Raw genomic sequence first — 288358 nt, 5'->3', positions numbered from 1 at the left:
GCTGTCTGAGCCTCCCTAGACTGCCCGGCCGAGTCCTCCAAATCAGATACCCTTTGTTGAAAAGAGCCAAACTCCGCTCTAATATGGCTCACAGAAGCATCCAAGCCATCCAGTTTGTCGGAGAGCTTTTGAAGCTGAGAGGTAAGGGTGTCCTGTATCGCTGCCCGCACCTCCGTTATAACATCCGCTACCCACTCAGACCGTGGGGAAGAGGGAGACACGAGGGCCGGCTCCGCCATCTTGGAATCCGCAGCCCGAGGCTTCTCCCGATCTTTGCGGGTCACTTTTGCAGCCATAGTGCCCCAAACCGAGCTCAAAACGCTGCCGGGACTTCCCCTCCGAAACCGGAAGTCGGGGAGAGCAGACCGCGCCGATAGCAACGCCGGCCGAGATCGAGAAAACAAGCGGGCCCGGGAGCTCTTCTCACACACGTCGGCTCACCGAGACGGCATCACGTGATCTAGACACAGAATTTTTAAACTTTTGCCACAGAATCTATCCGCTGAGATGCCGCAGGAAATTGGAGTCATAATATTATGACAGCGTGGAAGAACCACTATATGGTCATATGATGGCCAAGTTTCCATGTTTATTTAACACTTGATATACCGCAATGGAAGAACATCTATTTGGTTTACATATCAAACTACTAATTAAATTATATAGGTAAAGGTGGAACTACAATATCAATAGTACAGTCAAGAAAGTCATGCGATGTAGGGTTAAAAGCTGATTTTGCACTCCTTGTTTCGGACTGGTCTCACTCATTCCCGACCACATCAGAGCACAATCACACCACATTCAAACATTATGAAGACAGTTTCCACACTGACTGCACTGTTGTAGAATCCATGAGCACTTTGCTATGTGGATTTTACATTGATTTTCAATGTGAGCGTGTTTGTCCTTTCACTGTGATTATTTCTTAAGGAAAAAGTACCTATGGTTAACTGCTTGCTTTAGCTGGAAAGAGTGCCCAGAGAAAAAGCCATGCAACACGTACTGTATATCGTTGCCAAACCTGCCTGTTCTTTGAGAACATCTGCGCTCAAGACACGCACAAAGTACTCATGCAGTGGAATGCTGCGCATATCTTTACCTGCAGAAATGGCTTCGAAAACTGACCTCTTAAAGTCATCAGCTGCAGTCACACACACCGTATTGAACCATTGCTGTCATGATTCATTTTGGCATCAGAAGCCCATAACTACAAAGAGTAAGACCGAGTGACAGCTCTTGATCGAGGCAAAGAATGCAGTCCTACATCATAAAGATGTAATGTGACCTCAAAGAAAATCTAAGCTCCATCGGCACGACTCGGAGAGATGTGGTAATGCGGGAGAAAGGGTCATGCTTTAATGTGACACCCTTTTCAGCACAGGAGCAGCAGCTAAACTTTAATGCATGTAATGAGAGTGCTGCGTTTTGTGTACAATGCTAGTGCTTTAGTCAGTGTACAATGCTATTGTCCTTGTGTTTCATGCTGGCTTTGAGAACATATTTACTGAAGCATGCATTTTCTACTTTGTTATTTTTTCATCCTTGATACTCCCCCCCCCCCCAACTCTCTCTCTCTCTGGACCATAATGCATCTACAGTTTTCAGGTCATGTTTTTAGTAATAACCTTTAATGCAGCTGATCCTGGGCCAAATCGTTGCTATGGAACCATGTGTATAACTGATCAGATGGACTATGAAGTGTTAATTGTCCCCCAGGGACCAATCCTGCGTAAAGCTGTCATTAATTTCTCTGAATTACACCAATTCCGGGACATTCTTTATGGACAGATAGTAACAGAGACAGTTATATGGTGGGACTTGCTGTGCTAAGCAGATGTGGCTGGTATTCTCATATTCTATGAATACTAAATTGTTGCAACGGAGAAGTCCCATTACCTCCTGTTTTACTGTGAGCATGAAAATGGTTGCACTGTTAATCATTAATTTCCACCAAAATGGGTTCTAAAAAGGCGGCCATTTATTGGATTGGAGGCCTGACAGCCAGTGTGATTGAGAGCCCACGTCTCTCTGCTCTTTGGCCACGCTCACACATTCCCAGCTCTCTCTGGAAGTTCTGAGTCATTGGGCCAAAGTTCTGAGAGTACCACCAGGTTGCAGGCCTTCAGCGCCAGAAAGAGAAGAGTTCTGCTGCTTTCTGTCATCAGAAGCCCTTTCTCCTTACATCTTCCCATCCAACTCGCGTAGCAAATCCATTACGCATGAAATCATCATGCACAACCTTTCTCTTTACATCATGTTATCTGTCTGTTATCAGGCAACCATAAAGCATGGCTGTCTCCTGAGTCCATAACATCCGGCTATGAACAGGGAGCCGTCATACACAGTCTCTCTTCCTACTCCGTCCTATCTGGCTATCATCCAGCACGGCAGCTATTGTGCACTATTGTTCTTTTTACCGTCTGGCTCTCATCAGAGTACTCTCCAGCAGTGTTCTTCAACCTTTTGACACCTATGGACCGGCGGAAATAAAATAATTATGTTGTGGACCGGCACCGGTCTGTGGACTGGCAGTTGAAGAACACTGGGCTAGGTCGTGGGCCAAACCCTGCCCATCTCTACCCAATCTCCTCCCTAGACCCTGCCCCTATAATAGTACGAATTGTAACATCATTTTTTCCATTCATTTTGCATGTATACACACACACACAATATAATCGTATTAACAACACATAATGGTTAACCACAAAATTAAACTACACAAAGCACACTGTATGCTTCTCAATATTCATTCCTACCAGAAAACAGATAACCCCTATATGGGACCAAAAACTAAAAGTACTAATATATACAAACAAACCCTAAGGTGCAAGACTTTGCATGCAGTACAACCCCAGAGAAAAAGAAACAAATGCATTTCTTCCTGAACAGACAGCAGATGTAAATCAATCAGTAAATTAAAAAATAAAATCATTCCCCCTACCGTTGTTGGCTCCCTCCCTCCATGCAGTGCCTTGCCTTCTAGCCTGCCCCCCAGTGTTTTCTTTGGGCTGGCTCCCTTTTCCTCAGTGCTACAGTGCACAAAGCCATGGACAGCAGCTCCTCGCACATCCCGCGCCTCTTCTAGAAGCCTTCCCTCTGACGTTGCGACGTCAGAGAGAAGGCTTCCAGATCAGGCGCAGGACGCACATAGGAGCCACTGCCCACGGCTTGGTACACTGTAGCACTAAGGAAGAGGGAGCCAGCCCGAAGACAGCGCCAAATCGATCACACTGTGGACTGGCGGCTGAAGAGCACTGAATGGGCCCGATGCACGTACCGGAAATTTCTGCAGACCGGCACCAGTCCACAGACCGGTAGTTGAAGAACACTGCTCTACAGTATACTTATTTCTTACTATGCTATACTATATAGAGTCTTATATTCTGCAGTTATCATTAAAAATCAAAGAGGATTCCATCAAGAAGGTCTTCTGTCAATAGAAGGAAATGACATTTAAAATACCTATAATAAAATAATATACATACTATCTCAAAGTCTTTAAGGTTTTATGAAATACAAGATTTGTCTAATTTGGATTGTGAGATTATTCCAAATCTTCGCTCGCCGATGTTTTCTTTTTACATGGTGTTCACGCTGTTTGATGCTTTACTATATTGGTTGTTGTGCTTTTTGTACTTTTCAAAAACTTTAATAAAAATATATTGAAAATGAAAATAAAAAAAGATAAAGAAAATGAAAATTAAATTTTATGGTGGACATTTTTTAAAGTGGGAAAATTCAACTTTATCTTCTGTGAGTTTTGAGAAGAAAACCAGTTATTTGGTAAGATGAGAGTTCAAACCACTCCCTCAGAATTTAGACCATAAAATTATTTAAAAATTAAGCAAGCAACTTTAAACTCAATATGTGAAGCAATGAAAATTTTCCATAAGAGGTAAAACCCCATCAAATTTACCTGATTTAAAAATCAACCTATTGGCCAAGTTTTGAAGAAGTTGGGGTTTTCTATGTAACGTATTCCCCCTTTTACTAAGCTGCAACAGAGATTTCTCTGCAGCCCAGACTGCTAAATGCTCTGATGCTCATAGACCCCTCCTTTCACAAAAGCGTAATGTGTTTTTTTGTGCCAGTATTGGTGGTAACAGCTCGAATGCTCATAGGAATTTTATGAGCTTTGGAGTTGTTGCCACTGGGACTGGCGCTAAAAACCACGCTATGTTTTTGTAAAAGAGAGGGGGAGAATTTCTTTGAGCGTTGGAGCATTTAGCACTCCAGGCCATGGTAGAAACCTCTAACCCAGTGTAGTAAAAGGGGGGTTAATGGATACAATTCTGTATAAAGAGTTGCAATAATCTAATTGCAGGAGAAGATCAGAAAGGTCAAAGAAGATCATATGTAGGGTTACCCCAGACGTCCGGATTTGCCTGGACAGCTTTTCAAAACCCGGCACTTTGTCCAGGTTTTGAAAAACTTCCTCCACATCGCATTGGGCAGGAGGGCATCCACACATGCACGGATGCCACGCGATGATGTCATGCGCATATGCACATGTGTGTGACATCATCGCATTGCATCCACGCATGTGCGCATGTCCTCCTGCTCGATGCAAACAGGCAGCGGGGGCGTGGCTACAGTAGGATTGGGGGCGGGGCATTGTGGGAATGGGTGGAACTGGGCGGACCTGGGGGCGGGTTTAGGGGTCTGGATTTTCCAAATGGGAAATCTGGGAACCCTAATCATATGGCTCTGAGTTAACATAACTTGAAAAAAACCCCACCTTTTTTTATTACACTGTTAATTTGGGGTTCAAACATTAACTTGGAGTCTAACAAAATTCCCAGGATCTTTGATTCATTTTCTATTTTCAGTGATTCTCCTGATGCTAATATGAGTTCTTTATCTGGAATTGTATCATAACTTCTAAACCATAGTATTTTGGGGTTTGATTTATTTAACTTTAAAAATATTTTGTATGTCGGTGCATATCCAAAGAGATGTTATAATTTAAACTTTAAAGTATGTTTTTAAAGGAATCCAACTCAGGACATAAGAGGAAGATATCATCTGCATAGAATATAACATAAATACCTATATCAGATAGCATTTTTCCCAAACAATTAAGATATACATTAAATAACAGTGGCGATTGTGGTGAGCCCAGTTGTCATTGGAACGCATCATATGATCATCATCTTCTTAGCAGATAGATTTCTTTTCCAGAAAGCTCTCATCAGGGAGTCGTCTCTTCTCTAACTGCTTCCCATCTGGTTCTCATCAAGGTCCCTGTCTTTGAAAAGAGTTCAAAGAGCCAGAATTGCTCGTTCTCCCCGAGTGTGAGAGCCGAATAACAGTACCCCTCCTGATGAAGACAATATCGAAACTCGAGTCGGGGGGTTGATGAAATCCAAAGGAGTCAAGTTTACAGCACTATAGCACCTTTGCACAAGTTCACTTTCACAAATCATTCAGTGGTTATGATCGAAATCCAACCTATAGATGAGCTCTTTATCAGATTGGAGGTTGGCTAAAGGGCAATGAAGACTATGATGGCCCTAGATTAACCACTGTAGTATGTTATCAATGAATGAATGAATACACGGACTGAGCACTTTACTAATTTATAAAAGAAAAATTTTTGAACTATTTTTAATGAAGATATATTAATAAAGCTGTGATTTTAGATATTATTTGAAAAGAGTTCCACATTTTTTACTTTTATAACAAGACTTTGGTAAAACAGAACCTAAAATGGAAACGGAGCCCAGATTTACCTTGGCATTATTATCCAGGGACTGTGGTGAAATCAATCCTTGCTGAAAATCTGTGTCCACTGAGCAAAATTCCAGTAAAGACCATCTCTCAGAGGTAGTGACTCCAAATGGGTTGGAGTGAACTTCACTTTAACATATGGATCTGGAATGGATGAGTCGTGCTCATATACCCCCACCTCCCACCCCTTTCTTACCCTTAAATTACTAATGCTCCTTCTGCACTTAACAACATATAAAAACCGTAGACAAACATTAATGATAGTGTAGGGTTACCAGACGTCCAAGAAAACCTGGACATGTCCACTTTAGAGGACTGTCCAGTTTCCAGAAGGACTTTCCAAAACCAAGCAATTTGTCTGGGTTTTGGAAAGCTATGAGCTTCAGCCGCATCTGGAGGGCCTTCAACAAGCATGTGTAGATAACATCACATGCATCCACGCATTCTGGAGGCCCTCAAGATGCGGCATGGAGGGCAAGAAAAAAGATATGTGCTTTTGGGGAACAGGGTTGGAGGTGGAATGGGGAGAGTTGGAACAAGGCGGGGCTGGGGTGGAATAGGGCAGAGAGCAACAAAAAAGGAAGGAGGGTTGTCTGCAGAAAAAACCAACCAGGAACAAACAAAAACAAACTGCAGATGTGTACAAGATGCAGGCAAAATTTATTGTGACAAATATAAATATATAAAAACATAAATATATATTTGTCACAAAAGTGGACTAGGGCAGGCCATGCATCTGGGTTTTTCCATCATCAAATATGGTAACCCTATAATAATGACTACAATAATTAAGTGACAGATACTTTATTTATTTATTTATTTTTAATATCTTTATTTATTTTAAAGCTTAAAATAAGTGCAGCATATATACAACATATTAAAATAAGTGCAACATATATATAACATAAGTGCATATACATATATAAGTGCATATACATATATACAACATAAGTGCAACATATATACAACATATTAAAATAAGTGCAACATATTATACAGACATTTTACACTTTAACAGCACTTAAATTCAATCAAATTATATTTTATAACAAATACATGTACCCTCCCCCCCTTCTATATACCCAACAATTGCACTCAACCATAATTAAATTAAAGTATTTCCCCCACCCTGGACATGTATGTTCAAAGGGCAAAATCTGTAATCACTCCTTACAGAATTTTGTCAATGGCTCCCAAATTTCCTTAAATTTCCTATAATGACCCTGCTGTATAGCAATCATACATTCCATTTTAAAAATGTGGCATAAAGATTACCACCAGAAATTATAATTTAACTGGTCCCAGTTTTTCCAGTTCTTCAAAATAAGTTGTATGGCAACTCCCGTCATAATAAAGAAAAGTTTATTATTATGGGAAGATATTGGGCTTTTAGCCCTCATTAATGTGCCAAATAGTACGGTATCGTACGTCAATGCCACTGGATTTTCCAATTTTTATTCACTTGACCCCCAAATGAATCTCCAAACCTTAGGTATCAAGGGACAATAGTATAGTAGATGATCCAATGTCCCTACATCGAGATGACAGTGCCAGCATCTATTAGACTTTGAACAATCTAATTTTTGTAAACGAACAGGGGTCCAAAAAGATCTATGTAACAAGAAAAACCATGTTTGTCTCATAGATGCAGACGCCGTACATCTCATCTTCCAAGTCCAAATTCGTGACCATTGAGACGCAGAAATTTGCTGCTTTATCTCAATGCTCCAAATGTCACAAAGACCAGTCTTTGGTTTCTTATTAAAAAATTCAGATATTAATTTGTACCACTGGGCGGCCTGATGCCCTAGGAAATCTATCTGAAAGCATAGGACCGGCAAACTATACTGATTTTTAAGATTTTGCCAATCAGGAAACCCCTTCTGAATGACTTCCTTCAACTGCAACCACTTATAATTTTGAGACTTAGCAATACCAAATGTTTGTTGCAGTCATGAAAAGTCAAGCAGCTTTCCCTCTGATACTACATCATCCAGAGTACTTATACCCGCCTGCATCCAATGCTTCCAGAGGATCTTAAACCCGCCAATTTGAATCTTGGAGTTCAGCCAAAGGAACTGACAGGTGGATTTATGAATCAGAATAGGTGTTAAATTATTAATAAATTTTAATGACTGCCAAGTATCTAATAAAATTCTACTGTCCTTATATATCCTAGGTAACTTGATGCTTAAAATGTGACACAATCTCAATGGAGACTTGAGTTGCCATTCCAACAATAACCAGTCTGGAAGATTTTCCATGAGCTCGGGGAGGATCTAATACATACCCTGATGCATTATATAGTCTTGATGGTACCTATAAAAACTGGGAAAATTTACACTCCCCCTCACCCCCCTCCTCCCCCACCGCAATTGTTTTTTGTAAAGATACTAAAGCAATTCTCGCAGTTTTACCCAGCCAAATAAATTTAGTAAGAATACTATTTAATTTCTTGTAATAGGACCCCTGAAAAAACTGGCAACATACCTATTTGGTAGCAAACCACAGGCAAAATCATCATCTTAACTGTTTGAACTTTCTCCCACCAAGACAGATATAAAGGGTTCCATTGCTCACACATTTCGGTAACCTTCAGCAATAAAGATTTTTCATTTACTTTCATAATCTCTTCCAATGTTTTTTGTATCTAAATACCTAAATATTTTATACCCTCTTCCTTCCAAAGAAAAGGGAATGTATCAAATAATCATTTTGGACAATATACATTTAGTGGATGAACCTCTGATTTACTCCAATTTATTTTATAGCCAGAAAATTTCGGTCAATCAACTCTAGTAAATGCGGGATGGAAGTTTCAGGATTCCTCAAATGAAGCAAAATATCATCTGCATACACAGGGACTTTATATTCCCGACCTGCATAAGGAATACCCTGTATCTCCTTTGCCTGTTGAATAGCCAATAGCAAGGGTTTCAGTACAATGTCAAAAAGCAAAGGAGATAATGGACACCCTTGTTTAACTCCCCTCTCCAGATGAAAACATTCTGAAAAAGTATTATTAATATATAATCTGGCAGAAATGGAACTATACAAGGTTTGAATCATTTGTATAAATCCAGAACCAATATCAAACCAATCCATTCTTGTTACATAAAGGTCCACTCCACACGATCAAAGGCCTTCTCTGCATCTAAGGATACAGAAAAGGCCGGATCATCCATGGCTTTTGTTAAATTTAACATGTGGAAAGCCAGTCTGGTGTTGTTTGAAGAATGTCTTTGAGCAACGAACCCCGTTTGGTGCATACCAATAATATAAGGGAGAGCCTTGGCCAAACGTAAAGCCAATAACTTAGCCAGAAGTTTTCCATTTACATTAATCAAAGAAATAGGCCTGTAATTTGAATAACCCATAGGCTGATGGGGCCCTGTTCAGGGCTGCGATTGACTCCTTGAACCAATATAACTCCCAAATCTCTCTATCAGAGACTACTGACTTTTAGGGCTCCTTTTACTAAGCTGTGCTAGCGTTTTTAGCACGCGCTAAGCCCCGCGCTATGTGAAAAAACTAACGCCAGCTCAATGGAGGTGTTAATGTCTAGCGCGCGCGGCATTTCAGTACGTGCAAAAACGGCTAGCGCAGGTTAGTAAAAGGAGCCCTTAGTGTCTGGCTTCTGCTTGTTTCCCAATTACAAACATGTGCTACTTGCCCTGACTTCTGCTTCTTCATGGATGCTGTCTCTGCCACTCTCCAAATAAGTGCTTTGAATATTGAGCTGAGGGATTTTATGGATTAATATTGTATACAGTAAAACCTTGGATTGCGAGTATAATTCATTCCAGAAGCATGCTTGTAATCCAAAGCACTCGTATATCAAAGCAAATTTCCCTATAGGAAATAATGGACACTCAGCTGATTCGTTCTACAACCCCAAAACTTTAATACAAAATACTGTATGTACTCGTATTGCAAGACCTCTCTCGTTTAGAGCAGTCACTACACTCCCGCAGGGTCAGAGAGAGAAGAACCATCGGCTCAGCTGTGATGATGTGACGCGTGTATACTGTATGTACTCGTATTGCAAGACTTTGCTTGATTAGAACAGTCATAGTAACATAGTAAATGACGGCAGATAAAGACCTGAACAGTCCATCCAGTCTGCCCATAAGTTATACTCATTAAAAAATACATAATTAGATTAACTTGTCTCTTCTTTGATATTTCTGGGCCGTAGACTGTAAAGTTACTACACTCTTGCAGTGTCAGAGAGAGAAGAACCATCGGCTCTGTTGTGATGATGTGACACGTGTATACTGTATGTATTCGTATTGCAAGACTTTGCTCGTTTAGAACAGTCACTACACTCCCGCAGCATCAGAGAGAGAAGAACCATCGGCTCAGCTGTGATGTGTGTGTATACTGTTGTTTGTACTTGTATTGCAAGACATCGCTTGTATATCAAGTTAAAATTTAATAAAATGTTTTGCTTGACTTGCAAAACACTTGCAAACCAAGTTACTTGCAATCCAAGGTTATACTGTATTTGTTGTACTGAAATGTGTTATGATTATTAATGTTGTTATACATTGCATTAAGCAGGGGTCTCCAAAGTCCCTCCTCGAGGGCCGAATCCAGTCAGGTTTTTGGGATTTCCCCAGTGAATATGCATGAGATCTATGTGCATGTACTGCTTTCAATGCATCCCTGGCATTAAGTATAGCAGGGATGTGGTTGACAAACTGAAATAGATGATTGAGAAATTATTTTCATCTATCACTCATTTCTGGTTTCTTTATACTACCTGCTTAACTAGAACCAGAGCTTGTGTCTGGCACTATATACCTTTACTTGTACCTATCCAGGGATCTTTCCCTCTATTTAATATTCTCCCCAACACATCGAGCAATGTAACTAGTGCTTCTGCTAAGGCCCTGCAATTATGGGCCTTGAATCTAGCCATGAACTCCCACATTCTGTATATAGCTGGGTTGCACGCGTAAATCTGTGTTCACAGATGATTTCTGTGCACACCTTATTTAACAAGCCAATCAGTGCTGATAATTGGCAATTAACACCTCATAATTTATGCTAATTGGCACAAATTAGAACTTGCACAACTTGGCAGGCACATTCTATAAAGTGATGTGCATCGCTTCTAGTGTGTGAATCTCAAAAGGGGGCATGGCCAGGGAAGGCACATGGGTGAATCATGGGCATTCCTAAAAGTTAGGTCTGCACATAACTTAAACTCAGGCATTTAGGCCTGGTTTTCCTTGGCCTAAATGGGTGGGCCTAAATGTTATGCCACATACAGCCACTAAGAATGATTCTATATATAGTGGAAGCCTTTTATAGAATCTTGCTAAGCGCTGTTGATTGATACCAACCTTTTGATGCCTTATATAGAATTTGGTCCTAGGTGTCACCCTCAAGCATTAACAATGCTCTCTCCTCTCTCTGACTAATGTGAATGGTTTAACAGCAGCATTCCCTACTCTATATGAGTAGAGAGCCCAGTGCGGGGTCGGAATCAGATGAGTGCTGCATAGCAGTGCACAACACTTACCACCTGAGCTGCTGGCTGGCATGTTTTGAAAAAAACTTTTTAAACAAATAGCCACTCCATGTTCATCCATACTGCTAGGAAAAAATTGGTTTCCTTGATTCACTCCGATTCTAGCCTTAGAGATTCCATATAAAAGAGATGTGTTGTAATAATGCTGCCACCTCAGATTTCTTATTATGAACATCAATTAAAATCTTTTAAATTGATGAGTTATTCCATTTGAATTAAGTGCTGTTACTTTTAATTTAGATGTAGGCACCATTACCAGATAAATTTACAGTTCTTGATTTCCATTCAGCAACATTTACATCAAATTTTATCCCAGACAACTGAACTTCAAGCTGATATGACATTGCTTTGGTATCAGACACCAACATAACATCAAACCTTTCACAGCTTCTGCAGCTGAATCCACCACGAACAAACTATAAACTGTTAAATAACCCTAGAACAAATATTTGATCCCATGATTTGTATGCAGAACATCTGTAAGAAGAATCTCACTATTGAGCACTGCTACATTTTCTTCCCTACACTCATTTTCATCTGAAAGACCTTATGCTTTCCCAATATGTCTGACAGTAGTGATCTAACACTATGGGGCCTATGTGCTAAATTTTAGTATGCATATTAAAATGTCTCTTAATAGAGTGCAATGAATTTTATGTTATAACAATTTTATTGAAGGAAACAAATAAATATACAATAAGGTAATACAAAAAATATTCATTACAAGGAATTTCATAACTCTAAAATTACCAATCATATATTCTATCATTCCTCCCCCCCACCCCCAATTTTTTTTTCATTTGACCTACCTATCCTACCCTTCCTCCCCCTTTTTTTTAACCCCCCCTTCCCTTTCCCCTTCCCTTTTCCCTTCCCCCCCCCCAGGATAGAAGGTGATATAGTATGTCAGGACTTGGGATATAATAAAGACTTCAAAAACTTCAATGTAATTCATTAAGAATCAGACTTCGTGCTCTAGGTGAAAGTTTTTGAATATAGGGGTCCCAAATTTGCATAAAAAGACAAGTTCATCTAGAAGATCGACGAACCTCCCAAACCTCAATGCCAATGCAAAAACTTAGGAGGTTCTGACTGTAACCAATACTGCATAATGCATTTATGACCTATCATACATGCTTTCTGAAATAAAAGGCACCTTCCTTGACCAAATAATCCACAGCCAGCTGCCTTACCAAATAGCACCCCCCTTGGAGGACCCACCACTGGACTATCCCATAATGAACCCAAATATGATAGGATGGCAGACCAGAAAGACTTAATAAAAGGACATTGCCAAAAAGCATGAGATCGTATTGAGATCTTTATCACATTTAGTACATTTTGGAGAATTTACCAATCCCACATGAAAAGCTTGCATTTGTGAGAAATAGGCTCTATGTATCACTCTATATGTGCATTCCTTCCATACAAAACCCTTAATAACTTTAGGTAAAGAATTAATTGCTTGACTAAAATCAAGAAGCGATATCTGAATCCCTAATTCATCATTCCAATTTTGTAAAATTAATTTTTAATTATACCCATTAAAGTGTACCATCCATAGCACATAAGCACATGCTCTATCCCAAAAATGTGCCATCAGGTAGGGTTATCATATGGATCCAGAAAAAAGAAGATGGATTGCGATATCTGGCTTTTACTTCTGTTGAAAGGGAGACCCAAGTAATGATCCCCAAAACTACCAGTCATTAAATTTCCTATCTACAGTTGACAAGCTGTTCTCTGCAGTTGATGCAGATAGAATATACAATCACATAAATTCTAATAATATCATGGCAATAGAACAGAAGGTAATAAGAGCAGAGCATATGGAACCAATGACCAGCTAATGCTGAATAAAGTCATCATGATCAGCTGTAAGAAAAACTGAAACTTGAATATAACATGGATTGGCTTTAAGAAGGCTTTCGATAACCTCTCACACTCAAGGATAATTATGAAATTAACCAAAAAATATAGCATATTATCTGAATTATGAAACTAGACTATTGTTGTCCAGAGTGTCAAGATCCAGCAAGGAATATTTCAGGGATATTCCCTGTTATCATTGTTTTGGCTGGCACTAAATTCTACTTCTACTACTACTTATCATTTCTATAGCACTGCTAGACGTATTCAGTGCTGTACATTATCATATAAGAGACAATCCCTGTTCAATAGAGCTTACAATCTAATTAAAACAGACAAACAGGACAAATAGGGGTTAGGAAATTACTCACAGAGGCAATGATAAAACAGACATGGGTACTTTACAAGTGAGTGGGAGTTAGGAGTTAAAAGCAGCCTCAAAAAAGTGGACTTGTAGCCTAGATTTGAATACTGTCAGAGATAGAGCTTGATGTACTGAATCTGGCAGTCGGTTGTTTTTTTTTAAATTTATTTTTATATACAAATTTAATAATTACAATATCAGATGATGCCAGGAAAAAAAGGATTCTTACACATAGTTAACGATATTTATACATACAAACAAAATTCCTTTCCAAGCCCACAACTGGCAGTCTGTTCTAGGCATACGATACAGCAAGATAGAAGGGACAGAGTCTGGAGATGGCAGTAGAGGAGAAGGGTACAGGTAAGAGAAACTTACCCAATGAATGGAGCTCCCAGGGAGAAGTATAAGGAGAGATAAGAGAGGAGCTGCACAGTGAATGCACTTGTAAGTCAATAAGAGGAGTTTGAATTATATGCGGAAATGGATAGAGAGCCAATAAAGTGACTAGAGGAAAGCGGTAATGTGATCATAGTAACACTGGTAGAATATAAGTCGTGCATCGGAATTCTGAATAAAGTTTGAAGGAGAGAGATGGTTTAGTGCAGGGGTGTCGAAGTCCCTCCTCGAGGGCCGCACTGCTTTCATTGTATGCTAATAGATCTCATGCATATTCATTGGGGAAATCCTGAAAACCCGATTGGATTGCGGCCCTCGAGGAAGGACTTTGACACCCCTGGTTTAGTGGAAGACCTGTGAGAAGCAAGATGCAGTAATCTGAATGAGAGGTGATAAGAGTCTGGATAAGGGTTTTGGTAGTGTGCTCAGAAAGGAAAGGTTGGATTTTGGTGATATTATAGGCCTCGATGGCTGGAATCCAGTCGGGTTTTCAGGATTTCCCCAATGAATATGCATGAAATCTATTTGCATGCACTGCTTTCAATGCATATTCATTGAGGAAATCCTGAAAACCTGACTGGATTCCGGCCCTTGAGGACTGGAGTTGCCCACCCCTGGTATAGTCTGTTATGTGGCATTTAGCACCTATGGTAACTCTTTACCCAACATTCATTACCTTAAGAAATATTATGACATCGTTTATGCTGTTCCTGCAAACTTTTAATGTAATTCTTGTTAATTTTGATGTAATCTGCCTTGAACCGCAAGGCATTGGCGGAATAGAAATCACTAATGTAATGTAACGTTATTTCATAGAGTTCTTCTTCTGTAATAGAACTGGACTATCTTCACCTTACCTCCTTGGAGTCTCTGTGTGTATTCAGATTAACAACCATTCCCCATACAATTTGTTTCTTTTTTTTTCCAATTATATTTATTAGTAATTGCAATAGGTAACATACAACCAGAAGTAATATCTGCAGGGGGCGCGTATGGGCTTATGAGAAGGGGAGGTTTGCTCTAAATTTGTTTCTACTTTATCGCCTTCCTTTTTTGCCAAAAGCCTTTTAAAATAATATATTTTGGGCTATATCACATTTGGCTACCCATTATGACAATTTAAGCATAGCAGGCAACTTTTAACATTAATGCTATCAATTCACCTACACTTAATGAAAGGAGCTTCTCGTTATTAACAGAGGATCTAGGATTTGTTCAAAATGTTTATTCTCCTACTCACTCGACCATCCTCACCTGGACCTGGTTTTTTCCATTGATATTGGTTCCTCTCCTTTGAGGGACTTCTGCACTATTCCTATGTCATGCTCTAATCACTTCAGGTTTCTTTTCTGATTAATGGTTCCTTCAGTGGTTTTCTGTTTTCATATGCCACCTAAACTAACTACATATCTAGCTAAGATTAATTTGGATTCATTGACGAGCAAATGCTCTTCTTTCCCTCTGATTTTTCTTCTTGTCGCAAAGCAAACCAAATAGTCACTTGGAATGTCACTTGTGTTCTGCACCCACACCCACCACAGCAATCCTTTTTACCAAAATTATTGAGGGTACTAAACCCAATGGAAATTACCTCTCCCAGGAGACAATCAAGGGTGCTCAAGACCTGAATCCTATGCTTGATACCATCTAAGGCTTCACCTCGTCATCAGTATGCTTGAGGGGCAAAGAGAATTTGACAAAAGGAAAAAAAATGATCACGGTCTTTATCCTGTGCAGGGAGTGCCAGTTTAGCTATCAAATTAGCATTAAGTCAGCCAAGAAGTCATACTGTTCATCACTTATTCACTCAAAACCTAATTGCTCAAAGATGCTGTGTCTAACATTTTCTCCTCATTGTCATTCACATCAGGTACTACTCAGCATTCTTCATCATAGCAATCTATATATTGCCACTAACAAGGTAATTCCTGGTTCTGCCTGGACTTTGCCTAACACTGCCTCAGTAAGGCCCATAAACCTCGGGTGAGAAAAATGTCCACCTGCCCCTTTATGCTACATTTTAGATGTTTTTCTTTTTTGAAAATGAGCACCTAACTGACTAGGTATGATTTTTTCATTGATTTGCTTTAGAAAGAAAGGGAAGTTGCGAAATTAGATGATAAGTTAAGAGGATTAGAAAAGTCAGAGGGAGGATCTTATAAATTGGAAAAATAACTGTTTTTCCAGTTAGAAGAGAAAGTGCCAGTAGAAAAACTAGTGGAAATGATGGAGGGAAGGTAGTGAAGATGAGTCACTGACTTGTTTGAAAAGTGTGAAGGGAGCAGATCTGTTGGGGCAGCGGAAGAATTAGATGAGGAGACTATCGTAGCAAGCTCAAGGTTGGTGGGGGCTCTAAAGCAAAAATGAGTATCCATAGGAATGGCATCGTGAAACAGGGATGGGGAGTAGGAATTGAAGAAGGGGATAAAGTGACATGGAAATTATTTTCTTATCATATGCTGTTGCAAAATCATCTGCACTGAAAGCAGGGGTTGATTGATGCAGGGATGAGTTTGTTACTTGATGGAGGCATAACCTTCTTCAGGTCAGGTATGTGCAAAAGATGACAGTATCAGACCAATATGAAGAGAATTACAATAATAGTCTCAAAGGAAAGGTAGGAGGATGGGGGGGGAGAAATGGATGATCAGAAAGTGATACAGCAGTATAATTCTATGGTTTATAATGTGATATTAAACTCAGATCCTTGTTAAGTCCTATCAGATAGGTGTCAAAATCTGTCATCATCTTGAGGATCCAAAATGGCGTGATGGTGAAAGGATGCGCTGAAAGGCTGCGCTGTAGAGGTGCGCTGAATAGGCTGAATTGCAAGGGCATACAAACGGCACTTGGTGTTTTGTTCAGTTTAGCCTGTCATACCTTGCTTCCCTTTAATTTTTTTGATGGGGAAGAGGAGAGGAAAAGTGCGGGACCCTCCTCTGGTGGCACCATCCACTCCGGGAATGAGACAGTCTACTCATGTATACTTTTGAATTCCAGTGGGACTAGTGACCTCTTATCCTTCAGTCATGCCCAGAACTTTAGCTTCAGGTAGCAGTTTGAGCGGAGCATCTTTAAGCCCTGTAGAACAAACAGCTCTTCCGCACCCAGGTGAAAGTTCACCAGCAGACCAGTGCTGGGGAACCTGTAAAAAGACTAGAAGAAAAAGGTTTAAGCGGCACAGTTCTAGACTGGTTTAAGTCTTATTTTAACAATCGTACTTCATCCGTGAAATTTAATAACGAAGACTCTACTATTTTTAGCTCAACATTTGGAATCCCACAAGGATCCATTTTATCTCCCCTTTTATTTAACATCTTTTTATCGCCATTATTAGAAACTTGTCAGTCCATAGGTTTTATTCCATACGCATATGCTGACGATATTCAACTAATCCATCCTTTAGATCCCGAAAATATCACAGACATTGCTTCCATAAACCATAAATTAGAACAAATATATAACTGGTTGAATTCAAACAAATTATCATTAAATATTAATAAAACCAAATCCATTTTATTCAACTGGAAAAAAGATATATGTCTTGCAAAACCATTTCTTCTTAATAATTTCCCTATCAGTTCTGAAGCATCAATTAAAATTCTCGGGGTTATACTTGATGACAGTTTATCTTACCACGATCACATTTCCTCTGTCGTCAAAAACTGTTTCTTCAAATTACGTCAGATAAGAGCCATTTCCAAATTTCTAAATCCTTCCTCCATAAATATCTTAATACATTCATTTATCATTGCAAAAATCGACTATTGCAACGCACTATTCTTAAATATCACTCAGAAGGAACGAAGGCGACTCCAAATAATTCAGAACACGGCTATTAAACTTATCTACAACGCAAAAAAATTTGATCATGTATCCCCACTGATGATTGACGCACATTGGTTACCAATTAACCACAGGATATTGTACAAAATTATATTTCTAATCTTTAAGACTCTATCATCTAGCGAGCCACAATTCATTTCAAAATCTCTAATCCCCTACAAACCACAACGCTCTTTACGCTCATCAGAATTAAATTTACTAACTATCCCCTCTTTAAAAATCATCGGCACGAGAAGAGCAGACATCTTTACTGTAGCAGGCCCACAATCATGGAACTCCCTTCCTCAGTATATTAGAATGGAACATGATACCTCAGCTTTTAAAAAACTTTTAAAATCTTATTTGTTTAGGGACGCCTATGATCTCTAATATTTTTTTACGTATCTACTTGATCTAAATTAATATTCATAAAGAGTGCCTTGTAACAATTTACCCAACCTTTTGTTTTTTCCCTTTTTTCCTATGCCCTTATTGTAACTTTGTCCCCTTTTTCCCCGCTTTCTTGTTAGTCATTATTGAAATTTGTTGTTTTTAAAGTATATTAATGTTTCTATGTTTTATTATATTATGTACATCGCTTAGAATGTTTATATAGGCGATATATCAAGAATTAAATAAACTTGAAACTTGAAACTTGTACAGGATGATAGCCCCTGCGAGCAAGGCAAGGCGGTCTGTTGGGAGTTTGGATTTACTCCAGAGGAAGAAGAACAACTGATACAAGCTGCTTCCAAAATCTTGGGTCAAGAAATCTTATGAAATGTATTCTTATGAAAGCTAAAACCCAGGTAACTCTGGTTTCAGAGAAGCAAGAGACGTTAAGACCAGCCTTTTTGATTCTTGAATCACGTGGGATGCCATTAATGGCATGCAATCTTCTCTATTAAAAGAAGTTAGACAAAATACTGTTGATTTGAAAAATATTTCTGATGCAGTGCTGGTTCAAGCGCACCAGTTGCCACTCAACATCGACAAGAAATGGACTTCTTGAGGTCAAGAATGTGGAGACTTGTGAATCCTCGGTAGTAAAAGATAATTATATTGCAAAACATTTAGCAAAGTCTCCATTAATCCCAGCTGTGAATACGTTTAAGAAATCTTGGTGGAAGTCTTGGGGATGCTGTCGGAGGCACTCCCTCCCATTATGCAAGCTCAATACTGAGGAATTCTGTTGGGCCTGAGGATACAGCTGGGAGAGAAAAAGCTTTGGGACTCACTGCCTTTCTGGAAACCTCTCTGGAAGTGGTTACTCTTAGAACTACATTACTGGTTTTCTTTGCTTTTGAACTAGACCGTAATACTGTATTGAAGCTTTCCTTTAGACATTTGGATTCCCAATTTCTAGGGTCTAAAATAAGAGTATTTCATGATTTGGCATGAGATACATAGATAAGGCGAAAAGCCTTCCTGGCCCTTAGGGCTAGGGTTCAGGTGATTTCAGCTAATTTTGTGTTAAGATTTCCTTGTAATTGTTATATTGTTTATGAAGGCAAACAATTCCAGTTCTTTGACCCGAAGAAGCTTGAGGGATTTCTAAGGGCTAGGGAAGAAATTAATGTCATACTGTAAATTCCACACATTTTCTGTAGACTGGCTGGGGAAGGGTCTCGGAGCGGCCTTGCAATTTCCATATATTGATTAAGAGAGATAAATTTCTTTAAAAAAAAATTATTAATTTTCAAAACTAATACAAAGTGCCACAAATTATATATACATTAATAACATAATAAGTACTTAAATTCCATCAATAACAATGCAGATAATAAATATCCCTCCCATCCCATCCAACAATTTGATCAAGAAATGAACCAGAAATATATACCCCCTACCCACCCACCCTGTCCTGGATATGTATAAAATAAACAAAAAATTTAAATAAAGACAATGTTGAATTAACAAAGGATGTCAATGGGCCCCAAACCAATTTAAATAATTTGCTATTTCCTAACATATCTGCATTCATCTTTTTGTATTTGTAACCAAAACGGAAAGTTGAGGCGGTCACAATTTTTCCAATTGTGGGTTATCGTTTGCATACCTATCCCTGTCATAATCAAGAAAAGCCTGCATTTGTAGCGATCCATGTGAGGTTTGATATGCAATAATGTTCTACATATAATTGCAAGTAAACACCAAAAAGTCCAACAGGACAGAGAACCCATGGGTGTAAAACAGTACAAAAGGAAGTGGGAACGAACAATGAGCACTCCACTGAAGAACACTGATGTAAAACCAACTTGTTTATTGCATAAAAGGACACAAGGGATTGTTGATTCCAGTATGAGATTAATCTGTCCCCATATTGACTTCCAGAAGTTGAGTATCAAAGGACAGTAGAACAACAGATGATCCAATATCCCTATGTCAAGATGACAGTGCCAGCATCTATTAGATTTAGAACTGTCCAACTTATGTAACCTAACACGCCTTCCTCAGGGGTCCAATGATTTACAACCTCACATATAAAGAATTGGACTGAAAACAGTCTATTGTCTTTAGACATGTGAGCAAAGAACACTGCAGACAAGCTGAAGAAGCAAAAAAAATGCAGTCCCTGAGGAAGGCGTGTTCGCCGAAACACGGACCGTGTAGGGTCCGGCTGGATTTTTATCACAGTATTTTTTATCATTGTACTTTTTAATTGAATTTTCATGGTTTTATATGTCAGTGTTTAATAAATTATCTCCAGAACATCTGTATCCACAGTTTTTGTTTTCATCGGTGGATCATTGGGTCTCCCCATTTTTCTTTGTTGTATTCAGTACTTAACCAGCTATGAAGAACCACATAAAGACAGAACTGTAGAGAACAGCGCAGGAGTTCTGGGCGTTGGCCTGTCGGCCATTTAAATCATTTTGAATATGGGCCTGCTTGTATACAGCTACTTTTGCTAGAAGCTGTCAACTTTTTCTGTTGATCAGTTAACTTTTTTTGTTGATCAGTCAATTTTGAATCAGATTGAAGGATGGGATGCATTAAAATAATTGTGAATTTGTTTCAGTCTCTTCTCCCTTCAGTCCAAATCATAAAAATGTCATCAATATACTGGTAATATTTAATGGGTTTAGGCTGATGCTCATCCAAAAATGTCTCTTCTAGTTCTGCTATGAAAATGTTGGCATACAGTGGTGCTATCCTAGTGCTCACAGCAGTGCCCATAATTTATAGATAGATGTCATTATTGAAGCAGAAATAGTTGTAATCTGGGATGAATTTGGTTAATTTTGTAATAGTGTCTGGTATATATTAGTAGCCCAGAGTAGATGCTTTTAAGAATTTGTCACATGAAGCTATGCAATAGAGAATGACACGGTGGCGGTTTACCCGAGGCCACCGCATTTTAGCCGCGGGTCACCGCCGAAAACGGGGAAGAAAACTAGCAGTCGCTGCGGCGACGGGGACAAGGCCATTCACCGCCCGCGGGGCGGTGAATGGGTCTTGTCCCCGCAGTGAGGCATGAAGGCTCGCGCGGTCCCCGCAGCTCACACCCGCCTGCCCAATCGATTCTAGTGTTTAGCCAGCTCTCTCCCTTCTCCTCACCTTAGTTTGTAGATTTTCTTTTTCGGCGACCCGCACGCTATCAAAGAGCCGCTGCTGCTCAGTTTCGATCTTCTGCTCTGACGCAACCGGAAACAGGAAGTTGCAGCAGAGCAGAAGATTGAACACTGAGCAGCCGCGCGTGTGCGGCTCTTTGGGAAAGCGTGCAGGTCGCTGAAAAAGAAAGCCTGCAAACTAAGGTGAGGAGAAGGGAGAGAGCTGGCTAAACACTAGGATCGATTGGGCAGGCGGGTGGGGGCTGCGAGGACCGTGCGATCACCCGTCTTCCCGGCTCAGACTGTAAGGAGGGAGTGAAAGGGAAAAGGATTCTGGGCCAAGGGGATGAAAACGGAAAGAAAAACCCACAGCAGGAAAGAAAGGGAAGGACAGGCAGGTGAGCCAGATGCTAGAAGCAGGGGGGGGGGAAGAAAGAGGGAAAAAAGCTAGATGGGGTTGAAAAGAAGAGACACACTGGTATGGAAGAGGAAGATAGGGGAAATCTGGACACAGGAAGGTAACAGAAAGAGGGGAAATTATGTGCATGGGGCATAGGGACAGAGACAAAAAGGGGACATGCCATGGGGATGGTATATGGACACAGGGGGGGGCAATGGCAGATACATAGGGGAGATATTAGAAATGGGGAAAAGTATATAAAATCGTACCCGTTTGAGGCTTTTATGTATGCAGCGGTGACGGTGACGGGGCGGTGAATGGGGTTGCAGTGGCGGTGACGGGGCGGTGAATGGGGTGGCAGTGGCGGTGACGGGGCGGTGAAGGGAATGACGGTGACGGGGCGGTGCAGAGGATGGTGAGACGGGGACGGGGCGGTGACGGGGACCAATTTTTTCACCGTGTCATTCTCTACTATGCAATCTGCATGGGAATGTTGCTCTATAGGGATTCTAGAGCCTTTGCGATCAGAAGTGTGCCAGGTGGTCACTACTTGATGGTCTGTTTTGGTTTTTTTTTTTAATGTATTCAGAAAGACTATGCTGTCTTGTTATAAAGCTCTTTGTCATATGTTCTAGGAATCTAAGAATTCCCTCTACAAATTGAGATATTTCCTCTTTGAGTGTTCCAATACAAGATATGATTAGTCTGCCAGAATTTCTAGGTTTATAGATATTAGGTAACATATAGAGTGGCCCTATTACTAACATAGCCCTAAAAAGTGGCTAGCAATGCCTTTATTGCCCTATGTAAACTGCCTGCAATATTTAGTGTGGGCACTCGCATATATGGGTCCTAAATTAAGCCAGTACCCGCATAACTGTTTTTAAAAAAAATAGCCCTCAAGCCCCCTCTTGCCCCCATCCAGAAAATACCCCTTTTTTCCCCTCCCCCAGAAGCATGAACTACTTGATGTTGATCCATCATTGTTGAATTTAACAACAGATATCAATTCTTGTATTTCAAGATTTTAAGACTGGGCCTCCTCTGTGCGCATGAAATTAAATGCCACCAAAGCTGAACTTCTATGGCTTGGCCCTATTACACACAATTTACCCTCTTCCATACGATTGAATTCTGGTGATACCTTGAAGATTGAATTCTCATCCAGAATCCTTGGGTTTGTTTTGGCTTCTACTCTTTCTTTAACTAATCAAATTAAAAATGTATCTCAAAAATGCTTCTTTAGTTTATGGATGTTAAGGAAGGTTCGTCATTTTTTTCATCAGCATCATTTTGCTGTATTGGTCCAGGCTATTATATTAGCTCACTTGGACTATGCAAATTCTCTTTACATCAGTTTAAGTAAGTGTAACTTAAAGAGATTGCAGCTTATCCAGAACACAGCTGCCAAATTGATTTTTGGTAAGAGTAGATACGATCATGTTAGTCCATTATTGAGGGCATTGCATTGGCTCCCGGTATACTGGAGGGTTCAGTTCAAGTGTGCTAATGTTGTATTTAAAAGTTTATATGGGATCTTTTCCCCATTACTTACCATTTCTTTTAATTCTCAACAATCTCTTTCTACTAGAGGAATACATAAATTTAAATTAGTATTCCCTTCTATTAGAGATATTCAGACTTTAGGTAGGCTTTCACACTCTATGGCATTTGCCTTGGTAAAAATCTGGAATGACCTCCATTCAGAAATTAGACTCCTCTCCTCTTTGACATGTTTTAGAAAAGCTTTGAAGATGTATCTGTTTAAGAAATTTTTAGCTGACAAATAAGGGATTGTAATAGATGAACTTCCTGTCCAATTATTGTTTTCCTATGTTCTTCTGAGCTAATTTTGTTAACCGGTTCGAGCCCCTTTTGGGAATGACCTGGTATATAAGACTAAGGATTGGATTGGAAGGTCTTTCCCACACACCGAGGCCACATTTAGCACAGTGGTAAAATGGCACCATTAATGGCTACATTCTAATTTCCACATTAGCGAGAGGCCATTAGCTTACAAGTCGTTACTGCCACCTATTTTATAAATAAATGGCGCCACACTCGGTAGAGACCTAGCAAAGCAGCACCTACCGAAGTTAGGTGCTGTTGGTAGACATGCACCTAGCAACACCTAAATCAACTTAGGCACTGGTATATTAATGTAACCCTACCTCACCTCTCTGTAACCCTACCTTATCTCTCTGTAGTCATGTTACCAAGGGTTTCCCAGTGAGAATCCTCCCAGTAAAATGAGACTGGGTCACATTAACAGACTCCACCCTAATATTGGTAACTTTATGTTTTTTTAAGTTCAATAAGTTTTATTGTTTTAATGAAAAATACAAAGAAACAGAGTACAATGTCAATGGACAATAACCAATGGACAAAAGCATATGGAAGTGCAGGTACAACAAGAGTATTCATACAGCGGTATCAGAAAAGAAGATAATATGCATACAAATGGAAAATATGACATGTCATGTATTGAGATAACAATTTATCAAAAAGTATACAAGCTGAATATCCATAAAAATCAAAAAAATAACCAACAAATATTCAGAATAAAGCTGCTAATAGTGGAAGGAAACAGGCTGAAAGGCAACTAACTAACATGGAAAAAAAGACCTCAGTGCTTCAAGCTTACATAAATGAAATTGAATGTCAGCTCTTAGATAGAAATGTGTATCTCCCTTTAGATGCAGATCCTATGGATGATTTAAAACGAGAAATAGCTGTCCTAGCAATGCAAGGTCATAAGAGTGGTTTTTTAACTCAGAATGAACTACAGTTCTTATGTCCTCAACATCCGACGGTTCCTTTCTTCTATATCCTGCCAAAGATTCACAAAAATCTAAATTTTCCACCTGGACGTCCCATAGTGTCTTCTTGTGGGTCTTTGCTTGAAAGGATAAACCAATATGTAGATTTTTTTCTACAACTTCTGGTATTTAAGGTTGTATCGTTTATTCAAGATACCACACATTTTTTACGTTTATTGGCGAACCATCATCCTTCAAGCAAAACGATACTTGTGACATTAGATGTACAGGCTTTGTACACTAACATTCCGCAGGATTTAGCTTTAAGAATAATAGAAGATTCTTTGGACAACCGCATACGCCCACATTTAGTACCATCTGATTTTTTGGTTAGTTTACTGTCAATATCCTTGAAGAAAAACTATTTTGTGTTTCGGGATGTTTTTTACCAACAACAATCTGGCACTGCAATGGGAGCGACATGCGCCCCTTCGTTAGCCAACTTATTTATGGCTTATTTTGAAGAAACCTTTATATACACTTCAATCTGGTTTTCGAAAGTAATTTTCTGGAGTAGGTACATTGACGACATCTTCTTTTTATGGGAAGACTCTGAGACCAATCTAGATATTTTTGTAAATTTTCTTAATGGTTGTCTACCTACAATACATTTTGAAAAAACATTTGACCATCGACAGATTTCTTTTCTAGATGTCATGATTAAGATTCAGGAGAATGAATTTGTTACCACAGTCTATCGTAAAGCCACGGACAGAAACACTTTATTAAATTTTTCAAGTTCATATCCTCTCCATTTAAAGGAAAGCCTGCCTAACTCTCAGTTCTTGCGCTACCGTCGTGTGTGCTCTACTAAAGAAGAATATAAAGAACAGTCTAAAGTCCTTACAGGTAGATTGAAGGATAGAGGATATCCAGAATCTTGCATCAAGCGTGCTTATACTCGAGCGTTATACATTCAAAGAGATCTTCTACTACAATATTCTGAATCACAATTAGAGAATGATCGTATTGTCTGTACATTAAGACATTCCCAGCAAGCACGATTCTTTAACAAGATTTTAAGAAAATACTGGAACTGTCTATCTATCCATTCCTGCTTTAAGGATATTCAAATAACAACAGCATACTCACAGAATAAAAATTTACAGGAATTAATTAGTCCTACGAGTAGCGGCGCATTTCAGTTTAATAATACAAATATTGAACAGGGAGGGAAGGTGGGCCATTTTAAATGTAGACATTGTTCAATCTGTTCCGTGACTATGGACTGTGAGGCATTCATTAATCCATCAGACCAGCAAAAATATACTTTGAGAACTGTTACTTCATGTAACACAAAGGGAGTGATTTATGCAGTGCAATGTCCCTGTAAACTTTTATATATCGGGCAAACTTCAAGATCTTTTAAGGCAAGGATTATTGAACATAGATCGTGTCTGACCTGTCAAAAATTTGAGGCTTCTATGGTTCAGCATAATGTGGACTTTAATCACTCTTTTACAGATATGCGGTACTGGATAATAGAGAAATTGATTCCATCACAGAAAGGAGGAGATTTCAAACAGCTTTTGAGGCAAAGAGAGCAAAAATGGATTTTTAGATTGCAAACCTGCATTCCAAAAGGATTAAATGCCCGTATTGAGTGGCATGCCTTTTTTTAAGGTCTGTCATTACTAAACTCTTTTGCTTTTTTGAGTTTTTTGACCTTGTTGACTTGCCGTCCCTTTTTTTAAAGTGATTCTGCTCTTTTTTGGCCTCGAGTGCTTGCCATCCTCCTTGCCAATTAACTTTAGGTCAGCACACATGGATATAAAGCTCTGGACTAATGCCGGGGTGCCATTTTCCCGTGGAAGATTTTTTGAAGCAGTTGCTCTCTTTCTAAAGGTAACCTGAACTTTTAAAGCTTTAAGCATTATATATTCTTTATTATTGATTAATTTTTTGTCTTTTCAGATATTCCCCTGACGCAGCCACTTGGCGAAACAGGGCCTGTCGGGAATACTGAGTTCATTCTTTGAAAAGTGTGTCTGGTTCCATATTGGAGCAACGGATATTTATTTCCACTGCTTGTGGGAGATGAATGGAAGATAAGTGCAAGTTTTTACAGTTTTTTGCTGTTTTTTTGCAGTTTAACTTGTGTATTTTAACTGTATCTTTATGAATCTTTTCCATGGAGTTTTTTGACCTGGGATGTGTTTTGTATGGCAGTTTATAACTGAACATATAGTTTCTTGGTTGTTTCCTTGAAACACTGAGGTCTTTTTCTCCATGTTAGTTACTTGCCTTTCAGCTGTTTCCTTCCACTATTAGTAGCTTTATTCTGAATATTTATTGGTTATTTTTTTGATGTATTGAGATAACCCAGATGTGCTAGAGAATAACTCAATGGTTGGGAGGTAATGAAACATCTATTAAAGGCTTCCAAGTATGTCCAAAACAGACAAGAGATCTATTCTTGAGGGCAGTCGCCCTCTCATATCTGGCAGTGACACAAACCATGTTCCACCACATATTATAATTCACTATAGACGTGTTCTTCCAATTCTACAAGACTAATTTAATTGCCAGTTGCAGCAATAAGTTAAAGAGTTTTGATTCTTCTATAGGCAAGTTTTGTTTGAGATTGTTGCTACCAAGGATAATAATAGCTCTAAGACTCATCTACTCATTGAAAAAATACGACCGTATCACAGAGGCATACCACGACTCACACTGGCTCCCAATACAAGCAAGAATACACTTCAAATTCCATTGCCTTCTATGTAAAGCTATAAACGGAGACAGCCCAATCTACTGGAACAACCAACTAACTCAATCCACATCAACCAGACACAGGAGAACCCACACACTATTCACACACCCACCAACCAAAAATGTCAAATGAAGAAAACTGTATGACAACCTACAGGCCACCAGAGCAGCAAAACTGGACAGACAACTCACCAATCTGCTGTCATCGACCACAGACTACAAAACATTCAAAAAAGAAACAAAAACCCTACTCTTCAAAATATACATAAAACCTAAATAACAGAACCAGATTATCCAGCAAAAAATAAAAAAAATGTTAAATCTACTCCTTACCCTTTCCAAATATCATGACAACTCATATGTTACCCGCCTTATTTATTTAGCAATATGACAATTCTTATGTAATCTGCCTTGAACTACCTTGACAATTCTTATGTAATCCGCCTTATGTATTAGCAATATCATAACAATGCTTCTGTAATCCGCCTTGAACCGCAAGGTAATGGTGGAATACAAATCACTAACGTAAAGTGATGTAACAATAGCCGGGGTGAGCGATTCGTTAATGCAGAACATCTTTCCCAAGGTCTTCCATACCGATTGCCAAAAAGGATGAATCAGGGTACAGTAGTAAAGTTGGTGTAGAAAGGTACTCTTTTCCTTGGAGCAGGACCAACAGTTGCCAGTCAGAGGACTTGAAATGAGACAGTTTATGCAGGACTTTATTTTTAAAACTTCTCCCACACACTAGTCACACCTTTTCTTTAGACACTACTTCTCTCACAATACTTAAAATCTCCTATTTTCACCCCAATATATAGTCAAACAGCAGCTCTTCCATAAGCTTCTTCTCTCTTTCATGGTGGCAGTTATTCTCCAGCTGTAAAACTTGCAGCAAGCTTCCTGACTTGTGCAGCCAATCAGATTCATGCATTAAGAGTCCAGGAAAAGCTCATAACTGCACATTTAAAGTGTGTGGCGCAGTGGTTAGAGCCACAGCCTTAGCACCCTGAGATTGTGGGTTCAAATCCCTCGCTGCTCCTTGTGACCCTGGGCATGTCATTTAATCCCCTCATTGTCCCAGGTACACTAGATAGAGTTTCAGCTGGCTGGGACAGATAGAAAAATACGATAAAGTACCTGAATGTAAACCACTTAGGATATAAGTGGTATATAAATAATTAAATTTAAAAATAAATAAATAAACCTTGCTAGACAATATTAAAACATTTGTGGGGGGTTTTAAACCCTATCAGGTCTCTCCCTTTTAGTCTGTAAGTCACCCAGATGGCTTGTCTGATGGGTGGGATAGTGGTGTTAGACAGCGAGCGTGAACTAGAACCTAACAGAGCGAGGAAATGTTTTTTTTTGTTTAATTTGTTTACACCACAACGCCGGTATGGGGGTTGGAGAGGTTGTAATCTTATGTAATGTAATGTGAATGTTAAAATGTAACCCGTTCTGACCTCTTTGGGGAGGATGGACTACATAAATAAATAATGAATAAACTATATTTGTGAAATATATGTGTGCTTTACAACTCTACCTGTGCTCCATCCAAACTCCCTGATACTCTCTAAATATGTCTGTATTCTCCAAGCCTATTTTATTCATGTATAACCCCTGGGATAATTTGATAAAAGCCCAGATGCTTGCAGAAACTAATTAGTCAGTTGGGTGCTTACAAACAATTATGGATGTTAATTGGAATTGACTGGCCCTTAATTGGCACTGATCTGGATTTGCGCGCACATCTGCCTACGCACAGTTCTATAGAGCCATGCACCCGAAATGTTTTGCGTGCAACCCAAAAAGAGTGTGATGGAAGGTGCATGGCATTCCAAATATTTATGAGGTTGCGCAGCCCTTTACAGAGGCTAGCTTCACGTTTGCCCCCAATAGGACCATCAGGGTTATAGGTAGGCCTGGAAGGGGCCCACCTAGACCTTGGGAGTGTTGGGGGGGGGGGTTCCAGGAGGAGGGCTTTGATTCTTATGGGCTAGGAGAGGAGGTAGGAAGGAGGTGGAGGTACTTTTTTGGAGGCCAGGAGAGAGATCAGGCCTTTTGTAAAGTTAAAATATTGCAACATGGGTGCTAGCTGATATTCAGTGCTGACACCTGCATAACTAAATGGGTAGAATTGGGACAGCTTTTGAATTGTCCTAAATTTGCCCACTTAGCTATGCAGGTGCTGGCACTGAATATTGCTGGCACCCGAATAACTTCCAGCTTCTCCCAAACGCTGCCCCCTCTACCACCCCTGACTTGCTCATTGTTGGGGGGGGGGATAGAAAAATATGTACTATAAAAATTAGAAAATCAAACTCCTAATGTCTAATGCACAATCACTGAACTAACAATTCTTAGGGAAAAAAGGAAAATTCAGTAACTTGTCTTGCGTCTGAATGCCACTCAATAAATATCATGCTATATTAAGAACTGATAGGTTCTCTGTAGTGGTACAATAATTACAATAGGGGTGGAGGAGTGGCCTAGCGGTCAGAGTAGCTGCCTCAGCACCCTGAGGCTGTGAGTTCAATTCCCATTGCAGCTCCTTGTGACTCAGGGCAAGTCATAGCACTTCATTGCCCTATGTAAACTGCTTTGTGTAAACCACACAGGAAAAAAAACCCAGTATATCAAGTCCCATTCACTTAAAACATCAATTTTCCTTTTCTATAAAATGTATGTAAGTGACAAAAAAATTTTCAGAAATCAAAACTTGGTTCAGTGTTATCCAATTAACATTCAAAAAGTGCCCCAAAAAATGTAATCATACCTTGAAATTAAACTTATCTTGAAACGCTGCTACACAGCTGCTCATTACTGGCCATCATAGTCCACCAAGGTGCCCTGTTTCAATATCTGCTTCAGGGATTCTCCAGCCTCACACAAACAGCTCCTGCTCCAAAATTTATGGGCTTTACTGATCTCTCTTAAGAAGACATTCTGATGACTAATCGGCAACCTAGTCCTAAAACATTCCTACAACTATACCTATAACTTCAATCATTTGTAATGTGGTTAAACTCCTTGGATTCTAATCTTCAATTTTCCATGCAAGGAGATATCGTTTTTGGATGTTTGTGTTAGGCAAAATAATGATATATTAGAAACAATTGTGTATACTAAAGAAGTCGAGAAGAATAATTACACAGTGCTTTGAATTAACAAAATTGAACGAAGCCACAACATAATTAGGTGCAAGGCAAAACAATACTTTATAACAAATGCAACCAAATTTCAATTTCACACGAGTCTCGACTGGCAACCAATAGAATTCATTGTTTTCATGCATGTTAACCTACAATCAACTTCCACATTAGAAAGTTCTTATATACATTTAAAAATTATGAGTATAATGAATGTCTGAAATGAATTTTAGAAAGGCTTGCAAACTGGAAAATAGTCTGAAAATGGACTGAACCTTTTTTTACCTGTGAACATCTCTACAAAGCTGTATGTGACTGAAGTAGCTTTTGTCCTTCTTTGCTGATAAGTTTTCTTCACAGAGTTAAAAACACAACACTTTTACAGGCTGTTTTCCTATAGTTTGTATAAATTTGTCAAGCAGCAGATGTGTCGGTGTCACTTTAGCTGTCAGGGCTGTGCATGCTGGGGCATCAGTTCTTCAGGACAGATCATTTCCTAAAGAAAACTCCGCAGATGGAGTCATCAGTTTGGTAATTAGCAGGTGTTGCAACCTGTATATCTCCTTTATGAAGAGGTATTACTTCTAAACGTCCCTGCTAATCCTGTGTTAGAAAAGAGTTATTGGCCCTCAGAGTCAACTTTCCAAAATTTTGCACAGGTCTATGGAATCAACCAACTGAAAAGCAGATCTATGGTACAGGACCACCAGATGGCTCTGAGTCATAGGGAAAGGCTGAGCCATACCTGATCTTAGATCCTGTCCCAACTGCAAAATATGTATGTCTGAGTGCAGGTTCTCTTATAGAAAGATAAAATCATTCCGTACATGTTGACCAAAAGCCAGCTAGAGTCCTTGATTAGCAGTGGTTTCCTCACCAGCCAGTCAGGTTTTCAGGATATCCACAATGAATAATTATGAGTATCTGAATGTAAACCACTTAGGCTATAAGCGGTATATAAATACTTCAAATATATATATTTATGAGGGAGAATTGCATGCAATAGAAGCAGTGAATGCAAATCTCTCTCATGAATATCCATTGTAGATCTTCTGAAAATCTGATTGGCTGAGGATCCCCCCAACCCCAGACACACTTTGGGCTCCTTTTACTAAGCCGCGTTAGGGCTTTAACGCACGGAATAGCGAGCACTACATTGCCCCACGCACTAGACCTTAATGCCAGCATTGAGCTGGCGTTAGTTCTAGCCAAATAGCGTGCGGTAATTTCCTGCGTGCGCTATAAACGCTAGCGCACCTTAGTAAAAGGAGCCCTAAGACCATTGTTGTGATGAAACTGTACAGAATCAAAGGAAAGTTCATGTCATCTTAATTGCAGGGCAGGATTAATTCGTCGAGGGCCCCTAGGCACACAAGTTCACTGGGCCCCTTGCCCTGCCCCGCCCCACCATGCCCCTACCCCCATTTTCTTATTTACTTCTTTATATCCACTTTATTTTTTTATTTTAAAATTCAAAACAACAAAGATTACCATACCAGTGCCAGTGTACAGTTTTTCTTCTATGCAACCTCCAAACAACTCTGAACAAATCCCCCCTTCCTTCCTAGAGGAAGAGATCTTCAGCTGGCACAGCTTTGGAAAGCCCACCAATTTATATTTTGCATTTGGGTAGGAGGCATGGGGCATGGCAGGAAGAAAATGTAGTGCCTGTCATTTTATTGAACTTGACATTTTATTTATTGACTTTGGTACCGGGAAACATGGTCGAGGCGCTGCTAAAGGACCGCATCATTGATCATCTTGATGGACACAATCTGATGAGGATCAACTAGCACGGGTTCAGCAAAGGAAGATCTTGCTTGACAAACTTACTGCACTTCTTCGAGGGAGTAAACAGGCAGACATCGTATATCTAGATTTTCAGAAGGCTTTAAACAAGGTCCCTCATGAACGTCTACTTCGAAAAAATGTGTACCATGGAATTGAGGGTGATATACTCACATGGATTAAAAACTGGTTGGCGGATAGGAAACAGAGAGTGGGGGTAAATGGACAATACTCAGACTGGAAAAGAGTCGAGTGCCGCAGGATTTGGTGCTCGGACCCGTGCTCTTCAACATATTTATAAACGACCTGGAAATTGGTACGACGAGTGAGGTGATTAAATTTGTGGACAATACAAAGTTATTCAGAGTAGTAAGGACACAGAAATATTGCGAAGACTACAACAAGACATAACCACACTCAAGGAATAGGCCGCGAAATGGCAAATGAGGTTCAACGTGGATAAGTGTAAGGTAATGTATGTCGGTAATAAAAATCATATGCACGAATAAAGGATGTCCGGTGCAGTACTCGGAGAGAACCCCCAGGAAAGAGACTTGGGAGTACTTGTAGACAAGTCAATGAAGCCGTCCACGCAATGCGCAGCGTTGGCGAAAAGGGCGAACAGAATGCTAAGAATGATTAAGAAGGGGATCACAAACAGATCTGAGAAGGTTATTATGCTGCTATAATGGGCCATGGTGCGCCCCCACCTGGAATACTGTGTCCAACATGGTCGCTGTACATGAAAAAGGACATAGAACTACTCAAAAGGGTCCAGAGAAGAGTGACAAAAATGGTTAAGGGACTGGAGGAGTTGCCGTACAATGAGAGGCTAGAGAAACTGGGCCTCTTCTCCCTTGAAAAGAGGAGACTGAGAGGGGACATGATCAGAACATTCAAGATATTGAAGGGAATTGACTTAGTAGAGAAAGAGAGATTGTTCACCCTCTCCAAGGTGAAGAGAACGAAAGGGCACTCTCTAAACTTAAAAGGGGATAGATTCCGTACAAACGTAAGGAAGTTCTTCTTCACCCAGAGAGTGGTAGAAATCTGGAACACTCTTCCAGAGGCTGTTATAGAGGAAAACACCCTCCAGGGATTCAAGAAAGGGTTAGATAAGTTCCTGCTGAACCAGAATGTACGCAGATAAGGCTCAAATAGGGCATTGGTCTTTGACCTAAGGGCCGTCGCGTGAGCGAACTGCTGGGCACGATGGACCACTGGTCTGACCCAGTAGCAGCAATTCTTGTGTTCTTATGTTCAATTAGCTTTCAGATGTTAAAACCTCTTTCTTCAGGTCAATAAACTATATCCCTATCCTGACCTGAGGAAAGGAGTTATGGTCTCTGAATTAGTAAAAAATGTATTAAAATTAGTCCAATAAACAGGATCACCTAATTTCCATTTTATATTAGTAAATGATTATCAACACATCTACAATAATACTTTATCCTAAAGCAAAAATAAATAAATAAAACAAATATAATTTTTTTTTCTACCTTTGTTGTCTGGTTTCTGCTTTCCCCATCTTCTCATCATTCTCTTCCTTCCATCTGTTATCCGCCCTTTCTCTGCCTCTTCTATATGGCATTTGCTCTCTTTCTATGCCTCTTCCAGAAACTGTCTGCCTCTCCATTCCATCTTCACCCCCCTTTGGTCTGGCATCCATCATCTTCCCTCTGTTCCCCTCTTGGTCTGGCATCTCTCTCCTTCCATCTCTACTTCTCTACCCCCTGTGGTTTTTAGCATCTCTCTCTTCTCATTTCCTCCACTAAGTTCTGATATCTTTGGCATCTCTCGCTCCTCTCTCTTTTCTTTTCTTTTCTTCTCTGGCCTCCTTCTCTATTTTCTGCCTCCATCTAAATTAAATTTTTTCTTACTATTCAGTCCTCAGTTTCCCTCTTTTCACTGGGTCTACTCACAGCTTGCCACCCCTTTCCTTCACTCCTCCACTATCTCATTAATTCTGTGTTCTTCCCCACCCATCCAGCAGATGCCCTTTTTCTTTATCCCTCTTTCCATCCAGTATCTTTTCTCTCTCCCCATTCAGCATTTGCTCCGTTCAATATGTGTTCTTCCTTTCAGCATTTGCTCTCCCCTCTCGTCTCAACTGACATCCATTTGCCCTCTTCTCTTTCTCCCTTCGCCCCACATCCATAATCTGCCCCTTCTCTAGTCCCCACTTCATCATCTGCCCCCTTCTCTCTCTCTCCCCCTTCTCCCTACTTCCATCATCTGCAACTTCTCCAGTCCCCACTTTCATCATCTGCCCTGCCTCCTTCTCTCTCTCCCTTAAGTTCTCTGCAAAAATATGCAATCAATAGTAAATAATTTATTTGCCCTTTTTATTTGTTACATCTTCACTCCGTACTTGAGCGCGATGCCCTGCAGCACATCACCGTCACCCACCTGGTGCGCCACATAGCTCTCGGCTAGAAGCACTGTGCTGTCACGCTAGCCATACTACCATAGGAGTGCATCTTGGTGCAGGAAATGCTCTGGGAGAGCTCGGCCTCTGACTCGAACCCCGAACCCGAGCACGGGAAGGCGGGTGAGCCAAAGTGGCCTGGCCCACCCTCAGTGTGCAGCAGCATCGAGCCGTCCGCCATCGAAGTAGCACAAGCGCGGGTACCAGCAGATGCAGCGCAGACAGAAGGACAGCCCGACGCAACCCCTTGATTCATGTGGCGGAGGTGGGGAGAGCCCGGTGTGCCATGCTGCCTCTTCTGTGGAGGGGAGGGGGGCCGCCATCGCTGTCCGAAAAAAAAAAAAAATAGCTGAGTCGCTGTTGTTTGCCCTCCTTCAGCAAGCCCCCCTGATAAGTTTGGGCCCTAGGCACATGTCTTCTGGGCCTACCCGTTAATCTGGCCCTGCTTATATTTATTGAATAATTTTTCACCAAATATGGAACTTGAAGCAATTCACATCACAAATATAAGCCAACCAAACAAGAAAGGGAAGAAAACTTGCCTCACAATATGTCAAACAAACAAAGAAAGGCAAGTGAGATGTCATAAAACAACCAAGGGATACATTTATTCACATAAAAATGTCCTAGTATGTTTACTTGAGGGAAACACACAGTCAATGTCCCGACTAGATCCCAGTTTCGGCTATCTGGAAAGCCTTCCTCACTGCGAGTGACGCCGAAAGTTTTGCAGCCTGCTCAGTTCGTGTATGTTTTGTTTATAAGCCAGTACCAGTTTACTTTGGTCAGTCCCCTGAGGAAGGCATTCCAGATAGCTGAAACTGGGATCCTAACCTCTCACTATATGGCAATTCCTCCAGCCCCTTAACCATTGTAGTCTGGACCCTTTCGAGTAGTACTGTGTCCTTCTTCATGTAAGGCGACCAGTGCTGGATGCAGTATTCCAAGTGGGGACATAGCATGGCCCGGTACAGCGGCATGATAACCTTCTCCGATCTGTTAGTGATCCCCTTCTTAATCATTACAAGCATTCTGTTCGCCCTTTTCGCTGCTGCTGCGCACTGCATGGACGGCTTCATCAACTTGTCGACCAGTACTCCCAAGTCTCTTTCCTGGGGGGGTCTCTCCAAATACTGCACCGGACATCCTGTATATGTGAATAAGATTTTTGTAACTGACATGCATCACCTTACACTTATCCACGTTAAACCTCATTTGCCATATCGCAGCCCATTTCTAGAGCGTGTTTATGTCACGTTACAGGTCTTCGCAATAATTCTGCTTCTTCGCTACTCTGAATAACTTTGCATCATCCGCAAATTTTATCACCTCGCTCGTCGTACCAATTTCCAGGTCGTTTATAAATATGTTGAAGAGCACGGGTCAAAGCACTGAACCCTACGGCACTACACTTGTGATGCTTTTCCAGTCCGAGTATTGTCCATTTACCCCCGCTCTGTTTCCTATCCGCCAATCAGTTTTTAATCCACATGAGTATTTCACCCTCAATTCCATGGCTCACAATTTTTCGAAGTAGTCATTCATGCGGAACCTTGTCAAACGCCTTCTGAAAATCCAGATATACAATGTCGACTGGGTCACCATTTTCTATCTCCCTGTTTATTCCCTCGAAGAAGTGCAGCAAGTTCATCAAGCAAGATCTTCCTCTGCTGAAGCCATGCTGGCTGGTCCTCATCAGATTGTGTCCATCATGGTGATCAATGATGCAGTCTTTTATCAGCACCTCTATCATCTTTCCCGGTACTGAGGTCAGACTCACCGGTCTGTAGTTTCCCGGATCTCCCCTCGAACCTTTCTTTAAGATCGGTATAATATTCACCACCTTCCAGTCTTCCAGAATCCTTCCCGATTTGATCGACAGATTGGCTATTAGTTGAAGCAGTTGAGCTATAGCCCCTTTCAGTTCCTTGATTACCCTCAGATGTATGCCATCCAGTCCCGTGGATTTATCATTTTTAAGCATATCAATCTGCCTGCATACCTCTTCTAGTCTGACCGTCAACCCTGTCAGTTTCCTGTCTTCGTTTCCTGCATATAGCCTGTCAACTTCAGGTATGTTGTATATATCCTCTTCGGTAAATACAGACGCAAAAAATGTGTTCAGTTTGTCAGCGATGGCTTTGTCCTCCTTTAGCACTCCCTTTATTCCATGGTCATCCAATGGCCCCACCGCTTCCTTCGCAGATCGTTTCCCCTTAATATATCGAAAGAATGGCTTGAAATTTTTTGCCTCCTTGGCTATTTTTTCCTCATAGTCTCTTTTGGCCCCTCTTACCGCCTTATGGCACCTGCTTTGATGTTTTTTGTGCTTTTTCCAGTTTTTGTCCGTTTTTGACCTTTTCCATTCCTTAAACGAAGTCTTCTTGTCTCAGATTGCTTCCTTTGCCGCTACAGTGAGCCACGCTGGTTCCTTGTTCTTTTTCCTCTTGGATCCCTTGTTGATACGCGGTATATATAGATTTTGCGCATTGGTGACTGTGTCCTTAAAAAGGGACCATGCTTGCTCTAGCATTCTTACAGTGCTTATCCTCCTTTTAAACTTCTTCCCCACCATGAGTCTCATCCCTTTGTAATTCCCTTTTCGGAAGTTCAGTGCCGTGGCTGTCGTTTTGGATCGATGTTTTGCCCCTGTGTCCAGGTTGAAGTGGATCATATTGTGATCACTGGTTCCCAGCGTCCCTTCTACTTCTACACCTTGCGCCGGTCCTCATAGTCCATTTAGAATTAAGTCCAGAATTGCATTTCCTCTCATATTTTCCTTGACAAGTTGTTCCAGGAAGCAATCGCCTACAGCATCTAGGAACTTGGTCTCTCTACCGCAGCCAGAGGTGCCTAGGTTCCAGTCTATTCCCGGATAATTGAAGTCACCCACGGTCCCTTGCAGTTGCGTTTAATCTCGTCCATCATTTCTCCATCAATTTCTTCGGACTGCCCTGGGGGTCTGTAGTAGATGCCGATCTTCATTTCTGTTCCATTTGTTCCCGGAATTTTGACCCATAGGGAATCTAACTTATCCTTTGTTTCCGGCGTGTTCTCTCCAGTAGACTCAATTCCTTCTTTGACGTATAGGGCAATACCCTCATCTTTTTGACCCACTCTGTCTCTGTGGTATAGCTTGTATCCCAGTAGCACAGTGTCCCAGATGTTTTCCTCGTTCTACCATGTTTCCGTGATGCCAATGATGTCAAGGCTATCTTTTTTTTGCCATTGCTTCCAGTTCCCCCATCTTATTCCTTTGGCTCTTTGTGTTTGTGTACATACACTTGAGTTTGCGGCCTGTTACTTTCTTGCATTTCCTTTCCTCTTGTGTCCCTTTCGATCCATCAGGATTTCTGTCTTGCCTATGATCTGGTGAGCCTTCCCCGCTATCTTCCTGTACGGTATCCTCTGGGTATACCGGTTCACGAACCATCGACTCTTGGTCGACTGTCGGCTTTCCCCTTCTTCCTAGTTTAAAAACTTCTCAATTTCTCTCTTGATGTTACTTGCAAGTAGCCTCGTTCCATCTCCGCTGAGGTGGAGCCTATCCTTCCTGAATAGCTTGCTATTTCCCCAGAACATCGTCCAGTTGCGTATGGATGTTATGTTATGTTAATCAGGTTTTCTATTCCACCTTTACCTGTTCAGTTCAAGGTCAGATTATATTACAAGAAGTTGGGTCAATTACCCAGGAAGTTACAGTGGACAATTTTACAAGGACATTCAATAGAGTTGCTAGTACAGATAGATCAGTACAGATACAGTCCTAGGTCATAGTTACATATACATATTACAAGTTTAAGTAGGTCAATTTTGGATCATCGTTATTTTTCAGGAGTTGCATTGGATGGTTTAGAAATGGGCTTTTACAATTACCATTCCAGTTACTTCTGGGTTGGCTCCCTGTCTTGGTACAGAAATGCTTTTAAAAAATTTTTGAGGCTGAGATAGTGATCACAAGATCGTAGTATAAGTGGTAGTTGGTTTCAGCATTTTGATAATTGACATTGGATGGATAAGGTAATTTGCCTGGTAGATTTTATATTGTTGTATGCTGGGATTTTAAGTGGAAAAGATTTCTGATGGAATATCTGTTGGAGGCACCCTGGAGTAGGGTGGCCATCTCCATTAGGTAGTCAGGGGCATATCCTGTCAGAATCTTACAGGCAGTGATGCCTAATTTAAACCTGATCTTTGCAGTTATGGGCAGCCAATGCAATTTTATCTAGTAGGGCTGCAGATGTTCTGATTTTTATAGTCCATATATGAGTCTTACTGCTGCATTTTGAACTAGTTGTAGACACGATAGCAATGTTTTAGAGTAGGGGTAGGCAATTCAGGTCCTCGAGAGCCACAGGCAGGTCAGGTTTTCAGGATATCAACAATGATTATGCATGAGATGGATTTGTATGCACTGCCTCCTTGAGATGCACATTAGAGAATGACACGGTGGCGGTTTACCCGCGGCCACCGCATTTTAGCCGCGGGTCACCGCCGAAAATGGGGAAGAAAACTAGCAGTCGCTGCGGCGACGGGGACAAGGCCATTCACCGCCCGCGGGGCGGTGAATGGGTCTTGTCCCCGCAGTGAGGCATGAAGGATCGCGCGGTCCCCGCAGCTCACACCCGCCTGCCCAATCGATTCTAGTGTTTAGCCAGCTCTCTCCCTTCTCCTCACCTTAGTTTGTAGATTTTCTTTTTCGGCGACCCGCACACTATCAAAGAGCCGCTGCTGCTCAGTTTCGATCTTCTGCTCTGACGCAACCGGAAACAGGAAGTTGCAGCAGAGCAGAAGATTGAACACTGAGCAGCCGCGCGTGTGCGGCTCTTTGGGAAAGCGTGCAGGTCGCTGAAAAAGAAAGCCTGCAAATTAAGGTGAGGAGAAGGGAGAGAACTGGCTAAACACTAGGATCGATTGGGCAGGCGGGTGGGGGCTGCGAGGACCGTGCGATCACCCGTGTTCCCGGCTCAGACTGTAAGGAGGGAGTGAAAGGGAAAAGGATTCTGGGCCAAGGTGATGAAAACGGAAAGAAAAACCCACAGCAGGAAAGAAAGGGAAGGACAGGCAGGTGAGCCAGATGCTAGAAGCAGGGGGGGGGGAAGAAAGAGGGAAAAAAGCTAGATGGGGTTGAAAAGAAGAGACACACGGGTATGGAAGAGGAAGATAGGGGAAATCTGGACACAGGAAGGTAACAGAAAGAGGGGAAATTATGTGCATGGGGCATAGGGACAGAGACAAAAAGGGGACATGCCATGGGGATGGTATATGGACACAGGGGGGGGCAATGGCAGATACATAGGGGAGATATTAGAAAAGTATATAAAATCGTACCCGTTTGAGGCTTTTATGTATGCAGCGGTGACGGTGACGGGGCGGTGAATGGGGTTGCAGTGGCGGTGACGGGGCGGTGAATGGGGTGGCAGTGGCGGTGACGGGGCGGTGAAGGGAATGGCGGTGACGGGGCGGTGCAGAGGATGGTGAGACGGGGACGGGGCGGTGACGGGGACCAATTTTTTCACCGTGTCATTCTCTAATGCACATCTATCTCATGCATATTTATTAACTAAAATTCTTAAAACCAGCTATTAAATCTTTAATACATACAAGTATTATCTTAATCAATTCAATTTTAATATTATCTCCCACAATTTATTTCATTACAGTACAACTTATCAATACTTAATGTATTAATAAATATCAGAATAATAGTTAGTGAACCTAATCCCCATCAACTCACACTCACTTCCCAACTTTCACACACATACTACAGTCATTGTGATTACCTTTATCTAAAACTGGATCTTAGTTAGTTCATTAGTCCATGATCATCTAGTCAGAGAGGCTTCAAACTGAGAGTTGCACAACAGTCTAGCACAGCGATGGCGAACCTATGGCACGCGTGCCAGCTGTGGCACGCGAAGGCCTTGCAGCTGGCATGCGGGAAGGTCCGCAATTAAGATATGCGGCGCGGCGGGAGGCGAGTGTGCTGGTGTCTGCTTTGCAGCTCACCTGGCAACAGGGCCGGACTGGCCATTGGGAGGACCGGGCATTGTCCCGGTGGGCTGCGGCCCATCCTCCTGTGCTGGCTGCAGTCCTGTGAGTGGATGTTTAGCCTGCCTGTCTTCCCCTTAGTATCCTATGAGCCAGGCAGTGTGTGAGGGGGAAGTGGGGGGAGGAAGAGAAGCTTCACACTGAGTCTGTCACAGGAACTCAGTGAGGCTGTAGTGTGACTCCACATGTGACATCTGTAATCAGGAACAGTTCCTAGTGCTCCCATGCTAGAGAGGTGAGGATATGGGGGGATGTTAATGTGTCTAATAATGTGCTCCTCTGTAAAAACCTCTGTATCTTCCATGGGGGACATGCTAAATTCGAGGAAATAAAAAACTGCTTATGATGATTGCATAGAGAAGTTAAGTAAGCTGAGAGGAGGGCTGGGCTCTCTGTGAACAACCAACACACTAATACTCTGCGCTGTACCTTATGGAAAACTCAATATAGCAAAAAACAGTAACGTGTATATGTGGCCCTTCACAGTGCTTTTGTAAACATCATAATAAAATAACAAAGGCTCCAATAATGAAAAATAAAAGTCCTTTTCCCATACACTCAGGTTGCACAAGTTCGGTTTTCACCCGGACAGTATATTTTTTGACCAAAACGGATGTCTACAATTAGTAAAATTCCCCAATCACATATTTTTTTATGGGGACGGATTTGTATACAGCACTTCATTAGATTTTTTTTATTATACAAATTTTATCTTTTTGTAGACGTGAAGTCTTGAACAAAGAAAATGAGTACAGCAAAAAAAGCAAAAACAGATAGTGGCAGACCATTCCAAGAGGCCTGGACAGAGACATATGGAGTTATTGAACGCAGTGGGAAAGCATTGTGTATTATGTGTAATGAAAGTGTTGTGTCTCGCACATCAAGTGTCAAACGTCACTTTGAGACCAACCATAACAGTGTTGCTGAACTTGGTTTAGCTCAAAGAAAAGAGTTCCTTGTAGGAAAATTAAAGAAATATCACTCCCAGTCTCTTAGTTTTAGCAACTATCTTTCAAAAACTAATCATCTTACAGTTGCCAGCTTTCAAATTTCACTGTGCATGGCAAAACATGGTAAGCCCCTCTCTGATGGAGATTTTATCAAAAAGGCAATTTTGGCTGGGAGTAATTCATTCTTCCATGATTTCCAAAACAAGGATAAAATTGTGCAGCGCATCTCTGAGATGCCGCTAAGCAGAAATACTGCAAAAGATAGGGTTCTGCGAATGGCTGCTGATGTTAGTCAGCAGCTTACTTGCGACTTACAAAAAGCACCCTTCTACTCCATGTGCTTGGATGAAAGTACAGATATTACTAACCATGCAAGACTAGCGCTCATTTTGCGTTATGCTACTGGTGACATCATGAGAGAAGAGATGGTAAAACTGCTGTCTTTGCCTGGAAGAACACAAGGGATAGATATCCACAATGCTGTGATGGAGGCTTTTTCATCACTAGACATAAGTCCAGAAAAAATGGTTTCAGTTACTATCGATGGAGCACCTAGCATGGTGGGGACAACATCAGGATTCATTCATTTCTTTGCTAAGGAAGCAAAACATCCACTGATTCAATTTCACTGCATAATACATCAAGAGGCTCTCTGCGCCAAAGAAAGCAGCAAAAAACTTGACGACGTCCTCAAAGATGTAACAAAAATGGTGAACTTCATCATGCTCCCGAGAGAGGTGGTGGAGAGTAAAACTGTGACTGAGTTCAAAGAAGCGTGGGATGAACACAGAAGATTTAGAATCAGAAAATAATATTAAAGATTGAACTAGGCCAGTTACTGGGCAGACTTGTACGGTCTGTGTCTGTGTATGGCAGTTTGGAGGAGGATGGGCAGGGGAGGGCTTCAATGGCTGGGAGGGTGTAGATGGGCTGGAGTAAGTCTTAACAGAGATTTCGGCAGTTGGAACCCAAGCACAGTACCGGGTAAAGCTTTGGATTCTCGCCCAGAAATAGCTAAGAAGAAAAAAAAAAAAAAAAAAAAAAAAAAATTTTTAAATTGAATCAGGTTGGGCAGACTGGATGGACCATTCGGGTCTTTATCTGCCGTCATCTACTATGTTACTATGGCGCGTGCTCTTAATTTTCAACAATTTCAAGCCCTTGATGAGGTTCAGGCACAATATAACACTTTACTGATGTACAATAATGTCCGGTGGCTGAGCAGAGGACGAGTGTTAGAGAGATTTGTGGCCTGCTTGGAAGAAGTTAGGCTATTTATGAACGAAAAGGGGGAAGACTATCCTCAACTCACCAACATGGCCTGGCTTACCAACCTCATGTTCTTTACAGATTTTACTAACCACTTTAATGTACTAAACAAAAAATTACAAGGCATGGGAAAAAGAGCAGAAAGCATGTTTGGTGACATCAAAGCTTTTGAGAGAAAATTGCATGTTTTTGAAAAAGACCTTGAGAGTGGACAGCTAAAATATTTTCCCAACCTAAAAATACATTTGGATAATTCTACAACATTTGTGGACAGTCATAAAAAACACCAGGAAATCCACAAAGCATATTCCACCATTGTAGCCAAAGCAAAGGAGAATTTTAGTAAAAGATTTTCTCAGTTCCGTAAGATGGAGACAACCCTTTCATTTATAACTTCCCCAGAAAAGTCCACATTTGAAGATCTTGATTTTTCCTGCTTACAGTGGTTGGATATTCAAAATTTGGAAATGGAGCTACTGGAATTTCAAGAAAGCTCTATCTGGAAAAGTAAATTCAATGACCTGCGTGCGGCTCTTGAATGTATTGAGTGTGAAAGGGTGACAAATGAAATCACTGCTAGCAGTTCTGAAAATGAAATCCTAATAGCGTGGAATTCTCTGCCAGACAATTTTAAGTCCATGAAAGCACTTGGGATTGCTTTTCTTACTTTGTTTGGGTCATCCTATGCTTATGAGCAGCTGTTTTTGGCTTTGAATCATATAAAATCTGATGCTAGAAACAGATTAACGGATGACATGAGTGCTGCATGTGTTGCTCTGAAATTAACGCACTATGAGCCAAGGATTGACAAGTTATCAGCATGCATGCAACAACAAAAATCACATTAATTTTTTTCAGAGCATGCCCAATGCATATGTTTACATGAAGCAGTGTTTTCAGTTTGCAGTTAAGACACTTTCTAAGTTATTTAAATATTATTTAAAGATGTTATTTAAAAAAGGGACTTTACATGGCCCTGTTGTATTCCAATCTGGAATTTCCAATAAAAACGGTTGGTTTAATTGAAAGCTCTTTTGTTTTCTTTACATCATATTATTAGAAATGTAATGATTTAACTATTTTCTAATTTGATTGTAAATTTTACAAAAAAACATGTATAGACTCTTTGGGAATACACACCGAGTCTTGACACAGTTAACAGTTTTAAGAAGTTTATCTTTTTTTTTACTCAGGATACATTTGACATGTTATGTGAATAATACATTTAAAATATATTGTGTAACTGAATCAAATTCTTCCTAAATTCATTAAATTGAATGAAATCATTAAAACATTATAAATTGCCAATAAATTGAAATGAAAACCAAAGGATTGTGAATCAAATTGATTCTCTGACAATACAAAGATTCCAACCTTTAAAAATGATGTTACATAGTTCAGGCAACTTTATAAAGAGTTTTTAGATACTAAAATCTTGTTATTAAGGTTTAATTGACGTGCTGGCACTTTGAGGAAATTCTTTGGTTTTGTGCGGCAGTTTGGGCACTCGGGCTCAAAAAGGTTAGCCATCACTGGTCTTGCACATGAGAATGACAGTTTCTTAAACACAACCGGCAGGCTTCTCTGTCCTCATGATGGTCCTGTTCTTCAATTCATAAAGCATTCAGCTCAACACAAGACTGTGTTTCGCCACCTGTCATCTTCAGGAGCTGTGTTTGCAAGGCTCGCCAACATCACAACTTCACCGATAAACTAAGCATGACTCGAGCAGGGACCCAGGGTTCGGCACAAGCTGGGATCAGCTGACAAGCAGGAAACATACCGTCTACCAGGAAATCAAACTTTTACTCCTAAGATTTGGGATTATAGTTCTAATGGAAAGTCTGTATCATCTATTGTAATCCTTGGAGTATAGCATGGGGTCCTAGCCAAAGGAATTTGATTGTGTTCTTATTTAGTTTGAGGCAATGGGTTCAGGTTCTATGATGTGGACACATTTTTTGCAAGACATTCATGTTGGTGACAGTTTTTCAAATACAAAGATCCTCATTGTCAGAAAGTGTCCCCCTTTGTTGGTTTTTGAAATTGTAGAAAGTTCATTACAGAATATACACTGTTGGTTTAGCTGTAGGGGAGGAGGCCCTTAGGGGTCTGGGCCTCCCCCTAATTTGGGTTTGAGCCTCCCAAAAATTGTGGTGCAGTTTGTTGTTTTGGCTGGTAGGAGTCCCCAAGCCCTGCCAGCAAAAACCCTCTTCCTCGCACCTAGGCCACCACCCCCAGCCATTTACACATGCTTGTTTTTTGTGAAACTGAGCATGCACGATGTAGGCCCTCCTTGCATATGCTTAGTTTCTGTGCATACGTAGGAGGAGGGTCTCCCTCACGCATTCTTAATTTCACAAAAAAAACAAATCAAGCATGTGCACGGAGGGGGGCGGGAATTCTGCTGGTGCGATGGAGTCAGCACAAGAAAAGTGCCACCAATTGCCTGCCTCTTCCCTTAAACTTGGGGACCCTCTTACTAAAATGCACTAAGCGGTTAATGTATGAATTAGCATATTTACACAAAGGTGCCACTAGTTAACCAGCTATCACAGTAGCACACAATAATTTGCACACAATAATCTGCATGCTAACTGCTTGTTAGCATACAATAATTAGCCAGGTCATGGGTAGAGAATGGACTGCATAAAACAGTTAGCATGCTGTACTTACTGCACACTGTCACTTTTGCAGTTAGTGCAAGTTCATTTACTGCCTCCTCAGTAGGAGGCGCTAAGTGCATCTATGCTAACTACAACCAGGTTTATGCATGATAGGGCAGTTTTCAGTGCAGTAATTGCTGATGAGATGCTAGGGGCATGAGCCCAACCATTACTGCACAGCCTTTGCACTTAGGGCCTCTTCTATTAAACTGGGCTAGCAATTTCTAGCGCGGGGAGCTGAGCTAAATGGCCCACGCTGCTCCCGACACTCATAGAGTTCCTGCGAGAGTCGGGAACAGGGCGGACCATTCAGCGTGGCTCTCTGCGCTAAAAACTGCTAGCGCAGTTTAACAGAAGAGGCCCTTAGTGTGTTTTAAGTTTTGCTGTTAAGGCATATTTTATATTCCTCTCTAAAAGCTCAAGTTCAAAGATAGTTGGACCATTTTTCAAAACAGATGTACTGCTGTTCAGGTTTGATTATTGCCTTCTCTGAAGCAGAGACCCAGAATGTTCTTACTGCTAATGTACAGGAAAGAGCATTTTGGAAGACTGCTATATATATGTACAGTATATTCAAGAAAAGCCAGATAAACAAAATACAGTAAAACCTTGGTTTGCGAGCATAATTCATTCCAGAAGCATGCTTGTAATCCAAAGCACTTGTATATCAAAACGAATTTCCCCAAAGGAAATAATGGAAACTCATATGATTCGTTCCACAACCCCAAAACTTTAATACAAAATACTATACGTACTTGTATTGCAAGACCTCGCTCATTTAGAACAGTCACTATACTCCTGCAGCATCAGAGAGAGAAGAACCATCGGCTCAGTTGTGATGATGTGACAGCGTGTATACTGTATGTATTCGTATTGCAAGACTTTGCTTGTTTAGAATAGTCACTACACTCTTGCAGTGTTAAAGAGAAGAACCATCGGCGCTCAGTTGTGATGTGTGCATACTGTAAGTACTTGTATTGCAAGACATTGCTTGTATATCAAGTTAAAATTTAATAAAATGTTTTGCTTGTCTTGCAAAACACTTGCAAACCAAGTTACTTGCAATCCAAGGTTTTACTGTACAGTGTACATAATAACTTTAAGCAATAGTCCAGAAATTAAAAGGAAAGAAAAGGGGAGATAATTCACTAAGGGCAGGGCCAATCTTAAGCAGGTACAATAGGGGTGACCACACAGGGCCTCATGCTCCTATGGGCCCAGGCATAACTAAGTCAGCTTTGCAAGTGGCAGCTGACCAAAAGTCAAAGCTTCTTTTCTCTTTCTATCTCCATCTCCATCTCCCTCTCTCCCCTACCCCATGCTACCATTTGGTTTGGCAAATTCATTTCACCCCTTCACCAAGGTAATAGTGGTGGGAGCAGTGTATCTATGCAAATCAAGTTTCCAAGTCCATCCGTATTTGGACGATTGGTTGATCAGAGCACCATCTTTGACGGAATGTCACAGGGCAGTGTTGCAGGTAGTCCAGCTCCTGCAAGTTGTGTTCTCTTGTTTGTCAGCCCATTCCATCATGAAACCTTAACATTGTCCTATAGGGTCTGACCAAGGCCATGTATGAGCTTTTACAGTGGGCATCTTTGATGGATCTCTCAGTGAACACAGCCTTCTTAGTAGCTATCACATCAGCAAGAAGAGTCTCAGAGTTGCAGGTGCTTTCCTGCAGAGAACCTTTTCTCAAGACTTTTCACATAGGGGTTTCCCTGCACACAGTGCCTTTCTTTTTGCTGAAGGTAGTTTCGGCTTTCCGTGTCAATTAAGAAGTATGATTGCTGGCACTCCACAGATCAGGGAAAAATTTTTTTGATGAGAAGCATTGGAGATCTGTAGAGTGGCTACCTGGTCTACTCTTTATGATTTTTCAAAGTTCTACAGAGTTGACGTAGAAATGAGAACAGATGTGGCCTTTGGGTCCTCAGTGTTGAAGGCAGGCTCATCAATCCCACCCTAGGCTCCAGGGACTGCTTTGGTACATCCCACTTGTCCAAAATGACACACCTATTGCACTAGAAAGAAAGATTAGGTTCTTATCTCAATAATCTTCTTTCTTGTAAATAGGTGTGTCATTCTGGAACCCTGCCATGTACATCTTACAACTCACCTGCTTAAGTACTGTCTCAAACAGAAATCACAATTTCTAGTCAGAAATTTTCAGGCCAGTTAGATTTAAGGGATACAAGCACTTAGGTTTGGATAATTTCCTACAAGAGAAATCCATAGGCCATTATTGAGAAGGTTTGGGGAAATCCACTACTTATTCCTAGGATAAGCAGCATAAAATCTGTTTTACTACTTGGGATATAGCTAGGTACTTGGGACCTAGGTCGGCCATTGTTGGAAACAGGATACTGGGCTTAATGGACCTTTGGTCTGTACTAATATATCAATTCTTATGTTCTTATGAATACAATGGGCCTCCAACAAATGCAAATTTATCCCATGCATATTCACAAAGGAAATCCTGAAAACTTGACTAGTTGGGTGTGCTCACCTCGCTGCTGCTGCCGGCCGGCCCATAGATTCAATTTCAGCTGAGCCCGGAGGTAGGTAGGGGACAAGGCACACAGGTTAGAGCTCTAGACACTTTCTCCCTAGACAGGGAAGAAAGCCGTCTGGACACCGAAACAGTCCTCTAAAATGGGGACATGTCCGGGTAAATCCGGACTTCTGGTAACCCTAACTGGACAGAAAGGCACTTTTTTCACTCCAGAACTATCAGAGGAGGCCTCCAAGTCTTCAGCCCCCATCTAGAGCCTGGGAAGGAGGAGAGGGTGGCTGTGTTACCTGTTTCCCTGATCTTAGGCTGAGGAGGAAACAGCAGCTTCATTAAGGCCTGGGAAAGTGGAAGCTTTGCTTCTGATCCAGAACCCTGACAGGAGGAAAAAGAGGAGGAAGCCCTGTGGGTTCCCACCAACCCCCCTATTGGAGCTCTTTAAAACTAAGATTTCCCGCAGCACGCTTCTTTCTTGTGCCGAACTGTCAGCGCTCAATTGTCGGCGCATTGGTGTCTGGCGCGCGATTATCCCGTCACCGTTTTCTCCCCTGCATGATCAAGGATGACTGATGAGTGAATTAAGACAGAAGGAAACAGAAACCAGAGCCACTGGCCTCTCAGTTTAAGATAGTTTCAACACTGACCTCCAGTCCATACAACCTATTTAAAAAAAGAATTTTAAGTTATCTACTTGATGGTCACTGGGCAAAATTAGAGTTATACTAGAGTGCCTAGACAGATGCCCAGAAACTTCTCTGAAAAACACTGAATAAAATAGAGCGTTCAAAAAAACACACTGACCTCTCAGCTCTTAAAAAAGTACAATACAAATACAAATGCCTCTCCATACATAAGATTTAAAAAAAAAAAAATCATAGAATTATTAAGGTCCAGATAGGCTAAAGGGTTTTTCTCATTTGGGGGCAATTCTATAAAGGGTGCTAAAAAAATTAGAGGCAGACAAAAAGTGTTGGGTTGTTTTGGGTGGCGTTTTGTCTGCCGCTGGCACTAGAACTGGAAATTCAATGCTGAGTCCTGTGTTGGCTTTGGCATTGATTTTCCATATTTTAAAAAAGCCAACTAGCCCATGCCCTGTTATGTCAATATTCAAACTTAAATGACCATGGGCTAGTACATAAAGAGAGGACAGCTATTTACGTGGTCTTAATTTTGCGCTAAACTTGGTTGGCTAGCTCTGAATATTAGGAAACTAACCCAACTCCGCCCCTGAAATTTCCTCGGCTTAGCCGGCTTCCACTTTAGCGCTAACTGGTCATTTCCAGTGGCGCTAACCAGTTAAAATGCTAACTGCATTTGGCCCTAAATGAATGCTCAAATACAGCAGTGTACAAATGCAGGAAGCACTAGTGCATCTGCTTAATCTAAGACTTTCTCGGCCTGTCTCTAATCACCCAGGAGCAGTCTGTTGACTCCTGGCTCCTATCCTATCTACTCTATCCTCTGGTGAAACAGCAGTGACAAGCAAGATCATTAGCTATATTCATCTGCTGAAGTCTGTTCATAGAAGTTTTTATTATACGATAATAAGCAGCCTTTGGAGGAATACAAATAATTAACAAAGAAATGTCTCCTCTTTCATTCTGATGGTGCCACACTAGAAACTTCCCCGCCTTCCCCGGTATCTTTCTGAGCCTCCTGAGAGAACACTCTGAGGCAAGAAGTGTGGATGCCCTGCCATCCCTCTCAGGCTCAGCAAATGAGTAGAGAAAGAAATATGATCACAGCAGCATCAGGTTTAGTGAACTGAAGGAGCTAGCAGACGCCGAATGGAGCAATATTCGGCCAAGCTCGAAGCTAGCCAACCACTCCCTTCCCTGCCAGGGACAGATGGAAGCCTGAGGGCTAGGTATGGGACACATCCCACTTAATAAGAAAATGGAGAGGCCTGACCTCAGCACCTGCCATTCACAATGGTCTGGCAGTGCACAGCAGGCCTGGGGAGAGGTGATTCCATCAGCTAACTGGGCTGCAGCCCCCTCCCCATCTGGACAAGTCCGATGAGCTGCTTCATTAAACCACCTTCTCTCTCTCTCTCTCTCCCCCCCCCACAGTGTGCACACGCACGCACACACACACACACACACAAACACATTTCTCTCTCCTGCTGCGGACAGTTCCAAGAGCAATCAGCGCCCCCGGAAAATGAGAAAGGCCACCGTCTGCTCCCACCAGCTGCTGCTGGACGATGAAAGCATTGCCCAAATACCAGCCACAACCTGGCTAATCATTCCACTGAATAATTAATCCTGATGATTTCTGCATCTGATCTGCCAGCGAAATGGGCTCAAGAATCATCTTGCATGGACGGCAACCGCAGATAGGACCAGAATTATTATTTTTTTAATGGAAATTGTGAGCATACAAAACCATTTTAGTGCAAATACTTTATCAACACACATTAATTTGATTCTGGGTTGCATTTTTATATGATTTTTATTCAGCTTCAATAAAAGTTAAAACATCAAAGAGCATCCAATAATTTGTCATATTATACAAAGTAAAGTGACAGGTAGCATATCTTCAGAGAGGAAACACAAAGCGGAGGTGGCCAACCAAAACGGAGACGTGAACAGCAGGTGCAAATAAAAATTTGCATGCTCATTAGTTTAAGCATGCCATTTATTTTTGCGCTAACTTTGCAGTAGACTAAGGACTCTGCCACGAGCCTTTCAGCATCGGCCTTTTTTCTGTTCCATTCTTAGATGAGATCCTCAAAAGGTTAATCTACTGAGAGAAATAGGAAAGAATCTCAGAATTGCCACTCCAAGGATCATAATAATATCATCCATATAAGGAAATGTGGCGTGGGTATCTTTCATTGATCCAAAACCTTCAATTATCAACGTGACTTAATTTGCCACTTTTATTATAAGTTCATACCTACACTACTCAATGTTTTTATTATTTTAAATTTATTTTTAACTAAATTATTTTAAAAAAATGTACAAATAACAGCATAAATATATTTTTTCTTTTTTTCTTTGCTTTCTTACTTTTTACTGTTTTCAAGCTGTGCAAATAGCATAAATTACTGTGCAAAATAGCTGTGCAAAAAGGCAATGTAAACCTATAGACACATAACATCAGTTGAAATCTTAACTAGGTACTTATCTTTCAACTTGATTTATGTTGTAAAGCGGAGTTGATTGTACTACCGCTTGAGCCCCGTATTTAATTGGTCCAACGGGAACCCGTTTCGCCACTTGACAAGCGGCTTCCTCAGGGTTTATAGAGCGGGCTATGGGAATGAGAGCATGAGAAGTTATTTCCTGAAACATATACACAGGAGACCTGGAATTCAATTTATAAATCCACTTCCTGTGGAACCAGTTGGATCTGTTAGGAGACTGTGAAATAGCAAATCCTCGGCCTGCCCCGGAACTCTTCCTGCAACAGCAACTTCCTGTTCTCCTTCAATTAATATGGAATCCGTTGACTAACTTTATCAATAATAACTGAACGATTATAACTTACACATCCAAGAGGTGGGAAGGAGGGAGGGGGGTTTCTTTGACTTTTGAAGAAGTTAATTGGGGGGAGGTTATTGATGGAATAGTTAGTTATTTGGGTGGGAGGACAGGAGGGGTAAATATGATTGCTTATGGTTTATTAAAAGTTGAAAGTGTTTTATCTGGATTATCATATGTTATCTGGATTATCATATGTTATCATATCATATCATATGTGTAATTGTAAATGCACTGTTGATAGTTTGGAAAAGCAATAAAGCACAGTTACTTACCGTAACAGGTGCTATCCAGGGACAGCAGGCAGATATTCTCACATGTGGGTGACGTCATCCACGGAGCCCCGATGCGGACAGCTTTTCAAGCAAACTTGATTGAAGATTTCAAGTTTGCTAGTGCTGCACCACACATGTGTGTGCCTTCCTGATCCACTAGAGGGCGCATCCCCTCCTCATGGTCTTCAGTTTAGATAGCTAGCAAAGAAGCCAACCTTGGGGAGGCGGGCGGGTTGTGAGAATATCTGCCTGCTGTCCCTGGATAACACCTGTTACGGTAAGTAACTGTGCTTTATCCCAGGACAAGCAGGCAGCATATTCTCACATGTGGGTGACCTCCAAGCTAACCAAAAAGGGACGGAGGGAAGTTGGCAATTCAAGAAAACAGATTACACAAAACCGACTGGCCAAACCGGCCGTCGCTCCTGGACAGAGTATCCAGACAGTAGAGGGAGGTGAAAGAATGAACCGAAGACCAAGTGGCAGCCTTGCAAATCTCCTCGATAGGCGTTGACCTGAGAGAACCTACAGAAGCCGCCATCGCTCGGACTCTACGTCCCGGGACTCGACCATGCCACGCGAGACCAGCCTGAGCGTAGCAAAAAGAAATACCAGCAGCCAATCAGTTGGACGAGGTGCGCTGGGAAACTGGGCGTCCCACCCGAGTAGGGCCGAAGGACAAAAACAATTGAGGAACCGTCCGATGAGACTGAGTGCATTGAAGATAAAAAGCCAACGCCCTCTTACAGTCAATCGTATGAAGCGCCACCATGCCAGGATGAGAGTGGGGCTTCGGAAAAACGACCGGAAGAACAATGGAACGATTGAGATGAAAGTCCGAAACCTTCTTGGGCAAGAACTTGGAATGAGTACGCAGGACCACTGTGTCCTGACAAAAAAACAGCAGAAGACGGGTCCGCAACCAGAGGTTGCAGCTCACGGACTCTACGAACAGACGTGAGACCAACCAGGAATACCACCCTCCAGGTGAAACAGATCAAAAGAGCGTTATCAATGGGTTCAAACGGAGGTTTCACCAATTGAGCCAGGACCATCCTAAGATCCCAAACCACCGGAGGAGGCTTGAGCGGAGGATGAACAGTGAAGAGACCCTTCAGAAAGCGGGAAACCGTCGGATGGACGGAAAGCAGCTTCCCATTCAGCGGCCGAAGAAAGGCAGCAATCGCACAAAGGTGGACTCGGATAGATGTCGATTTGAGACCAGACCAAGACAAGTGGACAGATAATCCAGCACTGAAGGCAAGGAGGCAGAGAGTGGATCCATGCCATGCTCAGCACACCACGCAGCAAAGCAGGAGCATTACTGGGAAAAGCATTGCCGAGTGGAGCCCATACGAGAAGCCTCGAGAATATCCCCACCGACTGAGAGAAACAGAAGGAGGGAGGCACGTTGCAAGGAACCAAGCTGATAAGTGGAGAGACTGCAGATTGGGAGGCAACAGAAACCTCAACACTGAGACAGCAGAGAAGGGAACATAGGTAGAAGCAGAGGCTCCCTGACACGCTGAAGGAGCAGGGAGAACCACAGCTGTCAGGGCCACAGAGGAGCCAGCAAGATCATGGTGGTGCAGCTCGACAGGAGGTGCATCAAAGATCTGAGAATCAGAGTAAAGGGAGGGAACGCATAGAGGAACCTGCCCATCCAATCGAGAAGGAAAGCATCCACCTCGATGCGAACCCGGGAGAACATCCTCGAGCAATATCGAGGCAACCAGTGAGTGAGGGGCGAAGCGAACAGAACTACCTGTGGGGTTCCCCACCGAACAACCACATGCCGCAGAGTCTGAGAATGGAGCGACCATTCATGCGGCCGAAAAGGGCGACTCAACGTGTCCATCAGACAATGTTGCTCGCCCCGGAAATACACCGCCCGAAGAAAGAAGTAGTGGTGGAACGCCCCCTGCCAATGACGAAGGGCTTCCCTGCAAAGTAACAGGGAACCTGTACACCCTGGCTTGGTCACAGTACATCGCCACCGGGATGTCGGGATGAACCAGGGCCCCGCAATCTTGCAACCAAGAACGAAAATCCACCACGCATTATAAATGGCCCGGAGCTCCAGCAGATTGATGCGGCTGCGACGGTCCGCACCCGACCAAAGACCCTGAGTCCGAAGGCCGTCGAGGTGCACCCCTAAGCCTATGCCGAGGAGTCCATCGGCAGAACCTTCTGATGCGGGGATACGAAGAGGTGGCCCACCAATGAAACAAGCGTGTCAAGGAGGGAGGCACCACAATGTGCTGGGAAGCGGGATCCCGATCCTGCCATCACTGAGATGCTCGGGTCCAGCAGGGAACACGAAGATGAAACCAGGCGAACATCGGGACATGAACCGTGGAGACCCATGATCCCAAAAGGATCAGCATCAGCTCGGCCGAGGCCGAAGACCGCTGAGACACCATCTGACTCAAGCGCAGACAGGCGGCCTGCCGAGGCAGAGGCAGAAAAAACCGGAGGCGGACCGAGGACAGAGGGGCCACCATCCGGCATAACCAAACAAGGACCTCCCCCTGAGGCCGAGACAAGAAAGAGCGCAGACCAACTGGGTCCAGGTCCGCCCCGACAGACTCCCGAGACTGGGGCGGGCAGGCCAGGACCAGACGCAGATGGGAGGATGGGAATGCCCAACCGACAGAAGCGAGGCTATACTCCCGGTGCGTAGACACGGAGACCCCTCTCCCGAAGGGAGGGGAGGAATCCCTAGAAGGAGAGCCGCCCGGAGGCTATGCGAGAATAGTCAAAAAGACGGCCAGGAGTCGCCGAAGCCGGCGGCTGGACCATAACCCGGCGCTGCTGCAGCTATTGCGGCTGCTGCGAAGGAGGCCGAGATAACACAAGAAAGGTATCCGGAGGGCCCCTCCGGAGAAGGAGTCCAAACCACCAAGGCAGACGGGATTCAGCTGAAGGCGTCCCGATAGGCGAAGGACCGGTCGCGTCCTGAGAGGCGGTTAGTGGCCACCGCAAGAGAGGCCTCAAGAAGCGCAGAACTCACGCAAGTAAAAGTGGCGAGACGATCCTGGAGGTTTGGATCCTCAGCCACACTCTGCGCCAAGCGAGATGACGCATGGCAGGAGCAATAGAGCTGGAGCAGGGAGAGAGTCTCCTCCAGGAAATCGAACTCCGTACTACAAGAGTCCGTCACGGCTGCCCGGACTGAACCGAAGAGAAAGCGGAGAACCCTTTCGAACAGGAGCCGGAGACGCCGAGGCACAGAGCCCCAGACGACGTCAAGGCACTAAGCCCCCGTCGATAACGGGGCGCAAACCCGCAGTCGACGCCGAGGCCCAAAGCCTCAGCCGCTGCAGAGGTATAAAGCCCCCAGCGACGTTGCGGCCCCAAGTCACAGTCGACATCGAGAAACAAGGCCACAGCCAACCAAAGGGCACAAAGCCCCAAGCGACGGCAAGTCACAAAGCTCCAGTCGACGGCGAGGCACGAAGCCTCGGCAACGACGAGGCACAGGGCTCCCGCCAACAATGAGGCCCCCAGCCCCAGTCGACGTCGAGGCACAAGCCTCAGGCGACGTCGAAGCACAGCGTCAAGTGACGCGGAGCACACGGCCGCAGCCGACATCGAAGGTACAAAGCATCCGTCGACTTCAAGACACCCAGCCTCAGTCGACATCGAGACACCAAGCCCCAGTCGACGTCGAGGCAGAAAGTCGAAGCACAAAGCCGTAGACGACGTCGAGGCACCAAGCCGTATTCTACGTCGAGGCACAAGGCCTCAGGCGGCGGTGAGGCACCAAGCCACAGTCGACGTCGAGGCACCAAGCCGCAGTCTACGTCGAGGCACAAAGCCGCAGTCGACGTCGAGGCACAAAGCCGCAGTCGATGCCCAGGCACAAAGCCGCAGTCGACGTTGAGGCACAAAGCCTCAAACAATGTTGAGGCACAAAGCCTCAAACTACGTCGAGGCACCAAGCCGGAGTCGACGTCGAGGCACAAAACCCCAGTCGAGGTCGAGGCACGAAGCCTCAGCCGACATCGAGACACGAAGCTCCAGTTGTCGTCGAGGCACATCGAGGTTCAGAAGTCGGCACAGTACCAATGAAACTGGTAATAAAGGTGCAGCAGTGCGCTCCATAAAGGGCAACCTCGAGATGAGTATTCCCATGAAAGGAGGCACGCTTCGAAGGTCTCGTAGAGGCGGGCACGACTGCACACAATGCCTGGAATGCCTGAGACTCAGCCGGTGGCATTACCAAGGTAACGCAGCTAGAAGAACAGAAAGAAAGAAAGAAGACTTACCGGGGATCGAAGCTACTCAGTCCGATTCCAACGAAGGAAAAAGGGTCCCGGCCATCCTGCTCACACGAGGTGAGCCCAGAGAGAGGCCAGGGAAGAAGAAAATACAGCTGCAGCCAAAAGAGGCCTAGCCGCATGGCTGAGGCCCAAGAAGGGCCTGCCGGTGGAACCAATAAAAAGTCCTTTTTTTTTTTTTTTTGAAACAAAGGAATACACGATCAATCAACAAACGCACAGCGACTCCCTAACAAAATAAAGAAGCCGCGGTGCTAGAAAGGCACTTAGAAGAACGCAGAGAAGAGAGACAGGGCTTTCTGGCTCCGCGGAAAACTAAGAACTGAAGACCATGAGGAGGGGATGCGCCCTCGAGTGGATCAGGAAGGCACACACATGCGTGGTGCAGCACTAGCAAACTTGAAATCTTCAATCAAGTTTGCTTGAAAAGCTGTCCGCATCGGGGCTCCGTGGATGACGTCACCCACATGTGAGAATATGCTGCCTGCTTGTCCTGGGATAAAGATATATATATATATATAAAAAAAAGATAAATTATTCCTAGATCAGAAAGTTAGAATGTATCCGGATATTTCCACTCCCAAAAAAAGGGAACAATTTCTTCTCTTAAGACCTCAGGTCTTAAAACTGGGCGGTACCTTTGTACTTAGGTTTTCTTGCAAATATTGTGTCAAGTTTCAAGGGGTTAAATATTTTTTTTTCGAGTCATAAACTTTCAAGATTCATAATGGGTAAAGATGTGATTTCTGCAAGTACCTCCGCTAATTTTCAGGAGGAAGGCTTGTGACTTTAGAACTAGGTTAGTTGTCAGGAGTGCTATTTAGTTTTCCTATGAAGATTTGATTTTGATTATGATTTATCTGACTTCTTTAAAGCTATCTTCCCCTATATATTGTGGACTAAATTGAGCAATGTAAAATATTTTCTTTGTTTGAAATTATTCTTTGTAAAGATTTAAAAGATATTGCTTATTTGGAATGATGTTTGTGAACATATAATAATTGAAATGCAATAAAGAAAATTTTTTTTTAAAAAAAGGGAAATGGTGTGAATCCCACTTTCATACTAAATTACAGAATACTGTAAGTTATTGTCCCTACCACATTCACACAACTGCAGTCACTCCAAGTCTATGGCTGCTGCAACTTCGGGCGCATAAAGGTTGAGTGTGCCAAATGTACTTATGAATGTTATTTTTGGAAATTGCTTCTTAAAGTATAGGCAGTTTATAAATTTTTAAATAAATAAATACTGGGTTACCATTAGTATTCTATGATGAATTCTGGACAAACAGAAGCCATTATAAAATATTCTCCCACCATGTGTCCTGGGGTGCCTAAAATGGAGGCATCCAGTTGAGGATTGCTCCCCAAAATAACATTAGGTCAATTATTAACATACATAACCGGTATTCTCCTTAAATTATCATAGCCTCAACAACACATTTGATAATCATCAGATTTCTTAACTTAATCCCACTTACACTACTTTAACCTCTCAATCCTAGCCTTGCTCCCTTAGCTCACAATGTTAGCCTCCTGTTTGGTCTGTCTCTGTGGAGAAGGGACCATACATTATGTTTCTTTGTAAAGCACTATGTATATCTGATAGGTGCTTTGCAAATCATAAGATCAATAATGGGGTTGATACTCAGCACTATTTAACCAGCTAGGAAAGCCTCCTACTTGGTTAAGTAGCAGTATTCAGGTCTCCAGCTAATATTCAGTAGCAATTAACCAAAGAGCGCTGCTGAATATTAGCACAGACCACTACTTTACTATCTGGGTAAGGGAAAGGGAATGCTTAGCAGTGAGCTTAGCAGGGTTTAAAAAAGATTTGGATAATCTCCTAAAAGTCCACAAGCCATTATTCAAATGGACTTGGGAAAATCCACTGCTTATTCCTAGGATAACCAGTATAAAATTTGTTTTACTCTTTGTGGTCTTGCCAGGTACTTGTGACTTGGATTGGCTACAGTTGAAAATAGGATGCTGGGCTTGATGGACTTTTGGTCTGTTCTTAAAGAAGATGGGATTTGATATTCTGCCTTTCTATGGTTAAAAAGCAGTTTACATATTATATACAGGTCCTTTTCTTGTACTTGGGACAAAGGAGGGTTAAATGACTTGCCCAGAGTCACAAAGAGCTTGTTGAGATAGTCAGAGGGCAGAGTCTAGAAGGTCCCAAGAATTATCCAGGCACTGCTAATGTTCAGTGTCAGTGCCTAGATACAGAGGCATAGCAAGGGAGGGGGGAGGGGCAGATCACCCTGGGCACCAATTTGGCAGGGGCGCCAACACCTTTCCTCTTCCCTCCCCGTGATGGGATTGGATGGGTCTCTGAAGGGTACCCCCATCTGCCGCTACCTCTTCAAATCTTTATCAGCAGCGAGCAGGTTGTCATAAATGCTGCATGCACTGGCGCAGTCCCTCACTCTAACATCATTTTATGTTTGCAGGGCCAGGAAGTGATGTCAGAGGGACAATGCTTGCATGAGCAGTGCATAGGACAGCCTGCTCACTGCCAGCGAAAATCTGATGAAGTACCAGAGAGGGCGCAGCGATGCCAGGACGGTGGGGAAGAGTGAAGGGGGCACACGAGGCGGTGATGCCAGATGCCCCCACCCCGGGCACCAACTTCCCTCGCTAAACCACTGCCTGGATAACTACCCAGGCTCATAGGACCACATTTAAAGCTGTCATATAGTTATCTGAGTACTGACACTGAATGTAACTGGATAACTTCTAGGGGTCCCCAAACACCCGGATATTCAGTGTTGGTAGCCGGAAGTTGCCTAGTGCTGAATATCAGGTGCTAAATCTGCCCACAGCAGTCATCACTAAACATGCCCACTGCAGGTTGAATATAAACCTGAATATTAATAACAGGGACCGGGTTGAGACCTGCAAACTCATTACACTTGTGCTATCCAACAAGAGTAAGTGTTGCAGACTATCTTTTTGCCTGAACAAAAAAAAAAGCAGAAAGTTGGAAATTAGTGGCAGTGATTTAAATCTACCATTCCAACACACAAAAACCAATCTGCATTTTAATCAGATCCCGGCACAAGCGCCTTTTTATCCTGTGAATGCAATCTGTGAAAGCACAATAGCATGTGAGCCCTGGACCAGTCAATACTGCTCATCTCCCGTGTAAGCTATGGCAGTCCCGGGGGAGTGGGGGGGGGGTGGTACTGCAGCCAGAAAGGCTTTCAGTTCCCTACACAGATAAAGAGATCTAGTCCTCCAGCCACACAATAGCAGCACATTGATTTTTCAATTTAGCTGTCATTACTGCTGCATATCATATATTTAACATATTGACTCTGAGGACAGCATAAAATTGAATTTTCTTCATTACTGCTGTCTCTTGACAGAAACTAGCTAATAAATTCTAGCTGGTTTTCCACTGCCCTTTTTTTCTTGAGAAATATACACTCAACTACATACACCAGATACATGAATACACATACAGTAGATATATAAACAAGCACAGATACAAGCGACATGCATAGAGGAGTTACCTAAGGTTAGAGCAGTGTCTCAAACTTTTTTAACTCCGGCACACTGCACAGAGCAAATGTTTTTCACGGTATATTATAATTGAAATTATAAAATTGCAAAATCCAGCAAAAAATGACACCCCCCACCCCCTCCTTTACAAAAATGCACAAGAGGTCTTCAGCGCTGGCCAGAGCACTGAATTCTCTGCGCTGCTCCAATGGTCACAGAGGTAGCATGTCTTCAGAACTCATATGAGCGTCGGAGCAGAGCAGAGCATTCAGCATGTGTGTTTTTGTAAAAGGTGGGGTAAATTTGAGACTTATTTATTTAAAGTTCTTTAAGCTATGTATGGGTAATTGTAACAATGGTGAAAGAATACTAATGGTAACCCAGTATTTATTTATTTAAAAATCTATATACTGCCTATACTCTAAGCTAGGGGTAGGCAATTCTGGTCCTCGAGAGCCACAGGCAGGTCAGGTTTTCAGGATATCTGCAATGAATATATAATAATAATAACTTTATTTTTTCTATACCACCTTAATCTTGCGACTTCTAGGCGGTTCACAGTAAAGATTAGCTGCACAGGCAGCGAATTACAGCGTACAGATGAAGAGGTCACAGGGCAGTCAGTGGTTACATGGTGCAATTTGGCAAGAGGAAAGATATACATAGGTTACAGTATAATTTTGACATGTTACATTGAAATGGTTGAAAAGCCAGCAAATAGCTAGATACAAATTGTGAAGAAGACATTGAACGGTCAGTGAGCACAGGATGCCGTTGATGAGGAAAAGTGGATTCAGTATGGTCAACAGAAGCTTTGAAAAAAGGGGGGGGGGAAGTCTGCCTAGGAAATGAATTTATTGAATAGGGTGGTCTTTATTTCTTTCCAAAAGGCGCCGTATGTCAACCTGGCGCCATCAATGAAGTAGCCTAGCCAAGTTTGCTGCCTACCAGCTTGAAACTTGAATGTTCTATCCAGAAAGGTTCGGTATCTGCAACCTGTGATTTTCGGGTAGGCAAAAAGGCTGTGATTTCTGGTTGTTCTTGTGGGGGAGTAAAATTCAAAATGAGATAGTAAATAGTTGGGGGCCATTCCCCAAACCAGTTTATAGCAAAAGCAAGAGAATTTGAATAGGATTCGTGCCTCAATTGGCAACCAGTGCAGCAGTCTGTAGAAGGGACTAACCTGGTCACTTTTCTTTAGTCTGAATATTAAGCGGACGGCAGTGTTTTGAACTATTCTTAATTTTCTCACGGTTTTTTTAGGTATACCCACATAAATGATGTTGCAGTAGTCCAGGGAGGATAGAATCAATGACTGTACCAGTAGTCTGAAAGATAGCGGATCGAAATATTATTTTATGGTTTTTAGTTTCCAAAGTATGGAGAAGCACTTTTTAGTCACCAAATTTATGTGTTCAGTCAATGTCAAGTGGGTATCTAAGGTGACTCCTAGTATTTTTATCGTTTTAGATATTGGGTGGTCGTGACTGTTTAGATGTATTGTTGTTGTAGTGATGGATTTGCATGCACTACCTCCTTGAGATGCAAATCTTTCTCATACATATTTATTGTGAATATCCTGAAAACCTAACCTGTCTGTGACTCTCGAGGACCGGAATTGCCTACCCCTGCTTGAGTCTAAGCAGTTTCCAAAAATAACATTCATAAGTACATTTGGCACACTTAACCTTTATGCGCGTGACTAGCAGTTGTGTGAATGTGGCAGGGACAAGTGTAACTTACAGTATTCTGTAATTTAGTATGAAAGTGGGATTCCCACCATTTCCCATGCATGCTCTGCCTTGTGATATGCCCCCTTGCATGTATACACTATGGGGCTCATAATCGAAAGAGAAAAACGTCCAAAAACTGGCCTAAGTCGGCACTTAGACGAACATTGTCCAAATACGTCCAAGTGCCGATAATAAAAATGGGATTTGGATGTATTTCTAAACGACCTAGGCCTTCATGGTGCCACTGAACGGCCAGAGCTAAACGGGGCATTTCAGGAGGAGTGTCGAGGGCGGGAGTTGGGCGGGATGTGGGCCAGCTTAGACTTAGTCGTACAGCATGTACTGTATAACCAAAAGTTATACAGCCCAGGATCGACCTAAAGTCACCAGATAAGCATTGCAAACACATAAAACAGACCCCCACACACTACCCCAGTGATCACCGACCCCCCCCCCCCAACCCCATAAAAATCGTAATCACACCTTTAAAATTCAGCCTCCAGACCATCATCACCTGGCAGCCTGGCACAGGTAAGCCTAGTCGTCCAGCACAGAGGCGGCTTAAGCCATCTTGGGGGTGGGTTAGGAACTCATGGAGAGGAGGACCCATTCCCATAAGCCCCTGTTATCACTGCATTGATACTTAAACATGTGCACTCCCCTATACACCCCCAAAACCCTTTTTTACTGGCATATAAGTGGCTCCTGCAGCCATAAGGGCTATTAGGGTGGTAGATAAGTGGGTCTAGGAGATTCTGGAGGTGGTTTGGGGGGCTCACTATGACCTATAAGGGAGCTGTAGTGAGGAGAAAACATGGCACCCTTTTTGTGACGTTCACAGCAGTGCCCTGTAAGGTACCTCACTATTTAGGTGCCATGTTTGGGTGTTCAGTCCATCACTTTGCAGACCCCTCCCACGTCCAATAGGGCTTATTATAGGCGTTTTTGACTTGGATGAAAAGTTGGATGAAAATGTGGTATAAAGATGGACGATTTAGCGACTTGGACGATCAGATTGGCAGGATGTATAGTTAGACGATTTTTGAAAGAAAAAAAATTTTGGACATATTTTTTGAAAATGTGTCCTAGGCTATTTTTTACTTTGGACGACTTGCGGCTTAGACGAAAACATATTTAGATGTTCCTTTCGATTATGCCCCTCCACGGGGCTCATAATCAAAAGTTTAAAACGTACACGATGTACATGTTATCTACTCTAATGTATACTTATGAAAGGAATTTTTTAAAATAAAGTAAAATTCTGGAATCTCTCGTGGCACAACCGGAATCCCTTTTGGGCATACCACAGTTTAAGAGACACTGGGCTAGAGCAACAGGCTGGAAATGAGTGAAGACAGGTTCTAGTCCCACTGCAAGTTATTTAACTTTCCGATGTCTCAGGTTCACACATAGGGATGAATTCGGTCTCAGCCTTCATCAAGCAACTACACTGGTTACCCATCCCATCGCGAATAAAATTCAAAATATCCTGCATCATTCACCACATGCTCCAAGGAAACTCAGCAGCAGCTTCACTTGTCCAACTCTTCTCAATGGCCTGGTCTACCTCTCGCAGAACCCTCAACAGGATACAACTAAGGGCTCCTTTTACTAAGCCGCGTTAGGGCTTTAACGCGCCAAATAGCGTGGGCTATATTGCCGCACGTGAGTTCTAGAAGCGTAGCGCGTGGTAATTTCCTGCATGCGCTAAAAACACTAGTGCACCTTAATAAAAGGAGCCCTAAATCTCCCAACTTCAAAAAATCTCCAGTACAAGCGTATTTTTCACCCCATGCTAACCTTCCTAGGAGTGAAAACTTGGAATGACCTCGCAGAAATGACCAGAACAGAGCCTAGCTACATGACATTCTGGAAGAAACTGAAAACCCTTCTCTTTCATACCTGAACTGTACATGAATCTCTCAATACTCCCTTCCTGCTAGTCTGTTTCTCTCCCTTATTTCTCCTCCTTTTCCCCTTCCTCCCTGACTCTGTTCTGCTCTTTTTCTACCTTCTTCTCTCTGTAAGTCGCCTTGAGCCTGCATAGATATGTGCGACACACAAATTGAAGATTAGATATATGACACCTAAAAAAGTGGCAACAAAAAAAGTGTTTAAAGTTAAGTACAGTTTATAGACTGGTGCTTACGCCCGGGAACTGTGCCTAACTTCGGGTGCGGCCATTTGTACAAATGAAAACATGATGCAAATGCCTGTGCCTAGATTTAGGCACGGATGCCCTTATTTTATAACTATGAGGCTCATAATCAAAAAATAAAAACATCCAAAAACCATCATAAGTCAGAACTTTGGCGTCCTAATCACCAGGATGTCCAAGTACCGATTTTCAAAGTCATATATTTGGACATCTAGATGTTTTGCCACTGTGCGTACAGAGTTTCAGGGGGCATGTTGGGACACGTGTTATGGGTATGCTTTGGACATGCTTAATTTGGATGTCTTGTGGCAATAATCAAACCTTTCCCAAGACGTCCTGGACGGAATTCAGATGTTCTGAGCTAGACCTGTTTTAGAGTCGTCTGTGCCACGAAGGTACCCAAACTGACCAGATGACCACCCTCCCACGTCCCAAAAATCTGAATGAAAGAGTACATACCTGTCTCTATAACAGCAGCGCTTGGTATGGGAAAGCCTACTACAGCATCACACAGGTGTCATAAGTAATTAGTTAGTGAACCACAGAGAGGAGGACCCAGACCCATAAGACACTCTAACCACTACATTTATGGTGCAAAGTGTGAAGCCACCAAAACCCTACTCTACTGTCATATAGGTGCCATAAGGTCTATTGGGGTGGTAGACAGGTGGGTCTAGTAGGTTTGGGGGATTATGGTGACATGCACTTCAGGCACCCTTTATGTGAAGTTTACAGCAGTGCCTTCTAAGGTGCCCCATTGCTCTGTTGGGATGTCTGTGTGGCCAGTCCATCACAATGGTCTAGATTTGGATGTTTTCAACTTGAACGTTTCTGTGGTCAAAAATGGGGTATAAAGTTAGACATCCTAAGGGTTGGATGTCCTGGCGACCTAGATATCCAACTAGGCGATTTTCAAAAGATATATATTTTTGGACGTCTAGCAGTTCAGCTTTCGAAAATGGACATTTCTGTGCTTCTGACTTTGGGCGTTTAGTGGGAAATGTCCAAGTTAGACTTAGTCGTCCTTTTAAAAAATGGTCCTCCACATGCATAACTTAAAAGAATGCTCTAGCTCTAATTATGTTCTTATGTTCTTAATTAATGCCAATAATTCCTTGTTGAAATGTATATTACTGACACTAATTAGCTTGTTATTTAATTAACTTGCATGAGCAAATTGGGTATATGGCCAAATCTGTACATGCAATTTTCAGCACTTTTTATAGAATTAAAGAGTTAGGTCCAATATTTAAAGGTACTTATCTGTGAGGGTGCTTTTGGGGGTCGGGCCTTTCTGACCAGCATTGGGGGTAGGGGGGATAATCAGGAGTTGGAAGTGACAGAATTGGGCCATGGATTTGAAGTCTGATGCCCCCGGGCTGCTGAAATAACCATTGCTTGGGTGGTGGCTTGCAAATACTGTATTGTTATTCATTTACCAAAGGAGTCAGCAACCTATACTGGGTTTAGGTGAGGTGGCTGGCGTGAGTGGAGTCTTATTGAAAATTATATCCAGGATGATATATCTCAAATTCTATTGACATTGGTCATATTTTTGACAGAGTTATGCAGAAAACAAGCTTTGTGAAGTTGGAGCCTACTTCTCTTTATAGAATATGAGCATAAGTGGCCAAAAACATACCTGAATTTAAGACACAAACACTTAAACCAGTCATGGAGCTGGTACAAATGTTTGCACCTTGACTGTAAAAGACCATGCAGAGATTATGCATAGACATGTAATTATATATATATATATGTAATATATAATATATGTAATGTAATATAAAATTATGTAATATATATAATTATGTGCCCTAGCCATTTTCTGTCTGTGTGAATGCCTGCCCAAAAAGTACACACCATTATATCTAGGCACATATGTACAGAATAACAAAAACTGTTCATTTTCACAGACGCCTATGTGTTTTTATAAAATAGGGGGTTTGCTGTTGAAATCTCCTCCACACAGTACCAGTTTTTAAAACAAATAATGTTGTTTTTCAGTTTTCCAGAAAAATGAAGACAGGAGGAGCTAAGGAGGAGAGGGAGAGATAAGGAGAAAGAAGAACAAAGTACACAAAAAAGCTAATTTCAATAGAAAAAAGCCATTCTAAGTTTTAAAAAAAAAGTGAGTTACACCCTGCATGGTAAAGAACCAGAGGACACAGAGGGTGGCTATATATTTCATCACATCTTCAGCACTGGGCAGTTATTACTGTATGTTCCTTGCAACCTGCAATTTCAGCATCTGTTTAATGACTTCCCCAAATATGCTTAGCTGAGCAACAAGATCCCCACTTACCTATGGGCTCAGGTGGTGCACAGACAATCCCATTATCCTGTATAGCAAACTCATCAGCTTCCCATCCTGGAGCCTGGTAGGTAGGAGGAGGGGGAGGGGTGGAAAGTACACTCTATAATCTGTGCTAGTGTATCATGCAGCAGGAAAAAGAGTCCCAGGGAAAGGGGGGGGGGGGGTAGGGGAAGGAGAGGAATAAAATGTATATACAGAGACAGGGATGAAGAAAACAGAAAGATGGATGCAAAGAGAGGAAGATAGGAAGGAGAATCCAGGGAAAGATGAAATAATTGTGGTGTAGAAGAATAAATCCAGAAAAGAAGATGAAAGAAAATGGAAATGAGGACTAGGATCATACAGAGAAGGGAGATAAGGAGGAGAGGGAAAAACTCAAAGAGACAAGGAAGGGAGAGAGAAAGAAATATGGCAGAGGAGGAAAAAATACATAGAGAAGAATGAAAAGGGAAAGGAGAACAAGAGAGTAACAGAGAGAGATCAGTAAAGGGAATGGAAGAGAGAAATTTTATTTATTTTATTTTATTTTTTATATACCTTCTAGAAGTCTGAAAGCTATCAAAGCAGTGCATATTCAGGTATAGAAGGTATTTCCTGTTCCTGGAGGGCTTTCAATCTGAATTTCTACTTGAAGCAATGAAGGGTTAAGTGACTTGCCCAAGGTCACAAGGAGCTTCAGTGGGATTTGAACTAGGCTCCCCTGTTTCCCAGCCCACTGCTCTATTACTACTATTATTTATCATTTCTATAGCACTGAAAGGCGTATGTAGCGCTATATATTCAACATGTAACAGATGGTCCCTTCTCAGAAGAGCTGAAAATCCAATTAGGACAGACAGAAAAAATGGGACAGATAGTGGTTGGGAAGTTTCTTGCGGAGAGAATAAGATGGACATAGGTATCTTACACTGAGTAGGAGTTAGGAGTTGAAAGAAGCCTCGGAAAAAAGAGGGCTTTTAGCTTGAATTTGAATACTTCTAGAGATGGAGCTTGATGTATTGACTCAGACAGTCTGCAGCAAGATTGAAGGGATGGAGTCTGAAGCTGGCAGTGGAGAAGAGTACAGATCGAAGGGATTTAACCAATGAACAGAGTTCATGGAGGGAAGCATAGCAGGGGGATTAGTGAGGAGATAGTGAGGTACTGCAGAGCGAATGCTCTTCTAAGGGCTAGATTCACTAACCTCAATTGCGTGGCCCGACGAATTCCCAAAACAAAAACATTTAAATGAGGGCGATCGGAGGAACGCCCCCTCCGATCGCACGGATCGCTAGTGTGCGATCTGTAGATGGTCTGCGCATGCGTCTAAGACCCATCTGAGCCGCAACTTTTTTTTTTTTAACTTTACTAGCCCAGCGAGACCGTGGTTTTACCCCACTTTAAACCCGCAGATTAAAACCACAGGCTCGCAGTGCGGGTAAGGGCAGGAGAGATTCAGGGCGGCAGGCAGGAGAGTTTTGGGGGAGAGCAGGAGGGCAATTCGGGGTGGCAGGCCGGAGAGATTTGGGGGAGAGCAGGGCGGCAATTCGGGTGGCAGGCAGGAGCGATTCGGGGCAGAGCAGGGCAATGAGTCAGTGCAGCAGGCAGGAGAGATTCGGGGCAGAGAGATAATTGTCGGGACAGCAGAGAGAATGGCGGCAATGGAGCTGGATAGTCGGAAAGGACATTTGTGACTGGTCCCCAGCTTTCGCTTCTTGGGTTGATCGGCCAGACAAATCGGTTCGCAAAATTTGTTATGTGAATCGTGTCCCTGCCTACTGTGCATGCCGTTCCCCTCATTTGCATGCGCGGATCGGAATTGGATCGGTAGAGAGGTAGGTGAATCAGGCCAGAGTAAAATCGGGTCGCAAAGGGGTTTGCTTAGTGAATCTAGCCCTTAGTCGGTAAGAGGAGTTTCAACTCTATTCGGAAATGGATGGGGAGCCAGTGAAGTGAGTTGAAAAGAGGGATAAACGTGAGTATGGTGGCTCTCACAGAATATGAATCGTGCAGCAGAAGTTTGAACAGTTTGAAGGGGAGAGAGATGGCCGAGTGGAAGACTTGAGAGATGCAAGCTGCAGTAATCTAGGCGAGAGGTGATGACAGCGTGGATTCTATAAACAGCGCCTACAAAATAGGCACCATTTACAGAATCAGGCCCTAAATGTAGAATCACTGAACAGCAACAATCCAAGTTTCAAGTTTATTTCGGTTTGATATACCGCTTAAAACAATCCTAAGCGGTTTACATAAAAAAATTAATCTAAAACCTGGGAGCTAACATGAACAATTACGATAACAAGGGAGACAACAAAGGATACAAATGGAAGACGGCAAGGGAAAAAACAAAAAGGAGGATGAATAAGCTGAAATCAGAATTCATATTTATACCCCATAGGCATCTTTAAAAAGAGAGGTTTTGAGGCTTGCTTTAAATTCCACACATGCACGGCATAACTGCACATGACATATTTCTAAAGATGTCTTAACTACTCTGTACCACTAGTACGAGGGGATGCTGAAAAGTTTTCAGCCCAACCGAGAAGAGAACGACGTGGATACGGTTCAATCAGTGATCTCAAACAATGACCAAACAGAGAATTTTGTTTCTGAAAACTGGCACTTATCAAAATAAGATAACACTCTTTTCAGCTACAGTGGCAAAATAACGCTCAGAATTTAGGAAGTTGGTTGGTTGGGCTGAGAACTTTTCAGCGCCCCCCCCTCGTACACACAAGATGCTATTACAGAATGAACTAAACCTATCCTGACCCACAACTACCTCAGCTTCATTAATGACATCTATGTACAGATCACGGGCACCAGGATGGCATCACAGTCTGCTGACCTTTTTTTATGACAGATCTGAAGGAGACGTTTTTGCATGGATACCAGACTAAATATTTCAAGTATTACCAGCATATTGATGGCATTTTTATGATGTGAGCTAAGGGAGTAGAGGATAAAAAACTGTCAAACAGTTTTACCATTCTTCTTCTGCTTTCCATTCTTCGATTTCATGGAAAAATATAGCTGCTTGGGTACCTCAGTCCCAGTGAGCAATGGACATTTACAAACCTCTGTACACCAAAAGTCAACTAACAGATGCAGCTGCCTTCACAATTCCAGCTCCCACCCTGGGCAAGAGGGTCCATTCTACAGAGCAAAGACACATAGGGCTCCTTTTACTAAGCCGCGTTAGGCCTTTAATGCGCGGAATGGCGCACGCTAGACCTTAACATCAGCATTGAGCTGGCGTTAGTTCTAGCCGTGTAGCACGGGTTTAGCGTGCGCTAAAAACACTAACGCAGCTTAGTAAAAGGAGCCTATAGTTCTAATTTAATCCTTCAGAAAAACAGAGTTACAACCCGAATTATCTACAGAAAGACTGCATCTTTCCTTAAAACCTTGTACGGAACACATGTTTAATTGCAAAGAGATGTGCATTGATACTGTGGATACAATCAAAATCACCCACGGTGATTATTATTATGTATTGCAGTGGTTCCCAACCCTGTCCTGGAGGAACACCAGGCCAATTGGGTTTTCAGGCTAGCCCTAATGAATATGCATGAAGCAAATTTGCATGCCTATCACTTCCATCATATGCAAATCTCTCTCGTGCATATTCATTAGGGCTAGCCTGAAAACCCGATTGGCCTGGTGTTCCTCCAGGAAAGGGTTGGGAATCACTGATGTATGGAATGTATTTCAGTCCAGAAGATGAGAAAAGCCAACCATAAAATCTGGTCCCCATTCTTAAACTCCTCAATATCTCGACTTCAAAGTATACCGTACTCCTAAACACCTTGAGAACTTGATCTAATGATTTGCCTTAACTGGTATAAAACAATTATCTAATCTGAGATGTTAGATGACAAAGAGAATGTTGAAAATGTTATATATTAAGACTAGTTTTTTAGCCCGTTACATTAACGGGTGCTAGCAGCCCTTCTTCCTTACTTTTTTCTCCCCCCTGTCCAGCAACACCTACCCCCTCCCCCCCACACACACACACTTCTCTGCTCCCACTGTCTAGCACAGGGGTAGGGAACTCCAGTCCTCGAGAGCCGTATTCCAGTCGGGTTTTCAGGATTTCCCCAATGAAAGCAGTGCATGCAAATAGATCTCATGCATATTCATTGGGGAAATCCTGAAAACCCAACTGGAATACGGCTCTCGAGGACCAGAGTTCCCTGCCCCTGGTCTAGCAGTAGGCCTTTTCCCTTACTTTTAACTCCTCCCTTCTCCATTGGTTATACCTCCCCCCTGTCGAGCAGCACCTTTTCCCTGCTCCCCCTGTCCAGCAGTAGCGCTTCCCCCTTAAATTTTACCTCCCCACTGTTCAACAGTACCCCTTCCCTGCTCCCCCGGTTCAATAGTAGCCATTATCCCTTCCTTTTACCCTCCCCCTCTCCGGCAGTACCAATTCCAGTAGTCTCTCCCTATCATCGGGCCCTCTCCTCCTCTTCCCGTTGCCAGAGTGCCTGCAGCAGTGCCTATCTCCAACGCTCACACTTTCTCCCTGTCCTCCTGCTCCAGGGTGCTCGATTTCTCCCCCCCCCCCCCCGAAACGAACGTTAGTGTTGATTGCGCGACTGCGTGTGGCAGTCCTTCACTTCCTATTTCCTGTGGGAAGCGGGTTTTTTCATGTAGGCTGGCTTCCAACTGCCGCGTGCGCTGCGCACCGCAAATAGAACACAGCACAGAAGCACAAATCATGGCGGCAGGGAACACGCCATTTCAACTGCGCATGCACGAGTATGGGTTTTATTATATTAGATAATGTATGAAAGAGAAGAGAGAAGGAGGGAGGGAGTTTGGGGGAGAAAATAAAAGAATGTGTCAATAGGATGACAGACCTTAGACAGTAACAGGAAAATATTAAATGATTTGTCAATTTGTAAGATTTTAAAGCTGTTGAATAAAGATGATGTAAAAAAAAAAAACCCCAAACAAACCAACTGGTCCTCAAGTCAGTCCTCAGAGCACACCCAGACAGTTGGGTTTTCAGGATATCCACAATGAATATGTACTACTAGACAATGCATGCTAATACATATTCATTCTGGATATTCTGAAAACCTGACTGGCCTGGGTCCTGAGGACTAGGTTGTGAACCACTGCCTTAAAAAACAGAGGCCAAATTTTCTGAAGTACAAACTAAGAAAGGAAAACCACAGTGTGAGTAGCTATTGTAGTAACATACAACCCAGAGCTAGAAAGAAATTATAAAACACTGACAGCCATTGCTGCTGGGGGGAGGAGGGGGGGGGGGGAACCTTGAAATAAATATTTCCTGTTCCTCCAGTGCTAGTTTTCTTTGGCATCACCTAACCCAGACATGGGTCATATCCGGCCCGTTTAGTTTTTTTAATTCAGCCCGCCGAATTTGTCCGAACCCCGCCAACCACAAGCTTTACATACCTCTCTCAAGAGCAGCGTCGGGCCAGCAGCACTCTAAACCTTCTCTCGTCAGGGAATTCCCTTTGCCGCATCAGTGTGACCATATGGTTCCAGAAAAAAGGGGACGGATTGAGACATCCGGGTTTTACTTCCATTGAAAGCAATGGAAGTAAGGAGAACAGATTGAGACATCTTGGTTGCTTTCAATGGAAGTAAAACCCGGATGTCTCAATCCGTCCCCTTTTTTCTGGAGCCATATGGTCACACTACGCATCACTGATGATATCATCAGTAACGCAGCACATGGAAGGCCCCAATGAGAGAAGGCCGCAAAACAGCCTGTTTAGAGTGTTGCCGGCCCGACGCTGCTCTTGAAGGAGGTATGTAGGGCTCGCAGTCGGCGGGGTTTGGATGGGAGGGAAGGATGAAGGATCAGCGGGGGTTCGGCTGACGGCGGAGGCAGGTGCTCAAGGGTTCTGCTGCACAAGGGATGGGAGGGAGGGAAGGATGGAAGCTGAGCAAGGGTTCTGCTGCATGAGGGATGGGAGGGAGGGAAGGATAGAAGCTGGGCAAGGGTTCTGATGCACAGGGGGATGGAGGGATAGAAAGATGCAGCAGAGGGAAGGCACAAGGGGATGGGTGAGAGGGGAAGAAAGATGCTGTACATGTAGGGGAGAGAAAGGAAAGAGGAAGACTTGGGGTGAAGGAGAGGAAGGAAGAGATGATCATGTATATGAAAAAAAATAAGCCCTGCCCCGAAAATAAGGCCTAGTGCTTTTTTGGGGCCCAAAATTAATATGACACTATCTTATTTTTGTGGAAACACAGTATTAAACAACATTCGTTTTGCATTTTTCCTGCAATGCCTGTGGTGAGTTATGACCACTGTGTTATGAAAGAAATGCATTGCGAAAATAATTTGTACAATAAGCCTTACGTTTTCATGCTTTGCTACCTTTTAAAAACCAAAACCTTTTATGTTATGACATTTACATTTAATTTATATTAGTTCACACAACACTCCATCCATCTGCTCTTGGTCCGGCCCCTCTGTCAAATTTAAGAACCCATTGTGGCCCACGAGTCAAAAAGATTGCCCACCTGACCTAACCTGATGTAAAAACCATCAAGAAACAAACTTTACTGCCTCTCCCACCTTTCTCCTTGGTACTGATCTGCCTTCCTCCTGTCTCGCTTCTTTTCACTGTCCTGTTTTGATGGCGTTCCTTTAGTTTTGTAACGGCTTTTTTATTTGTTTTGATCGTTCTGTGCTGTTTCACTGGGAGTGAAGTGCAATATAGTAAATGACAAAAATAAACATAAACTCAATGGTAACATAACCCTGCACGACACCGTGTTGTAAACTATGCATGCGCATTTCTCAGGGCCCTAAAATTACTAGCAAGGGGAAAGCATGGAATCCTGGGTTTCTCTACTATAAAATACGTATTCAATACAGAAAACATGCAGAGGGATGCTACACTGGCAAAATAGGGCATACGTTAAATATGAGAATAAACTTACACAGAATAAAATACCACACAGGTAAGCGGCAATGCCTCCAGGGGGGAAGGGGGGCAAGATCAGTGATATCTCTTCTGTAATAAAAGCTGGTCATTTGCACTGTTCATGCTTGTTGAGTTGATGTGGTCTCTGCATGTGTGGCCTCCATGTAGTCCACAGCGACAAATACTAAAATTCCAGGGTGTCTATGCAACAGCAGATGGTACGCGGAACCCCAGCTGCCAAGCAGAGCAAATCCCAGCAGGCCAACACACAGCTGCACCAAGGAAGTGATGAAGAAAGGATGTCGGTACATGCCAGGGGCATGCTCATGTCCGTGAGCAACATGGCCAATGGGAAGCTCAGCCCAGGCCTCACTCAGGTAGAAGAGCCTTTGGAAGATGACAGCTGGGAAAAGATGTAACGGATGGCATGGGAATAAGAGGAGAAGCAAGGAGGAAAATGCATGGAAAGAGAGAGAGGGAACCAGAGTGCTAGAAAGGAAGGGCGACGGTAGGGAGGTTGGTGAGTGCAAGAAAGGGAGGCTACGACTTCCTCTCTCACTACTGCTGCTACTATTTATCATTTCTATAGTGCTGCCAGATGCACACAGCGCTCGTAAACACACAAGAAACGGTCCCTGCTCGAAAGAGCTCACCATGTAATCATGACAGACACACAGGACAAAAAGGTGAATCTATACACGTTGCTGAGCTCAGATACACCCTTCTCATATACCACCCATTTATATCCCCAACACCCACACCCACACCAGTTTCATACATATGCATATCCTACCCACTCACATACCTCACACTCCAAGAACACCCACAAATGTCACTTATACACACCTCACTCATGCAAAAATGCATACCCAGTCTATTTACATCCATTTACACACACAGAATGCACTCCCACCCAGCCACTACCGCTCATGTCCAGCCAGATCCCCCTTTGCACCCTCAGATACCGTTCAGCAACAATTAAGCAGAAATGTATTGGTCACGTAGGAGTGCAATACAGTGATGTCACTGGGATAGGGGAAGATTTTGTGTGGGAGAAAAAATATATGGATTTATCCTCATCTGTTTTTCCCGTTGTTTAATGACAAGATTATCATACGGGTGATCCGAATACCAGAAGGAAAATTCAGAACTATCCAAGAACATAAGACAGATGAATTTAAAATGATCCTATACTGAAAAGCAACCATAAAAGGGATTTTATAGAGACATGGGCTTTGTCACTCAGTAACAGACATAATTCTGCTGTCACCTTCTTTGATGTCTGCAAACACATCAATCGCTTTCCTTTCTCCTCCTCCCTTACACATTACCATTATAATATAATCTGTGAATCACTTGTATATTCAGGTCATGTCATCCTTTCCTGTGACCTGCTCATTTTATTTTGATCTGCTGAACAAATTGTAGCTCCAGAAAACTAGGCTACAAATGTATTTTCAGTTGAATAAAAATATATTACCTTTCTCTGTTGCTCATTATTTCCATACAGTTCCCAATGAAACATTAAAAAAAGCCTTCACAAAAGTCACATCAGATTCCTCGCCAAGTACCATGGGGCCAGTTTTCAGATTCTGACAGAGCACCTGTGTTTCAGCCGGTTATGCTGGGCTCAGTTTCCAATGCAACCTTTCAGCTAGAAGGAGCCTGAAATTAAGTTCAACTCCTTCCTACTAGGTTTAAGCCTGCAGTAGCTATGTCTTGAACTGGCTTACTAAAGCCCTGATGCCCAGAATCTGTAATGCAGACATTAGAATCAATTAGCACCGGACTAGCGCTGGTGTTAATCCTCACAGAATGCTCAGAGGGCTTTAGAACAGGAAACAACGTTCTCATCAAAGATGGTAGCAAATTGTATTTAATTGTAGTCAAACGGATGCTAATGAGGTCATTTGCTATTTCCTCCCAATGCTCAGAGAACAGCGCACAAATAAACCCCACTCATAATGCTGGAAAACTGCCGCCAGCTTAGAACTGGCATTGGGGCATTTAATGAGAGGATTTCTTGTGATCGCCTGTTTAAAATCTGCTGGTTTTGGAAGCAGAAGGAAGCCTTTGCATGCCTCTGAGTGTCAATACTGAGAAATAAATGTGTACGAGTCTGAGCCAACTCGAAAAAGAAAGCACATATTAGTGCCTGTTTTCTGCACTTAACTATAAGCCCCTTCAAGTGGAAAAAAAAAGTGAAAACCTTATATTTAAATGAACAGAAGAATGGCGCTAATGTGTGCTTCATTTCTGGGTTTGTCTGAGCATACGCACAAGAGGTGTACTTACCTCAAAACTCTTCAGCATATGAACCAGGTATGTTCTTCATCCGTACTTCAGTCTTACATTGTGCATGTAATTTGCATGTTATTAGTAATGAGCACTGAGAGCTACGTTTCTGCGCTGTTCCTGCAGTATGGGGTGGGCGCTGTTCGCTTTAGCGTTAGAGTCCTGAATTCAGGACCTACATTAGCAGGTTAACACTGAAATCGGTATTAATCGGCTAATTTCCTGTCCTTGAACATATCCTCGCCTCGGACTGTCTACTTTTTGACAGATAAAGATAATCTTCCTGATATTCAGCCAACAATGAGCAGCAATTTGACTGCCTGCTGCCGGCGTTAAATCCAGATATTCAATGCTGGGCTATTTCTGGTGACCGACAGAGCCATATTAAAGAGTAGGCTCAAGCAGGCACGTGCCTCAGGCCCGAAGAGGTCGGGGGGCCCATTGAGCTGCTCCAGGAGGCCCCTTGTCTTTTCCCCCTCCTTCCTGTTTCCAACATCTCTCCCATTTCATTTGTCCCATTACATTACATTACATTAGGGATTTCTATTCCGCCATTACCTTGCGGTTCAAGGCGGCTTACAAAAGATTAATAAACAGGGGTTACAATATGAGAACGACTGATTTACCAGAGAGGTAAATAGTAGATCTTTTGGCATTTCTCGGGTTGTTAAGAGCCAGTTCTTTTTTGTCCCTCCCTCTCCCTCCCTTCCCACAGTCCATGTTTTTGTCTTGTTTTACTCTGTTCTGTCATCTGAAGGAATAGCAGATGCAAAGTACATGAATAAAGAGTTGAGGTGGGTGGGACTGTATGAAGGACTGTTTTTTGTGTGTTGTATGCTATATTGATTACTTTTATTTTATCAGTTATAAACTGTGTAAGTCCCCTTTTAGGGGAATAAGTACAAGAGTAAATCAAAAAGTAAACTCAAAATACGATGCTACATCAGAGAGGGTAGGATGCTCACAGGGAAGGCCTGAAAACACGAGGTAGCAGCTGAAATGGGTGAACGCACCACTAGCACAGTGAGGAAAAAAAGATTAAATGGACCGTTAAAACACATGTTCATATTTTTAGTTGTTTTGAGAGGCATAATTTCCTACCGGAGGAATGTAGCTGCTGAGTAATTCCATCATTGCTTGGCTAAATCTCTCTGAAATTGTTCTTTCCACATAGGTATTACTAAACTAGAAAATAACACATCCTCTGAATTTTAATACAATAAATAAAACATTATAAAAATACAAAAAAAAACCCCAATATTCAGCTGAAACATCTAACTAACACCCATTCAGCACACCAGTCGGCACTAAAAAACGCTTTCACGGTTATGTAAAAATGAAGGGGGTAAGGCATTTTAAAATTATAAATATATTCAGCAATTCTATGAGCGTCAGAGCTGTCACCACTGCGGCTGGCACTAAAACCCCTCTATGGTTTTGTAAAAAGTGTGTGTGTGTCAGGGGGGTGTTATATATTTAGCTCCTGAATATCATTGCTTATACATATTCCTCATAACTTGCAGAGTGCTGGCCCTGAAAGATGGAACCATTTGCTAGAGTACATTGGACTGCTGTCTGAAACACCCAGGGCCCCTATAACAAAGCAGCGGTAGCAATTCCTGTGTGGGATATGCGACACAGTCCATTCAATTCCTATGAGCTGTGTTGCACTTGCCACGACAAAACTTGCTACTGCGGCTTTGTCAAAGAGGCCTTTAGTTTAAAAAAGCAGCTTAAATCCTTGCTGTTTCTGTGAGTGTATGGCAGTAACGCCTAGAAGGATTTGACTGTCAATTTTAAAATGTTTGCGCCAGTGGTAGTATGGCGTTGTCTTGTGCTTGTCATTTTATGTTATATATGTTGTATTTATTAATTAATTGTTTTACAATTCAGTACATTTCATAGGTATTCAAACCCCTTTTGTCAAGCTGTGCTAGAGGATTTTCGTGCAGGCCGATGCTGTAAATGCTTTGATGCTCATAGAATTCCTATGAGCCCAAGCTAGAAACCTCTAGCATAGCTTGATAAAATGGGGGGGGGGGGGGGGAGTTAGATAGGCAAGTCATAAATGTTACAAATAAACAAAATAAAAGTGAAAAGACTAAGGGCCTCTTCTATCAAACTGTGCTAGGAACTCTATGAGCGTCGGGAGCAGCGCGGGCCATTCAGTTTGATAGAAGAGGCCCTAAATGTCACCCTCCCAAATTCTGCACCTTTTTTGGGCTGATATTTTTGACTATATAATAAATTAAACATACCATTTAACATTTATTAAATTTAATATACCACCTTTTTTGAAAGCCAAATCAAAGCATATACAATATAAACATACATATATTTAAGTGGGCTGGATTTTTTTTTTTTTTTTTTTTTAAAGCACTTATAGAAATATTGAGTCATGAAGGCAGATAAAGATCAAATGGCTTCTCCACAGCATCCACTATCTCCTCCTCTCCCTAAGAGATCCCATGTGCCTGTCCTACGCTTTCTTGAACTCAAGACAGTCTTTGTCTCCACCACCTCTACTATTCCACGCATCTACCACCCTTTTGGTTAAAAAAAAAAAAAAAAGTATTTTCTTAAATTACTCCTGAGCCTATCATCTCTTAACTTCATCCTGTACCCTCTCATTCCGGTGCTTCCTTTCAAATGAAAGAGATTTGCCTCACACATTTATGCCATGTAGGTATTTAAACACTTCTATCATATCTCCCCTTTCCTCATCTTGCCACTGACTGCATAGATGGGTTTGAATATGAAATACAGAGTATAACACAAAATATGTTATACGGCAGTATCATAGAAAATTTACTAAAGAAATCGGAATGGTCTCACGGTAGAGGTGGTGGAGACAAAGACAGCGTCTGAGTTCAAGAAAGCATGGGACAGGCACATGGAGTCTTTTAGGGAGAGGAAGAGCTGGACTTAGCCAGTTAATCCACTTTGAAATTGTATCCCCAAATTATTGACCATATCATCCCCTAACAGATACAGATTAACACACAAGTTAAAAATAAAAAGACCTCAAGGCAAATATTTGCCTGCTTTATCGCCTTTAGAAAGGATATTATTCTATTTGGCACCTGGTCTCAGTCTGAAATTACTGCAAGCTGAACTAATGTGAAAAATCTAAGATATGCTTAACTCTGTGTACTCGTTCATCAGCTGCAAGACACAGATAAACAGGCAGACAGGAAGCTTCAGCCAGAAGCAAGAAGTAAGGCAGCATCAGTTCTCGTAGATCAAATGCTTTTTTGTATGCAGATGATCTGATAGTTTTATCCCTTATGTCAAATGCTTGGAATGAGAATCTGCTAGACACCTAATGCAAATCAAGGGCCCTAAAGGTGAATCCGAAAAAGAATAGTTCATGTCCAAAAGGTGCCAATGTTTTCTATACAAGTTCAAATTTTGCATTAAAAAAATTACATAGGGTACATCAGAACTGGTTTTAAGAAGGGTTTGGACGATTTCCTGGAGGGAAAGTCCATAGTCTGCTATTGAGAAAGACATAGGGGAAGCCACTGCTTGCCCTGGATCGGTAGCATGGAATGTTGCTATCCTTGGGTTTTGGCCAGGTACTAGGGACTTGGATTGTCCATCGTGAGGATGGGCTACTGGGCTTGATGGACCATTGGTCTGACCCAGTAAGGCTATTCTTATGTTCTTATCTTGCGTTAAGGGAGGAATTCTATAAATGGCACTCAAATTTTAATTAAAGATATCGTACAAGGTTTTAAGTCCAACTTTCATTGTCATTGAAAATGAGAGAGAAAAGATCTCAGAGTGACTGCACTGATTAGTGTCAATAACAACAGTCAGTTTTTACAGCAGGTCAAAGATCTTTCATAGATCAAAATCTCTCATTTATAGAATTATTCAAATTATTGTGCCAATTTATAAATTCATGTGATGTTCAAAAATAATGAATTAAGAGTGCTTCTAAACATCCGCACCTATTTTTAAGTAGCCTGTAACCCAATGGGACCTGTTTCGCCAGAATGTCTTGGCTTCTTCAGGGGTCTTTAAATGCTATAAACAAAAAAATGTGCAGTTAAAACCTTTACTCATAACTGACAAAAAGCTGTAAAATACATTTGACCAAGATGTACTTACTGCGAGCAGCTTTTACTACTGAACACCAATTGGTCACCTTTGTTGTTTGTTGTGTTTGCATGTCTCAAGGTTACTCATGCAGAAAGGAGAGTCCTTATGAGAAACAAGTAAGAAACTGCTAGATTTGGAGCACAGTTTAGTGATAAAATTTCTCACAAAAGTAAGGAAAAAGCCAAAGGAAATCCATGAACGCATGACTGCAGTTTACGGTGAGTCTGCCCCATCATCCTACAAAGTAAAATTTTGGAGCAAGCAGTTTAAGTACGAATAAAGGTTTCTCGAATAGCTGAAGAAATGGGCATCTCGGCAGGTACAGTTTGGAAGATAATTCATGAAAATTTGGGAATGTCCAAGATTAGTGCAAGATGGGTTCCAAGAATGCTAACGCCATGTCAGAAGGCCATGAGGCTCCAGTGCTGTCTGGAGAACTTGGAGATGCTACATGAAGACCAAGCAAATTTTTTTTTCATCATTTGGCAACTGGAGATGAGACTTGGGTCTATCACAGAGATCCTGAGTCCAAAATGGAGTCAATGCTGTGGAAGCACAACTCAACCCCCACCCAAAAAAAGTACAAGACAGAAAAATCTGCAAGCAAAGTCATAGCTACTGTCTTCTGGGATGATGAAGGACTTTTGCTTCTGGAGTTCATGCCACACAAGACAACCATAACTGGGGAGAGCTATGACAACACAATGATCGCTTTGCAGGAGTCAATCAAGGAGAAGACAAGGAAAATTCACAGCAGGCGTGCTGCTTCTTCATGACAATGCATCAATGCTCATGTCATGACAATCACAGGATGCCATCCGAGAATGTAGGTTTCAGAAGCCATTCCATTCACCCTAATGTCCTGACCTGGCTCCCACAGATTATTTCCTGTTCCGAGTTTTGAAGAAATCTCTCTGTGGAAAGCGGTTTTCAAGTGATGAAGATGTCAAGGAAACTTGGTTTGAAGGTCAAACAGAAGAATTATTTTCAAATGGGTTAAAGTCAATGCAGGAAAAGCAGATGAAGTGGATGAAGCTATCAGAGGATTATACTGAAAAATAAAACAAAATTTTTTTTGAAAACTTCTTTCCTACTGAGGCAGATAAATTATTGAACACCCCTTGTATATAATAAGTACCTATATAAATAAATAAATAAATAAATAAATATAAATATATATATATATATATATATATAAACCGCTTTGAATGTGTAACCACAAAAAAGCAGTATACAAGTCCCATTCCCTTCCCTTTTAAGTTTACATCGATTGTATTTTATATTTACATTTGATCATTTTACTATTGTTTATGTCAAATAATATCTGTCATACAACACCTTGAATGAATCTTTTCATACAGAGAGTTAATAAATCCCAATAAATTAAGTAAATAACATTGCTTCTCTTGCTCTGGGGGAGAATACATTTGTTGCAAATGGCCTTATTGCCCAAATGGTATTTATGTTGCAGCACCTTCCTGTTATACTCCATCCTGGGAATTTGAAGCACTGGTGCACTATTATAAGGACATTTTTATGGGGGTTCAAAAAATGAAGGACCTCCTTGCAGCAGTTGCAATTATCTAGACGGGAGGGAGGCATGGGTTTGCCAGACCTTAAAGCCTATGTTTCAAACTTCAGATTATTGTGACTTAACTTAAGAAAGGAATCTGGTTGGGGGGGTTACATCCTGCCTATGTAATACATGCAAAAGCAGCAAAATTATCGAAGAGCTTGAAGAAACATCTCCTAGTTAAATCACTACAGTGGGCATGGCAAAAGTTCTGCAATCATTGTAAATTGCAACTTCAGCATTTGGAACCTAGGTCAATACCAGGTGGACTTTACAGTCTATGATCCAGAAATATCAAAGAGAAAAGTTAATTTAATCATGTATTTTTAATAGGTATAACTAATGGGCAGACTGGATAGACCGTTCAGGTCTTTATCTACCATCATTTACTATGTTACTACCATGTTTTACATGCCCACTGTTTGCAATATTTAACCATAAAGAGTAGTGTGGATTTTCTGCCAGGATGTTGGATGGCAACTTCTACATTGGACTGCTCAGAGTCTCACACAGCTTACCCATGTGTTGGAGGAGGGGGATGAGGAGGTGTCATTGATATCTTATGAGGTTTTAACGGATACTTTTACTAAGAAATCACAACTGCAGCAATATGACTACCACTGGCCAATACTGACTGTTAAAAAAAGGCCTGGTAGGAAGGCTGTATAGAAGTCTAAAAGAACCACAGGGCCTTAGTCTTTGTGGATTACTGATTTTGACTAATATGATATTGAAAAGTTTTTGAAGAGCTTATATAAGATGCTATGGTTGGTGGAAAGTGTGTTGCTCCAGGAATTTCACTATAAATTTGTTACTCGTTACTTGTTACATCTAGGGCAAACATGATGGGTCGCCCTTCAGATACTTCTCTGGAGTATTATAAGCCTCTTATAAGCATTATGTATGGGAGTGTCCACATATACAACGCTTCTGGACTGCTATGTGAACTTGAGTGTTCTGTATAATGACACATGGACTCCCATGTTTCATTATTCCCTAATTTCCATTTTTAAAGACATATTATACATCATACCTGATGATGTTCGTTCCTTTAGTCACTGAAGATGAATCCAGACAAATGGGGTTATGTCCATCCACCAGCAGGTGGAGATAGAGAGCACCATATATAGGATGGTATGCTCACTGGTAAGTCAGTATTCCTCCTGTAGCATGATATGATTAATTTTGCTGGATTTAAAGAGTAAATGTATTGCCTGAACTAAGATATGAGTGAATTTTGATGGATTTAGTGAGTATAAAATATGGCTTAAAATAAAGTGTATTTCTGACTTTGACTTCTGAGAAACTCCAGTCATCTGCTGTAAGCTAAGCACCTATTCAGTGAAGAACAAAGGAGTGTGTCAGTATCCCCACACAAGACATTCAATAGGGGACAGATTGTGAGCCCACCGGGACAGATAGGGAAAATGCTTGAGTACCTGATTGTAAAAACCGCTTAGATAACCTTGATAGGCGGTATATAAAATTCTAATAAAACTTGGAAAAAAACTTGGAAAACTTGTAAACTACTCCATTCTGCATGGACAACCAGGGGCTTGGAGACCTGAAACTTTTAGAACAGAAGACAGATTCACCTGGAACTTTTAAGACAAAAGACAAGAACTAAAACCACTCAAGGCTGAAAAGATGGCAGTTTAACCACTGCCCTGCTAGCAAGCTCAGGACAAAGCAGCCAAATAGCATCATGCAACTAGAAACGGAAAAAAGCTGGAATTGAAACTGCTCCGAGACTGGAGAAAATGTCAGCCTCAGAGATTGGACACTGCTTTTGGATTCCTGCCTTGAGATTGGATGTTGTTCCTAAGCCCCATTTGATATTTTCTTCTTTCTCTGTGTTCACTATCCTTCATCTCTGTACCGTCTCTTCCACTGCCATATCAAACATTTCAATTTCTTTCCACCGTCTATCAACTTTCTCTCTCTCTCTTTTTCTCTTTGCCTTGTGCCCTGGGTCAAACCTCTCCATTCTCCTCCATGTAGCAACTCTCCCTTCCTCCCCTCTATTATCATGTGCAACATTCCTTTCTCTCTCCCCATGCATCATCTCTCCCTGATCTCCACCCTATGTCTAACATTTCTCTCTCTCTCTTCTCCATGCATGTCTTCCTCCCCTCTACCATATGCAAGATTTCTCCCTCTCTCCCCTCTCTTCCTCTTTGTTGAATCTCTATCTACTCTACCCTATGTCTAACAATTTTTTTTCTCCCCTCCCCCCATGTATAGCAGCTTTCCATCCCTTCTATCCTCCTGTACAACAGCTTTCCATCCTCCTATCCCCCTGTACAGCAGCTTTCTATCCCTACCTCCCATCCCCCTATGCAGTAGTTTCCATCCCTCCCTCTCATCCCCCTGTGCATCAGCCTTCCATCCCTTCTATCCCCCTGTGCAGCACTTCCTAATCAACATTCCCTCCCCCACCCCACCATGAAACCTCAACTTTCCAGCCTCCCAAAGCAGCAGAAGTGGTAAACAGGCTGCTCATGTTTTGCCCACCAGGGCTTCCCTCTGCCACATCATCAGTAATGTCATCAGTGACATAGCAAAGGGAAGGCCCCCAACAGGGCAGGGCAGGATCAGCCTGTTCAGACCATTGCCTCTGCTCATTGCTGCTGCTGCTGCTGCTGCTTTAGGAAGCCTGGAGATATTGTCAGGACTCACTAAATCGGTGAGTCTGATTTTTTCAAAAAACAAATTGATTCACTGAAGTGAATCGGTGAATCGATTCGAATCAGGAAATCGGGCAGCACTATTTGTGAACCAGACAAGTAGGACTGTGGAAGGGGGTTAATAGGGTAGCAGGTAGGGGAAGGGATATTTTCAAATGGAAGGGAAATTTAATTGGGTAAAGGGAGAAGAGAACTGGGGAAGATCATGTTGTTACCAAAAAAAATAATTACAACTAGGGGCCATTCGATGAAATTGCAGGGAAATACTTTTAAAACCAATAGGAGGAAATATTTTTTCACTCAGAGAATAGTTAAGCTCTGGAACGCGTTGCTAGAGGTTGTGGTAAAAGTGGATAGCGTGGCTGGTTTTAAGAATGATTTGGACAAATTCCTGGAGGAAAAGTCCATAGTTTGTTATTGAGAAAGACATGGGGGAAACCACTGCTTGCCCTGGATTGGTAGCATGGAATGTTGGTACTCCTTGGGTTTTAGCCAGGTACTAGTGACCTGGATTGGCCACTGTGAAAACGGACTACTGGGCATGATGGACCATTGGTCTGACCCAGTAAGACTATTCTTATGTTCTTATGTAACAATGTTTGTTATAAAGGTTAAACAGTTGTTTTGGTTGGTGTATCTTGTATTATTGCCTAAGGTGAAAACTAAATAAAGATATTTTCAAATAAAATAAGTAAATAACTTAAGTCGTGGACGCCATATTTACAAACTCTCACCACCTGAGTGTGATCAATATTTTTCAATAATTTGGAAATGTAATGATCAGAGGCAGTTGTGAGCTTGGCTCCTGAAAAGCAAACCTATAATAATTTAGTGTTTCCAGTCTGAGGGGGAGAGAGAGATAAGAAGAAATAGGATGAGAAGAAAGGGGTTTTTAGATAGGATATTAATTACAGGACTGCTAATACTACTATTTATCATTTCCATATCACAGAAAATCTTAAGCAGCGCTGTATATTCAACATGCAACAAAGATGGTCCCTGCTCAGAAGAACCTATAATCTAATTTGTACAGACAGACAAGACATATAAGTGGGGGAGGGGAGTTGGGGAGTTTCTTGCATCAAATGATAGGATGGACATAGGAAATATTATAGTGAGTGGGAATAAAGAGTTGAAAGCAGCATCAAAAACAGTGGGCTTTTAGCTTGGATTTGAATACTGCTAGAGACGGTGCCTGATATACAGACTCAGGCAGTTTATTCTATGCATACGGAGTAGTAAGATAGAAGGGACATAGGCAGTGGAGGAAAAGAGTATGGATAGGAGGGAACTGCCCGATGAATGGAGTTCACAGATGGGAGTATAGGGGGAGAGAAGTATAGAGAGATATTGAGGGGCTGCAGAGTGCACAGTAAGAGGAGCTATAAGGAACACAGTAAGGAACTGTATTCGGAAATGGATGGGGAGCCAGTGAAGTGACCTGAGGAGAGAGGTAATGTGAGTATGGCGGCTCTCAAGGAATATTAGGGCTCTTTTTACTAAGCTGCGTTAGGGCTTTAATGCACGGAATAGTGCACGCTACAATGCCGCATGCTAGACGCTAATGCCAGCATTGAGCTGGCGTTAGTTCTAGCCGCGTAGCGCGGGGTTAGTGTGCGCCAAAAACGCTAGCGCACCTTAGTAAAAGGAGCCCTAAGAACATAAGAATTGCCGCTGCTGGGTCAGACCAGTGGTCCATCGTGCCCAGCAGTCCACTCACGTGGCAGCCCTCTAGTCAAAGACCAGCGCCCTGAGACTAGCCCTCCCTGTGTACGTTCCGGTTCAGCAGGAACTTGTCTAACTTTATCTTGAATCCCTGGAGGGTGTTTTTCCCTATGACAGACTCTGGAAGAACGTTCCAGTTTTCTACCACTCTCTGGGTGAAGAAGAACTTACTTATGTTTATACGGAATCTATCCCCTTTCAATTTTAGAGCGTGCCCTTGGAGAGGGTGAACAACCTGTCCTTATCTACTAAGTCTATTCCCTTCAGTACCTTGAATGTTTTGATCATGTCCCCTCTCAATCTCCTCTGATCAAGGGAGAAGAGGCCCAGTTTCTCTAATCTTTCACTGTATGGCAACTCCTCCAGCCCCTTAACCATCTTAGTCGCTCTTAGTCATTGTATTATTTGTGTTGTGTCCTCTAACGCTGTTTTTGTTTGTATGTTTTAGCTTTAGTTTATTGCACAATGCAATGACAAGAAAGATATTTTGGGAAAATCTAATTCATAGGAGAAATTTTCTTGGCTTCCATGGCTCTTTCCTAAGATCTACCCACAAATTAGAAGAGCATAGGTCTCTGCTACAAGGTTGATTTTGGGTATCTCAAGCAGAGAACATATTACACTGGTGCTAAAGCAGTTGTACTGGTTTCCAATGGCACAAAGGGTTTGCTTTAAGATGTTATCAGTAGTACATCAGAGTCTGCATGGATTTGTTCCATTGAATTTTCAAACTCTGCGGGAGGTGCACCAGCCAAGGAGGAATCTGAGGTCTGCTAAATCTAGAACGGCAATTGTGTCCATGGCGGGAGTAAAATTATGGAATTCCCTCCCTGACATTCTGAGGACCTGTTCTGACCATTTATAGTTTAGAAAAATGTTGAAGACACAACTGTATGTGGAGGTTTTTCTCTGAAACCTTGTTAGTAGGTATATTTAATAAGAAACTTGAACTATGATCATTGCACTATATGTGGAGGGGCATAATAAAAAAATTTAAAAAACGTCTAAGTCCCCTTTTGGCCTAAGGCCCCAAACGTTGAAAGTAGAAGCAGGGAAAATGTCCATTCTCAAAAAAAATGTCCAAAAGGAGTTTTTTTTTAATAATGGCCTGCCTCTATGTTCAGCTGTTTAAACACCCAGACCACTACTACATCTAAACTTACACCATATAATCAACCTAATAAAAGCCCAAAAAAGGGCTTTTAGGCGAAGGAGGGGTCAGTCCTTCGCCTAAAACTGGATTCTGTAACCGGTGTCTGTCAAAAAGAACACCGGTTACAGAATCCCCCCAGCAACGATCGGGGCGGGAGGAAGCCCAAGCTTTTTGATGGTCCAAGTACCCATTTAGGCCACTTTTTAGACGTTTTTAAAATTTGATTATGAGCCCCTTAGTGAAGATTGACAACATATAATTTCCTCCAGCTTTTGACATTATTTTTTTTAGTGGATTAAGCTATTACGTGATTGCACTGTAATTGAAAATATTTCGTAACTGTACTGTCTTTGAACTATTGCAAATGTTTCAATTATTAACCATTCAGTAATAAGCGGTCTAGAAATTTTAGAAATAAATAAAATAAATAAATAATACAAGGAATCAAAACAGAAGTGGATGCAGTTTCCTAAAAAGGTCAGCAGATGGTAGCATAACACATAAACATAGTAAACAATGTCTAATCATATGTGAAAGCACCATAACACAAAGTTACTGCTACAAAAACACAACCTTTAGTCCTGTCTTGCCACCACATCCACTCGGTAAAATTTAGTGAATGTGTGCAAAGTGGACCACATCGCTGCCCTGCAAATCTCTGGAGAGACTGCTCTAGCTTTGAACATAAGAATTGCTACTGCTGGGTCAGACCAGTGGTCCATCATGCCCAGCAGTCTGCTCACGCGGCAGCCCTCTGGTCAAAAACCAGCACCCTAACTGGCACTAGCCCTACCAGCGTACGTCATTGTTCAGCAGGAACTTGTCTAACTTTGTCTTGAATCCCTGGAGGGTGTAATCCCCTATGACAGACTCCGGAAGAGCGTTTCGGTTTTCTACCACTCTCTGGGTGAAGAAGAATTTCCTTACGTTTGTATGGAATCTATCCCCTTTCAACTTTAGAGAGTGCCCTCTCGATCTCCCTACCTTGGAGAGGCTGAACAACCTGTCCTTATCTACTAAGTCTATCCCCTTCAGTACCTTGAATGTTTTGATCATGTCCCCTCTCAATCTCCCAAAAAGAAGCCACATTTCTGGTAGAATGTGCCTTTACAGAGACAGGAGACTGTTTCCCAGAAAGAATGCAGACTGACAAAATGGCCTTGCAGATCCATCTGGAAATAGTAGGCTTGGAAGCAGGAGCACCCCGCTTAGAAGAATGAGTCAGTGCAAACATGTGATCAGAGAGACAAAACAAGTTACTAACCTCCAGATAGCACAGAAGAACCCTGTGTACATCCAATTTTCTCAAGATGCGATGATGCGACTTTGAGCCAGAAGACTGAAAAACAGGTAAATGCACTTCCTGATTAACATGGGAAGCCGAGGGGACCGCGCACATGGAAACCCCAGTATCTGAGATCTGCAAGAAGGGCTCTTGACAAGAAAGAGCCTGGAGTTCCGAGACACATCTCAAGGAAGTAATGGTGACCAGAAAAACAGTCTTGAGCATCAAGTCCAAGAGGGAAGCATCTCTCAAAGGCTCAAAAGGAGCCTTGGTAAGGCCAGACAGAAACAAGTTCTGGTCCTAAGAAGGGAACGGTAGCTTGATGGGAGGTCTAATACAAAGAGCACCCTTCAGAAATCTGGCAGTGTAAGAATGAGACACAAGTGAGGAAGAATGATTCCAGGCTCTGAAACAGGAGAGCCCAGTAACTTGACCCAAAGAGATGCTACGGTAAGGCCTTTATCAAGACCCATGTGGAGGAAGATGAGAACCACCGAAATCAGAGCAGTATACGGCTATACCTTTTCCTGGTTGTACTTATGCTGGAAAGTCTTTCAAGCCTTAGCATAGGCAGACACATTAGTTGACTTCTTAGATCTGAGCAGAGTAGCAATGACTACATCAGAATATCCTTTGCTCACCAAGGCTATGCGTTCAATAGCCATGCCGTAAGAACACAGCAATTCGGATCCTCCATGCAGACTGGACCCTGTGTAAGAATGTTGTCAGCCTCAGCATTTTCGGTTGGTCTAACCAATGTCAGTAAAGGCCTATGAGAGATCATATCATTTATGTCTGACCTTAGGGAACGTCATTGAAAACAGCCTTAGCCAGCCTAAATTAAATCAGTGCTTAAAGGTAACAAAGGAACTTGCAGCTAAGAGATGCAAAGAGGTGTTAAGATGTGCTAAGATGTGTTAATGTATGATGCTAAAGATGGACAGCTTAAGATATACAATAAGTCCAGGAGCACAGACAGCTAAGATTAATCAGAAATCATTGTCAGAGGCATACTGGAAATTATTTTACTCCAATCTGTAAGGGACAGGTTCTCCCTCTGTTCTTCTCCAGTCTCTCACACCTCACTCACCTTCCTTATCAATGAAACTAACCATTGCTTTAAACAGTTTATTTTAATTTTTTTTTTTTAGAACAAACTTCAAATGTAGAAATATAGGAGATTAGAACTCCCCCCCCCCCCCCCCCCACACACACACACACTCTCTTGACCTCTCTGGAACATCACGCTTCTCTGTCTGGAACATCACCCCTTCCCTGTCTCTCTTTCCTTTGGACTCTTTCTTTGTCCTCACAACACCTATTCAGGAAAACTGCCTTTTTTCTCTCATTAACCGTAATGCTTAATTGTAATCTTTATGAATCTTGCTTTTCTGTAATATTAAGCTTTTTTCTGCACAATATATATATTCTTTATGCAAGCACTCTTAGTGATCTTTGTCAGTAATTTTACTTCCTACTAAATCTTCAACAAGGGTATCGAACCTGGGACCTGGCGGATTATAAGGCTGCTTCAACATTACCTCTCCAAACCTTACATTTGGGGAGCTAAAACTTACAAATGTCTGGATGTGTGCAGAACCGCAGGCCGTGACCCCAACGCAGATGTATCAGATCTGTGTACCACGGTCTGCAAGATCAGTCCGGAGCCACCAGAATGGCCTGGCCCTGATGGGCTGCGAACTGCCAAATAACTCGGCTGATCATGGGCCAGGGAGGAAAATTGAATATGCTGAGACTTTACCCAGGACCCACATAAGGTCATACAAGGCATCAGCAACATAATCCCCTCTAGTCACAAGCAGCTGAGGGGGGGGAGGGGGGTGGACTCCACAGCCTCAATCTCCAGAGTGCGTAGTCGAGACAAACAAGCATATGCGACAAAGCACCCTGCCGAAGCGGCCTTTGTTTCATCCTGTCCCCTTCTTTCTTTCTCTCTCCATGCCCCCTTTCTTTTTGTATGTCTGTCTTTCTCTCTCTCTCTCCCCATGCCCCATTTTTTTCCTTTCTTTCACCCTTCCCCCTTTCTTTCTTTCTGGCTCCCTGTCTCCCCCCCCCTTTCTTTCTTTCTCCCTGCCCTCCCCCATGCCACCGCCACCACCACCACCATGCTGTCACCACCGCCAGGGAAAGGCTGCCACTGGCCATCGGAAACAGGCCGAATTCGCCCTGCTTATTTCCCGCGGGCCAACCAACTCTGGCTGTCCGACGTCAATTCTAATGTCGGGGAAGACGTTCCGGGCCAGCCAGGCAGCAATTGGCTGGCCCAGAACGTCCTCTCCGACGTCAGAATTGACGTCGGACGGCTAAAGTTGGTCGGCCCATGGGAAAAGAAGCAGGGCGAATTCGGAGGGAGGGAGAACTGACGCCGGCTTCTTTCGCAGCAATGGCAACCTTTCCCCTGTGGCAGGCCAGCTGTGCACCCCCTTGGGCCCGTGCACCTGGGGCGGACCGCCCCCATGCCCCTCCCCCTAGGTACGCCACTGATTCTTACAAAAGGTCTGTTTGAAAGAGTAAGAGAGAGCCACAGAGGTGAAAACGGTGTTCATCTAAACAAAGAGAAGCAGCAGGGTGGCCCAAACAGCCATCCGGCCATAAACCATGTGGCCAGACGTGTGGTTAGAGGTGAACTCCAACAGAGGGAAAAAAAACAAGATAGCTAAGGTACATAGGAACTGCAGGAAGCCACCCAGAAAAAAGGAAGGAGGCATTAGAAAGAGACCAATCAGAGCTAAAGATAGCCAGGAAGTAAAAAACAGACCAAGAGAGTTCAAGTTTAGCTGAGAAGGAAAACAGACCAATGGAAATACAATTTATATACTTTCTCAGACTACATTTTCCACAATCCTTGTCTCACATGTCCTGGCAGGAAATAGCTAATAGTAAGGTCCTAAAACAACACTTAATTACATGCAGCATATTTTACATAGTAACATAGTAGATGACGGCAGATAAAGACCCGAATGGTCCATCCAGTCTGCCCAACCTGATTCAATTAAAAAAAATTTTTTTTTTTAATTTTTTCTTCTTAGCTATTTCTGGGCAAGAATCCAAAGCTTTACCCGGTACTGTGCTTGGGTTCCAACTACCGAAATCTCTGTTAAGACTTACTCCAGCCCATCTGCACCATCCCAGCCATTGAAGCCCTCCCCTGCCCACCTCCACCAAACGGCCATACACAGACACAGACTTCTGTGTTCATCCCACGCTTCTTTGAACTCAGTCAGTTTTACTCTCCACCACCTCTCTCGGGAGCGCATTCCAGGCATCCACTACCCTCTCCGTAAAGTATAATTTCCTAACATTACCCCTGAATCTACCACCTCTCAACCTCAAATTATGTCCTCTGGTTTTACCATTTTCCTTTCTCTGGAAAAGATTTTGTTCTACGTTAATACCCTTCAAGTATTTGAACATCTGAATCATATCTCCCCTGTCTCTCCTTTCCTCTAGGGTATACATATTCAGGGCTTCCAGTCTCTCCTCATACGTCTTCTGGCGCAAGCCTCCTATCATTTTCGTCACCCTCCTCTGGACCGCCTCAAGTCTTCTTACGTCTTTCGCCAGATACGGTCTCCAAAACTGAACACAATACTCCAAGTGGGGCCTCACCAATGATCTGTACAGGGGCGTCAACACCTTCTTCCTTCTACTGACTACGCCTCTCTTTATACAGCCCAGCATCCTTCTGGCAGCAGCCACTGCCTTGTCACACTGTTTTTTCGCCTTTAGATCTTCGGACACTATCACCCCAGTCCTTGCATATCAGCTTCTCTCCTCCCAGCATATACGGTTCCTTCCTATTATTAATCCCCAAATGCATTACTCTGCATTTCTTTGCATTGAATTTTAGTTGCCAGGCATTAGACCATTCCTCTAACTTTTGCAGATCCTTTTTCATATTTTCCACTCCCTCTTCGGTGTCTACTCTGTTACAAATCTTGGTATCATCTGCAAAAAGGCACACTTTTCCTTCTAACCCTTCAGCAATGTCACTCACAAACTTACTGAACAGGATTGGCCCCAGCACCGAACCCTGAGGGACTCCACTAGTTACCTTTCCTTCCTTCGAGTGACTTCCATTAACCACCACCCTCTGGCGTCTGTCCGACAGCCAGTTTCTGACCCAGTTCACCACTTTGGGTCCTAACTTCAGCCCTTCAAGTTTGTTCAACAGCCTCCTATGAGGAACTGTATCAAAGGCTTTGCTGAAATCCAAGTAAATTACATCTAGCATATGTCCTCGATCCAGCTCTCTGGTCACCCAATCAAAAAATTCAATCAGGTTCGTTTGGCACGATTTACCTTTTGTAAAGCCATGTTGCCTCAGATCCTGTAACCCATTAGATTCAAGTAAGTACACTATCCTTTCTTTCAGCAACACTTCCATTATTTTTCCAACAACTGAAGTGAGGCTCAATGGCCTGTAGTTTCCTGCTTCATCCCTGTGACCACTTTTATGAATAGGGACCACATCCGCTCTCCTCCAATCCCCAGGAATCACTCCTGTCTCCAGAGATTTGTTGAACATGTCTTTAATAGGACTTGCCAGAACATCTCTGAGCTCCCTTAGTATCCTGGGATGGATCCCGTCAGGTCTCATCGCTTTGTCCACCTTCAGTTTTTCAAGTTGCTCATAAACACCCTCCTCCGTGAACGGCGCAGAATCTACTCCATTTTCTCGTGTAACTTTGCCAGACAATCTTGGTCCTTCTCCAGGATTTTCTTCTGTGAACACAGAACAGAAGTATTTGTTTAGCACATTTGCTTTCTCCTCATCACTCTCCACATATTTGTTCCCAGCATCTTTTAGCCTAGCAATTCCATTTTTTATCTTCCTCCTTTCAAAAATATATCGGAAAAAATTTTTATCTCCCTTTTTTACATTTTTAGCCATTTGTTCTTCCGCCTGTGCCTTCGCCAAACGTATCTCTCTCTTGGCTTCTTTCAGTTTCACCCTGTAGTCCTTTCTGCTCTCCTCTTCTTGGGTTTTTTAATATTTCATGAACGCCAACTCTTTCACCTTTATTTTCTCAGCCACTAGGTTGGAGAACCATATCGGCTTCCTTTTTCTCTTGTTTTTATTGATTTTCTTCACATAAAGGTCCGTAGCCATTTTTATCGCTCCTTTCAGTTTAGACCACTGTCTTTCCACTTCTCTTATGTCCTCCCATTCTAACAGCTCTTTCTTCAGGTACTTTCCCATTGCATTAAAGTCCGTACGTTTGAAATCTAGGACTTTAAGTATCGTGCGGCCGCTCTCCACTTTAGCCGTTATATCAAACCAAACCGTTTGATGATTGCTACTTCCCAGGTGAGAACCCACTCGAACATTAGAGATACTCTCTCTATTTGTGAGGACCAGATCCAATATCGCTTTTTCCCTTGTGGGTTCCATCACCATTTGTCTGAGCAGAGCCTCTTGAAAGGCATCCACAATTTCCCTACTTCTTTCCGATTCCGCAGACGGAACATTCCAGTCCGCATCCGGCAGGTTGAAATCTCCCAACAGCAGAACCTCCTCTTTCCTTCCAAACTTTTGGATATCCACAATCAGATCCTTATCAATTTGCTGCGATTGAGTCGGAGGTCTGTAGACTACACCCACGTAGATAGAAGTTCCATCTTCTCTTTTCAGAGCAATCCATATCGCTTCTTCCTCTCCCCAGGTCCCTTGCATTTCGGTCGCTTGGATATTGATCTTTACATAGAGAGCTACTCCTCCACCTTTATGACCATCTCTGTCCTTCCTAAAAAGATTATATCCCGGTATGTTTGCATCCCATCCATGTGATTCACTGAACCATGTCTCTGTGATAGTGACAATATCTAGATCTGCCTCTAACATCAGGGCTTGCAGATCATGAACTTTGTTGCTTAGACTGCGAGCATTTGTGGTCATCGCTTTCCAGCTATTTTTCAGCGATAATCTCCTTTTTCGTATGGATTTTTGTGTCATTTCACTTTCCGCTGCAATACTAAGAAATGAGTTGCTGATATTGCTTATGTTGCAGCCTTTACTACTATCACATCTTTTCTTTTGCCGGGGATGGTCTCTATAATTGTCCTTCGTACATACACCACCCCCACCTTCTAGTTTAAATGCCTAGAAAAATATTGTCTAAATTTCTCTGCAAGGTTTCTTTTTCCTGCTGTAGTAATATGTAGCCCATCAGTGCAATATAGCTTCTTGTCCTTCCATGTATTTCCTCATCCTATGTACCTGAAGCCTTCTTGATGACACCAGGCTCTGAGCCATCTATTAAAGTCCTCTGTGTTTTTCACTCTTTGCTCTCCCTTTCCATATGCAGGCAGTATTTCAGAAAAAGCTAAAGTCTTTACAAAAGGTTTCACGCCCTCACCAAGCTCCCAAAAAGCTTTCTGTGCTGCAAGTGTGGAGTTGTTGGCCAGGTCATTTGTTCCCAGATGGATAACAACATCAGTGTTAAAATGCTTAGTTTCTTCCTTAATTATAGCGGACTGCTGGGCAGGATGGACCTATGGTCTGACCCGGCGGAGGCACTGCTTATGTTCTTATGTTCTTATAGTCAGTATTTGCCTGGAACTCCTGGTAGCTGAGGATCCTGGAAGACATTTCACTATTTTGGTCTCCTCGCCCTGTGTTCCAAGGTTAATGCCTCTGATGATGGAATCCCCCAACAGTAATAGTTTTCTGTTTTTGGCTATTTTATTTGTACTTAGGGTGCGCTTGTTCTCTTGAGTTACCTTCATTGGTTCCAGTCCCACCTCCCTTCTGTTTTCTTGAGTATCGCAGTGCACTAGTGGAGCGAAGGAATTCTGTAGAGGTAATATTAGTGAAGGTGGATGTTTCTGTGTTACATGTCGCAGTCTTCCTGAGCCTACTGTGACCCATTTATTCCTGGGTTGTTTTATTCTTTGAGGTAGAGGTGGTAAGTTGGTATGATTTTGTGGAGTGATGGAAGCTGCTTTAATTGTATTCAATTCCTGTTTAAGTTTGCAGAGCTCCTCCTTAATACTGGCAAGTTGAAGACAGATGGGGCAAGCCTTAAGCTTCCAAATAGTATGTCTTGGAATTAAAGCACCACAGTGATTGCATAGAATAAAGGTCATCTTGATTGGTTGTGAAGTGACTTGATGTGAAGTGACTTGATTTGAGTAGTCCTGATTATATGGGTCTCTATATATGAATAGTGGTCCCTGGGGTTGGTGGGACTATAAGTCTTACCCTTATTCCTATGAAGGGAAAGGGAAAGAGGAAATAAGATTTAACAGAGGAAAGAGAAGGGTTTATTTTTTTGTGCTTTTTTTTTTTTTTTTTTTTAGTAAGAAACAGGGATGAGAAGAGAAATTAAGCAGATATAATGCTGAAAACCAGTGAAAAGAGCAGAATATGAAATGCAGAGCAACTTATCTTATTGAAGTTCCAGGGCAGCCTTGTTCACAGCAATGTCCCAAAGATAATGCAATTAACCTTAGAAGTAAAACAGAGCCCCTCCCTTCTCCACCTAATCAGCAGAAAACAATGGCTGAATACTAGTAAGACAGAAATATAGGCTCTATACCACCTAAAACACAGTATTTTAAACAAAAATGCAGGTTCTATCAGTGCTACCCTAAAACACAGGATTTATAACAGGATTTTCCCTACTTTAGTCACCCTGAGCCACAGGCACGAGGATTTAATTAGAGTTAACAAAGTCTTACCCTTTTTCCTATGAAGAGGAAGAAGAAATAAGATTTAACAGAGGAAAGAGAAGGGTTTATTTTTTTGTGCTTTTTTTTTTTTTAGTAAGAAACAGGGATGAGAAGAGAAACTAAGCAGATATAATGCTGAAAACCAGTGAAAAGAGCAGAATATGAAATGCAGAGCAACTTATCTTATTGAAGTTCCAGGGCTGTTAGGACCAAGGTAAGGCTGCAGGAGGCATAACAATAAGTATCCCCCAGATCAAGGTCAGCCTGCCCATGAACAGCAGCCACGATGAGGCCGTACCCAAAGAAGCAGTGCCAGCAAAAGACAAGTCTCAGGTAGAACGGGAATGCGCAGGTAAAGAACTGCTGTTCTGAAATGCATTCCACAGATATTTCATGAAATCTGTGAAAACCTTGGATGACTTCACCTTGGGCTGTGGAAGGTCCACGTCAGTTTGCACAGAACCTTCAGTCTTGCCGAGCACTGAAAAAAGATAAGGCCACCCCAATGGGCTAGCTGAGCATTTTGTCACCTACTTAGTCAGGGGAGAGGCTAGGTTTTGTGCTGACACATCTCCCGACTACGCCACATGGTGCCAAATTTGTGCAATCCTGGCAAGAATTCACAAAAGGAGACTCCAAGAACTCCATCCCAACAAATTTTGAGGTAAAAATTGCAGTTTTGGAAGTGCAGGGAGTTTGAAAAAAATGATTGCTAAAAATACAAGATGGTCGCCATTAAGAAATTCACGCCATAATCACAATATTTTTCACATATAGAAAGTCACAAAAATGGTGATTTTATGATTTAGTGGGGAAACACAGGGGGATGTTACAAAACCTTTAGAGCTGCTAAAAAATGCAACTGGCACCCTGCGAAACACCGCTGAGTCTCCTAGATATGCCAAACAGCCTGCACTCGAACCCTCGTTCAGCAGTAGAAAAGAAAAAAGCAGGGACGGCCCCATGCTCCTAAAAAACCAATGCAGGCTAGGTAAGAGGTACCCTCTGGAACTGGCCTGTCAGCTACAGATGGAAGTCTGTGTGTTCTCAATGCAGGCAGAGCTTAAGAATCGCTCCGAGCACAAAGAAATCCCAAAAAGGGGATGAAAACAGAATAAAATAAGAAAAAAGGGAGAGCAGAACTGAAACACTCCTTCAGGCACGTGTGCAGAAGGGAAAACTACAGGTAGTGTGAGAGCTCCCGGTGAAATAGAGGAGAGACAGAAAAAAATCCAGAGTGGATTTCTTCTGCATTTGGCATGCGGCCATTGAGAGATAACTCACATGCTAGAATGTCTCACCTACTGCACTGGAATAGAGGATAGTGATTACAGAAGGTATAAATATAGTAATAGGTAGTAGATTAAAGATGAAAGTGAATGGAAGGCTAGGGAAGGAGAAAGATGGGGAATGGGAGAGTTAGTGGGTGAGAGAAGAAGATGGAATTTGATAGGTAGCTGAAAAGGGAGAAGGATGAGACAGGGTGAAATTTGAGTTGACAGAGGTAGAAAAGAAAAAAGAGAGGAAAGAGCTAAAAAGGAACTATCAATATGTTAGAGGCAGGCATATGAGGGAATAGAGAGGAGAGAGGAGAAGAGACAAATGGATAGCAGTCGCTTGATAAAGAATTAACAGATGACGGATAGGAAAGCAGAAAAAAGAAACTGGGAAAAACATGATGGAAAACTAAAATGTCCAACAACAAAGGTAGAAAAAAGCATTTTATTTTGAATGTTTTAAATGGAAAACACCCTCCAGGGATTCAAGACAAAGCTGGACAAGTTTCTGCTAAACTGGAACGTATGCAGGTGGACTCATTTAGAGCACTGGTCTTTGATCTAAGGGCCGCCGCGTGATGGACCAATGGTCTGACCCAGAAGCGGCAATTCTTATGTTCTTATGAAAGTTAGCTTTGGAAATGTGCATAGCAAATTTTGTATTGTATTTAGTAGAAAAGGAAAATATATTTCTATTTTCATTAATCCCATGCTGTTTCTTAAATCTTGGCTTATACTACCTCTAAGAAAATAAAGAAAGTTAGATCAGGCAAGCAACCTTGGTATTCAGAATCTTTAGCTGTACTTAAAAGATTATGCACGTTTATAGAGGAAAGTTAGATCACATGATTCTTATAACTCTTGGCACTCACAATTTCTTTCTTTTTAATCATGAAAGATTGATAACTTACCTTGATGAATCAAGGGTCTCATCATCAAGTTATCAATCTTTAATGATTAAAAATAGACAAAAAAGGAGAAATTTTTTTTTGCACACAAAAAGAAAGTTTAACATGTGCGATGATTATTACGTCATCTGCCTGAGAAGACAGAAAAAAAAAAATCTAAGTCTCTGTGTCTAGATTTCTGAGCACATATTACATCTTTTTTTTTTTTTTTTAAATAATGTGTAGTTATTACAGTGTGTAACTATTTTGAAAGAACTGACATACAACTGTTTTTCCGCTGGAGGTGTTTACACTAAGGTATTTTTTGGATAACTTCTGGTTATGGCATGAAGTGTTTACTGAACCCTCACCCTCCTACCTCCCTTTCTGCTTCCCCCTCCCCCCCAAAACAATCTACTTTCCTCTTCCTTCTGCGCATGCGCAGAGGCCCTCCAGATGTTGCCCCAAACTTGAGGTCTTCCAAAATCCGGAAAAACTGCTGGGTTATGGAAATCCCTCTAGGCACCCGGCCAATCCTCTTAAAAGAGGTATGTCTGGGTTTTCCCGCACATCTGGTAACCCTACCCAGGTACAAAGCATAAACCCCCCCTTTTACAAAACCGTGGAAGCGGTTTTTAGTGCAGGCCAGTGTACTGAAGCTCTGCTCCTGATGCTCATAGGAACTCTATGAGTGTCAGGAACAGCGTAGAGCATTCAGCATGCTGGCCTGTGCTAAAAACTGCTTTTGCGGTTTTATAAAAGGGGGGGTTAATTTGTATGAACAGAGTAAGTACCTGAATATAATATTTTAAAAATGTAAATCACTTTGTTTGTGCTTTTGAAGGCAGTATAGGCAGTCCCCCGGGTTACGAACTAGTTACGCTTTTAAAGCTGTTCTTAAGTCAGATTTGTATGTAACTCAGAACATGTAGATTTTTTTTTTTTCGTGCGTGCACACAAAGAAACACCAAACTGCCAGGAGATGAAACAGCTAAAACAATCAACTAATCCATTAGCATGGTAACTAATACATTAACCCATGAAAACAATTTTCCATAAGAGACAAAGACAGCCCCCTCCCCCCGCCCCTGTCCAACCACAGAACTTGAGGGGAACTGGAAAGAGCACAGGAAGTATCAAAATGAATGTCACCGTGTGGTTCGAAAAGCCAAAAGAGAGTATGAAGAGAGGCTAGCCAGGGAAGCATGAAATTTCAAACCGTTCTTTAGATATGTTAAAGGGAAGCAGCCGGCTAGGGAGGAGGTGGGACCGCTGGACGACGGAGACAGAAAGGGAGTGGTGAAGGAGGAGAAAGAAGTTGTGGAAAGACTAAATGCGTTCTTTTCGTCTGTATTTACAAATGAAAACACAACCAACATACTGGAACCTGATCAATTCTTCAATGGAGATCAAGCAGAAAAATTAACATCCATGGAAGTGAGTCTTGAAGATGTGCATAGGCAGATAGAAAAACTAAAAACTGACAAATCCCCGGGTCCGGACGGAATCCATCCAAGGGTTCTGAAGGAATTAAAGGAGGAGATAGTGGAACTACTGCGGCAAATTTGCAACCTATCCCAGAAAACAGGCGTGATCCCGGAGGATTGGAAGATAGCCAACGTTATGCCCATTTTTAAAAAGGGATCAAGAGGTGACCCGGGAAACTACAGACCGGTGAGTCTGACCTCGGTTCCGGGAAAAATGGTGGAAGCACTGATAAAAGAAAGCATCGATGATCATTTTGAAAGAAATGAACTTCTGATAACCAGCCAACGTGGTTTCTGCAAGGGGAGATCATGCCTAACTAACTTATTGCACTTTTTTGAAGGAATTAACAAACGGATGGACATAGGAGACCCCATAGACATCATATACCTAGATTTCCAAAAAGCTTTTGACAAGGTGCCTCATGAACGTCTACTCTGGAAACAGAAGAACCATGGGGTGGAAGGAGCCGTACATAGATGGATCAGAAACTGGTTGGCAGGTAGGAAACAAAGGGAAAGGGTGAAGGGCCACTACTCGGACTGGAGGAGGGTCACGAGTGGTGTTCTGCAGGGCTCGGTGCTTGAGCTGCTGCTATTTAATATATTCATAAATTATCTAGAAACAGGGATGAAGTGTGAGATAATAAAATTTGCGGACGACACCAACCTATTCAGTGGAGCTCGGACTAAAGAGGACTGCGAAGAATTGCAAAGGGACTTGAACAAACTAGGAGAATGGGCGATGAGGTGGCAGATGAAGTTCAACGTTGAGAAATGAGAGTACCCAAGAAAGGGACTTGGGGGTAATGGTGGACATAACAATGAAGCCGACGGCACAGTGCACAGCGGCCGCTAAGAGAGCGAATAGAATGCTAGGTATAATCAAGAAAGGTATTATAACCAGAACGAAAGAAGTTATCCTGTCGTTGTATCGGGCGATGGTGCAGCCGCATCTGGAGTACTGCGTCCAATATTGGTCACCGTACCTTAAGAAGGATATGGCGTTACTTGAGAGGATTCAGAGGAGAGCGACACGTCTGATAAAAGGTATGGAAAACCTTTCATACGCTGAGAGATTGGAGAAACTGGGTCTCTTTTCCCTGGAAAAGAGGAGACTTAGAGGGGATATGATAAAGACTTACAAGATCATGAAGGGAATAGAGAGAGTAGAGAGGGACAGATTCTTCAAACTTTTGAAAATAAAAGAACAAGAGGGCATTCGGAAAAGTTGAAAGGGGACAGATTCTTCTTTACCCAATGTGTGATGGACACCTGGAATGCGCTTCCAGAGGGCGTAATAAGGCAGAGTACGGTACTAGGGTTCAAGAAAGGATTGGACAATTTCCTGCTGGAAAAGGGGATAGAGGGGTATAGATAGAGGATTACTGCACAGGTCCTGGACCTGTTGGGCCGCTGCGTGTGCGGACTGCTGGGCATGATGGACCTCAGGTCTGACCCAGTGGAGGCATTGCTTATGTTCTTAAGATTCTTGCTGCTTACCTCTGCTCCCAGCTGATAAAATCAGGGCCGCCATCAGGGCAGTACCACCAGTCCTGCATTCAGGGGCCCGGAGCTGACAGGGGGCCCGGGCTCCCCCAGGTTCCTAGGCTACAGTCTAGGGGGAGGGGCGGTCCGCCCCAAGTGGACAGGAGAGAGCTGGATGGGGGACCCGCGGAATTCAATACATCTCGAGCCGTGAGGCTCGTCTTCTGTTCCTGCCTGCCCTGCCGCTCACATATAGCCAATCGCAAGTGTTCCCCGATGTCAGCGCTGACGTCGGAGGGAGGGCTTAATACTTCCGGTCGGCTATTTGTGCGCAGCAGGCAGGCAGGAACAGAAGACGAGCCTCACGGCTTGAGCTTCGTTTTGCTGAGAAAGTTGCAAAGATGGGCTGGGAGGCAAACACGGAACACAAAAGGGGGGAGGGAGTGCGTTTTGGACACAAGGCATGAACTTGGGAGAGAGGAAGGGAGGGAAAGAGATGCTGAGGTGGGGGAAGGAATGGGTTTTTGGACACAGAAAGCATGGACTTGGGAGAGAGGAAGGGAGGGAAAGAGATGCTGAGGTGGGGGAGGGAATGGGTTTTTGGACACAGAAGGCATGGACTTGGGAGAGAGGAAGGGAGGGAAAGAGATGGTTGTGTACACTGGGAATAGAAGAAAGGAGAATTTTTGGTCATAGGTCGGGAGTGAGGTACAGATAGTGGCATACCAGGGTGGGGGGGGGGCGGTCCGCCCCGCCCCAGGTTTACGTCCCAAGGGGGTGCACAGCTGGCCACCCTCCAGTGTTCTCCCTAGGCTGGCAAACTGCGGCTCTTTAGCCACTTGAGTGCCACCGTCACCATCGAGAACAGGCTGGCGCCAAGTTCTCCCTGCTTTTCCCTCTGGGGCCGGCCAACTCTCGCCACTCGCGTCAATTCTGACGTCGGAGAGGACGTTCTGGGCCAGCCAATCACTGCCTGGCTGGCCTAGAACGTCCTCTCCGACGTTAGAATTGACGTCGGGTGGCGAGAGTTGGTCGGCCCCGCGGGGAAGAGAAACAGGGCGAACTCAGCGCCGACCTGTTCCCGATGGTGGCAGTGGCAGCCTATTACCCAGTGGCGGTGGCAGCATTTTCCCAATGGTGGTGGCATAGGGGAAGGCAGGGAGAAGAAAGAAAGGGGGGACAGGAAGCCAGAAAGAAAAAAAGGGGGCAGGGTGAAACAAAGAAAAATGGGGCACGGAAAGAGAGAGAGAGAAAGACAGACATACAGAACGAAAGAGGGTGTGGAGAGAGAAAGAAGGGGGCAGGGTGAGAGAGAGAAAACCAGACATACAGAAAGAAAGAGGGTATGGAGAGAGAGAAAAAGAAAGAAGGGGCAGGGTGAAACAAAGAAAAAGTTTGGGGAGGGAATGAGGTCTGGAGGAGAGGAAGCATACAGGAGGCTGAAAGAAGGGAAGAAATATTGGATGCACAGTCAAGAATAAAGTGCAACCAGAGACTGATGAAATTACCAAAGGTAGGAAAAATGGTTTTATTTTCAATTTAGTGATCAAAATGTGTCTGCTTTGAGAATTTATATATGCTGTCTATATTTTGCACTATGGCCCCCTTTTACTAAACCGCAATAGCGTTTTTTAGCGCAGGGAGCCTATGAGCGTTGAGAGCAGCGTGGGGCATTCAGCGCAGCTCCCTGCACTAAAAACCGCTATCGCGTTTTAGTAAAAAGGGAGGGGGAATATTTATCTATTTTTGTATAATTGTTACTGAGGTGACATTGCATAAAGTCATCTGCCTTGACCTCTGAAAACCCGCGGAATATAAATGATAATTAACATTTTCTCTGCGTACAACGTGCTTTGTGTTTTTAAAATTTTATTGTTGGTAAATCATTTTGACTTGGCCGCAAAGGTAAGGGGGAGGGAGGGAGGGGAACTGCTGAAAGACATCTAGTAATCCTTGAAGGCTTGACTGTGCAGGGAATTATTTTTGTAAAATCATGTTTTGTTATGTGACTGGCATTATTTAGACTTTAATTTCTATGAATGAATAGAATGAAAATGATATAAATTACTTGCTTGTTTTTATGTGCGTGTGCTGAAGGAAAGTGGAGAGAGAGTGGGCTGAGGACGCTGAAGGGAAATGGGGAAGAGAGAATGGGGAGAAGACGCTGATTTATAAATTGACAATTGTACAGAATATTGTTTCTTTTTTATATTCATCCATAGCTGCATGTTAATGATGTGCTCATATGCACTTATTTATCATCATAACATATACATCATCATTAATATGCAGCTGTGGATGTGTAAGGACAGGCTGAGGAGGATGGATGGGAAGGAAGGAAGGTGCACATATCAACATATCGTACATTTTTAACATGCATGATGCAGCTATAGGCAAGCAGAGGAGGATGGGATCATACAGATGTGTATGTTCAGATATGCGCTCAGATGTGTAGTTTTTTCTGATATATTTATTAAGCTTACAGTATTTATAAAAACACATTTAATACTTGTTACAAAAAATATTGTGCAATTGTGATCTACTTCTGGCCTACAAAGGTCAAAAGAAATTCTTAACATTCAGAAAAGAAATCAAAACCCTGCTTTTCAAAAAATTCATCCAAATATCTTAACCCCTCCTCTTTTACCTCCAGAAGATTCACCTACCTTCAGATAACCTTCCCCCAAATTACCCACCTTAACACCTTCCAATTAAACAAATACCATAAATAGATTGTAACCTACCCTCTCTAACTGCATTCCATATGTATTTTTCATACAGTTCTTCACTGTCAGTTTAATTTCCATCCTATAAGTTCACATAGAATTCTTTTTTCAACCATCTTTATTTTCTCTTCTTTATTAATTTCCAGGTACTTTAGTTAGATTGTGAGCCTTCGGGACAGTAAGGGAATTTTTTAAGTATCTTCTTACTTCTCATTTATAATCTTAATGTATATTTTCTTCAAACCGCTTAGAACCTAACGGATGTAGCGGTATATAAGAAATAAATTACATTACATTACATTAACTGAGATTTTACAATCAAAAGTGAATTATAGCTACTAGCACTATTATTTATTAGTTATTTATTATGCAGATGTTTGTTAGTTTGTTATTAGTTCAGTATTAGACATATGCTAGTTTAGAATAGATAGGTATAGATTAGTTTAGGTTAGGTTAGGGCCCTGCTGAAAGAGTCTACCTTGAAGTGGTTGCAGGCTTACAAATCTTTTGGTCAAAGAGTGTGGCGACAGAGAAAAGTATGTATGTATTCGGCCCCTGGAAGAAGGGGGGGTCGGGGGGGAAGGGGTGCGTGGGGGGCCCAATAGGATTGCTCAGTAAGGGGCCCAGAAATTTCTGATGGCGGCCCTGGATAAAATGGCCAACTGTCCCTAGTCCAGTGTTCCCTCTAAGGTACAGTATACACAACCACACACTGTCCTTAATGTGGCCATGCATCATTCTTGAATCTGTTACAGGAGAAGCATAGAAATCTATGCCACTGGAAATACTGCTCAGTGAAATCAAATGAAGCCGTAACCGCATTCTTAAGTACGAGTTGTACTTAAGTTGGGCGTCTGTAACTTGGAGACTGCCTAATATCAAATCTATAACTCTTTACCCTTTACTGTGCAAATGAATTCAGACAAAGGGGCCTAAGCTGAATCTTAAATATGCTTCAGCGGGAAGTGGGTGGGAGACTGCAACTAAACAGCTCTCTTTCCCCCTTCCCCCCAAACATACATTTCTAATAGAGATTAGAGAGCTTAGCTGCATTGTAAAATGTCACATCTCTAGCTCATTTGTATGACATACAATAGAGCACCAAAGATGACTCTATATAATATAGTTTGTATCTGCACATGCAAATGATGCATGTCTTTGGGACCTTAAATCTAACTAAAGCAAGACCAGGTCCAAGATAAAACGGTGGCTTTTGTAGCAAAAAAGAAGTTCTTTAAAATTACAAAAAAAGAAAAAAAACATTAAAACTACACAATAGAGAAATATCCATAAAAAAGTGTCATCATGTCTTACATCTTTGCTTCCAGTTGGCTGCAAAGCCACCTAGTACAAATCCTAGACGTACATCATGGGCTATGACTACTGATCTAGTTATGGCCCAAATCAAAGTATATAGGTCAGGAGCAATGAGGAGGCAAAGAAGACCTTCAATTTCTTATTGTAACATTTTTCACATAGTTTGTTGGCCCATAAAAAGGGAGGTAAACTCATGTTAGGTTCCAGACTTTGCACAGGTTATACTAATCCAAAAATCTCAGTCCCATGAAAGTGGCTGTTTTGTATTTTGCGGAGCATGGCACTCTGAAGGTGACCTCCATTCAGCTGTCTGTAAGTCTCGAACCAATAGAGATCCAGCCCAAAAATTCTGCATGGTTTTGTTTGAGGCCCTAGGAAACATCAACATAAAATTGTGTTCAATTTGGAAAAGGTCGAGCGTGAACCCCCTGAAATTCTTAACTTACCCAAACCATTGTACTGCTGGCAGGGGTGCCCAAAAGGTCCATCACAAAGGCAACGCGAGTCGATCGCGCAATAGACTCACGTTGCCTTTGTGTTCTGTTCTCCCTGCTTCCCCAATGCCATGCCAGGTGTCGGGGGGGGGGGAAGGCTTATGGGCCTGGCGCTTGCACGGGCCTGGCTTTTGTGGCATTGGGAAAGCAGGCTTAAATCGGCGGCGATGACTTGGGGGGCAGGGAGAGAGAAAGACAGAAAGAAAGAAAGAAAGAGGGGGCAGAGAGAGAGAAAGAAAGAAAGGGGAGGGGCAGGGAGAGAGGAAGAAAAAGTTGGACTCATGGAGGGACAGAGAGAGATGTATAACGAACCTCCAGTCCTGAGCCCATACTGTCAAAATTAAACTGAACGAGTCCAAAACTAAACTACTTTGGCTCGGCCCTAAACTTGACCAACTCCCCACCTCCATCCCCCTGTCCTCTGGCTCCACTCTGCAGCTGGAGTCCTCAAGCAATGTTCTGGGCATCATCATCGACTCCACTTTGTCTTTCGACGACCACCTCAATTCCTTGGCAAAAAAATGCTATTTCAGCCTTCACATGCTGAGGAAAGTAAGATCCTATTTCCATCAAAATCACTTTACTGTTCTCGTCCAATCTATCATCCTGTCCAGATTGAACAACTGCAACTCAATCTACCTAAGCCTTACCAAGAAAAGCCTTCATAGACTTCAGCGGATCCAGAATGCTGCGGCCAAGCTCATCTTCGCAAAAAGTAAATTCAACCATGTCTCACCGCTCCTGTCCAAGCTCCACTGGCTTCCGATTATCGCCAGGGTCCACTTTAAATGCGCCTGTCTAACTTTCAAAATCCTCCATGGCATCCTCCCTCCTTTCATCCCACTCTCCTGGAACTCCTTAAATCTTAATACCACCAGACCCACTCACAAACTTAAATTATCCTTTCCTTCATTAAAAGGCATTTCCCGCGCAGAAAAACTAGGGACCTCCCTCCCCTTCAGACTCTGCTCTGGAACACTGAGCTCTGGAACAACCTTATCTCCCCCCTCCGGACCCTGAGCTCTCTCCAAATCTTCCGCAAACATTTGAAACCTGGCTGTTGTCAAAAATGTAATACTTTCCCCATCTTTGGCATCGTAAGCCCCCCAATCACCCTTTCTCTATACCCTTTCTCTATAGCCTTTAACCTTCATGGAGTTCCTTTCTTTCTCAACTCCTGTAAACCGTGCCGATCTCTACGATTGTGGAGATGATGCGGTATATAAACCTAAGGTTTAGTTTAGTTTAGTTAGATGTTGGTTGAGAAATGGAATGAGGTCTGGAGGAGAGGCAGAAATAAATAAATATTGGATTTACAGACAGCAAAGGTAGGAAAAATGATTTTATTTTAAATTTAGTGATCAAAAGTGTCTGAATTTATATCTGCTGTCTATATTTTGTACTATGGCCCCCTTTTACTAAATTGCGATAGTAGTTTTTAGCGCAGGGAGCCTATTAGCATCGGGATCGGCGAGGGGCATTGGGGAGGGGGTATATTTGTCTATTTTTGTGTAGTTGTTACTGAGGTGACATTGCATATTTTAAAATCATCTGCCTTGACCTCTTTGAAAAGAAACCCAACTATAAATGGTACAGTGTGACCTCTTTGAAAAAAACCCCAACTATAAATGCGTACAGTGTGCTTTGTGTTTTTTAAAATTTTATCGGTAGATCATTTTGACTTGGTCATTTTAAAAGTAGCTCACAAGCCAAAAAAGTGTGGGCACCCCTGATGTATGTGAACTTGTAACCCGTTCTGGGCTCTTTTGGGAGGACAGGCTAAAAAATCTAATGAATGAATGAATAAACTGAAGGTATTTAATCGTCCTCCATTCAGTGGGGAATATTTTTAGATTAAGTGCCACTTGTCAGAGTCCTTGTTTTTATGTCTTCGTTTATCCAGCAGAAATCTTGCTTGTGTTCAGCTATAACTCCAGCAGACGAACTGTCATAGTGCCCATCAGAGACACCACTGCCAGCGCTGCAGGGGAGCAAGGGTGGCGATAAATGAGCAGCCTATGCAGCATTTATCTTTTATGTGCTAATCCCAAGGAGTCACTTGGAAGCAGTGAACTAATGAGGTTTCTGTTTGTTAGTTGTCCCGGGGGCAATAATGAGGGCATTATCTTCCGACGAAGGACTCATTAAGTACAAGGGAATTGTTGCCATGGTAAACTGTAATTAACAGGAATATTTCATTAGAGTTAAATAGAAAATAACGAGGAGGAGAACAAAGTAGTACAAGAAAGCAGGTAGCTGTTTCAATAACTATTTCTTGGCAATCACGGAATAGGCAAAGGAATGTACATTTGTCAACAGATAAGGACGTGGCACAGCAAGACCCAGACAATTGCAACTATCACTGTAACTTTTTATTAGATTTTCAAATTATAATTAACAAGAAGCAACCCATACATATCAAGAAGGCACAGTTTTGTTTTGTTTGTTTTATTAAGAGCACATCATTGGACACACATAATTTAGAATAGACATGTATATGTGTCCCTTCACATAATGTATTTCTGCATCTACAGGAACATTTATGCAACATGCTCGTTTGGATGGCTTGGGGACACTTCCAAAATGGCAGCCAGAGCTAGAAAGTCTAATTCTGCAGAGCAGGACATTCTCCTCAGGCTTTTCCTAGTGCCTAAGACCAACCTGTTCCCAGTGCCAGGAGAAAGGAAGAAAATGCCCAGAATATGCCAAGCCTGGGAATGGCTGGCCAGGTGCCTTAATTGACAAGCATCCTACCTCAGAGGGGTAAGTTGAAAAGGGGATGGGATTTGATATACCGCCTTTCTGTGGTCAGTGGCTTAGTAAGGGGAGGCAGAGGGCGGAGCTCCCAGGGTGCCCTCGGTGGGAGTGTGGGCATCTCTCCTTCTCTAACTCTTCACTGGGGTGAGCAGCATCTTCAACCTGCTGCTTGTGCTGGCCTTAGCTCTTCCTCTGAAGTCACTTCTGGGTCGTAGGACCAGGAAGTGACCTCAGAAGGTGAGCCAAGGCTGGTGCGGGCAGCAGGTTGGAGATGCTGTTTGTGCCGGTGAAGAGTTAAAAAGGTACAAGGGGAAGGGAGGATGTGCGTGTGGCTGGGAGCAGAAGGGTGGAAAGGAGGGTGGCAGCATGATCACCCCAGGCACTCATACCCTCATTACGCCACTTTCTGTGGTTACAATCAAAATGGTTTACATATTATATTTGGGTTTTTTTTCTTGACAGCGTTTTTTCTATGCATGTGCCCATCGCTATCACCAGCGATGGGCACATGCAAATTTAGTGAATCTTTGCTGCTGTCTGCCGACCTCATTTGCATGCACAATTTTTGGAGAATGTCTCGCTTTTTTAGATTCGTATTCAAAACGGCCTTGTTTTTGAGAATCATGGTCTGAGATAGTAATGGTCTGGAGCAGAAGGGAAGGGTACATGAAGGGGGGGAGTGCATAGGCCACATGTGAAAGAGGCCGCGCAGGTGCCTTATGAAGAGCCAAGCAGTCAATATAAACTCAGTAACACTGTGCCCACCTTGTTGGAACCCTAGTCAGGTACAGGGCCTACATGAGATAGCATCACGTAGAAAGAGATAGACAAGGAAGCCAATGGCATATAACAGAACATGTTGATACTACATAAGAAAAAAAACACAGGGTATAGGCTCAGGCTATTAGTTAGTCTGCTGCCAAACAAACACATTACATTTTGGTAAACTTGCAAAGTCCTTCAGAGAACTTTGATATTCAGCACCTGACTGCATAAGAGAACTAGTTAAATCGGCCCCACATAAATAGCAGTCCTATCTTTAACCAGTTTAATTTAGGTGGTCAGGCACTCAATATTGCCTTAATTCAATGGTCTCCAACCTTTTTCATGTAAAGGGCCACAGTGTGAATACAAGAAAGCTTTGAGGGCCACCAAAAGATTTCAAGCTCACACATGCTACTAATTTTGTAAACCAACTTCACCTGCTTGTTCAGATTGGGTATTAAACATTAAAAATTAATACTAATATTGATTCTACCACACTTCTACAGAAGTTCCACCAAAGAGATTCCAGAAGGAAAACAGCAGCGCAAGCACAAAAGAAACTGTGGAATTGATGATCCTGTCAGAAGTAATTGCTGCTTTTTATGGGGACGGGCGGGGATGGAGGTAATTCCTTGCGGGGATGGGTGAGGATGGAGAGGATCCTGACGGGGATGGGTGGAGACGGAGAGGATCCTGGCGGGGACGGGTGGGGATGGAGAGGATCCTTGCGGGGACGGGTGGGATTTCTGTCCCCGCGCAACTCTCTACTCCATATTCACGGTTTTGATTATTCATGTTTTTTAGCTTGCTGGCTCCTCCCCCCCAAATTACATCAGCTTGTATAGAGAAATTGCTGATTCCAAGCATTTACAGAGAAAATCACTGATTCCCAGCACTTTCTTCACCGTATTTTGCCTCTCCTTCAGGAACAGGCCAGGTCTCCCACCACGTTATTCGCAGTTTCACCATATTCATGATGGTTTTTAATAGAAAACAGCGAATAACATATGAAAAAGTTATTTGCAGTTTTTCTGTATTTGAGCTTCTGTTAATCACCATCACAGCGAATACGGAGGGAGAAGTGTAGTCAACACAGCAATAAAGGCAAACCTAAAGCAGGTTCCCCTCTGTTCTCACCTCATGAGCTGCACTATCAATTAACCAGCTACAGACTCAGCTTTTACTTGATTTTTTTTAGATATTCCAACTGAGTTTTTAAGTATTATTACTAGTACAGCTTTTCTTCTGGAAGTTCGTAAGCTGAGAAAGCAGCTTTCAGTACTGCAGCTTTTTTTTTTTTTTCAGCACTGCTCTCTGTCGCAGTTTCTAGTCACCATACAACAAACATTGCTTAAATTTCACCTTTAAATACTTTTATAATAGCCAGAACTATTAGTCATCAGTAATAAATGATTTCCTTCAAATGACCTTTTGAGTTAAACTCAGCCTCTTTTTATAAATGCATTTTTTTTTTTTTTTTTTTTTACAAATTAAACCTGGTTATTAAGCTCCGATAACTCTATGTAGGTATTCTTTTGTGATCTGAAATCTTCTGTCCTATTTTCATTGGAGTTCATATTCTTTTTATTATATATTTATAATTTGCTTTTTGGTAATGTAAACTGCTGTGATAAGCAAGACAGACCAAGTGGCATATCAAGATTTTAATAAACAAAAGGAGAAATTAGGTCTTACTTGTTAATTTTCTTTCTTTTAGTACCTCCTGACTGGCACAAATGAATTGTTACGGTATTATAAGTGGGCTGTGCAATCCCCCTTAGAATCAGTCTACGAACAGCCAAGCAGGAACCATAATAAGTCAACCAACTTGTGAGAAAAGAAACTGTATTCTTTTTAATCTATCAATTGTTGGAGAAAGAAATAGAACCGGTGACCAACATTGTAAATCACAGTTCGCCAGCTAGACCAGTCGAACTAGATGCCACTGTTCCTTTTTAAAGACAAAACTCTCCCCAATAAGCCCTGTATGTGTCCTGGTTACTTTCGTCACCTGAGACCCATTAGCACGACTCATTCCATGATATTTTCGGTCACTACCCCCATGCTATAGAACTCAATTTCAGCCCAGTTACGTGAAGAATCATCAGAGCAATTTAAATCAAGACTAAAAGCATTTCTGTTTAAAGATGCCTTCAACTTTTAATTATTTTCGTTAAACTTTTATTGGAACAGATGGGTCCCCTGTATCACCCCTAAATATCTTCCTTTCCTATTTTGATGTTGTAGTTCTTCCCTTTCTTTCCCTCTTGTTTAAGTACGACTGTGTATCTTATTTTATGTCCTACCCTCATTTTAGATTTTTGTACACCGCTTAGAAACCTGATAAGCGGATTATCAAATTTTAAATAAACTTGGAAACTTGGATTATCTGATATGTTCAGGCAAAGAAATGTATTATAATATACGAAGGGTTGCTAATAAGTTGGCTTTTCCTATTTCACCTACTTTTAGACTAATAATGTGTCTGACCTAAATTTTATAATGGCAGCCTAATAATTTTTTTTTTGCAGATCTAAAGTGAAAATGGTGCAAACCAACAGATATTCCTCTGCAAAAGAGTACTGAATGGTAATGAAATATCTTTTCCTAAAAGAGAACTCGGCCAAACAAATTTAACGATGATATTCAGTGCTCTCCCGCAAATTCGCAGTCCGCGATTCGCATTCCCGGTCATTCCCAGTATTTTCTGACCACAGATGACCAGGAAGGAGAGGGCTGCTGGAGAGGCAGGAGAGGGCAGCCAGAGCGCTAGCAAGTGAAGGAAATCACTCGCAGTATGCTCTGACCACCTCTTCCTGCACTAAAGTCAGGCCTCACCAATCAGAAGCTGCATGTCAAAGCAGCTCCTGATTGGTGAGGCCTGATTTTAGTACAGGAAGAGGCAGTCGGAGCATACCGCGAGTGATTTCCTTCACTCGCCGGTGCTCCGGCTGCCCTCTCCTGTCTCCCCTGCTAAAAACTGTATTTGTGGTTTTTCAACATTCGCGAGGGTTCCTGGACTGGAACCCCTGCGAATATTGGGGGAGTACTGTATCAGTTACTTTAGGGGATAAGTGCCCTCCCTACTCCACAGTCAAGAACTGAGTTGCTGCGTTCAGAACAATGAAACATGGAAGATGAACGTTCTGGGAGATCAACTCAAGTGACAATTCAAGAAAACGTGGATGCCTTTCATTTCATGATCCTAGACGATCGAAGAATACCCACTGAAAACATATCCTGAGAATGAGTAGGCTTATTATTCATTAGATCTTAGACATGACAAAGCTCTCAGTCAAATGGATTTCCAAATGTCTCATTGCTGACCAGAAGCATGATTGAATGGTTGCCTCATAATTATATTACATTACATTAGTGATTTTTATTCCGCCATTACCTTACGGTTCAAGGCGGATTACATAAGATGTTATCTGGACATTTCCAGAAGTGTTACAGAGTTGAGCGGGTTACTTTGGTGGATTGAAATGCTTTCTGCGGTGTTAGTTTGTCTAGATGGATTTATTGAATAGCAAGGTTTCTATTTCTTTTCTGAAAGTTTTGTAGTCTGGTGTCATGATCAGTAGATTGGATAGTTGGTGGTCTAGTTTCACTGCTTGCGTGGCCAGCAGGCCATCGTACGTTTTTTTGCATTTGACACCTCTGATTGGGCGGGTGCATGAATGGTGGCTGGGTTCTCCTTTGCCTGGTTATGGTAGTTCAGATAAGGCAGTTGTTCAAGTAGGCTGGGCGGTCTCCATTCATGGCTTTAAATAATAGACAGTAAAATTTGAATAGTATTCTTGCTTATATTAGGAGCCAATGTGAGTCGAGGTATGTGGTGGTGATGTGGTTGTATTTCTTCAGCGAATAGAGTCTCAGAGCTGTGTTTTGTACTGTTTGTAGTTGTTTTATCATGACTGCAGGGCAGGGGAGATAGAGGATGTTGCAGTAGTCTAGAAGTCCTAGGACTAGGGATTGGACCATGAGCTGCAATTTTTTTCTGTCGAAGAATTTTCGGATTTGCCTTAATTTCGCATGACTGCGAATGATTTCTGTATTGTTTTGTTGATTTGTGGTTGCATGGTACAGCATCTATCATCACTCCCAGAAGTCTTAGGGTGGGTTGAATGGGGTATGCGATTGAGTTTATTACTAAGTTTGTTATGGTTGGGGTTTTGTTTTTTTCAAGAAGTATAAATTTTGTTTTGTCTGGGTGGTTTTAGATTGTGCTCTTTCATCCATGTTGCCACTGTTTCTAGTGTTCTATGTAGTGTGTCTGTCATGGAGGGTGTTGGTTGATCAAAAGGAAGGAGGATGGTGATGTTGTCTGCATAGCTATAAGAAGTTAATCCTAATTTGTCTAGGCAGGTGCCGAGGGATGCAATGTAGAGATTGAAGAGTGTTGAGGCTAATCCATTTTGGGCTGATTTCGGTGAGATCTTGTAGAATTTTTGATCTGTCGTGTAACGAATGATGAAAATTATACAAACTTTATTCACTCCCTCCATACAGTCTATTCACAACAAATAATCATAAAGCTGTCAACCTGTAGACTTCAGCAACCAATGCAGGAAGTAGATATTTCATATAAATCAAACATATCCTAAGCTGTATTGTCTCTAAAAGTAGGCATCAACAGCTTAGTCTTTAACAATTTCTTGAAATTGAGGCAGTCAGTACATAATCTTAATTATCCCAACATGTTCCAGAGAGACATCCCAGAAATCGAGAACATTCTTGATTTTGTGGCCACATATCTCACTCCTTTTTCCATTCTCACTATTAATTTCATTCTATCTATCTATCCCATCCAGAGCATTGAGATCTGAGAACTGTTTGTTGCTTGATAAATGTAAAAAGGATACAATGTGTTATGTGAAGACTACAAAATCTTGTTTCTCCGTTGTTGGCCCTATTTTATGGAACGCTCTGACAGGTATTTTAAGATTTTGTGGAAGTTTGTTAGTTTAGAAAATTATTGAAGACTTGTCTCTTTGCACAAGCATTTTTTTACCCTTACGATAATATAACTTTCCTTTCTGATAGATATGACAAGATGTATCCCTAACTTTGTTTTATTTAGTTTTGTTATTTATATATTTGTACACATGCATGTCTTTGAGGCTGTGTATGTCAATTGTGAGCCGCTTTGGTCAAAAGCTGATTAGACATGTTTTTTTAAATAAATAAACCATGTTTCCCCCAAAATAAGACACTGTCTTATATTAATTTTGGGCCCAAAAAAGGCACTAGGTCTTATTTTCGGGTAGGTCTTTTTTTTTTCATGTACAATGATCATCTCTCCCTTCCTCTCCTCCACCCAAATTCTTCCTATTTCCTTTTTCTATCCCACATGTGCATCTTTCCTCCCCTCACCCATCCCCTTGTGCAGTATCTTTCTATCCCTCCCTCCCATCCTGCTGTGCAGCAGAACCCTTGCAGCTTCTATCCCTCCCCTTGTGCAGAGCCCTTGAAGCTTCTATCCCTCCCTTCCTCATGTGCAGCATCTTTCTATCCCTCCCATCCCCCCCGGCATGCATCCCCCAGCTGACCTTTTCATCTCTCCCTCCCATCTGAACCTGACTACAAGCCAAAATACCTGGAAGCAAACAGCAGTGTCAGCAGCACAGGCTGGATTGCGGCCTGCCCTTCTCATGTCCGGGCGTTCCTCTGCCACATCACTGATGATGCCATCAGCAATGTGGCACAGAATAGCCGGGTGTGAGAAGAGCAGGCTGTGATCCAGCCTGTGCTGCCAACACTGCCATTTGTTTCCAGGTATTTCAGCTTGTGGTCGCTGTTCGCATGGGAGAGATGGAAGGGTCGGCACGGGGTGTGTGTGAAGCACTGCTGCCGGCGACTAGGGCTTATTTTTGGGGATAGGGCTTATATTAAGGCCTACCCCAAAAATCATGCTAGGGCTTATTTTCGGGGAAACACATTATATACTGTATACTGTATATATAGTCCAGAGACAAAAGAACAATCCAAAGAATGGAGGCACAGTAGTTCCCCACGTCCCAAGAAGTTCAAGACATAAAAGTCATCAAGCAAGGTGCTGGTGTCTGTCTTCTGGGATAAAGGTGGAATTTTGCTTGTAGATTACCTAGAAAAGGGTGCAACCATTACAGTAAAGTACAAGTACAAGATCCTTTATCTGAAATCCTTGGGACCAGGCTTATTTCATTTTTTATTTTGGAATGGTAATGTTAAGTCAGAAAAATACAGACCATAAGACTATAAAACTGCTGCCAAAAGTTTTTATTTCAAAATAAGGTAAACATTAAACACTTCAAGTACTTCAAACACAAACATGCTCCAACTATGGGACTGGAGCAATATCTTCAAACATAAATGAAGCTTAACATTCATCATCTTTAGTCACACAGTCTTTCTTAGCCAAAAACATCTAACATGCATCATCTTCAGTCTGTATTTGGCCTTGTATATGACGATGGTGCAGGAAAAGTGGCAGTCTTTTTAAAATCTTCTTCCAGTAGTCTGTCTTTGATCAAGTAGACTGTCATAATCTCATGCTCACTGATAATTGTTGGCATGGAACAATGTGCATTTAATTAGTCACACATTTTTACAATATCATCTATAGGGATTTTTTTCTCCATTGTTCACAAGGCCTTCATTATTTTTCACAAGAAGTTCTTCAGGAGGATGTGCAAAACAGTTGTTTAGAACCAGTAAAACTACACAGTTCTCTTCCATAGTAACATAGTAGATGATGGCAGATAAAGACCCGAATGGTCCATCCAGTCTGCCCAACCTGATTCAATTTAAATTTTTTAATTTTTTCTTCTTAGCTATTTCTGGGCAAGAATCCAAAGCTTTACCCGGTACTGTGCTTGGGTTCCAACTGCCAAAATCTCTGTTAAGACTTACTCCAGCCCATCTACACCCTCCCAGCCATTGAAGCCCTCCCCAGCCCATCCTCCACCAAACGGCCATATACAGACACAGACCATGCAAGTCTGCCCAGTACTGGCCTTAGTTCAATATGTAATATTATTTTCTGATTCTAAATCCTCTGTGTTCATCCCACGCTTCTTTGAACTCAGTCACAGTTTTACTCTCCACCACCTCTCTCGGGAGCGCATTCCAGGCATCCACTACCCTCTCCGTAAAGTAGAATTTCCTAACATTGCCCCTGAATCCACCACCCCTCAACCTCAAATTATGTCCTCTGGTTTTACCATTTTCCTTTCTCTGGAAAAGATTTTGTTCTACGTTAATACCCTTCAAGTATTTGAACGTCTGAATCATATCTCCCCTGTCTCTCCTTTCCTCTAGGGTATACATATTCAGGGCTTCCAGTCTCTCCTCATAAGTCTTTTGGCGCAAGCCTCCTTTCATTTTCGTCACCCTCCTCTGGACCGCCTCAAGTCTTCTTACGTCCTTCGCCAGATACGGTCTCCAAAACTGAACACAATACTCCAAGTGGGGCCTTACCAATGACCAGTTCAGTTTCTTTACAATGAGCTCTTGCTGTTGGTACAAAGTGGTTATTGAACCAATCACTATTTGTCTAGTTAACCATGCTTTCTTGTTAGCATAATAGTCCACAAGTAGATGACATACACTCTTGAAACATCTGGGATGTTGTCTTTTTCCAGTTACTGCCAACTTTAATTTGTGTGTGCCTTCAGCATTAGTATATGCAAGAACAGTTATCCTGTCCTTAAAACCAGATGGTGCATGTTCATCAGTTGTTGTCAGTGTTTCTAAAATGCTCGTTTGGAAGCGTTACATAGAAGACGTGTTTTTGGTGTGGGTGGAACAACTGCCTGACCAGTGTTCTAAGTGAGGGGACCTCCTCATACTCCTCCCTAACCAGAGTTTTCAGGGGACCCTCTTTGTATGGTAATTTGGAGGGCAAACCAACCCATTCTTATCTCAGCCAGCAGACTTTCTTGAGCCGCACCTGAGCGGTGGTGGTACTAGAAGGGGATGAAAGTGGCACAAACTGCTCTTAGCTCTCTGTCTGACATGCCACTTTGAATCAGCCCTTAAACTTTTCTCCATGCAACCTAGTAGCAGCTAAAGTGCTAAAACACCTCATTTCTTGTTGCCACAGTACTGAAGTCTCACAATAAGAGTCACAAGCTCTCTTGGCCCAAACAACAAAACCTCAGCCACACAGCAACTTAAGACCTTGTGCTAATTCAGTGCATAGCTATGGGGGGGAAGGGGGGGAATTGCTGGGCAGGAGAAATCGATGATTGGTAGTAGTGCTGCCCGATTTGCGATTCGAATCAATTCTCCGATTTACTTTGGGTGAATCGATTCAAATCATTTTGCTATTGAAGAAAATCGGACTTACCGATTCGTTGGCCCCCTTGCTACCGCCGCTTTTGCCTGGCCATGGAGGAGAGGAAAGAGCCTTGCTGCCGTCGATCTGCACCAGAGACCCGTTCGGGCTTTCTCTCTGCCACCGGAGTCCTTGCTTCACTGTAACTTCCGGTTTTGCAAAATTTGGGTAAGGGTGCGCTTTTAGCTAAGGTTTCAGCAGAGATGTCAGACTAACAATGTACCACCCATCTGGGCAGCAGCAGCAGATGGGCAGTGCTGGAGGCAGAGGATCGCGTTTGATGTGACAATGGTGGCAACATCAAATTTATACAGCAACAGGCCCGGCAATCTACTTCTATATTCTGCCACAAAAACTTGATGATGTTCATCAAGTCGCTAGCACTCGAATATGAGTCAATGGCACCTAACAGGGGTTAGGGAATTTCTCATAGAGGGAATGATAAATGAATACTTTATAACACACTCTATCCTTGATACCCTTAATTTTCAAGTATTCTCATCCCCAACAAACACACACACACACTTTCTCTCTCTCTCCCTTATTGAGGCTCTGAAGAGGACCTGTTCCCATCTCCCACTACCTAGGGAAATATGGTGTTACTAGGAGGCCTTTATTTACTTATTTTTTTACCTGGGATCCATTCAGTCCTAACTATAACCACTGATAATCAGAATTTTATGTTCTTAATTTGAAGTCCAAGTCCTACACTATAGACAGCTAGAAATGGAACAGCATTGTTTAAAACAAACAAAAAAAAGGTTTTTCCCTCATTTCTCTGGCATGATGCTCCCTATTGGAGAAGAATAATCCGGAATGGACATAGAGCAGAAAAGAAAGGCTATAGAAAGAAATAGAACCTTTTTTAGTTCTCTTCAGGTTGCCTAATGGGGAAAGTCTTAAACAGCAGTTCCTAAATATACGAACTGGATGGCACCTTTAAAATTTGGCACAGGGGCAACAGCTCCAGTCCTATTACTCTTCTCCATTCTCGCACTCATTTTCTTCTTAAATATTGCCTATTCCTTCATTCTTCCTAGGTCATTCACTTTTCCCCTGTACACTTCTTCCTCCACATTCGTGGTGATAGGGGAACAGAATGGCAGCAAATACAGAAAAACCGCGAATCACTTTTCGTATGTTATTCACGGTTTTTCTGTTAAAAAACCCTAAAAAAGACACAAAACCACGAATAACCTGACCTGCAAGTGTAGCGATTTGCTCTGTACAACGCTGGGAGCATCAATGTTCTCTGTGAAACACCGGAAGCAGTGATTTCCTCTGTGCAACGCCGGGAGCAGTGATGTCCTGTGATGTAAATTTGGGGGCGAAGTCAGGGAACAAAATAATCAAAACCGCGGTTAATAAAACCATGAATATGGAAGGGGAAGTGTACTCTTTCCAACCCCTGCATCCCTTCTATCCTCTCTTTCCATTTTGAGCCTCCGGGATTCCAGTTTGACAGTACTGCCCAGTGGCATAGCCAGAAGGCAATTTTTGGGTGGGCCAGCAAGTTGGAAGAGTGGGCACTAGGGTTGCTAACCTTCTGAGAGAAAGACCCACCATCGGATACACCCATGCCCTGCCCGTCTCACCAGGTGCTCCACCTCGACCCCTCTCAATAACTTCAATATGGGAACAGTGCAGGCTTCAATGGCTGCAAGCCACATTGAAGGCTAGGGGAAGTACAAGAAAGTGCACTCTTCAGCCCCTATTGAGCCTCAGTCCCCTACACACATACTTCACCCATATAATATTAAAACCAAATAAATCCTCATCTACAGAACCTCCTGGCCCTCCCCCAACAATGGGTGCAGGACAGAGCTAGAACATTTCCTCATAAAACGCACCATACATTTTGGTTTCTAGTGTAATCTTAACAACAGCCATATAGTAAATTAAAAAAAATCTTTAAACAATAAGGAACTCATTTTCAAAAAGATAGATGTCCAAAAGACAGCATAAACTGGAACTTGGACATCTTACATTCAAGTGGGTGTCTTTCTGATTGTTTTGTCTCCAGTGTATCTAAATCTTAAGGGGGCATTTGAGGCAGCATTAGGGTGGGCTTAGCACTTGGACGTTTTACAGCAATAATCAAACATTTTACAAAAATGTCAAGAGCATAATTTGGATGTTTTGGGCTAGACCTGTTTTAAAAACAAGTAATGGCCCACAAGGTATCCAAACTAACCAGATGACTACTGGAGAGATGGAAACACTCCCCCAGTGGTCATTGATCCCCTCACCCCCCATCCAAAGATCTGCATGACACAGTACATATCTGTCTCTATGATAGCTGCAAATACTATGGCCAGTCCTACAGCTGCAAGCAAGTCTCTTGAGTAGCCAGGTTGGGCAGTGCAGTGAACTGCAGAGAATGGGAGCCAGGCCCATATACCATCTTAACTAGAAAGTGTGAGCCCAACAAAAACCCACTGTACTGCCATTTAGGTGACATCTGCAGGCATAAAGGCTACTGGGGTGGTAGACAATTGGGCACAGTAGGTTTGAGAGTTTTGGAGGGCTCACCATATAATGTACAAAGTGAGATGTGTATTTGGCACCCTTAATGTGAAATTCAAAGCAGTGTCCCCTAGGGCAGTGTTTCTCCCCTTAGGTGTATGTGGGCCGCTTGTTGGGGGTATGCGGCCTGGTGGAGGATATTCCCGCGTGTCCGTAGAAGCCGCTGCCAGCGGGGGTCTTGCCTTCCTGCCCACCCCCTGCCGCAGCCAGAGATCTCGCCTTCCTGCCCACCCCCCTGCCACTGCCAGGGATCCCTCCCGGCCACCTACCCGAAGCCAACCCAGTTCTTGTTCCAGCCAAACTTGCTCCTTCAGTCTTCACTCCCTATCTGTCCCGGTGGGCTCAAATTCTACCTAGTGTACCTGGGGCAATGGGGGTATTAAGTGACTTGCCCAGGGTCACAAGAAGCAGCAAGGGATTTGAACCCACAACCTCACAATGCTGAGGCTGTAGTTCTAACCATTGCGCCACACACTCAGTATATATGGATAAAGTGTCGTAATTGCCCATTACCATATATACTCGAATATAAGTCGATCTGAATATAAGTCGAGACCCATATTCCCCCCAAAAGGAGGAAAAATGGTTGACTCGAATATAAGTCGGGGGCTTAAAGTGCCATGCCCTGCCAAATCTGCACCCAGTGTCCCCTCCGTCATAAACCTCCACTGCAAGGTTCTGCAATCAGCCCCCATCCCTGCCAGGTTCTGCACCCAGCCCCCTTCCCTCCCTTCTCTGCTCTCAGTCCTATTCCCTACCAGGCTGTGAACCAAGCCCCCTTCTCTGCCAGGCTATGAATACTGTCCCCCCTCCCTGCCCACCTTCCTTCCCTGTACCTTCTTCCCCTAAAAAGAGCCAACCTCATCAGTGATGTCCCGTACTCCCCTCTAACCCAGCCAGCAGATTACCAGTAACCATTCCCCTTAACTTAATCCACCTAATGGTAGGCCGGGACAGGAGGGATCCCTCCTGTCTCCTGCCCCGGCCGACACTAACAATTACCACCCTTCCTCATGCACCTGTTTGTTCCCTGGTGGTCCAGCGTGTATCCAGCGCTGAAATCCTCCAGAAGATTGTAAAGGTAAGTAGCCAGCGGCGCACCCAGGTTGGCACGCAGCAGCGAGCTTTTCGTCCTGCCGGCTGGCCCTGCACCGCTCCTTGATAGGCTGCTGCAAGTTCTCGCGAGATTTGTGGTTCTCATGACAGCCTATCAAGGAGCGATGCAGGACCAGCAGCGCGAAAAGCTCGCTGCTGCGTGCCGGCCTGGGTGCACTGCTGGCTACTTACCTTTACAATCTTCTGGAGGATTTCAGCAGGGGATACATGCTGAACCACCAGGGAACAAATAGGTATGCAAGGGAGGGTGGTAATTGTTAGTGTTGTCCGGGGCAGGAGAAGGAGGGATCTCTCCTGTCCCAGCCTAAGGCAGGCCTGCAGGAAGTCTAGGAGGGTTTCGGGTGGTCACTGGGAGATGACCCGAATATAAACCAGGACCCCCATTTTGGGGCCAATTTTTGGGCCCAAAAATACCGATTTATACTTGAGTATATACGGTAGTCTATTTTAGAGCATGAAAAACATGTTAATAAATAAAAACAACAAGAAGATTAATGTGATACCTTTTTTATTAGACTAGGAATCCATATAAGCAGTAACTTTGTCACCATTTATATATATAAGGTAGACCTTTTATTTAGTTGGCTTGTAATCACAGCCAACTTTTCAAAATGGGGGTGCATGGTACATGGGCTTGTTATGCCACTGGGGTGTGTGCGCATCTCAGAAGCTGAAAGCTATGCCATTAGTAGTTGCAATACCAGCAGGGCCTCCTCTCAAGGCAGACAGTTTCAGAGGAGATGTCAGACTGATGTATCACCCATCTGGGCAGCAGCAGATACGGAATGCTGGAAGTGGAAGAATGCATTTGATGCAACAACAGTGAAATTATTCTATGCAGAAGGCCCAGCAATCTACTTCTGTATTCTGCCAAGAAAATGTGATGATGATGAGACATAAAGAATCAACATATATTGCTGGAAGATGGTCCTCTAAGTCAGAAGGCACTTACCATGCTACTAGAGAAGAGCTGACCATCATCCAGCATTTGTGAAGCTGATGTATCAAAGCTGCCAGGACATCCTGATACTGATGTTGCTGGACAAAAAAGGGAGATCATTCAGAACAACCTGATTGGCACCTGGTTATGGATAAGTTGCATCATTGGTATATGATGTAGAATCACAGCTTTTAAGCATTTGGTGACAGTCTGAATTATGGGAATTGCATTAAGTATTTATTTATTTTAAAATGTTCTATACCGTTTAAACCTAAATGGTTTACATATCTTTACATACATAATTCGGTAAATCAAATAAGATCAAGCAAACATAAACAAATAATCCTCAGAAGATCGACTATAAAAGAATGAAAGCCACACCCGGCTTATACAAGGAATCCTATGAAAATTCTTCAGCAGAAAACGTTCATGAAGGATCAGTATCTAGAAAAATGCATTTACAAATAACTGCGTTTTGAGTACTTCTCTAAAACTGCCCTTTTCACAGCATTTTCGTAACTGACTGACAAGTGAGTTGCACAGTTTAACCCTTGAAATTGATGAACTTTGTCAGTTTAGAAGGATCCTGTTCTGTTAATGCTTAGAGCACGGGTTCCCACACTTTTTTGTCTTGCGAGCTACTTTTAAAATGACCAAGTCAAAATGATCTACCAACAATAAAAATACTAAACATAGACCCCCTCTTTTACTACGGTGCGCTAGCCGATTTAGTGCGCGCTAAGTGCTAATGTGCCCATTATATTCTATGGACGCGTTAGCATTTAGCACGTGTTAAAACGGCTAGCGCGCCTTAGTAAAAGACCTCCCATATTTATTTATATACACTGAGTGCACCTCTTCTGTCCTCCAGACCTCATCCCATTCCCCAACCAACATCTCTCTCTGTCCCTCCAGGAGTCCAGCTTTTCTTCTTCTCTCCTCCACCCCTATTGGCAACATGTCTCCCTCTCTCTCCCTCTTCTGTTATGATCTTGCATCTCTCTGTTCTTCCTCAGGGTCTCTCCCCCTCTGTCTCTTCTATCTGCACCTCCCATAGTTCAACATCTGTCCCCCCTCTCTTTCAGGTTTCTCCCTCTCTCTATCTTCCTTCTGCTAACATTTTGAATCCTCCCACCTTTGGTCCAGGTCTTTCTCACTCTCTTTGTCTTCCCCCTCCCCAGGGCCTGGCACCTCTCTTTCCTCGGTTCAGGGTGTTTCCCTTCTCTAACCCCTCTAGTAGTACAGGATCTTCCCTGTCTTCCCCCTCCCTTTTGGTTCAAGGCTGCTTTCCCGCCCCTCCTCAAGATCCTTTTGGCTCTCCCCCCCCTCGCCAGATCCAGCGTCTCTAAGGCAACCCCCATCCCGCCGGGGCCCTCACGATGGGCAGTCTTACCCCGACGTGCGGGGCCTTACCTCTGCTGCTTCCCTCACCTCCGCTGCTTCCTTCAGACTGGATCATTGAGCTGCTTCCCTCAGACTGGATCCTTCACCTCCATTCTTCCCTCTGGGCCTAACTACCACAAATTTAACGTAGCAGAGCGAACGTAGCAGGCTGCCATTGGCTTCTGTAGCACATTCCCTCTGCCATGGTCCTGCACCTCCTCTGACATCAGGGGCGAGACTGCTGCAGAGGGAACGTGCTACTGAGGCTGACGGCAGCCTGCTAAGTTCAATCTGTAGGCTGCCATAAGATGAGATAGTGACCATGGGGGAATACGCTAGAGCGATCTACCAGCATTGCCTTTGCGATCGACCGGTAGATCGCGATCGACATTTTGGGCACCCCTGGCTTAGAGGGTATGGGGGGAGGGTTTTCTGGTTTGGGGGTAATATGTTGTTTGGCTTTCCTTATTGTAAGTGAGATGGGTGCATTGCAGAATTCCCGTGCACCTGTCATGTGGTTGTTGATTTGATGCTTATGCATGTTTTGCTGTGTCATTTTTCAATAAAAGCTTTTTCAAAGTTAAAAAAAAAATGGGAGATCAGAAGCTGTAAAGATATTCTCAATATATGAACATAGAACGTATGAAGTATGAATCAATGAAAATTGGAAAATGCTAAAGATAAAATGGAAAAAAATTATATTGGTTTGGTAGGGATCAGTGAACTCAAATGGACAGGATAGGGCCATTTTCAATCAAACGAGCATTAGATCTGCTACTCTGGTCATGAAACTCACAAATGGAGTGGCATTCATCCTCGACAATAGGTTTCAAAGACAGTACTAAAGTACACTGTTATCAGTGATAAGAGTCATGTCAATCCATCTACAGGGAAAGCTGATCAATGTCACCTTGATCCAAGTATATGCTTCAATGACAGATGCGTAAATTGAGGATGTAGAGTTGTTCTACGAACAACTTCAAAATGAAATAGATCAAACACTGAAACAAGATTTACTGATCATTATGGGGGACTTCAGTGCAAAAGTAGGAAGTACACCTCAGGATGCAGTGGTTGGAAAGCATGGCATAGGAGAAAGAAATGAAGCTGGTGATAATAGTACAATTTTGTAAAATGAACCATCAATAGTGAATATGTATTTCCAATGCCACAAATGTCACCAGTACACATGGACCTCTCTAAATGGCATGTATCAAAATCAAATTGACTATATCTGTATAGGACAGAGTTGGAAATCTCCCAAAATATGACATTTATCCAATAGTCTGATGGAATGTTTTCAAACTAGACAACAGATTTGCTTGGCTTGATATAGTAGATAGAAAGCCTGAAGAGTTCAAAACCATAATTAGTGATGAAGCTAAAAAAAAGAAATATTCCAGAAGAGAAAGAAAGCCAAGAAATCACCTTGGATCTCATTAGAAACCAGAAACATAGCAGAACAAAGAAGACAAGCAAAACTCTCCAGTGATAAGAGAAAAAGTATCACAAATGAACTGAATATTTCAACTCAAGTTCGGCATGACAAAGAATGATATCAAAAGGATATTTGTCAGAAAATTGAATTGGAACACGTACACAGAAAAACCAGATTAGCGTTATCAGGATATTAAGAGATTGCGGCAGAAATTCCAGTCTCGATTAGAGATGCTTAAAGATGCTAATGGAATGATATTGAATGATCAGAAAGTATTAAAAAGAAATGGAAAGAATATACAGAAAATTTATACAAAAAAGGCAATGAGGATAACATTGGGGAAATTGAACTGGAAACTGACACCGAAGAAGAACCAGATATTTTTAAAGAAGTCATATCAGCAATTAAAGCTTTATTGAAAAACAAATCACCTGGTATAAACAGTATTCCAACTGAATTAATCAAAGGCTCAGAAGTTGCTATCATTATCCTCACTCAACTGTGACAACAGATTCGGCAGGAAAAAACATGGCCAACCGATTGGAGATCACTGTTCATGCCTATACCAAAGAAAGGTGATGCCAAGGACTGTAACAACCATACAATGATTGCATTAATTCCACACGACAGCAAAATATTGCAGAAAATAATACAACGAAGGCTACAATCATACGTTCAGCAAGAACTACCCAAAGTTCAGGCTGGTTTCAGAAAAGGTCTAGGAACAAGAGACATTATTGCCAACGTTAAATGGATATTAGGGAAGTGCAAAGAATACCAAAATTCCTTATACTTTTATTTCATCAACTACAGCAAAGCTTTTGACTGTGTGTATTAAGATAAACTATACTCAAAACACATAACTCAGCTGATAAAGAGCCTCTATGAAAATCAAGAAGCTGCAGTGAGAACTGAAAACAGCAACACTGATTGGTTTCCAATAAAATGTGTTGTCAGGCAAGGATGCATCTTGTCACCTTACTTGTTCAACTTTATGGCGAAAGCCATCTTCAGAAAAGCAAATTTGGAAGAAGGAAGTGTTGGTTTCAAAGCTTTTGGCAGAAATATAAATAACCTATGCTATGCAGATGATACAATGCTCATCACCAGCAGAAAAGAAGACATGCTGCATCTACTAAAAAAAAGTCAAAGCCGAAAGTCATGGATTAGAACTGAACATAAACAAGATGAAGATCAGGAACATGGAAAATAATGAAGATTTTGAGCTTGAAGGCAATTGAAATCCTTTACAACTTCTTTTCTATCTCATGGCCTCTTTTGTAAACAAAGAAGCCACTTGCAGGAAGAAATACAGTACTCCGCAGAATAGCACTCAGTTGCTCTTCAATGAAGGCTCTTTCAAGTATTCAAAGGCAAGGAAATAACACTCCAAACGAAGATCAGACTTATCTATGCACTCATTTCCTAAGTGGTCAATTACAGATGCAAAAGCTGGACACTACAGAAACAAAATAGAAAGAAGCTTTGAGCTTTGGTGCTGGAGAAAATTTTATGCATGCAGTGGGCCACCAGAAGAACTAACATCGATTCTGGAAGAGATCAAACCGGTTATATGTCACACAAAGCCCAAATGATGAAGTTACAAAGGACTGTCTTATTGGAGGACATCATGTTTGGGAAGACTGGAAGAACCAGGCTAAGAGGGCGACCTGCAATCAGATGGCTGGACCCATTGAAAGCAACCATGGGGATGACATTGAAGGACTTTACAGGACTAGCACAAAACCAATTTCTTTTTAGATCTGTAATTTAGCAAGTTGCTAGAACTCAAAACACAAGTCGATAGCACTTAACAAACCCAATATAAACTAGTCAAGGAGTATGCTCAATACTGGGGTTGCTCAAGCAGCCACGGAGCTGGCTCCTATGCTTATAATCATATTCAGAATTTCATGCTCTACTTTTTAACATATGTTGGCCCTCAACCTACCCTTAACTCTGCCTCCAAGTCTCAGCATGCGTTTTATGGGTAAACATATTTGTAGAAACCAGAGCAAAAAAAAAGACTTATGCATCAACATCGTGCCGTTTTTATAATTCTCGGTACATTATTTAAACCTAACCACGGTTAACTAACTATGAAGCAACTGGCAAGTCCTCGGAGTGCTAGTTTGAAAAATCACACATAAGAGGTCCACCCCTGATCTACTGGCACTTAAGAGTGGCGACTTCACCGCGGGCAGCGATTTAGTTGCACGCGAAGGTCGCCACACGCATGCGCCAGTCGATCAAAAGTGTTCTCGGACGATGCTGGCCCGTGCACGTGATCAGGGTGAGCCTAGCTGCAGGAGCAGCAGCCCAGGCAAACAGCGAGAGGAGCCTGGGTACGTGTTTGATCTCTGATAGGTTCCTACACTCGTACGTGAACGTCGCTGGAGCTCCTTCCCTGTCCGCAGCTCTCCGTTTCTCAGCTTGTCTTTGAAGATCGCCCGCAACAAACCCCCGCGGCTTTCCTTCTCTGGCTGTCCTGCCTTTCTCGAGCCTAACGCAAACTTTTTTTCGATTCTCCGGCGTTCTGCCCTTTTTGACGCAACTTCCCGTTTCCGGCAAGGCGGGACATAGCCGAGGGGTAGAGAGGGACGGTCACCCAAGAAGGAAAAGCTGCGGGATTGGTGGTGGGCGATCTCGAGGTATTACTTTGATGGCAGAAGGAGGTTTTCAGGGAGCTGGATCGCGAACTGGGAAGACCGGGGGGGGGGGGAGACATGCTAGACGGGGGAGTGAGGGAGAGATGGCAGACTGGTCCTCTGGTCTCCGAATGCGTGTGAAGAGGGGTGCTCGGCTTGTGAAAGTGTTGAGAGCAGCCGAATGCGTGTGACTTGATGTTTTTGCACAGTGCATTCTAATTCATGCATCAACTGCTTAAAACGTTTTGGTAAAAGGGTTCTTTTGGCAGGTGAGTGCCAAGTGGCCCATCCGTTTCCCTGATTGTTTTTTTTCTCTGCTGCTCAACGTCTGTGTCCTGATAATTGCCTCTGCTTAGCAGAATAAGCTTTTTAGACGTAGCAACTAAAGGCTACTCTTACCCAAAACTCTCCGACCTGCTCTTATGAATGCTTTTTATCTCAGTTTTTTTCCATCTATTCTTCTGTTTGGTTATAGCAAGCATGTGCTACAACCTAGGACAAACCTTCCCAAATTTGTCTTAGAGTAATCACAGCTCTAGCCAGGTTTCTGAGATATTTATGATGAATATGTATGAAAGATCTACACATCTGATATATGCGAATATATATCGTCCATAAACATTAATCACTCCCTTATGGATATCCTGAAAATCAGACTGTTCCCAGGACATATTTTGGAAGCAGAGCAAGCAGTGGGTCAAGGGTCAGTGGGTTGAATGGGTCACATTTTTCAATATACAAACCCATGACCCCCCCCCCTTTTTTTTTTTAAAATAAAGTAGAGGTCTATCTATTCAGGCTTAATTTCAAATGTTATTTCATATTGTTTTCCATTATAGTGGTCATTTCAAAGGGGGAATGTGTAGGAATTGCATTCCCTTGATTAGCAAGGTGGCAAAATGCTTGGGAATGGTGTCCTCCTCGTTGAACAGTTAAATATTTGCCATTGTTTATATTCAAATATATTGTGAGTTGGTATTGGATAATAGGCTATATAATTTGTGGCCTTGGAGAACCTGAGTGCTACCATTGCATTGACTGTTTTGTTTCAGGATCACAGTGGTGTAAGCATGTTTCATCAACAATAATTGCATGAATGAAATAAAAGCAGCAGCTTTAGCATATTTACAAGTCAAGTCAGATCATACATTTCTTCAACTTAAGTGTTTCTGAAAAAATGTAATACATATTACAGCTGTTCCATGTGCATATGCAAAGAGCATCAGCTGTCAGGTTTGGAAGTCTATATGTCATGATATAGCTTGAAAGAATGCCTCTGTTAATACTATTGCCTCCAAACAATCAACCAGTTAGATTTTTCTCTCCTGTGTAACAGCCTGCCTGCTAAACCAAAAATATGAGGTCTGTTCAAAAAGTTCCAGTATTGATTTTATAAAAATTTATTAAACAATCTTATTACTTATTCTATTGAGTCCCCTTTCTTATGTATACACTTTTCCCAATGTCGTTTCCACTTCTGGAAGCAGTCCTTAAATGCATCTTCAAGAATCGCCAAAAGTTGCTGTGTCAAATTTTGCTTTATGTCTTCAATGGTGTCAAATAATTTTCCTTTCAGTGTGGATTTAAGTTTTGGAAACAAGAAGTCAGCAGGGGCTGAGTAAGGTGGCTGGTGAAGAACTGTCATTGTGGTTTTGTTCGGTTTTTTTTTGCAGTTGCTCTTCTGGTCGTTGGTTATCAGCTGTGGAACAAACTTTGCTGTAATGCGAGGAATCCTCAACTTCTCTGTTAGAATGTTATGGAATGAAACAATAGAGATGTTGCATTCCTCTGCCAGTTCTCTTAACAGTTAATTACTGGTTAGCGTGCAGTAGAACCCTCACTTGATCAACATGATCATCATCAGTTAACATTGATGGTCTAACAGTTCACGAATTGTCTTCCACTGATTTACAACCACTTTTGAAGTATGAATACCATTCAATACACCTTCCATGACTCATGACAATGTTCCTCATAAGCCACTTTCAACATTTTATAAGTTTCTGTAGCGGTCTTATCCAATTTAAAGCAGAATTTTGCTCTGTAGCACTTCTCATTGAGGTTGCAAATGATGAAAAATAGCTGATCACAAAAACTACTGTAGCTCAGAGATGAAAACAGATATCAAAAAAACAGGAAAAGAAAAGAGGCTACTCTGAAGTTTCAAGCTACTCAACGCTGCCTAGTGCATCTCAAAAGAACTTCCCATTGGCGTGCAATTCAAACTGTCCTGAAACTTTTTGAACAGACCTCGTACATCTTGCAACACTGATAACAGCCTTAGGGAGGTCTCGGTCAATTATTAAATTGCAATAATTTCACCCCATTCTCTATTATTTTTCCATAACCAACAGGAGGTTCTCTGAGGACAAATCTGGGTGGCGTCATCTGACTGAATCTGGTGCAAATACTGGCTAGTGTAAACACTATGAAGAAACTTCTAGCAATATCGTGCAAGCGAAGGTTCCTCAGTTTTTGTTATTTCCATGGAGCTGAGAGGTCGCTTTACTGTAGTTTCGCTTCAGCATGATGCAGCAGTTCATTTTTTTGTGCCTTTCCATGTAGGTTTTTTTCTTTTCTTTCAGTGCTTCCTTTAATCGGCACAGCAAGTTATTATAGTATTCCGCATTAACTGTTTGTCCCCTTGGACAATAGTCAGTCAGTCATTAGTTACAATACCTTCCTGATCCCAAAACACTTTGGCCATAACCTTTCCTGCTGATATTTGTGCCTAGAATTTCCTTGGCCTTGGAGAACCTGAGTGCTACCATTGCATTTTGTTTTCTGTTTCAGGATCATAGTGGTGTAAGCATGTTTCATCAACAATAATAATAATAACTTTATTCTTCTATACCGCCACAATCTTGCGACTTCTAGGCGGTTTACATTCAGCGATTTACAATATGTAGAAGGAGTACAGAGACTTTAAGAAACCGAAATTACAAAATATACTGTTTGCTAAGAAAAAAAGAGGAAGTTACAATATACAGTTTGTTTAGAGATTAAAAAAAAAAACAGCGAAAATTACAATATAGGTAGTCATTCCAAAAAGTTGGCACCAGTTTGCGGAAAATGCTGCAAAATCAACTTGGAAGTATCCACTCAATGACGTTTCTCATCAACATTTAAACATTTGGGCACACACTGCACTAATAGCTTCTGCATACCCAGCTATTGGATTATACATCCACATGTTCCCTGGATTAGAGAATGACATGGTGACAAAATTCATCACCGTTCCCGTCCCCGCGGATAACCGTGGGAAATAATCCCATGTCATTTTCTAGTGTCTATTTCAACCTCGGTCTTTCTACACCAGCATTCTTCAAAGCAAAGCTTGCGGGTCAGTGGTTGTGCCCAATTATACTCTGATTCTTTCCTCTCTCCTTAAAGAATGACATGAAGATGGTTTCCCGCGGTTATCCGCGGGGACGGGAACGGTGATGAATTTTGTCACCGTGTCATTCTCTACCCCGGATATCTGTAGTGTGTCAGCAAATGTTTTAGCCAATATTTGCTGATCTGCCAAAATCAGGTCATGAACATGGTCAACAATTTCAGGAGTTGACAACGTTTGAGGTCTCTCAGACCTTGCTGCATCTTTGGTCTCAAAATCTCCATGCTGAAAGTTTGCACACCACTTCTTCACTGTGGAGTATGATGGGCATTTGTCACTCCATGTTTGCATCTTACATTAATGGATTTCCTTTGGCGTTATTCTTCTGCAGGAATAGGAGCTTCATGATGGTTCCAAGTTCCACACTTGAAAATTCTACACTTTTCAGTGACATGGTTCAATCAATGATCCGAAGCAATGTCAGAACATAGCATTACAATTCTGCAAATTGGCACTTTGCAAAATAAAATAACATTTTTCAGCTATAGTGGCAAAATAACCTTCAGAATGAAGGAAGTAGGTTGGGCTAAGAACTTTTCAGCACCCCCTCATTGATACTCTATATCATATCCAGAAGGTTGTCAGATTCGAGAGGCACATCCATCATATTGATTAGCAATTCTATCTACTTTAGTTTCACCGTTGTTTGCTTAAAGAACTTTAGCCTAAAGAACTCACAAATTTAATTTTTTGGTATTTTTGTTTTGTTTTGCAATCAAGTTTCTTTATTTTTGATATATAGTACCGTTTATCAAACAAGTGTCTAAACGGTATACAATAAAATGAGATTTAAAAAAATTAAAAAGTCAAATTAAAAGAAATGCCTTATCAAATGTTAAAAATACTGGACAAGTTCACACTGATGTGAAACAAAAGAGAAGAGGGGGAAGGTAAGTTTAGAAATACAGCAAAGTGAAATAAAAAAAAAATAGGGGAGGTAAATGGAGCCGGAGTTAAAAAAAAGTTTGAGAGACACTGCTCTATGAGGAATCTATGCGGTTTACAATAAGAATTAGATCAATTCTTGAGGTTACTTTTTTTAAGTCATATCTTATGATTGTCAAAGAGAAGCGGTGAAAGGAGGCTGTCTATAGAGAGAAAAGAGATGTTTTCAGCTTCTTCTGGAAGTCAGAGTAAGTGGTTGGTTGGCAGTTTTTTCCAGATAAGATGTCCTTGGTATTCAAAGGTAGCCTCGAACATCTTCCTCCAAACTTGTTGAGGTGATGGGAAGGATAACTTGAAACGTTGCGGTGTTTGTGAGTTGAAGGAGGAGTGTGGGATCTTGATATCTGACATTAGTCCATTAAAGTTTTCTCCATAGATCAATTTGTGAACCATGCATGCTATCTTGAATTGGATTTGCTTTTTCATCGGCAGCCAGTGCAGTTGTTCTAATAGCAGGCTTGCCTTCTTGTTCCTATTTATTCTGAAAATCAGTCTGGCAGCAGTGTTCTAATAGTTGTAGCCTCGTTTCATTTCTTTTTCTGTTATGCCACAATATAATGAGTTATGGTAGTCCAAGTATGGTATTAGAATAGATTGTGCTACTGTCCTGAAAATGGCCTGGGTTAGAACTGGTCTTATTGTTCTCGGGTATCAAATCTTAAAGAATATTTTTTTTCACCAGAGAGGTGATATGTGTACTGTTGTTCTAGTGCAGTGCGTCTTATGGAGCGAAAAATACAGTATATTGCCAGAATGTGCCAGGACTAACTTGCTGAAAGTGTTGATGATTTATGGGTAGGGGTTTAAGGCAATCTGAGGTAATGAATTGGTATCCTAGATATGCTTGCTTCACTAATAAATTAAAAAGATAGGACGCATTAGTGTTCTCAAGAGCTTGAGTAGAAGAAGAAAATATATTTTACTTTTCTTTAACATTATACTGTAACATGAAAAAGGAGAATTATGCATAGCATTGACAGTTGAACTATGAGTCAGCAGGCAGCTGATGATGGACAGAAAGGAGGAGGTGAGGGTCTGAAGAACCAAGATAGGTGAAGTTGAATATCTGGACAGAAGGACTTTTGCAAAGGGGGGACTTCTGGGAAGGCTTGTACCATATAAGGGATACTGTAAATAAGAGTAGGGGCTCTGAGCCTCAGGGGAAGGGGAGATGTAAATAGGGGTGGGATTTCACGTAGAATGCTTGGGATAAGGGGCTAGGTTGTGAGCCACCTCTGTCTCCAATGAGATAAGTGGACAGGATTTGATGGACAGGAAAATCATGTTTAGAAAATACATAAGCAAATGATGAAAAAGAGAAGTATGTGTCTGCCTTTGTTGGGCAACCTTCTTGCAAGAAGCATAACAATAAACTCCTTTGCTGCTTCATTGGTGTGTCTTGCATTAGCACAGGTGTATATACCTGTGTGCGTTTCTAACAATGTTAAACAGTGCAAGTGATAGTGGAGAGCCTTGTGGAGCTCCACGGTTGGTCTTCCATTGACGGGACTTTTTTCTATACTTCATATGTTCTATTTTTAAAAAATTGTGAGATGTGGTACCACACCCTGTATTCCAAGTTCATTTAGTTTGAAAAGTAAGAGTGAGTGGTTCACTGTATTGAAAGCTGCCAAGATGTCAAATTGTAGTATGATGGATTGCTTGCCTTTGCTGAGTTGATATCTTACTTTAGATGTTGGCATTCGTTGCTGTGTCTAGGCCTGAAGCCATATTGTGATTGTGAAATCCATCTGTTTGGTCTATAAATTTAGCTAGTTGTGTACTAATACAGAATTCCTATAGTTTGGCAGGCCATAGAATTCCTTCTGCTGGCCTAAAATTTTCTATTTTAGTCAGGTCAAGGTTTGTGGCTTTAAGTATGGGTATTAACGCTATAGCTGATATTGTTTTGGGATACATTCCATTTTCTAGGCATGCGTTTACTAGGTTTGTCAACTGTAGTAGAAAGTTAAGTGGGGCTTGAGTTAACAGGTTAGCTGGGCATATATCTTTAAGTAGCAATGCTTTTTGGATATTATTTTCAGCCAGCTCAAGATCACCTCGGCGTGTTGATTGTGGTGAATTTTGACCAGCACCTATCAGCTGGAATCCCTTCACTCTAGGATATAGATCTACATTATCTTCTGGATCATGTGTTAATGAGCTTCACAATCCTGATTTTTTTTTTTTTTTTTCGTGAAAGTAATGTGCCAGATTGTCTGCGCCGGGTTGTTGTGAGGCTGGTGGAAATCAGTGCATTGTAGATTCTAAAGAGACATTTGGAGGCATTTTTGGATTGGGTAACCAGGTAATCATAATATGATTTTTTTTTTTTTTGCCTCACGTTACTGCTAGTTTGTATTGTTTTATTTCTTTCCTCCAGTTAATATAGTTTTTGTTCTTTTCTCCAAATCCTTTCCGCTTTCCTTTTTTCCTCATGTTATTTAGCTGTTCTGAGAACCATGGGTTACTTTATTATTTGTTTTCTGGTTTTTATTGGTGCTATTCTATCTAGAACCGTGTTTGCTAGATTTTGCCAGGACATGAGGCAATGATGTCCATTATCACCATTGTTCACTTTAGCATTCAAACCCTTGCTTTGTGTATTAAAACCTATAGGAACAGTGTGGGGCATAACTATTGGGGGACACACACACCATATTAAGGTCCTTGCTTTTGCTGATGTTGCAGTTTTAATGCCACCTCAGGAATTCTTTTGGTTGAAGAGACTCTGACACGTTTACAATTGTCCCCTGAGGAAGGTGATGTTTTCGTCGGAACTCCGCCTTTGGACATTTTGTTTGGTTTTTAACCTTGATACAAACTGTTAATAAAGGAACATTGACCACCCGGTTGGATTTGACATCTCCAGTGCCTCTTTTTGTTTGGATTTTGTTTGCTTTGAAGCTTGGTACCTTCCTTTTCCCTTTCCACTTCAGGAATCTAACTAATCTCTTTAGCCTCATAGACCAGTATGGAATTTTCTTTGGGTTTACTCTCAACTTGCATAATGCCTATTGAAACTTGGGATTCATGGAGGGAGTTTCTCTTAATCTGGGAGCATGGAACCCTTCGCTACTTAGCTATGTGGCTTCCTGGGGATTTATTGACATTGTATGTGGCTAATATTAGGTCCTTACTGAGAGACATCCATGCAAGGCTTAAGCTTTAGAGGTCTTTTCTGTTGTCTCTTATTGGAAGGATTCATTTATGTAATATATTGATGCTACAAACTTTGTGTGTTTCAGATGTTACCATTGTACTTTACTAGATCAGAAGAGAGGTCTCTGCACAAATGTTTACAATTTTATCTATGGAATGGAAAGAGGCCCTGCTTATCGATTCAGAGGTTGAAAATCATGAATGATTTGGGGTGTCCTGGTACTCTTGAATGTCAGATACATGACTATTGTTTGTGGTACCCATTATTTTCCTCCCCTGAATTGGAGCTTCATAAGCTGGGTTGCATGTTAGCAGCTTTGTTTGTTCACGGGGGGAGGGGGGTAGGTATATCTTCTGCAGATTGAGTTATATATTAGTCATAGCTAAAGCTATTTGGAAATGGATATGTAGGAGACATAGGCTCTCCTTCTGTACTACTTCCTGTTTGCCTATTCGGTAGAATCTTGCATTTACACTGGTTACTGACACTGTAAATTTAAACACTGGAACTCTAAGGGTTTAAAACATTTGCTTCAAGTGGTTGCAGACAAGGAAAAAATGAAATCCTTTGCTGATTTGCAATGAGAATATCACCTGGAAACTAAGGATCATTTTGCATATATGCAACTTCACCATTATGTGGGAGGTTTGCTCTGGCAGGACCTCTCGGAGGATGTACAAGATATTTTATCCACGGCTTACACATTTCAAGCTCAGTCTGAAATACCACTCTCCTGTCACCGTATGTATTTACAGGATAGTGCCACAGAACTGGACCACAGGCACCTCTCCGGGATATGGTCCACGGATCTTCAGGAGTAGATTTCGACTAATATGATTTTGCAAATTATCCCCTTGTGTTTCCTTCCCATTACGCCTTTGTGTCTCCCTGTGTTGGTTCTAGTATTTGTATCCCTTGGTCTCTGTGCCCCCCCCCCCCCCCCCGGGGCAGTTCAGTATCTCTCCGAGCCTGGATTGAGCATCTCTTCCTTTCTTGTCCGCATCCCACATTGTAGACGAGCTTGAGGATCCCCCTCCCCATCTACCCTGGCCCTCTGAATGTCTAACACTAGCTCAGTTCCAGTACTGCAGCTCTCTTTCCTCACGCCTGGGTCAACATTGCTGGTGCAGCACCTCCCCCCAACCCCTCACCCAAGGATGCTCCACAGTCAGCAGCAGATTGTGGCAAAGAGTGCTGAAAGCTGCCTATCTTTGGCTGGCAGAGTCTTTTCTCTTTCGCACCCATCTGTCTGTTGCAACTTCCTGTGGTTGGGTGCAGCAGAGAAAAGGCTCAACTGGCAAGAGAGAAGCAGCTTTCAGCACTCTGCCACGGCCCACTGCGGAGTGTGGAGGATCTGGGGGGGGGGGGAGGGGAGGGGAGCTACAGTGACACTGACCTGGGCGGGAGGAGATAGAGCTGGAGCTCTGCACCTCAGCAGTTCACATGGCAAGGTTCCACAGTCCACCATTTTAGTACCCTTGCCCTAGAATGTAATTGGTTGACCAAGGGCCAGCTGATTTGCAGATCAGATGATAAATGCAGTGGGGAATGTAGGTTCTAAATTAGTCCGTGTTTCAGTAAAATGAAAAGTTAAGTTCAGAAAGGAAAGCTGCCTCGTGATTCTGAGATTAACTGAGAGGATTAAAGTGGGAGAGCCAGATATTTGAAAGGTAATGGTGCTCATTTTCAAAGCAAATTGGCCGTTTCCAAATGCATTAAAAAAATATCCAAATCATGATTTCGGAAAGTCAGAATTCGGACACCTCATACTGCAGTTTATCAACATAGCAAAAAGGCATGAGAGGGCCAAAATTAGGACATCCAGCAGCAATCTTTGGACAGGAAGAAGTGTCCATGCCTAGAAAGAAGGGTGTGTTTTATATAGACCTGTTACAGAAAGTTGCTCTGGCTGAGCAGCTGATCACTTGAGGAATTAAGGCATGACCCCTCATGAATCCCCCCCAGTAGTTGCTGTCTCCCTCCCTCTCCCCTAACAGTGAAACTGGAAAGGAAAACAACTCTGTATGTCAGCTGCAGATATTATGGCCATTTGAACAAAGCAGCAAGCAGGTCAGAGAAGTAGTCTAGTAGTAAGTGCAATTGACTGTAAACCAAGGGGGACAAGTTCAAATCCCACTGTAACTCTATTAATTTTTTTCGGGCACATCTTCCAGAGATAGAAAAATACTGTACCTAAAAATGTAGGATGTCCTCGAGCCTGAAAGCTATTGAAATGATGTACATTCAGATAAGAGCACAGAACCAAAGTGGAATTGTCCCAATCAGAATGGTGCACACTAAACAAAAGTGTCCTTCAACTCATCTGATAGATCCAAATGCCTTTATTCATCTAAAGCCTCATAAATTCATCCAATGACTCAATGATAAGAGTACAGTAAAACCTTGGATTACAAGTAACTTGGTATGCAAGTGTTTTGCAAAACATTTTATTAAATTTTAACTTGATTTATAAGCAAGGTCTTGCAATACAAGTACATACAGTATTTTGTATTAGTTTTTGGGTTGTAGGGTTTCCATTATTTCTTAAGGGGAAATTCGCTTTGATATACGAGTGTGTTGGATTACAAGCATGTTTTCGGAACGAATTATGCTTGCAAACCAAGGTTTTACTGTAGTTATATTTTCTGTTCCTGGAAGGATCACGTTCAAGTGAAAAAAAAAAAAAATTACAGTGAGATTTGAACCAGTGTCCCTTGGCTTATAGTCTGCTGCACTAACCATTAGGCTTCTCCTCTGTTTGGACATCTGTGTGACCATTTTAATAAGAATGCTGCCAGACAGACATCCCTGTGCCTTGTTTTCTCTCATTTGTAATTTAAACATCCTTCTCGTGTATTTTCAGACAGGAAATCTGGGCGTCTTTTCTGTTGAAAAATTGCTGTGAGATGGGACAGTTTTTGGACATTATGGCCCTCAATGAGTTAAATACAAACTCAAACATTTAGGGCCCTGCTATAGTAGCAATTCCCATGCAGCAAATGCAGTGCAGCCCAGCCCATTCAGTTCCTATGGTTTGCGTTTAATTTGCCATGCTGGGACTTGCTACAAGATTAATCAGTTCTGCGTCTGGAATTTCAATTTTAAATACTCTCCTATCCAAACCTAAACTCAAGGCGACTTAAATTCAGGTACAAAGGGGTTCTAATCTAAATTTGCAATGCTACTGATTTGTGAGGGGAATTATCAGTATAAATTCTAGCAATAGCAGATAAAAGCAATTGATTTTTGGAGATCAGAAAATTGCCCTAATTGACTAACATTTGTATTGATGATTACAGTTTATATTATCAGATTATTTTTGTTTATTTATTTATTTATTTATATTTAACCAAAAGTTCAGTGTAACAAAAGTAAATACAGATTTCACAGGTTAGCTAATAATAAAAATATCTGTAAAACAATTATTTTAATATTATAAACCAACCCCCTCTTTTACTGAGGCGCACTAGCTGATTTTGGTGCACGCTAAATGCTAACGGGTCCATAATAATAATTTATTTTTATATATCGCCTAGCCAGCAGTTCATAGCGGTTTACACAATAGGTACTCGGCATACAATATAATAATATCATACATAATAAAATTCTAAGGGCTCCTTTTATCAAGCTGCAGTAGCGGTTTAACGCACGTAATAGCGCACGTTAAACCGCCGGCCGTGCTAGCCGCTAACGCCTGCCTTGAGCAGGCGGTAGTTTTTTGGCCAGCGCGGGGGTTAGCGCGTGATTAAAAGTCACGTGCGCTAATCCCGCTAGCACGGCTTGATAAAAGGAGCCCTAAGTAACTAATACAAGCATTAAAACTAATGAATAAGGAAAACACAATATAAACTAAAATAAGTATGGATAAAAAGATAAAAAATACATTATAGCAGTGGTCTCAAACTCATGGTCCGCCAGGTACTATTTTGAGGCCCTCTGTATGTTTATCATAATCACAAAAGTAAAATAAAACAGTTTCTTGATCATATTTCTTTAGCTATAAATGACAATATTATTATTAAGACTTAGCCAAAAGGAAAGATTTATAAACTATAAAGAGTTTTACCTCATGCAAAATTGTCATTTCTTTAATAAGACATTAACTATTTTTTTCTGCGGCCCTCCAAGTACCAACAAATCCAAAATGTGGCCCTGCAAAGGGTTTGAGTTTGAGACCACTGCATTATAACTACATGATAATATGAAAATCAATAATGTATATTATATTTAAATAAGTGAGTTTTAAGATCTTTTTGAAATTGATAGTAAGTAAGAAATGGAGAAACAAGAAGATTCAAACATGAATTCATTAATCCTGCTTGGAATGCTAAGGTCCTATCCAAAAAATTTTTTGTAATGACATGCATTTGCTGAAGTAAAATAAAACCAACCAGATCTACAAATATTTTTCTTAGAAATAAAAAAAACTAAAATGAGAAGCAAGGTAAGCCGGTGCTAAGCCAAATAAAACTTTAAAACAAATGCATCCAAATTTAAATAACACTAGCCTCAAACAGTAGCCAAAGAAGCTTTTGATAATATATATTGATATGATCATGTTTTTTCAGATTAAAAATCAAATGAATAGCTGTATTTTGTATGATTTTTAGTCGGCTAGTGGTTATTTTATATGATCCCAATATTGAAAGGATTGAAGATTGAACCAGGATTTTAAATGATAGAAAATCAAAATATTTCCTAATAGTACGCAGCTTCCAGAGGACAATAAAACATCTCTTAACCAGAGAATCTGTATGGGCCTTAAAAGATAAGGATAGAATATAATGGATGTGTTAGTGTTTAGCGCACGTTAAATTGGCTAGTGCGCCTTAGTAAAAGGACTCCCAAGAGATGTAGATAGTCACAGATTATTTCAGGAGAGATTTATTACCGGGAAGTGAGATTTTACTTGTACTGTCCTGGCAAATGTAGCACCCAACCAGGGCTGTGGGCTGTACAATGATGGATTCCTTTTCATTAAAAAGATCTTATAACCCACAGTTACCATTCAGGTTCAAAATGGTTAACAGTAGGAATAACTAGTTAATTAGGAATTACATCAAAATAAAAATTATTATAAAGTCATATGACAAAAGATGCCAACTAAAAGTGCATCAGATACCATAAGATCATTGCAGGCCTAATATATATTTTCTAAACAAAAAAGTTTTCATCAGTTTTCTAAAACCACGATACTCTGTAGTTCCAGATTAGTGCTGCCTGGTATGGTAACGGATTGCCTAACAACTTTATGAGAGTTTATGGATTTCAGCGATGGAAATCCCAGTAATAGTTTCTCATATTCCTTTAAAAAAAAAAAAGTATCATTTATTCATATTTCAACAAAAGTCTTGTCATTTTACAAATCAAGAAAATTATAAGCAATTCTAAACATACGTCTGTTCTAAAAATAATTTTTAAGACTTTAACAATCGGGACTCCTCAATTGGGAGAGACAATGTCACATATCAGAGGAAATGATATTTAAACAAACAGTTCTAAAAAGAAAGAGTAGTGGATCATCCCCAATTATTTAAATGGACCAGTTCAATAGGATTCACCTGTAATTGGGAGGGTTCATAAAACACATAAGAGTTTTGATCTAAATAGATCAAACATTTACAGGGATACCGTAATTGGAATTTTGCCCCCAATGATTTCACATCTTTCATTTCCAGGAACCTTTTTCTTCTTGTTTGCATAGTTCTTGAAACAGCTGGAAACATTGAGATTTTTCTTTCTAAAAAGGAAACTTCTCCATGCCTAATAAAAAGGCAAATGAATGCTTCCTTGTCCTGTTGGAATTCAAATGTTGCAAGAAGCGTAGCACACATTATTACTTCCTCTTGAGAATATATTTTATGCGGAGGTAGAAGTCCTTCATCTGAATACTTAAGCACTTTTTTCAGGAACTTATAGAATATTTCTTTAGGTGACATTGTCAACGTTTTGGGAAAGTTCAAAAGCCTTAGATTCAGTTCTCCATTTTCCTCAATATAACTAATTTATCCTGAATTATGGAACCACTTTAAGATTGTATACTTTTAATTGAATGTTCCAAACTTTTAATGTTTTCTCCTTGGGACTTTAATTCCTCTTCAAATTTATTTAATTTAGAAGTTTGAGCTTCAACAAGAGAAAAGATTCCTTGGCATATCTGATAGAGGGAGTCCAGTGCAGTCCAGATAGAGTCCAATGTGATCTCAGTGGGTCTTACGAGAGGCTGAATAGTTGGTATTTCACCTTTTTCTACTGAGACACCGATATCCACCCTTGCAAAAAATTCTCCAGCCAGAGTTTCTTGGGGAGCCAGCACACCCACTAGCTCCGAAGATAGCCTTTCTCCCACCACCGACGTTGCTGCCAGGATTCCCCACTCTCTAGGCTGCGGGGCTAAGTGAGATCTCACTTCCTAGAGCCAACCCTTCCCCCGCGTCCAGCTCAGTAGGAGCACCCCGAGACGAAGATATGAAGCCCATAAGAACTCGCTGCTGCAACAAGGTAGATTCCGGCTGTCGGTCTGAAACAGCCACCCTACCTCTTCTTTTTGGCATAATTTTGCAACTTAATCAAGCCACGAAAGCAGGAAAGTTTCCCGTGGCAGGAGCAAACTCTCACCACGTCTTACCACTATGATGCCATCTTGTCTCAATGTGTTTCTCTTATTCCTTCAGGATAAACCTGACAGCAATTGGAAATGATCTATAGAAAATCGGATGTATCTATGTATATATGTTCCAGCATAATTGAAATGCATGTAAATATTTCAATCAGACTTGGTATACATATGACTTACTATCTGGGGAAAAATACTGTGGGGGATGGGAAGGGGGTGACGTAAAAATGATCAAAAACGACAGATATTATTGTCTAACCCATAGTTTTTAGGCTCGCTGAGATGAATACTGACACTCCCGATGCCGTTGGTAAGTCCAAGTTCATTTCCATAGAGAGAGACATTCTTGTGGGAAGGTGGTGACATGAAAAATAATTGAAACCCACAGATATTAGTGTCTAATCCATAGTTTTCGCCCTCGCTGAGATAATACTGACACTCCCGATGCCGTTTAAGTCCAAGTTCAGCCCCATACAGAGGGCCATTCTTGCTGCTAAAAATGAAATAAACAATCAAATACTTCCCGTTTTACCAGGTGTAATCACTGATTACAATTCTGTCGATACCGGAAGATTGGGATAAATAAATATCCGGGAAACACCGGGTGATCAGCTAGTCTGCTATATATGTAGGTATTTCTCCATAATATAAAGACTTTATAAATAAAAACTCAAACTTTAAAATATAAACTACCTTCAACTGGGAACCAATGTAATCTTAAGTTCCAAATTTTTATTAGAATTTGAATAAACAATAGCAAATCCAACAAGAGAAAATATATAGTACTCCAGATTAGAGAATATATAGATAACAAAGGGAACTGGATAAGGGTGTAGTAGAATGTATTTTTCCCCCTTTTTTTCTATATAGCTTCAGAAGGACGCCTCAGCCCCACCACTCCACCGCTAGATATCTCAAAATCGCAGGAAGAATTACATGGTGCCTCATCATTGGCTGTCCATCTTAAATATGAGTGTAATAATTTACTACTTGTTCATATTTTAATATTTTATAAATTAGATAATATAATAAATATAGGTATAAATATAAAGTGCGTTAGTACTTAGCTTAATCACAGCCAAACCTGGGAGTCTGACCCGACATGTTTCGCACAACAAGTGCTGTCTCAAGGGTCTCCCTGTAAAGATCAAAGGAAAGGAAGCTGGAATCAAACCTTCGTCAACCGCTACCTCCCCCAACACTGTCAAAACCAAATTTTCCCTTCTTCCTTCAGCCCACACTCACCAAGGTCGCTGCCGTCATCCGACTCACAAGAAAGGTGTGTGTGAAAGATGGCGGCGGCGTCCTCCCCTAACATTTAAATTCAATCTTGTGATTAGAAAGTACCTCCCCCTTGCATAGCCCATTGGCCCGATCATCCACCAATCAAAGTAGCCCATTCGATCTCGCTGTTCAGTCCCCGAGGTTCCACAGTATCAAGCGTAAAAATGAGCCTCTGCTCCCTCTCATTCAACCGTCTTAGATCTTTCCCACCATCCCTCCCAGTTACCCTACTAATGACACGCCATCTCAACTCTTCAATGGTGTGGTTATACCTCTGCCAGTGTACTACTAAAGGAGCTTGAATGCCCTTATTGGCAATGCGTGATTTGTGCTCAGTTAGTCTAACCTTTATCTTCCGATTGGTCCGTCCAATGTAGACCAAATCACAGGGGCAAACAATCGCATATATAACATCCTGTGTATTGCAATCTGTAGCCGTATTAGAATAAAGTTAATCTATCTCCCCGGGATCCTCCAAGAAGCTCCTATGATAGTAGAAGAACACCACTGGCATTTACCACATCGGTCATGATAGCCCCTCACTTCCCCCACTCGCCCTCCATATTTCTGGAAATCACATTTCTGGCCCAATGTCACCCCCCTAGAATATGCTATGCGTGGAAACTCTCGTAAAGGTTGATGCAACTGCACTATATGCCAGTGGCATCTCAAAAGCCCCACCATCGTTTTTGAAACCCTAGAGAAAGGCAGAACACAGGTCAAGCATTCATTTATCTCCTTGGGGGGTTCATCTGATTCCTTAAGGAGTAATTCCCTCTGGGCAAACCTCGCCCTTAGATAGGCTTGACGAATAGATCTTTCTGGATACTCCCTCCTCCTGAATCTGTCTGATAAGTGGGCTGCCTGGCGTTTATATTCATCCAAAGATGAGCATACCCTATGGATTCTCAAAAATTGTGCTATAGGTAAATGTAATTCTTCCCGCGATTTTGAGATATCTAGCGGTGGAGTGGTGGGGCTGAGGCGTCCTTCTGAAGCTATATAGAAAAAAAGGGGGAAAAATACATTCTACTAGACCCTTATCCAGTTCCCTTTGTTATCTATATATTGGACTGTGAAGACAGGGCTGGAGAATATAATAGATAGACGTTGTCCATTGATGTTCCAGATTAGAGAATGACACAGGGAAAAAAAATTTGTCCCCGTCCCCGCAGCATCCATACAAGCCGCAGTACTGCAATATTTAGCTTATTCCTTCCTTATAAATCAAAGTTCTGGCTGCTGAAGTAGAGAAAGAGATGTTCAGCTGGCAGGACTTTGTTTATAAATTTTTATCAACACAATTAATATTCTACTTTATCCTAAAGAAAAAATAAAATAAATATAAATGTTTTTTTCTACCTTTGTTGTCTGGTTTCTGCTTTCCTCATCTTCTCCTCATTAATTTCTTTCCATTCACTGTCTGCCTTCTCTTTCTCTTCCATATGCTCTGTTACTGTGCCTCTCCCTTCCATCTCTCTCTCCACCCCCATCCCAATTGGTCTGGCACCCATCTTCTTCCCTCTGCTCCCCCCATGGTCTGGAATCTCTCTCTTCCCCAGTTCCTTCAGTTCTGTTCCTCTCCACTCTACCTTCACCAGTTCCCTTCAGCATCTGTTCCTCTCCACCCCATCTTCCCCAGTTCCCTTCAGCGTCTGTTCCTCTCCACCCCACCTTTCCTCCCTTTTTCCCTCCCTGCCCCTATCTTCGTGGCAGGCAATTTCTAAATTTGCTTCCTATGAGCAGCTGGAGCGTTGAAGTTGCATGTGGCTGCAGGAAAGGTCGTCTCTGATGCAACTTCTGGTTGCGTCAGAGATTACCTTTACGGCAGCCACACGCAATTTCAACGCTCCGGCTGCTCGTAGGAAGCAAATTTAGAAATTTCCTGCCGCGAAGGTAAGGGGCAGGGAGGGAGAAAGGGAGATGCTCGGATGGCGGCAGTCGGGCAGCAGCGATCAAGAGGGAGGGAGATGCTTGGGTGGCAACGCCGATCGGGCGGCGGTGGCTATCAGTAAGTAGGGAAGGAGCACTATCATTGACTGCATGCGTTCCCTTCCTTAACTGTGGAGACAAGGCCATTCACTGCGCCACGGAGTGGTGAATGGCCTTGTCCCCCTTAGCCATAGTGACTATTTTCCCCCCACTGTTTCGGCGGATTACCCGCGGTCACCAGCTTACCACGGGTAACAGCCACCTTGTCATTCTCTACTCCAGATCAGCTATTTGTTTCTCAACTGAGAAATTTAATCCTTTCCTGAACAATATTTCCAACCCACCTTTCTTTCTTTGAGCAGGTACATAAAAACAATCCTTTACCCAACCGCCAATTAACTTTTCTGATTCCTTACCATTTAAATGTATTTCTTGCAGGAACAAAATATCAGCCTTGGTTCTAGCAAGATACTAAACAAAAACTTAATTTTATAGACTGGCTCATCAACCAAAAGGAGCTCGACTCGGTTAACAGTAATTTAATGCATAATGTATAAACTTGACAAGGAAAAGTAGACTAGAGTAGTTAGCTTCCAAAATGTTTAGCAAACAAAAGGGTTTTCAGAGCTTTCCAGAATAAAATAAAAAGACCTAAACTTCTTAATGTAAGCAGTAAAGCATTCCAGAATTTGGTTAATTTAAGAGCAAAAGAATGGCTAAATATCCTGAAGGTTCTGTTTTTATCACTCAGAGAGGGAAATGTAAGTTTTAATTTTTGAGACCTTCTGGCATGATGCGGCAACTTTTCTTCCTTTTAACTGGGTGATTTAATCCATTCACATTTAGTGAAGAGAAAACAATATTATCCATAGATCTTTGTTTCCAGAGACTTCTCACTATCATATTTCCATCCATATCTCACTACCCATATAATCACATTCACCACATTCTCATTCATACTCCCAAACACACCTCACTTTCTGCAATACCCCAGCGTTCTCTCTTTTCCCCAGCTAGACTCACACCGTCGATACAGTAGCCAACAAAACACAGCTCCCACCCATATCCTGAACATGTTAAATACTACATTGTACCTAAGCAAGATTAGAATTTCTCATTAAATATAAAAACAACTTTCTAATAAAGGAATTTAACACATCAACATAATTGAGTCATCTTCATCCTCTTTTAAGGCTTTCAAGAAACTCCACAAGGTCTTCTGGCTTGTCAAAATGGCGCGTGCAATTATTGTGCGTCACCTTCATAACAGCCGGGAAAAAACAGGCCATACTGTGCTCCCAAAGATTTTAGTTGGGACCGCAGATCCAAAAACTGTTTGTGCCAATTTGCAGTTTATCAAAATCTGGAACGATTCTTAACTCCATTCCATCGAATATCTGGGATCTTTTGTGCCTTAGTGATGATCTCCATTAATTATGTGTGACGCAGCGGCTTAAAGATGAAAGGCCTCGGCTCTCTGTTGCAGCCGCCTATCTTCACAGGAATTTGGTGCGCCCTTTCAAGTTCAAATGGAAACTTGAATTGGAAATGCAAAAGTTTGGGAATAAGGTGTTCAATAAATTGCAGTGAATTTCCACCTTTAACTTCCTCTGGAATTCCTATTATACGCAGGTTGTTTTGGCGACAGCAATTACCCATATCCTCCAACTTCTTTTGAATTGCATCAAACCATTATTTGTGAGCATTCCAGCTAGAGGCCAAATCTTCTAAAGTAGATATGCATCTCCATCGCTCCTTGTATTGCAATTAATCATCTGAGCTGATATATTTCCAATTTCCTGTTGTAATGCAGAAGTGGTAGAGCTTTCTTGAATCATGCGCTTGATAGCTGCCAGCTCCGTCACGACTGGTTCAATAACTTCCTGTAGTTCTCTAGGTCAGTGTTCTTCAACCACCGGTCTGTGGACTGGTGCCGGTCCACAGAAATTTCCTGCCGGTCCACAGGGCCAGCACGTGCATCAGGCCCAAAACAGTGTTCTTCAACCGCTGGTCCATGGTGCGATCAATGCGGTATTATCTTCGAGCCAGCTCCCTCTTCCTCACTGATTCAGTGCACAAAGCCACTGGCAGTGGCTCCTACGCGTGTCCTGCACCTGAACCGGTAGCCTTCTCTCTGATGTTGCAACATCCAGATGAGGCTTGGGACATGCAAGGAGCCACTGCCCGCAGCTTTGTGCACTGCATCAGTGAGGACGAGGGAGTCGGCCTGAAGATAACACCGGGGGCGGCATAAAATGGCCAAGCGGGAGCAGGCCAGAAAGTAAGGCATAGCATGGAGGGAGGGAGGCAACAAAGGTAGGGAGGAATAATTTTATTTTTGAATTTAATGATTGAATTATGTCAATTTTGAGAATTTACATCTGCAGTCAGTGTGCTTTGTGTAGTTTAATGTTGTGGTTAACTATTATGTGTTGTTAATAAGATTATATTGTGTATCTGTGAAAACTGAATGGAAAAAATATTGTTACAATTAGTACTATTATGGGGGCGGGGTCTGGGGTGGAGATTGGGTAGAGATGCGTGGGGTCTGGCCCACGACTTAGCCCAGTGTTCTTCAACCGCTGTTCCACGGACGATGCCAGTCCATAAAATAATTATTTTATTTCTGCCGGTCCATAGGTGTAAAAAGATTGAAGAACACTGCTCTAGGTTACACCTTGAGCGGCGTAGGAAGGTCCTGTTTTAATCTCTTCCCACTACTTTGCGACCAGATTGTATTCTCAATTTTATTTTGTTTTGAAGATGACCTCTTCCGATGTAAATCTAAGTCAAAATTAATTCTGACACATTTAAAAGAAACAGTACAATGATAATTATTCACGTCTAGGTGGAAGGAGCAGTTCATCTAAGCTGCCATATTCGTACGTCGCTGGCTTCGCCCCCCTCACAAGCTGACTTGAGTGTTACATGACACCACCAGGCTTGGCATCCAGGGAAGGTGCCCATCTTACTTGCTGCTTTTGAAAGCCCTACCTGCTCAAGATTAGATCAAGCAACATCTTCGATCTCCTGCCTTGCTGTCTTCTCCAGCTCTGCTCTTTAGCCTTTAATTACTTTTCAGCAGAAGAGACCATAATGTTCACATAGTGCTAGAGAAGGAAAGAAGTCCTTTTTTACTCTTACTTTGACAGCAGAGGAATTGGGTTTTAAAAGAAATTCATGATACCTGAGCAGTTTTTTTGGGTTGTAGAATCTGTCTGGGAGGGGAGGGGTGAGTTCCATCTGCTGTGAGTGTTGGCCTGCAGGTATGTATTACAACATACCTGTATATAACCATAAAAAGCAGGGAGGAATGGAGGGAAGTATAGTACAAAAATATCACTCCAAAACAAAAGCATCACACAAGCCAAGAAAGCTAGCTTATTACTTAAGCGAAAGAAAAGCCTCAGACAAACGGAGAGGTGTACCCACACTCTTCCACCAAAGCATCATAGGCAAAAAACATTCGCACAAGTTTAAAGTTAGCTGGTGGGAGCAAAAAATAGCCGAGAATGATTAATGATAAAATCCACTGAACACAAACAGGCCAGGCCGACGATCGTTGCATGGCCGGTAACCACTGCTTCAGGGCCTTAGCGCCAAATCCAGTACGCAGATCCTAACTACTGTGGTTGAAAGCAGGAGGAGGGAGGGCGCGTGCAGTGATTCACATGCTGCACAGCTGACCCGGAACCTTCTCTCCGCCATTAGAACTGATGTCCGAGGGAAGGCTTGTGGGCCAGCCATGTGCAGCATGTGAATCGCTGCATGCGCCGTCCCTCCTCCTCCATGCAGCAACTCCATGCAGGGATGGCGCATGCAGCGATTCACATGCTGCACGTGACTGGCCCACAAGTCTTCCCTCGACGTCAATTCTGACGTCGGAGAGAAAGTTCCAGGTCAGCTATGCAGTGTGTGTCGCTGCCTGCGTCCCTACATGAAGTGCTGCTGGGGAATCAATTGCGAAGGTCCTAGAACCAAAAGCACTAAACACACTCATTCACTCTTTCATGATCTCCAGACTGGATTACTGTAATTCATTATTTAAAAATGTCACCCAGATTCAACTAAGACGCCTACAGTTAATCCAGAATGCATCCATAAAACTCATCACAAACTCAAAAAAAATTGACTATGTAACGCCCCTTTTACAAAATGCTCACTGGTTGCCAATTTCTCATCGGATCACGTACAAAATTATCTTGCTCCGTTTAAAAAATATGCAGCATTCCTTGATAAACTCCTAATCCCATAAACACCTATCAGGACTTTACGATCCGCAGATCAAAACTTACTCGTAATCCCCTCCTTAAAAAATAATTAATACTCGAAAAAATGAAATCTTAACAATTTATGCTCCGCAGCTATGGAACAAAATTTTAATCGTTTTAAGAACTCCCTTAAGTCCTTTCTATATAGAGATGCATTTCAAACATAAAAATTAAAGGAATGATGTTTCTTCCTAAAGAAACACGAACTTCAGAAGACTACAGACACTTTCCCTACTAGTCCATTTTTGTGCTTCCCTTGCATGTTTCTTTCCTATAATTATTGTATTTCAATCCCTGTCATGTTGATCCCGTTTTGGTTTTGTATATGTTTTTTAATTTATAATACTGTACCCAATTTTAAATTGTACATTGCTTAGAAGGTACTATAAGCGATATAATCAAATTTTAAATAAACCTGAAACCGACTCCAACAAAGTAACAGGGTCGGCTTCGGTGGTGGGGGTGGTGCAGCAGGAATCCCTGGCAGAGGCTTCAGCAGCGAGCGGGCAGAGAGGGATTCCCAGCTGCAGCCAGGCCGTGTATCCCCAACAAGCTGACCACATACCCCATGTCGAGAAACACTGCTTTATTGGGTAATTCAGTGCTCACTGTCTGTATGGATTTGTCTGCTGTAACTAAGGGAAAGAAAATTAGATAAGACCTAATATTGCCATTTTGGAAAAATCATTGAATTTTATCCACCCTGCTTAGAATAGACTTAAGTTTATTTATTGATTCAATTTTCTATACTGTTCTCCCAAGGGAGCTCATAATGGTTTATATGAATTTATTCAGGTACTCAAGCATTTTTCCCTGTCTGTCCCAGTGGGCTCACAATCTACCTTTTAAAGGAAGTGGATTTCTATCCTGGGAGGACAAGTTGTAATATATTGTGTGAAGTAGCATTTTTTTTTCCTACTTCAGCTTGTCTGCGGTGTTCTTTGCTCACATGTTTAAAGACAATAGACTGTGTTCAGTCCAATTCTTTATATGTGAGGTTGCAAACCATTAGACCCCTGAGGAAGGCATGTTCGCCGAAACATGGACCGTGTAGGGTCCGGTTGGATTTTTATCACAGTATTTTTTATCATTGTACTTTTTTAATTGAATTTTCATGGTTTTATATGTCAGTGTTTAATAAATTATCTCCAGAACATCTGTATCCACAGTTTTTGTTTTCATCGGTGGATTGTTTTCACTGTGGATCATTGGGTCTCCCCATTTTTCTTTGTTGTAATCTGACCCCTAGCCAGAAGCTTTATACCAGCAGTCATTGTATTAATGTATGAATGTATTTTTAAGCATAGATTTCTGTAACAAATTTGTATTCTTGATTGTAGCCATATGTTCTGTAAGAAATCTGCAGCTGAGTTTGATGTGTCTTGCACCAACCCTAGAAAACTATTTTTTCAGGTTTCTTTATGTGCTATATGCCAGCTCCTCTATTAAGAGTGTTCTATAGATTTTATTGTGTTGTTCAGCCTGGAATAGATAGATGTACTGTTTTTCACCAGATATTCATCTCCCTGTCCCAGCTTCTCTCCTTGTGCAGGTCTTGAGACTGAGAGATGTGGATTGGCCTTTCTTGGTAGTCACTCAGGGCTTCCCCTCAGCTTCGGTTCCATCTATATGACCATCAACAGATTGCAGTAACTTATATTGTTAAGCCAGGCAGTAGGTATTGCTTGGGTGGTGATTGGGACTTCTTTACCATTCCATAGCAGTTCACCCCATTTTCTTCCACTCCTTCCTCAGAGAGCAACAAGAAAGAAAAGGAAGCATGTTAAAAAAAAGTTTCTGGGTGGAGTAACCTAGCATGGTCTGGCTGAACATCTCCACTGCCCAGCCTCTTCTAGCCCATAAATGAGGAGATAAATCATTTAAGCACATCTGGGTTTTGTACGCAGATGAAAGATTGAAACCATATTTAGTATACCCTAGCTTGCAAATGAGGTTCATTCTTATCATGGAATGCCAAGAATTAACCACTTTGAAGAGATTACTAGTGAATCAAATGATTCTCCATTGTACTTTCAGGCGGGAAGACAACAGATAAAAAGATAAGACATAATTCCTCTGTTGGTTACCCTAATACTTATTTCTTCACTGTGATTAAGTGAGCCTCTATTGCTTTGTATGGAGTTAGTGACATGAATAAATGAGACTTATTTGAAATGTGTGAAGACTAGCAGTGTTGATGCATGAGGAAGACAATTGAGTGAGTGAAATTTCATATACAGTATCTGTAAATTTGAGTGGGGAATGCCTGCTGCTACTATTGGATGACTTCCTAACAGAATCATGTGTGTTCTGTTACTCTGAAGCAGCTTAACATCTGACCTGAGGCAATGTCAGTAGGAGGATTTAAGTTTCAATTCTTGCATGTCAGTGATAGGCCTGAGGAGATGAGAGCACTGCTCATTAATAATCACAGAACTTTAAATAATTAAACTAATTTGCAAACCATGCTTCTCCTGGTGATTTACAATGACTAGTGCTCTGAAGGATTTCTGAGGAGATCATTTAAAGGTGTGTCTTTGCCCTTCCACCTAAATTCAGTACTGCCTGTTTTGTTCACCCCGGGCGCCTCATGCTGGGAGACCTGCCAACATTCCAGAAAACTAAGAGGCAGAAGGACAGAGAAGAAAAAACTCTTCAGCTTCTGCAATGTCTTCTTATGTTTGAGATTTTCAAGTTGATATGTAACACGGTTGGTGTAAGAACAACCAAAAATAACAAAGGGGAAAAACAAAATCCTGCTTAGTTTTTTAAAACACCAGGAACGGGACACATATTTCCATGATTAATTGCCATGGGTGTGGCTTTCCTGCCTCTTCAAAATGATGCCAAAACATGTATTCTTTTTTTTTCATCACATTACTGAACTCATAAACTGCAAGTGTGTCTCACTCGGACCGGGGCGGTGATCATTCCAGGATATCTTATGTTTATATATATATATATTTTTTTCTTCTAAAGGGAAAGGAGTTGCTCTTTATCTTAAAGAGAAAAGGAGCAGATGTATTTAGTAGGGGCTATTTGGGGAAGAAAAAGCCTAATGGAGTCGATATCCATATAAGCATAGTATATAGGCCAGTGTCTCGCAAACCTTTTCACGCTGCAGCACACTAAATTCGGGGTTGTGGCTGGCCTCCGGGCACGCATGGATGTTGATGTGATGATATTACGCACATGTGTGATGTTATCATGACATTCACGCATGCACGGAGGCCTTCCACACGGGTCCCTGAGCTTGCTAACCCTGAAATTAGTATGCGGGTGGGGGGGAGGTGCGGAGAGGAAGAGAGGTGCTGGCACCGGCTGACTGCATATAGGACATGCCTACTTACCATGAGAGGCACATCCTGTAGGTAGTCAGCTGGTATGCCGTGGCACATAGTTTGCGATACACTGATATACACTGTCATTATAAGGAGAAGAGGTAGAGACTAATTATGCTAGAAGCCACCAGGGTAATCTCAAAGAGTTATGGCACTCTGAACCATCTTTAGTGGTGGCGCCCGGTCCTAAAAGCTCATGACCCTCTAAACATTACCTTGCTTGCCAGTAGCACACCTACCTGCTGTTGATACTGGTAAGTAAGGTAAAGTTTTTAGAGGGCCATGGTGAAGCACTGGTGGTGAGCTCAGAAGCTGAGGTTTTCGGCAACCTGTATCTCCAGTGCCCTGGGCCAGAGCCTCACCTCGTCCAGTGGTTGAGCCAGCCCTGGAAGCCACCCGAAGGATGGCACCCAATAGAGACATGCTGTGAATGGAGGACCTAATCTACCAGATGTAGTTTGCAAAGTGCTAACTGCAGAAACAGGAGCCCATGATTGACACTAGCCCCTCCAATGCTGCCAAAGGTAACGTCACTGAGCAGATAGTAGAGAACATCCTAGAGGCCTATAATAACCATATTGAGTGGTGTAACGTAAACATAGGATCCATCCCAAACTATATTATTTATTTGTTGGGAATTATTAACCACCTTTTCATGACAAGATTCACTCAATACACTGAATAGTAATCAGGTACTCTTAAATTTTTTTCCCTATCTGTTTTGATAGACTCACAATCTAACTGTGGTACCTGGGGCAAAGGAGAGATTAAGTGATTTGTCCAGAGTCACAAGAAGCAGGCCAGGGTCAAACTCATACCCTCAGGGTGCTGAGGCAGCAGTTCTAACCACTAGGCCATATTAGAACAAAGGTACTTATCAGCGGGAGGACCAGCTTCAAGAACGATAAATGATAACATTGAGAAGCTTTGTTAGGAGTTGGGCATCTGAAGAATTGTGCATAGTAATAAATGTCTGTCCAAGAAAACAAATAGGCATTTGATCCGCAACGATCTCTACAATGGCACAGAAAGGAGCAGTTCAGAAGAAAATTGAGTTCAAATAGGCTTTATTCACCACCACCAATTTCCAAATAAAGTGCCTGGCCTAGGTGCTCATTACTAAGCACATATATGTATATATATCTGATGTGTAGTGTATTTAGTATTCAGTGAGGGGGGAAATCAAAAGAGAGCAGATGTTTTGAACAAATATTTTTCAGTCTCACTACATGTAGTAGGATGATAAAACAAAAGCAGAGGACAGGGCAATAAAGATTCTGAATGTGTGGGGAGGAAGGAAGGAGAAGAATGTATTTTCTGAGAAGGTAGTATTCAAAGTACTGTCACAACTAAATGTAGATGAGGCAATGGGACCCAGTTAAGTACAAATCAGGGTTCTACAGGTGATCAGAAAATAAGCTTCATTTTCCAATGATGGCATCAGATATAACAGTTCTCTGCTTTTATACAGAGCATCTCACCTCAAGAATCAGATGGCTTAGGGATGATTAGTATCTCAAAGCCTGTGAATTATGAGATTCTAGGCACCATTGTTTTTCTGAAGAGGAATGTCTTGCCTGGCAAACTTGGATATTTAGATAAAGTTTACCAGATGTCTAGTTAACTTTGCTGTTAAATAGCTGTTGCTCATTGTTTAAATTAGTGATTTTCAACCCAGTCCTTAGGGACTACCTGGTCAGATGGATTTTCAGGCTACCCACAATGAATATGCATGAGATGTATTACATTTTATGCATGTTCATTGTGGGTATCCTGAAAACCCAACTGACTAGATCAGACATGGGCAAACTACGGCCCGTTTAGTTTTTTAATCCAGCCCGCCCACCATCCGAACTCCGCCGACCGAAAGCCCTACATACCTCCCTCCAAAGCAGCGGCAGGCTGCTTCATGGCCTTGGGGAATTCCCTCTGCCACATCACTGATGATGTCATCAGTAATGCGACACACAGAAGGCCGTGAAGCAGCCTATTTAGAATGCTGCTGGCCTGACGCTGCTTTGGAGGGATATATGTAGGGCTCACGGTCGGCAGAGTTCGGATGGGAGGGAAAGATGGAGTGTCAGCGGCAGTTCGGTTGCTTGGCGGCGGCGGGTGCTCAAGTGCTCTGCTGCACAAGGGATGGGAGGGAGGGAAGGATGGAAGCTAGGCAAGGGTTCTGCTTCATGAGGGAGGGAGGAAAGGATAGAAGCTGGGTAAGGGCTCTGCTGCGTAGGGGAATGGAAGGATAGAAAGATGCTCTTGGTCTGCCCCTCTGCTAAATTTAAGAACCCATTGTGGCCCACGAGTCAAAAAGTGTGCCCACCCCTGGACTAGGTGCTATCTAAGTGCTGGGTTGAAAACCACTGGTTTAAATTACTGTAACTTAATTATTTGTATTTTGCTGATACCTTTTTTTTTAGTGGTAGCTTAAGATGAGTTATATGCAGGTACATTTAGATATTTTCCTGTCCCCAGAGTACTAGTTTTGTATCTTTTAGGTAGTGGATAAAAAGGGATAAGCCTTGAAACAGCTTGAGGTAAAACATGAATTTGTGTCTTCATAACTTCCCCTATAGTGGAAAAACAACTACAGTAAATATATCTGTTGCAAGATTATTCAATCGAAGGATTGAATGATTTTAAAGAAATATAAAAACATATAAAATAAGAGGAAAAAATATGGACTGATGACGAAATAAGGTGAAATTTTCCCCACATGAAGTAGCAGGGCTATCACATCTGAAGGTCCATTAACCTTATTAATTAAGGCGCTTTTGACATAGAAGTGCAGTGATTGGTATGTTTGTTAGAACATAAGGATAATACATATCTGAAGAGTCACTTGCAGCATAGTGTCCTCCCCCCTTGATGGAACATATTTTCTAATAAATATTCTTAGTGATATTTTCTAATAATATTCTTAGTGATATTTTAGGGGCTAAGTTTATGCAGAAAACAAGAGAAATCTTCAGTCACTATTAGCCATACTGTATAAAACTCCATCGAAATATCAGATTGGATGCATCTAAAAGGAGCTTTTGGTTGGAAACTTAAATGCCTGATCCTGTAAGGAATGGAAAATTCAACATTCTGAAAATGACCATCTGTGTCCTTTTGTGGGGTTGTGCCTTGAAAATGACCATTTTTTTTTTCAGTTATTTTGTTACTGAAGAATGGTCTCCCATTGAAGATCTGACTGCAGAAGGATTACCTGCACTATTGCAAGCAATAAGTCTAGCTAGTTTTAGAGAGGAAATTATATAGCTGCTGGATGTATTTTTGGGGTATAAGGATAGATTTGATATAATATTAGCTTACACTTGCAGAAGGAAGAAAAAGTATTGATGTTAAGGGTGGAGCTTATCTTTTAATAAATTATATAATAAATGAGTATGCAATGATGATGCAGAATATTGCCATACTGTTATCTATATTATTACTACTACTGTATGTTGACTGTATTCTTTGTTTTTATATTTATAAATTACCTGTAAAGATAATTTCCACAGCAATAGGTGAGACATTCTAGACAAGTCGGTTATATCCCAATGGCCGCATGCCATATGCAGAAGGAATCCGCTCTGGATTTTTTTCTGTGACTGATCTACTTCACTGTGCTCTCTTGCTCCACCTTTAGTTTTTCCCTTCTGCATGTGTGCCCGAAGGAGTGTTTTTGTTCTCTCCCTTTTTCTTATTTTATTTTGCTGTTATCATCCCTTTTCGGGATTTCTTTGTGCTCGATGCATACGTTCAGCTCTGCCTGCGTAGAGAAGACACAGACTCCAGTCTGCAGCTGACAGACCAGTCCTTGGTGGTACCTGTTGACCAGCCTACATTCATTTCTGTAAAACTCGGGGTACCTCCCCGCTTTTATCTCACCCTTTGTTAAGCAGAGATTCAAGCGCACTGGCTGCATTTTCACCTCCATCTGTCCAAGTAGAGCGTCTGTCAGTTCACAGGGGTAGAAGTAAGGTCAGGCACCATGCCTGACTGGCAGACTGACTGACAGCCTGAAAATCAGCATAGAGGAGACATTCTCGGCATGAGCCAGTGATTGTTTTCTCATCCAGCTACTGTGAGAGAGCCGAGGCAGGCTGCAGCATATTTACAGCACAGGCCACAGAGAGTAAGGCTGTCACAGTCTGTGAGGTGATTCGGTGGGGGGAGGGGTCTGAATTTCACTTTTTTGGAGGCTTCTGCATGTTCCCCCCACCTGAAAAAATCCTAAAATTGCATGCATTCTATTTAAAAAAAAAAAATCACGATTTTGGCGTGAATTTCTTAACGGTGGCTATTTTGGATTTTTAGCTTTTTTTTTTTTTTTCCAAAAGTTAACTGCATTTTTGCTTCTACTGGTTGGGAACGGGTCCTTGGACTTCTCTGCTCCAAATTCATGCCAGGTTTGTGCAAAATATGCACATCGGGAGCATTCTTGCACCACATGCCTCATGGTGCAGCCAGGAGAGGCAGGAGCGCAAAGCTTAGCCTCTTCCCTGTCTCAGCAGGTAACAAAAAAGGCAGCCTTCTCTGTTTTGGGGGCCCAGCAGTGCTGCTATTTCCGTGCATAAGGTCATGGACACCCTGCATCCTAGAAAATGCAGGTTTCAGTCATCTGAGGGTGACTACATGCTCCATGGTCAGGATACCCTCTCAAATTTCTGACATTTTTGTGCCCTGCCTGTCAGAACAGCCTTGCTTCTACTGCACCTCAGACATGTCTGTTCGCGGCTTTGCCTTCCTGAGAGTGTCCTATTTAACATAGCTTGTTCTTTGTGGTATTCATGTTGGGGATCAGTTGTTGACCCCTTGTTTTCTGGGGATGCCTTTTCTGTGGCTGAGGACCTGTTCCAGCATGCCTGATCTGCAGGTCCTTCTCTGGTTTTCTACCCTGAGGACGATCCCATAGATCTGCAGTTTTTTCAGTCTGCTAGGCTCATTCCATTTATTCAGAAAGCATCTGAAAACCTGGCTTTTCTCCAAAACGTAAAGCTATCTATTTAAAATGTAAAGCTAGCTATCCTCTTCATAACCCCTAATTTCTTATTATGTTCTTCCCTCATTTATTGAATTACCTGTAAACCGTGCCGAGCTCTATCTTTATGGAGATGATGCGGTATACAAATTTAAGGTTTAGTTTAGTTTAGAATGATGGTATAGCTGCTACCTCAGCTTCTCTTTTCTGGTGTAGCTGCTGTTTCTGATGCTTTGTATGTCCTTATCTGGGTTCTGGTTAAGGTGTCGGCATCTTCGCTGTCTGTTCGCAGTCTGCTCTGGCTTGGACTCTGGGCCGGTATATCCTCCTCTACAGCTACTCTTGCGAGGCTCACCTTTCAGAGGCAGTTTTTCTTTGGCTAAAGCCTGTACGACCTTGAGAATTTTGTGGTGGACCGTCATCCTAAGACACTGCCTGTCAGTGGTCCCCACTCCTCAGGAGATTCAGGCCGCTATCATTTTCGAGGTTCTAGACATTCACATCTTTTTTCCAGTGCCATGTCTCAGATCTTTTCCCAGGGCTAAAGGCAGAGATTCTCAGGCTCCAGATGTAACCAGCCCTCCGCCTCCCATTTGGTTCCCTCTGCCAAACAGGCACACTGATATTGGGCTGAGGGAGGCCTCTCTGCATATAGGTGGCAGACTCACAGCATACCTGTAGGCCTGGATGCACATCACGTCTAACTAGTGGGTCCTGAACATCAGGCTACAAGCTGGCCTTTTCTCGGCCTCTGACAGATTGGTTTCTGGTCTCTCCTGCAAGATATTCAACCACAGCGTTCACAGTGCATACCACTGTGAGATGACTGTTTGGATATTCAGGCCATGGAATCGGTGATGCCCGAAGACTTGGGCTAGGTCAGATACTCCATATTCTTTGTCGTACCATAGAAAGGTTCCAATGATTGGAGACTGCTCCTGGATCTTATGCATGTTAATGCAGTGCTCGGTCCAGCACTTTTGCATGGAGACAGTGCGATCTGTCTTATCAGTAGTGGCTCCAGGAAAGTTCCTTGCCTCTCTGGTCCTCACAGGGGCTTCCTTGCACATTACTATTTCTAGCCACCCCGGAATTTCTCTGGTTTCCTGTTCTGGAAAACCTTTACTAGTTTTCACCTTTTCCCTTTAGCCTGGCGAAGGCGCCTCATACCTTCACCAAGGTGATGGTGGTCATGACAACTCTCTTGAAGAAGATGGGGTTGCAGATGCTCCCCTATTTGGCCAATTGACTCACCCTTGATACCCGGTGGATCGAGTGGTCCAGGTCCTGGAAGGCCTGGACAGTTTGGTGTATTGCCCAAAAAAGCAAAGCACTTTCACCCCATTGCGCAATCCCTGGTATATCCAGGGGTCTTGTTCAACACGGCAGCTGGACAAGTTTTTTGTCCAGAGGCACGCCAATGGTAACTGTGCTCTCATGTTTAGTGTCTTCAGGACAAAGCTGCTCCATATGCATGCGTGTATCTCTGGGTCCTGGTATCCCTGGTGGTCTCAATTGCTTGGGAGGCCATTGCACCAATGTCATCTCATTGAAGGGCGTTGGATGCCCTCTCCAATGATATGGTAATTCCGCCATTTAGAACTGTGGGCCATTCACTTGGCTTTGGCAAACTTGTAGAGGGCCAAGCTATCTGTGACTTCTCCTACAATGCGACTGTGGTGGCATATGTCAGTTGTTGGGGAGGAACCGAGTCCGCCTGCTCTTTCACTGGTTGGAGCGTCATCTCCAAGCCCTTTTTGCAGTGCATGTGGTGGGAGTTGACATTGTTCTAGCAGACTTTCTCAGCAGCCCGACCATGGACCTGGGTGATTGGGCGCTGTCCTTGGCAGCATTTCCAGCCATTGTGCAGTGCTGAGGTCAGCAGCCCTTTGAACCCATGGCCACGGTGAAGAACTCTAAAGCCAAATGCTTCTCCAGTCGAAGCTCAGAGCCCAGGGAGCAAGGGCTTAGATGCTCTAGTACAGCTGTGGCTCCACTTCTAGTTAGTATCCAAGCACTGTGAGCCACCTCACAAAACAGGAAGTAGAGACATCCATGACAAGCAAGTTCATAAAAGCTCTGATCAAGAAGTAATACGAGAACATTAACTACAAACGGCCAACAAATGCATCAAAGGAGCTCAGAAACAACCCCTGCATAAACAGGAACATACAAGTTCTTCCCAGCTCAAGGGCTGACTGACATCCAAGAATCAACTTGGAGACGCTTAAATAGACAGACAGTAGCAGACGCAGGAAGGACAGGGCGGGAGTCTAGAATGTCTCATCTATCTACTGGAAAAGAGCTTACCAGCATCCAGAAGAGTAGCAATGACATCAGAATAGCCTTTGCAGAAGAGTCAGAAAAAAAAAACAGTGGACTCCTGCATATGGCGTGGCCATTGGGATACAACCCCTTGTCTAGAATGTCTCGCCTATCTACTGGAAAAGAGCTTATCAGGGTAAGTATATAATCTCTTTATCATAAATAAAACTCAATGTATTAGTACTTAAATGGGTAACTTTCCTTCCATGAATGCCTAGTCATTTTTGAATATTTGTATTCCTGTTGTACTGTATATACTCAAATATAAACCAAGGTAACCTCTCTTTCTTTTTCTTTTTTTTCCCCCCTCTTAAAAAGGGGGAAAAAGGTTAACTCAAATATTCAAGCACCCTCCCAGGTTTTGCATCCAGCCCCATTCAAGGTTTTGAATCCTTCCAGGTTCTACACCCAGCTCCATTCCCTCCTTCCCCTGCCAGGCTCTGCGGCCTGTCCCCACTCCTTCCCCTGATGACTTGCAGGCCTGCCCTAAGCCCTAGTGGTCCAACAGTGAGCCAAGACAGGAGATACCCCTCCCACCTCATGTCCCGGCCAACTCTAAAACATCCCACCTCCCTCCTGCCTCTCAAATCTCTAGAAAGCCTACCTTGAAAGCCCTGGTGGTCCAGCAGTGAACGCTCCTGTCTTGTGCAAGCCACTATTTAAAATGGCTGCTGTGAGTTCCTGCTGCAAGCCTTGCGAGACCGTGGGAACTTGCAACAACTCACAACAGCCATTTTAGATAACAGCTAGCATGGGGCAGGAGCCTAGGAAGATCACTCCTGCCCTGGTTCACTGCTGGACCACCAGGGCTTGCAAGGTAGGCATTCTAGAGGCATGAGTGAGGTGGGATGTTTTTAGAGTTGGCTGGGACAGGAGGTGGGTGGGATCCCTTCTGTTCCAGCTCACTGCTGGACCACCAGGGTGCCGACTTGAATATAAACAGAGCCTTCCCCCCCCCCCACCTTTTTGGGTCACCTTTTGGTCCAAAAATCTTGATTTATCTTAGCATATATGGTATACATCTGACTGTTTACAAAGTTTAGACTATGGAACATCTTCCAGTAAGTAATGTACCTTCCAAATTATATCTATTTGAGAGAGAGAGGACAGACATGTGGAGAAACTTCAAGAAGGAAGGCGTTCTAGAGCAAGGAAAGGTCTTAAATAGACTAAACTAAAGGGTGACAGAGGGGCAGGAGGTATGAGGGAAGTGGGCACCTAAATGTGGTGAAAAACAGGAATAAATGAACATGGCATTGGGTCATCAACCAGAGGAAACTCGACACGGTTAACAATAATTAATAAAGATAAGCAAGAATTGCAAAGAGATTAATTTTCAAAATGTTTAGCATATAGAAAAGTTTTTAAAGATTTACGGAAGGATTGGGACATCTCAAAATTAAAGGAAGTTCATTCCATAATTGGGAAAATTTAAAAGCCAAAGAGAGGCTGAAATTCTTGACTCCTTTAATTTCTTTCCTAGAAGGGAGGGAAAGTTTAAATTGTTGAGTGCCTCTTGCATAAGAAAACCTGTAAACTTTCCATAGAAGAGGAACAAGAGGAATAAAAATACCATATAAAAAGCCTAATTTGTTTTGGTTTTTATTTCCATTACAGAGCTTGGCTGAAGTTTTCTGATGTATGTTTCTCACTGGTGGTTACCTTTTTAGAAGTAACATATTGACCCTGTTACTGGCACAGCAATGGAGGAAAGCGTTCTCAGGAAATCACTGGGCCACACCAAGCCTTCTGTGGTGTTTCTCAATGTGGCTCGGAGCTACATCCCCAACACCAAGGTGGAATGTCACTACACCCTTCCTCCCACCGTGAAATGGTCGGCAAGTGACTGGATTGGAATCTTCAAGGTGCAGAATTTTTCCCCAGTGCTATGCTTCTTTTATCTTTCCTGTGCCAATTAAGCAGGAATTCTAGTTTCTTGATAACAGTGCATTCAGCTACATTTTGAGTTATGAATTTATGATCCCCATCTGTTATTGACTTTTTTCTGTGTATAACTTTGGGAAAGTTTGGTTTTTTTGTCCCTGTACTGCCGTTTTAATATGAACTCTGCCACTGATTCTCTGGGGCAAATTGCATTTGGGGACCATTATCGGTGGCTTTGGAATTTCCCATTGAAATCTGCCAGCCTGCTCATACTTTGTGTAATATTTAACCCACAGTGTATGTGGGTTAAGTTAATGAAAAGTAGGCATTGATTGCTTGATATTCAGCACTATTGCCAGGAACAGCTCCTGGCCAGCTAAATAGCACTAAGCTAGCTAACTAATAATATTTAGCGGGAGATAGCAAGCTATCTCCCACTGAATATCCTGGTCACTAACTATGTTACGTGATATAGTCAGTGTCAATATTTGGATTTGCTGGCTATGTGTGGGGAGTGTGGCACAGTGGTTAAAGCTACATCCTCAGCACCCTGAGGTTGTGGGTTCAAACCTCATATTGCTCCTTATTACTTAATCCCCCAATGCCCCAGGTACATTAGATTTTCTAGTATCTAGTATAGTATTTATGTTTTTAATTTAATAAGATATGATGTATTAGAAATTTTGCTCTTTTTCTTTCTTTTCTATTTAAATGGAGTTCTTTTCATATATTTGATAAGTTATATTGTAAACCACTTTGATCCTTTTTTGGCTGTACATGTAGTATAGAAAGATTTTAATAAATATAAACATATTTATATACCACTTATAGCCTAAGTGGTTTATATTCAGGTACTCAAGCATTTCTTCTTGTCTGTCCTGGTGGGCTCACAGGCTATATCTAATGTACCTGGGGCAGTGGATGATTAGTGACTTACCTTCCCAACTCTCTATTCTAGGCCATACCCTCGCTACCTTTCATACTCCTAGCCTTGTATTCGTCAGGTGGATAGAGTGTGAGCCCACCAGGACAGATAGGGAAAAATGCTTGAGTACCTGAAAGTAATCCACGTGGAGGGGCATAATCAAAAAAACGTCTAAGTCCCCTTTTGGCCTAAGGCCTTAAACGTTGAAAGTAGAAGCAGGGAAAATAGAAACATAGAAAATGACGGCAGAAAAGGGCCACAGCCCATCAAGTCTGCCCACCCTAATGACCCACCCTCATAACTTCACCCCGCTAGAGATCCCACATGCGTATCCCATTTTTTCTTAAAGTCTGGCACGCTGCTGGCCTTAATCACCTACAGTGGAAGTTCATTCCAATGATCGACCACCCTTTCGGTGAAGAAATACTTCCTGGTGTTGCCATGAAATTGCCCGCCCCTGATTTTCAGCGGATGCCCTCTTGTGGTCGAGGGTCCTTTAAGAAAAAAGATATCGTCTTCCACCTTGATATGGCCCGTGATATATTTAAACGTCTCAATCATGTCCCCCCTCTCTCTATGTTCCTCGAGTGAGTATAGCTGCAATTTATTCAGTCTTTCCTCATATGGGAGATTCTTGAGCCCCGAGATCATCCTGGTGGCCATTCGTTGAACCGACTCAATTCTCAGCACATCTTTTTGATAATGTGGCTTCCAGAATTGTACACAGTATTCCAGATGAGGTCTCACCATGGATCTGTACAAAGGCATTATGACTTTGGGCTTCCGACTGACGAAACTTCTACGGATACAACTCATCATTTGTCTCGCCTTGGATGAAGCTTTCTCCACTTGATTGGCAGTTTTCATGTCTTCACTAATGATCACTCCTAAGTCATGTTCTGCTTTAGTCCTAGCTAAAGACTCACCATTTAGAGTGTAAGTTCTGCATGGTTTTCTACTGCCAAGGTGCATGACCTTACATTTTTTAGCATTGAAGCCTAGCTGCCAAGTCGACGACCAATGTTCCAATAAGAGTAGGTCCTGCGTCATACTGTCGGGCAAAGTGCTGTTACCTACTATGTTGCATAGTTTGGCGTCATCAGCAAATAATGTTATTTTACCTTGAAGCCCCTGAGTCAGGTCTCTTATGAATATGTTGAAAAAGATCGGTCCCAAGACCGAGCCCTGCGGCACTCCACTGATCACCTCCGACTTATTGGAGAGGGTACCGTTAACCACTACCCTCTGGAGTCTACCGCTAAGCCAGTCATTGACCCATGCAGTTAATGTTTCTCCTAATCCCATCGATGTCATCTTGCTCAACAACCTGCGGTGTGGGACGCTATCAAAAGCTTTACTGAAGTCCAGGTACACGACGTCCAGGAACTCCCCCATATCCAGTTTTCTTGTTACCCAGTCGAAGAAGCTAATTAGATTTGATTGGCAGGACCTTCCCTTCGTGAATCCATGCTGGTGAGGATCTCGTAGATTCTCCTCGATCAGGATTGTATCTAATTTGTGTTTAATAAGTGTTTCCATGAGTTTACTCACTATTGATGTGAGACTCACCGGTCTGTAATTCGCAACCTCCGTCCTGCAACCCTTTTTGTGCAGTGGAATGACGTCAGCTGTTTTCCAGTCCAAGGGGACTCTTCCCGTACACAGGGAAAGATTGAAGAGCACGAGTAACGGTTCTGCCAGGACATCACACAACTCCCTAAGAATCCTGGGGTGTAGATTGTCCGGTCCCATGGCTTTGTTCACTTTGAGTCTTGATAGTTCGCAGTAGACGCTGCTGGGTGTAAACTCGAAATTCCGAAACGGGTCTTCCGAGCTTTGCCTTGCCTGCAACTGTGGACCGGTCCCCGGCACCTCGCAGGTAAAGACTGAGTAGAAGTATTCATTGAGTAGTTCAGCTTTATCAGAATCTGATTCTACATAATTTCCATCTGTTTTCCTAAGGCGTACTATCCTATCTGTGTTTCGTTTCCTGTCGCTAATGTATCTAAAGAAGGATTTATCCCCTTTTTTAATGTTCTTTGCTAGATTTTCTTCTATTCGAAGCTTGGCCTCTCTGATTGCCGTTTTGACTGCTTTAGACCTGACCAGATAGTCTTCCTTTGTCACCCTTTTACCTGATTGCTTGTAGGAAAAAAAAGCTTTTTTCTTTTCTTTAACGAGATCTCCGCAGTTTGTTCTTTCTCTGTCGTTTGCTTACTGTTTTTATATAGCGGTTTGTTGCCTCATACAGGATACGTTTCAGGGTTGACCACATAGCCTCTACATTATTGGTTTCAGCTTGGTTTTGCAGCGCCCGATGGACGAAGTCTCTCATGCGTTTAAAGTCAGTACCCTGAAAGTTGAGGACCTTTGTTGCTGTGTTTGATCTAGTGAAATCTTTCTTGAGGTTGAACCATACCATGTTGTGGAGGTTAGCGTATCGCCTACCGAAACTTCCGAAACGCTTTCTCCATTGGTGAGTATCAGGTCCAGTGTCGCCTGATTTTTAGTGGGCTCCAGTACCATTTGTTTAAGTTGCTCTCCCTTTATGGAAGTTAATAGCCTTCTGCTGCTGCTGGTTGTAGCGGAAAGTGTGTTCCAATCAGCATCGGGCATATTGAAGTCCCCTAACAGTACCGTGTCCCCTCGCAAAGTGATGCTCTCTATGTCTCCGATTAATTCCATATCCTTGTCTTCCTGTTGTTTTGGAGGTTTGTATACCACTCCAAGATACAGGCATTTTTCGTTACCTCTGGCCAGGTTCACCCAGAGTGATTCCCCGGTGTACTTGACATCCGTGATTCTGGTAGTTTTGATGTCTTCTCTAGTGTATCCCCCTATCCTGCCCTCTCTGTCTCGACGAAGTAAGTTGTAACCTGGTATAGCCATATCCCACCCATGTGAGTCCGTGAACCAAATCTCGGATATCGCTACCACGTCCAGGTCGGCGTTCATTATTTCTGTCCATTATCAAAAAACATCGAGAAGGGTTGGTCCCATGTGCCTAAGGCCCCGCCCACAGGAGGAGCTTAAGCCTACTGGGCCTATTCCGGTTGGCCCAGGCGTCTCAGGCCCCACCTGTGGACAGGATTTGAGCTGCCTGGGCCAATCAGGCCCTAAGGCCAGCCTTTCAACGATGGCTGGCCTGTCGGACGGACGGGCTTGGCACCTGTCCATCCAACCAACGATTTTGAAGGGGTGGGGGGGGTTAGAGGGGGGGAGCGATCGGAGGTTCGGGGGGGCCCTTGCGTCAAGGGCAGGAGGGCTTGGGCTCCCTCCTGCCCAGATAGTGTCGGGGGGTTCGGGGTTCGCCTGGGCAGAAGGGCTTGGGCTCCCTGCTGCCCCGATAGTGTCTGGGGGGGTTCGGGATTCACATGGGCAGGAAGGCTTGGGCTCTCTCCTGCCCCGATAGTGTTGGGGGGTTCAGGGGTGCCGGGGCAGGAGGGCTTGGGCTCCCTCCTGCCCGATTGTTGGAGGGGGGGAGGGCTGATCGCTGCAGGAGAGATGGCTCATCTCTCCTGCCGCGATGGTAATCACCCACCCTCCCTCCAAACCGTAGCACTTCAGGGTGAAGATCGCCGGCAAGGGAGATGCCCTGCCGCAATGCTCACCCCGAAGTGCCGTGGTTCAGAGGGGGGTGGGTGATCACCATCGCAGCAGCAGAGATGAGCCATCTCTCCTGCAGCGATAGGCAGGTTGCTGGGGCCGCTGAGCTGCAGCGATCAGCTCAGCGGCCCCTTTTTCAGCATTTATACTTGTTTTGACTTGATCTAAGTCAAAACTTATAAGTGCCAACTAGGCAACCTGCCTAAAGTTTTGGTTATACCTGCTGTACGCCTAGGTCTAGGTGGGCCCACCGCCCGCCCTTTCCCCTCCTCTAAAAACATCTCTTTTGGCTCTAAGCGTTTAGAGGCAGGGGACAGGCTAAGCTGGTTTTAGATACGTCTATAACCAGCTTTGATTATGGGTACTTGGACAATCGGGCTTTTTGATCGTCCAAGAACCCATTTAGGCCACTTTTTAGATGGGTTTTTAAAAAATTATTATTATTATGAGCCCCTTAGGCTATAAGTGATATATAAATAAATATATCAAACACAGCAAAAAATGAACTGGAAATTCTACTACTACTACTACTACTACTACTTATCACTTATATAGCACTGAAAGGCGTACGCAGCCCTGTACATTTTGACATTTATAGACAGTCCCTGCTCGGAAGATCTTACAGTCTAACTTGGACAGACATATAGGGTTGGGGATGCAGAACTCGAGTTGAAAGCACTCAAAGAGGTGGGCTTTTAACTGGGCCTTCAATGCCCAGTCACTGGATGCAGCCCCAGCATTGAATTTCCGTGTTTGCCACTGAGCACGGGAAGTAGTTGGCCTGCCTCCCATAGTCTGAAAATCAACCCCACTCCCATCATAATACCTCATTTTTTTCCCCCACAGAGAGCCGGGGTAGCATCTAAATGGATACTTTTCTATGGAAATTCCTCTGAAAATAGTTTGCTTTATATCTCCGTACCTTTGTGCCAGTCGTTGAAAGTAGAAGCAGGGAAAATGTCCATTATCAAAAAAGGCCAAAAAGAACCAAAAAAATACCAATACTGGAGATTGATCCACGTCACAAAAATTGTTATAATGTTCCCTCTAAGCTGAGCAGGTGTCCTCCAGCTGCATTGCTACCACTAGGGGGTGGAATATTTTCAGTCGCTAAGGACAGGTATGTTCCCTGGAGTCCTGCAGAACTTGCCTGTCCCTCACAATTGAAAAATGTGACAGTAAAACAGCACCCTCTATTGGTGAGACTGTGGGTGGAGGACTCCTGCTCAGCTTAGAGGGAACATTATTAACGGTGTGAAAAATGCACCACCAGCTTAATCCTTAAATAAGGAAAAAATATATTTTAAAGGAGCAAAAGGCAATAATCAGTACGGGCCTAATTCATCCCTCGCAGTAACCAGCAGCCCCGGGCAGGTATTCATGAAGTGACAAGCACTTAGACCGAAGTCTAAATGAATCCTGCCCCGTACATCATCGTACCTTTATATCTGTTAATAAATAAGCTGGTAAAAATGAAGTGCTAACACACGTCCGGAGTGAAACAGGGGGGAGAAAATATAAGTGTAACAGGAAGTTAAAGAAAAAGCCCTTCCGGAAGAACACTCGAACAAAAGTGAAAAATTTTTTTTAAAAAGTCAGGGTTACTATATGGCTCCAGAAAAAGGAGGACAGATTGATATATCCAGGTTTGGAAGGAAAGAACTTCCATTCCTTTCAGCAGAAGTAAAACCCGAATGTCTTGATCCGTCCTTCTTTTTCTGGAGTCATATGATAACCTTACTTGAGGTCATCTGATAATCCTAGAAGAGACATATCCAAGCACAAGGTACGAGTAACAAGGTGGCAGAGCTTGCACCCCCTGGCAAAGCATGCACTCCCTGAGTCCTTTGTGAAATCTTTATGTTAACACTTCTGGAGTGTGTAACTGTCCTAGCTTCAAAAGCTTGTGCATACCCTGCCTTTAAGGTTATATGGTGCTGTCTGCCAAATCATAAAGTTTAATATTTCTCTCGGTCATGTTATAAGTAAAGATTCTCTTCTTGCGTGACTATTCTTCATCCAATGTTGAGGTGTACCTGCTTCAGATTTTTTGTTCATGCTTGTCCTGCTGTTCTGTTCCAGGTGGAGGCCTGCTCAGTGCGGGATTATTATACCTTTGCCTGGTCCATGTCTCCTGATGGTGGTGGAGAAAGACTGCCCATCCACTGCAGTGTCCAGTTTCAAGGTGAGTGGAGGAGTTGTTTCTCTCCCTTATATCCTTCAAACCAGTGAAGGGGTTCAAGATGAACCCAGGGGAGTGCTCCTAGGAAATTGAAAATGTTAGAAAATGAGAAGAAAGATCCTCCCCACTTATGTTTCCTTCATACAGAAATCCAGACACCCATGAAGAGAGAGAAATACACTTTGATGCGATTGGGTCCTTATTTATAGTTGAAAATCAGTTGCCTAAAATATACATGTATTTCATAAAGAAAGTTTCCTTAGTGTCCGGGCTGTATCATCCTGAAAAGTGGGTGTTATTCCTTCCTGCCAATAAATGGAGATGGAGAAATTGACCTTTGCCAGTGACATCGCTGTTCATTGGAAAGCTCCAGAATTTCTGTACTTCAGGCTGTTGCTACTAGTCCATGGCTTAGCTCCCAATAGTTCATGCCTTTGCGTTGCAGCTTGGTTGAGCTTAATGGCTGGCTCCCAAGTTCTCAGATCCACAAATCAGACTTGGTTGAGCACAACGTTCATCTCTGCTGACCACAGTTGATTACTTGGTGAGGCTTACAGCTCGGCCCTGTGGTGATCTGCTTTAAATGGTGCAGGTTCCCATCTTCCCCTTCCTACTCTTGCACCTTTTTAAGTGTTTCTCCCACTAGGCTCCCCTGTAGTTCAAGGCCAATGAATTTTAGGAATTTGGCTGGTTTATCTTTTCCATTGCATAGGGCACCAAGCTAAGTTTTTAAAAAGCTACCTTTGCAGACCTGACTGAATAAAGCACACCCAGAAGAGCAAGCAGAGGCATGGCAGGAATACTGGAGTCTCAGGCTGCAGGCAGCCTGCAGTCATGCCTACCATGTGGCTAGGTATGCAGGTTGGCTAGTGCTGCAAGATTTGCAGGAGCCAGCAGCCGAACATAGCTGTCGGTTCTCTGTGCCCGTCCTGGAACAAATTGTTTCTAACATTAGAAACTTGGTGGTGGGGAGTGCACCCAGATATATATAGAGTCCCCTGAACTCTGATTGGCGCCATCATCTTGTCCTGTTGGTTAAAGTAGGCTTTGGCCATGGAGATTGAATCCCTACAGCTTGAGAGACCTTTCTTAGAACTTGAGGGTCTTGTTGGGGGCCCTTTCCTGGGAGCTAAATGACACCAGGGGACTAGTTCTCCCCAGCGATCTCTGTGGGAGCATAAATCAATTTGAGGGATAAAGGGGAACTTTCAGATTCCCTAGCACTACAGGACTCCAATTCTGAGGTGGTACAGCCCCTTGTGAGGAGGTAGAGGAGTTGTGTTCTGTCATTCATCTCTTCAGGCACAAGGAGCTTTCATTCTTGGTAGACGTGGCATCTCCAGGACCTAGGCAATTGACCTGTCAAAGGGTGACCCTATTCTGTAGGGTTTAGTGGGACCCCCAAAGCATTTTCTGCTTCATAAAGCGTCTTTCTGTATGATGCTGGTGGAGAGGTAGTCTCTGACTGGGACTCTTTAAGTGTCCAAGATTTTGGACAGATTGTATGCTGTTGCCCTTGAAGAGGTGGATAGTTATTGGAGGTACTCAAAGTGGAAGCCCTGGTCACAGTTATAACAAAAATGTCTGCGGTATAGGTACTGGGGACTCCACCCTCAAGAAGCTTCATGAGTGAAAGATTGGGCAGCAGTTTAAGCTTAGCTTCTTCGCAATAGCTACTAGTGTACATGTTGTCATTTTTGCAGTTATGTGTCAAGAACTGACAGAATCCCCTGAGATCTCTCATTTGGAGTTGGGTGTGGCATTTTGAATTGAAGCCCTGTATGACTTTCTTTTCCATGGCTCCAATCGTCATAGACTGGAGATGGCTTTGACTTCAACATTGGGTGGCAAAACTCAACCTCGAAGAAGCTTCTCAGCCAGCTGTCCTTTTACTACTACTACTTCTTATCACTGAAAGGCGTATGCAGCACTGTACTTTTTGACATTTATAGATGGTCCCTGCTCGGAAGAGCTTACAATCTAACTTGGACAGACAGACATGACATAGAGGGTAGGGGATGCAGAACCCAAGGTGAGAGGAGTTAGGAGTCAAAAGCACTCTCAAAGAGGTGGGCTTTTAAACAGACCTTGAACACTGCCAGAGACGGAACTCACCGTAGGGATTCAGGCAGCTTGTTCCAAGTATATGGTGCAGTAAGGCAGAAGGGATGGAGTCTAAAATTGGCAGTTGAAGAGAATGGCACAGATAGGAGGGACTTACCAGCTGAGCAGAGCTCAAGGGGGAGTGAATCATAGGAGATAAGTGAAGAGAGAGAGTGCCTCATGAACGTCTACTCCGGAAACTGAAGAACCATGGGGTGGACGGAGACGTGCATAGATGGATCAGAAACTGGTTAGAGGGTAGGAAACAGAGGGTAGGGGTGAAGGGCCATTACTCGGACTGGAGGAAGGTCACAAGCGGTGTTCTGCAGGGCTCGGTGCTCAGGCCGCTGCTATTTAATATATTCATAAATGATCTAGAAACAGGGACGAAGTGTGAGATAATAAAATTTGCGGACGACACCAAACTATTTAGTGGAGCTCGGACAAAGGAGGACTGCGAAGAATTGCAAAGGGACTTGGACAAACTAGGGGAATGGGCGACGAGATGGCAGATGAAGTTTCAACGTTGAGAAGTGTAAAGTATTGCATGTGGGAAGCAGAAACTCGAGGTACGATGGGAGAGATGTTATTGAATGAGAGTACCCAAGAAAGGGACTTGGGGGTAATGGTAGACATGACAATGAAGCCGATGGCACAGTGCGCAGCGGCTGCTAAGAGAGCGAATAGAATGCTAGGTATAATCAAGAAGGGTATTACAACCAGAACGAAAGAAGTTATCCTGCCGCTGTATCAGGCGATGGTGCGTCCGCATCTTGAGTACTGCGTCCAATACTGGTCGCCGTACCTTAAGAAGGATATGGCATTACTCGAGAGAGTTCAGAGGAGAGGGATGGAAAACCTTTCATACGCTGAAAGATTGGAGAAACTGGGTCTCTTTTCCCTGGAGAAGAGGAGACTTAGAGGGGATATGATAGAGACTTACAAGATCATGAAGGGCATAGAGAGAGTAGAGAGGGACAGATTCTTCGAACTTTCAAAAAATAAAAGAACAAGAGGGCATTCGGAAAAGTTGAAAGGAGACAGATTCAAAACGAATGCTAGGAAGTTCTTCTTTACTCAACGTGTGGTGGACACCTGGAATGCGCTTCCAGAGGATGTAATAGGGCAGAGTACGGTACTAGGGTTTAAGAAAGAATTGGACAATTTCCTGCTGGAAAAGGGGATAGAAGGGTATAGATAGAGGATTACTGCACAGGTCCTGGACCTGTTGGGCCGCCGCGTGAGCGGGCTGCTGGGCACAATGGACCCCAGGTCTGACCCAGCGGAGGCATTGCTTATGTTCTTATGAGTGAAGAGCAGCTGATTGAGTGCATTTTTGTAAGTCAGTAAATGGAGTTTGAATTGTATTCGGAAACGGATGGGAAGCCAATGAAGTGACTTTAGGAGAGGAGTAATGTGAGTAAAGCGGCTGTTCCGGAATATGAGTTGTGCAGCCGAATTCTGGATGGATTGGATGAGCTCGGCCTCTCTGGCTGCCTAAAACTGCATCAGAAGGGCTCTAAACGTCAAGTTTCAAGTTTTATTTGAGCTTGATATACCGCTTAACATTCCTAAGCGGTGTACATAATACAATACTAAAAAATAAGTTAAAAACAGGGGGGGTTTGACATATACAATAAAAGTAAAAAAACAGAACATATAGTAAAACTTCACTAGATTCAAAAGGGAGACGGATAGGATTACATTGCTAAACATTTAATGGGGTAGGAAAAAACAAAAGGGCATGTGAACTAACTTAAATCAGGCTCCAGGCCTAAACTTCATATGCATCTTTGAAAAGTAACGTTTTTAGGTTAGTTTAATGGGAGTGAGTTCCACAATGTGGGAGCTACCACTTAAAATATTGATTTTCGGGTTGTATCATACAACAACTGTCAAATAGAGGGAATTGCAAGAAGGTATCGATGAGATGAGTGAAGTGTCCTGGAAGTTGTATATGAAATTAACAATCTGTCAATGAATGCGGGCAAGTGCACGGTTTTTACCTTAAAGGTGAGAGAGAGTATTATGAAGGTAATCCAGTGGAATATAGGCAGCCAGTGTGCTTTTTTCAGAAGGGGGTAATTGTATTGTATTATATTGCTGTGTTCTGAATTATTTGAAGCCTTCTAATTTATTTTTGTGTGATGCCCTGCTAGAGAGAGCTACATTAATCTAAATGGGAAATGACCAGCAAATGAATAAGAATATTAAGGGATCTAGGGTCCAGAAGTGATGAAAGAGAACAAATCATTTTAAGTTTAAAGAAATATTTCTGAACTACTGAACCGATTTGAGCGTTAAAAGATAGTTTATCATCAAGAATGACCCCCTAAATGTTTGATTGTAGATTCAAATTAAATTGGAGTTGGCATGCAGATTGGGGCAGGGTTTCATTTTCTCTAGTAGGAAATAATACTGTTTTGGATTTACTGATGTTCAAGGATAGTAAGTTCTTGATTAAGTCCAATTTTTTGTTAATATCCTGAATTTTCGACGTATTATGTGTTTGGATAAGGTGAAGACGTTGGATATCATCGGCGTAAGCAAAAACGGTGAAGCCGACGGATTGTGCAAGTGTCAAAAGTGGAGCAATGAAAATGTTAAAAGCTGGTTATAAATGAATTTTAAAAAAAGAACATTAGGGAAAGAATGGCACCTTGCGGAACACCAGAGTTCTGTGTGTATGACTTTGAAGCGTTTGGAAGACGGACCTAATATTGCCTTTCAGAGAAGTATGACTTGAATTCATTGTATTAATAATATTCCTAATTACAACTCTTAATACCAAATCTGAGATCCCTCCCCTCCCTCCCTAAACCTTACATATGTCCAACCCTAACACTCCAACCATATTCATATATTTTATACAATAAACTATTTTCTAAAATATTACCCGCCCATCCCCATCCCATCATTACAATTATTTTATCTTTGGGAAAATGTTCTCTTAATAACTCTAAATTTGACAAACGTGCTTCCATTGTTACCCCCTTTCAAATCTTTTGTAAGCCGCCTTACTCTTAACAACCTGAGAAATGTCAAAAGATCCACCCTTTACCACTCTAGTAAATCAATTGTTTTCCCAATGTAACCTCCGTTTATAAATCTTTTGTAAGCCGCCTTGAACCGCAAGGTAATGGCAGAATAGAAATCCCTAATGTAATGTAATTATCATTATGATATGCATTATCAGGGTTGGGGGGGAGGGTTATTAATTATATTTATGTGATACATGTAAGTTAATCAAGTGATGTTGTATAAGGTCAAATGTGTTTCTATGTTGCACTTCTTGTACTATGTAAAAATGAATAAAGAATAAAAAAAAAAAAAAGAAGTATGACTTGAATCATTAGGCATTTCAGGGACCGCTTTTGAATGATCAATTGTGTCAAACACAGCTGTTAAGTCCAGTGATACTAAAAGGACCAATTTCCTGTGATCTAAGAAATTCCTAATGGCAGTTACAAGGCAGTGATAACACAGTGGAATGATGTGGTCTAAAGCCAGTTTGGTTGGGATGTAAGGCGTTAGTTTGTTCAAAGAAAGGAGACAGTTGATTGAATACTATCTTTTCGGTTAATATTGCCAGGAATGGAATGTTTGCTGTCGGACAATAATTGGAGCAGTCTTCTGGGCTGGCAGAAGGCTGCTTTAAGATGGGTCTGATATGAGCCATCTTCCAAAGTCTCGACATAATGCCTGTGGAAAGGCTATTTGATATCAAACTTTTTATTAGGAATGGTGGCAGAAAATCAGAAGAGTTACCTGGCATATTTAGAGTTTGAAGGGTTCTTTGTATATCCGTCAAGGATGGAATGCTAAAGTTAGCAAAAGAGCTAAAAGAAATGTAATTTTACGTCATCGGCGAGCTGTCATAGTGTTGTATATTTGTAGGAATCAAAAGTGTTTCGTACGGAGGCAATTTTTTGAATAAAGTGATCTGCCAAGTCTTGAGCCAGTGGAGCTGATCCATTCGATGTTTTAACATTGTTGCCTTTGGATGTGAGGGATTTCACAATTGCATAGAGTGCAAATGAGTTATTAGTGGCAGCAATTTTATTGCTATACTAAGCTTTTTTACTTTCTTGAATTGCTTTTTTATAAGAATGTGCTTTGTCTTTATAAAGATTTAATATTGAGGGTGAATGACTGCAAAGCCAGAGCCTTTCAAGGGAATGAACTTGACGACGGAGCAGAATAAGCTCTAGTGTAAGCCATGGGGTTGTTTTTCTTTTTCTCAGTAGAGATAGTCTGATGTTGTAAGGGGGCTACCTTAGCCCGTCCCCCCCCCCCAAGCAGCTAGAGAGCAGTAAATGGGCAGAGCTTGCTTCTGTTTGGACAGGCATCCAGCAGCTTCTAATGTGGCCCCTGGTATATACTTGAAACACAGTTACCTTCAAAGCTCCAAAAGGACAGGCTACTTCAGGTCCTCCAGCAGTGCTGCAGAGCCTAGATCTACCCAGTGAGGGTGTACTGGACCCTTCAGTGCCTTGTGTAGGTGACAAGTTATCCCTCTTCCATCACACTGAATCCTGGAGGTGTTTGAGAGAACTTGTGCCCTGAAGCTGGCCATTCCTGTACCTGGGTCTTTAATGGTGTCGCATTCTGCCTCGGAGGTAAAGTAACAGGCTGTCACTGTTACGTTACAGCACCTCCTGGAGCTGGGGGCAGTGGAACCTGTCCTCATTAATCTAGGTGATACACCATAAGTTTTAAGGTCCCAAGGAAAGGAGGCTCCTTTTGGCCTATATTAGAACTCAAGAGAGTAAACTCCTGCCTCTGAATTCAACACGTTCAGATGCAGACACTCTTATCAGCGATCACCTTGGTTTGGCCAGGTGAGTTTCTGACCTCCCTTGATCTCACAGAGGATTATCTCCATATTTTTGTGTGCTAGTGTGCCATTTCCAGTGTTGGACTTTGCCCTTTGAATTGGTGATAGCACTTTGCACCTTCTCCAAGGTGGTGGTGGTGGTGGTGGTGTTGATAGTTGCAGCTCACTTGCAGTGTTAGGGCAGTCACGTTTATCCCTGTCTGGCTGATCTGAGCTGGCCCTGCCACAGATTTAGTAAATGCCTCCTTTCATGTCATTTTGTTGGTAAATCAAGTGAAGACACCTCTCTTTTCACAGATCCTGGATTACCTGGGAGTCAGGTTTAACATGGTTCAGGAAACAGTGTTATTTTTCAAAAGTGCATAGCCAAACTCCAAGCCCAGAAATGCAGCCTGTGTAGCCTTAGGGTTCTCAAAACCTGAAACTGCTTTCGGTTCTTGGGTTCTGTGACAATATTCTGGAGGAGGTACCTTGGACACAAGCTTGTATGTGCCCCCTTAAGATAGCTGTTTTGTTTTGGTGGGCCCTGAACTGTTCCTTCCTTTCTTCCGAAGGTAATCTTTCCCTTCCATGTGAATTAGGAGGTGTGCTTGTCTTCCTTTGAGAATGGGGATTCAGGTGCTTTTGCTTGGTGGCTTCTTAAACTGTACTTCAGTACTTGTAGGAAATTAATGACTTGTAAAATGAAAGCAAATCATTTTTGTTCTCTTTCATGGCCCTAGGAGGAGTCAAATGACATCCAAGGTGTCCGTTATGTGCTTGATCAAGGCAGCCGTTGAGGCCACCTGACCCTCCTCGGGCCATTTGCAGGGATAAGAGAGTGCTAAGGAAAATGAAATTTAGTCTTACTTTTAATTCTTTTCCTTTAATCGGACTGTACCATCCTGAGACCCTCTTTCAGAAGACTACGGTTGCAGGGATTCTTGGGGTTCTCTTTTTTTTTTTCCTCCAGTGGTTGGAAAAAAAAAAAAAGTGAGTTATTATAGCTGCAGTGGTTGATAGGGCATAGGTGTGCTTTCTGGGACCTTTCACTGCTTTGGCAGAAGCATACTGGAATTTTCTACTGAGCACTAGCAGGTTATGCCAGTGATGTCATTAGGAAAGATCAGGTTTTTTTACCTTCATCTGCTGGCAGGAAGGAGAAATACTCACATGAAGATGGTACAGCTTGACTATAGGAAAGAAATTTAACATGTATGACTAAATTTTATCTAACTGTAGTAAAGAGTGACTGTTGACTGAACAGGCATTACAGTGGACTGCAGGAATTCAGCTCAGCTGGAATTTGCTATACATTGTATACCTGTGGGGATTTGGATATATAATGGATTTACTATAGGTTGTAATATATTTTATTGGCCCGGCATATCAAATATTAAAATATGATGGTCTTTAAGAGCTTTTGAGACCACATAGGTCTCTTCTTCAGATGTCTTGAGAACTAACATGATCTTGAAAGATTGTATACATCAGTATTTCTGAACTCGGTCCTGGAGTAATAATAATAATAATTTATTTCATATATACCGCCAGAGCCATAGTAGTTCAAGGCAGTTTACAATAAGAAGAGCTGGACAATCAGCGACATAGTTACAATGTAGAATCAAAGAATACAAGTACAATGAATGCAAGTACAATAAGAAGAGCTGGACAGTCAGCGACATAGTTACAATGTAGAAGCAATGAATTCAGTATACAGAATAGGAGAGATAATGAACAACAAATTCTTAGGTGACAAATCGGTTGAACAGTTTCATTTTTACTAATTTTCTAAAACTAAAATAGAATGAGGAGTGCATGATAATGTTACTCAGCCAATCGTTCAGTTTACCTGCCTGGAAAGCTAGAGTTCTGTCCAGGAATCTTTTGTAACGGCAGGCCTTTATTGTTGGGTGGATAAATATGTGGATTCTACGTGTGGGCCTAATAGTACAACCCAAATTAAAGTGGGAAACCAGGTTCAGGGGGGCCAAACCAAAGATTGATTTGAAAGAGACTAGAAAATTTAAACAAAACTCTTGCCTCGAGGGGCAGCCACGTCTAGTGGCTCTATTAATCCTGGAGAAAATCAGATTCCTTGTAGGCTGTGACTCTTTACTGAACTTAATCAAAAATGATGATGTATACCAGTGTTTCTCAACTCGGTCCTGGAGTACCCCTTGCCAGTCAGGTTTTCAAGATATCCATAATGAATATGCATGAAATAAATTTGCATATAATTGAGGCAGTGTTTGCAAATCAAGTTTATGTAAATTCAATGTGGACATCCTGAAAACCTGACTGGCAAGGGGGTACTCCAGGACCGAGTTGAGAAACACTGGTATACATCATCATTTTTGATTAAGTTCAGTAAAGAGTCACAGCCTACAAGGAATCTGGTTCTCTCCAGGATTAATAGTGCCACTAGACGTATTACTGCAAGGCTTTATAATGGCATGATGCCTAGACAGTGGAACTCTGCAGGCTGAGCGAAAATCAGGTCAGAGGAACTAAAAACAGCGAAATGGGTAGACATATCCTGCTAGAGCAAAAGTCTCAATAAAGGAGTGCCAATGGAAAACTAATACACTAACAATTGCTAAGTATGCTGAACTTGCCATAAAACCTGCTGGTATTGAAATAAAGCAAAATGCTTAATAGGGGCGCCTTAAGAACACCTGTGTCTCTGTTCTCTGTCCCCAGCATACTATCTGCCACGGCCTGGGGAGCAGCAATACCAGTTTCGCTATGTGGACAGCCATGGTGGGATACGTGGCCAGAGCTCCCCATTCACTTTCAGTGAGCCCCATCCCATGGATGATCTGGTCACCCTGGAGGCTGATGAGGCTCATATGGACATGCTGCTGGTGGTCCCCAAAGCCACAGTGCTACAGGTGATATGTCAAAAACTACTTCTACTTCAGGAAGCAGATGAAAGCCTGACTCTTCACCCAGGCCTTTAATACATAGGGTGATTATACACTCATTCTGCACCAGGACTAGTTTGTCACACATACTAACTAAATCAGTTCCTTATACCTTGTGTAACTGTATAAACAACTTTTCATTGAGTTTAGCCTCCCAAAGCACTCTGTACCACCCATATTATCCCTATCTAATATCTGCATTTGACCCCTTGGCTATAGGATAAGCTATATTCCAGTGCAATAGGTGAGACATTCTAGATCAGTGGTCTCAAACTCGCGGCCCGGGGGTCACATGTGGCCCCCCAGGTACTATTTTGAGGCCCTCGGTATGTTTATCATAATCACAAAAGTAAAATAAAAGTTTCTTGCTCATATGTCTCTTTAGCTAAAAAATGACAATATTATTATTAATACTTAGTCAAAAGGAAAGATTTATAAACTATAAAGAGTTTTACCTCATGCAAAATTGTTAATTCTTTAATAAGACATTAACTATTTTTCTTGTGGCCCTCCATGTAGCTACAAATTCAAAATGTGGCCCTGCAAAGGGTTTGAGTTTGAGAACACTGTTCTAGATAGATGGGTAGTGTCCCAATAGCCACGTGCCATCTGCAGAAGTAATTCACTCCGGATTTTTTCTCTTTCCCTCTGCTGTACTTCACTGTGCTCTGTAGCTCTACCTACAGTTTCCCCCTTCTGCACGCATGCCAGCAGGAGTGTGTTTGTTCTGCTGTCTCCATTTTATTATTTTATTCTGTGTTTGTCATCCCTTTTTTCGGAATTTCTTGTGCTCGGAGCGATTCTTTAATGCTGCCTGCATTGAGATCACATAGACTTTTCCCCATCTTTCTCCTTCTGCTGAATAAGGATTTGAGTGCAGGCTGTTGGGCATCTGTAGGAGACTCAGCGGTGTCTCTCAGGGTGCCAGCTGCGTCTTATCACCTCTGCCCATCCCTGAGCGCATCTGTCGGTCCGCAGGAGTAGAGATGTAGTCAGACATAGGGTCTGACTCGCAGTCTGGCAGCCTGAAGATCATCATTGAAGAGGCATTCCCACAGTGATACTCTGATTCCAGCTACTGTAAGAGAGCTGAGGCAGGATGTAGCACTTTCCCAGCACAGGTTACAGTGAGTAAAGGCTGTTGCAGCCTGTGAGGTGAATCGGGGGAGGTTTGAAAATTGAAGTTTTGAAGGTTTCTGTGTTCTCCCACCTGAAAAATCCTAATATAGCCATTTTTGAACTTTGTTATATGTAGATTTCTTTGTTCCCCCACCTGAAAAATCCTAATATAGCCATTTTTGAACTTTGTTATATGTAGGTTTCTGTGTTCCCCCACCTGAAAAATCCTAATATAGCCATTTTTGAACTTTGTTATATATGTTAAAAAAAAAAAGAGTTTTTGACGTGAATTTCTTAGCGGTGGCCATCTTGGATTTTTAGGAATCGGGGGTTTTTTGTTTTTTTTTTTTACAAAAGTTACTTGCTTTTCCAAAACTGCAGTTTTTGCCTCAAAACATGTTTGAATGGAGTCCTTGGGCTCTCCTAATATGAATTTTTGCCCAAATTACACAAGTTTACCACCTCAAGAGCATCCTTGCACCACGTGGTGCAGCTGGGAGAGTGCGGGAGCCAAAAGGCCTTGAGCATGTGCAGATACTCAGGGTCTAGCCCAGGTAAGAGACTGGATCTTTGGGCACCAGCACTTCCTGTGGGTTGGTGCTGCGTGCCTGTGCCATATCAGGGTAATGGCTTGTATTTGTGCTGGTGGGGGATGTCGGTTCACAGGGGGGCGTTCGCAGGCGGGGGTGGGTGATGCCAGGTTTTTTTTTGGGGGGGGTGGAAGTGCACCAGTGGCCTTGGGGTGGGGGGTGAGGTTGAGCAGCGCCGGTGGCCTCGGGGTGGGGGGTGGGGGGAACGAATCAAGCGAGTTTCCCATACTTCTTATGGGGAAGCTCACTTTGATATACAAACACTTTGGTTTACAAGCATGCTTCTGGAACGATTATGCTCATAAACCAAGGTTCCACTGTATTCTTGTAAGTCCCACAGTTCCATGCTTCTTGACACATAAGTAGTTTACTATTTTTTGCAGTCAGATTAGTGGTATTGTGCTTTTTATTTTGTTAAGAAATAAGAAAAATATTTAAAAACCATACCCCTCCTGTTTCTTGACTTTGGAGAAACAAGTAATTCCACTTATTCAAATTTTGCTGTTCTCAGTTTAGGAAGTCAAAATGAGAAGCATACAAAGTCTATCCAAAAAAATAAATAAAAGATTGGCAATCCTTTCTATACATCTTTTTCTTTTATTAATGATTTTTGAAAGTTAATTGCCTTCCAGTGGAGGGTTACTGCCTGTTACCATTCCCATGGTCCTTTGGGGGACAGTCAGTTTAGGAAGAATGTCAAAAATGACATAGACAGTGAAGTCCATTCTGACTCCACTCTGTTCCCATCCCTTCACAGCGTCAGCTGGAGAAGTCCCAAGGAGAGAAGGACATACATCTCAGTGTGAGCTGATGTCCATCCTGAACAGAGTTCTGTTTCTAACCTGCTCTTAGATGCACTGGAATAATGATAATTTTACAAATATTTCCAATCAAATATTGCTCATTAAATTTAACAGAAATTTTGTTTCAAAAGGCATTTGTACAATGAGACGCATTTCAGTCAGAAAGCGTAAATGTTCTCAAAATTCCATCCTATTATGTTTACTTATATATACCTAATATATGACGACATTTTACTGCCTGCAAGAATACTTGATACCATATAAGGCGCTTGCATGCATATTGGGGGAGTGTCTTTCCCCCTCACAGAAGGATTCTAATACTAGCTTACATCATTTATAAAAATACAGGAGAAATCAAGAAAAATTATTGCAATATACTTACAAAGGAACATTATCCATACACATAGCTTTAAATCATTTTCTTAAAAGTCAAACTGCTGCTCCCATGTTACTGAGTGATTTTGCAACGTGCACTGAGAGATCCTTTGTCTTAGTGAAAGAGAAAGGGAGTGGCCAACCCACTCCCACAAAATCTACTTTTTCCTATGTAAATCCTCCAGTATATTTTTGAGGTAATTATATTCTAATCTAAGACCTTTAAAATGAAAGTTCCTACATTTGTATTTTAATAGTTTACTAAAATTTAATTCATCATATATGTATTTTGTATATCCAATTAGTATTTCTAACTTTACTCTGCAAAAAAAGGAGGGTCCCCTGGAATATAATCTCTGTAATAAGAAGAAAAAGTCCATCTCTACAGCAACCAGGCCAAAGGCCAAACCTTAGCTGCCACATGGCTCTGGAGACACATTGAAACAATGGAACTTCATAAAACTAAGCTACCACCCCTGGTTTATCTTCTTTGGCCTTCAACAGAGTTTATCAATTAATTCTAGTGACCTGAGATAAAAACACTTATCCCAGGACAAGCAGGCAGCATATTCTCTACATGTGGGTGATGTCACCGATGGAGCCCCCTAGCGGACGTTTTCGCAAGCAGACTTGCTTAAAGACCTTCAAGCTTACGATTGGCCCGAGCATGCGCGTGTGCCACTCCCGCCCAGTCTAGGGCATGCGTCTCCTCAGCGTGGCCTCAGTTCTATGTTTTCCGTGGAGCCAGAAGCACTGCTCCCTTGCTTCGCGCGATCTTGTTGTACCTCTTGAATCGCGGCTTGTTTGGTTAGTTTTAGTTGAGTCGCTGTGCCCGCGTCTTTGTTTTCCTTTGTTTTTCGTTTTTTTCAGTTCGTGTAGTTTTGACCAGGTTCCCAGTCTTACTCTGGCCGCCTGGCCTTGCGGGGCTGCGGCTATATTTTCTTCTTATGTCCCGGCCTCGTTCTGGGTTTAAAAACTGTACTAAGTGCAACCGGGTTATCTCCATCACCGACTCTCATCGTTGGTGTGTGGAGTGCCTGGGGGCAGAGCACCGTGCTGAGTCGTGTCCCCGTTGTGCGACTTTGCAACCACGGGCTCTTCGTAGGAGGGTGACCAAGATTCTCCAACTCTTTGGCCCCATGGATCCTGCGGGACAGGCCTCAAGCTCGGCCTCGACGCCTTCGTTGGGTGCCTCGGCCTCGAAGGCTCCGGCCTCGGCTTCTCCTGCTACTCCGGCCTCAGGTAAGTCTCCTCTTTCCTCCTCAGGTGTGCCGGCAAAGAAGCCTACCTCAGAGTCTCATGTTGGTGTCACCTCGTCGGCATCTTTGAGACATCACTCTAAGCGTAGGGAATATTTTTCCTCGAAGTTGCCCCCGAAGGAGCGCACTGCTGCACCTAAGACCCAACCACCTTTGGTCTCGGTGCCTATGTTCGAGGACATGCTTAAGGCTATACTTACCACGCAGCTTTCCTCGGTGGTGTGCCAACTGGTCCCGACTTCAACGTCTTTGACCTCGGTCTCGACCCAGTCTCGGTCTGACCAGCCTGAGCGTCCCCTCGTATCTCGAGGACATGCCCGCAAGACTCGCCGGGTTCCCTCGAGTGATTCTTCATCCCCCGAGTCACCTATGACTTTTCGGGGGTCCAGGCCAGGAGCCCTTTTTTCCCCCGCTACTATGTCGCAGCTTGCCCCTCCTAAAAAGCCCCGGTCTTCTCCGCCCCTTCGGGGCAGGTCTCCGACCACGAAACCTTCCAGGCACACGCTTGTCCTCGAGTTGGACTCTAGTGTGTGTTTCCCATTGAGGCAGCTGCCCACCTCTAAGGGATCTTCTTCGAAACCGGTGGAGGAATTTTCCTTTGCACCGTGTTCTCCGAGGGTTCACCAGCTGTTTCCTCAGATCCCGGGGTCTTCCCCGGTCCACTTTGCACGGGGTCGATCCTCAACGCTCCCCCAGACACTTTTGTTGAGCCTCTTCGGTCTCCCATTTGCGGGACTCCAAGGTCCCAGCTTACTATTCGAGGGAAAATTCTCCCTCTTTCTCGGCTGCCCCTAGATCTCACTCGGGGTCTCCTCAGGAGGATGAGTTTTCTTCTCGAAACTCCTCCTTTATTCGTTTCATCTCTGACATAGGTAGAGCCTTGAACATGGACCTCCAGTCTGAGTCCCGTTATACCCAGGAATACCTGGCAGAAATGGATGTCGATCATCTGCCCCGTGAGACGCTACGATTACCATTGCACCAGGTTCTCCGACAGACTTTTCTCCGGAACCTGGAGACCCCATATGCGGTCACAGCCATTCCCTCCAAGTTGGAGTCCTGTTACCGGACGATCACAGTTAAGGGGTTTGAAAGTTCTCAGCTTTCTCACCAGTCCTTGGTGGTTGAGTCTTCCTTGAAAAAGTCTAACCCCTCAAAGGTTTACGCTGCCGTCCCTCCGGACAGGGAGGGCCGTACGATGGACAAATTTGGTCGCCGCCTTTATCAAAACTCAATGATGGCGAATCGTGTCCTCAACTATAATTTTATCCTCACGTCCTACCTCCGGTTCTGTGTGGATGCCCTCCGTTCGTTCTGGGAAGCTATGCCAGATTCTCAGCATCAGGAGTTTAGTCTCCTTGAGGAGACCCTCTCCCAGCTCCGCCTTTATATGTTTCAGGCGACCTATGACACCTTCAAGTTGTCATCGAGAGTCACGGCCTTTGCGATCGCCATGTGTTGCCTCGCTTGGCTCCGGATTGTGGATATGGATCTGAATCTACAGGATCGTCTTGCCAGTCTCCCGTGTGTGGGTCATGAGCTCTTCGATAATTCCATCGAAGCGGCCACCAAGCGCCTCTTGGACCATGAACAGTCCTTCGCCTCTCTGGTGAAATTTAAACCAAAGGCCCCTCCAGCTCAGCAATACAAAATTCCTCTCCGGAGATACCCACAGAAATCTACTCCTGCCTTCTCTCGGTCTCCTTCGAAGCGGCCGCAGCAACAGCAGCAGCAGCGTCAGCCTAAGGCCCAGCCGCCAGCTCCAGCAAAGACTGGGCCGTCTTTTTGACAATTCCGATCCGAGCCTTCGGGCTCCCTTCCTCCTGGAGCCTTCCCCCCTCCCCATCGGGAGTCGTCTCCATCATTTCTATGCCCAGTGGGAAAGTCTTACCACCGACAGTTGGATGCTTTCTATCATCCGGGATGGTTACTCCCTTCACTTCAGTCACGTACCCCCGGACCTGCCGCCAAGAGAGTTTCCTTCTGCTCGGCTTCAGCTGCCTCTTCTGCAGGAAGCTCAGGCCCTTCTTCGCCTTCGGGTGGTTGAGGAGGTTCCCCCGGCCAGTGAAACACCGGATTTTATTCCCGGTACTTCCTGGTACCCAAGAAGACGGGGGATCTGCGTCCGATTTTGGACCTCTGTGGTTTGAACAAGTTTCTGGTCAGGGAACGGTTCAGAATGCTCACCCTTCCTACGTTGTAACTCCTGTTGGACAAGGGGAACTGGCTGTGCTCGCTGAACCTCAAAGAGGTGTACACGCACATTCTGATACACCCAGCCTCTCGCCGGTATCTGAGATTCCGGGTGGGGGATCTCCATCTCCAGTATCGTGTTCTTCCCTTTGGCCTGTCGGTGGCCTCGCCAAGGGTCTTCACGAAATGTCTAGTTGTGGTTGCTGCGGCCCTGTGTCTCCTCTGCCTGCAGGTGTTTCCCTACCTCGACGACTGGTTGATCAAGGCGTCTTCTCGCCTCGAAGTGCTGTGAGCAAAGAATCAAACCATCTTGCTTCTTCAGAGCCTCTGCTTCGAGGTGAACTTTCCAAGTCTCAGCTCTGCCCATCCCAGTCTCTGGAATTTATCGGAGCGGTCCTGGACACGGCTCGTCTCCACTCCTTCTTACCTCGGCCTCGGCAGGAGGCCCTTGTTCGCTTATGCCAGAGGGTTGCCCATCTGTCCTCGGTCCCGGTTCGGCTCATGATGGTCCTTCTAGGTCACATGGCCTCCACGGTTCACGTGACTCCTTTTGCCAGACTTCACCTCCGTATTCCTCAATGGACTCTAGTGTCCCAATGGAACCAGGATCAGGATCCTGTCTCTCGACTCATTGACGTGACTCCTTTGTTGAAGCAGTCTCTCCGTTGGTGGATGCTCTCTTCCAATCTTTCCAGAGATTTTCTGTTTCATGCTCCTCCGCAGAAGGTCCTCACAACGGATTCGTCGACCTATGCTTGGGGTGCTCATCTGGACGGTCTTCGCACTCAGGGTCTTTGGTCCAGTGCCGACCGCCTTTGTCGCATCAATCTACTGGAGTTTTGAGCGATTTTCCTCGCCCTGAGAGCTTTTTGTCACCTGCTTCACAACCGAGTGGTGCTGGTCCGCACGGACAACCAGGTCGCCATGTATTATATCAACAAACAGGGGGGAACGGGGTCCCTATCCCTGTGCCAGGAGGTGATGCAGCTCTGGGATTGGGCCATCTGCCGCAACATATTCCTTCGAGCGGTTTACATTCAGGGCCAGCATAATTGTCTGGTGGACAAGCTGAGTCGTCTTCTGCAGCCTCACGAGTGGTCCATCCATTCTGTGATCCTGCGTCAGGTGTTTGCTTATTGGGGGACTCCGGGCGTCGATCTGTTTGCGTCCCCCCTCAATTACAAGTTGCCCCACTTCTGCACCAGGGGTTACACCCCTCTCTGACTCGAGGCGGATGCTTTCCTGCTGGATTGGACAAACCTGTTTCTGTATGCGTTCCCTCCATTCCCTCTGATTCTGAAAACTGTCGTCGGGCTCAAGTCCTCGCGTGCCACCATGATTCTGATAGTTCCTCGGTGGCCCTGGCAGCCATGGTTCTCCCTTCTTTTGCAACTCAGTTCCAGGGAGCCTCTTCTTCTGCCTGTTTTTCCTTCTTTGCTTACACAGAGTCGGGGTTCTCTTCTTCATCCCAACCTGCAGTCTCTGCACTTGACGACTTGGTTCCTCGAGACTTGATACCCTCATTCCAGTTCTCCCAACCTGTGCTGGACATCCTGGAGGCGTCTTGGAAGGAGTCCACTCGCCAATGTTACCATCAGAAGTGGACCCGCTTTTCTTCCTGGTGTGCTACTCGACAGCAGGAGCCGCTGTCTGCCTCCTTATCTGCTGTCCTGGATTATCTTTTACACTTGTCAGGCGCTGGACTCAAGTCCTCTTCGGTTCGAGTCCACCATAGTTCCATTGCTGCTTTTCATCAGCCAATTGACGGGAAGCCTATCTCTGTTCATCCTGTGGTTTCCCGCTTCATGAAAGGCCTTTTCCTTGTTCACCCGCCCCTTAAACCTCCTCCTGTGGTTTGGGATCTTAATGTGGTCCTTGCTCAATTGATGAAACCCCCATTCGAACTGCTTGCGTGGGCTCACTTGAAGTTTCTTACTTGGAAGGTTGTATTTCTTATTGCTCTTACTTCTGCCCGTCAGGTCAGTGAGCTCAAGCCTTGGTTACGGATCCACCTTTCACTGTCTTCCATCATGATAAGGTGGTTCTGCCTAAGGTTCCTGCCTAAGGTTGTTTCTGAGTTTCATATCACCCAATTCATTGTTCTTCCTGTGTTTTTCCCGAGGCCCCATTCTCACCCTGGAGAAGTGGCTCTGCATTCTCTTGATTGTAAGCGTGCGCTGGCCTTCTACTTGAAGCACACCACTCCTCATCGTTCTGCTCCCCAGCTGTTCCTCTCTTTCGATCCTAATCGCTTGGGTCACTCTGTTTCTAAGCGGACCATTTCTAACTGGTTGGCCGCTTGTATCTCTTTCTGTTACGCTCAGGCTGGTCTCTCCCTGCCGGGTCGAGTCACGGGCCATAAGGTCAGAGCGATGGCAGCGGCTGTTGCTTTCCTCCGCTCGACTCCGATTGAGGAAATCTGTAAGGCTGCCACTTGTTTCCTCGGTTCATACGTTTACCTCGCACTACTGTCTGGATGCTTTCTCCAAGCATGATGGCCATTTTGGCCAGTCCATTTTGCAAAATCTGGTCTCCTAAATTGCCAACTCTCCCTCCATCCCATTCTGTTTAGCTTGGAGGTCTCCCACATGTAGAGAATATGCTGCCTGCTTGTCCTGGGATAAAGCACAGTTATTTACTGTAACAGGTGTTATGCAAGGACAGCAGGCAGATATTCTCACAACCCACCCACCTCCCCGTGGTTGGCTTCTTTGCTAGCTATCTGAACTGAGGCCACGCTGAGAAGACGCATGCCCTAGACCGGGTGGGAGGGGCACATGCGCATGCGCGGGCCAATCCGCAAGCTTGAAGGTCCTCATGCAAGTCTGCTTGCGAAAACATCCGCTAGGGGGCTCCGTCGGTGACGTCACCCACATGTAGAGAATATCTGCCTGCTGTCCCTGGATAACACCTGTTACTGTAAGTAACTGCTATATATTTTTCAAATTAATATGTTATCCCATATTTATCTACCTGGTTTGTGTTCTGATTCATCCAGTTGTGATTTTATATAGCCACTCATAAAACCTTCTCCTCTGCTCTTGGATTAAGTCCCTATCTTATCAATCAAACCCTAACTAGTAAATCCTAAGCAATGGGAAGAAAGTGTAGTTTTTATATTTCATGCTTGCCCATTCCACCACATACCTGTCCATTTTTAATAGGCTGCCACCCTCATTTGAGCCAAAGCACTACATCAATCCTTACTTTTTTTCTTGTCTTCGCTGTCCCTTTTCCCTCACAGCATCAGCTGGAGGATAGTCAACAGGAGAGGAACAACCTTATGAGGGTGAAGCTGCAGCTAGAGGAGGAGGTGGGTGACCTCAAGAACAAGATTGAGCAGATGGAGGAAACTTTGAGGACCTCAAAGGCTGAGCATGGCAAACTAACAGAGCAATATGAGGTAGGTTGTAAGGGGAAGAGTGTGTGTGCACATAATTCATATGCTCATTGATGTGATTGTTCTCTAGATAAACAGTGTGAGATGAATCAGATTATTACTGAAAGATGTTTGCTTGGTGATTTGAAAGAGGAGCGTCTGAGATGGGTACCGTTGCTTTCATTTCTACCACCTGCTTCTTTTGTCAGGATATCTCAGCCTCAGAGACAGCGGTGAGGGATGAGCGAGATGCACTGAGTCATCAACAGGCAGATCATGTGGCTAGGATTCTAGAGCTGGAGGAGGATGTGCAGGTTATCAGTGAGAAGGTGCTGGAGAAAGAGGAGATGCTGAGCAGGTAATGAGTATAACATGATCTCGGGTCTCCAGAGGCACTAGTAAAACAACATTAGGAGGAAAGAGGTTTCAACTTAACCTTCTTGGTTATATGAGTGTATCTCACTGGTTCTCTTCAGTTTTCTCACACAGCATTCTGATTTTCAGGATAACCAAAGTGAATAATCAATGTTTCTTTATTTGCCATTTGGCCTTTCTCACATTAAAATATTAAAGTAGTTTACAAAGTTACAGAGAAAAAGAAAGAAAGACCCCCCACTCCCCTCCCCCCCCCCCCACAGAGGAACTCTATCGAGTGAAGACAAACAGATGATAAAGCAATAATTACCCAGCTCACAGTAGAGGAATAAAATGAAACTATCAGGTTTGCCAGCAGTTACTTGAAGGACCCAGTCTAGAACACATCTAAATGCCAATTCAAAAAGTGAGCCCTCAAAGCAGTTTTAAAGTTATTGTAGGAGGACACACTGTGGAGGAGAATAAGCAATGAGTTCCACAGGTGGGTGCTGAACAGTAGACGCAATGAGTTCCACAGGGAGGGCTGAACAGTGGGCAGAATCCCATCTGAAGTGGGTGACTGGTGAAATAACTAATTAGTTCTCACTTTGTGACCAGAGCTTGCAAAAAAGCTTGTAAGGTACTAGCAATGAAGATAATGTGGAAATCCAAAGTAACGCACTTTGAGGTGGATATTCAAACTTGGGGAGTTAGCTGGGCTGAGTCCTGCAGTTGGCGCTGAGCCTGGATATTCAATACAGGGCTGTTTCCATTGACCAGCATTGAATATCCAATCTATTTTTGGCTGCTAAAATCTTAGCCAGCCATGCCAATATTCAGTACTGGCCAGCTAAGTTTATAGCAGCCAAAGATGAAACAGCTATTTAAGCGGCCCAATTTGGCCACTTAGCCGGCCAGCGATCTGAATTTCGTGGATACCCAGCTAAGTCATGTGGCATAGCTGACTAATGTTAATATTCAGTGGCTATCTCGCACTGGATATTAGCGCTTAGACGGCTATGTGTTGTTTAGCTGGCTAGGAGCTGTCAAAGAAAAGAGCCTTATATGCGGGTTCCTGCCTTTGGAATTCCATATTTTATGAGTACTTCGAGGGAATATCTTAATCTGCCTTCTTTTTTTTTTTTTTTTTTCCCATTATATTTTTATTTTCAAATTTTACATAAAGTGTACATAATAATAAAATACAATTGATAAATGCATGGTATCACTTTTATATCTAACACAATGTATATCTAAATTTGATTTTCCCCCTCACCCTCCCCCCACCCTTTTATTGCTTTAATATAATATTTTTAATTTTCAAATTTTATAAAAAGTATACAACATATTAGAATACAATTGATAAATATTCAATAACATGTTTATATCTAATACAATATGTTCTAGATAATTTTATCCCTTTTCCCTCCCCCCACCCTTCTATTACTTTTTATTCATATGTTACATTTTGTATCATATATTATAAAATATTATGTATAAATTATTTTCCTTACCCCCCCTATATGTGTGTCATAAAAAAAAAAAAGATCTCTAAAAGAAGAAAAGGAGAAAATATTCTATTATTTATTCATTACAGTATTTTGTCAATGGCCCCCATATTTTTATAAATTTTGTATATGTCCTTAATCTGCCTTCTGGAAACTATTGAAACCTATTCTCTTTCATTTTCACTATGGATCCATCCAAAGTCTATTAATGAATGTCTCTAGATAGATACTGTATCTGGCACTAGCCTTTCTTGGATGATAAATTGAGGCATTTGTTCTGTCTGTTGGGCCAGAATGAAACCCAGAACTATAAACTGTCTAGCATTTTTAATTTTTAATCTTTCTCATTTTTCTGTTGTTGATATTTATAAATTTAGATTGTTAGTTTAACTACTCTATTTTTCCTTATAATGTAATTATAATACTCATTTTCTTGGATCTTGAGGGGGTTTTATTTATTTTATTTTTTTTGCCTTCAATCTTCTTTACTTTCCATGGGGCTCTGCCCCTTTTTGGAAAATAATTAAAGTGGTTATGAGCTTCTCACAGTAGAATAGCACCTCTGAGTGATTCTGATTAAGATTTTCTAAAAGTTTTTTGAGAAGGGTATTTTTTGAACAATTATTTGTTCTTTATCATCTCTGTATATAATTTTGGTGTACTTCTATTCCTCCCTCTTATTATATATCTCCGTAATGTTAGTGATGTCTTCTCTTGTATGCTTAATTAGATTGTGAACCCATTCAGGACAGAGAGAATGGCTCAGTGCCTATATTTAGTATTGTAAACCGCTTAATACCTATTTTCAAGCGATATATCAAATGCAATAAATCCAGTCCAATCCACTGAATATCAGTCTCTTTATGTGCAAGCAAAAGGACCTTAAAACTGTTTGTTAAATTCTTCATACATTGCTTTCCTGTGGTACAACCAAAGTGTTTTTACATTTTTTACATAGGTATATGTACTTAATGGGCTCACAATGTAAGTTTTATTCGCAAAAGGATATAGGCAACAAATGGTTATACAATAGTGATATAATACGATCATATTTGCAATAACTACATAGAAGCCTTTGTTAAAGAGGCTGGTGATTGACATCATTTGCGTATGAGTCTGAACTCTTTGGGGGGCTGCAAGGGCCAGATCTGAAAAACACTGATGCAAAAAGTCAGGAAGGTGGAGAGCTAAGGCAGATATTCGAAGAGGCCCAGGCTGTGATATTTGTACCAATCTTTTGTACTTGCATTAGCAGATTTCTTATACATTCATCCTATATGGGAGGGTGATGCTTGAGGCAGGATTGTCCCCAGTAGATTTCCTGTGTATTTTTGATGAGGGGAGGGGGTTTCCATAGTTTGTCACTCATGCTCTGAAAGGATCTCTGCTGGGTTTATACAGCTATGCCTCTCTCTCTCTCTTTCTCAGGATGAAACACAAGGTGGCATGTTTGGAAGCAGAGAAGCTAAAGCTCAATGAGCAGCTGAATCATGAGAGCTCAGAGAAGGAGCAATATAAGGTGGGTGTGAGCCCTATGTCATATCCTGGATGAGGCAACCTCCCACTGCTACACTTATAATACCTTCCTGTTGTTATCTTATTACAATAAGATATGTCCAGGATGTCATTCAGAATATACTGTATACAGTGTTCCCCCGGTCATTTGCGGTATTCTCCGACCGGGACTTCCTGTGCTAAAGTTGGGCTTCACCAATCAGGAGCTGCGTGTCAAAGCACCTCCTGATTGGTGAAGACTGACTTTAGAGCAGGAAGAGGCGGTCAGAGCATACCGCGAGTGATTTCCTTCACTCGCTGGCGCTCCAGCTGCCCTCTCCTGCCTCCCCAGGCAAAAAACCGTATTCACGATTTTACAGTATTTGCGGTGGTTCCTGGAACGGAACCCCCACGAATATCAGGGAAGTACTGTATACTCAAATATAAACCAATCAAAATATAGAGGTAACCTTTTTTTCCACCAAAAGGTTGACTTGAAAATTAACCAAGGTAAGACATTTGGGTCATCATGGTGAGCCATCTTCAAAGATTAGATGTCCTTGTCATAATTTTTAACACATTTTTTTAAATTGCTGTCCTTCCCTTTTCTCGCCCAATGACTGATGGCTGCTGTCTTTTTCTTCCCCCAAGACTGGTGCTTCTATCCTTCACACCTCCCCCAATGACAAGCACTAGTGTCCTCCCATTCCATCCTTCCCGATGACCATCTATGCTTCTTTCTCCACTACCATGTCCATTGCAGTGCTACTATGCTATCTTCCCCCCCCCCCAAAAAAAAAAGTGACCAGCGCTTCTGATCTCCACCACACCCCATGACTAGCACTAATGTCCTTCCCCCAGATGAACATTGCTGTGCTGCTGTCCCTCTCTCTGCCCTCCACCACCACACAGTGCTAGTGTCCTACTCCCTCCCCTTCTCGATGACCATGACGCTAGTGTCCCTCCCCCTCCCTGATCGTCATCAGCACACTGCTGTCCCTCCTTCAACAACCCCTCCTCCAAGATCACTGACACTTCTGTTGTACTCCAGGACCCCCCCCACCAACTTACATCACACTTTCCCGTGCTTAACAAGCTGCTAGCGTCCCTCCGTGTTGGGCCGGTGTAGGGCCTTGATTTTCTATGCACGCTCAAGGCCTTCCAACTCCTGCTGGACTTAGCCCCCTCTGGTCCCTTCAGAGTCTTGGAGTCACAGGATGCTCGAATGTTGGGTCAAAAATCCCTCTTGGAGCCCTCCAATAGTGATTCAACATCATCAGCGAAACGCAGATGTGCAGATGCCTTGGAACCCTTAAAGAGATGAGAAGTGTCCCTACAGATGTCCTTAGGAGATCCAGTTCAGGGATTTGACTCTGATTTTGTGAGCTTGATGTTTCAAGCTTCTATGAAATATAAACCTGGCTAAAAGAAATAAATAGCCAAAAGCTTTCCCACCTTTGCCCTGTGGGAGACAGTGTGTTACATACCCCAAGACAAGCCAAAAGAGGTTGGAAGGACTAGCCCTAATCTACAAAAGTTCTTTCACAAAACTTGATTTAATGGGACAGTCAGCATGGGTTAAGCTGAAGGAGATCTTGGATCACCAATTTGCTTGACTTCTTTGAAGGTGTGAATAAAAGTGGATAAAGGTGAGCCGGTTGATGTAGTGTATCTAGATTTTCAGAAAACTTTTGACAAAGTTCCTCATGAGAGGCTCCTGAGAAAATTGAAGAGTCATGGGATAGATGGCAAAGTTCATTTGTAGATTAGGAATTAGTTATCGAATAGAAAAGAGAGGGTAGGGTTAAATAGCCATTTTTCCTCAATGGAGGAAGGTAAATAGTGGAATTCCGCAGGGATCTGTTCTGGGACTGGTGATATTTAACTACAAATGATCTTGAAATTGGGACGATGAATGAGATGATTAAATTTGCAGGTGACACTAAAATGTTCAAAGTTGTTAAAACGCATTCAGATTGTGAAACATTGCAGGCAGACCTTAGGACATTGGAAGACTGGGCGTCCAAGTGACAGATGAAATTTAATGTGGACAAATGCAAAGTGATACACATTGGGAAGAATAACCCAAATCATAGTTATCAGATGCTAGGGTCCACCTTTGGGGTTAGCACCAAAGAAAAATATCTGGATGTCTTTGTAGACAATATGATGAAACCTTCCACTCAATGTGTGGCAGTGGCCAAAAAAGCAAACAGGATCCTAGGAATTATAAAAAGGGATGGTTAACACGCAGCATGCCTGAGGCCTGAGGAGCCCTGCAGAATGGAGGGTGCAGGGGAAACCCCTGTTCGAGGGGCAGAAGCCGCGAGAGCAACACAGGAGCATGGAGAACTGGGAGCTGACAAGGAAGTCGGCTCTCTCTTGGTTAAACCTCCGGTGTTTACACTGGAGAGCATTTGGGAAGTGCTATCCTGTTTGAACGCCACTGTAGCCAAGTCTTCAAGAGAAGTAGCAGTTCTTGTAAGTACAGTTGATTCTTTGGGACTTAAATTAGAAGGGACTAAGGAAGATTTTTCCAGCAATTTAAAACAAGTGAATGAAAAGGTGGAAAAGCTTCAAGACTTAACAGTTGAACTAATTAAGGATAAAAATCAATTAAATCATAAAATTGAACAATTGGAAAATTTTAATCATCGCTTGAATATACACCTTTTGAACTTTCCTAGGTCTCTGGGGGTTTCTCCTAATGAGATGTTTAAAATTTTCCCTTGAATGTATGCCACCTGTTAACAAAATATACTATTTGCCATAAAAAAAAGAAGCGGGGGTAAACCCAGAGGCTGAACAGGTTAACTTAAATGCTGAAGGTATATTAAATGTTACAGACCTTTTAGAATCAACTGTATCTGAAACTTCTGAAAGAATGACATTGTTGGTTAGGTTGGTTTTTGAACAAGATGTCAATTCAATTTTTCGTTTATTTCCAATCTCCACAAGTATTGTTCTATGGGAAAAAAGTTTATATGTATCCCGATGTTGCTAGACAAACACAGGAACGTAGGAAATTATTTCTTGTAATGAGGCCTGAAACAGTCTCTTTGGGAGCTACATTTTTATTAGCCTACCCTTGTAAATGTCTAGTTAAATATTCAGGGGTTAAATATGTGTTTTATTCTCCTGAACAACTGTGAGCCTTCTTAGAGTTGAAGAAACTAGCTACAGGGAATGTTTAGTTGTGAACAGCATTTAGTTAATAATGGGATTCATTGTTAAGCCTATTCCTTGATTGATTATTTGAATTTATAAATTTCTCTTCACTTATTCAGAATTCCTCCTCCAAAGTTTTGTGGTCTAAGGAGCTTTAAAAATTTTGTTTTCTTTCAATATTGTGCTGATATTGTATGAAATTTTTCCTTATATACTTTAAGTTGTATTACTGTAACAAGAGTTTGTTCTTGTAAATATAATTTGAAATTGGAGCAGGGGGGAGCGATGCCGGTTCTCGGGGGGGGGGGGAGATGCTCGCAAATCGAGTCAAACCTTGGTTTACGAGTAACCCGGTTTGCGAGTGTTTTGCAAAATGAGCAAAACATTCTTGCAAAACTTGTCTCGCAAACTGAGTGTTGACTTGATTTGCGAGCACACCCCCCCCCCCCGAGAACCGACATCGCTCCCCTCCACCCCCGCGCAAACTGGCACCCCCCTCCCAAATAACTTGAACTTACCCCCCGTCTGGCACCGGCACGCAGCCCACGGGACGTGCCTGGGCCGCTTGAAGATCTTCCTGCCTCTGCCGGGCCTTGAGCATGCATCTGCGCATGCTCAAGGCCTTCCAATTCTCCCTCTCGCTAAGAATGTTATAATGGATTATTGCATTCAGTTCTGGTTGCCTTATCTCAAGAAAGATATAGCGGAGCTAGAAAAGGTTCAAAAAAGAGCAACCAAGATGATAAAGGGGATTGAACGCTTCTCACATGAGGAAAGACTAAAAAGGTTAGGGCTCTTCAGCTTGGAAAAATGGCAGCTGAGGGGGGATATGATTAAAGTCTTTACAATCCTGAGTGGTGTAGAACAGGTGCAAATGGATCGGGGGGTTTTACGCTGTCAAAAATTACAAAGACTAGGAAACACTTGATAAAGTTTTAGGGAAATACTTTTAAAACCATTAGGAGGAAATATTTTTTCAATCGGAGAATACTTAAGCTCTGGAACGCATTGCCAGAGGTTGTGGTAAGAGCAGATAGCGTAACTGGTTTTAAGAAAGGTTTGGACAATTTCCTAGAGGGAAAGTCCATAGTCTGTTATTGAGACAGATATAGGGGAAGCCACTGCTTGCCCTTGATCGGTAGCATGGAGTGTTGCTGCTCTTTGGATTTATGCCAGGTACTTGTGACCTGGATTGGCCACCATGAGGATGGGCTACTGGGCTAGATGAACTATTGGTCTGACCCAGTAAGGCTATTATGTTCTTACAGGTAGCAAGCCTCTTGATCTTTAGGCCCCCGACTGAAGAAGAGCTATTTGGTTACCCATCTGGATGTGTCCAGGTTTCTAAAGGGAGTGTTGTGATTGCATCCTCCCATGTGACAACCATTTCCAACATGGAATCTTAACATTAGAAACATAGAAAATGACGGCAGAAAAGGGCCACAGCCCATCAAGTCTGCCCACTCTAATGACCCACCCCTCTAACTTATTCCACTAAGAGATCCCACATGCCTATCCCATTTTTTCTTAAAATCTGGCACGCTGCTGGCCTCAATTACCTGCAGTGGAAGATCATTCCAATAATCAACCACCCTTTCGGTGAAGAAATACTTCCTGGTGTTGCCATGAAATTTCCCGCCGCTGATTTTCAGCGGAAGCCCTCTTGTGGCCGTGGGTCCTTTAAGAAAAAAGATATCATCTTCCACCTCAATACGGCCCGTGATATATTTGAATGTCTCAATCATGTCTCCCCTCTCTCTGCGTTCCTCGAGTGAGTATAGCTGCAGTTTACTTAGCCATTCCTCATACGGAAGATCCTTGAGTCCTGAGACCATCCTGGTGGCCATTCGCTGAACCGATTCAGCTCTCAGCACATCTTTTTGGTAATGTGGCCTCCAGAATTGTACACAATATTCCAGATGAGGTCTCACCATGGATCTGTACAACAGCATTATGACTTCAGGCTTCCGGCTGATGAAACTTCTACGGATACAACCCATCATTTGTCTAGCCTTGGATGAAGCTTTCTCCACTTGATTGGCAGTTTTCATGTCTTCACTAATGATCACTCCTAAGTCTCGTTCTGCTGCAGTCCTAGCTAAGGTCTCACCATGTAGGGTGTAAGTTCTGCATGGATTTCTGCTGCCAAGGCTCTCAGTAAAGCCCCATACAAGCTCTTGCAAGATGGACCTGACTGTCAAGATGGTTTTCCTGGTAGCCATAGCTTTGGCAAGAAAGGTCTCGGAGCTTCAGGCTCTGTCATCTAGAGAGCAGTTCCTCAGATTTATTGAGAGTGGTGTATTTTTTCACACAGTGCCTTCCTTTCTGCCAAAGGTGGTGTTAGCAGTCCATGTCAGTCAAGAGGTCTGACTGCCTATGATGTTCCAGGCTATAGGCATAAAGAAAAAGGACAAAGATTTGGCATTATTGGAAGTGAAGAGAGTTGTTCTCCATTATGTAGAAGTGACAAATGATTTTCATCTTTCAGATCATTTTTTTGTGCTCACCAGTTATGGCAGACTGTGAAAGCCACCCTCCAAGGCTCCTATTTCCAGATGGATCCGCATGATTATTTCGTCTGCATACAATGGTTGTGGTAAACAGCCACCAATCTCTTGGAAGGCACATTCCACCAGAAGTGTGGCTTCCTGATGGGCAGAATTCCGGGTTGTCTTGCCCAAGGAGATTTGTAGGGCAACTACATGACCAACTTCCCATACTTTCACAAAGTTTTTACAGCGTGGACCTATTGGCAAAAATGGGCACCGCATTTGGGTCCTCAGTGCTAGCAGCAGGCTCATCTTCCCCACCCTAGACTCAAGGACAGCTTTAGTACATCCCACTGGTCAAGACTCAATCTTCTTTCCAGTATAAAGAGTTGCGAGTCTTGACATCCGCCCTGTTAGATGTCAGTTAAGCCTGCTTACTGTCTCAGTCTCCAAATGCTTTGCATTTATCCTTTTGTCCTAGTCAGCTATCTCAACACAAGTACAAAGATAATTGTGTTGAGATAGCTGACTAGGACAAAAGGATAAATGTTGCAATAACACAATATGAGAAAAAGCCTATAGTAGAGCTTATAACAGCTGTATAAATGCTAGTGCTAGTTGCATGCAGGTTGGTGATTTGTTTGGGTCCATCTTGCACTATGTTCATGAAGTCTAATTAATTGTTTTTATTGCAGAGCAGAAACTACCTCACTTGGTCAGGGAGTTCCCTGTGCCCTCCTTGTGATTTCTCTTCTTTTAGAGGTGGTCAACTGCTTTGGTATGAACTAAGGAGATGAGGCACTGCCCACTGACATAAGGAGGCAGAGCTGAAAAGCCTTAAAGGATTCCTTCTGCAAAACTCATGTGTAAAGAATAACTAACGTGACCATTTATTTTTTTCATCAAAACGGGACATCTATTAATTGTCAGTCCTGCCCTAGCCCCACCCCCAATTTATTCCATTCATTTTTCATGTACACATAAATTCAAATTAATTCATAATCGTAACCATAAAATTTAAAAAAACACAAAGCACACTATATGCAGAGAAAATGTTAATTATCATTTATATTTGAGGGGTTTCAAAGATGTCAGGCAGATGACTTTAAAATATGCAATATCACCTCAGTAACTATAGAAAAATAGACAAATATAGTGCAAAATATAGACAGCAGATATAAATTCTCAAAACATTTTGATCACTAAATTGAAAATAAAATCATTTTTCCTGCCTTTGCTGTTTGGTGATATCATGAGTCTCTGGTTGCATTTCCTTCTGACTGTGCATCCTTTCTTTAATTTCTTTCTTTCTTTCTTCACTGAGGCCCAACAATTGTCCCTTTCTATTCCCTCCCTCCTTCCTTCCTTCCTATATCCTTAGTGCCCCTTACTGTGTCCTTGGTGCCCCCAGTGCTCCTTCCTATGTCCTTAGTGCCCCTTCCTATGTCCTTAGTGCCATCCAGTGCCTCCTTCCTATGTCCTTAGTGCCACCCAGTGCCTCCTTCCTATGTCCTTAGTGCCACCCAGTGCCTCCTTCCTATGTCCTTAGTGCCCCCAGTGCTCCTTCCCATGTCCTTAGTGCCCCCAGTGCCTCCTTCCCATGTCCTAAGTGCCCCCAGTGCCTCCTTCCCGTGTCCTTATTGCCCCTAGTGCCCCTTCCTGTGTCCTTAGTGCCCCTTCCTGTGTCCTTAGTGCCCCGAGTGCCTCCTTCCCTTGTCCTTAGTGCCCCCAGTGCACCCTTCCCTTGTCCTTAGTGCCCCCAGTGCACCCTTCCCATGTCCTTAGTGCCCCCAGTGCACCCTTCCCGTGTCCTCAGTGCCTCCTTCCCGTGTCCTTAGTGCCCCCAGTGCCCCTTCCTATGTCCTTAGTGCCCCTCCCATGTTCTTAGTGCCCCCCAGTGCCTCCTTCCCATGTCCTTAGTGCCCCTTCCCATGTCCTTAGTGCCCCTTCCCATGTCCTTAGTGCCCTCAGTGCCTCCTTCCTATGTCCTTAGTGCCCCTCCCTTGCCAAAGCCAACCTGACTGCCTGCCTCCCCCTCACTGCCTTCCAGCCTTTGTTCACCCCCCTCCCCCGAAGCCAGCCAGCCTCCCTCCCTGCCGCACTGAATATGAGAAAGCTGAACTGCATGTAGGACTACTGCCTATCTCCCTCCCTCCGAAGCCTACCCGATTCTTCTGCTCCCCCCCCCCCGGTCCGCCACTGCTGCCTGTTGCTACTTCCTACCCTTGCCGGAACAACCGCAGGAAAGGTATGTCCCGGCGCCAGTCCAGAAGCCTTCTCCCTGACGTCAATTCTGACATCGAAGAGGAAGTTCCAGGCCAGCCAGGCAGAGATTGGCTGGTCCGGAACTTCCTCTCCAATGTCAGAATTGACATCAGTGAGAAGGCTTCTGGGCCAGCGCCGGGACATGCCTTTCCAGCTGTTGTTGCGGTGGCGGGCAGGTTAGCAGGGAAAGAGCCCATTCTCCCATGATCGCCTGTCCCGTTGTCCCCACACCAGCTTCAGGACGCCGTCGTTGAAAACTATGCGTGGGGACAACGGGACAGGGGATCAGAAAAAGGGACGGTCCTGTTCAAAACGGGACGTATGGTCACCTTAAGAATAATCCACTGGCCAAGATTCATGTCTCTTTATACTGGAAAGAAGATTATAGAGGTAAGAACCTAATCTTCCTTTAAAATTAGCTGTATCTGGCCATAGTTAACTGTATGCCACTGAGACCACTTCACCCAGTTGTGGTCTGCTTTAATTTAAGCTGTGTATGCTTTAATATAAATAGCAAAATGTATGTATATAACTCGCTGTAGGTTTTGCATAATTAAAGTAGAAAGGTCCTAGGATGGAGTATATATTCACATGGGTAAGAGGGTGTGTATATGTGGTGGGGGTAAGCTGGGGAAGGAAGGAAATGCATAAGGCACACGAGAGGAGTTTACATAAGCACATATATGTGTTTTTATAGTACAAGATTCTGGTGTATTGGTTTGAAGACTTAGACTTACATTGTGTTTGAGGGTTTTACTGTGTGATTTCCAGCATGCACTGGAAGCCTCAGAGCAAGAGAACAGGATGCTGTGTCGTCAGCTGGAGGATATGAAGTCTCTTCTGAGAGAGCGGGATTCTCAGACACACCAACTTCAGGAGGAATTGGGCAAACTACAGGACAGGCTGATGGCTGCTCAAGGAGGAAAGGTCTGTGCAACCTGTAGGACAGATTGACAGCAGTTTAGGGAAGAAAGGTCTGTATAAACTGCAAGACAGACTGACTGCTGCTCAGGGTGGAGCTAAAGTATATGAAGAGGACAGGTATTTTTTAAACAGATTTTGACAAGAATAAAATGTTTCACCCACGACATGATCTCTGAAAGCTGTGCACTTTCAACACAATTGAAGTCTTTACAGTGGCATAGTAAGGACGGGGGCAGTGCACCCTGGACCCAGTCTTCCTAAGGGTGCAGTACCCCTCCTCCTCTTCTCCTCTCCCCCAGCTCTGCTTCTCTCCTTACTGCGCGCCCGTTGTCTACAACCGTACTTTTTTTTTTTTTTTACTTCCCCGGCGCAAGGTTGCTGCCCGTGTCAGCATTGGTGCTTTCTCTGACGACACTTCTGGGACCTGCACCTAGGAAGTGAAGTCAAAGGGTGTGCCGACACCAACTTAGGCATGCTGCTCATACCGGAGACTTTAAAAAGGTACAGGGAAAGGGAAGGGGGAAAGCATGTGGCAGGAGGGGCGCCACCACCCCAGGCGCCACTCACCCATACTACGGCACTGGTCTTTTAGATGCATTAAGTTGCGGATTTCCCGGAGGGGAGTGCTCATTGGGAAAGAAGTTCATAATTTAGTATTTTTCACTCCATAAGATGCACCTGACCATAAGACGCATCCTAGATTTAGAGTAGGAAAACAAGAAAAAAACATTCTGAACCAAATTGTATACTACCATATACCAGGCTCTGCATCCAATCCCACACTCCTTGCCAGGCTGCATCCAATCCCACACTCCTTTACCCTGTCCCCCCTCCCCTACTAATTGTAATGCAATTTTTTCCTTTCATTTTTCATATACACAGCATATGTAAATTCTCAAAACTGACACATTTCGATCACTAAATTGAAAATAAAATCATTTTTCCTACCTTTGTTGTCTGGTGATTTAATTAGTTTCTGGTTGGACTTCCTTCTGACTGTACATCCAACATTTCTTTCACAATCAAGCCCAATCCCCTTTGGGTCTATATCTCTATTTCTTTTTCCCTCTGCTTACCCTCCCCAGATCCAGTGTCATTTCTCCTTTGTACCTACCACCACCTTTGTTCCAGATCTCCCTCTCTCTCCCTCCTCTGTTATAATCTTGTATCTCTCTGTTCTTACTCAGGGTCTCTTCCCCTCTGTCTGCACCTCCCATAATCCAGCATCTGCCTCCTGTCTTTCCCCTTTGGTCTAGGCCTCTCTCTCTCTCTGTCTTTCTTCTGCTTACAACCCCCCATCCCATCCCCATGTCCAGCATTTGTTCTCCTTTTGTCCAGGTCTTTCTCTGCTTCTCTCTCCTTCCTTGGTACAGAATCTTTCCACCTCTCTGCAGTCTCTCTCTTTCTCTCTCTCTTCCCTCTATACACCCCCAAGTCCAACATCTGCCTCCCTCTCTTCTGCCTCCCCTTTGTTTCAGGTTTCTCCCTCTCTCTATCTTTTTTCTGCTAACATTTTGAGTGTTTCCCCTCTCTACCCCCTGTAGTCCAGCATCTGCCTTGTGTTCAAGTCTGTTTTTCTGCCCCTTCTCAAGGTCCTTTTGAAGCCTCCTCTCACTCTCACCCCCCAGTCGGGTGGGGTCTTACCTCGAAGCTGCTTCCCGCACCCAGCAGGAGAGGTCTTATTCCGTGCTGTGACCGCCGCTGAGCTAATTATGGCAGCCTGCAGAGCAAACCTAGCAGGCTGCCATTGGCCTTTGAAGCACATTGCCTCTGCCACGGCCCATCCCTGAAATCACAGTAATAGCTTTCATGCTATTTACTTGTAGCACTAGGGAGCTAAATTTTGTGTTAGGCTTGTGTTAGAAGTCTATACCTAAAATCTGTAAATATGCCGGGAGTGGGGGGTGGTCCTATGAAAGAGATTAATAGGTTAAGATGAGACGAGACTTGAACAATTGTCATTTTTCTTACAACAGAAAGAAAACAAATATGCATATATTTTAGGTTTGTGGTGGTGTTTTATTCAGAAGATTCTTGAAAACAGCTTAGGTTCTTTTCACTTTGATGATTGAAATATAAATACAGAGGCTATCAAGACATAAAGCACAGGTACTTCTCAGCAGTAAACCCAAAATGCCAGAGCAGGACAGATAAATTAAAATATTAGCGCCCAGTCCATTTCAGATTAGAACAGTTTATTTTTATAGTTAGTTTCACTAGGTTAGGATATGCCCAACACAGGTACATAGTAACACATTAAGTGATAGCAGAAAATAACCATCCAGTCCAGCCAATATGCCTAATTATTTCTTTTGCCACTTTAAGGTGATCTCCTATATGCTAATTACTGTGTGTATCACCTTCAAAATTTATTTTTACCTGGGCAACCTTTATCTTCCTCCTTTTGTACTCCAATGGCTTATAAATTTTCAAGGAAAAAAAAAAAAAAAAAAGAATACAGTATACAAGTTTCTGCATATTTTCTTCCCATAAGGTATACACATAGATCTTTGTAATAATCTAAATATGAAACAATATCCGGCCTCTTAGGTTTGCATTTCCACCTGGACTTTTCTACTATATTCTAGAGAAAAGTTTATTTATGCTATGGATCTTCCATCTAGGCTGACCAGTTCACCCACGGCACTGGAGTTGCTGGGAATGCCTTCCTGATGTCTTAATCCTTTAGTACTAGGATGAGGTCAGTACTGGAGTGAAGGATCAGGAGACACGTTTTACATAAAGAGAATGGCTATTATAAAATTATGTGAGTTAATGTTCACATAAAAATATATGTGCTGACAAGAGCAGGTGTACTGTTAAGCTGTTCCTGTGTAGGTTTTCTGGAGGGTAGTGTTTTGAGTACAGCTGGGGTAGAGTTTATAAAACATGTGCTTGATTTGAGTATACATATATACTTGTACCCTCTAGGTAGAATCACTGAGAACTCTCAACTCATTCTCCATGACAGTGAGAGATTACGATATGTCAACCCAGAAACTCTACATTTGTCTTACAGCCCAGTAGAATTAATGATCAGAAGCTGATTACCCCTGTGTGCATGAGACTGCTAACATGAGGACTAGTGCTGCATTCCCCAGAGTAAAGGATAATTGCAAATTTCATGACTCATTTTTCTTAGGTTTCTTCAGTAAGCCCTCCCCTGTTAAAAAAGTCGCAAGTTCTAGTGGCAGGTTTGTTTGGGGGGTTTTAATCATTTTTATTAAAACACAAGATAATATAGAACAATCAAATTAGTCATGTGTACATATAAAAAATATATCCCCTTTCCAAAACAAACCACCACCAACCACCATCCCCCCCCTTTTTTTTCTAAAGCATAACCAGAAAGTTGAGTTCTCTTCATGGCAATCCCAAATGCAAACAAAAAGAAACCAAACAATCCACCCCATTATCCCGGAACTCTGATCATAAATTCAAGAAATAACTGCAAGAGCTCTGGGAGAGAGTCTGTCCCAAACTGGTGACCGTATCTGTAAAAACAGTTTTCATTGACACTGAGAAACCCTTTGGGTATCCAAGCATTCCATTTTTAAAAGCTAATAAAAGTTCATTCTTCCCTAGTGGCAGTTATTGTGTAGGTAAGCTTCACAATTAACTATCTAGGAAAAGTCAGTCACATAGTTGAATGTGCACAGTACCACATTAGAAGCAGAGCTAAGGATGCACCAGATGGAGAGTGTGAATAGAATAGGCTTGCCCCTTGCTCATATAACTGTAAAGGGGAGCTTGGGGCTGAGTATTTGGTGGCACGATGTTTTGTTTATGTAATAGCATATTATGAAACTACAAGGAATTTTCAAAAAGTTTCTGCACTTTTATTTTTTTTTTAAACACTATTAAATATCTCAAAAAGCAAATTATATCAGTTTTCCACATAATCACCCTGTAGCCTGACTGATTAGTCACATGACATTCTATGACACACCCTGTTACCACTTCTGCCCCAACCATTTCCCACAAAAATATGAAAGTGCAGAAACCTTTTGAAGAACCCTCGTATAATTTATGAGGATGTGTATTTGACTAGTACATGAAACTTTCATTTGATAAAATGCTTCACTTGTAGACAATGTTGAAATAAGACATACATTCCTGTGGTCTGTAAATCACATCTAGGTCTAGTGATGGAACAGAGAAAATAGCAAGGCACATTTTTAACGGCATGGTTATATGCCTGCTCTTTTTTTTTGGCGTGGCAGGAGTAACACATCTTTTGAATTCAAATGGTGTGATTCTATAGTAGGACTACTGAAATGGTGGACCGCGGTCCAGACCCCAGAGCCTCCCGATTGGACTGTGGAGGTGCCGGTACCCCCATCCCCAACTGTTACCTTCCCTTCTCTCCCACTGAGAAGATGTTTCTTCCTGAGCTGAATGCAACATCAAAGGCAAAAAGCAGTGAGAAGAAGTGCATGACCAGCTTTCTCTGCGTGCTGCCACTAGCTCTGCCGGTCACACCCTTCCAACACAGGAAGTTTTCCTCAGAGGGGGTTTGACCGGTACAGCTATTAGTGGCACACAAAGAAAGCTGGTTCCATGCGTCTTCGCTTCAGTTTTGACAATGAATTCATGTGGGAACTGGGAGCAGAAAAGGGAGGGAGGTGGGAGAAGGAACTAGAGCTGTACCTGGAACTTAGAACTGAAAAGTGGGTATAGATGGGAATAGGGAACTGAAAAGGAAGTGAAGAAGGTAGGAGAAGGAGCTGGAACTTGTGGCTGAAAAAGTGAGGGAGGAAAGAGAAGGACACTAGAGCTGGAACAGAGCTAAAAAGGGTGTGAGGGAGGTGGGAGAAGGAGCTGGAATTGGGAGCTGAAAAGGGAGGAAGGTGGGAGCTGGAGCATTTACACTAGGCACTGAGAATTGCACAAGACTTCTCCAAATTATAAGATATTCTGGTAATATGTAGAAATAAAACAAAAACATAAAGGAAAAAAATACCTTTTTTATTGGGCTAACTTAATGTAGTTTATGATTAGCTTTTCACTAAAGGCATCCTGAAACTTAAGAACAGGTTTCATTGCTCTCACTGAGATATGTTACTCCTTCTACTAACATTTCCATTTTGGATTTTGTGTATAAAAAAAAAAAAAAGTCTTTTGCAAAAAATATGAGGCTCATTTTCAAAGTCTTTGTATGCCTAAGTTTTTTTGTTGGGTTTTTTTTTTTTAAACACGAGTCCATGTGTTTGTATTATGATTAAATGTTAAAGTTACATGATTAAGTATATGTAAAAAAAATAATAACATGAGATATGATGTGCATGTGGTAGTTTATGGACACCGGGTTTTAGAGAGTGGAAGTTTCTGGACCCCTCAACATGAAACATTTGAGTAGCCCTGTTCTACAGTAAAACTTATTGTGTGTTGTATTGTGCGGAACACTAACAAAACTTCTCTGTTGTAATGTGCTTTGCAGTTGAAAGTGGATGCATTGTACGAAAAGCTCCGATCCACCCAGGATCAACTCTCAGCCAGTCAACAGAAGGTGGTGCTTTTGGGAGAGGAGCTGGCAAGTGTATCATCCATCCGAGATCGCACCATCTCTGACCTTCACAAGAGTCGGCTGGAGACTGCTGAAGTCAACATCAAACTTGCAGACCTGACTCTGAAGTGGAAGGAAGGGAAAGGGCAGTGGTGCAAGGAGAAGGCTACCCTAGTACAGAGCATGGAGGTACAACAGTGCTGGGAAAGGGGCAATATAACAGTGCCATAGAACTGAAAGGGAAGGGTCAGTGGTGAAACAATAGGGTTTCCCTAACATGGCTTGGCAGTAGAGCAATACAGTTCTCCCTCCGTATTTGCGGTGATAGGGGATTAACAGACCCGCAAATACAGAAAAACATTGAATAACTTTTTCATATGTTGTTTGCAGTTTTCTATTAAAAACCCTCATGAATATGTTGAAATCGTGAGTAACAACGCTGGGAATCAGCTATTTTCTCTGACGTAATTGGGGGGAGGAGCCAGCAAGTGAAAAACCACAAATAATTGAAACCGCAAATACATAAGGAGAAGTGTTCTTCAGTTAGTTGAGTTCCTATTACCCATCGAATTTCGTTCAAAATATTACTGCTAGTTTTCAAATCTATGACCTATAATGAACCCCAGTTCATTACTAGAATGCTCATTCCATACAACGTTTCACGGACCCTCCGATCAGCTTCAAACAATCTATTAACAGTTCCATCCCTGAAAATAATTGGAACTAGAAGACAAGACATGTTTTCAATTATTGCCCCTCATTTGTGGAACTCTGTGCCCCAGTACATAAGAGACATAAAGGACCTCTTTCCTTTTAAAAGAGCTTTAAAAACTTATCTTTTCAAGGATTCTTTTAATATATGACCCCCAGACTTAGAATTTTTGGTCCCTAGGCTTGACATCCTACAATTTTGTTTTATTTTATTTTTTTTTCTTTTTCCCTTCCTTGAGTTATTTTCCCTTTAATGTATTTTTTCTTCTACAAACATATTGTAACTTTTCCCCCCCAATCCTCACAATTCAGGGGAGGGAAATTTCAAGGTGATGTTAAGAAGTACTTCTTCACCGAAAGGGTGGTCGATCATTGGAACGAGCTGCCTCAGCAGGTGATTGAGGCCAACAGCGTGTCAGATTTTAAGAGAAAATGGGATATTCATGTGGGATCTATAGGGGAGTAAGAATCAGGGAGTGGGTCATTGGTATGGGCAGACTCGATGGGCTATGGCCCTTTTCTGCCGTCAATTTCTATGTTTCTATGATTCATGTATGTTAACCCAGTATGTTTTCATTTAAAGTCATTGTATTTGTCTTTCTATTTTATTTGAATTGTACATCGCTTAGATATTCAATAAGCGATTTATCAAGCACTAATAAAACTTGAAACTTGAAAACTAAAAGGAATAAAAGATTCTCCCCTTAAACCCCTGTTCATGAGGAAGGATCAAAGATCACTCCCATAGGAGGTTAACCTTTGAACAGCATGAAGTGAACACATATCTCTTCTTGGAAAACTATAAGAAGGCGGTGTTGTTGTAAATGCAAAACAGTTGGTCATCCCAACAGAGATATGCAGATTTTTTTTTTCAGAGGCACATGTTGTTGACTATTTTCTGCATCGGGGGTCAGAGTGCATGCAAGAGCCATTTAATAAAGAGAGAGGAGCGTGAGAGGAAGGCAAAGCCAAAGGGAAGTCTAGCTAGGTGTCTGCCTTACCATGCAGATACCGTTACTTTTTAAGAGCTTGATTCTAGGCTCCGCAGGATTCATCCATGCATTCACATTCAGCTTATCTATGCAAAGTAGCCACATGATCGACACTGAAAAGAGATAGGTGTCCCTTAATACAAGAAATCACCACCTCCTCTGCCCTTGCCCTAACACTTTGCAGAGTCTGAAATACTCTCCAACTCAGCCATATGTTACCCTGCCAGGCCTGTGATCAGCTGTTCAAACGGCTGATCTTTTGTTTCCTGACTTCCAGTTCTTCAACAGCACCTTATGTTAAAGTCAGAATTGGGCCCACAGCAATTTAAAAAAAAAAGATGAAATGTAATATCAGCTCTTTTCAAGAACAGCCGTTCTAAGGGTTAGCAGGCAAATACACAGCAGCAGCAACAGCAATAAATGCCTTTTGAGACAGTGCGCTGTGTGTGAACTGCATAAGTCAACTCTTAAGTGATGTTACTCATAGATTGGTTATGACGTGTGGGCTGTACTTTTCTCACCCCTAATTTAGAAAGACAATTTCCTATTTGTGATTTAAAAAATGATTTGTCATTGTTTTCTTGAAGACTATAAAGCATGCCCAATAAATCTTGGAATTTATTCATGCGTATTTCACTACTTTTCAGCATCATGATCTAGTGAGCTCCTTTGAGAGTCAGAAGGCAGCCATATCAAAGTTAATACCATTTTCTTTTCAAAAGTTCCAAATATGTTAAAAATGTATCCAACCTTTTGCATTTTACTCAGGTTCTATGGCTTATTCCTTATATCTACCTCATGTCCTGAGAATAATCCTCAGAGTAGCTTTGGAAAAATGATCACCATACATGGTAGCTCTATGATGAAATCTAGGTGATGAAGGGAATCTGCAAAGAAGCCTTAAAGGGCTTCTGCATAGAAGAAAAATTCAATCTTGATATGGCATCTAATGCATGCTGCTTTGTTTGCAGGCAGAAAAGGATAAAATCCTGAAGCTAAGTGCAGAGGTGCTAAAGCTAGAGAACAGTCTTCAGGAGGAGAGAAGCCAGATGCAAAAGCTGAAGAGTGAATGCTCTCAGGAGAGGGATGCCAACCTAGTAAGTGCCACCAAGTCAGGTAGGCTGGGGTGAGACCCTGCTGGCTATATCCTGGGAAAATGTCATTGACCTGATAAGAGAGAAAAGAGATCCCCCCCTCTTCATTTATTATTAAGGAGGCATCTGGTGCATTTTAGATGAGATACTAGAGGTTAGGGTTTGTTCTAGATGTTGTCCCAGCTACTTAGTTACTAACCATTTGCTTACATTTCATCATTGACCAGAGGCATGCAAAGCAAAAAAAAATATATGACAATCTACTAGCCACCAGAGCAACAAAAATAGACCACCACCTCTCAAATCTGCTGACCACGACGCCCAACTACAAAACATTCAGGAAAGAACTGAAAATCATACTATTCAAGAAATTTGTCAAATGATCTAACCAAACCATATCGACCATTCCTAGATCCCGACGCATACTATAGCTATCAACCTTGTAATCTCCCTGGGAATTCCCAGGCTAATTTCTTGTAAACTGCCTAGAACTGAAAGGTATTGGCGGGATAGAAGACATCAATGTAATGTAATGTAATATACCATACTTTGAAGTCCAGGGGTAAATAAATGACAAAAGAGTCATCCTCAAGGTCAAGGTGCCTGGCTGATTGGACAACAAGTTCTCCAACATGCTTACCTTTTAAAGTGAGGATCCTGCTGCTGGCAAAACTTCCAAGTTTATTCTGTACTTTTGATATACTGTCTATCAAAGTATACCGAGACCAGTGGTCTCAAACTCGCGGCCCGCCAGGTACTATTTTGAGGCCCTCAGTATGTTTATCAAAATCACAAAAGTAAAATAAAACAGTTTCTTGATCAGATTTCTCTTTAGCTATAAATGACAATATTATTAAGACTTAGCCAAAAGGAAAGATTTATAAACTACAAAGAGTTTTACCTCATGCAAAACTCTTGATTTATTTAATAAGACATTAACTATTTTTTTTTCTGAGGCCCTCCAAGTACCTACAAATTTAAAATGTGGCCCTGCAAAGGGTTTGAGTTTGAGACCACTGACCTAGACGGTTTACAATACTAGTTTAGAAGACAATAAAAAAAGATTTCATAGTTAAAATAAGAGTGGGGTGGATGAGACTGAGATACTTACTGACACACAGGGAAGCTGGGAGGATAAAAAAATACATCAAGAGAGAAAAAATGGAGATAAAAGGTAAAGTGAAGAACAATCGGGGTGGCTTTATTGATTATCAGTTGCTCTGAAGCTTCCAGCACAGAATCGATGACCAGAGTTCCTATCAAGTCTAACTTTCTTCCAATTGGATAAGAGTTGTCACTGTGCAATAATCCTAGGAGGGTGCAACTCTGCTTCTTCCTACTTTCCCATTGCTCACACTGGGGGAAATTCTATAAAGAGGGCGCCAAGAATATGTGTAAATTAATTGTGCATTTGTAGGCACATATGTGCTTGAGTGCCAATATTCTGGTTCTCTGCTATTCTAAACATAGAATGCATGGGTGGAGTCTGTGTGGCTAATGTTAGTGTTCACACCTACATGCATGCATATTTGCAGTGTTAAACTGATATTCTTCTTTAAAGGAAAGTAGGCAGAGAGACCTCAGGCAGCGCAGGAAAAGAGCATGTGTTTGGCACAGCAGCACTTTATTCAGTTTCAGAATGTCGAGCGGTCGGTCAATGTGCCGAAAGTGAGAGGATGCCGATTGGAGGGGGAGTGTTTGAGGGCTGCAATGGAGGGTGCAGACCACAGCGGGAATGGCTTTTTTTTTTTTTTATAGATCCAGAATATCCAGAAATAGGGCTAATATTAGGGTTTAGTGAAACAGTGGATAAGTAAGGAGCTGAAGAGAGAAAAGGAGAGAGAATCTGAACCTATGGACAGCAGGCTAATCAGTAACTCAGGCAGAAGCAGAAAAACACAAGGAAGAAATATGTTTTCCTTTTTAAAGTTTTTATATGTGGTCTAAATGAACACACTGAAAATAAAATCTTTTTTGTGGCCCTCAGAGCTTTCTTGTGACCATATTGTGGCCCTATATGTGGAAAAAGTTGGAGACCTCTGGAATAGGTGTTAAGTCTAACATGAAATCTGCACAGGAGAGTGCAGTGCCTGTGAACCTTCACTGGCTCAAAGACACTAAACTGACTGCTAATACTGGATATAGGTCACTGGAGATCCAGAAGGAGGGGGAAGCAACCCTATTTCTATGTACTTATGTACTGATCCAGTGATGATGTGATTTATTTGGGTTCCTGACCCCACAGTTTGGGAACTATCAATTTAGTCCTTTTCATTATAAAATGTATTCAGTTCTCTTTTGAAGCTTTTTAGGCGGTAACTTTAGAAAGATATTCCACCTGTATATCTGTTTTTCTACACACACAAAACTGTTTTCTAAAAAATGTCAGATACACATATAAAAGTATGCTTAGGCAGTGTCCTATGTATACTTTTTAAATGGGGTTTTTAAGTGGCTTTTCCTTGGTAGGGGGGGCAGAGTTGAGTAAAGCTTAGGGTTTACATGCATTTTTTGCAAAGAACAAAATACAAGTGAAAGTATCTTGGAATACAAACAGGAGAATCTGCCTTCACAACTGTGAATAGCAAAAAAACAACAACAAAGGTGACCAATGGTGTTCAGTCTCTTTTTATTGTGATTGACTCGACACGATCGTGTTTCGGCCCACAAGGGGCCTGCCTCAGGAGTCTACAGCAAAACATGTAGTGAATAAGATATATATATGTGTGTGTGTGTGTGTGTATGTGTGTAATCATACCAACTATCTCATAAAAACTGAAAGAACATAAATAAAACATTTAAGAAAACATTTTTACAACGGCCCTGTTTTTCTTTGTTACAGTTCAGCCGCATATGCAGGTTTTATACGGAGTAGGTGAGCAGTAAGTTTATTTCTTTAAAACAGGACAAGAAGATGTTCTTATGATTTATAGATAGATTTTAATAGTCAAACACAAAAATTGGCATGATTTTTAATATATAAGATCTTAATGAAAGTAATATTACACTGTAACTTTGAGCCGCTCCTTTTTTTGGAGTCATCTGTCATCTTAACAGAAATTAGTTGGTTTTATGAGCCATGACTGTAAGAAATGTTTTAGATTACAATTGACCCACATGTTTAAACTATAAAAGTCGATCATATATGCACCATTTATGAATAGAGTTTTCAATCAAGGGATACATTTTGCCTCTTTTATAAGTAAGTGCCACCATACAAAAGAAATAGTATACTGTGGCATCACTTCATTATCTCTTAGGCTCCTTTTACTAAGGTACGCTAGCGTTTTTAGTGCATGCAGGATATTACCATGCACTACACCATGCGCTACGTGGCTAGAACCAACGCCAGCTCAATGCTGATGTTAGCATCTAGCATGCACGGCAGTGTAGCGTGCACTATTCTGCGCGTTAATGCCCTAACACAGCTTCATAAAAGGAGCCCTACCTTAGTTAGGTAGAAATGCATTCAAACAACATTTTGGCTTATCTGAATGCCTCCATTTGAGACGTTCTAGTCCTATATACCAATATTATTTTAGAAACTATTTGTTCAAAAGTCCATTGTGTACCAAAATTGCACATGATTTGTTCTTTTTTTTAAATTAATATATAAAGTAGTTCATAATTAAATAAATATATTTTTAAGGCTAGTACAGAAAACAATCATGGCTTTTATTTACAGTAGTTAATTTTCATTGGTCTCTGTGGTAATGGTTTCTCTTGAGTCTTGATGATTGAAATCAATTGTGTTCCAATGGAGGTTTTGAAGCACCATAGTTCTTTCTACGATATATACATATATATGTTTAATGATCTGTACACATTTTGACTATTTTGAGCCCTTTTTCTTTATTACTTTATAATAATATTTATCCCAAGACAAGCAGGCAGCATATTCTTGACTGATGGGTGACGGCACCGACGGAGCCCCGGTACGGACAATTTTAGAGTGATTGCACTCTAAGAACTTGGAAAGTTCTAGTAGGCCGCACCGTGCACGCGCGAGTGCCTTCCCGCCCGACAGAGGTGTGCGGTCCCCAGTTTCTTAGTTTCCGCGGAGCTAAGAAGTCGCATTTTTCAACGGCTGTTGAAAACTTTTCTTATTCGCCTTCCCGCTCGCGAAACCTTTTTGGGAAAATTTTTTCCTTTATTTCTTTTCTTTTTACTAAAAAAAAAAAAAAAGAGTATTTTTCTTCATTTCGGTTTTGCCCCAGCGGGGCCTGCTGCCACCATCGAGGCCTCGGCCTTCGATTTGGCAGAAGCCATTTTTACTTTCATGCCCCCCCAGCCAGGTTTTAAAAAGTGCCAGCGGTGTGCACGGCCTATATCCCTCACGGACCCGCACAACTGGTGCTTACAGTGCCTAGGTCCTGAGCATCAGGCTTCCACCTGCACCCGCTGTGCCACGTTAAAAAAACGTACCTTAAAAAATTGCCAGATACAGCAGCGCTTGCTTTTCGGTGCCGATATGTCCGATCCTGCGGCATCGACACCGGTATCGGCCCCATCTCAGTCGGCACCCACTTCGTCGATACCGCGCCGGCGTCGCAACACCCAGGTAAGCCGGCTAAGAAGCCTTCCCCTCTGGAGCGCCCTCCGGTCTCGATTGCAGCGAGCCCAGTCCTGCCGACCGTGAGGCGCCAGCGGAAGTGCTCCGCCCCTATCGAGGTGAGTCCCTCGACTTCAGGCTCCTCATCTCTGGGGCGTCGAGCGGCACCACAGGTACCGCAAAAGAAAAAGGCGGTACCGGTGCCTTCTTTGGATGAGCGCATTGCAGCCATCCTACAGGTGCATCTCAAGGAGCAGTTACAGCAACTCCTTCCTGCTCTATTGGCACCGAGCCTTCCAGTCCCGGTCCGGTCTGAGCCACTGGTACCGGCAGTGGAGCAACCTCTATTGTCTGTATCCACTGCTTCGGTACCTGTGCACTCTGCCTCATCGATATCGATGCCACTCCTCGCACCGGAACCGAGGGCCCAGCATCAATCGGTGCAGACTTCGGCACCGTTACAGTCGGTAACATCACCCGGTACCGTATCTATGCGGTCTGGTAAGTCGGCTCGCAAATCCCGACACCTAGAACCCTCTACTCCGGAGTCTCGAGACCGTAGCTCCCATATTAGGGACCCTGATCTGTGGGGTGACTCCGAAGAGCCTTTTCTTTCTGAGGGTGAGTGTTCCTCGGATGAGGATGATCCTGCTGCTCCAGATCCATCCTCAAAACAGGATTCTACATCTTTCACTTCCTTCCTGAAAGAGATGTGTGAATCTCTTTCCATTCCTTTGGAGGCTGAGTCTAAAAAATCCAAGGCCTTCCTTGATGCCCTTGACTTCGATCAGCCTCCAAAGGAATTTTTGAAACTCCCTCTTCATGATATCCTGAGGGAAACGTTCTATAAGAACCTAGAGACTCCTTTGACCATCCCAGGAGCTCCCCGTAAATTAGATTCATTATATAAAGTAATCCCTATTCCTGGATTCGATAAGCCACAGCTTCCACATGAATCTCTGCTTGTGGAATCTACACTTAAGAAGTCCACGGGAGCCAGTGTATATGCTTCTGTCCCTCCTGGCAGAGAGGGCAAAGCCATGGACAAATTCGGTAAGAGGTTATACCAGAATGCAATGTTAGCTAATAGATCTGGTAATTATGCTTTTCACTTTTCTTTTTATCTCAAGCATCTCCTTACCACCATGGCTTCCTTTGAAAGGTACCTTCCTCAGCGGAAACGACAGGCTTTCCACCACTGCTCGTCTTCTCTTTTCCAACTCCGTAAATTTATGGTAAGATCAATTTATGACACGTTTGAGCTTACCACTAGAGCCACGGCCATGTCTGTGGCCATGCGCCGCCTTGCCTGGCTTAGAGTATCCGAGCTTGATGTCAACCATCAAGATCGGTTGGCTAATGCCCCATGCCTGGGGGATGAGCTCTTTGGGGAATCCATGGACTCGACCACCCAAAAGCTCTCCACCCATGAGACTCGCTGGGACACTCTGCTCAAAACGAAAAAGAAAGCTTCACCGGCACGACCTTTTAGACAGCAGTCGGCCTATCAACGCCGTTATGTGGCTCGTCCATTGCCATCAGCTCCCCAGCAACCTAGGCGTCAACGTCAGCAACAACAACAGACTCCTAGGCCACAGCAACAGCAACCTGTGAAGCCACCTCCACAGCAAAAATCTACGCAGCCCTTTTGACTTGATTCTCCAGGGCATAGCCAGCGTCCAAACATCTACCCACCTACCTCAACCTATAGGTGGCCGTCTCACTTTTTTCCTCAGCCGGTGGGAAGTTATCACTTCGGACCAATGGGTCCTCAACATCATCCGCCACGGCTACTCTCTCAACTTTCAGACCCTGCCTGTCCAAAGTCTACCAAGAGAGTCTGCTTCGAACACTCCTCAGTCTTCCCTCCTTCTCCAGGAGGTTCAATCCCTCCTCCTTTTGAACGCCATAGAGGAAGTTCCTCTAGATCAAAAGGGACAGGGATTCTACTCCCGTTACTTTTTAGTTCCCAAAAAAAACAGGAGATCTCAGACCAATTTTAGATCTTCGCAATCTCAACAAATGCTTAGTCAAAGAAAAATTCAAGATGCTTTCTTTAGCCACTCTCTACCCTCTTCTCAATCAAGACGACTGGCTATGCTCCCTCGATCTCAAAGAGGCATACACTCACATACCGGTTAATCTGACTTCCAGACAGTACCTCCGTTTCATGATCAATCACTGTCATTACCAATACAAGGTGCTGCCCTTCGGCCTTGCCTCCTCTCCAAGAGTGTTCACCAAATGTCTGATTGTGGTGGCGGCCTTTTTACGCTCTCACCACCTTCAGGTCTTTCCTTACCTGGACGATTGGTTGATAAAGGCCAATTCATCTCAGACAGTACTCCTGGCCACCAACCAAACCATCCTGTTTCTCCAACTTCTGGGGTTCGAGATCAATCTACCCAAATCTCATCTCATCCCCACTCAGAGACTTCAATTCATTGGAGCGGTGTTAGACACAGTCCTCATGAGAGCGTTCCTGCCGTCCAACCGTCTTCAAACTCTTCAGTCTCTATGTCAGCAGGTGCTTCCACAAAGTTCCATCTCTGCCAAGCAAATGATGATACTCTTGGGTCACATGGCCTCCACAGTTCATGTCACACCCTTCGCACGTCTTCACCTGCGCACTCCTCAATGGACCCTAGCTACCCAGTGGTCCCAAGCGACGGATCCCTGCTCACGACACATATCTGTGACATCGTCTCTTCGTCAGTCTCTACAATGGTGGTTGATATCCTCAAATCTCTCCAGAGATCTTCTGTTCCATCTACCTCCTCATCAACTTGTCATCACCACCGACGCCTCCCCTTATGCCTGGGGAGCTCATTTGAACGAATTCCAAACTCAAGGACTTTGGACAGCCCAGGAAATGAAGCATCACATCAATTTCCTGGAACTCAGAGCAATGTTTTATGCCCTCAAGGCCTTCCAACATCTTCTCTTTCCTCAAGTCCTCCTGCTGTGCACAGACAATCAAGTTGCGATGTACTACATCAACAAGCAGGGGGGGACAGGCTCTCGCCTCTTGTGCCAGGAAGCCCAGAAGATTTGGGCTTGGGCCACAGATCACCAACTATTTCTGAAAGCTATCTACATTCAGGGAGAACAGAATTCTTTAGCAGAAAAGCTCAGCAGAATTCTTCAGCCTCACGAGTGGACACTCGATCCTTTAACTCTACAGTCCATCTTCGCTCAGTGGGGCACTCCTCAGATAGACCTCTTTGCAGCTCCTCACAATCACCAGCTGCCCCTATTCTGCTCCAGACTCTACTCTCCTCACCGTCTGGCAGCGGATGCATTTCTCCTCAATTGGTCCAATCTGTTCCTGTACGCTTTCCCTCCTCTGCCTCTCATGTTACGAACCTTGTTCAAGCTCAAGAGGGAAAGAGCCACCATGATTCTGATTGCTTCACGGTGGCCCAGGCAACATTGGTTCTCCCTTCTACTTCAACTCAGTGCCAGGGAGCCTTTTCTTCTTCCGCTGTTTCCTTCTCTGCTTACGCAACATCAGGAGACACTTCTTCATCCCAACCTTCCGTCTCTGCACCTGACAGCTTGGTTTCTCTCGGGCTGACTTCTCATGATACTTCTTTGTCTCAGCCCGTTCGTTCCATTCTGGATGCCTCCAGGAAACCGGCCACTCTGCAATATTACCATCAGAAGTGGACACGGTTTTCTTCCTGGTGTCTTCTTCATCAACATGATCCCACTTCCCTTGCTGTGGAGACTTTGTTGGATTATCTACTTTCTTTGTCTGACTCTGGCCTTAAGTCTACTTCCATCAGAGTCCACCTTAGTGCTATTGCTGCTTTTCATGAGCCAGTTCATGGGAAACTTCTCTCGGCTCATCCCTTGGTGTCCAGATTCATGCGGGGTCTTTTCAATGTGAAACCACCTCTTAATGCCCCTCCTGTAATCTGGGATCTCAATGTGGTTCTTTCCGCCTTAATGAAGCCTCCATTTGAACCTTTGGCTACCACTCCTTTCAAGTTTCTCACTTGGAAAGTACTTTTCCTTATTGCTCTTACCTCTTCCAGGAGGGTCAGTGAGCTACATGCACTAGTTGTAGATCCACCTTTTACGGTCTTTCATCATGACAAGGTGGTTCTGCGTACACATCCAAAGTTTCTCCCTAAGGTTGTCTCTGAATTCCATCTCAACCAATCCATTGTTCTGCCTGTCTTCTTTCCGAAACCTCACTCTCATTTTGGAGAACAGGCTCTACATACTTTGGAATGTAAGAGGGCTCTAGCTTACTATTTAGAGCGTACTAAGCCCCACAGATCAGCTCCCCAACTCTTTCTGTCCTTTGATCCGAATAAATTGGGACGTCCTGTTTCTAAACGTACGTTGTCTAATTGGCTGGCAGCGTGCATTTCATTCTGTTATGCTCAGACCGGACTGACACTGGAAGGTTCTGTCACGGCCCATAGAGTTCGAGCTATGGCAGCATCTGTAGCTTTCCTCCGTTCCACTCCTATTGAGGAAATCTGCAAGGCTGCTACTTGGTCCTCAGTTCATACTTTCACATCTCATTATTGTCTGGATGCATTCTCCAGACGGGATGGACACTTCGGCCAATCTGTTTTACAAAATTTGTTTTCCTAATGGCCAACCTTCCCTCCATCCCTCTTTTTGTTAGCTTGGAGGTCACCCATCAGTCAAGAATATGCTGCCTGCTTGTCCTGGGATAAAGCACAGTTACTTACCGTAACAGGTGTTATCCAGGGACAGCAGGCAGATATTCTTGCGTCCCACCCACCTCCCCGGGTTGGCTTCTTAGCTGGCTTATCCTAACTGGGGACCTCGCGCCTCTGTCGGGCGGGAAGGCACTCGCGCGTGTGCGGTGCGGCCTACTAGAACTTTCCAAGTTCTTAGAGTGCAATCACTCTAAAATTGTCCGTACCGGGGCTCCGTCAGTGCCGTCACCCATCAGTCAAGAATATCTGCCTGCTGTCCCTGGATAACACCTGTTACGGTAAGTAACTGTGCTTTTTTGACAATTTGGGTCTTTGTCTCTTTCTCTTAAAAAATTTTTCATATATCCAATGTATTACATTTTTTATCCAATATATCATATTTTTAACATTAAGGGCTCCTTTTACAAAGGTGCGCTGGCGTTTTTAGCGCACACACCGCCTGCTCAAGAGGAGGCGGAAGCAGCTAGTGCGCGCGGCATTTCAGCGCGCGCTATTCCGCACGTTAAGGCTCTAACACACCTTTGTAAAAGGTGCCCTAAATGTGGTGAAATATCTTAAAGCGTTTTTGCTTTCATCTATTTATGCTATTTGAAATGCGGTATTTAAAAAATTCTGTTGTCTTATATACATTTGAATTCATTTGTAATTAGTCTTATCAATTTGATTAATAGAAATTTGGCAAATGAGCTTACATTTTTCAAAGTTACTTCTTGGCTTCTGAATACCTTATCAAATATACATAAATGTAAATGGCTGTCCCGGTTTTATTTTGGCTTATATTCCCAGTTGGAAAATTCTTTGCTTTATATAATATGCATGCACAATTTATTATTTCCTTTTTATATTTATTTTCTTTTCTGGTTATGGATTTTTTCTTAATTTCTATTATCTGTATTTCTTCTTTCTTCTTCATTCCTATATTCCATGATGAGTAAAAGAGCATTGTGATTCTGTCTATCACGATTTAACTACAAGATATGATAATATGAGTCCTTATACACACCTCTTTCATATATAATATTTTAAGTTTTTTTTATTCAAGTTTTCTTATTTTTGGTTTTGATCAATTTTTAGCAAAGTATTTTATGTATAATTATATATGGTTGTTTTGTGTATTAATAAAAATTGATTTTAATTGATTTTAGTTAATATAAATTTATAATAATATAAATGTATTATCCCAGGACAAGCAGGCAGCATATTCTCCACATGTGGGTGACGTCATCCACGGAGCTTTTCAAGCAAACTTGATTGAAGATCTTAAAGTTTGCTATTGCTGCACCGCGCATGCGTGTGCCTTCCCGCTCAGCTAGGGGGAACATGGTCCTCAGTTCTTAGTTTTCTGCGGAGCTAAAAAGCCCTGTCTCTCTTCTCTGCGTCGAATTTAAGTGCCTTTCTTGCACCGCGGCTTTTTTTATTGTTTTCTTTACGATTGGAAGTCGCTGTGCACTGCGTCTTGTTGTTTTGTTTCAAAAAACAAATCCTCGATCGCGACCGGGGGACCCTGGTTTTTTTCCTTGGTCGCTTGGCCTTGCGTGGCCGCAGCCTTTTTTTCCTGCCTTATGTCCTGGCCTGTTACCGGATTCAAAAAGTGCACTCAGTGCGGTCGGGTGCTTTCCATCACTGACCCGCACCGTTGGTGTATACTTTGTCTCGGTGTTGATCACCCTTCTGCTTCTTGCCCGTGGTGTGCCACTCTTCAACCTCAGGCTCTTCTTCGACAGTGGGCCAAGATTGCTGAGCTTTTCGCCATGGACAAGCCGGAGGATAGAAACTCGGCCCCGACCTCAACCTCAGGATCGGTCTCGGCGTCGGCCTCGAAAACCTCGGCCCCGAGTAAGTCTCCCTCGACTTCGAAGACCTCGGCAGCTTCAGCTTCGAAGCCCTCAACCTCGGGTAAGTCTCCTCTTCCTCCCTCCGGTTCAGCTCAGCTACCGAAGAAGCCGTCCTCAGAGTCTCTGGCCACCCAGGCGGTGAGACCTCCTCCAAAGCGTGCCTCCACTTTAAGGGAATACTCTACATCGAAGTCGCCCTCATTGGAGCGCACTGCTGCACCAGTCCATCCAAACCCTTGGGTCTTGATGCCCATGTTCGAGGATATGCTTAAGATTATCTTGACCTCGCAAATCTCCTGTGCTTTGGCTCAGCTTGCCCCGGCTTCGACCTCGCTCGTTGATCAGCCTGAGCGTTGCACCGAGGGCTCTCGAGGTAAGGTGCGTCGGTCCTGCCGCTTATCCTCGAGTGACTCCTCGCCTACTCCCTCAAGGTGGATTTCTCCCGCCGCCCGACCTCGCTCGAAGCACCGGCCTCAGCATACATCTTCTTTGAGGCAGCGGTCTGCAAAACGGTCCAGGGACTCTCCCCTGAGGTGGGGTAGGTCGCCGGGTCCTCGCACTACGGAGTCCATCCAGCCGTCGGACCTTGTACTGTCTGACCCTCGTCCTCGACGGCCTCCCGTGCCTTCTTGGTCTCCGAGCCGAGGCGCTTCGAGGTCAAAGACTCCTGCCTCGCTGCTGCGTCGGAAGGTCTCTTCTTCCCTGAGCTCACTGGGGCAGGCTCCCCGGGTCTCCGTCCCTCGGACCCCCTGTTCCTCGCCTGCCAGGCTTTCTATTCGCAATCAGTCGTCGACTCCCCCTCGTTCTCTCAGTGGGGCTTCCTCGACGTCCATGCTTGTGGACACTGACATACCAGCTCAGCACTCAAGGGAAGCTTCCTCCTCGTTTTCTGCTGCCCTGAAATCCTGCTTGGCTTCGCCTCTCGAGGGGCATTCGGCGGGCAAGGCTTCCTCCTTCACGAGGTTCATGGTGGATATGGGCAAGGCCCTGCAACTGGACGTCCAATCCGATTCCAGGTATACCCGGAAATATTTGAAGGAGATGGAGCTTCCTCACCCACCGAAGGAATCCCTTCGCCTCCCCTTGAATCCGATTTTGCAGCAGACTTTCTTCCAGAATTTGGAGACGCCGTACACAATCCCTGCCATTCCGTCCAAGATGGAATCCCGATACAGGATGGTCCCGTGTAAGGGATTTGAGAAAGCTCAGCTCTCCCACCAGTCCTTGGTTGTGGAGTCTTCCTTGAAGAAGTCTAATCCTTCCAGGGTCTATGTGGCTGTCCCGCTGGGCCGGCAAGGCCGGTCTATGGACAAGTTTGGCAGGCGCCTGTACCAAAATTCGAAGATGGCAAACAGGTTTTGAATTACACTGGGAGTGGGTGATACGCCACAACATCTTTTTTTGAGCGGTCTACATCCAGGGCGAGCAAAACTGCCTGTCGGACAGGTTAAGCTGCCTTCTCCAGCCGCACGAATGGTCGCTCCATGCCTCCACTCTGCGTCAGATGTTTGCTCGATGGGGGACGCCTCAGATAGATCTGTTCGCCTCGCCCATCAACCACAAGTTGCCTCGCTTCTGCTCCAGAATTTACTCCCCGGATCGTCTCGAGATGGATGCTTTCCTTCTGGATTAGACGGGCCAGTTCCTCTATGCGTTCCCTCCTTTTCCTCTGATTCTGAAGACTCGTACAGCTCAAATCAGCCCATGCCACCATGATCTTGATAGCTCCTCGGTGGCCCAGGCAGCCGTGGTTCTCCCTTGTCCTCTGACTCAGAGTCAGGGAGCCTCTGCTTCTGTCTGTATTTCCTTCTCTGCTGTCTCAGAGTCAGGGTTCCTTTCCACCTGACTCCCTCTTTCGGGTTTTCTCAGTTGGTGAGGGATTTTCTCGAGGCCTCTCAGAAGAGTTCCACTAGGCAATGCTACTCCTAGAAATGGTCTAGGTTTGCGGCCAGTTGGGTTTACGTAATCTGTTCTCCTAACTTGCCAACTATTCCTCCGTCCCATCCTGGTTAGCTTGGAGGTCACCCACATGTGGAGAATATGCTGCCTGCTTGTCCTGGGATAAAACACAGTTACTTACCGTAACAGGTGTTATCCAGGGACAGCAGGCAGATATTCTCACAACCCTCCCACCTCCCCGGGTTGGCTTCTTTGCTAGCTATCTGAACTGAGGACCACGTTGAGGAGACGCGCCCCTAGCTGAGTGGGAAGGCACATGCATGCGTGGTGCAGCAATAGCAAACTTTAAGATCTTCAATCAAGTTTGCTTGAAAAGCTGTCCGCGATGGGGCTCCATGGATGTCGTCACCCACATGTGGAGAATATCTGCCTGCTGTCCCTGGATAACACCTGTTACTGTAAGTAACTGTGCTTATTGTGAGCATTGTGTATATTATTGACTATATACGATATTTATGTTTTGTTAAATGTCTTATTTATGTTCTTTCAGTTTTCTATGAGGAAGTTGGTATGATTATATATATATATATATATATATATATTTTACTGTAGACTCCTGAGGAGGCCCCTTGTGGGCCAAAACACGATCATGTCGAGTCAATAACAATAAAAACAGTCTGAACACCATTGGTCACCTTTGTTGTGTTTTTTTTTTCTAGAAGTGAAAATATCTATGCACTGTTTCTTTTCTAAAATTTCTGCTATTTACATGTACACTGATCATGTCCAGTTATGTGGCCAGTTCTAAAATTTCCTTTCACCTGCGCAAAAGACCCTGTATAAACTTACCCCACTTGTAAAAGTATGCATGATGACAAGAAGGGATAGGCATGATCTGAGGAGGAGTTTGGACAGAGAAGTCGCAGAGTCACAAAGTACACACACATGTTAAGCAGATTCCTACATGCAGTATTTTAGCCACATAAATTTACACCAACTTTTGAGCTGGTTAGAATGAACACGGCCACATATTAGCCCCAGTTCTAGCTGCTTTTGCTTTCTGCACTTGCTTCTGGCCACAACAGTTGTACTCCTAGTGTGGCACTGGAAGAATCTTTACAATGACCACAAGATGAGAGAAACAGGTGACTATTTGAAACAAGGAACTTTGTTCTCTGCAGTTCGTAACTAGTTGTGGACATTAATGTCTTCAATGCAAATATAGTTCAACTCTGAAGAAAGCTCAATGAAAATGTCATAATTTAATGAGTAACCACACCAAATTGATATTCAAAATAATTATACTGTCAAAAAACAAGTATAGTACTCTTTTCACTTTATATAAACGGTAAAAGACCTCAGTGTTTCTCAGAATTGAGAAACTAACTATGCCAGTAAAGATACTGTCATAGAGAAATACATCCTTGGTCTTGTTTTCTACCGTTTATTTTTTAAATTTTCACTTAAACTTTTTTACCTATTTATTATCATGTGTTTTTAAAAGGATCTTATAAGTTTCTTAGAAAAGTGAGCACTTATCTTGATTTTAACAGTGCAAAATCACCGCAGGAGTCATTCAAAGGTTCTAATGCGGTAACATGAATAATTCCGCTTCAAGCTGAACTATGTGAATCGAATCAGCTTGAAGCGGAATTATTCATGTTACCGCATTAGAACCTTTGAATGACTCCTGCGGTGATTTTGCACTGTTAAAATCAAGATAAGTGCTCACTTTTCTAAGAAACTTATAAGATCCTTTTAAAAACACATGATAATAAATAGGTAAAAAAGTTTAAGTGAAAATCTAAAAAATAAACGGTAGAAAACAAGACCAAGGATGTATTTCTCTATGACAGTATCTTTACTGGCATAGTTAGTTTCTCAATTCTGAGAAACACTGAGGTCTTTTACCGTTTATATAAAGTGAAAAGAGTACTATACTTGTTTTTTGACAGTATAATTATTTTGAATATCAATTTGGTGTGGTTATATATTTGAAGATATTCAGCTTGTAGTATATACAACGATAATTTAATGAGTGTCAGAGTGAATAATTCCCCCTTTTTTGTAGGAAATAAGCAATTATGGTGGGGATGATGATATAGTTAGTCTTGGAGAAATGTGTCAGTCCAAGACCATTATCATATTTAGGGTTGGTAAGGATTTTTCACTGCTGTCCACTTTGCTACACATGTACAGGAGATTTTCAGCTTACTCTAAACTAGTGTTTCTGAAGCTGGCTCTAGAGTATCCCCTTATCAGTCTAGTTTTCAGAATAGCTACAATGAATATGTATGAGATTCAAGTGAGGCAACACATGCAAATCTATGTTATTAATTTAATAAACATTTGAGAGCAATTCTATAAATAAGGCACTAACATTTATGTGGTAAATAAGTATGGAAATTGGAACGACAAGTGAGGTGATTAAATTTGCAGATGACACTGAACTGTTCAAAGTAAACGCATGCAGATTGTGAAAAATTGCAGGCAGACCTTAGGAAATTGGAAGATTGGGCATCCAAGTTGCAGATGAAATTTAATGTGGACAAATGCAAAGTGATTCACATTGGGAAGAATATCCCGAATCACAGTTACAGGATGCTAGGGTCCACCTTGAAGGTTAGCAACTAAGTAAAGGATATGGGTGCCATTGTAGATAATACGATGAAACCTTCCACCCAACGTGTGGCTGCGGCCAAAAAAAACCCCAAGATGCTAGGAATTATTAAAAAAGGGATGGTTAAAAGGACTAAATGTTATAATGCCTCTGTATTGCTCCATGATATGACCTTACCTGGAGTATTGCGTTCAATTCTAGTCTCCTTATCTCAAGAAAGATATAGCTGCAGTAGAAAAGGTTCAAATAAGAGTGACCAAGATGATAAAGCGGACATAATTCCTCTCATATGAGGAAAGACTAAAGGTTAGGGCTCTTCAGCTTGGAAAAGAGATGGCTGAGGGGAGATATGATTGAAGTCTACAAAATCCTGAGTGGAGTAGAACGGGTACAAGTGGATTGATTTTTCACTCTGTCAAAAATTACAAAGACTAGGGGACACTTAATAAAGTTAAAGGGAAATACTTTTAAAATCAATAGGAGAAAATATTTTTTCACTCAGAGAATAGTTAAGCTCTAGAATGCATAGCCAGAGGTTGTGGTATGAACAGATAGCGTAGTTGGTTTTAAGAAAGGTTTGCACAATATCCTGGAGGAAAAGTCCATAGTTATTGAGACAGACATGAGGGAAGCCACTGCTTGCCTTGGATCGGTGGCATGAAATGTTGCTACTCTGGGTTTTGGCCAGGTATTGGTGACCTTGATTGGCCACAATGAGTACGAGCTACTAGGGTACATGGACCATTAGTCTGACCCAGTAAGGCTATTCTTAATGTTCTTATGCAGGTATGTGTACACTTTAGTGCTGCCCGATTCAGGAAAAAAAAATTTTGATTCGATTCAGCCCATTGAATCGATTTTCCGATTCAATTTTCCTGCCCAATTGGGTGTTTTTATCAAACATCCTGGTGGATTTATTTAATAGCCTCTTCACCCCCTTTGCCTTCTCCTAACCACACTGGCGCTGTAGTGTAAACAAACAAAAAAGACTTTTCCTATCTCTATTAATTCCTAGCTCACGTTTGAGGTCTAACACCAACTCTGGCAGGATACATTTTTCAAATCTGACATATTGTAATCACAAAACAGAAAATAAAATTATTTTTTTCTACCTTTTGTTGTTCGGTCATTATTCAAATCTTGTTGGTCCCAGGCTCTGGTTGTCTTCTGATAACTTGCTTGCCAGGATCTCCTTCTTTCTTCTTTCTCAGTGCTAACCATCAATCTTCTATCTCTGTCCTCCCCTTCCATTTCCCTTCCCTCCCCTGGAGGTCTGGCATCTTTCCTTTTTTTCATCTCCATCCACAGATCCACCTATTCTCAACTACCCTTTCATCTAGCATCTCTCCCTTTCTTTTCCCAAGTACCCTCCTATCCAGTATCTCTATCCCTCCATACCATTCCTTGTGTCCGTCTCTCCCTTTCTGTTCGTTCCCTCCCTAAATCCCATTGTCCACCATCTCTCTCCCTCTCCTCTGTTTTTAGACCGATTATTTCTTCTCCCCAAAATCCAACATAAGCACATCTCTTTGAAACCCCCCCCAAAACTTCCATCTCCCCTGAAGGCCTGTCCCCCCATTCCTGAAGGTCTGTCCCCCCTTGAAGGCCTGCACCCCCTACCCAGGGTACCCCACTATGCCCTGCCCCTCCCACATGTACCCATTTTCTTATTTCCTTCTTTTCCCCTTCTTGCTTTTCTACTTCTCCTCTTCACTGTTCTCTTGCTTTCCCTTTCTCCCACCAGACATTTTTCTCTGCTCACTCCATCCCTCTCTCCAAATACTCTTTATCATCTTTCCAACCCTATATTTCTCTTCCTGTCTCCTTTCTCATTCCCATCCTTCGTTCAGTACTTTTTCACTCCTTTATAGCCTATTCCTATTGGCTCTTCACTCCTTGCCTCCTTCCCCTCAGCTCTCCTCTCAGGCTGATTGAGGCTGCCTATACTTGATCTCTCTCTTCTTTTTTTTTTTTATCGTGCAGCAGTCTGATGGCAGTAGAAGAAATGCTGTGCACTTGTGGGTCCAGTCTCATGGCAAGAGCTGCAGGATCCACACAGAATCCTCCCCCCGAAGCTTGCCTTCCTTCCCCTAAGCTGACCCGCCACCGATTCTGCCTCCCACTACTCACCCCATGCCCACCGCCACTGCTCACCGCTGCTTTCCGTCTCCATTTAACACACCCCCTCCCCGCTGCTGCCCCAACTCCAAAAGGGCCAGGCGTGTGCAGCGATTGCACCCGCCAGTCCATAAGCCTTCCCCCCGACGTCAATTCTGACGGAGAGAAGACTTATGGGCTGGCAGCGTGCAATCGTTGCACGCGCCTGGCTCTTTTGGAGCAATTGCAGCGAATGGAATTAAATGGAGCCAGCGGGCGGGCCGCAAACAGATGAGCCATGGTGCAGGAAAGCACCAACAGGAGCATTGTCTGCCGAGGCAGGGAAGATGTATGTACACAGAACCACCACTGCAGCCTCCTAACCCGAGCACAATGTGATGTGAACTCCTCGGGCCTACCCTTTAATCCGGCCCAGGAGGCTAGGGGGGAAGCCGGACACCAGCACTTCCCGACTGACCCTCACCCTCTAAAGCAGGAGTGGCAGCGTCAAAATGGTTGGCTGGCTGTGAGAAGCATAGCAGACAAAGTAAGCATCGATAGTGAAACAGGAAAATCTTAACATGAGAAAGGTGTGCAAAAATGGTCTCAAAGGAGCTCACCGATGAACAAAAGCAAAGGAGAATTGAGGTTTGCTATGATCTTTTGGAGAGGCAAGACAATATTTTGGGCCGTTTTATCACTGGTGATGAAACATGGGTGTACCAATACTACCCTGAAACAAAGCATCAAAGTGTGCAATGGAAGTCAGCCAATTCACAACCAAAAAAGTTTTCAGTCCAAATCGAGTCAAAATTATGTTGCTAACCTTTTTTTTTTTTAATATCAGAGGGATTATTAATTATGAATTTGTACCAACTGGACAAACAGGTAACCAAGTTTATTATTTGGAAGTGCTGAAAAGGCTGCGTGATAAAGTTAGACGAAAACAACAACCTGAACTTTTTGCCAACAACTCATGGCTCTTGCATCACGACAATGTACCAGCTCACATGGCACTGTCAGTGAGGGAGTTTTTAGCCAGTAAACAAATAACTGTATTGGAACACCCTCCCTATTCACCTGATCTAGGCCCCAATGACTTTTTTTCTTTACCCGGAGATAAAGGAAATATTGTAAGCAAGACATTTTGATGACATTCAGGACATCAAAGGTAATACGACAACAGCTCTGAAGGGCATTCCAGAAAAAGAGTTCAAAAATTGCTTTGAAGGGTGGACCAGGCACTGGTGTCGGTGCTTAACTTCACAAGGGGATTACTTCAAAGGTGACCATAGTGATATTCAGCAATGAGTTCATGAACTTAATTGTCAGACCTCATATGATAAAGAGAGCATGGAATCAAACAAAATATACTTTCTGCATGACACAGGTAGTAGTGTGGAATCCTTATGGATAGAAATTACATGTGTGAAGGGAAGGAATACAAGTAGGATTGTACTACCATCCCACAGGACAGAATGAGCAGGTGGATGGAAGAAATGTTTACAGAGATTAGGAATGTTGGCAAATTGGGCAACAGTATAATAAGGGGTGATTTCAATTTACCGCAATATTAATTGGGTAAATGTTATATCAGGTTGTGCCAGGGAGGTAAAATTCCTAGACAAAATATGACTCTTCTTGGAGCAACTTGTCCAGGAACCGACAAGAGAGGGAACTGTTTTAAATTTGGTCCTTAGCAAAATACAGATCATAGTACAGGAGGTAATAGTATTGGATCCATTAGGAAACGGTGATCATAACATGATCAGATTTGTACTGATATCTGGAGTGAAGTCACTAAAGAAATCTACTGGAGCAGCATTTAATTTTCAAAAGCTGAGTTAAGATACAATGAGGAAAATGGTTAAAACAAAGTTAAAGAATTGGTGTCAAAGGTTAGGACTTTAAATCAGATATGGATGATGTAGAAACCCAGACCAGATGTATTCAACTTAATAACAAAGGTAGAAAGAGAAGAAAATGAGAGCTAGCATTGTTAAAAGGTGAAGTGAAAGAGGCTATTAGAGCCAAAAGAACATCCTTTAAAGAATGGAAAAAGGATCCAAATGAAGAAAATAAGAAGCAATATAAAAATCGACAAGTTAGATGCAAAGCACTGATAAAGAAGGCTAAAAGAAAATAAGAAGCAATATAAAAATCGACAAGTTAGATGCAAAGCACTGATAAAGAAGGCTAAAAGAAAATAAGAAGCAATATAAAAATCGACAAGTTAGATGCAAAGCACTGATAAAGAAGGCTAAAAGAGAATATGAAGAGAAACTTGTCAAAGAGGCAGAAACTCATAGTAACAACTTTTTAGATACATCAGAGTCAGAAAACCTGTGAAAGAATCTGTGGGACCATTGGACTATCAAAGAGAAGACTGAATGAATTCTTTGCTTCGGTCTTTACTGAAGAAGATGTAAGAGATCTACCTGAACCGGAAATGGTTAACTGATAGAAATCTCAGTGAACCTGGAAGACATACTGACAAGTGAAAAAGATTATAGCGGAATTAGTAAAGGTTCAAAGATGAGTGACCAAAATGATTAAGGGGATAGAACTCCTCTCGTATGAGGAGAGTCTAAAGAGGTTGGAGCTCTTCAACTTGGAAAAGAGATGACTGAGAGGGGATATGATTGAGATTTACAAAATCCTGAGTGGTGTAGAACAGGTAGGAGTGGATCGAATTTTCACCCTTTCAAAAAGTGCAATAACCAAATTATATCCAAATACTTTTAAAACAAATTGGAGGAAATATTTTTTCACTCAAAAGAATAGTTACGCTCTGGAACTCTTTGCCAAAGGATGTGGTAATAGCGTTTAGCATAGCTGGGTTTAAGAATGGTTTGGACAAGTCCCTGGAGGAACAGTCCATAGTCTATTGAGGCAAACCACTGCCTGCCCTGGATCGGTAGCATGGAATGTTCTACCATTTGGGTTTCTGCCAGGTATTGTGATCTGGATTGACCACTGTTGGAAACAGGAAACTGGGTTAGATGGACCATTGGTCTGACCCAGTATGGCTATTCTTATATACCCTAAATTATAGATGCACTAGCATTATGTAAAGAAAAATAGGTGCCTACTTTCTTTTGTAGAATAAGTGCTGCATAGGTATCCTGTTAGAGAATAACCCCTGTTGTGGCTATTCTGAGAACCAGACTGTTTAGAGCAGGGGACAACGACCATGGTTCTCAAGGGCCATATAACCCAATCAGGTTTTCAAGGTTTCCACAATGAATATGCATGAGATTGATTTGCATGTACTATTTCCATTGTATGCATATAAACCTTATGCATAGGGAATACTGCAGAACTGACTTTCACCATATGGTGAGAAAGAGATAGGGAAGCAAAAGGAAGTTGGATTCAGAAGATCTTTGGCCTTTCTACATAGCCAGTTATATTAATGTAATGTAATGTAATTTATTTCTTATATACCGCTACATCCGTTAGGTTCTAAGCGGTTTACAGAAAATATACATTAAGATTAGAAATAAGAAAGGTACTTGAAAAATTCCCTTACTGTCCCGAAGGCTCACAATCTAACTAAAGTACCTGGAGGGTAATAGAGAAGTGAAAAGTAGAGTTAGAGGAAAAATAAAAATAAAATAAACATTTTAACAAGACAGCATTGATCTAAATACTTTGGAAGGTAGAAGAGAGGAGAGAAAGGAATAGAAGCAGAAGGGGGAGCCGTTGAACAGTAGAATTCTGGAGAAATTTAAATGATAGAAATAGAACAAAACATAGACAAAAGGCAAAACAATAGATAAGATTAAAGATAAATCATAAGCTGGAAAGAAAAATAAAATAAAACTTTGTCTTCAATCCAATTACTGCATTTAGCCCTTTCCTATGTATTCCAAATACCTAGCAACCCAATTTTAAATATGGCAAATAAAAATGATGCCTTCACTCACTCCCTCTCCTCTGCACATCCAGGTCCAGTTATCGGAAGGCCGGCGGGAGCTGAAAGAGCTTCGCTCAGCTTTGAAGGTCTCTCAAATGGAAAAGGAGCACTTTCAAGAGGAAAAACAAGTAAGCTAAGAAACCTCAAAACTCCTTCCCCATTTTCCTCCATTTTCTGTTCGTGGGATGATACGTTTCCCTCATCCTCCTCTCATTTAGGTTCTGCAGGACTATATGAAGAAGTTGGAAGAAAGGCTGGAGAAGGTGGCAGATGAGAAATGGACTGAGGCAGCAGCAAGTGAGGGGAATGCCATTGCCATAGCATTGGCCTCAGGTTAGTTTAAACTTTGAGTTGCAGAAACAGAACCTGAGATATATAACCTGTAATTATTTTTTGCTATATTTGAACCTTGAATCCATGTTAAGGGGTTCATATAGATTTCATTGCTCTACATATAGCTTATGGCCCTGCCTTCAGACCGCCTTTAATCCTGCTCCATTCTGACCAGATACATTTTGATCATATAGCAACGTGTATCACCAACTCGTTATCTGTTTAATGGGTTGGCAAATTAAAAATACTTATACGGTTGGCATCTAACAGTGACCTCATAAGTGGTTTTCAGTCTTGCCCTTACATTTTCCACAATGAAACAAAGGCAGTTAACAAGTTATAGATTATACATGTACACTGGAGCCTTACTCCCTTCTGCTGCCAACTCTTAGGTCAAAGACCAGTGCCCTAATTGAGTCTAGCCTTATCTGCATACATTCTGGCTCAGCAGGAACTTGTCTAACTTTGTCTTGAATTCCTGGAGGGTGTTTTCCTCTATAACAGCCTCCGGAAGAGCGTTCCAGATTTCTACCACTCTGGGTGAAGAAAAACTTCCTTACCTTTGTACGGAATCTATCTCCTTTTAACTTTAGAGAGTGCCCTCTCAGTCTCTCTACCTTGGAGAGGATGAACAACCTGTCTTTATTTACTAAGTCTATTCCCTTCATTATCTTGAATGTTTCTTTAATGTCCCCTCTCAGTCTCCTCTTTTCAAGAGAGAAGAGGCCCAGTTTCTCTAATCTCTCAATGTACGGCAACTCCTCCAGCCCCTTAACCATTTTAGTCACTCTTCTCTGGACCCTTTCGAGTAGTACTATGTCCTTCTTCATATACAGCAACCAGTGCTGGAAGCAGTATTCCAGGTGGGGGCATACCATGGCCCGATACAGCAGCATGATAACCTTCTCCAATCTGTTTGTGATCCCCTTCTTAATAATTCCTAGCATTCTGTTCGCCCTTTTCGCCGCCGCCACACATTGCTTCATTGACTTGTCTACCATTACTCCCAAGTCTCTTTCCTGGGGGGACTCTCCAAGTACCGCACCAGACATCCTGTATTCTTGTATAAGATTTTTGTTACCGACATGCATCACCTTACACTTATCCACGTTAAACCTCATGTGCCATGTTGCAGCCCATTTCTCGAGCATGTTTATGTCACGTTGCAGGTCTTCGCAATCCTTCTGTGTGTTCACTACTCTGAATAACTTCGTATCGTCTGCAAATTTAATCACCTCGCTTGTCGTACCAATTTCCAGGTTGTTTATAAATATGTTGAAGAGCACGGGTCCCAGCACCGAACCCTGCGGCACTCCACTCGTGACGCTTTTCCAGTCCAGGTATTGTCCATTTACCCCCCACTCTCTGTTTCCTATCCACCAACCAATTTTTAATCCATGTGAGTATTTCACCCTCAATTCCATGGTTCGCAATTTTTCAAAGTAGTCGTTCATGCGGAATCTTGTTGAACGCCTTCTGAAAATCCAGATATACAATGTCGACCGGGACACCTTTGTCTATCTGCCTGTTTACTCCCTCGAAGAAGTGCAGTAAGTTCGTCAAGCAAGATCTTCCTTTACTGAAGCCGTGCTGGCTGGTCCTCATCAGATTATGTCCGTTAAGGTGATCAATGATGCGGTCCTTTATCAGCCTAAGATGGATTCTTTGATTGCTCAGGTAACCAAGGGCATGTCCCTGCCATGTGAGAGAGGCATAGTATTAAAGGATATGCAGGATCGCAGAGTAAACATTATCCTATAAAGGCAGATCAAAGTAGCTACAGCAGCTTCCTTTGTGGCACATGCTTGTCATACCAAGATGCATGGGCTCACCCTGGCAAAATACGAGCCTTTGCCCCAGCTTATGCTAGCAGGGATGGATTATGTAGCTGATGACATCAGAGTCATGAGCAATCTTAGCTTATTCCACTTCAGCTCGCAGAATGCTCTGGATCAGGCAATGGGCAGGAGATTCCACCTCCAAGCTACTCTCAGCAGACTCCCTTTCAAGGAACAAATGTTGTTCGGAAAGAGTCTGAACAATCTGATAGCCAGTGTGGCAGATCACTTTCAAAATCTCTTCTGGACAGCAAACCATAATCCTCTAGAGCAGGGATCTCAAAGTCCCTCCTTGAGGGCCGCAATCCAGTCGGGTTTTCAGGATTTCCTCAATGAATATGCATGCACATAGATCTCATGCATATTCATTGGGGAAATCCTGAAAACCTGACTGGATTGCGGCCCTCAAGGAGGGACTTTGAGACCCCTGCTCTAGAGGTTCTTGGCAGTCTACTTTTTGTAATTCCAGGCGCTTTTGACAGTACTCAGGAGGAGCTTCATCTTGGAGATCTTATCAGGGATCAAGACAGAGATTCACAGGACCTAGGCAAAGTCAAGCCTCTGGTCCTCATCCCTCTTTAACCTCCAAGAATTACGCCAGGGTTGAAGTCTTCCTCCTGAGGGTAGAAAGCAGGCTTTTGATGTATACAGAGGTCTTGGAGCAGATCTCGTCAGACTGCTGGGTGCTGGAGATATTCGGGGAGGGTACAAGCTAGAGTTCACCCATCTCTTAACAGACTGGTTTGTGGTCATTCTAAAAATTTGTATACTCGACTGCTTTGAAGAATAGAGAACTAAAAAGAGCTACAGCAAAAACTGATTTGGTTAAGGAGCAGTATCCTACAGGCGATCAGCCATATATGCACCAATATCGTCTATCCTCGTTCCACTTGTATGATTATAATAGAGGTTGTTTAAGCAGTTTACTTGCAGGTACTCAGGCATTTTTCCCTATCTGTCCTGGCTGGCTTATAATCTATCTAACATACTTAGGGCAATGGAGGATTAAGTGACTTGCCCAGTGTCACAAAGAGCAGCATGGGGCTTGAACCCACAACCTCAGGGTGCTGAGGCTTTAGCTCTAACCACTAGGCCACTCTTTCCTAATGAAGATTGTACAGCCAGTCAAATTGTTTGAATGTCAGTATTGAATTATCCTAGTCATTGTTTATTTTTAAATAATTGTCATTTCAAATGACTTGGCACAAACCAATACCTCTAGCATTGGAATGTTCAGGGATAGTACCTTCTATTTGTGGGGCAATTAAAGCAGTACTAGCAATTAGACTTTGGTGTGGCTGTTAAATAACAAATGCCATTTTAAAAACATTGTTCTCCTCTTGGCTGGCCTGGATTTAGATTCACCACTCACCACAGACTCTGAAGACGAGAGCCCTGAGGACATGCGGGTTCATCCCTACAGCCTGTGTGATAACAGGGGAGCCACAGAGCAAACAGCTGCTTGTCAGCGAGAACCATCCCAGAGGGTAGTTATCAGCCAGCCTGCTCCCATATCTTCCCAAAAAAAGCAGCCACCAGAGGACAACAGCTCTGACTCGGTGAGTCCTGAGGGAGAAGCATGCTCTAAACTCAAGTAAGGAGGCAGGGAATGTTGGCTTTTTGCATCATTCATGACATATAATAAATGATGGCAGATAAAGACCGAAATGGTCCATCCATTCATGATAGACAAAAAAACACGGGGGCATGTTTACTAAACTGCATTAAGCAGCTATCATGGGTTCTATTATGTATTAGTCATTAGCATATACCCATGCTAGCAGTTAACATATATTAAAATAGCCAGTGCAGCAAAAAACACCATGCTAGCTGCTTACCACAGCATGCCAGGGGCAGAGCAGAAAAGTGACCAGCAGTGACAGCTAACATTCACATCAGTACTGTGTGCTAGTTGTGACAACTGCCAATAGCATAGCTACACTTAACGCCACATTAAATGGTGGCATTGAGTGCAGCCCCGCTATCAACAGTCTGGTAGTAAGGTCGCAGTAAGAAAAGCCACAGTGGTGTACCTCACCCCCTTGTTGTGATCACTTCTTTCCCCCGAGATCAGCCTTTCAAGTCCAATCCCCCTCCACAGATCAAAACATAGGACCCCACCCCCACCCACTACAACAGGCCCCATCCACTACAAAACCAGACCCTGCCTCCACCCCTGACACATTTGTCCGCGAAGTGATCTAGTGGTGAGATCAAAAGTAGGGGGTGGACCAATGAATTTCCAGCCTCCTGTCTCAGGGGTCATAAGCACACACCAATATATTAAAAAAAAACACTGCTAACAAGTATTGGGGAAGCAGCTCCAATCATTCAAACAAAATAATTTTAAATCATAAAAAATAATAAATTATGGAGAAAAACAAACCTCAATGCAGTGGTTCCTGGGCTGCAAGGTACCCAAAGGAACCTGTATCATCACTGGAATGAAAAAACTCCACTGATGAATTTTCTCTATTTTTGAATGATTGTATTATATTTTTGTTGCGGAGTTTTTTTCATTCCAGTGATGATACAGGTTCCTTTGGGTACCTTGCAGCCCACAATTTATTTATAGATTTTTTATGATTTAAAATTTTTTTGTTTGAATGTGGCTGCTCCCCCCAATAATTGTTAGCAGTGTTTTTTCGATATATTGGTGTGTGCTTACAGCTATACCACTGCTCCCACTTTGGATTTTTGTTAGTATTTAATCAGGGGTCATAAGAATATACCGGAACAAACCAAAGGTCCATTAAGCCCAGTGTCCTGTTTTCAACAGTGGCCAACCCAGATCCCAAGTAACTAACTAGATTCCAAGCAGTAAAACAGATTTAATGCTGCTTATCCAAGGAATAAGCAGTAGGATTTCCCCAAGACATCTCAATAATGACCTATGGACTCTCTTTTAGGAAATTATCTAAAGTTTTTTAAAATCCTGTTAAGCTAACTCCAGAAACGAATTCCAGAGTTAAACTACATATTGTGTGAAGAAATATTTTCTATGGTTTGTTTTAAAGCTGCTACTTAGTAGCTTCATCATATGCCCCCAATCCTAGTACGTTTGGAAAGAGTAATGAGCGATTCACTTTCCACTCCACTCAGTATTTTATAGAACTCAATCATATCACTCCTGAGCTGTCTCTTCTCCAAGTTGCCCTAGCCACTTTATCCTTTCCTCAAAGGAATGTCGTCCCATCCTTTTTATCATTCTTATCACCCTTCTCTGTATCTTTTCTAATTCCGCTACACCTTTTTTGTGATATAGTGATCAGAATTTCACACAGTATTTGAGGTGTGGCCATACAGATTGGTACAAGGGCATTATAACATTTTCATCTTTGTTTTCCATTCCTTTCCTGATAATTCCTAACATTCTAATTGCTTTCTTAGCTGCCACCACAATGCTGTAGAACTGAGGGTTTCAATGTATCCTCAGTGATGACACCTAGATCCTTTTCCTGGGCAGTGATTCTTAACATAGAACCCTGCATCACATAGCTATAGTTCGGGATCCTCTTTCCACATTCATCACTTTGCACTTGCTCACATTAAACATCATCTGCCATTTTGATACCCAGTCTCACAAGGTCCTCTTGCAATTTTTCACAATCCTCTTGTTATTTAACAACTTTGAACAATTTTGTGTCCTCTTTTCAAGGGAGAAGAGGCCCAATTTCTCTAATCTCTCGCTGTACAACAACTCCTCCAGCCCCTTAACCATTTTAGTCACTCTTCTCTATACCCTTTCGAGTAGTTACTGTGTCCTTCTTCAAGTACGGTGACCAATGCTGGACGCAGTATTCTAGGTGGGCACCATGGCCCGGTACAGTGGCATAATAACCTTCTCCGATCTGTTCGTGATCCCCTTCTTAATCAGTCCCAGCATTCTGTTAGCCCTTTTCGCTGCCACCACGGATTGCGCGAACAGCTTCATCGACTTGTCGACCACTACTCCCAAGTCTCTTTCCTGGGGGGTCTCTCCGAGTACTGCACCAGACATCCTGTATTTGTGTACAAGATTTTTGTTACCAACATGCATCACCTTACACTTGTCCACATTAAATTTCATTTGCCATGTTGCGGCCCTTTTCTCGAGCATGTTTATGTCCTGTTGCAGGTCTTTGCAATCCTCCTGCATCTTCACTACTCTGAATAACTTCGTATCGTCTGCAAATTTAATCACCTCGCTCGTTGTTTCAATTTCCAGGTCGTTTATAAATATTTTGAAGAGCACAGGACCAAGCACCGAACTCTGAGGTTCTCCACTGGTGATGCTTTTCCAGTCTGAGTATTGTCCATTTACCCCCACTCTCTGTTTTCTCTCCACCAACCAGTTTTTGATCTACATGTGTATTTCATCCTCAATCCCATGGCTCGCAATTTTTCAAAGTAGTCGTTCATTCGGGACCTTGTCAAATGCCTTCTGAAAATCCAGATATACAATGTCGACCAGATCACCTTTATCTATCTACTTGTTAACTCCCTCAAAAAAGTGCAGCAAGTTTATCAAGCAAGATCTTCCTTTGCTGAAGCTGTGCTGGCTGGTTCTCATCAGATTGTGTCCGTCAAGGTGGTCAACGATACAGTCCTTTATCAGCGCAACTACCATCTTTCCCGGTGCCGAGGTCAGACTCACCGGCCTGTAGTTCTCGGATCTCCCCTCGAACCTTTCTTGAAGATCGGCGTAACATTCGCCACTTTCCAGTCTTCTGGGATCCTTCCCAATTTGATTGACAGATTGGTTATTTGTTGAAGCAATTCAGCTATAACCCCTTTCAGTTCCTTGATTACCCTCAGATGGATGCCATCCGGTCCAGGGGATTTGTCGTTTTTAAGCCTGTCAATCTGCCTGCATACCTCTTCTAGACTGACTGTCAACCCAGTCACTTTCCTGTCTTCGTTTCCTAGGTATAGCCTGCCAGCTTCCGGTATATTCTCTTCTGTAAATACAGACGCAAAAAAGTATTCAGTTTGTCGGCTATGGCTTTTTCCTCCTTAAGCATTCCCTTTATTCCATGGCCATCCAATAGAAACTCATGTGAACTCCAAACTATCAAGAAATATTTTGATGCAGCATCGTTCCGCTTGTTAGTCCAATTATCTATTTTAAGTATTCTTGACTACTGTAACATAATTTATCTGGGTCCTATAAGAAAACTTTTAAAAGATTGTGAGTTGTACAAAATTCAGCTGTACAATTGATTTTTTTGTTTGAAAAAATGGGAGCACATCAGTCCCAACTACCAAAAATTACACTGGTTACCAATGGAGGCTAGAGTCCTGTTCAAATTTGCCTGTATCTGTATTCAAACAAATCCACACACAGAGTACATCTATTTGCATACCCTACTATAAAATCTTGTTGTTTCAAGAGATTCCGTGATAGAACTCTTGCTTTTCAGGCAGCCAAAATAAATGACTGGTAGGTAAAATTATTCCATGTATTTCATCTTACTACTCTTTTAGAAAATTAGTAAAAACGCAATTATTTGATAGATTTGTAACCAAGTTTTGTTTGTTTTTTTTACTGTTTTTACTGTTTTGTTCATTTGGTTTGTCATATATTCTATTATGATTCTGTACAATTCGCTGACTGTTTCAGTTTCTCTTGTTGTAAACTGCCTAGAACTGGTATGGTCTGGCGGTATATAAGAATAAAGTTATTATTATTATTGTGAGATGAGCAGTGTGGTCCTGTAATACACAGTGGTGGTTATTTCAATTCATTATTGCAATTTGGACATTCAGAAACTGGCATTTAGACCACATATATCACTTACACATCTAAATCATGATATTAGAAAGCTGTAATGGCACGTTCAACTCACACTAGACTTTGGTTATGTTTTCTCAGGGACAATCATATATGTGCATAAGGCAAAGGGAGTGTGATTTGGGCATGTTTTGGGTGGGGCTAAAATATACAAGTGCATCCCCACTTCAGAAAGGAAATGCGCGTCAGGAATACAGCTGTTCTTGGGGACATCTAGGTTATATCAAGGTACTCGTTTTGTGTAGCTCTCTATTGGATATATAAGAGATCATCTTATTCCCTCAGTGCTTTTTGTATCCCCGACAGTGATTCTGGTAAATGATATCAGGCTCAGTGACAGAATGGGGAAATATATATGTGTAGGTTTCTTTTTTTTTTTTTTTTCTCCTTCTTTATTCATTTTCAAATTTGACAATAAGTGCACAAAATAATATATTTCAACAAATTATTACACAATAGCACTTTGATATCTACTACATAAAAATCTAATGATACGTTTATCCCCCCCTCCCAACAACCTTCATCATATTTTCATATATGTGTAGGTTTCTGAAATGGCAAACATATGCAGGGTGTCCCAAAAGTCATACACACGTTTAATAAATTCTTAAAAATTACACAAGAAACTGAGTTTATTCCTATTCTTAGCATCAACAAAAGAGTTGTTGCAATTTTACTTGCTAGGCTTGCCATCACGTTCCAATGCCTCGAAGACTAGTTGTATACCTCCACATGGGTGCCTCCATTTTCAATAACTTTCAGCCACCTTCGGACATAAGCCTCTTCAACGTTTTGCAGCATCTTTTCCCTCGCTGCAGGCTGTGTGTATTCTTTCCTCAAGCTGTGACAGGTTACGGGGCTTATTCTTTTGCTGATGACCTCAAGTCTCTCCGAATGATACCTGGAATGAAATAGAAAAAAAAAGTGGGTAGTGATTTTGGGGCACCTTGTATATACTGTATACATCACCTCTCAGCCTAGAACTTTTTTTGGTATGGCGGTATATAAGAATAAAATTATTATTATTATTATGAGCAACACTAATACAGACATCACCTCCTCGGTCACTAACCAATGGTTGTCAGTTGAAGGCTCTCTAGAAGTGTCTATCCTAAGTCTCTGGACTATTTACAGCTATTTTCACAGCTAAAAGGGGATTCCACAATAGCGTAAGTTAATAAGCACACCTCCCTTCCAAATGGTGCAGGAGTGATGCTGAAGGACGCCCAGGATAGTAAGTTATGTTATGTTACAGTGCAATAGGTGTGTCATTCTGTACAAACGGATAATTTCCACATCACCATGAGCTTTGCAGAAGGAATCCACTCTAGATTTTTTCTGTGACCCTCCTACTTCAGTGGGAGCTCAACTGCCACCTACAGTTTTTTCCTTGTGTATGTGAACCTGAAGGAGTGTTTCTATTCTGCTCTCCCTCTTTATTTTACTCGGTGTTTTTCAATGAATTTCCAACGGTTCAAACATGGTTTTTCTTATTGCATAGAACTTTTTGGACCCCTGTTCCGTTTACAAAAGTTAGATAGTTCTAAGTCTAATAGATGCTGGCATTGTCATCTTGATATAGGGACACTGGATCATCTATGTTCTATTGTCCTTTAATACTCAAGTTCTGGAAGTCGATACGGGGACAGATTAATGCTATACTTGAGGCATCGATTCCTTTGACATATGAGGCAGTCATATGTAGGATGATGTTACATCTGAAGCCCTCATTGGACATATATAGAGGACGGCTTTTCCTTATCATGACCGGGGTAGCCATACAAATGATTACGCTCAACTGGAAGAACTGGGATCGCCTTAACTTTTTTTTTTTTATAATTCTTTATTCATTTTAAAACTTTCATCAAGTGTACAAATATTCATAATAAACACAATTAGTCTGAGCACTTGAACATCTTATCATTATAACTTATAAGTAGAAATGTAACCCTCACCCCACACTCCCTCAAATCCCTCTATTCATTATAAGATTATATATTTGAAACCCTCCCCCCACCCAATACTGAATGGTGTGTAATTAATAGAAAAATGTCATCTAATCATGACAGAAAGATGTTAATGGCTCCCATATTTTAATAAAATTTTTATAATTTCCATTCTGTACCGCTGTTGATATTTCCATTCTATATATGTGACATACTGAATTCCACCAAAAATTAAAATTAAGCCTACTATGATCTTTCCAGTTATTAGTAATATGTTGGATGGCAACTCCAGTCAAAATCATTAAAAGTTTGTTGTTACACGCTGATATCTGACTCTTTTTTCTCATAGACATTCCAAATATCACAGTATCATAAGATAACGCTACATGGTTTTCCAATAAACAATTCATAATACTAGATTGGCACATCACATGTTATATTTGACAAAATCCATCAATGACCCAGCATTCTCTATTTCATTAGATGCGGAAAAAGCTTTTGATAGAGTGGAATGGTCCTTCATGTTTCAGACAATGGAATGGTTTGGTATAGGATCCGGTTTTATACAAATAATAAAGGATTTGTATAACTCCCCTGTTGCTAGATTATATATTAATAATGATTTTTCAGAAAAATTTATTCTACAAAGAGGGGTTAGACAAGGATGCCCACTATCTCCTTTGCTTTTTGATATCGTTTTAGAACCCTTGTTATTAGCTATAGAACAGATAAAGGAGATACAGGGTATTCCACATTCAGATAGAGAATATAAATTATCAGCATATGCGGATGATATATTACTTTATTTGAGAAATCCGGAAACAACCATTCCAAAGCTACTCGAACTGATTGAAAGATTTGGAAAATTTTCAGGATATAAAATAAACTGGAATAAATCAGAAGTACTTCCACTCAACGTACATTGTACAAAAAGTTTATTTGACTCATTTTCTTTTATTTGGAAAGAGGAAGGATTAAAATACTTAGGAATTTGGATTACAAAAACTATAGAAGAAACTATGATAATCAATGAAAAAAATTTATTACAAAAAGTGTCAGAAATGTGTGAGCAATGGAATCCTTTGTGCATATCTTGGTGGGGGAGAGTGCAAACTGTAAAAATGATGATTTTACCAATAGTTTGTTATCAAATGGGTATGATACCAATTTTTTTCCAGGGGTCTTTTTACAAAAAATTGGATAAAATATTAACAAAATTTATTTGGCTTGGAAAAAACCCCAGAATTGCTCTAGTATCTTTACAAAGACCAATTGAGGAGGGAGGGGTAAATTTTCCAAATTTTTATAGGTACCATCAAGCCTATATTATGCGTCATGGTATGTATTGGATCCTCCCAGAACCCATTGAACATATACCAGATTGGTTCTGGTTAGAATGGAGATTAATGTTTCCTTTACGTCTGAGTCATGTGATAAGTATTCAAATGCCAAGGTTATATAAAGATCATAAAATATTAATGGATACTTGGAAAACTATAAGATATATAAGTAATCTAACTCCTATTCCAATAACTAAATCAACGACTCAAACAATATGGCTTAACCCAAAGATCAAAGTTGGCGGTTTTAAAATTATCTGGAAACATTGGATGATGGCTGGAATTCGTATTTTAGAAGATGTAATAAATAAAGGTAAACTGCTTGAGTTTTCACAATTGCAAAATAAATTTGGTTTAAATAAATCACAATATTTCAGATGGTTGCAATTGAAGCAGGCCATTCAGACAGGGTTCTCTGAATGGAAAAATCTTAATAATTATCATAGTATGGAATTCTTATGTTTTCAGATAGATTCCATGGGACACCAGGCCGCAATGTGGTATAAATTAATATCTGGATTTATACATAAAAAAAAAAAAAATGGTCTTAGAGATATTTGGAGCATTGAGATTAAGCATCAAATTAATGCATCTCAATGGCCACGACTTTGGTCTTGGAGGATAAGATGTACAATGTCAGCATCTATGAGACAAACTTGTTTTTTTATTTTACATAGAGCTCTATGGACCCCTACACGTTTACATAGAATTGATAGCTCTAAGTCTAATAGATGCTGGCATTGTCATCTAGAAGCAGGGACATTAGATCATCTTTTATTCTATTGTCCATTCATATTAACATTTTGGAAATCAATTTGGCCCCAAATAAATAGGATGTTAGAAAATCCAGTAGCCTTGACATATGATACAATTCTATTTGGTACTACAATGAGAGCCCATAGTCAAATCTCATCAAATAACAACAAACTTTTATTTATAATGACTGGAATAGCAATACAGCAAATTACACGTAATTGGAAAAATTGGGACAGATTGAACTATAATTTCTGGTGGAACTCAGTTTGCCATATATATAAGATGGAACATGCATTTGCAACACAAAAAGGATATATGAATAAGTTCAAGAAAATTTGGGGACCATTAACAGAATATTGCAATATTTGAATTTCATTTTCCCATGATAAGAAAATAGTATAAAGAAGGAGGGGGGGAGGGGTTAAGGGGAGGGAATTATTCTCTTTATCATATATTATAAATAAAATATTATAATAGATGATATTCTTACATGAAAATAACGTAATAAAGGGAGGGGGAAAAGGTTCATATTTAAATAATAATTGATAAAATCATTACAATATATATATTGTATAACTTTATAAGAAAAATAATTACAATTATATGATATATAAAACCATAAGAAAAATAAGACAAGAAATGTTATATATAAAATATATTATAAAAATATCAAGTGTATTGTTAAGATAATTGTATGAAAATTTATGACACTTGTTGTTAAATGGAAAAAAAATTCAATAAAAAAAACTTAAAAAAAAACAAACTATTTATTTGATCCGAGATTGAGTTCCAAAAGTAGAATAAAAGATGATCCAAAGTCCCTACCTCCAATTTGCAATGCCTTAACTTTAATTTTTGGTGGGCAAATTTATGCTTAACTTATAGATTTGAAAAAATGAATGCGGATATAATGGGTCATACTAAGAGATTTAAGTTAATCTGGGGCCCTTTGATATCTTTTATGGATGTGTTGTAATTTGTTTGTTTTTTCCTTTGATCCTGTTGGTATATTGCACCCAGGGGGAGGGAGGGTGGGAGAGGGATATTTATGCCATGGTTTTATTCTCTTGCAAGGTATTGGTTGGGTGGGGTGGGGTTTTTTTTATCTTGCTGTGGGGATTTTGATTGATTATAAATGCATATATGAATAATGTTGTTTGCATAGATACTGTACTGCATTTTTGTTAACTTTGGAAAATTAATAAAAGATTTAAACAGAATTTCCAACGGTTTTGGTGCTCGGAGCTTTCCTATTTCTAGGTCAGCTCTGCCTGCATGGAGAAGAAGCAGACTGAGGTCTGCAGCTGACGGCTCAATCCCTTGTGGTACTTGTTAGCCAGCCTGCAAAAGTATTTTTGGAGCTCGGGTCCATCCCTGCTTTCTATCCTTCACCTATTGTTTAGCAGGGTTTTGAGCACAGGCTGTCGGGCATCCGTAGGAAGTTAAGCAGTATCTCGCAGGGTGCTGGCTGCATTTTTCCCGCCTCTCTTCTTTTAGGACATCCATTGGTCTGTGGGGGTGGGGGTTCAGTCAGTTATCGGGTCTGACTGGCAGCCCAAAGATCAGCATTGGAAAGGACTAACTGCAGGTGGCAGTAGAGCTCACAGTGAAGTAGGAGGGACACAGAAAAATCTGGAGTGGATTCCTTCTGCATATGGCTTGCAGCTATGGGGAGATAACCCGCTTGTCTAGGATGACATACCTATCAACTGGAAAAGATATTATCAAGATAAGGACATAATCTCTTTTTCCTGCAGGTGGTGGGCTTGATGGCGGCCTCCCTGGAAGTCATTCCCTGGGTGAGAGCTCATATGCAGCCACTCCAAGACTTTCTTCTTTCCAGGTGGTCACCGCACTGCCACTCCCTGCAGATGCAGCATCCCTGACTTCAGGGGCAAAACGCATCTTACCTTGGTACCTCCAGGGAGATGCTTTATTGAGGGGCATGCCTCTCAGAATTAATACATAGATGATCCTCACGCCTATTACCAGCCTGTCTGGCTGGGGGGGGGGGGGCGTGCTATGGTCACCCACTCCAGGGAAAGTGGTCCTGATCGGAAAGCAAGTGGTCCATAAACCATCTGGAACTGTTTGGTGCTTGAAGGGGTTGCAATCTTTCATCTCAGGGAAGGCAGTCCGGGTGTTTTCAGACAATACCAGAGCAGTAGCAAATGTGAACAAGCAGAGAGATACAGGAAGCGCTCCCTTATGCCTTAAGCACTGGCTTCCCCCATGTCTGTCTCAATAACAGACTATGTACTTTTCCTCTAGGAAATTGTTCAAAGCTTTCTTAAAACCAGTGACGCTATCCGCTCTTACCACAAAATCTAGCAACGCGTTCCAGAGTTTAACTATTCTTTGAGTGAAAAATATTTCCTCCTATTGGCTTTAAAAGCATTTCCCTGTAATGTCATCGTGTCCCCTAGTCTTTGTAATTTTTGATGAAGTAAAAAATTGATCCACTTGTACCTGTTCTACACCACTCAGGATTTTGTAGACGTCAATCATATTTCCCCTCAGCCATCTCTTTTCCAAGCTGAAGAGCCCTAACCTTTTTAGTCTTTCCTCACACGAGAGGCATTCCATCCCCTTTTATCATCTTGGTCGCTCTTCTTTTAACCTTTTCTAGTTCCACTATACCTTTCAGAATTGATTCCTGTGCACTGCCTGCCACTAACCCGGAAGTCTCTCCGCAGCAGAGGAGACACTTCTGGGTTAACAGCAGGCAGTATGTGGGAATCGCTGTTTAATTTTTTTCCCACTTTATATCCTCATGACTCTGGGAAAGTTACTTAACTCTCCATTGCCCATAGTCACAAGGATCTGGAGTAGGAAAAAATAAATAGCATACCTTTGAATGTGCAATTAATTGTGATTACAAATTTTAATCAAAATGCAGCTCTAAAAAATATTAAGGAATAAAAAGTAATAAAAAGATAAGAAATACAAAATAGTAGATCAGCATCTGAGGATAAGGGGAAGTGAGACTTGGCTGGCATACGTGCCTTGAACTGTGAAGAACTACTGTTTCTTTATTAAGCATACAATCTACAAGCAGATATCCCAAGTGGTAATAATCCAAAATAGAAACAAACTAACACACCACTTCAGCCAGAAAAGTGCATCTCACTACACCGGCCTCAGAACTGGAGCCTAAGCACAGTAGTTGTATCACAAACTCGAGTGATCAGCGTAGTAGCTTTGCTCCTTGCTCCAATCATTGGCCCAAAAGAACTAATACTGAAATTCTTATAACTTTAATAACTTAATTATTTAGTATTATTTTTAGAAGATTTTATAAATTTTTTCAACATTTTAAAATACACGTCAATATCTTTGCAGTTTCATACACATTATTTTTGTTTGAGTATATGCACTTCTCCAGGATTTTGAAAAAATTGACAAACTGTTAAAAATGTTGAAAAAATTTATAATATCTTCTAAAAATAATACTAAATAAGAATTTCAGTATTAGTTCTTTTGGGCCAATGATTGGAGCAAGGAGTAAAGCTACTACGCTGATCACTCGAGTTTGTGATGAAACTACTGTGCGTAAGCTCCAGTTCTGAGGCCGATGTAGTGAGATGCACTTTTCTGACTGAAGTGGTGTGTTAGTTTGTTTCTTTATTAAGCATGCCATAGCAGAAATGAAAAAACAAGGGTGGCACTTCTCTTTCTATCGATATAATGACAGGCACAGGTGGTGCTTGAAGTTAAAGTGATTGGACAGGGCCTCCATCCCCACAAGATGCTAATTTGTGATATATAATTCCCCTTCATTCCACCATCCCCCACTGATCACTTCATAGACTGCCTTCATAGTTGAGAAAATTCTGATACCTTCTAACGAGGCATCTTAGAATATTCATCTTACATCATCTTGCTTAACTGGAGTAAGCAAACAATTCTTATTTCATAGAAGATTTGATTGTTGTCCACCATTTGGTTGCTATCACAAGGGCTAAGTATACTACCTCGACAAAGTTTTCCTGTAAAAGATGATGTTGTACATTCAACAGTGCTTTTAGTACCAATATTACTCCACTCTGCATAAATTAATATTCACTCAGAACTGATGCCTGTAGTGTAGCTATATTGACCATGAACAAATCTGAAGACTTAATAGATTGTGAGGCACTCGGATGATGCTCTACTTGTCCGGTTTGTCTGTTTGATTAGATTATTTATAAGCTCTACTGAGTAGGGACTCTCTTTTGAATGTTTTAATGTACAGCGCTGCATATGTCTAGCAGCGTTATAGAAATGATAAGTAGTAGTAACATTCTCTGAAAGAGGCAGAATGCAACCAAGGAAAGAGATGCCTCCTAGTTCCATGTCCTTCAATCACTCTTGCTGTACCTTATGTTAGCCCTGGAATTTTGGCTTGTTGCACCAAAACAGCTTTAAGTAAACATTGAGAGGTCAATGTTTAGTATTGTGACTACTGTTTTAACATTTATTTGCCGTTGTATTTTAATTTGGGCTTGCGTTTTGAAGTAGGCTGTGAAATTTGTAAGGCTGTTTATACGAGGGGTGTTCAATAATTTATCTACCTGAGTATGAAAGAAAGTAGCAAGTATGTTGAAACAAGTCTGTGCATGTTATGACATGTCTCAAGGTTACTCAAGCACAGTTGCAGCTCAGTACAAGTCTAACATTCCAAGAGACAGGATGTTAGAAGAGTCCTCGTGCGAATCAAATAAGAAACTGCTAGATTTGGAGCACCGTTCAGTGATAAAATTTCTTACAAAAGAGGGGAAAAACCCAAAGGAGGTCCATGAACGCAAATTCAGTTTATGGTGAGTCTGCCCCATCATCTTACAAAATAAAATTTTGGAGTAAGCAGAGATAGAGAATCAGTTGAAGATGATCCTCATGCTGGATGGCCTGTGGAAGCAAATTCCACAGAAATGTGCAAGAAAGTCGATTTAATTTTGTCAGACAGATGAATTAATGTTTCCCGAATAGCTGAAGAAATTTTCTATTAAAGCTTGTACCCTTTGGGTGCAAATGGGGAAGAGCAGCAGCAGAGGCACTTAACTGGAAGGGTCAGTCAGGTACATGAAGAACAGATAAATATAATTCCCATTTTCCCACTGCATTGTCTGTCTTCAACAAGAACTATTGTGACTTATAACAGTACAAGGAAATTAAATTCCTAGAGTGATATGTAACAAGATGGGGAATTATGGACAGATAGTGAAGCATTTGTTTTTGTCCATGCATAAATACATGCTGTGGATAAAGGCTCAGGTGCCTTCTAGCAGCAACTGGAATGGTAGTTGAGACAGTAGAATGTTAACCAGCCTCATATATGCTGGAGCGAAAGGTAGTTTGGTAAAAAGGAAATAAGATTTTTCATTTATGCAATCTCCCACAAGTCTTCCGACTATTTTCTTCCTTCAAAATGTTCTGTCTTTCTCTCTCCTTTCGGTCTCTTTGGCATTTCTTTCTCTCTCTTAAGAACATAAGCCTGTAATCTGGAACCTGGGACATTAGATCATCTACTTTATTATTGTCCATATATTAAGATATTTTGGAATTCAATCTGGTCTCAAGTAAACTCATTATTGGAAAATCATGTTGCACTTTCTTACGATAGTGTTATATGGCATGATGATGAGAAAAAAGAGTCAAATATCATATAACAAGCTTTTATTAGTTATGACAGGGGTTGCCATCCAACATATAACCAATAATTGGAAAAATGACAGAAACCTTATTTACACATTTTGATGGAATTCATTATGCCACATATTTAAAATGGAACGAGCAATTGCAGTACAAAGAGGGACATATACTAACTTTATAAAAATATGGGGGCCATTGGCAAAATATTGTGGTGAATAGTCATCAATTCTTCTCTTTTCCTTTTCTTTTTCTTTTTTAGCACACTAAAGGGGGAGGGAGTTGGGAATAATTTTACATAATATGTTATAATATGCTTTATAATATGTGTATATTCCTATTGAAAATGTGATAAAGGATGGGTGGTTGGGGGGGTTATTGCATCACTAGATTTTTATGTGGTAGATATTAATGTGCTATTGTGGAATAATTTGTATAATATATTCTTTTGTGCACTTGCTGTTCAATCTGAAAAAGAATAAAGAATTAAAAAAATAAAATAAAAAAAAAAAAGAACATAAGCCTTGCTGTACTAGGACAGACCAATGATTCATCAAGCCCAGTATCTTGTTTCCAACAGTGGCCAATCTAGGTCACAAGCCTGGCAATATACCAAAAGAGTAAAACATTTTGTGCTGCTTGTCCTCGAAAAAGGTAATCAATTTTAATAATAGCTTATAGAATTTTCTTTTAGGAAATTATCCAAACCTATTTTAAACCCTGCTAAGCTACCTGTTTTTACCATGTTCTTTGGCAACAAATTCCAGAGTTTAATTACATGTTGAGTGAAAAAATATTTTTTCCTGATATGTTCCAAGTTTACTACTTAGTAGCTTCATTGTTTGGCCTCCTAGTCCTTATATTTTTGGAAAGAATAAACAAGCAATCCATGGCTCTCTCCTCAAGTCCTTCTTCTTCTCTCTTTTGTCCAGAGTCAGCATTAGACATAAACAGACTAGTATGTAGAATATCTGTTTGTGCATTAATTCAATAAAACGCTTATAAAGTGTTGAGTTGTTGGCATTACACTCCAAAACGACTTCATAAGATATACCCTCAGATTTCAGCTTGTTGTTGGCGTTGTCACAATGCTGAAGGCAATTTTTTTCATATATGGTGGGAATGCCCTGTGTTAACACCTTGTTGGACTATAGTAGTGAATTATTTGTCCCACTTATTAGGGGTTTCGGTCCCCAATACTCCCCAATGTTGTTTATTGGGGCTGTCTACGATCTGTATAACTAGATGGCAAACACGTTTATTATGTATGGGGTTAGCAGCGATTAGAAGTCTTATAGCTGCCTATTGGAAACAGCCCCTAATACCAGATGAACTTGAATGGAGAACGAAATTCTCAATGATTGGGAAGATGGAAATTTATGTATCTAAGCGTCGAGGATATTATCAACAATCATTACAAACTTGGACTGTTATTACTAAGAAATTGAATTTATAGTATCATGGTGAGATCAAGATCCTAATAAACATCTGATATTAGGGTGGGGGGAGGGATTGATTTGAGATAAATGTATGGGTACATCCATTATTGCTATTATTGTAGATGTTTATATATTGTTAAAGTGGATTTTTCTATTTTGTATGTTTTAATCATGTTTAAATTTCAATAAAGTTAAAGAGAAATAGTAGACATAAACAGACTAAGCAATGGTTTAAGCCAAGACACCAAACAGCTCATGGGGAAGATGGATCCTTAGACTAACATGTTAACATTATTCTGCCCACATCCCACTATTTCTTCAGCCCCCTCCCCATGATATGATTCCCAGTAATATTGCCTCTGTCTTCTCCAATTTTGATTTCGTTTTTGTAGAGAAAGACACATCATCCCTTCAGCCCCCAGCAGAAGCAGTGCAAGATAGAATGAAGCATAGCAAAGAAAACTCTGAAATATGCACACAAACAGCAAAACATCAGCGAAAGGCATTTGCTGCAGCTCTTGCATACTTGTGTTTTCTTTACAGATGTGTTTGTTCTCTCTTGTCTCCTCTCTAACCTCTGTTTACTCTACACTTCCCCCTCCGTATTCGCGGTGGTTAGGGGCAGAGCTGGCCCGCGAATATTTAAAAAAACACGAATAATATTTGGGCCGGTTCTGCCCCTAACCCCCGCTTCCCCTGGCTATTTTAAGCCCTGCAAGCCCCCCCTTAAGCCTTACCTGGTGGTCTAGCGGGTTTTCGGGGCAGGAGCGATCTTCCCACGCAACTGACCCGTGCAGATCGCTCACAGGAAATGGCTGCCTTGAGCTCCCATAGTCTCTCGAGCCATTTCCTGTGAGCGATCTGCACAGGGCAGGAGCGTGGAAAGATCGCTCCTGCTCCAAAAACCCGCTAGACCACCAGGTAAGACTTAGGGGGGGGGCTTGCAGGGCTTAAAATAGCCTGAAAAAATAAAAAGTAATTTTAGGTTTGAAACTGTGAATAAATGAATCCATAGATACGGAAACCGTGAATACGGAGGGGGAAGTGTATTTTCCTTTTGTTTCTCTTTCCCCCTCTTTTTGTGTTATTTTCCTCCCATCTTTTTTTTTCCACGTTATCCTTTTTCTCTCACCTCCAGCTGGTCCTCCTGTGCCCCATTGTCTTTGTAATTTGTTTTTCCTTCCTCCGTGATGTTTTTCTTCCTCTTTTTATTAATTCTCTTCTTTTCTTTCCATGTTTTTTTGTTTGTTTGTTTGTTTTTTTAAATATCTCTTATTGAAAGTGGTAAAGAGAACACATATATGAATTCCAATACAGGCAAAATATGCAGACAAACCAAAATGAAACAAAGGAAACCAGAAAGGAACCAAGTAGCTAGTATAAAAGCTAGAAAAAGGACGCTATCTCCTTTCCATGTTTTACATCCCCCCTTTCTATTTTTTCTCTCTTTCCCTCCTCCTCACCAGCATACAGCTTCTTGCCTCCCACCCAGACATGAGCACATGCACAGACATGCACTGCCGCTGAGGTGTTTTGGCAGCATCGTAAATGGGATTGATGCAGCTTCCACACAGAGAGCTAAATTTAAGGAGAATTGATGACAGTGCTGTGCTGTGTGCCTGGAATGACAGAACTGCTTTGACGAGGGGGAGATAATTTTGCTCTTTTTATCACCCTACAGAAATGTTGATGTTTCTGCTAGTGAAAATAAAATACCCTTATTTTAAACCTCTCTCCCAAGGTTGTAAGGATGTGTGGACAAGCAGCACAGCCGCCCAGTTCACAGATCTCCTTGGGAGAGGATAGAAAAATAGATGACATGGAAGCATGAACTGGCAGCAGATGAAAAGGTAGAAAATGTAATCGTTCTCCTTTTCCCGCCATTTTGGAGAAAGGGGAAAAGGACGGGGACTTAGCAAAGGAGGCGAAGGGAGAAAAGAGTATGAATCAAGATGGGAAGGGAATAGGCATAGGAGCAAATACTGTTGCCTGCCCCAGGTTCTAAAATACCTAGTTATGACTTTGCTTTCATCCATATCAAAGCACTATCCTTTCTTGTATTTTAGTGTTTCTTGATGACTGGTGCTAAAATACCATTTAGGTAGATGGAAGCATAAAAAGAAAACATGAGGTTATTGTTGGGAGGAGGGGATTAATATAGAAATAATGACCCAGCTCCTCCAACCACTCAGAAAATGGGTTTCCCACACATCTACTTGCTAAATTTATAATAAGATTTACAAAGTTTCATCAGCATACATAGAATTAGTCACATGATCAAAGGTCCTTTTCTCTAATGATCTTACAATTTGAACATGAAAAGGCTAACTGCCGACTAGGTTTATACACAGCAAGTGAATAGGAGAGGAAATAGAGCTTGGTTCCCCATCCAAATACTACACACACTTCCTAGGCCCCAGCCTGCCCTCCTGTCAGATATAAAGTGATCTTATGATACTGTGATATTTGGAATGTGTATGAGAAAAAAGAGTCAGATAACATCGAGTAATGATAAACTTTTAATGATCATGACTGGAGTTGCCATCCAACATATTACTAATAACTGGAAAGATCATATTAGGTTAAACTTTAACTTTTGGTGGAATTCATTATGCCATATATATATATAGAATGGAAAGATCAATAGCGACACAAAATGGTAATTACAATAATTTTATTAAAATATGGGAGCCATTGGCGTCTTTTTGTCAAGATTAAATACCATTTTCCTAGTAGTCAGACATCATATAATAATGGGAGGGGGAGGGATACAAAGATAGATTTCGTTACATGAATGAAGGGTTCTGAGGGAGGGTGGGGAGAGGGTTACATTTATATGTTTAGGATATATTGTAAGATATACAAGTGTCTTGTTTCATTGTATTGAATATGATTATTGTACACTTGATGAAAGATTTTTAAAATGAATAAAGAATTAAAAAAAAAAATAGTGATAGAGGGGCTAAAGAAAATTCCCTTACTGTACAATCAATTGATTGAATTGGGAATGCCATTAAGGGAAGAGCAAGAAAATTAATGGCGAGATAAAATGGTATTTCTTGTACTGGGTTTTTGTTAGTGGTGATAAATCACCTATTACATGCTCAATGACCCTCTGAACAGGTTGTAACTAGGGTCAGGAGATCAACAGTGATCACAGTATATGCAATCCAATCCACTCCACCCCCAGTACAGTAATATCCAAAGTACAACCAGAATAGGGCCAGGGCATTGAGTTATTTTGTTTTTCATTTTTGGACAGGAGGGAGGAGCTGTACTTAGCGATTACTCTTCTGAGCAAACACTAGGAACAGCTCCTCTCTCCCCCACCCTGTTACTGGCGATTCGCCACACAAATAGCGCACACATAATTATGCATGCATGCTATTATGCTGAGAATCGTCCATAAAAGTAAAATCGCAGCCACTACATCGACTCACCGGATTTTACCGGCGAGTTTTGAGAATTCAGCCCTGATACTGGCTGCCGGATGACAAGCACAGAGCAATGAAAGCTAATGGGTAAAGGGGCTAAACTATGGAATTCCCTCCCAGTTTTTATAAGAAATATTAAGAACTATATTGTATTTCATTATCATTTTAAATAATTTAGTAGACCTTGAATAGATTACTTGAAAAGTTTATTGATGCTAAGGAGCAGCTATGTATAATTTGGGGTTGACTTTGGTTGGCGAGATCTATAATGTAGTATTTTAGTGCAATTTTTTTGTATGTTTTCATCTGTTGTAATCTGCTCTGAATTTCAGGCTGAGTGGAATATTAATGTGTTAAATTAAATACATTAGCAACTACTCCGCCCCTCTGGAATAATCGCATCACCTTTCATTTCCCCGTCTCCTTGGCATAAGGACTTTTCTCATTCCTCACCTTCACTCCTACCTTCATCTGATCGTAGGCAGGAGTCGATGAGCAATGTTTCTTACCTGCTGCTACCTCATCTGTTGGCTTTCTTCTGAAGGTGGGCCCCATGTGATTCTGACAGCAGAGAAAAACTGGCAGAAAAGGCAGTAGGTAAAAGAAACTGCTCACTAACTCCTGCTGTCATCTGGTGCAGTGTGCACAGGGTGTGGGGATGACAGGCAGATTTGTAAGCTGGTGGTGGCTCTGGCCTGCCCCCCACTTTTACTCTGACAGCAGCCAATTGGCCAGAGCACTAATCTATCTGGGGAAACCACTAAGCAAGTGCCTTAAGACTGCTCTGCTCATAATTTACCCAAGAGCATAGCAGTCTCAGGATGTCTATATCTTTATAGCAATTACCACTCTCATGGGCTGATGCTCAGAACTCCAGCGCTATAGTGAACAGAAAATTTTGCACACGCGAGGTTAGAAAATCGCCCAGACGGTTTAGGGAATAAACCAAAGTGCTTGTTTTAATATTAATGACCTCAATGAACTACATTTGCATGGCAGAGTTGGAGCCTGCTAGGAAGCACGGAAAAGAGCACAGTTAGCCATTCTGAGAATCAGCCGGTAAAATACTTTGGATGCTAAACCTGCTAGGACTTGTTTAGTGTCCATTGTTAAATGCACAGTAAATTTTGAGAATCCGGCCCTCAGTTCATTAACTGAAGGAAGACATCTACAAGGGGTACGTATTATCACAGAATCCTTTAAATAATTGGAACTGAGGCCATGAAGTATCTTAAACATTAAAATTTAGACTCTACTCTGGCAACCGATGGCAATCAATGAACCTGAATCAGGTAAGACAAGGTTAATGTAGCAGCAGCATTCTGAACAGATTGCAGCCTATGAACTTACTTTTGGGGAAGACCCATAAAGACCACATTACATTAATCCAGTGTACTAGTGTTCACATGCTTATGGGGGCTAAACATATATTTGTAATGTGATAGTTTGAAGCAAAGGGTTAAACTTGCCTTAATCATGAAACTTGTGCTAGTGTGCAGCTTTTACCCCAAAGCTTTGGAATGCACTAGAGGTCTGCACGGGAACGGGATCGCAGGAGTCCCGCGGGAATCCCCCCCTAACCCACGGGGACCCCCCTCTGGCCCACGGGACTCCCACGGGGATGGAAGGCTTTGGAAGTAGGGTTCGTCCATATAATATAATGGGCACGTCAGCCTTAGTAAAAGAGGGGGTTTATAAGTTAACTACCTGAACAGAAAACAAAAAAAAAAGGGTTCCACCAAAGAGATTCCACAAGGAAAACAGCAGCGCAAACACAAAAGAAACTGTGGAATTCATGATCCTGTCAGAAGTAATTGCTGCTTTTTATGGGGACGGGCAGGGATGGAGGTAATTCCTTGCAGGGATGGGTGGGGACGGAGAGGATCTTGGCGGGGATGGGTGGGATTTCTGTCCCCATGCAACTCTCTAGAATGTACTTTCACCCTACATATGATCAGAATTATTGTTTATCCATTTTAAGACTCATCTTAAAACTTATGGGGTGACATGGGAACTGAGCAGTCTTCCAATTTTCTTTGCCTTTATAGCGTACCTTTCATTGATATTATTTTAATTGATGTTTTATGTATACCGCTTAGACCTGGTTAAGATGAGCAAATGGAAACAATAAACACAAACTTGTATAACATTTTGTGGCTCTTACTGTTCTCTAGGGCTGAGAGTGAGAATTAGTGTGTGGATCCTGCTTTTGTCAGGTCCTGAGACAAACTGCGCCAGTGCTCGAGTTGCCGTGTCTCAGACCATGAAAGAATGTCTCATGTTTAATTTTCTTTTCTGTTAGGAAGCTGAGGATGAGAAGGCCGTTATGATGGCAGCAGCGCAGAGTGGGGGAGAAGAAACAAACCTGCTCCTGCCAGAATTGGGAGCCATGTACCACTCCTTGGTGGGGTAAGCCTATATGGAAGTACAGGAGAGGACTCAGTTGCCTGGAAAGGGAATGGATATTATCACACTACTGAGCTGCATTCCCACACCCATACTCTAGGCCACAGGTGTCAAAGTCGGTCCTCGAGGGCCGGAATCCAGTCGGGTTTTCAGGATTTCCCCAATGAATATGCATGAGATCTATGTGCATGCACTGCTTTCAATGCATATTCATTGGGGAAATCCTGAAAACCCGACTGGATTACGGCCCTCGAGGAGGGACTTTGACACCCCTGATGGATTACGGCCCTCGAGGAGGGACTTTGACACCCCTGCTCTAGGCAGTGCTGGACCAAATTTCCGCTATAAGTACAGTATCTAGCTGCATTCTTTAGGATGAGAATTAAACAACATTGGTGCAGGGCAGCTGAAGTCTTTACAGCAGGGGTGTCAAAGTCCCTCCTCTAGGGCTGTAGTCCAGTCGGGTTTTCAGGATCTTCCCAATGAATATGCATGAGATCTATTTGCATGCACTGCTTTCATTGTATGCTAATAGATGTCATGCATTTTCATTGGGGAAATCCTGAAAACCCGACTGGATTGCGGCCCTTGAGGAGAGACTTTGACACCCCTGCTTTACAGGTATTACCTAGAGACGTCCATGAACAGGTTATATGGATCTTGAAGAATACATTGTGTCAAATTCATTTTCTCTGACTAATTCTCACATTGGTCCAATACAAGGATCTAATTTTCTCCCAGAGTTAATAATGCTCATTCCTTATTATTTTATTTATTTTAAAACATTTGTAGCCCGCATATCAAACGTCAATGCAGATAACACAATTGCATGCATAATAAAATTACACAGACTTAGATCAAAATAAAACATCACCATACAATATACAATTCAAAATCCTCTGCAAATAAATATCCCTGCTAGACCAGCCCAAACAAGTGGGTTGTTTTCCCCCTACCACTAGACAAAAAAAAAAAAAAATTAGATCTGACTTCACTCTTGGGAGCAATCCAGTCAATATTCAGTCAGTGGTGGTCAACATTTTTTTTAAAAAAACATTCACCATTACCTGCTAAATCACACAGTAAATGACACAAATGATCCATCCAGTCTGTTTAAGAAGGTGGCCAAAGCTATGCCCGCTACTCTGTTTGGGCTCCAGTCCCCAAAGCTTAAATGCTGGCTGTCATGTATTCCTCCTATACCAACCTATAGGCAGCCAAACATGATGAGGATGATAATGTGGTTATTACCAAGACTCCCAAGTATTGCTGACAGTATTCAACTTACCAGTCAAGATGTCTTCCCCTCCCTTCTGAGCTGGATAGCACCCTCACTCGCAGCATGCGACAAAAAAGTGATCTACAACACTGGAGTTACTGAAGCTTTACTTGTCTTTGTGCCATTTTCCATGACACAGACCATAGAAGTCTGTCCAGCACTGACCTCAGTTCCCCTATGTTGGATTTGTCTAATCTTCTTTTAGTCTTGCTTTCCTTGCTGGGAAGAAGAAGGGAAGAAAGAATAGCTCTGACATGCCTGTAAGGTCACATGTTTTAGCCCTGTATATTCAATGTCAGGCCACATCCAGCTGAATGTCTGCCAGGACCCATATAATTGGAGTCTTTAGTTCCTCCTTTCCCTTTGCCTCCCCCCAAACATTGTCCAGTCCCTCCCAGCTCCCCCTGACAAAAAAATTCTGATCCTCCTCCTGTTGTTCCCACCCCCAAGCAAAGTCCAATCCTGCTTCCACAAGTCAAGCATGTCAAACTCTTTATCTCCTTCTTTCCCTCTGATTGAGAAGTTTGTTGAGGCTACAGGGTCATTTCTATAACTTGGTACCTTCAGTGGTATCTGTGCACCAAGATACTGTTGTAGAATGCTAAGAGTAAACCCAAACTGGCATGCCAACATTCAAGCATATAGTGCTCTGTGCTTCACCCATTTGTACCACCACTATCACCATTACATGCTACCTTATAGAATAGTACTTAATGCACTTAGGTATGTACAGTAAGTACCAATTTTCTTCACACCATGAGTGTAAGATTCACATAAAAACAGGTGCCCAGTTCTAGAATTGCCCTTTACTTGTCTACTCTCAGCCACAGAAAATCATGCATAGCTCCTGTTCTCTACTGATTTAATATTTCAGCATATGACCTTGCAGGCATATCGGAGCTCTTCTCTCTCCCCTTCTACCCACCCAGCTAGGAGAGCAATGGCTGGAACAGGCTGTCTGCTCTTCTAGATAGGTGAAAAATCCCAGCATGGTTGTGATGCACAAAGTTTGCCGCAGCCTAAGAATGAAAAAAAAATTCCTGGAAAGTCCTGTTTCATTAGTGCCTGTTTCATCTTCAGCCTTTCTTAGCTTTGGTCTGGGTCCCTTTGTGAAAGGAACTACAGGACTCAGGCACTGTTTTGAAGTATTAGAGCAGGTTGTCCAAACATCAAGTCAAGTACCCCCTGTTTGTTTTACTTTATTTATTTTTTACAAATGTATTCTGCTTAATCCTAAGCGGATTACAACAAATATGAATATCTTATGTAAACAAATTTTAAAAAAAAATTACAGACTAAACTGCCAATATATCCCAGTTCACAGGAACATAAGAATTGCCGCTGCTGGGTCAGACCAGTGGTCCATCATGCCCACCAGTCCGCTCACGTGGCGGCCCTCTGGTCATAGACCAGTACCCTAACCAAGACTAATCTTACCAGCGCCCGTTCTTGTTCAGCAGGAACTTGTCTAACCTTGTCCTGAATCCCTGGAGGGTGTTTTCCCCTATGACAGACTCCAGAAGAGGGTTCCAGTTTTCTACCACTCTCTGGGTGAAGAAGAACTTCCTTACGTTCGTTCAGAATCATAAACTGATAGCTGACAGTAAGTCCTTTACACAGTAAAGGACAGATCTAAAATTCAGAGGAGGACTACTACCGGAAGTGTTCATTCTAATAAAGCGCTTTGACAAATAAATATGTTTCAACAACTTTTTTAATTATTTCACATTTCTACATCACTTCAAAGAGCCAGGAAGAGCATTCCTTAACTGAGAATCAGCTATAGAAATAGCTGTAGACCATGTTTTCACATGACAAACATTATTCACTGATTTAATAATTAGTCTTATTGCTGTATCTGATCTCAAAAATTGAGTTGGCATATATTTCAACTGAGTACCCCCAAGCTCTAATTAGCAGAGATTTTGAAATGGATATTCCAGAAACTGACGTGTTCTAATCATGAAATATTGTTGGGTCATTTTATTTTTCTAATTGTTGGTTTGAGCCCTAGTTTCATCTTTCTTCTATCTTTTCTTAACTCTGGTCATTTTTCTCTCTCTCTTCCTTTTCCTTTCAATTTATTTTTCTCCTTCTGTTTAGATTTAATTCATTCTTACTATTCAGGCTTCAATTTCCTCTTTTTACTTCATCTCCCTACAACATTTTTCATCTTTTTCCTTCACTCTGGCTCTTCTTTTCCCATTCCTCTTATTCCCTAGTCTTTCAATACATCTTCACCCTTTCATCTAGCATCGCCCCCATCCTAATCTTCAATTTAGCATCTCTCCTCTTTCCCCGTCCTTCTATCTGACATCTCCTTTCTTTCACTCCCCTCCTGTGACTATTTTTGCATCTATGTCCATACACACCTACCTGACTGCTGTTGCTGCCACTCCTGCTGCTTCTCCAGACCAGCAGAAGCAACAAAACAACTTGAAACAGTCTCAGAGCTGCAGTCATCAGGTATGCACGATTGGTTCTGCCAGTACTCCATCCACTCCGACATCAACTTCCTGTGTCAGGACAGGACTGACAGAGTGTGCATAGAGTTTGCAGCCTAAGACTGTTTAAGGTTGTGTTGCTGCTGGTCTGGAGAAGCTGCATACCCTCTGCTGAGGTCTCACATACCCCATTGTTTGTTCAGAGCTTTTGTATTAGAGCATTCTACCAACTGGAACAGTCAAGGAAGTTGGCTGGGTTAGAGAAGGAGGAGACAGCCAGTTTGGCAGATTGAGGGAGCTTGAACATAAGAATGGCCTTACTGGGTCAGACCAATGGTCCATCTATCCCAGTAGCCTGTTCTCAGAATGGCCAATCCAGGTCCCTAGTACTTGGCCAAAACCCAAGGAATAGCAACATTCCATGCTACCAATCCAAGGCAAGCAGTGGCTTTCCCCATGTCTTTCTTAATAACAGACTATGGACTTTTCCTCCAGGAACTTGTCTAAACCTTTTTTTAAACCAGCTACATTGACCGCTCTTACCACATCCTCTGGCAACGTGTTCCAGAGCTTAACTATTCTCTGAGTGAAAAAATATTTCCTCCTATTGGTTTTAAAAGTATTTCCCTGTAACTTGCCTTTTCAGCAAAAGATAGTGCCTCATTGTGGAGGTTGTTTAAAAGAGAGATGGTGTGAAAAATTGCAAACGGACCTTGGGAGTCTGGATGTCAAAATGGATGTTTAATGTGAGCAAGTGCAAAATGATGTATGTGGGAAAGAAGAACCTGAACTATGCAAGGTTCCAAGTTAGGAGTCACTGCCCAGGAAAAGGATCTAGGTGTCATCTCTGAGGATACTTTGAAACCCTCAGCTCTATGTGCGACGGCAGCTAAGAAAGCAAATAGAAATTAGGAAAGGAATGGAAAACAAAGATGAAAATGTTATAATGCCCTTGTATTGCTCTTTGGTAAGGCTGCACCTCAAATACTATGCAATTTTAGTCACCGTATCTCATAAAAGATATAGCAGAATTAGAAAAGGTACACAGAAAGGTGATGAAAATGATAAAAGGGATGGGACAACTTCCCTATGAGTAAAGGCTAAAGTGGCTAGGGCTCTTCAGCGTGGAGAAGAGATGGCTCAGGGGTGATATAATAGGTCTCTAAAACAATGTTCTTCAACCGCCGGTCTGTAGAAATTTCCACAGGGCCGGCACATGCATCGGGCTCGAGACAGTGTTCTTCAGCTGCGATCAATGCGGCGTTATCTTTGGGATGTCTCCCTCTTCCTCAGTGCTGCAGTGCACAAAGCCGTGGGCAGCGGCTCCTACGCGTGTCCTGCGTCTGAACCGGAAGCCTCTCTGCCTGCGGCTTTGTGCACTGCGTCAGTGAGGAAGAGGGAGCCTGCCCGAAGATAACACCAGGGGTAGCATAAAATGGCCAGGCGGGAGCAGGCCAGAAGTTAAGGCACAGCATGGAGAGAGACAACAAAGGTAGGGGGAATGATTTTATTTTTGAATTTACTGATTGAATTGTGTCAATTTTGAGAATTTTCATCTGCTGTCTATATTTTGCACTGTTCAGGAAGAAATGTATTTGTTTATTTTTCTCTGGGCTTGTACTGCATGCAGAGTCTTGCATCTAAGGGTTTGTTTGTATACAGTATATTAGTACTTTTGGTCCCATATTTGCATAGAAGTTATCTGTGTTTTGGTAGGAATGAATGTTGAGAAACATACAGTGTGCTTTGTGAAGTTTATGGTTTATTAATCTTGTTATACCGCTCGTTTATTTTACTAGTCCAAGAGGTTTACAGCAGTGATTCCCAACCCTATCCTGGAGGAACACCAGGCCAATCGGGTTTTCAGGCTAGCCCTAATGAATATGCATGAGAGAGATTTGCATATGATGGAAGTGATAGGCATGCAAATTTGCTTCATGCATATTCATTAGGGCTAGCCTGAAAACCCAATTGGCCTGGTGTTCCTCCAGGACAGGGTTGGGAACCACTGGTTTACAGAATATAATAAAAGTAAAATAAAACAAATATAAAAAAGAACTCCTTTATTAGATAGTATAGATCAGGGGTGCCCAAAAGGCTGATTGGCCCGGAGCTTCTGCATCCTGTTTACGGCTTCGGTATGCAGATAGATTGCGAAGGCAACGCAAGTCGATCATGGAGCCCATCCCTGGCTCCATGATAGACTCGTGTTGTCTTTGCGTTCTATCTGCATACTGATGCCGTAAACAGAATGCAGAAGCTCCGGGCTGATCAGCCTTCCTCTCCCCGACGTCAATTATGAGGTCTGAGAGGAAGTTCCGGGCCAGCCAATCGCGGCAATGGCTTGGGAGCCTGTTCCCCGATGGCAGCGGCAGTGGCTTGGGGGAGGGCAGGGAGAAATAAAGGGGACAGGCAGGGAGACAGAAAGAAAGGGGGGACAGGGAGACAAAGAAAGGGGGCATGGAGAGAGAAAGAAAGAAGGGGGGCAGGGAGAGAGGAAGAAAAAGTTGGGGAGGGAATACAGTAGGCTAAAAGAAGGGAAGAAATATTGGATGCACAGTCAGAAGAAGAAAGTGCAACCAAAGACTCATGAAATCACCAGACAACAAAGATAGGAAAAATTATTTTATTTTCAATTTAGTGATCAAAATGTGTCCGTATTGAGAATTTATATCTGCTGTCTATATTTTGCACTATGGCCCCCTTTTACTAAACCGCAATAGCAGTTTTTAGTGCAGGGAGCCTATGAGCTTTAAGAGCAGCGCGGGGCATTCAGCGCAGCTCCCTGCGCTAAAAACTGCTATCGCGGTTTAGTAAAAAGGGAAGGGGTATATTTGTCCATTTTTGTACAGTTGTTACTGAGGTGATATTGCATAGAGTCATCTGCCTTGACCTCTTTGAAAAAATCCAGGAATATAAAAGATAATTAACATTTTCTCTGCGTACAAGTGTGCTTTGTGTTTCTTAAAAATTTTATTGTTGGTAGATCATTTTGACTTGGTCATTTTAAAAGTAGCTCGCAAGCCCAAAAAGTGTGAGCACCCCTGGTATAGACCTAGCCCATATAAACAGCAAACATATTAAGGAACCATTATGTGTTGTTAATAAGATTATATTGTGTGTGTGTGTGAAAAATGAATGGAAAAAATGGTGTTACAATTAGTGCTATTATGGAGGAGAGGGCATTCCGAAAAATTAAAAGGGGACAGATTCAGAACCAATGCTAGGAAGTTCTTTTTCACCCAACGGGTGGTGGACACCTGGAACGCACTTCCAGAGGGAGTGATAGGATAGGGTACGATATTGGAGTTCAAGAAGGGATTGGACAATTTTCTGAAGGAAAAGGGAATAGAAGGGTATAGATAGAGGGCTAGGTTACTTATCCTGGACCTGATGGGCCGCCGCATGAGCAGACTGCTGGGCATGATGGACCTTAGGTCTGACCCAGCAGAGACACGGCTTATGTTCTTATGTTTTTCAACTGCCGGTCCATGGACTGGTGCCGGTCCACAAAATAATTATTTTATTTCCGCTGGTCCATAGGTGTGAAAAGGTTGAAGAACACTGCTCTAAAATACTGGTGTAGTGGAAAGAGTAGATGTGAATCGTTTTTGAATCAGCTCCTACTGAACAAACGCAGTGAACTAGGTCTAACTGGAACTGTCCTCAACTGGTTTCCACGAGTTCCTTACAAGCAGAGAATACTGTATATGGAAAGATGACACCTACTTCCAAAGATAGAAAGCAGTCTGTGGCGTACCTCAGGGATCCCCACCCTCACTGGTCCTCTGCAATATCTTTGAGCACCCTGGGTAATCTCACCTTCACCGACGGTATGTTCCTCTTAATCCCACTGTACACTGACACTAAGGAATCTGCCAAAAAAAGGTCTGGGCATTGAAAAAAATATATTCATGGGCAACCTCCAAAAAACTGAACACTACCAAAACCAAGTTTCTCTGGTTCCACACTGCCACACAGCACCCACAGTCCTAACCCTACCTTCCGGTGCATCACTAAATATTGAGAGGATCTCCAAGGTGCTTGGAATCCTGCTTGACTCCACACTTTCCTAAAAACCCCAAACATCCAACCTCTAGAAAAAAAACCTTTCTACACCCTGAAGCAACTAAGGCTGATCAAATCTTATTTCTTACAACTACCACTTTGTAATTTTGGCTCAAATGCTAATCCTTACTTAAATTGACTATTGCAATTCTGTTTATACAGTCTTATCTTCCACCCAAATGTGCAAGCTTCAGTTGATCCAGAATACTCCAATCAGGCTGATATTCAGCCTAAAATATCTCTGCCTAATGCCACATGCTTCGCTGGCTCCCTATAAAGGCCCAACTCATGTTTAAACTTTCATGTATGGTACACCATGCACTAGACACCAATGCACTGAAACACATAACCCACTTGTTCTCCTCGTTTTTATTTGCCTCAACAAGTGTAAACAACACCCACCAGCAGATCATTCCCTCATCCAAAGGAATGAAGTACAAGTGAATATTTTCCACATACATCTTCACAAGAACCTGGAACACCCTGTCAGCATCCATAAGGACAGAACAAAACTACCTCATCTTCAGGAAAAGACTGAAGACCTACCTATTTAACAAATTCCTTTCAAGTTAGTATCTCTTATCTCTCTCAACTTGACAATTCAGCAGTCTGCCACAGTGTAATTCAAACGCTTCTCTCCCGTAACAATGTAATTTTCCTTTGCAAATGTGTTGCAACTCTTCCCCTGAAATAGTGTAACTTTCTCTATGTTGTAACTATTTCCCCATATTGCCACATGGGCCTCTTATCCTGTAAATCACCTTGAACCTGTACTAGAAAAGGGCAATTAAGAAATTATGATTAGATTAGATTTACTCTGTCTAAAAATGCTAGAACTAGGGGGTAGTAGATTTAAAACAAACCAGAGAAAATATTTCTTCACACAATGTGTAGTTAAACTCTGAAATTCGTTGCCGGATAATGTGGTGAAATCGGTTAGCTTAGCAGGTTTTAAAAAAGATTTGGGTAATTTCCTAAAAGAGATGTCCATAGGTTATTACTGAGATGACTTGGGAAAATCCATTGCTTATTCCTAGAATGAGCAGCATAAAATCTGTTTTACTACTTGGGACCTGGGTTGGCCCCTGTTGGAAACATGATACTGGGTTTGATGAAACATAAGTCTGTCCAAGTGTGGAAATTCATATATTCTTATTTTCCAGAGTATGACATCACAATAGTTCTCAGATGCATCATGAGAGATGGTAATCTGTAGGAGAATCTCGTATTTCTGGGTGGTTGCTGGCCTTACCCTCCCCCAAGTGCTTGCTATATCTGATAGCTGGAGCTGGGGCCTCCTCGAGCTGAGGCACCTAATTTTAGTCCTAATGTGGTCAGGATTTTAAGTGATTTATATTCCCTTCCCAGTCAGGAGAAAGATGTGGTGCTGGGTCACTCAGGGGTTGTCCTTGCAAAATCACAGTCTGAGGGACAGTTTTCAAGGACTCTCAAGGTAAAAAGAATGAGTCTCTATATAAACAATCTTTTTTTTTCTTTAATCTCTTCTCTTTTAGGAAATTATCCTATTGTTACCCACCCTGAAATTAGTTGGCCTAGATAGAATCTTGGTATAGGATTTCATCTTATTCCTAGTTTAGTGACCATAAAATGAAGTTTGACTACATCAGATGTGGTTTTGATGGTGAACTAGAAAACAAAACGTGATTGCCATTGGTTTCTTAGCATTCACATAGACTATCAAGTAGCTGAAGGAAGCCTCAGGCTCCGCCTCCCTATTAGGCTGTGAAGTTGGCTCTGAGCTTTTTTTTTTTTTTTTTTCTCTTCTCTGCCTCCATCTGCTGGCAGGGGACATAAACCATTTGTTTGGATTAGTCTGGCAGGAGTACTCTATGTAAAGAAACTTAGAGGTAGGTTTAAATTTTACCTTGAACTCTGTGCTACAGCAAATTTATTAATTCTTTATAACGATCATCCAATGTGGCATTCTGAACAGCCATTTCTAGTGCAACAGACACATTATGCCTGAATCTTCAGGTAGTCTGTCTATTCCCATGAGAATTCTTGTAGAGAGCCTCATCAACATTCTTTTGCTCCACCTCCCATCTCTTCCAATTCCTCAGTTGTCTCTCTACAAGCGAGATGGTAGGGCCTGTCTTTTCTACTCGTGTTTATTTTTCTATTAAATTTGGGTTTTTTTTTACTGTTTGTCAGGCTTTTTGTACTGCAGAGGATCCCAATCTGGGACATCTCTAGCTGCAGGAGAGTTCAGACTCTTAAGGTTGGAGGTCTGCATCCAAGGGGGCAGACTGCCTTGCAGTGCACCCACTTGGACAGCCTGCACTAACAATCCGGGAGCTCAGGCATCTGTCCCTTTAGAGCAAAGCTCACCCCAGGTTTTGTCCACAGTGGGCTTGACACAGACTGAGTGGGTCCATGGCAGTTTTTTCAAAATCGGGGCCTTATCTTTTCTGCCCCCCCCCCTTCCTGACTGCATGCGTGAGGTTCCAGTGGGGGTTGAGGTCTCTGGTCAGTCATTGGGCCTAAGAGGCAATCTGAAGAGACAAGCAGATGTTATACAGATTCCCAAGTTTGTTAGGCAAAAGTTTTCACTGTAAGCTGTCTGCAGCTTCATTACATGCAGCCCCCAACACACAGCATGGCACAGCGAGTAACAGGCTGACAACCTTTTCAAACAAAATCGAAAGGGGGGGGGTCTTTAAAAGTGGAATTTTTTAATCCCAGTGTAGCTCAATCACTTCCGCCGTGGCCATCTTGGATGTCCCGATTTGAAAACAAAAGCCTCTATCTGCCTCAAAACACCTCGATTTTGATCAAAAACAGGTGTGATGCACTCCTCAGACCAAGATACCTTGGATTCATGCTAGATTTGCGTTGGATGACCTTCTGAGGGCGAGGACCAGGCAAAAAAAATCCAGGTTTGAGCTTGGGAGCAGCAAACATGCATCCTCGGCGAAGCACAGCCATGCCACTGCCGCAAAACCCCAGAAAGGAGCTTGTAAGTGACCACAGGAATGGTCTGGATATCCTAGGCAGGAGTTTATTCTGAATTCATCAGTATGATGTCTGAAGCTCATATGATTAACAAGGGCCACATGGAACATTCGGGGATCGCAGTCATGCAGGCGCTGGAAGTTCCCCCCCTAAGAGCACAGTTCCCTAGCAAAATTGCCATGTGCAAGTCGGGAAGGTCTAGTCTGAGGACTTTATATCGATACTTTACTGTCCCAGTCTGGGTCCTCAGTAGCAGGAGATACTGTTTCATGTCTGGGGGGTGGGGATGATCCAGATATGATGCAGGCCCTTGATCTCAGAGAGGGCTTGAGTGTGTGCAAGCTGTTTAAGCCCTCAGCATTTTTGGAGGTAATCATAGAATCTCTTCAGGAATTGAAGATAAGAGATTCTGCAGTCCTCAACCACACAGTGTTCGCTTATAAGCAGCACAAAAGTGCAAACCACATGTTTCCTGTCTCATCAAGACATCACAAAGATGCTAATGGACTTTTGGGAGGTCCCGGAAGGGCCCCTTTGGGTGGCCAAACCATGGCAAATCTTTATCCAATGGATTCTGAATTTAACCAGCAATTGTGCCACTGAAAATGGAATCCCTGGTAGCACAGATTACCAAGCGTACCTCCCTTCCCAGTGAAGGCAATATGGTATTAAAGAACACCCAGGACCACAGGCTGGATTTTGTTCTAAAGAAGCTATTTGCAGCCAAAACCTCGGATTTAAAAGCAGCTTCAGCAGAGTTTTTTGTCACCCATACTGCCACTCCAAGTTGCGCCATGATCTGGAGGCAATGGCTGGGAGGGATCACCAGTTTCTGATATCTGGAGTGGATTATGTAGTTGATGCTTTTTATGATCTTTTCAGAGTTGTGAGCAAAATGTCTGCTTATTCTATTTCCACCCGCAGGATGTTGTGGATCAGACAGTGAACAGAGGACTCCTCCTCCAAGGTGACCTTGAGTAAATTACCCTTTAAAGGACAATTACTCTTTGGGAAAGACCTGGACATTCTTATAGTAAGTTTAAGACTTTATCAGACAGCAGACCTTGAACCTCTAGGGGGTTAGGGCACAGTAATTTTCAAGCCTCAAGATGATATCGCTAGTTCTCAGGAAGGACTTCAGGCCAGATCGTTTCAAAGCTTGAGGCAAAGATTTGGAGGGGTCAGGTGCCCCCAGTCTTCAGGCTTCCACTCCACATTCATTCTCAAGAAGCAGTTATGATGCCAAGCCATCAGAGGGGCCTCCACACATCAGGAGGAGGTTATCAGCCTTATGGGAAGCATGGGCGGAGATCATACAGACTGCTGGATACTGGATGTTATACAGGAGGGGTATGCTCGAGTTCTTTCATCCTTTCCAGGACCTCTTTCTGGACTGTCTAGCTGGGAAGCCAGAAAAAGCAGTCAGAGTCCGAGCAGCGGTGCAAAGGCTGCTAGATCTGGAAGTCATAGAGCTCATACCAGAAGAAGACTCGGTATCCAGCAGATATTCAATATACTTCATAGTGCCCAAAAGAGTCTCAGAAAACTGGAGGCCAATTCTAGACCTCAAGGCGGTCAACGCAGCCCTCAAGATACCACCTTTCTTGATGGAGATGGTGAGGTTGCTAATTGCTTCAGTGGCACCTGGGAAATTTCTCACCTCACTGGATTGGACAGAAGCCTAACTGCACATTTCCATTTTTCTGGAGCACAGGAAGTTCTAGCGATTCCATGTCCTGGAGCAACACTTCCGTTCTCGGCCTTACCCTTCAGACTGGCTACAGTGCCACACACCTTCACCAAGGCATCTGTGTAGAACAGGTACACAGGTACATTCATATCTGAACAATTGGCCGTGCAGAGCCATTATGTGCATCCGGAGCTAAAATCAATGCTAAACCAGTTACAACTGGTTTAGTGTTGATCTTTAAAGGCATGGTAAGTTTAGAATATTGGGGCAACAGTGAATCTGTGGCATGGCTGAGATTAAAATGAGGCACAGGAAAATGAAGTAATGCACCCAAAAAGCAGTCAGAAAAGGGATTAGAATTCATATCTCAGGAACTTCCTAATGTCAAATAACAAATTGTTCTCTAAATTGATGTACAATGTAACTATAAATGTGAGACACTTTCAGTTGGCGTAAACTGTTAAATCAAACAGCCAATCAGCCCCAGACAATGCGTTTCCTGTTTATTAATTTATTTTTATCAGAACATGCAATTTAGCCAAATTCTTTACAGGTATTCAGCACTATAGCTCTTCATCAGTCCATATTTTCTACTTTGTGGTCATTTAAACGAGCATCCTTGCAAACATTTTTAAATGGAGGTTGCCTAACAGATGGTTTAAGAAAAGATGTTGAGCGGTGGCCATTTCTCCATTTAGTCTCCTTGGGTCTTTAAAGTTTTGTCATGTTCTGATTGGTTCCAACATTGTGAGGTCATCAAACCATCCTTTTAAAAGTAGGTCTAGTTCAGCCGGCAGCATCTTTGAACCGTTATTGATGTAAAGACATAAGGTACCGTCCACGCATTTGCCAGACCCTGCTTACAATAAGCCATTTCCGGTCAGTATGACAAAATGTTTCTAGGTTTGAACTTTGTTTTTTAATTTATTCACAGAGACCTTTTCGATGAAAGATCTGACAGTATTTGGAGAGGGTTCTCTGAAGCACCATCTTCATGTGAAATGCGTCAGAACCTCAACAAAACCCCCAGAACTTCAATAACCAGTGAAATTAGAAAAGAATCTTGATTATTTAAGCTAAATGTGAATTTTGTTCATTTTTGTTACGGAACTCTACAAGTGCAATATCTGATTGTACATAAGTTATAGCATTACTTTTCAAAATTTTTTCTAAGTGCTAGTGCAATGATTGAGCAGCAAGCTTATTACCGGTAGATATGAATTTAAACACACACAGTGGTGTCCATCTAGTAATTCTTGCATTAAGACTCATTTGGCACCAATATAAGTTTTAATTTCCCTATTGTTTTCCCTATTGCATTCTAGACAGCCAGTCAGGATGTCGAGTTACGTATCTTGTTTGCTTCCTCAGACTCCTATCTGCACTTCCATAAACTATTGAAAACACCTTTGTAAGATTTTTTGGAAATTAATGATTAGGTCACAAATTCTGTAATTCGCTGTTTTGTAGTCTTTTATGTAAACTGCATCGATCTAGAAGGTTTTATAAATGTACTGTAATGTAATGTTTTGGGCATTGTGACAGATCGTCATACTAAGTCATTACTAGACAGTAGACCACATGCCTCGGGGGGGGGGGGGGGAGGTGTCAAGTCATGGTTCCTTTTGAGGTTACAGACGGTCTCACTGTGCAGCAGTAGGTTTCTCTGCTCAGAGACAATTCATGGATCTAGACAGGTTCAGGGGCTCCAGTCATTCTTATGTGTCCTCTCCACACTTAGCAGCCATTACCAAGCAATCCCAATGATGTCAGGCCAGAGCCCAAGCTTCCCCAAATAGGAGGGAGACTCTCAGAATCCAAGGAGGCTTGGGTGAGGATCTATTCAGACAAATAGGTGCTGGACATCATTTGAGAGGACTACAAGCTCAAAGTTTTTTGCCCTCTTTGGGACTTCGGTGTAGATTCTCCAGCAGGAAGACCAGAGAAAGTGGCCAAAGCCATAATGAAGTAAAACAGCTTCTGGAAATTCTTTCTAGAATAAGTACCGTGCACAGAATTGGGCTTGATATACCCTCGTATCGTGCCCAAGAAAGACTCGAACGACTGGATCTTTGGTATGAACTGAGGAGCTGAGGCACTGCCCAGTGACACAAGGAGGTGGAGTTGAAAAAGTAGATGATGCTTTCTGCAGTCCTTGCAGGTGAAGGAAAGTAACCCACTTGTCAAAACTCATGCTTCTTTCTACTGGAAAGAATATTATCCATGTAAAAACATGGTGGGCAAAAAGGGCAGGATGAGGGCAGTATAGAGGCTAGGCCATAAATATGCTTAAGTGACACCCATTTAGACACCGATATTTGGCATCTATGAGGGAAATTCCATTTCTGGATTCCTCCATTTAGGCACTCAAGAATGCATGATGAGTCTGTTCTATAACAGCAACTGAGCATCCATATTCTGTTACAGAATACCAGCATAAACATGTATTGGTGCACCTTACATTTACTCGATTATAGTTACATCAGCCATTGACCAAGCATAACTACAATTGCATAAATGTGGTAGGGACACGAATAACGTACAATACTCTATAAGTTAAGTGCATATAAAACAAAATAACATAGTAAATGACGGCAGATAAAGACCCAAGTGGTCCATCCAGTCTTCTAACCATACATGCTCCATAAATTAATTTAGTTTAAATGGTCTTTTTTCTTAGATATTTCTGGGCCAGAAACCCAGAGCCTTGCCCAGTAGTGTGCTTAGGTTCCATCTACTGGAGTCTCCATCAAAGCTCACTCCAGCCCATCTTAACCATCCCAGCCATGAAAACCCTCCCCAGCCCATCCTCAACTGAATGTCCATATATGGGACACAAGCCGTGCAAGCCTGCCCAGTACTGGCCATAGTTCCTTCAATGTATACCCATTATTTTCTGATTAGAGATCCTCTGTGTTCATCCCACGCTTGTTTGATCTTGTCACTGTTTTCTTCTCCACCACCTCCCTCAGGAGCGCATTCCACCCATCAACCACCCTCTCCATAAAGAAGAATTTCCTAACATTACTCTTAAATCTACCACCCCTCAGCCTCAAATTGTGCCCTCTGGTTTTACCATTTTCCTTTCTCTGGAATAGATTTTGTTCTACATTAATACCTTTGACGTATTTGAACGTCTATATCAGGGGTCCCCAAAGTCCCTCCTTGAGGGCCGAATCCAGTCGGGTTTTCAGGATTTCCTCAATGAATATGCATTGAAAGCAGTGCATGCACATAGATCTCATGCATATTTATTGGGAAAATCCTGAAAACCCGACTGGATTCGGCCCTCAAGGAGGGACTTTGGGGACCCCTGGTCTATATCATATCTCCTCTGTCCCTCCTTTCCGGACAAACTGCAAGTTTTGGAAAGTTCATAAGAACATAAGAAGGTGCCTCCGCTGGGACAGACCAGAGGTCCATCCTGCCCAGCGGTCCGCTCATGCGGCGGCCCATCAGGCCTATCGCCTGAACAGTGGTCCCAGACTAATTTTGTAACTTTCATCTAATCCTATCCTTATAACCTACCTCTACTCCTATCTGTATCCCTCAATCCCTTTGTCCTCTAGGTACGAGAACATGTCCGGGTTTTCCCGAACATCTGGTAACTCTAGTACCTAGGAGTATATAGAATCAGGCTCATAGTCTCCAATCTGATGCTCCAATCTCCATTCTGATGCTGCTGTGGCAAAGATGGATACTGGAAGCAGGGTGGTGCCCAAGAAATTTCCCAGGGCTAGCCTGTTACATTTTGAAAGGGAACTATGGAGAGACAAATACACATAGAGACACAACCCCAAAAAGAAGAAAGTCAGGATCTCTGCAATCCTTGTCGTAGTGTGTTAAAATAAATAAATTTCAGTCACTCTACCGGGAGTAAAGATGACTTTTACAGCTGATGGCCATAAAACCAGCAGCAGAGGAGGGGACAAGATGTACAGCAGTGTCAGGACGTTCCTGAATCAATTTTCAGCATCATTAGATTCTTTTTTCCTGCAGACAGAAACGGGGAGAGATACAGAAGAAATAAAAGACAAAATGGCAAGGGAGCGAAACTGGAGCTATTTGCAAGTGAAATAGATAAAATTGCAAATTGGCTGTTACTGTTTGGTTTAGGGGTAGGGGTGGTGGTGGGGAGCCGTTAATGCAGCGTCATGTGGTTTGGAATACTGAAGCCAGAAGAAAAATTAATAATTTTTTTTTGGGGGGGAGGGGGTTTGGAAATGGGAGAGGTTCATGCCCCTTTCTGTTCAATTACAGTGTCTGGGTGCCAGCATACCCTTTTTTTTCCAGTTTCCTTTGATTTTTTGGCTTCCAGCTCAATCAGAATCTGCCAAGGCAGAAGCAATAATACCACAGCTACTTTATTGTCCCCCCCTCCCATTCAATTCCGCTTTTGCTGTGACAATTCTCTAGTTGAGGAAGATAAGCCATGGTTCCTTCTCCACAGTGTACTTTTTGCCAGCAAGCAGGTGTCACTATTACATTATAGCAAGGACTCCCTCCATCCCAAGGGCTAAGATTACACAGGCCTCTATAAAGTTCCATGCACCTACAAGCCTGAGAAGTAGGAGCTGAATTGAGGGGAACCAGCATATCTATAACACTGGACAACAAAGTTTTTTTTGCTTCAAGACTTTTGGGCATATCTTACAGGTTTTTGGCTGCTGATCACAAAAATCGTGTTTAAAATTACATAACATACCATTTTAACAAAAAAGTACATTTTTTAGAATTTCTTGTTATACTTTGTCTTATGCAATTAATAATTAATAACTGACGCCAAGATTAAGGACTGCATTTTTTTGTTAGTCCAAAGATCAGAAACATCATCAATGATGAGAGCTATAAAGATCTGTTAAGTCAGGCAAGAGAAAATCGCCTGGAAAGCATTCAAGGATGTCGTTGAGAATTTTTGTGGAAGTTAGAGCACCAAACTATATTCAACTGGTTGACAGACTTTTTATTTATTTATTTAGAAATTTCTATACCGTTTACAACTAAACGGTTTACATAGAGCATACAAAACTATGAAGTGCAACATGTCACTGAAGATGCACTTTCTATATCCACACTTGGTCTTCTTCCCCACAAATCTTGATGCAGTCGGCGATGAACATGGCGAAAGGTTTCATCAGGAGGACATTGCCACTATGGAAAAACTGGAATCTATCAAGACTAAAAAGGTTAGGGCTCTTCAGCTTGGAAAAGAGATGGCTGAGGGGAGATATGATTGAAGTCTACAAAATCCTGAGTGGAGTAGAATGGGTACAAGTGGATCAATTTTTCACTCCATGAAAAATTACAAAGACTAGGGGACACTTGATGAAGTTACAAAGTAATAATATTTTTAAAACCAATAGGAGGAAATATTTTTTCACTCAGAGAATAATTAAGCTCTGGAACACATTGCCAGAGGTTGTGGTAAGAGCAGATAGTGTAGCTGGTTTTAAGAAAGGTTTGGACAAGTTCCTGGAGTTAAAGTCTATAGTCTGTTATTGAGAAGACACGGGGGAAGCCACTGCTTGGCTTGTATCGGTAGCATGGAATATTGCTACACCTTGGGTTTTGGCCAGGTACTGGTGACCTGGATTGGCCACTGAGAGAACAGGCTACTGGGCTTGATGGACCATTAGTCTGACCCAGTAAGACTATTCTTATGTTCTTAATGGCTGGCTGACTATTGGACACTGCAACGAGATGCACCAGACATAGTACAAACGAAAATCAGCAGGAAAACACTTGTAGCCACAGCGAACTATCACAGCATATCAGAAACTTTGTGCATTAAAACATGTTATAGTCTATTAAAAATATCACTGTGTTTCCCCAAATTCCTAAGTGATAACAGTCAGTAAGAAATTATATTTGTGTTTATTTTGAAGGGGGGTCTATCATAATCACCAGTTTGTTTTAAGGAAGCAAAACTTTTGGAAAAATGTGTTGTCCAGTGTAATTTGATCCAAAATAAACCATCTTGGAAGAAGACTGGAGACTTTACTCTCCAGGGCTTCAGTTCTCACTGGAGTCCGTGAGAACCAAAAACTATTGCCCATAGTCGGTGGGCATCAAACTCGGTGTCTATGTGTCTGCCTTGTTGAAGCCACTCTCAGCACAAAATATTGAGTGAAAGGGTAAAAAGACTGCACTTCTCAGAGATATGAATATATTTGGGTGGTAGTATCAAGAAAGAACTTGAAAATGCAAAAGAATTTTGGGTGTTCACAGCAAATATAGTACTTGTTGGATCAAAAGGTTAAAGAAAGGCTTATAGCAGTGAAACAGATCAATCTCTCATAAGCAATGCTCAGATGAATTTTGCTCTGAGATTAAATTTATTCTGGCATTGACTTGATTCTCATCATAGCTAAAGCAGTCCACCGGACTGTTTCTTTAGATATGTTCTAAAGCAGTGATCTCAAACTCGCAGCCCTGCCAGGTGCTATTTTGAGGCCCTCGGTATGTTTATCATAATTCCAAAAGTAAACTAAAACAGTTTCTTGATCATGTATCTCTTCAGCTATAAATTACAATATTATTAAGACTTAGCCAAAAGGAAAGATTTATAAACTATAAAGAGTTTTTACCTCATGCAAAATTGTCATTTCTTTAATAAGACATTAACTATTTTTCTGCGGCCCTCCAAGTACCTATAAATCAAAAATGTGGCCCTGCAAAGGGTTTGAGTTTGAGACCCTTTTCTAAAGCTTGCATCTGAGGAGAAAAAAACAGGAAGAAAAGGCATCTGGATTCCAAATTACAAAGAAAGCACTAGAACTGGGAGTGGCCAGGGCACTGTCCTAGAATCGAATGCTAAAATGCATAAATCTCCAAGTCTTGAACTTTATCACATTCAAAACTCTGCACCACCACAATAGCTTTATGTCAGATTCTGGTGATGCCTAGTATACTTTTTATTATGAAATGTAATTTTTTAACCATCTTAATTCACCAATCTTGACATCTGAAAGAAGTATAAATAAATGAGGGAAATCTCTCTAGCATTGTGGGTTGCTGGTATCACTCTGTAGCTTCTCTTTTCTCTAGGACTGTGGGGCTCTTGACATCGTTTCTGGTTCCTGTTTCATTTGTAGGTTGGATGGTGGGTTCGGAGAGGTAGCTTGCCCTACTCAGTTTTACCTTCGCTTTGCTTAATCAATTTGATAGATGAGGAGCTTGGCTTGACTTGCTTCGGGCTCCTCTCTGCTTTGGCAGTTAAGTGGGAAGGAGAAAAAGGCAAACTACAGCCTGCTTCTTGTATTTCTGGTGCTCTGGAAGCACTTGCTGTCTTACACCTCCCAGGTGGAAAGCATAGGTTCTCTAGGAATGTATGCATTGTGCCTTGAGTGCACTCTAATTGTGATAAAACTGTTGATATTTATCTTGTGTCTTTCTACAGTGACTGTGTGGAAAAGAATGAACCAGAGGCAGACGGCAGGCAGACGGGAAGACCTAACAACTGCATGTGGAAAGAGTGCCCCATCTGCAAGCAGCGCTTCCCACCACAGTGTGACACGAATACTCTTGAGCAGCATGTAGACAGCCACTTCTTCTTCAGCACTCATGAACCCTTCATTTTTGAGTGACCTTCAGGTGACCTTCAGAACAGTTTTTCAACTCTGTGTGTCTTCCCTTTTTCCATTATTCCCCTTCCTCTATTCTCCCTCCTTTCAAGATTTTTAAGCTATCCTCCTCTCCTTCCAGCTTTAGAGTATCTGCAGGAATCTTTTCTTGTTAAAAATTTCTCACTGATGGAAGTCTGGAAATGAGGTTACTGTCATCAATATTTTGGCTTCTGTTTACAACTGTACAAAAATAGCAGATGGTTAAAAAAATTCCAAGATTGCAAGAAAGGGAAAGCTAAATATCTGGAAAGGACTGAATAATGCAGAGGATCTTTCAGCCACATTTCTACAAATGAGCTATCTGCTCAGCATGAGCTGTCTGTTAATTCATATGTGGCCATCAGCATTCTGTACCATGTCGCTCACAGAAATCAGATGTCCCTGCTGGCTGAGTCTAGTTATCTTAGCAAAATCACAGATAAGCTCAGAAACATCATAGCCCACACGGAGCGGTCAGATCCAGTACACCTGATGTAACTTGCACCTCCTTAGCTGGCACGGATATTCCCAAGCGCAGAGAGACAAAAGCTCTGAGAAATATGAAAGTAATAACTGATAACAAAATGTGATTGGTGTGTAGAAAAAGTGTTTATATGCCGTATGAATGCTTTTGCAATATGGCAAAAAAATGGGGCTTTCTCCTTTGTGTTTTTTTAGTGCTTCTTAGATCCTCCTCTCACTTGTTAGGGTGATTGTGCACTAGATATATAGTGTTTTCTCCATCTTCTTTGCCAGTGTTACAGCTGTTGCATAGCCCCTTTGCCTCTGTTACTAATGCTGACCATTTGAACATGGCAAGAAGAGGTAAAGAGACAGGGAGGTAGAAGTAGCTGTACAGAAAGGGAAGGAAAGAGAGGATTTTTATCTTTGTATAGCATTTGCAATAATGCGAAAGCACAGCTTGAAACAGGAGATTTCTTTTTAGATACATGTCAGCTGGATAAAAGAAAGGGCAAGGAGAGAGATGAGGAAAAAAAGCAGTAATTCTGGCAAGGTTTGCTTTCATGGGATGTGAGGCCAGGCATGCTGATGCTGACGCCTGCTAGGGTGGTAGAGCTCTGTCCCTGAGTGACCTCATTATTCCCTAATCACTTACTGCTGCAGTCTAGTGCCATTAACATTAATCCAATAATAACAGGATCACCTCTTTAACATCTGCTGGTTTTGTTAAGAGTGTCGGGCTTATAAATAATAGCAGTAATTTGCCTATCATCCAACAGAATGGGGAACAGCTCATGCCATTACCACCGCCACTGACAGGCCCAGTGGGGATTTTAACTGCATGGCGCTGCTGCCATAGTCAATAACACTGGCTAGAGCATGGCTAGAGCATCCCCTTTCTCCCTAGCATGTGCTTTAACCCTTCCTTTCTTGTGTGGAAGTACATCTGATATTGGATTTTTTTTTTTCTTCGGAACTGACTTGAGAGCTTTTGCAAATCTCACCCAAAACAAGCCTGTAGTGGGATTTCTTCCTAAGTTCTGACGTTTTCTAAAAATCAGTTTACAAAGGTGGTCTTGTCAGGTAGACCTCCCAGGTACATGTATGCATATACAGTAAATAACACAATATATTTAGTAGGCAGGACTTAAGTGTCTGGGTGGCCTTCAATAGTAAGCGTTAGCTAAGAAAGTTTACAAGCTGCTCACCATAGCAGCTTTAGAATCTGCTGGCTTTAAGGTGAATGAGTTTAAATGGGGCGCTTTCAGTAGATGCTGTTTGGTTGGCCATACAGAAGAGAGAATGGGATTGAAACTGGCCAAGATGTAGTGTCTGTTTTAGTTAGCATGGATTGAGCATTATAGTGGGTTAAGATAGGCATTACAGCTAGTGAGACAAATCAAGATAGTGTGCATGAAGGTGTCTCATACATGAAGAGCACAGATGATGCTACAGGGGGAAAGTTCTATTTTGTTTCCTTAAATCCAAAAGATCTGCTTTGTTGAAGAATCCACTGTTTTGTTCAGGGCAAACTTAAGGGACTGTGGTGCCCTAAACCAGCTTTTGTATGGGCACTCCCCCTCCACACACACAATCCAATCTCTCTCTCTCCAAGTCCCCCCCCCCCATGATAAAGGGCATCAAAATCACTATTCCATCTAGGTCCCTCATAGTCCAGAGTCTCTTCCCTCCCCCTGCCCACAGTCTAGTATCCACCTCTCTCGCCACCGCTGCCCCCACCCCTCCCCCATCCAGACTACCATCAAATTCCTAGAGGGCACCAGCAACAGCAGTGATTCACACATTCTGCCTATGGCTAGCCCCTGAGCCTTCTCCCATATAGCCCCACCAGAAACAGGAAGTTGTATCGGAGGAGGTGGGACATGGAAGAAGGAAGTCTTTTGAGACAGCCACTGCCATTGTTCATGTGAATCACTGACACTAGAAATTTGGAGGTAGACTGGGGGGGGGAAGGAAGACAGAGGAGGGGATGTCAGTCTGCAAGGAGCCTAGAGGGAACAGTGATTTTGGTGTCCTTTATCACTGGCACCCTGAGCTAGTGCCTCACCTACGGGCCAATGCTCAAAACCTAATGCCAGTGCTAGAGACGATTAACACCAGCATTAGGGTATGCAGAATGCTCTAATGGTTCCTGCTTCAGTGCTAAAACCATTAGCACAGACCACATTTAAATGCATTAAAAAAGGGCTGTCTAGCACTTTTAACGCTGGAAACTAATACCTGGTCCAGGGCGGTGTTAAAGGTTGATTGGGAGAAAAAGTGTCTAAAGGCACCCCTTCTCTCCCACTAACCCAACCACCCTTCTCCACTGAACGTGATCCCCCCGACCCTACCCCACTTCCCCCAGTCATGCCAGTCTGGGCCTGACCCCTCCCTCCCCTCCCCCATAGTTATCGCTGGCACTGGTGATTTTAACATGGCTTGAATTTGCATGCTGCTCCGATTTCTCAGCTCTGGATTTACGGTAGAGTTTCCTTCACCACAAATCTTTTGTGCATGGGCCCACTGGTCTATAGGTTGAGGCAGCCCTGGTTTATGGATAGTCCCTCCTTTTGACTGCTTTACAGCTCAGGTGCCTCTAATCTGATATGTTTCAATTGCAGGATAGAGAAGTATTCAGTCCTTTTCATAGGGTCCTATTGGAGCAGTGTTTTCCCAGCTCTTTCCAGGTGTCACATCTAACCACTTGAGTTTTAAGGATTGCCACAATGAATATGAAAGAGATAGATATACATGTCCTGGGTCTCCAAGGCATGCAAATATATATCATGCTTATTCTTAATAGATATTGTGTAATCCAGACTGATTATTTGTGCCTCCAAAAGTTGATTGGTACACACCGCTGTAGAGCTTTAGAATACTGGCAGATATGAAACATGGTAGCTGAATTACCCTAATAAACCATGGCATGGCTTCCCTATAAAACCAGACAGGGAAGTCATGTGTAGTTTCTGGCATTTCAGCTTTCCAAATAACTGTTTTACTGGTTCATGCAGCTGATGGGGTCTCTCTGCAGGTCTTGTCTTCACACCATAATCTAGCTTCAATTGCCATTCTATCCTATGCAGTAGCTACATGGAGGCCATGCTTTTTCCCCATCATACTCCCTTGGGACAGAGAATAATGGGGCATACAAGATAAGGGCATTTTTAGAATGTATAGCCGCCATTAGTTGTGTTAAATATATTCATCGTTGCTTCATTCCTTCCTTTTTAAACTCTTCCTGTCAGCAGCCAGGGTATCTGAGAACAGCGTAGAGCTACAGGACACTTGGAAGTAGGATTACCATATGGCTCCAGAAAAATGAGGATGGATTGAGACATCCAGGTTTTAGTTCCATTGAAAGCAATGGAAGTAAAACCCAGAAGTCTCAAGCCGTCCTCCTTTTTCTGGAGCCATATGATAACCCTACTTGGAAGGAATTTCATTACTCATCAAAGTGTGCAGTGCTAAGCAGACATGGCTCTTCAAGGACCCTCATTGTTGTTCTTTTACCTCTCAAAGATCTCATAACAAAATATAGTTGAAAAAAAAAAGTTTTTTTTTAACCCAGCTGACTAGTGCTGTATACCAATAAAGTAGACTGTGAAGACCTTGTAGGAAAGTGTTGGGAATAAGGCTAGAAATGGTTTGTAACACAGGAGGAGAGGCCTGCAGATATTGCAATAGCGCCTGGAGATAAATACACAATTCATAAAATCTGAAAGTACAGAGAGCTGTTTGCCAGTTCAATAGACTTTCAGTTAACCGGCACCATGGGGATTGGTAGATACTGGATAACTGTAGTTTCTGGTTGCTTGAGAGTTTATATTAGAATCCCCCCTGAAGACCACTGTCGCTGCTGTCCTCCCACTTCAAACTCCTTCCCCCTCCCCAGGCTACTGACACTGCTGCCTTCCAATTCACTGCCACCCGCATTGCTATCTTCCACTGCAAACCTACTCCCCTCCCAAGGCCACCGGCACTGCTCTCCTCCCTTCGTGCCCAAGATGATTGGTGTTGCTGTCCACCTCCTCCCACCACTGACCGGCACTGTGCTTACCGTATGTGTACCAATGCTGAAAGAGCGTCATGCCGATGTTCTACATTGGGCCACTGCGGGGCCTTGAGCATCTGCACATGCTTAAGGCCTTCCGACTCCCACCCTCTCTGAGATTCTCCTGAGGGAGGGAACTAGAAGGTCTTGAGCATGCATAGATGCTCAAGGCCTCGCAGTGGCCCAGCACAGAACATCAGTGTCAGACTCTTTCCGCACTGGCATGCATATGGTAACAGTGTCGGTCAGTGGGGGAGGAGGTGGACAGCAGCACCAATCATCTTGGGCACGAAGGGAGGCCGGTGGCCTGGGAAGGGGAGGCAGTTTGTACCGCCAGTGACTTTGAAGGGATTTTGAATTGGAGGGTAGCAGCGACGGCCTCAGGGGGAGGATTTGGAGTGGAGAGTAGTAGTGAAGGTGGTCTCGGGGAGGGGGGGAGGGTTTTGCCAGTTGCTTGAGTTCTGGTTAACCGAGAGTCTACTGTAAATGCATTTCTTTGTCCACTATCTGTGCTGGTTGCCGTGCTCTGAGGGAGGGGAAGAGAACTTTGACTCAAACGTAGAAAATGACAACAGATAAAGACTAGATAGCTAAGCTATCCAGTCTGCCCATCCACACCATCTGCTGCTATTCCTTCCTCTCCTTTATAGATCAAGCTTCTGATTTTGGGTCAGTGTGGATAAGCATGTGCTAAGAAACAGGCAGCAGTTGAGCCTCTTCTACTACCCACTCAGTGTACATACAAAGCCTGTCTCTCGATATACACAGTAGGGAATGGCACAGGGACAAATTTGTCCCTGTGGTATCTATCTCCATTCCTGTCCCATCCCCGTGAGTTCTGCCCCATCCCTGCAAGCACAGTCAAGTTAAATCAAGTTTATTAGGATTTTATATACCGCCTATCAAGGTTATCTAAGCGGTTTTTACAATCAGGTACTCAAGCATTTTCCCTATCTGTCCCGGTGGGCTCACAATCTATTTAAGGTACCTGGGGCTATGGAGGATTAAGTGACTTGCCCAGGGTCAGAAGGAGCTGCGCAGGGTTTGAGCCCAAAACCCCAGGGTGCTGAGGCTGTAGATCCAACCACTGCGCCACACACTCCTCATCTGCACAAGCCTGGGAACACTTAAAATCAAGTGTTCAAGACTTGTGCAAATGAGGACAGAGCTTACAGGGATGGGACAGGAATGGAGATGGATCCCATGGGGACAAATTTGTCCCACGGCATTCTCTAAACACCGCAAGCAGCAGAGACCACTCACTAATAACTACAGATTGTAATCTGCTCTTTAGTCTTTTACTCTAATGGCAACCCCCCCCCCTCCCATACTCACACACTTAGTACACTGTCACTTACATCTAGTTACACTTACATATATAAGCATGAAGGAGCTCAATCCACTGAACAGAGTACACAACAAACCGCATGCGGCACAACACATGCACATCTCCTTTCTCATTCAGTCAGTATGAGGGCCAAAAAGATGTCTTCAGTCCTTACCATGATATTTGCTTCTGCTGGATTTTGAATGCTTTCCTCAGTGTGTTCCAATTGGGGTGCTGCCCTAAGGTCTCCCACCTAGAATCCATTGTGGCGGTCTCATACATTGTGCAAAGTTATTCTAGGTTTTCAGTTGGGAATGATGTTTGCTGGGGGGTTTTTGTGCTTTTTTAATCTTTTTGTTGTGATTATGAATGAAGCTATATTCTAGATACTGCATACTGTAGTCACATTAAGATAGTAATCACACTAATGGTAAGAGATAGGTTGCCTGTTTTTATCCCTGTGTTTATTATTAACCTCACTTTTGGTGCAGGGCTGGATTAAGGAGAAGGGCAAAGGTGTAATTTGCCAGAAGCATTTCCCATATTCCCAATGCAGACCTGCAGTATCAGCTGTTCTGCAGCTCTTGCAATTTCACTCATGTCTAACTTAACAGGGAAGACTGCATTGATCCATAGTTTTTAGCTAGTCCTGCCATCAAGCTCCACTTTCCCTAAGAAACACAGGCGTAGCTCAGCCAGTCCTGGAAAACATGGAGCCTGTTGGCAACCCATGGTAATAGCTCAGCTGGCTGAACTATCATCCTCTATCAGGGCCACCAAAGGCACTCTGCCCAATATGAAAAGCTATTTAAGTGGGCAGGAAAGGCTCAGTGAGCCACCTAACCCCTGATATTCAGCAGCACTAAACCAGGCTCTGCCACCCATGCTGAAAGTGGGCAGATCAGGGGTGGCATTGAAGGAGAGCTAGCAGTTATACAGGCTCTGGCAATATTCAGTACCAGAACCCACAGAGTTAACCCAGCCAAGTTAGGACAACTCAAAAGCTGTCCTAACTTGGCTGAGTTAGCCGTGCAGTTCCTGGCACTGAATATTGAGTGGACCTCACTTGACCTTTTTTTTTCTAATTCCCTGAGCCCCCTCCCACCCCCAAAGCACTCCTTCCCCATTCTGTGTGTCATAACTCTCTCCCTCCCCCCCCCCCCCCGGCCAGACTTACCTATATTCTTGGTGGTTCAAGTGGGGGCAGGAGTAAACCTCACTCACTGCTGCCCCTTGTGGCTGCTTTAAGAAAATGGCTGCCATGACTGCTTACAACATCAAGTACCATGAGCTGCCACGAGAGGACGTGGCAGGAGTAAGTGGGCTTTGCTCCTGTCCCCATCGTCCTCACTTGGACCACCAGGGATACAGGGAGATCTATCTGGACCAGGGGAGGGGTTTGTGACTCGTAGACTGAGGGAGGGCCTGCATAACTATCTTATGTGGGTCCCAGCTGAATATTGGCCAGGATCTGTATAAACTCCAGAAACCAGTGCAGCACCATTTAGCCCCAGATATTCAGTGCCAGGTCCCACACCGAGCCCAGCACTGAATATCTGAGACCAATTTAGTCAGCCATAGTCACTGTTTTAAACTGAATATTATTTGGACTGAAAAAACACAGGAGACCAATCCCTGTTGTGCTCTTTGGGGCAACGGGATCGAAAACAAATTTAATTAATTAATTAATTTAATTAAATGTGGTCCTTCTTTCAGTTCTCTGAATTTGTCATCTTGGTGAACTACTATTGTCATCACCTTTGGCTGGTGAATTTTGGGAACCTTGCCAGTTTTGATGCCTTAGCCGCTCCATGCATGAAAAAAAAGTCAAATGTCGTTCATTGCCTGAATTCAGCTTCAAGAAGAAGTATGATGGGCTTGAAAATCAGCTCCTCTGGCCATAGTTTGGGGACTCTGTAAGCCTAATGCGCCTGCTTGACCTGTACTTTCATCCATCTGAGGTAGATGACAACCAATTGCTATACAGGCAATAAGAATTGTTCAGTCATTTTGCACACTTCTTTGGATTATTAATGAGAGTAATGACGTTAAAACACAGATGTGACCTGTGTAAAGAAGAGGTAACTGGCTAGGGATTCTGTATATCCATGAGATGCTGCTTGCACTAGTATATAATGACTGCATCTTATAGATCTGAAGAGTTGTGGCAGAGGTGATGAGTGGAGATAGAGAAGTTTGAAAATACCCCAGTTGCCTTACATCTTTAATCCAGCTCTGGTTTGGTAGAGTTTTTGCTAAGCATCACATTACTGTTTAAAGACAATTTCTTATGCTGAGGGAGGGGGGGGTTCTGTGCCCCTCTTCTCGCTTGACACCATATAAGGGGATAAACAGCCCTGTGAAAGTGGAAAGGGTCTCGCTAATGTCAGTATTACATTGACATTTGTTGAACTGTGCCTTTGAATGTGGAGGTATTGCTACTTCCAAAAGGAAATCCACAATATCTTCCATGGTATGCAGTTACTGTTGTCTGGTTTTGAGTGTATGGGTTTTTTTTTCTGTTCTCACTTGTAAAAGAGCCTCCTGACAGCTACATGAGAAATGCACGTCTTTCTAATATATTGGTTTTGAGATCCACACATACAGTGGGTCTATGTGGTTGATAGATGCAATAGACATTATCATGACTTGTGACACACAGATTACAAAAAAATTATTCACTGAAGATTGTCTAGGCCAGTGGTTCCCAATACTGTCCTGGAGGACCACCAGCCAGTCGGGTTTTTGGGATAGCCCTAATGAATATGCATGGAGAGAGATTTGCAGATAATGGAGGTGACAGGCATGAAAATTTGCCCCATGTATATTCATTAGGGTTGTCCTGAAAACTTGACTGGATGGTGGTCCTCCAGGACAGGGTTGGGAACCACTAGTCTAGGCTAAGCCTGTACTGAGATTCCAAGCATAGATTGTTGGCTTAAGAGAAACTCAGATGGTCAGGCATCACACCATAGCGCCAGTGTGGGTAGGAGAGGGCAAAGGGGGTGAAGAGGCTATAAAATAAACCCACCAGGGTGTTTTTAAAAAAACAAACACCCACTGGGCAGGAAAATCAAATCAAAAAATTGATTCAATAGGCTGAATCGAATCGAATCAAAAAAAAATTTTTTTTGTGACTTGGGCAGCATTAGTACCTACTGCCCAACAGGTAAGAGGGAGGGACAGTAAGAAGTGCAGTAGTATCTCAGAACCAGCAAAAATCTTTGCTTGAAAATGTACGAGGGCTTACCTACCAGGGGCGATAACTCTGTCAAATTTTCTTTCCATCTATTGGCAAAAGCTCTTGTACAGCAAGATAACTGAATAATTGGGACTGAGAATACTTGTTTACTGTGTGTCTTCACTGTTGCCTTTGATCCCGCTGTCACAGGGCTGGGGAAGAAGAGCAGTTTCTCCATTTACAGCCACTCTTCTCCTGATTAGCAGGGAATATCTTACTGCCAGATTTATAAGAACATAAGAATTGCCATATCGGGTCAGATAGAAGCCCAGTAGCTTGCTTCCAGTAGCGGCTAATCCAGGTCACAGATACATGGCAGATTCCATACTACCGACCCAATGGATAAGTAATGGCTTTCCCTGTGTCTACCTTAATAGCAGTTTTTGGACTTTTACTACAGAAATCATTGCTTTACAACAATAATTTTATGTAGCAGTGAGTTAAACTTACCTATTAAATTTTAATATTTTAACTATTCTATATACCACTTATATCCTAAGTGGTTTACATTCAGGTACTTTATCATATTTCCCTATCTTTCCTGGTGGGCTCAAACTCTATCTAGTATACCTGGGGCAATGAGGGGTTTAAGTGACTTGCCCAGGGTCACAAGGAGCAGTGAGGGATTTGAACCCCCAGCCTGAGGGTACTGAGGCTGTAGCTCTAACCCCTGCGCCACACATAAACTATTATCTCACCTAGGATTGGAGTTTTTCCTTTCCATCTCTGTTCTTTCACTTTCTTTTATATATTTTAGTCGTTCTTGATTTATTTTAAACTATTGTCTTCTGCCTTTTACAGTTTCCTGTTGTCTCTCTTACCATCTACTTTCCTCTTTCCATCCCCAGACTTCTCTTTCCCTGTCGCCCTTCCTCAGTCTCCTGTATAACATTCACATTTTTCATGCCAGCCTTGCTTTGAAGTCTTCTTTCCCTAACCTTCTCCTTCTGGCTCCCTATTACCCTTCCCCAAAATATCTACCCTAGCTAGTGCTTCCCAAGGCTTTTCCTGAGAATGAGTCCATTTTACTGACTCTTAATATCAAGCAGTGTCAGCCCTAACTATTCCCCATGCCTCTGCTCAAGGTTGACTTGCACCATCAACTGATCACACTACTATCCCCACTTACTATCAAGTCCACAGAGGCTGTTATAACATCAAATCCTGGGGGGGTTTCTCACAGTCCTAAATGAGAATTTAGTGGTCCCATCTGACTTTGTGATACACAATTTTGAGGAAATGCTCTGCCCATTGCTACTGTTATTTCACACACACACCCCGCCCTGCCTCCCCCAGCACCTCTGTCTTCTCACCATTATTTTCCTCCTGCAGCTTCTATCTATTCCCTCTGTTACTGTCCACACAGTTTCCCTCCCTCTAGCCTCTACAGTCAGCAGTATCTGCCTTCAAGAACACCTCCCTTTCTTCACTTGCTGCTTCTCCCCCCCCCCCCCCAACACACACAACATCAGCACCCCAAACTCTGGAAGGCCTTGTACCAGAAAGCCTCTGATGCTGGTAGCATCCTCTTGGACCAATTATACCTGATCTGCAGAAAAGGTCCAGCAGTGTCCATCTTCAACACTGCCATCTCTGAAAATTTTCAGAGATGATCAGGCATAAGGCAGGAGTAAGTGGGCCTTGCTCCTGCCTAAAGGTGTATTAGGAAGGGGGGTCTGGAGGTCCGGGAGAGTAGGAGCCCTTTTGTGGAACTAGGGGATATCCAGTGGGCCACCACAGAGATCTATGAGGTTGATGGGTAGAAAGTCCAGGGGCCTAATTTGACCACAATAAACTCTTGTGGGAATGGGGGCTGGGAGGTGCAAGTAAACTTTGGGCCAATTGGAAAGATTGGGGTAGGAAGATCCAGGGTCCCACTTGGGCCACTACGGATTCTCTTGGGAAGGAAGTTCAAAAGGGCCACCAGGTTGAATCAACCCACTTAGGTCACTGAATTTTTTTTTTTTTGGGGGGGAGGTATAACAGGGCCACTTGGTCATTGGTGCATTATGGGAAAGGGGATCAAGGGAGGCAAAAGGTATATCACACTGGTTCGAGGGATAGTAGCATCCCTGCAGCACCCCAGCACCATTATCTATGCCTCAGGGAATTGTGCAGTATTTTGAATTTTTTGGCATTTTGTAACCTGAGGTCCTAACCTTTCATGCCCTTTGCTAGGCTAAAAGCTAAATAAACAGATCCATATTTACAACCTGGGCATTTAATAATTGCTTCATTGAGTAATGTTGCTTGAACCAAAATATTTGATGTACCATTTATTATTTACACCAATTATACAACTCATAAGAATTTTCTAAGATGAAGACATATAGGAGCCTCCTAGACCACAGGGGCATGTTTTAGATTTGAAGGAACTCTTGAATAGCAAGATAACTGGATGATGGTTCTGCTGGCCCTGTAAAAGATCTAGTTTTCATCAGGATCAGCAGCACTCCTAGTGCTCTGCATTACACCCTAAATGAAAATAAGGATAAGAAACCATCTTCAGCTGGAACATCTTACCATGGAAAGGTTTCTCTCCAGTGGCAACATAGATTACAAAACCCAGAAGATTTTACAAAGTATTTCCCAAACTATTTTTCATTTTGTTTTATTATAAGTAGGGTTTAATTTGTAGACAAAAGGCTAGAACTGTGTATCTGGGTAAGGGGGCAGGAGCAATAGTAGAGGAGCTGGATTAGAAAAAGTGACTGACTTATCTGCACTGCTTCAGACTCATCTTCTAGTCTCCCCTTCTCTTTTAGAACCTGCCTGGAAGGGCGGAGCTGAAGCAGAACATTCCTGCTGCTCTGGAGTCTGAAAAGAAGTGCCCTCCCCCAGAAATTCAGCCATGACAGATTCATATTCTTAAATCCTGCACAAATAATGCCCAATGCTTTCCTTTCCAATGTGGGTTGCTGGGTCACTCCACTGAAACTGAGCCAAGCAGTTTGATAGCAAGATGGGATTTAGATTCTTTTTGAGGGACAGAATGAGAATTTGATGGGGCAGTTGTGTAGGTGCATGGAGACTAGCTCTGACTTTCATGTTCTGCTGAAATCCAGACATATTTTAGCATAGATAGATATACGCTTCATAAGGAAGTAGCAGGATTAAGTAAATACAATCCCAGACTCCACCATCATCTGGTCTGATTTAAATCAGAGTGTATTTTGTTCTGGGGTGATTATATGACTATGGCCTCCTTTTACAAAACTGCAAAAGCAGTTTCTAGCACGGGGAGCCGCGCTAAATGGGCCGCGCAGCTCCCGATGCTGATTGAGTTCCTGTGAGAGTCGGGAGCAGCGCGGGCCATTCAGTATGGCTCCCGGCACTAGAAACTGCTATTGCAGTTTCGTAAAAGAAGGGATATGTATTGTATGACAGGCTCATCACTTTATATGTACATGATAGAAATGTGATTCCTGATGTTGGTAGAGAAATAGGAATTATATCTGTCTTCATGTAATGGAACAAAACCAGAATTGTTGTAGCTGGCGTGGAGCCATCTGATAACTCGTGTCACCATCACTGTCAGTATTGGAATTAAACTATGACAATGCAGTGCTTCAACAGGTAGAAATTAAAATTTACCTTTGCTGACCTAGAAATTTCACTGTCATTAGGATTCCTTAGGGCAGCGTTTCCCAAGTCTGTCATGGAGTACCCCCTTGCTAATCAGGTTTTCAGAATATCCGCAATGAATATGCATGAGATCATTAGCATACACTGCCTCTATTGTATGCAAATCTCTTTCTTGCATATTTATTGTGAATATGTGACTGACAAGGGGATATCCAGGACCAAAATGGGAAATACGGTCTTAGGGTTATTTGGAGTCTTTTATGGTGAGCATATTAGGGAGGAGCAGTCAGAATGTTTTTGTTTTGTGTCATTTCCAGGATTGTTCATTTTGTCCATTTTATCATCATGGAAGCAAAATAGTTGCATACACTTTTGGAAAGAGTACATACTTTTCCTGCTAGTACATTCCTGCATACTGTGTTCGCACATATGCAGTGCTTTACACATTGCAACGATTCGTGTATATGCAATGATTTGAATGGTACTATCATGAAAAGAGTGTACCCTTTCTGTTCATAGTGCCCGCTCTTTCAAAACAATATGTGCTGTTATTGGTACAGTATATGAAAAAGATACAACACGGGATACATCATTGACATTTCCTATATCATTGCAAAAGATAGCTCATCCCTAAAACATGATGTTCAATCATTTGCAATTTAGCACAAATTCCAGGGTACCAGGTATATCAGAAATTCAAGTTAAACGAGCTTTGGGCTGCACGGAAGTAGTCTGATATTAAAATGAGTTGAGGCACTGAGAAATATTCATTATAAAGAGAAACACGCTTTTATGATGGAGCCATGATATATCTCAACTAATTCAGCCAGTGTCAACTATTTAAATATGGAACTTTTCATGTAGTGTACAGACTTGAAATCAATATTCCATAGATTGTACAGGCTCCTATATCTACATGTACTAAGTGTGACAGCTTTGCATGTTTAATGTGGTTTATGCTGATAATAGCCAATCACTGCACACACTATAAAACTAATATATGAGAAATATGTGCATTATCCCATGAGGCTTTTTCTTTCAAGTTTAAATTAAGAAAAGTTAAATGTGTTGCAAACAGTGCAATGCTGTGTGAAATATAACAAGCAATAAGATATTTCACGTGCAAAGATCTGTACTGTATAGTGTACATATATATATATATTTATATTATATGCATAAAACTCTTCTAATAAATATGATCTTTCAGCACCACTGTGTCCTTTTTTATTTTTTATTTTTTGCTTTAAATAGAAAAAATGGTTCGTGCTTTAAATTATACCATATTGGTGATTTTGTCATAATGTCCCACCATGTAATCCAATGAAAATTGTTTTCCTTTGGGATTCTGATGACATCAAGAAGCTATTTTCTCTGGTCCTATAAAAGCCAGTATTCTACCTTAGTTCTATGGTGGGTGTGAAATTCT

General features: G+C 42.4%; 1 protein-coding gene across 7 annotated transcripts; it reads left to right on the top strand.

The window, feature by feature from the left end:
• Positions 1-126348: 126348 nt before the first annotated feature.
• CALCOCO1 (calcium binding and coiled-coil domain 1) lies at positions 126349-288141 on the top strand. Of its 7 annotated transcripts, none has more exons than XM_033939646.1 (16): positions 126349-126469; positions 160636-160883; positions 167516-167618; positions 177238-177428; positions 187045-187203; positions 187389-187537; positions 190470-190560; positions 199229-199384; positions 204822-205076; positions 207562-207687; positions 229342-229437; positions 229528-229642; positions 232840-233039; positions 254099-254205; positions 274056-274249; positions 281823-288141. In XM_033939646.1, exons 2-15 carry the CDS (start codon positions 160722-160724, stop codon positions 274240-274242), a joined length of 2097 nt encoding a protein of 698 aa, XP_033795537.1. In that variant the 5' UTR covers positions 126349-126469; positions 160636-160721; the 3' UTR covers positions 274243-274249; positions 281823-288141. The 7 variants fall into 7 exon arrangements, with proteins under 7 accessions (XP_033795537.1, XP_033795536.1, XP_033795541.1 ...); XM_033939645.1 differs by lacking the exon at positions 126349-126469 and adding an exon at positions 126648-126775; XM_033939648.1 differs by lacking the exon at positions 126349-126469 and adding an exon at positions 126713-126775 and having other exon boundaries at positions 160689-160883.
• The last annotated feature ends 217 nt before the right edge of the window (positions 288142-288358 follow it).

This window comes from Geotrypetes seraphini, chromosome 3, assembly GCF_902459505.1.
Source record: "Geotrypetes seraphini chromosome 3, aGeoSer1.1, whole genome shotgun sequence".
Classification (NCBI taxonomy): Eukaryota; Metazoa; Chordata; class Amphibia; order Gymnophiona; family Dermophiidae; genus Geotrypetes; species Geotrypetes seraphini.
The sequence above is the reverse complement of the archived record's forward strand: the minus strand, read 5'-3'. Positions and strand labels throughout refer to the sequence as shown.

What these genes read in the sequence shown, in the direction of transcription:
- CALCOCO1 (XM_033939646.1), top strand. Translation starts at nt 160,722, where the DNA reads ATGGAGGAAAGCGTTCTCAGGAAATCACTGGGCCACACCAAGCCTTCT. An exon ending in AAAGAGGAGATGCTGAGCAG is followed by an intron (nt 187,538 to 190,469) that starts GTAATGAGTATA and finishes TCTCTTTCTCAG; the next exon opens with GATGAAACACAAGGTGGCAT. An exon ending in ATGTACCACTCCTTGGTGGG is followed by an intron (nt 254,206 to 274,055) that starts GTAAGCCTATAT and finishes GTCTTTCTACAG; the next exon opens with TGACTGTGTGGAAAAGAATG.